The sequence below is a fragment of the Nelumbo nucifera genome, chromosome 1 (assembly GCF_055504915.1).
Source record: "Nelumbo nucifera cultivar China Antique chromosome 1, China Antique-T2T, whole genome shotgun sequence".
NCBI lineage: Eukaryota > Viridiplantae > Streptophyta > Magnoliopsida > Proteales > Nelumbonaceae > Nelumbo > Nelumbo nucifera.
This window is the reverse complement of record NC_142649.1, coordinates 10,796,171-11,084,528: the sequence shown is the minus strand read 5'-3', so window position 1 is coordinate 11,084,528 and position 288,358 is coordinate 10,796,171. Positions and strand designations below refer to the sequence as shown.

The window sequence follows — 288,358 nt, the reverse complement described above, 5'->3', positions numbered from 1 at the left end:
CAACAAAAACGACAACAATTTCATTTTGTAGGCTAAGAGATATTTTGTTGAAGATAGTCAAACCTTCCTAGATATTCATGGGAAATTATCAATATATTCCCAAGATTTTACCATGTTTAGATTGTCTCTGTCTTTCTGTCTTTCTCCCCTCAGGCCTCAACTTGGCTTATGTAGCTTGAACAAGTTTGTGCTACATCAATCCTGTTTTGTCATTCCGTTCTATCAAAGGCCATATCCATTGACCATTATTAAATTGTAAGCCCCAAAATAATTTCTCACCACCTCAACCAATGTCCTTTTATGCCTGATCTTGTCTCATCTTGGTTCAGGCCCCTTGCATCAAATTGCTTCTTATTGGTGCAGCAGGCAGTCTTCTATGTATATATCCAAACCATTTCGGTTTGTTATCCCTTATTTTTTCACCTACTGGACTAGTAATCTCTCTCCTATACTTTCACAAGGTAAAAATCTTACCAATCAAGGAGCAAAAAAAAAACAAAAACTGCTCATAGAATGTATTTCCTTCACTAATTCCCTTATAAAAGTTTCCATTGTATTTATAGACTCATAAAGTAGAAGATGCTAATTATAATAGAATATTGACTTCTAGGTTAAGAAAGAAGGCTTAGATGTGTAAAATTACAAGTCTAACTTGAAAAAAAAAATTTTAGACCCAAGCATAGCATTAGGACTGAAAATGCAAGCCCAACTTGTGTAAAATTACAAATTGAATCTATTCAGGCTTGAGTTGGGCCCATCCATGTTGCAGCCCTAATCATTTTGAATTAGGTATTCAGGCTTAGATGATGCTTGCCGAAATTGGCTCCTGGATGTTCAGTATATGGTTTAGACCACCAAATCAAACCAAAATTGGTGGTCTGAAAGAGATTTTGAGGAATGCATTTTTGGGAATGATGCAAATGATGAGTTCAGATGAAGATGGGAATCACTTACAAGTTTATATGATCTACAGGACAATGAATGGCTTCAAATGCTTTATCAAAATCGCCATAAATGGGTCCAATATATATGAAGGGTAAATATTTTGCAAGCATACTTTTGAGCTGAAGTTCAATTGTAGAAGATGAAATGTAAGAATGACATCGTATTATAGATGTGAGATTTTTGCTTTTAAACATTTATTTTGTGATTTTTGTTTGTTCATGTGTTTTTCTTTTTTTCATATTTTCTCCATATATGCACTTGGTAGCAGGTTGCCAATGTGTGTATATGTTGAAAATATATAATTAGTGGATGTTTTTGAGGTTCTTTTAACAAGGGCAGAATTGAAAACTTTGATTAATTCCAATTCCAGCTTTTAGTTGAACCAAACAACAACAATTAGAATCTGGTTCCGATTCCTGACTAAACCAAACAGATGTCAGGAATGGGTGATTCTGATTCCGATTCTGGTCCTGTCCATGAACCAAATGCACCCCAAGTATTAGAGGTGTTCTCAATACATGACTGAAAGCTCTGTGAGGAGAAAATCTCTGGATTCTTGATTGAGAGGTGTTTCTCTCCTTGAATCTTTGCAATGCATAATTTTTGTATATCACACATATCAATTAATACTTTGAACCTCGGTTTGGATGCTATTAACAAACAATGCTACACTCAGGCCTAGGCCCACGATCACTCCTATACTGGGATTGGAACTTTGGAAGTAACCATTTTATAAGTATTTAGAATTCTCTCTTTCTTTTCTTTTCTTTTTGAGAAATCTCATAAGCTACTTCATTACACATTTACACCAAATCATTCAGGAATACAGGTCTAATAGAACTAGGAATGAGAAACTAAGTAATTGGTCTTTCTAGAAACAGTATAAGCATAGAAAGAAAGTTCCTACAATCAGCAATGCTCAAGATGATGATCCAACATGAGATTGACGATCTTCTGAGTGTCACACCAAGGTCTTGACTCGTGAGCCATCAGTTTGAATGCTTTTGCTTCAATAATTTCCTGGTCTCAGTTTGGAAGATCACAAATACGTAGATTGCAAAATTTTGTATTTTGTATTATTTTGCATGTATTTATACTCTTTTCAAACCAAGCCAATCTGATTTCTTTATACCAAAGTTCAAAATATTCTTTATACCCTTAAGTTTTAGGAAATTAATTTACTTGCATCCGTTAATGGAAAGATGGAAAAGACTATTTTATACATCATTCTTCTTTAAATTTTCAAAATGCAACATTTGAATAAAACCTTTGTGGTTTTATCCTCATGGAAAACTGTCCAACAGATTAGAGATATTCAATGAAACGACTTGTAAACCGAAAACTAGATGGGATCATTTCGTTTCTCCAGTTTAATTCTAAGGATGCCATTTTAACTCTAGCTAGCTTTATGTCCATTTATGTTCTTGACCTTCAACCGAGTAAAAATGAATGTTAAGAGTTTTATTTTGAAAATTTGAAGAATAATGAAAAATAATATTAACCATAAAAGGATAATATTAGATTTTAAAATGTGGTATCACATGTGAATGCAACGTTAATGATTCATGTGGTGTCACAAAGGCCTAACCCACATTCAAATTTTGACAAACCCCTCACCCAAATTGCACCCCTACTGAATAACCTTATTTATAATAGAACCATCTTCTTCTATAATTATGAAATTAACCTTATTTATATGTCTTTAAACTTTTAGGAAGTATAAATAAAAAAGAAAAGAAAACATGATCAGTTAGTTAGATAGATATTTATCAAATTGTGGGCCAGGGCCTTGATGTAAGGTAGCAAGTTATGGAGGCCCATATCCTTCCACAAACCTCACAAATCCATTTAGACCATCCATCTGCAATATTGTATATTAGTTGTTAGGCCCACCTGAAATGGCGGAATGCTGATTAATTGATCTGGTTCAGCCAAGGAAGAAGGGAAGAAATTTCATCCATCTTTCTTTCATTTTCATTTGTTTTCTCCCGACTATTCTAAAACTTAACGTCTGAAAATTTTGGATAACAAAACTCCATGATTGGTCTAGTCGTTTTACTTCCAAGATAAGAAAACGCAAAAAGGGGTTCGCCGGAGCTACGCCGGAGAGGCTGCCTGAGAAAGAGTAGCAGCCGTTGAGTCTCGGCCACCATCATTGGTTTCGTATGTTCAGTCATCAAAGTAGCAAGGAACAGACCGAGTAGGCAAAGCCCGAGAATTCGGTGGGCGTGTGGAGATTGATCCACTTGCCATTACTGTTACCACCATTGGTTGTCGTAGTGCTTTTCTCTAGCTCTAAGATCAACCCACCGTGCCTGTCGCCGGCGCCGTTGCCGCCGTTCAACCCATCAATGCCGGAACCCATCATAAAGATCCGATCTTGGTTTCTTCCTCCACCTCGAAGAGTTACTACGCACGGAGAAGATTTCAAGCCGTTATCGGGAATGGAGGCCACTACCTTCCAACATTTCTCTTTCACGTCATACTCCATGACCCCTCTCTGCTCTCCTCCGTTACCGCCACCCATGAAGCACCACCGTCCACTGGGAGTAGCAGCGATGGCCCTTGGGCTGGCACTGGGAAATGGCCACACTTCCTCTAGCTTGGACCAAGACCCAAGAGCTGGGTCGTAGCACTCGGCGTCCGATTTGAATCGCCCTTGGCTCTCGGTGCCGTACCCGCTGACCACCCAGAACCTGCCGTCGCCGTCGCAGGACAATCCTTGACACTCGTCCCTCTCCTCCGCCATGGGTGGGAGAGCCCGCCACTCGTCCGCATCGGCATCGTACACCTCCGCCGATCGCAGAGCGTTCTTCTGGTTGTCGTGTCCTCCTGCCACGTACACGGACGACGGTCCCACGGCTGCGCAGGCGAAGAAGGACCGCCCCATCGACATGGGAGCAGCGCGGCGCCACCCCCCGCCGCGGACGAAATCACAAACATACACATCAGGAACAGAGTCCAGAGTCTCGGGGTCCCAACCGCCTAGCAAGACCAGCTTTCCCGAGATCGGGAGCGCCACGCAGTGACTAAACATGGGGATTCCACTGCAGTTGCCCCGAGTCGGCATCATCCTACGCCAGGTGTTCCTGCTTAGGTTATACACGCTAAGGCCGTACACGGGTGGGCAATGTCTTCGCCGGAGCCGCCTCTTCTCCTCTTGCTCCTTATTGTTGTCTTCAATCACCGATTCAACTTCTGCCTCGGCGGAGGTAATGGAGGTGAGGGCTTGAACAAGACACACAAGTTGCTCGGCAGTGCCCGTCCTCTGCCTTTCTCTGTAAAAAGAGGGATCATTGGCCAGGTTGCGCCACCTCCGGCAAACCGATTTCATCGCCAAATGGAATTGGTAGGGAACACGAACCAGGCAATCCATTGCTACTTCGTCGGGCAGGCCGGGAATCAAGTATTGCTGTTGCTGCTGCTGCAGCAGCTGAATGTCTTTCCCTGCTCCTCCCATATTCTTTTGTTCTTTCTTAGGGTTCCTCAGATATTTCAGAGAGGGAGAGAGAGAGGCGTATAGAGGCAACAAAGGCGAGTTCTGTTAAAGGGTGTGTTAGGAATGAATTGGAAGAGGAAGGTTAATTGGTTTGGATCTCCATCTAGGAAGGAAGGAGAGAGAGAGAGAGAGAGAGAGAGAGAGAGAGAGAGAGATGGATTGATTGGAATGTGGAGTGAGGGAAGGAGGGAAGGAGGGAGGGATTTAAGTAGGGAATGAAAACTTGGGATGTGGGTTTCACTGGATGACTGAAAGCAACTAAGCAAGGGGAAAGGGTGGCCGCGGCCCGCGGGGTGCCGGGTGGGGTGGGACCGTGGGGGGGCTCACCGGCTCACCGGCTCACCGGCTCACTTGGATGACCACTGACTATTAATTAACCTGTTGGCTAAATAGTGTCTCAGAGCGTAGAAACTTAAAAATCTAAAATGGTGACAAAATAACTAGTCTAAAGCTGACCGGGCCCATGAGATGCGATGTCATGCAACCAACACAGTTTCTCGTATAATAAAATAATAAAAATAATTCACCATATACATGCATGATGCATGTAATGTAAGCCATTGACTCTTTGATGGATCCATCATGCATCCATCAATGGGACAATATTGCTTTTCACCTGGGTTTGGGTCTAGATCCGGGTCCGACTGCGTTAATGTCCAATGACAAACCATCCTAGGCACATGCAACTTAGGTGCCCATTTGTGAGGATTAAAAAGTGAAGTACTGAAGTGGCTTCTGGCTTTTTGAGGTGGGTTTTACATGGACAAGGCAAAATTTTTAACCCTGCTTAGTGAAAATCTTCAGTTCAGCCCTCCTAAATGAACATTATCTCCATTTTCATGGATTCTGTTTAACTTCACATGAAGAGAATACAAACCAGAAAGTTCCTCATCACTCACAGTTGTGGTCTGTTCTTCACACTAACCTCATATGGGAAATATTTTTCATACTTGTATGTTATTATCCATGGAAAATGTTTTTAATATACGGTAAGGTCGGTGTGAGGAGCGCTTTATCTGGGCGCATCCAAGTGAATAGGAAGCCAAATCATGGGTTGCTTTTATTTTTATTTGAGAGTGTGTACTGAAATGGTCAGAGAAATCATGGAAAACAAGATAAACAGGAAAAGTGAAATCAAACTTGGGCAGTTGGGCCAACTCAAAGTTTTTTTTTTTTTTTTTCTATGTTATTTGTAAAAGGGTCATGGTGGATCCCTCCTTGAGTGGAGACAGGGGGCTGTCCTTTATATTCTATTCTTATTATTTTTATTGATAGATCTCCTCTATTCTATTATAACAAGTGGAGCAGCAGCTTTTATAAATTGAAGATTTGTTGGTTCATTTAGATTTACACTCAATGTATAATTAACAGCCTGACTCAACAAATGCACCGATCCAAGGTTCCATTTAGTTTTTTTGGTAGTTAGGTTCAATGTAGTTAATAGTGGAAATGGTGTCAGGCTGCTGAAATTGTCATTGTCACATATAATTAAAAGAACTATAAGCTAAACAAAACCTTCAGCATAGGAGAAAGGAAGGGAGAGCTAATTAGGGCACATCCCAGCTTTTATGGGCACACCCTTTGTAAAAGGACCAAAATTACCATATTAAAAATGCACTGATTTCATATGTAGGGTTTCTTATCTTCAAAATACCGCTTTTATGGGGTTAGGTTGTTCCATTATACTGCCACAGGCGAAATATGAGGATTCTAAATTGGAATTGTTGAGGTTTAGGGTCTCATCCAATAATGAATTCATGCATACAAAGAGATTTGGCAGAGGGTATTGCCCTTATTTGGGAGGATTTTCTAGACCTCAGTATTGTGTTAGAAAAAAGATTCTATCTCCCTTTATTATAGAAAAAGTGTTAGTGGAATCTATGTTTATTCAAAGTTGTATTACTGAACATGATTCTAACATTTGGTAATGTACTTTTATGTATGAAGAACCTAAGAGAAGCAGCCCGAAAGACATGATATTAGAAAGGCTTTGATCAACCAAAACTCTCATAATCTTGATGAAAACCCACCTAATTGGTTATCTCTTTTATGATGCCGGTTGATTGTGTGGTTATAACATTTTCTGGTATCATGCCTTTAGGCATCATAGTTGAACAAAAAATTAATTTCATTAAAAAAATAAATCAAAGGGTCTCTTACTGAGATCATTAAGGGTATGTGGATTTGTAGTGGAGAGTTCAATCTCAATGTTGGCAAAAATGATAAACAAGGGAGTATTAGAGATCAAAAGCTTTTCAAAACATCACTGAGACCATTCAGTAGGGGTCTGTCCTCCTTTATAAAAAATGGGATGTGCTCTAATCACTGCTCAAAGGAAAATTGTAGGGACAAAGCCACGCAGAGATCTAGAAAGTAAATACTTAGAAGCAACAACAACATAATCAATGGTGTGCCAAACAAAAAAAAAAAAATCCATTTAATGAATCACGTTTTTATTGATTATAGATGGAACTTCTCATGGTAGATGGCAGACTTTTTCTGAGTAATATATAATTTATTTTGTTATTTTTAGTTGGGAACTTGGGATCTCTTTTGGATAATTATTATAACCTTCAATTCTATCAAGATAACATTACATGGACTAGATAATATAAAATTACACATTATAGTCTAGTCCCAGTTTACAAATAAATAAATAAATGGTTAAAATATGGAAATGTAGATTGTATCAATGAAATAAGATTTGGAATTTTGGATTCTGGGTCAATCGATGGAGGATAGAGAGATTAAAAAAGATTGCATGGTCTAAAGTCATAATCATTATCAGCATGATCTTCATCATTGTCATCATCATCATCTTCTGATATTTGTTTCTGGTTGGTTAATGAATATCGTTTCGTCATTTCATTTTATTCAATGTTATATCCATCATTAAATTATGGGTGCTTAAATCTTATGAATCAAGATGATAATTTAATATAGGCATCAAAATGTCCATGAGAATTGTCATTATCATCATCTTCTGATATTTGTTTTGGGTTGGTTAATGAACATCGTTTCGCCATTTCATTTTATTCAATGTTATATCCATCATTAAATTATGGGTGCTTAAACCTTATGAATCAAGATGATAATTTAATATAGGCATCAAAATGTCCATGAGAATAAAAACAAGGTTTTTGAAGTCTATTTGTTTGAACCATGGTTTTTAACTGGTCAGGGGTCTAGTTATCGGTTCGAATGATCTGATTGTTCCAACCAAATGCTTGGCCCATTCTGACAAAAAAATATAAAAAATTAAAAAATTTTTAAAAATAAAACATGGTTCGAACGGTTAACCGCCTGGTTCAGCAATTCGTTGACCAAAATCAATGGCTTTGAGAAAAATCCGGTTTTTGGGGAAAACAAAACCAATCACCTGACCGGTTCCCGGTTTTTTCGGTCCAACCGTCTGGTCCAATCCAATTTTGAAAACCATGATTTCAACATAAAAAAGAGAGAAAAATTTTCAGACTGAAATATTTCAATTAAGAGCACATAAAATGAAGGAAAATTAGTTGCATGCAAAATGACTTTGGAGAGTGAAAATTCCAAAAGGTGGGTATTAATTGTTGGAAACTGACTTTTCTTCTAATTTTCTATAAATCATTTTCCAGGGTGGTCCTCTTGAATCCAATCTCGTAATACCCATATATGTCTCAACCATTTAGGTTTATTTCCAAATTAAGCCACACACTATAAAATACGAAATATGATTTATTTTCTTATTGAATACTTTTCGATATTGATTTTCCTTTATTTTAAGTACAACCAAACATAGCCTATGTCTCCATTTCCTTCACTATAATTAAATGGGTGAACATTTTTTAATGTAAACCATTTTTTCTTTTGCTTTAGCATGAAAATTTTGTATTCCAACCCTTTTACAAGAAAACAAATGCTGAAATGCAGCATGCACGTTTCTTTCTTCTCTTAATAGCAAAGGCTTAATTTCCAAATCTTCACTGAATATAAATTAAAGTAGACTGATTTCGGCACATACTATGCTTTTGGAGTCTTGTAAGATCAAGACTGTGTGGTAAGTGGATTTAGCATAGAGATACTTAAAAAACCTAGCTGTACACATAGGAAGATAGAAAATAGAAAAAAAAAAAATCAAAGAGAAAGGAAACCTTTCATTATTGACAAAATTACAGTAGACAATATTCAAAGTGAATGGCGTGAGAAAGTGGCATGGCTGATGATGACATATGGCGAAGGGAGAGAGAGAGAGAGGCAAAGTGCATATGCCCATCATAATCATCATCGTCACCTACGTACATGACCCTCAAATTTATTTAATAGGAATTTGTAACCGAAGCCAGAATTGAAGTCGAGTGGAGTGGAGTGGGGGAGGGGGCGTGGGGACTTTGATGAAGTCTATCAAAGAGGACAAAAGTTATTGAATTCTTGGTCTGAGATATCTCAATAAAGAAATGAAAACAAAGTGTTCTTCTAGAAGCCTTTCAATTCTACAGTGCAGAGGGAGGAAAGGATAAGCTCCTAGAAGCTTCTAGTTCCATTTCTGTCTTTTGAAAGACAGCCACTACTACTAGTCATTTTGGATTTTTGGGTCTCGGGAAAGATGGAATACGGTTTTGGGCTAGGGATGTGGATGGGTTGGGTTAGGGTATTGATTCTTCAACTCAGGTTGAATTTTGGGTTTTGCTGTCCTCACCCACCAGTCAAGATACTTTTATAATTTTGTATGGATTTTATTCTTATAATCTTAAAGTTTAAGGATTTCTTTTCTTATTTATTTTGTTTTGTTTTGGTTTTCTTTCATTATGTAAGAATTAAGAAGTGACACTTTGGGACCCATAAACCAAATCTCAACTTAAAATTAATTGCTCCTAGAGTATTGGGTTTTCAAAATTTATTATAAAAAATATTATAGAAAGATTGGGTTGGGTTAAATCAGTATTTTTTTTTGTTAAAACAATATTGGGTTGAAACCTTATGGGGTCATGTTGGATCAGTCCGGTCCGATTCAACAAAAAAATATTAAGTAACTAGAATTGAATCAAACCCTAATTTTAAACCCAAAACCAAACAAATTATTTCTCAGGACAATCGAGTTTTAAGTCAGTTCAGAACTAGGTAAAACTGGTTCTGAACCAACAATGAATCAGGACAGCAGATCAAGAACTGGAATTGATCCATTAGTATTAGACTTGTTCATGGGTCGAGAAGCCCGTCAGGTTGGGCTTGGATAAGATTTCAGGTCTGTGGGCTTGGGCTCGGGCCTAAAACATCAGGCCCGACATTTTTTCAAACCGGGTTTGAGTTTTTTGAGCCTAACTTGGTAATGTATTATATAATAAAAATATATTTTTATATAATATATTCTTTCTTTATTATTTTTTTCTTTTTTCAAGTAATAGTGAGGTTTTTCATTTTCTTTTTAGGTTTTGAGGTCTTTTAATGTAAATAAAATAATTTTTAATTGAATAAAAAAGAAAAAATATTTTTTTCTAAATTTCTAGATGCACTCATGCTCGAGTTCAGGCCCAAGCTTCAAACTTTATACGAGGGTTGGACTTGGGCTCAAGACTTAAACTCGATAGTTGGGCCGGACTGGAACTCAGGCCTGAATATAGACAAAAACCAACTTGTGAACAGATCTAATCGGTTCAACTGATTCAATCAATTCGGATCCGTCAGTCAGACCTGACCCATTAGAAAAGTCCGTAAATTCGTATGGAACTCAACCTATTGAAATCTCTATTTGAGCCCCCATTACTTGACATGTTATATTGCTAATGAAATGCATCAAAATCCAAAAAGCAGTTGAGATTTTACCCCATCACTTTCATTCGGGGATCTAAAGCTAGGATTGCAAAAGCATATTTTAACTCTAAAACCTCCATCTATTCTGTCAATTATCAATAGGGAAAGAGTCCATATGAATAGTTTTCTTTTCAAGTCTCTTAACTGTGATGTCTAAAACGGTAAAAGGCCCCTTGAATCCATGCATTTCTAAGTGGGTGTCAGGTCATTGATATGGACTATTCAGTCAATCACTTAGTTATCTTTTTGGAAAAGTATGATACAATAGGTCTTAATTGGAGGCAGTCTTGGAATATTACCTTACAATCTTATCTGTCCATTATGGTGTATTGTGTATGTGACCTTTTTTTTTCTTAGGTTAAAATGATACGAAGTTAATTTTAGATCGTTCATTACAAAGGTGATTCTTAATTTAGGCCCTGTTTGGTACGTCTTTTTGTATTGGCTATCGGTTTTTTAAAAGTTTGACAGTGCGTTTTAGTCTTTTCCTGTTTGATTAGGAAAAGATTTAGCTGCTAAAAACTGCAGCTTTGAAAAGATGCAGGAAGTCTATTTCGGGCTATTTTTGAGAAGTTCTATATGAAGTTTTTGTTTTTTTTGTTCAACTCATCTTCATGCAGAAAGATGCATGAACAGACACACCTTAACTAAACGGTTTTCAAGCTGTTAAGATTTTGATACAAAAATTTACATCGTCTTTTGACTGTCAAAGCTTCCAAAAGATCTTTCAAAAAAGACTTACCAAACCACGTATTAGTATTTGAGGTCCAAATCAATTCACCCACATCTAATAATGAGCTCTCATTTAGGTATTTTTTTTTCCATTTAAACTTTGAAAGGGTTATGATTCAAAGAAAGAAACTGATATGTGGCAAGATATGGAGAAGTTTTATATATTTGTGTGTGGGTGGGTGTGGGGGGCTGGGGCTAGTTTATGTAAAAAATTTTTACTGTTAAATGTTGTCAAGATTAAAGCCAAAATGGGGTCCATACCACTCTCTATTTGAAATAAATTTAAGGTAAGGATTTCCCAATTTGACCTCTCAAATTGGGAGAGAACAGAAATTTCTCTGCTGCACTATTGATAAGCTCTTTGGCTAACATCCTTGTCTCTTAACCCAAATACCCTCAGGCTGTGTTTGGATTGGAAGAACCTAAAAGGGAAATACAGAGAAAGTTTTATATGTGCATTTCCTTCCCCATTTTCTGTTTCTCTCTTATTTATTTTCAAACCAAACATAGCCTCAAGGTTTATATGTGCATTTCTCCGAAAGGAAATGCTTAGTGCTTAGAATTACCCTTAACAAATGCCTGTGCATTAGTGCCTAGTAGTGATTTTTCCCTCTCTACTGGTTAGATGTTGGATTGCAACTTGGGTTGGGCCAACCTAAATCCTATTGACCCAACCAGAAAATATAGGATGGGGTTGAGTTGGATTGAGAATTGGGTTAGGGATTAAAAGTTGGAAAAAGCCAACCAAATCTAGATTTGCCACTGTGGTTGTGTAATAAACTTCTTTAAATGATCAAAGTAATAATCTTATATAAGGAAAATTAGTTTCGATCTCATAAATTTAGTTTCCTGATTCCTCTCCTCACCCTTTATTTTTGAATATGAACACAATAGTTCAACTTTTATAGATAAGTTTTATGTAAAAAAATAAAATTGTGCATGATTTTTTAAACCCCAAACTTTACCCTTGGTAGAGGGGCTGACACTATAAATTTTATTAAATTTGTAAAAATCGTAAAAGAGACACAGATACCTTGACCCTCTAGAAAATCCATACAGAAGGAGTTTCCGCTATCGATGCCCGAAGCTTAAACAAAAACCCTGTGACTAATATTAATTAATAATAGCTCTGAAGACCGCAAGGCATAGGACTGATAAATGTGGAAATTGGGATTTAACAAGTGCCCAATCCAGTGGTGTAGAGGAGCTCCCTGCTTGACTCAACTAATAAACCCTATTTCACAAGACACTTCAAGATAATTTAAAAAAAAAAAATTGAAAAAGACCATTGGAGGAAAGAGTATAGACTATGCTACTATTTCACTTTTAGGCTATGTTTGGTTTGAAGGAAAAAGTATGGAAAGGAAGGAAAAGACAGGAAAATCAATTAATGTAAGGGTTGTAAAGGTTTTCCTACCTTTTCTTACATTTTCCTTCAAACCAAACATAATTTTAATTATTTTATTGAAAAAGTGGAATGCTCTGAAAACAGCTTAAACGAAATTAAATCCAGTGAACAGGACAAGAGAAAAAGTCAGTAGTGGAAAAAAAAACCCATGAAGCTTATGTCATAAAATCTTTCATTGTGTCGTTGTTGATCAAGAAAAAGGAAAAAAGTCGGCCTCCGTTTGCCTGTGTTGTATAAATTATCTACAAATGGCCGACCAAGCCATCTAATGCAATTCTAATTAAGCATGATTCCTTATGTCATGTGTAAAAATATTCTGTTTGATATTTTCATCTGTTTGGCTTAGTCATGATGGGACATGGAGCAAAAATGGACTTCACTCTACTTTTGAAATGGATTGAATTTGGATGGATTTCAAAAGCTAGACGTCTGTTTCATTTTTGGATCAAATATGAATTTATTTTATTATAAATTACAGTGTTTTTCTTCTCTTCTCTCTCTGTATATATATACCTTTATCTATATTTTTTAGTTTCTTCTTTATTTTAAAGAGGATCAATTGGACACAAATTATGGAAAATCTGATGGATTTGAAAATTGATCTTGAAACCCCCTAGATTCAATTGTGTTTTGGAATGAATTTAGCTTTGGGTTTCTGATAATTGGATTGAACTTACATGTGGCTGGATTAACCATATCTCCTACATGAATCCTGTTTCACCATTCTGCTCTATTTAATGCCATAATATCCATTGTTAAATTATGAGAACTTTAAAATTTGTCACTACTCAACCCATTGTTAAATAATTTCAGCTCTACTTACATGTCCACTTAAATATTGCTAAATGAAAGAAGGTACCATCATATGCACTTCTCAAGCTTCTAAATTTGGATCTTTCATGTAAAAGTTATTGCCTTTGATGAATGATGATATAAAGTCTTACTATATTTCACAATTCCACAAGGAAAGTGGAAATTTTGTTCACAACCAAAAAACTTTTTCTCCTTTTAAAAAGAAGTAACCCTTTGCACTATGGTGAAAGGGAGGAATACTGCTTTTTGTTGATTCCGAATCAGGTAGGAACATTGGGTGAGCACATTGAGTAAATTTGCTCACACTGGTGATACCGGATTTGGTCAGTGCAAGGCCCGTTTAAACAGCCTTGCATTAGGATTTAGGAATATCTCCTCATGAAATAAAGTACAGAAACATGAAGATGTTCCCAATTCAAGGCTGTAAAGACTGTTTGAACGGGTCTTGCACTGACTGACTGGTCCCATAAATACCTCTAAATTACTCTTGAAATTATGGTTTTCAAAATTGGACCGGACTGGAAAAACCGGAAACTGATCAGGTGATCAGTTCCGTTTTTTCTCAAAATTAGAATTTTGCCAAAAATCGTTGATTTACTCAACAAATTACTAACCCGAGTAATTGAACCATTCAACAGTTTTGAATGTTTTTTATTTTTTTTTGTTAGAACAGATCGTTCGTTTAATTCAAACAGTTAGGCCATTCGATCCAGGAACCAGACCCCTGACTGATTCATTGTCAGGTTTGATTTTAAAAACCTTGTTTAAAATGATTAAAATTAACAAATTTTTAAGACAGCTAGTAGAATATTTATCGAGTGCTTAGTATTCTCACAAGGGTGTGCTTACCACAACTGATCTTGCCGCTGCATGAGATATTGGTGGGTTTACTTAATAGCAAACCTGCATTCACCCGATCCATTGGTGGCCCGCATCAAACCTGACCCATTGGCATATAATAATGTAAAAAATTATTAATATAATAAAATAGCCTTGGATTAAAATAAGACAAGTTGAGTTGGATTCAGTGATTAATTCTATATTCCATTTAGTTGGGGAGGGGTTGGAGTACTTTGAATCAGGGGTTGGAAAATAAAATAAAAAAAAAATTGTATTGAATCTAACTTTATTTTCTATCCCCAAATAGGGTCCTGGGAGGGTTAGGGTGATTTTTTCTTGTTTTGGTTGATCTTGTGTAAATGAGTTGGATGATGGATGAAAAAGAGGGATCCTATGAAAGAGTATAATTCAATACCTATGAGTAATCATACTACTAATAGTTTGCCAACCCATACTTACTTCATGAATTAATTAAATCCACCTAACACCAAGCCCCAAGCTTAAATAAATAAGGCAACAGTTGAGAGCTCAAATGACTTTTGTTAGCAAGAATGCTTTTTAGGTTCAGTTTGGAAGGAGTATAAATGCATATAAAATATAAGGTTTTGCATTCTATACATTTGTGTTTGAAATGGTTATCCCAAATTCAATTTTTTTTATTTTGAAGGAATTTAGCAAAGCCACTCTAAACATTGCTAAACCATGATTCAAAATATCGTAACGTTTTGGCGTATATCATACGATATGTATTGATTTTTAGGGTCATCAATACATTGCTTAATTAAAGTAAAGTTATTTTAATGGATATAAACTATAAAAGAGTTCATATCATAACTAATTAGTGACAAATTGTTAAATAAAGAGTTTTGATCGATTGAAACTCTCAATACACAATTTGTTTACAGTGATATACTTTATGCTAAACCTAGGGATGTCAATGAGTCAGGCACCTGAAGTCCTGAACCCAACCCAGCATGGCAAATGAAATGGAATACCAAAGCTGACCTAGACTCACCCTTCTAGTAGTGTCCCTCAACATGTCAGGTTTGATATGGATAGGATTTGATCCAAATCTGAGTCAGGCTGATCCACCCCTAATCCGATAGGATCTGGTCAAAGCAGATTTATCACTTAACCCGATCCGCTGTCATCCCTAGCCAAATCAATAACCTAGAGTAGCGATTCTTCCCTCTTAGGCATTCAATTGAACATGGACAAAAAATTGGGCATGGGGGAATAAGAATTCAAAGGAAAAAAGAAAATTAAAGGGACCACTACATAATCTCAAAGGAGAGCCAAGGGCTAGAGGGTTCATAAGGTCCACTAACAGGGGGGCAGAAGCTTGTGATGAAGATTCATAAGTAACAACCGAAAGGATATACCTTCTAGAAGCATTTAAATCTCAATTATTTTCCTCCAATTTGGTGGTGAGTGTTCATTCCCATTATTTTCTATTAATTGGCTTCCATGGTTTTGATTCAAAGTAAACAACCAGGAAATTGATAATTGTCCTACATTTTGTCTGTTTTGTGAATGATGGTTGATGGAGAACGAATGCATCTTCTAGTAGGGTTGTCCTTTTCTTATTAATTACGTTTCTGTTTTGGCATGTAAAGAGATGCTCCACATCAACATAAAGACACAAAGATCAATTTGAAAAGTGTATTCTCATGCAACTCCAACTTCTCACTGTGTGGCCAATAAAAACACTCCAATGCTGGATCCTGATGTCATGGAATTTTACAGTCACTAACTCCACCTCTCCTGATCTTATAGTCTTTTATCTACAGATTCAATTTCAGACCCATTTTGTATTGATAAAATTTGTGTTATGTGAATAGTGGAAGTAATTATTTGATGTGATGTAATAAGATAATTTTTTTCAAAATTTTGTATAGATAATTACCAAATGTTTCTAGTAAAAATAGCAACCTAAAATATCTTACTTCTGCAGGGACATTTTTCTCCACAACCTTCTCCTGCTTTCCATTGCCCAAAAATTATATAAAACCCAGTTGATGTTGATTCTGTGATTGAAATTTGCATACATGTAAATTCAAAGCAAAAATCCTTAAACTCTTTGTTTTCCTTTTCCCTAAATACAGTTTTAATGAGCTGGACTTGGACTTAGATCTATAGTGTGAAGATTTAATTTTAAAGATATATAGGGCTGTCAGTGGTGCCTCATTACTTGAGTACTCTGACTTTAAATTGAATTTGGATCTAAAAAATATCAATTCATAATTGGATTAATCTTCTTCTTTGATGGGCACAATCAGATTATTTTGTATCTTAATTGGATCAACTAAGATCTGAGTCCAATAATTTTAGTATGTGCATCATCATCATCTAAGCATTGTTTGAATTATATGAGATGGCTATATGAATCTTGTTTCGTCATTCCATTTTACTCAGTGTCATATTAAATTATGAGCACACCCTTAAATAATTTCTTATTAAGTTGATTTAGTATAATATTTTTTATAGTTAAATATCATATTTTTATTAAAAAAAATCACAAATTCAAGTTTCATGGAAGTTAACTTTTTATTCATCTTTATATTGTTTTATTCTTTTTTAGGAGATATCCTCTACATGACTGCCATCTTTCTATGAGAGTGAGACATTTGGTATTTTAGCTTGACTTTGTCTAAGATGATGACATTTACACTTTTACAGAAAGTGTCCAGAATCGGACAAGAAAATTTCAAACACATTATTTTTACCGTTGGAGCAGCCCTCCGAGCAACGAAAGGTTTTTCTTTTCCTTAGTCAAAATATCTCCCCACCCCACTCCACCCACCTCATTTGCATCGAGCACCCCAAATAGGCACCTATGTACAATGATATTAGTAGGAATTTGTCCTATTTTGCCTTTTTATGGTGTTCATTTTTTTGGTTAGTGGAAGGAGGGGGTGTTAAGTTGGTTAATAGGAAAGTTGATAAATTTTTTCGTATTTTTCGATAATTATTTGTCCCATAATAAGTTGATTTTTTCATAATTATCAGTTACCTCATGGTAAATAACTTTTCCACAATGATGTAAATCAGGTTGGCCTAAGTTAATAGTTTACACTGTTTCGGGTTGGATTCATTGAAATTTTGATAAAATCCCAATCCTAATTCACAAAAGTTTCATCCCTACTTTTCTATATAGAAGAATTATTCTTATCTGAAAAAATTGTTAAGACATTATTGGATAAAATTGCCCCTTCTATTAGTAAAATTTATGAGTAAAAATAGTCAATTATTTAACTTATGTGGATAAAATTTATGATCAGAAGAGCACGGGAAACACTAACCCATGTAAATGGTTTACTGACAAACAAACATGGCCTTATATATGAAAGCTACTGTATTTATAATGCATGTATATACATGGGATTGAGAAGAGATAAATGGTGCTAGTGATGTTGGGATTTGTGGATTGAAGATCGGATTGAATTGAGATAGGGGTATATTTGAATCTGATCTGGAAAAGAATTCAAGAAGATTCAAATTTGATTTGATATGTGATGGAAACTAATATGAATAAAATTAGCATAAAAATACTAAGTATAAAATATATTGTAATTAAATAGAGAAAACTTATATAAACCCCAAATTTCATTTAATTCTAAGAAACTTTCAATTAATATTAAAAAAAAAGATATTTTTAGATGTGTATATAATGGGAAAATCTATGATAAAAGAAAAACATGGTATCGTAAGAGCTTTGACCAATCAAAGCACCCCATGAATTTTGATGAATGCCACATGATTAATCACCCCTTTTATGATATATACCGGTTGATTGGCTGTAAATTTTTCTGATATCATGTATATTTTCGATATCATAGTCGAACCCGCATATATAATTAGATTATATCAGATCCTAATGAACTGAATCAAGCAACGTCCCAATTTGATCCAATTAATAAGTAAAACATATTTTTTAAGTCCAATTATTGTTAAATGAATTTCTGAATCTGACTTAAAACAGATCAGACGATTGATGCCCAAGACTGGTGTCTGAAGTCAATATAATAATGTAATAAAAGCATATTTCTTCGTGAAAGGATGGAGATGTGGTCGCTGTCAATACTAATCTCCATGGCCGACGTCTCCATTCTCCGACCAAGAAACAGATGGCCTTAGCCATCAACTAGCGGCTATGCTGAAAGTCTCTGTTCCATGCTTCTACTTACATGCAAAGAATAGGTCATTGTCTATGATTAAATTTATTCCCCATTAACAAATTTAAATGAGAGAGAGAGTCAGATCAAAACCTTATCCAGAATATATAAGAAATGCCCTTAATAATCTATTGTGTATTTAATTGAACTTGGACACATCGAGAATACACGTAATTCATTTAGAAGAATTCATGCAACACTACTCAATATATAAGTATTTAAGTAAATAATTGATCTGAAATATTATCAAAAGCTAATTATTGGAACTTGTCTGAAGAGTGATTTCTTATTTGTTTATTAGACCTGTTCATGGCCGGGCCAATTTAGACTTTCACTGGTTATCAATGCAATATATTGAGACCTGAATCCGAGCCTAACCCGACCATTGGACTTATATCTTAAGCCCAAGCCTAAAGCCCGACATTGCAGTTGCAGATTTGAGTTCACTATAGGGTTGGTGAACTAGAAAGAGAGAGACCTGATCCCACTGCATTATAGATGTCTTCGACCGGAGTATTTGGAGCAGAGCAGAGCAGAGCTCGAAGAAATGAGGATTGGTTGCTGGCTTGCTGCTACGTGGATGGAGCTTGTAGAGATGTCATCGCCCTTCCGGTCACCGGATCGCTGCTTGAGTGTAGATTGTAGAAGAACTACCATCGTAGGCGCTCGCTGTGAAGGGGATTAGTTCGTTTGAAGTTCAAACAAAATGGAACGAGTTTGAATGAAAATTTGGACTAGGGTTAGAAATATTATATTTTTAATAATATTTTTTATTATAATAAAATATTGTCGGGCTGGGTCAGGCTTTTTTATAAAATTCTGAGCCCAGCTCGAAATCAAATCGGGCTTAGATAATAGGGCCCAAACCCGGGCCCACAGGCCTAATAATATGTCCAAGTCTGACCGTGACCGGGCCGGGCCATTGGGCTACCTGGCCCATGATGGAAACCTCACTCAAGTATCTTCCATCATCTCTAACAACCTTTACAGGTGTCGTTGGAACTGCAATGGTTTTTAAATCAGAGGACAGTCTAACTAAGAATACATAAAGCAAGCTTTCTTTTAAGTTCACCAAATTACCAACCTTTAATCTTTAAGTGCGTATTTGGAAGGGTTTTTATGCAGTGGCTTCTCGCGTTGGAAGGTACTAAAATGAAAAGCCATGAACCTACAAATATGTTTACATGAGCCATAAAATTGACTCTTCTGAAGCGGCTATTTCAATGCAGCTCAATCAACGTTGAAGTCCTTTTTGGTTTTGCATGCATGATAGACCCCATTTGGATAGTATATAAGCAATGTTCGGTGAAAGATCTTACGAGTTCAAATCTGCTGTCCTTTCAGCCGAAAAAAGGGCTTTCCATTAAAGCTTCTTTTAATGGCTTCTCCAAACTAGCTCAACCAAAGCATCAAATCTGCTGTCCTTTCAGCCGAAAAAAGGGCTTTCCATTAAAGCTTCTTTTAATGGCTTCTCCAAACTAGCTCAACCAAAGCATCAACCCTCTCAAATGAGTTATATCTAGGAATTCACAAGAGGAAATTTTCAAATTTTAGCAGGAAATCAATGGGGATATATTAAAAGAGAAATGAGATTTAACTTGGAAGCTGACAGTCGAAAGTGAGAAACAGGATTGCAACTCAGGGACATACTGGGAGGAAAAAACTAAAAAAAGAAAATGGATTTAAAGAATTAAAGATTATTTTAGATCCGAGAACATTGTTTTAGCACACTCATCTCCTATAAATCTAAAGTTGTGAACAGGGTCGGCTTCAAGAACAGCTTGGACGATCTATGAATAAGGGAGACTAAGGTCATGTTTGGTTCAATTCTCATTCTTTCTCGTTTTTACCTAATATGAAATTTTAAAATGGGTAAAAATAGGCAAAATGAGATTTCTATGAATCAAACGTTTTTTTCCTAAAAATTTTTTCTTTTCAAATTGACAATTGCCCCATGTAAAAGTACTTTTTGCAAGTGTTCTCTTGTAAAAGTACTTTTGAAAAAACACTTTCACAAAAATACTTTGATAAAAGTACTTTCATAAAAATGCTTTTGTAAAAGTACTTCAATAAAAATGCTTTCATAAAAGTATTTTTATAAAAGTGTTTTTGTAAAAGTGCTTCATAAAAAAATAATTTTATAAAAATGCTTTTATTAAAGTGCTTTCGTGTAAAAATACTTTTATAAAAGTGCCTTTATTAAAGTGCTTTCTTGTAAAATTACTTTTATAAAAGTGCTTTTGTAAAAGTACTTTCACATAGTCTGCTAGTAAACATCGGTTTTGTAGTTAGAGTTTTCTCAAAGAATGAAAATGAGTAAAATGGGGCATGATGACTATCTCAATTTTTGTACTATAAACTGATTTTTCATTCTAAAATGAATGTGACCCATGACAGGAATTTTGTAACTAAACACTATAATGTTAATTGAACCAAACATGGCCTACAAAGGATTAAATCTGTAAAGAAAAAAACAAACAAATGTTAATATGAAATACCTTACAAGAATAAAGCAAAAGGAATAGTAGATTGTCTCAGGGTTGATGACAGTCTTACCGACATCCGGCATCGACGAGCGGGAGAATAGGTAGGTCGACGGCGGGAAGAAATTTTTACCGATGGTTTCGAACAAGGGAGACTTGTGGGAAGAAGGCGATGGATCTGCAAAAATAAAATAAAATAAAAAATGTCAATACCAGAAGAAAAAGGGAAATAGTAGAGGTTATTAGTTAGCCGATGGCGGGAAGAAATTTCTACCAATGGTTTCGAACAGGGGAGACTTGTGGGAGGAAGGCAATGGATCTAGAAAAAAAAAAATTTAAAATGTCAATACCAGAAGAAAAAAGGGAAATGGTAGAGGTTATTGACTGGCCGATGACAGTCTTATCAGCGTCAAAGGGTAGTTCTCTTTGGACCAGATGGCGATAATTCTCCTCAGACCAAATGACGCCCGATTCCCTTCTTGCGCATTAGGGTAAAAAGGCATACAGTTCACTGAGGGTTTACTGCTCCACGAAGTACCGGATCGAACACCACGCGCTGACACATCAGCATCCATGTAGATGCCACATCGGACATGCGTTTTGTGAAATGCCAGCCTATTAGGGGAAGCATGAATTTGCTGCTCCCCCCAACGGTTCAGTGCACGAAAATCCAGGCATTTACGTTTTTGGCGTTTTTTCAATAAACGGATGAACCAAACAGTGGTTTCATGCTCAATAAACGCCCATGCCTAGCTAGTACAAACGTGGCAGTGTTTTTTCAATAAACTCCCACACTACCAAATACATACAAATTATTGGCATTCCAACTTAACTTTAGGCGATGTTTGGCATCAATGCTGTTTTTTGAGAAAACGGCACCACAGCAGATTAGAGAAAACGGTACTTCAAACAACACCATTTTGTTTGGTACCGTTTTTTCAGAAGAAATGTTGCTCCATACTATACTTTGGAAATCAGGAAAGTGTGGTCTAGAGCAACACCAAATTCAATGTTTTCTGGAAAATGGTGTATTGCTATCAACGATGCAATGACATGGTATCAATGTGGCATCATCTTGGACATTAGATAATATAGATCAATATTGAAAACATTGCTACTAGCACTGGTATCAAACAAAACCAGTACTGTTTTCTCAAAAAACGCCTATATGGCAGCATCGGTTCCAAACGAGAAAATGGTGTTTACAACTCCACATGCCCAGCACCGATGCTAAACAAGCAAACACCTACTTAATGAAACATTTTTTGTTGATCATAAAAACAACACATAAGAATTAAAAGAGCATAAATTTAAAAGCAATTCTAGACTTACAGAATTGTCAAACCTCTTTTTCAATCTGATTCCCATATGTAAAAAACCCAATTTATCATCTCTAGCATTCCTCTAGGCTTGGTTTTGGGAAGAGTATAAATACAAATACGTATAGTGTGAAACCTTGTATTTGATCCCTTCCCAAATTGAGCCCTAGGTGTAGATCGACATTGACCCATACAGTTGATCCATTCAAATAGGGGTGTCAACGGTATTCGAAAATCCGATTTCGAATTCGAGATTCGATATAACCGAATTGAATTTGGATAATTCAAATATCTAATCGGTCGAATTCAGATATGACCTGATTCGATTCGATAAATATCTGAATTCGACCAATTATTTAATTCTTATATATAATATAAAAAAATTTAAATGCTTTATATAATTTATATATGATAATTAAATTATATAAATAGTTTATATATTTATATACTTTATATAAATAAAATATTTATTAATTACCTAAAATAATTAATTAGTCGAATTCAAATCAAATCGAATATTCGAATATTTAATCAAATTTAAATTCAAATATTAATTTTCAATATCCGTCAAATATCGAATCGAATTTTTTAATCAAATTTAAATTCAAATATTGCCTAATCCAATTCAAATTCGATCCATTTACACCCCTACATTTAAACTGGAAAGTCCGTCTAATTCAGGTGGTTGAACTCTTAACTCATCTAATCCGTGGGTTCACCCTAAATAACATGAATATTTAAAATTGAAGTCTAGGTTTTGCTGATCCAAACTAACCCAATTGTTAGGTTTATTAGGCAAAGTGTAGCTTTCATAAGGATAAAAGGGCATGCCCTAATTAAAGCGCATGTCTTAAAAGACAATTCCTCCATAGATATGATGTTAATATCACTATAAACAAAGGTATCATGTTTTGTCTTTCTTACAAGGAATGCCGTTCATACAAAATGAAATGTGCTAAAATCAGCACTCCTCTTATTTAACGTCAGACTCTCTGTATACGATCTATCCTGTCAGCCTCCAAAATAGAAAGATGAAAGATCGAGTTCAATTCAAATGAGTGATTTTGCTCTCAATTCCCTAAAGTTTTATTCCATTTGGTGGTGTCAAGTCATTGATCTGAGTTCAGCTGGAAAGTTGAATCAAGTAGACAGCTATCTTTTAGAACAGAAAATGGGTCTTTTTTCAATTACAGACATCCACCCACTTCTTCTCTCCCCTGCATTTATTTTGTAACGAAGAACCCCCTGAACTATTGGATTTTAACACTATGCCCTTATTTTTAAGTATTAACATTATGTCAGCTAGTTTCATGGAATGTTCTTTTAAACATTCTTATAACTCCAATTTAACTTCATTTTCTGAAACCATTTTGCCATTTTACTTGTTTTTCTTTACATTTTAATTCTCATATTTTTCTCAACTTTCTTTCAACAAAGTTCATCTGGCTGAGAATGCCTTGACAACAATCTGTTCATCAATCTCTTGAGTACTTTATCCTTTCCAATGTTTCTTTTTCATCATTTTGATACTTGTTGTTGTCAGTCCGTAGAATCTAGAATGGGTAATTTAGTAAATTTACTTTAACCATCAACCGTGTTTGCAAGTCAGGGGGCAAAATGCTAGAATCTAGAAGTTCAGGGAGACTTACATGTATATTTGTGTATGTATACGTATCTATGTATATACACTGCTTGAAACACACAATACAATTTTTTTTTTTGTATTATTCATGTTTTTTTTTGGCTGGTGTTCTAAGATCATACCAACTATCAAAAAGCAATCATCATACTGAATATGATTTAACCATGATTTTTAAAACCGGACCGGACTGGACAGTCGGACCGGGAACTGGTCAGATGACTAGTTTCAGTTTTTCTCAAAATTAGAAATTTGCTCAAAACCGTTGATTTTGGTCAACAAATTATTGTTCCGGGTGATTAATCGTTCAAACAATTTTAACTATTTTTTATTTTTTTTATTTTTGTTATCAGAATTATTCGATTCGAATGATCGAACCATTCAACCCGACAACCAAACCCCTGACCGGTTCAGTCTTTGGGTCATTTTTAAAAACCATGGATTTAACAAATGAATAAAATAGGGGTTAGGATATGGAGCAGTTAGATGATTTGTGAGTATGATATTATGTAATATAATGGCATATATTTCTTGTTCTCTGTAGTACTCCTAGGTGAGAGATTCCTCTTTGGACAAAGTAGGGTCACTCTACTACATTCATGAAATTAGATATATGATGATAGATGAATACAGCCTTTCCAATCGGGCTGAGGAAATCTCCTCTATGCCCCCCTATGCTTCCAGAAAGGACCACTGGTATTTTTGACCAGTGTGATTTATGGGTCTAGAAAGTCATCTAGAAGGTTATAAAGACAGGAATGTGCTGCAATATTCTAATAGTGATTCCCTGGAAAAGGGCACCATGATCTGGGAACAATATCAAGAAGCATAGGCTCTTGCTTTTGGTTCAGGTCTTCTTTTTGCTAAAGAAACCCACAAATATGGTTAGATTTTTTATAGATCGATTAATTAATTTATCTTAAATATCCAATCAAAATTTAACCCACTTTTCCTATTTGACTATTTCGTTTTTTTATCCAACTCTAGTCTTAGCTGAACAAAGTATTCATTTTTTTTTTCTCTCTCTCATATGATTCCTCATGACTCATGTCTGCATGTGCTCTGTCTGATATTGGTCCTCTGTGCCCTCCTTATTTTTAAAACATTATTATCATGTCATAGTAGGAGGAAAAGAAAGGGAAAGTATGTGGACTTCAATTTTTATCAAGAAATAGAGGACCCACACCATAAATTGATGTTGGACCTTTCATAACCAGAAGACACCCTCCCTGTACTGTCTTTTTATGGCCAAAGACACTTTTCAGTACTCCACTTGGTAGTTCTTCTAGAAGCTATTGCCAAACAAGTCCTATCCATACTTTCTAGAGAGATAAATAGATGTTTGAACCCTGTTTCTTAACAATCCTAAGGTATGATAATTGAGGTGTTGGTTTAGTATGGGAAAAATTTTCTGTATTCAATCCTCTTCCAATACCCCGAGTTTGTCCAGTAACCTTTTGTCAAATGTCAGAAACAATAGGCTTAACCTTTAAATATATGAAAGCTAAGAAAATAACTTTAATAAAATATTTATGAGTGTTATTCTAGACTCCATTTGAAATATTGCAGAAATATTTTTGCTCCTTTCACTTTAAAATAAAATAAAGCTCTCCTCCTGCATAAAGCAGACATGGTGCTTTATTTGAGATTTTCAATAGCTATACCCAAATTCAAATTGGTTTTGTTTTAGCTCTTCAATCACTTTAAAGCTTGCTGAAGTACATAAATTTGTGTCTATGCAAAATGGGAGAAAAAGTTTGTCTTTACCTGCTGTTGATTTTAATTTTTAATAAAAGATGGGATATAAAGAAATGGGTGTGAGAGTAAGCTCCATCATTTATTAATAATTAAAAATTTAAGATTTAGACTTTCAAGTTAATTGGTGAAGGTTTAAAATATCGATACACCTGATACGTATGAATATGCTCATTAGGTGTTTCGATACTATAAACATTTTTATTTTTACTTTTGGCTTTGCTATTTCATATGAGCGTTGATTTTAAGGATAATTAACACTAAAAAAATTCATTCAGCCACTAATATGATACGATAAATCTGATATAATACGGGATATATCATATGGATACTTTAAACCTAAAAACCAAGCATTCACGATTAAATCTTGTTAGCTCTGAAAAGACAAAATTCTTGCTTTGTGTAAACATTAAGGAACCAAGCTGTGGGTGGAGCAGAGAACATGGCCTACAATAATTCATGGTATCAAGGGACCATTCCACTACCTGATTGGGCCCACTTACGAGGAATGAAGATAAACAAATGGAATCTTTCATGGCTAAGACTTGTTGATAGGCTGGGTAGCCCGACAGTCTGGCCCGGCCTGTTATTTCTTGGGCTTTGACAATATTTCAGGCCCGCAGGTTTGGATTCGGGTTTTAAATATCAGACCTGGTTATTTTTGGGCTAAGTTCGGGCTTTCTTAAATAAGTCCGAACCTGGCCTGATATTATTATATATAATAAAAAACATTTATGTTATATATAATAAAAATATATAAAATATATTTATTTCTTAAATTGTTAATAAATATCAATTTATTATTAGAAAATATAAATTAATTTATTAAATTAATATAATATTAATTTATAAAAATACACTAAAAATAAGATCTTTTGTATACAAGTCGGGCTTTGGGCTTTATATAAGGACTGGGCTCGGATTCAAGATCTAGATCTAATGGTCAGGTTAGACTCGAACTCAAACGTATATATTTTTTATTGATAAAGAGGCAAAGCCCGACCCGACCCGACCCATAAACAAGTCTATTCATGACAACTCAGCAATTTTAAAGAACAGGCCTTCCAGAACCTTCTAAAACCCCTATTATTTATTTTTTACAAAATTGATTTCTATATTCATCCTATCTATCTGCTTTGTGGCCATTGATTTGATTCAACATAAAGTAAGGGGTAGGCTGCCTGTCTATGTTTGGCCGTTTGCAGGTAAAGTATATCAAATGCACCATCTTCCATCTAGAAGGATTCCTTTTTCTTACTCTGTATTTTGACATGGAATTGATGGGCCCGGGTCTAAAGTTGGTCCAGACGACCCGATGTGAAATCCGACCACATCAAGATCTTTATATAATAAAAATAATTTGGTGTACTTAAATCAACGTCTAGAGTAGCGCCTTGTTTACCATTCATGAAATAAAAAGCATATTAAATGCACCATTCTTCATGTACAAGGATTGTCCTTTTTCTTACTCTCTATTTTGGCATGTGATTGATGGGCCAAGGGTACAGTTGGTTCAGATGACCCGATGTGAAATTCCACCTTATCAAGATCTTTATCTAAGAAAATAATTTAGTATACTTAAATATCAACAGTTAGGAGACTGTTGAGCTATGCTATCATTAAAATAAGAGTATATAGGTGGGTTGGATTGCGTTTATGGTCAATCAAGGCTCAATCCTAATTTGTGGATTTAATGGCTTAGTCCACATTGAGTCTTAGGCCAATTCTAAGGGTGGATTCAAGTTGAACTAACCTGAATACTTGATTATTCGAATTTGGCTTGGTTTAAAACTCATAAGTTTGAGTTCGGTTCGGATCGAGTTCGATTGCAAATTAAGTTTTTTCTAAAAATATTTTTTATTTTATATACAAAAAATTAAGAATTATAAAAATTATTTATTATTATACATATAAAAAAAAGATATACATATAAAAATATTTTATTTTATATACAAAAAATAAGAATTATTTATTATATATATTTATATGTATGTATGTATATATATAATAAAAATTATTTATTTATTATACTAGGCTTGCGAGGCTCACGAGCCAAGTTTCATTAGGTTCGAGCTCGGCTCGATTAGCAAGCAAGTCTATATATCAGGCTCGAACTCGGTTCAAAGCTTGGTTTAAACCAAGCTGAGCCAAACTTTTCATGAACCGAGGTCGAATAGCTCGTAAAAAACTTGGCTCGTGGCCACCCCTAGTCAATTCTAATCTTGTCAACTCAAGCCTAACTTGCATTCTAATTTGATGCATTCAGATTGGGTTTAGGCCTGAGTCGGGTTTGGGTTGGTCAATGAATCCACTTTAAATGTGTATTATTAGGCTGTACTCGGGTTGGCCTTGAACCAGATTCGAACTATCCAAGGACTAAGCCTGAACCCAGCCTAAAAAATAAAAATAAAAATAAAAAACCCAAAATTTTAGGCCTGAACCCAATTTGAGGAAAAATCCAGACCCAACCGATATAAAATTTTGGACTGAACTGCTCAAGCTCGAATTGGATCTGTCGAAGTTGCACCCCTAAAAATATGATTATTTAGGGTCTACCCATTGACATTGTATCATTCGTCTTCTACAGTGTGAGTTCCAGGTAGGAAATTAGTTGGTTCAATGGTCAGTGTCTTGGGCTTGGGTTTTAACACAAATGAAGCCAGACATCTAATCAGACTAATCTGTAATGGAACTAGTTCTGAAATGGATGGCTTCATACCCGACCCACCTAATGACAACCGTGTCATCAGCCACAACAAAGCTACAAACTCAAATCAAAGTGAGGCTGTTTTGTCTTAATAAGTTATGAGCTTCTTGATGAATAAGCTGAAGTTTGGATTAATTTTTCTATACCCTTAAATTTTATCAAATAATCATTATCAAAACAAAGAAAGATTAAAATGAATAAGCTGCCTATGCAATTCACACAATTTCAGCATCTCGGCCCAGCCAAAAAAATAAAATAAAATAAACACTACAGTACAATAATTAATCTCTAATATTTTATTATATAATTATTTTATTTATTAATAAATAAACCAATAAGCTATTCAGTTCAGTCATTTCAGTCATTTTCAAACAATCAATAAATACGAGAAAAAAAAATCAAATGAAGAAATACTTAAGTTTGCATGCCCAACACCAACAATTTCTAATATTGTTTAACTCAAAATATTCTATTAAACCCAGCTAATAATTATAATTTTGTGGAGTGTGGGCCCAAATAAGCACCAATTAGGGTTACTTATGTCGAGCAATTTGGCTATATTCAGACATTATTGATCACCTAATACTTGTTCACATCATCATATATTTAAATGGGCAAACCAAAATAATAAAGCTTGGAGGACAATTAACCCTGCATCTATGCAAACCAATATCTGTTTCTTTATTTCATGTTCAGTTGCATATAGGGCAAAGTTAATAGTTGATAATCACTCTCACCCATAAATAAATAGTTCTTAATTTAGATTATTTACCTACTGCCATGGTTTGAATCCAATGATGCAACCATTTTTTTTTCTGGGATTGCTTGGGCTTCTCAATTCTCCAAATTTAGGCCTTGAGTATGAATTGATGATTAATAATGATATAAATATAGAAAGGTTTTCTATGATTAATAGGACATATATATTGTATGATACATATTGGTTTTTGAATTCATCATTAATATTCTAAATATCCAGGGTTTGTTGATTTCAACTATTTTTAAACATTAATAGATGATGTTGACATTTCCACCAACAAATTACCATCCAAAAATAATAGAATTTTGAAGGAATGAAATTCTTGATATATGATTTATATGATCTTTGCGTATCGAGTGTATCAATGTTTTGAACCTTGATAGGACTCTTAACCCATTCCTGATGTATAGGTTTCCATTCTTACACCATTCCTAGTTGTCAACAAAAGATTTAAATAAGGGCGGTTCAGGCTTTGAATAAATGAGTTCATTTCCAATTTACATTGATTGTTAGTTAGAATTAACTGCATTTTATTTTGTGACAATTTATGGCTCCTTTAAGCCAATTTGCTTCGATAAAGCATTCTCTCAACCATATTTGGTTAGTTACATTAATTGTATTAATTGTGTCTGTGTTTTTCTATCCATTCCATAAAAGATTTAAAGAAATAAAAGTGTGCGTTCAGATGTTATAATCTTTTATGCACCAAGATTTGCATCAGCCTGTATCGATATTTCTTTAGGTTTTATTTATTCTTTTTCGAAACCGGTTCAAAAGGGTCGGTTTAAGGCCTGGTTATTTTTTGAGTCAGTGTCTGACCCAATACAATCCTGACACTTGGAGGGACGTATCAGGAAGCCATCAGTACGATATGTATCAATACTTTGAACCTTATTTTGCACTTAAATCTCTTAATTTTAGAATAAAATGAAATATGACTGATTTGATATAAATGTATTGACCATATTCTGCCATAAACCACAAGACAGCTTCAGGATCAAAATAATTGTACTCATAGCCTACAAAGTCATTGCTCTAATATTGACACAAGTCTTGTGAGCTCATATCAAACTACTTAGCAGAATCACTCTTATAACTGTGTCCCACGTGTCCAAATATGGCTGGTCTATATATATATATAATTGGGATAAGGCATAAAGATGATGATGATGAACATGATACAAGGCTAAAATTTGACAATTTACCATTATATGTTTCTCTACCACTATGCCTTGAAGTTTGTTAATGCTAACACAGACGTATCGCTGGTGAAACTCACGCACACCTGCAATGGAAATAAATTCAAAACATCACATTAATCGTTTTTTTTTTTTTTTTTTATTTCCATCACAAGTGTGTACATGTTTATTGGGGGTTGCAAGGAAGTGTTGAAACTTTGGTCACAGCAGATGTGAACTCCTCGGCTACAAATAATATTTAATTGTTCAAATTCGAATTTGAATCAGATCACATTAAAGCATTCCTAATTCCATCCTCTATTCTTAGGATTGAATACGTATTCACCCCAATCCCATTCAATAATATTTAAACATATATGCTTATATAGTTATTATATCTGCATAAGCTAGTATGCTTTATTAGTGAAGTTGGTATTGAATCCAATGGATGAACTTCAAATTAAAATAATCCAATATGAACCAGAGGTACCCAAGATTTTAGCTATTTCTAATCCTTCCAAGGCCATGAGAAAACAAATGGAACTAATTAAACTTCTGCAAAAGAAGACATGGATTTCTCATATCTGCATACAAACACAGCTTGTGGATGAATATAGTTTTGTGGCATTTTCATGACTTCACCACTTCACTTACAATAGAGTGATCCTTGCTAGAAGCCTAGAATTGAATTCGGAATCAGTCTACACAAAATGGTGCTCACATCATTCTCACAACCATTTGCAACCGTGCATTGAAAATGTCTTTATACTTATATATTTTTATTCATGGGAAGATATTTTCATTGCATAACTGAAAGTGGCTATGAATACAGTGAATACCATTTTGTGAGGACTGAATTCCATCTCGCTAGAAAACCTTGCCCCAATTAGATGGGTTAATTGGCTACAAGAATCTTGTTCCTTCTCATTAATTCCACTCTAACCCGTGTCATATCAATTATTAAATTATGGGCTCCCGGGAGCTTAAAGTTTTAGGGGGTAATTTGCCATTGTGAATAGTTTTTTTTTTTTTTTTTTTTTTTTAAAGCAAAAGCAAATGCCGCATCATCAAATTAAAACAAAAACAACTTGCCATGTACGCAAAAAAATAACATTTTTGCTGATATGGCAGTTGTTTTTGGTTTTCAGAAAACAATTAAAATCATTCACACAAGTGGAACACCCCCTTGGTTACTGAAATATGAATGAAATATAGTGACTGATGTTGAGTTCTTGAAATTAAAAAAAAAAAAAGTGGGAAGAACCCAAACGAAAGTAGGCTAGCCCTTTGCCCATGAATCAGAGATGATGATGAGATATGAACTCGCACTAAGCGCCTATATGGAAAGCACCAAATCTTCTAGAAAAGAAGATGCTAATTTGTTCTGTTTGCAAGAAGAAAAGGGAACCATGATAGGAACAAAACTTGAAAAAGGAAATGCAGAAAGCTAAAGGATGATGGGACCTCAAATGTAGTCCAGTGCAGTGTCCATGTGCTTGAGCTTGAGAAATGACCAACCCATTAATTTAGTTGGAAACAAGGCTTAAAAATATCACAATTTCTGAATCAAAACTGCTTTTGTTTAACAGTAGAAGCATCATTAATAAAAAGGGCAATCCAGTGCATGAGGCTCCAAGATTTGAGCCCTAATCACCCATGTACATACGGAGAAATGATAGATGTACGCAACCTTATCCCTGTATATACGGATAACTGTTTCTAAGATTTGAGCCCTAATCACCCATGTTGCGCTAAGAACTATAAATTCATATCACATTAAACAGGCTTTTTTCCAACATTTTCAAACCGCCGTTGATTCGGACGGTCGGACTGTTTGGTCTGAGAATTGTTCATATAACCAGTTTCGTTTTATCCCAAACCTAGAATCTGGTCAAAAACCATTGACCCGGACAGTCGAATTATCGAGTCGTTCAACAGTTTTTTACCATTTTTTTTATTTTGTTGTCAGAACAGACCGTCCATTCGAACCGGACAATCAGACTGTTAACCCAGAAACCGGTGGCCAAAAGGGTTCCACTAAAACATTGCTTTTTTCTTGTCTAATTCATCAATTATCTGCAAAATTAATTTTTCTATTTACTGCACTTACTCCGGGTGGTCCAGATGGTCCAAGAAAAGACTACAACTACAAATTCAAGATAATTTTACAACTTGGCTAGTTAATTGAAACCACACTTGAGCTATTCAAGAGAGAACTGGTCTCTCTCTCTAGGCAAAAGTTAAAAATTAAAACTCTGAATTTTGTCCTTTCCACAAAATTAGTTTTGTTCAAAAATCAAATACACACTGTTTGATTCTTTGATCCTGACTTCATTACAGGGTCATTGGCGAAGTGGAGCAGTCGAGGAAGGAATGAGAAAGCAGACATGGATAAGAAGTTTGCAACACAAAAGACAAGTCAAAATCATCAACAAGGACGTCATCTCTCTCTTATCTTCAAGTTGGGGACAACCCTTCACACAACGAAAGGTAGTCTGGACATTAAAACAATCCGCCCCAAAGTCAATGCATATTTTACTACTCCATAGTTCATACCTAGACTTGTGCACATTTGCATCAATCTCTAGTCTTTGCACACTTCCACAATTACATAGTCTATCACGATGCCGTAGTGCACTGGCTCACTTTTCTACTTATTCTTCATAAAGAGACTCATTCCACTTTCCACACAACAGATGTCAATGCCTACTACTGTTCTCACTCAGTATTTAACTATTTATAATAAACTCAAATGAGCCATTTTTAAACAAAAGATTGGGATAGAACCAAAGGTTTTAAAATTATTGTTGATCTGGATGGTCCGACCGTTTGGCCCGGAAATCAGTCAGGGTATTGGTTCCGTTTTATTTTTTGTAAAAACTATTGAATAGATCACTGACCCACTGACCTGGGCAGTCCAATCTTCAACTTGTTTCATCTAAATAATGGTTTTTGGCCTTTTTTTTTTTAAAAAAAAAACACCATTGACTAATTCGTTCGAACCAATGGGTTTGAACCACTAACCCTGAAATTGGTGGCCATAGCAGTTCCAATTCCAGAACAGTTTTAAAATAGAACAATTCATTGTCTAGTGATTAGATTAAATTTATTATCTCCCTTAATAATTTTACTAAATTTTAAAAAGAGAAGGATGTCAGTTCTTGACCCTAATTAATAAATGCTTTCACCCTCCTCCATTATTTATTAGCTAAATGCGATGCATATATGTATCTATGTATATATAAACTAGTATAATAAGATTTAGGTTTTCCACACGCAAAAGCAATTTGTCTTCATGCTTGCACATAGCGGCTCTCTGAAAGGCTCCGGGTGTTTGGTCTTAATCATGTCATGTTCATGGATGTAACAAGTATGACTTTTTGAGGGAAATTAATCTCTACTCTCTACTAGAGTATTTAAAATTGCTTCTATAAGTATCCATCTTATGCCCCGTTTGCTTTTCGGCAAGTCACTTACCCGGGTGTAAGTGTTTTCCAGGGAAAGACTTATTCGGGTAACTGCATTTATCCATGTTATTTTATTTCCCATATAAATAAGGCAATGACAATAAACTTTCAACGGTCTCCACATAAACCTGAAAATCCCCCCTCTCAAAATCCAGAAAAAGAATGCCCCCATAAGGGTGTAATTTATATTTTGGTATCAGAGTATTTGGATAGATAATATCATCACCTTACATATAAAAAGCAATAGTGAATAAGGTTCAAAATATGGCAATGTATCAATACACATCTTAAGTATGATTTTTAAATCCACCGAGATGTTATTTACATGGATTTCAGGAGTGTTTTTGTGTTCAAATATAAGAACCATTTCCAACATTCTTCACCCTAAAACATCAGCCTGAAATCCCAGTACTTTGAACCATGATAGTGAGAATAGATCCTTAATATGTATTACAATTTGGAGCTTTGGAGGTGAAGGGATGGCCACCTTAAAATTTATTAGAGGTAGAATTGCTCTTACATGATTGGTGGGTGGGGGAAATCCATTTGGCAAACTTAAGCTTGACAAACCTTTCTGTTTGCTCCTTACATGATAAAGGACTCCATTGATGAACATCTAATCGAGTAGAACATCAGCCTGAAAAAAAAAAAAATTGAAGTCTTCATGCTGGTTACAAATAGGGGTGTCAACGGTATTCGAAAATCCGATTCCGAATTCGAGATTTGACATAATCGAATCAAATTTGAATATCTAATCGGTCAAATTCGGATATGACCTGATTCGATTCGATAAATATCCGAGTTCGACCGATTATTTAATTCTTATATATAATATATAAAATTTGTAAATGTTTTATATAATTTATATATATAATAATTAAATTACATAAATAATTTATATATTTACATACTTTATATAAATAAATATTTATTTTATATATTTATTAATTACCTAAAATAATTAATTAGTCGAATTCAAATTCAAATATTAATTTTCGATATCCATTGGATTTCGAATCAAATTCAAATGTCAAATTTTATAATCAGATTTGAATTCAGATATTGCCTGATCCGTATCGAATTCGATCCATTTACACCCCTAGTTACAAGACTATAAGTGGAGTGCTTGGAAGGTTACTTGCGTCTTTCATGGAACGAGTGAAAATAAACTCTAGATGAAAACCCTTTTTTTGCATTTCTGAGGCTAAATTTTGGGTGATGGGTACACATAACTCCCAAAGCTCGTTTATTTATTGTTGCCTATTCCAGTTAGGTGCTATTAAGTGCCACATAAGACATGAAGCTTAAAACGCTCCCTCGGAGCAAGGAACACAAAAAAGACATTTTCACTTGAAGTTACTTTGACCAAAACAGAGAGAAAAGCCGAGACACAGTTTAAAACAATCCAACCAAACAAAAGGTAACATTAGGTAAGGTTGAAATGCCTACATGATACTGATGTTGAATAAAAGTGCAAACGATTCTTGAGAAAACTGTCACGATACCAAACACCACTCTATAGTATTAGATAGATCCAGGGCCTCATAACTTGCCACTTGTCCCATTTTAGCATCAAGATCCACAATCGCATTGGCCCTATCTTCCATATCAGCTTCCTCAAAAATCATGTAAAAAAGGATTATAACCATCTTGCTTTGTTTCATTTTATTGGAAATTAGAGAAAATTAAGTATCAGATTCACAAGTGTGAAAATGGTGGAATTATCAGTTGTGACTTAAGAAAAAAGTAAGAAACCAGAATGAGTTCATTTCTTTTTCAACCTCAACTTCGTGGGAGGGGAGGCGGCCTTAAATATAAAAAACGTTACATTTTGGAGATTTCACGATTCCTAATTTCCACTAAATAACTTTATGCCAAACATCCTGAAATGACCTCATTTCTATCTTATCTAATGGAAATTTCTCTACTTTAAATAGTAAATTTGGGCCTTCTATATTGACCCAAGGCCAGAATGAGATCATTTCATTTAGGCCTTATTCAAAGTGCCTTGGCTGTTTTTTCTATTGTACCTAGTGGATGAGAAATTATTCTACTGTACTGATCAGTATTCAAAGAAACCAAAACCGTCCAAAGGGTCAAACGGAATTTTTCTTATACCCTAATTTTCTCTGTAGATGAAAATGAGTTTTATGGGGTGACAGGTGAAAGATCAATGGCTCCATGGAAACAATAGTGTCTTATTTCACATATTATTAGCATAACCTTCTTTTCCCAAGCAAACTGATTTTCCTCGAGTAAGACGCTTAGAAAAATTTCTTTGGGAAGATGGTGAATGGGTATGCCTTTAAGACAAAAAGCCTAGTGCCCAACTTGGTACAGAAACCAAAGATTTTACACGCACACAAGCTGATAAAAGCAAGATGGGAACAAATATAACATTGAACCATTAAAGGGTAGTAGAAATACTTCACTTATTGGTGAACTAGACTCTTTTCCAAATGTGTGGAGTGTGTTCTTTGCATCTTGAATTCTTGATTATTGTAGTTCATTTTGTAGAGCAATTTTGTATGAAATGGACTGAAGGTTGGTCAAGGATGGACCATTTGATCTAGAATTTGATTGTTCAAACTTCAAACAAAATGGTATACCTTAAAGATTTCCCAAAAGACCCAATCAATCCAGCTAGATGAAATTTTTATCTAATAGTGGGCTGCCAACATTCAAGCTATATATATATTGCATAAATCACCTGACCTTCCATATATGTGGGTATAAATCAATTTCAGTACCTCCAGCTTGTTGAACGGTGTTCAATTCACTAAACACTAAGGGATGTACAGTTTTTAGACATGATTGCCGGGGCATGTCTATCCCTTGTTTTGTACCAGACCATGCTTGTCAACTGGCTATGCTGAATGTTCAGGAGCCTTTACTACCTCGTAAACAGCTGAAAAATCATGGTCCTCAAAGCCCAGGCTTCTAGCCTTCTTGAATGCCTACATGACAGAAGAAAAAGAAAAAAAATCATGTGTCAATCATCAAGTAGTTTCCATATGGAGACCATTTGTGCAAACCCTTTCTCAGAAACCAGTCATGTAACATCATTTGGGGCAATTTTTTTTATCTTTACAAGGCATATCTACTCTTCCACAATGAAGCAAACTGGCCCCAAAACAGCAAACTCATGTGCTTATATGGGCTGACTGCAATTGACATACATCAAAGTTAATAGTGTCAGAAATAAAATTGTTTATAATATTTTTCCATGCCTGCACGTGCTTAGATTGATCATATGTAAATCTTGAATGATCATAAAAGGCAAACCTAAATGGTTTGCAGAAGATAAGCTCAAGAATTTCAGGATTTATTTAGGGACATTACATAAGTACTCATAACTTCAATTTTTTTGCAGCCCAAAACAATGGAACGTAGTGGCACAGGTGTAAAATATCAACGATATTTGGCGGAATCTCCTCATTTCAATAGGAGCAATACAAACCTTTTTTTTTTTGGAAAAAGGTTAAGGTCCCTGGCTGGGCACAAGCAAATAAAATACATCAAGATTACAGCTCCCAAAGACTTCTAAGCCTCAGCAAAGTCACCAGATTATGTTGCTGAAGACCCTTAGCTCCTCCCCAAGACTTCTATCCAGTGGGTACCTGCTCCGTAAGGGCCATTTTTTTTTTTTTTTGAAAAATGAAGTTTGAGGCAGGAATGGGTTTTTAGGTTTTACAACCCATACAGGTACCAGTAGGGTACTACAATATTATGCTAAATCAGACCCTCCCCAACCCATATATTGAATTTACTAAAATACTCCTAGTGCTTATAAGGCATATGAATTCATGTGAATTTAATAATGTTTTGAATCTTAAGTGAAGGATAATTGATAGTTTATTTTTTTTCTACATGTTTCAATCAAATAATTGGAAATTTGATGTTTATTCATGTTACTTTGCTTGTTTATTGCTTATATATTACAGGAAATTAGATGCAAGTTCTGGACCTGACCCACCCACCTTCAAATGCGGGGAGGGTAGAGTTTTGCGTTTTCATGTGTGGGGAGGGTTTGGATTCAGAAAACCAAACCTGCTGTGGACTTTGGGAAGGGTATTGGTTGGAAGGTTTGGGAAGCTAGGGAGGATCTAGAATTTACAAAACCTGCCCATTGCTATCCCTACATATCTCCGATACATTGTCAATATATCGGAAATATTTCAAATTTCATTGATAAATAATAATTCAAGCTTTAAGATTTCAGAATATCATTGAAATTTCCAATATTTCCTTAAAATCATCAAAATTTTTTAAAAATCTTTTCCTAAAAGAACTAATGGTGATCCTATGATGATTAGACAATTGGCTTACTATGAGAGAGAGAGAGAGAGGAGAAACGACTACATATGAGGATTCACAGAAATAGGGGTCTGGAACGGCATTCCCCTATTTGAGGGAATGGTCATTCCCTCCCCCTCCCTTGGGAATGAAATCCCACTCCAGCTGATTCCAACTCCCATTCCGATTCCTGTCTGAACCAAACAGACTATGGAAACAGACCATTCTGATTCTGACTATGAACCAAACGGACCTTTAATTTCTACCTCCCTTTTTGTTCACACTGATTTAAATCAAGCAAATTTTTAAATCCAACAGACGTTCAAGTACCCATTGATCACACTGGAAACATGTACATGCACCAAATTAAATTTCTAGATAAAGATGAATGAATATTTTTTTGATTTCTTTTGAACGGGGGTAGCCCATCCCCCAACCCAGGTGCAGGCAGAATTCAATCCAAGTCTCCGCTACAACCAGCAGGAGACCTTACCAACCAGCTAGCTAGCACCTTGCAAAGATAATTGAATGTTAAAATGAACTAATGAGTTTTTTTTACTCCAAATATATAATTTAGATGAGTATATTCTTATACAATTTACTTTTGAACATATTTTTAATTTTCTACAAACTTAAGGCCCTTTTCGTGTAGTGTCACTTTAATAACTTAAATCTGTTCTTTTTTTTATGTTATTTGGCATGACCTAATTTTTCAAAATGAAGGTGCATAATATTGAAAATAGTATGTTGTCACGTTCTTATCTTATTTATTATTCAAAGATAAAAAAATGAGGTTATTTCAAAGTAACAAGTTTCCAAATAGTTTTTGTGCCCCTACACCCCCAAAATAAATAAATTAAGTATTATACCTCAAAATAGTCCAAGATATAAATTATTAGCTCTCTATGTAGCATTATACTTAATGATATTAGATATCATAAAAATATCTGAAGTTAAGGGCACTCTCTAAGACAAAGCACATAAAGACTTAGGACCTTAGGATATTCCAACAGATATTTGTAAATGTAGGCAACATTAATTTATCATCATTAATTATGACTTTCAAAAGGCTTTAAGGAGGCTGAAAATGCAAGTGGCAATGCACAATCATGGAATTAGAATTATGATGTAGAGAGTGGAAATAAATAAAGTTTCAGAAAATCAATTTGACCCATTTTTAAAGAAACAAACAATGAATCCAGTCTTACTTGGGTCCTTGGGAAAGAACTGACAAAGGAGAAAAGAGAGAACTTGAGTCCCTGATCCATATTGCTTAGATGTCATATGAAGAGATAAGGGCCTCAAAATTTTTATTTTTTTTTGGGTATTATTTAATAAGGCATTTTGACAAAAATGTTTTGAATCTTTTGACACAAGGGCATACCTAAGAGCAGTATTTAAAGTGAGAGGGAACAATCAATGTAGAAACAATGAGTTTTCAGTATGCCAGAGGTCACCCTTGTTTCAATTATGGATACTTCATACATGAAGACGACATCCCTCTATCTAGGTTGTTTGTGGATGGATGATAGTTTTGATTAACTAGTTACAGATGTCAAAAGAGAATTTACAAATGCAAATCTGAATTCAAGAAAGGATTTCAAAAATCTTAATGTTTTAAATAAGCATAAATATAATTTTTTTATCAATAGCTGAAATTCATCAACTTTATAAAAGAATAATTACAGGATTGGGAGAGGTAAACTGTCTTACCTCTCCACAGCAACTATGCAATTACAAATGAGTAAGCATAAATATAATTCTCCTATAAAGAAATAAAAGTAAAGAAAAAGTTATTATTAATGAAAAGGAAAATACCCAAAATCAATTATTTTTCCCATAGAATTAGAGTGGAGTGGAAGAAGGAAATGCCTATATGTAAGTATTGTTTAATCAATGGATACAGATCAAACTAAAAGAAGAAAATTTTATGTGATAGGTATTAGTTTGGTCATGTTTTATGAAACAAAATGTAGGAAATAAAGAACCAAATTTACTTTAAAATGAATGCAACTATGATCTTTCCAAGTTCCAACTAAATTCAGCTACATGAATCCTGTTCCGCCAAATGATTTTACTCCACCTATTGCTGAAAATTTTCCATTTAAAACCTGAAAATTCTTTCCAAAGGCATACCCATCTGACTATATAGCTAATTTGACTGATTGCTGTAGTCATATAGATTCACTAACGACAAACATATTAATGAAATATAAGACGATACATTTCAAAAGAGGCACAAATGTAGAAATTAAAGATGAAATATTTGTACTCAAGCATAGGAATTTTGTATGTCATTAATTTCTCATTTTGGGTGTTGAAGTTGGATTAGAAGGTTCTTTTCTGGGTCTAAAAGCTCTTTCTTTGCATCCTAATACTTTCATACTATTTATGATATCTCCTTTTTCACTTGCTTTATATTATCACTAGGGTGGGTACGTGACTTATGTTTTCACCTTGGCAAAATCTTGAAAGTGCCTGTCTCTGTTCAGAATTCAGATAAAGATATAGTTGAGAGCATACCTCATTAGATGCAGCGGCTACAGGCATTGATACTGCATTTTCATCCCCAAGGGCAAGGGCCAATCTCATATCCTTCTGCTGATGCTTTAGAGGAAAAGCAGGGGGGTAATTGTTCTGTACCATAGCAGGTCCTTTAAGCTTGAACATTGGATTAGCAATGGCACCAAGGTCCTACAACAGAGGGGGAAATTATAGTTGAATTTAACTTCATGACAACTAAAAATAGCATAGTATCTACTTTCTTACCAATACATCAAGAAGGGTTTGCTGGTCCAGTCCACTTCTGTCAGCCAGGACAAGTCCCTCTGAAAATGCATTCATCATACTGTACAAACCCAAGCACTTAAGTTTTAATAAATGAAACTTTACCATCCAAATCTAAGTACATGTTTATGCACTTGAGTTCCCACATCAGATTTCTTCTAGTCAGATATATCTCTATATCTTTGGTATGCAATAAACAGCACAATTGCACACCACATCAAAATTATCTTTCCACTAAGATATATCTCTCCAACTATACCCTGAAGCATAACCTAGAATAGAAAATAGCTTACTGTAGTAGACACTAGATGACAATATGCTGATGGATGTTGAGAGTGCTTAACTGCAGTAGTTCTGTCCTTACTCAGAATAAGAGTGGTGCAAGAGACAAAGAGTCAAAACTGGAAACTTCTGAATTTTAATGTAATTTTTATGATTTTGGACTGTGGGGGTATTTTGGTCAATTTACATGTTGGTGGAGATGGGTATGGCCTAGTAGTTTGATTTGTCTGTCCATAGCTAGTTTTTTTTTTAAGAAAGTAAAGCAAATTTTATTAGAGTTAGAGTTTTCTTATGATAGTGACAATTCTGTAATTCAAGTGTGTAAAGTGTGAAAGCATGGAGACAGATATTGGAATGATTTTTCAGTTTTTTTTCTTTTTTGCATATTGTGCTTGTGGTGAATGAATCCCAATGCCTTGGAAGTGTTTTAAAAGGTGCATCTACACACAAATGAGGCGCATTTTAAGGCATGTACCTTACCTGAATCCAAGCAATGCCCCGTTTGAAAGGGCACATGCCTGGTGTGTCTTGGCCTAACTGTGACCTTTTATAAGTTTTCTTTTGTTACTTTCAGTACATTATTTATGTTTTTTACACTTTAATTGGTCTATTAACTTATAAATTACTTTTATTGGTGCTTGTGCACTAGTAATGGTCTATCAACTTTTAAAAGAAATAAAAAACAAAGACATTTTGAATACCTAAAGCCTAGTTATTACAGATAGGATATCAAACAGCAAAATTTCCACTAAAAAGGCAATAAAGATATAAATAATTTTTTATCCCTAGCCCCAAAATAGAATAAAAATCAATAAGAAATTCAATGGCAAGCTGCAAAATCATCTCTTGGAATGTCAGAGGTCTTTCCTCAGATTGGCCATTGGTTCCTTTCTGCACAAGTGGCAGCCGGGTATTCATCTTCTTAAGAAACAAAGCTGCAGCAGCCTCGGCTTCCTTATGTTGCAGTATTTGGGGTGGCAAAAGCTTTGACTGGTGCTACAAGTCTGCAACAGGTTTGACAGGTGGCCTTAAGATTATTTGGGACAACATAAAAGCTGCAAAATTTTCACATTGGATTGGTGGCTTCTCAGTTACTGTTGAGTTGTGGTATTGTCACTTCTGTCTATGGCCCTAACAAGAATGCTAAAAGATACTGGCTCTGAGCAGAACTTGATAGCATAAAAAACAAAATGGTCTCTTTCCTGGTATATTGGAGGAGACATCAACATTGTCAGATTTACTTTTTGATAAAAAGGGTGGGTCTAGAATCACCTCCAGCATGCAAGGATTTGCATCTTTTATCAACAATCATGAGCTCCTAGATCTCCTCTTGAAGGGTACCAAGTATATACTTGGACCAATAATTAGGAGGACCCTACCCTTGTTCAGCTTGACTGCTTCCTTATCTCTGCAGACTAGGAGGACCACTTCCCTGCCTCTCATCAAGAAGTCCTCCCTGTCAATGAGCCATTCAACCTAAAAGCTTAAGCTGTTAGATGAGGTCCTGAATAGGTTTCATTCTCTAACATGTCCCTTCACGCAAAGGCCCATTGGGCTTGAAGCGTGGACAAGCACAGCGCCACCTACCTTGTGCTGAAATTTAATTAATTATAATGGCGGCAATGAGGATCGAATGCTAGACCACTTGGTCAAACAGGGTCTAATACCATGTCAAAGAACCATTCAACCTAAAATCTTAGGCTGTTAAGTGAGGTCCCGAATAAGTTTTTGTGCTCTAACACTCCCTAAGCCTCTTTCTGATCATTCACCCATCATTCTGATTGAAGGCTCATTCTTAAGAGCTCCTGGCCCATTCCAATTTGAAAAGCATTGGCTGGAAGATGGCTTTAAAGAAAAAATTAAGAATGGTGGAATTCCTATAATGTTCAAGGCAGTAGCTCCCATATCCTAGCTAAGAAGCTGCAGTTCCCCAAAAGGGATATTAAGACATGGAAGAATTCCAATCTGGTCTCCTTATCAAAACAGAAAGAAGATTGTTTAAAAACTATCCAGGAAATTGACAAAAAAGAAGAGATACGGTGTATTTCCCTTAGGAAAAGCAATCAAGAACCAACATAAAGAATCTTTTTGACTCAATTTCCTACAAGGAGGAAACCAAATGAGGACAGCAGGCCCGCACGCATAACATGGCTGAAAGAGGGAGACAACGACACAGCTTTGTTTCACAAATTAGCTAATGCCATAGCAAGAGCAAATCTGATTTCAAGAATCAGCTGCAATGATAGGCTGGTTGAAGACTTGGGTTCTGTAAAGAACACTGGTGAATTTCTACGAAAACCTTTACAAAGAAGAATCGGCAAAGAGGACCACTCTTGATGGTTTGCAGTTCCAAAAAATCTCCACTATTCAGAAGGCAGCTCTTGGGGCTCCATTTGTAGAAAATGAAGTGCTGGAAGCAATCAAAAGCCTTGATGGTGATAAAGCACCCAGGTGTGGCTTCAGCCTCGACTTTTAGAAGAGCTGTTGGGAGACCATCAAAACAGGTTTGATTCAAGCTCTAGCTAATTTTCATAGCAATGACTCGTTTGAAAGATGTCTAAATAACACCGTGGCTTTAGTACCCGAAAAAAGGGACATAGGAAATCAAAGACTATAGGTCTATAAGCCTTCTGTGCAGTACAAGATCCTTGCCAGGGTTCTGGCCACCAAATTCAAACAGGTGTTCCATAGTACCATTTCTTCCCATCAAGGAGCAATTTTCCTTGACTCTCTTAGAGAGAATGAACTTTGGCAGCAAATGGAGAAGATTGATCAAAGTTTGCATTACTACCCCCACCTATGACATCTTGGTTAATGGGGCTCCAAAAGGTCACTTCAATAGCTCCAGCGGACTAACACAGGGAGACCCCCTCTGCCTCCTTCTATTTATTTGTGGCAGAAGCCTTGGCTACACTAACTAAGAAATCTGTGGAGGGAAGACTCATCTCAGGTTATCAAATATGTAGAAATTTCCCAAGTATTTTGTTGGGATCCTATGCAACTCAAGAACCTCTTTGAGAGGGTACTCTCTCCTCACCATTTTTAGAAGAAGGGAATGAAAAAGCATGCAAGACAACTTAAATATTACTAGCTTCTCCTATTTATAGTTGAATTATATCAAGTTTACATTCAGTTTGAAAGTTACAGAGTCTAACGGTCTTGATTCTCAGGTTGTTGAACTGCTATAACCTCCTGCTGATGTGGCATCTGTTTTTTTGTTATTTTATCAGCACCAGGAAAGAATTTTATTAAATTAGAATAAAAAAAAGCAAATACATCTTTTGGGTAGCCTCGGCTACCCCCACTAAAAGAAAATTGGTATTAAGTTTAGGCACATGAAGAATAGATGATAAGGTCAAGGCATGTGATGTCTTGATCTCCCTTTCCTCTGATAGGGGCAAGAGAGTCATCAGTAAGGGATATTTTGTCTCAACCAGAAAGGAGCTAGTAAGAGATGAACAAGTGTGAAACACTAGTCATGTGGTTAAAGGCACCAGAATCAACTACCCAAGGGATTTTATGAGTACCTGAAAATAGAAGCATGATTTGCAGTGGAATGAATACCCAAGTGTGCATATGCAAAGGAAGGAACTATCTCTGATGAAGTAGATGTTGTAGACTCCAAATGACTGATTATTCGGCCATACTTCTCATATTCAGCCCTAGCAACTGCAAGTTGCTCTCCTACTGACTTCTCACCATTCTGCCCCTGTTCACTCATTGAGGAAGTGGCTACATTTGCATTTCCACCTTTTTCATTCTCAATCATTTTCCATTGTTTTCTTTCTTGAGTCTAGTAGGTATAAGCTCTGGGTGCAGCTTCCAATAGGCGTCTTTAGCATGTTTAGGTTTCTTGTAGTACTCAGAGATAACATCATTCTTCCCAGTGTTGACCTTCGGCTTCATCCCGGCATTAGCATAGTGATCAACTTGTAGCTCTATGTTGAAATAATTTAGTTATTTGTGTTAGGGTCTGTTTGGCTAGTTAAAGCATTTTTTATTTCTGTTATGTCTGTTATTGTACTCACTTACAGCAGGGGCGCAAGGGTCTTTTCCCTTCTTATTTCTGCCACCCTATATAATATAATAAAAGCTGGCGCCACCAGCACTGTTCTATTGCCAATCTCTTCTTCTCTTCTCCCTTCTCTCTTCTTCTCTTCTCTTCTCTTTCTCTTATTTCTGGCCAGCCACACTTTCAAGATGGTATCAGAGCGGGAATACTGACTGAGAGAACATATCGAACAAGCTTCCTTCCTTTTCCAACTTGCTGAATCTGGGCGGAACAGAGATCTGAATCTGGGCTAAAGAAAACAGATCTACAACCGGTACAGTCCTTCCTTTTTTCTCTGCCTTACCCTCCTTGGTCATGTACCAAGTGAAAAAACCAAATGAATCTGGGCTGCTGAATGCTGTCAGACCTTTGTGAGGTTTATATCTCTTGTTTTTTGGGATCGTGTGATCCTGTTCCTGTGTTAAGGTGACTGTAGGTCAAGGATGACCTGTTATCTCAATTTTTTGGCTTGATTATAAGTGTTAAGGATCTCTCCTGCTGATTAATGTTCTTAGAAATTTTGGAAGGCTGGTACGTTGGGACTGTTAAACCGTACAAGTCTGAAATCTGCCAAATCTTGCCTCTTTTTGTCCTGAAATTGGTACTGTTTGTGCTCAGACTGTTTTCAAACCCAAGTGTGTGGGTGTGGACGGAGTACGTGTGTGGAGCAATTTGTTTTGGAGTAAGGAGGGATCCTAACTCTGGTGTTTGGGACTGATTGTCTGTTTTGACCATGTCGTCTGAGAATTCTGCTACTTCAGAGATTCCAAGGAGCCACAATGGAGTGAGTGGGGGAATGGATATGAGTTTCCCCATGGCTGTTATTCCCTTTGATGGTCTGAACTACCTTGAGTGGTCTAGGAGAATAAAACTCTACATCACTGCTAGGGGGAAAATAGGATACATCAATGGGAGAGTGAAGGAACCGAAGTACGGAAGTGCTGAATATGATAAGTGGAACCAAGAGAATAGTATGGTGATGTCATGGCTCTTGGTTTCCATGCTGCCACAGGTAAGGAAGACTTTTATGTGGGCTAAAACTGCTTGTGAGATATGGGAACAAGCAAAGTCCACCTATTCAGAGCAGAGGTACTATGCCAAGATATATCAACTGCAAGCTGAATCTTCTACTTGCAAGCAGGGGGAGAGGAGTCTCTCGATGTACTATTCTGATTTGACATCGATATGGAAAGAACTTGATCACTACCAGAATGTGAATTGGAAGTGTGATGAATATGCAAAGGCGTACAAGTCACTTGTATCTCAGCAACGGGTCTTTGCCTTTCTCCTAGGGCTGAATCCTTCATATGAGTCCATCAGGGTGCAGATTTTGGGTAGTAAAGACTTGCCATCAATTCAGGAGGTGTATGCCTTAGTACAGTCAGAAGAGAGTAGAAGAAGTGTGATGAATTGTGTAGAGGGGGAGTCAATTGCCCTAACTGTCCGGTGAAATTCAGATACAAATGTCGGAGGTGTTTTTAAGAAAGGTGACTCTCAGAAAATAACAGATGATAAGAGTAAACTTTGGTGCACTCACTGCTAGAAGACACGACACACGAGAGATACATGTTGGGATTTCCATGGAAAACCTAAATGGGCACAAGATTTGGGTAAGAAGTCAACACCTGATCACGGCAAGAAACCAAGCCAGCAGAATCAGAAAAAGTATAACTCAGCTAATATGGCGTCGACAGAGACTAGTCCATTGGTAACTCAGGAGAGGCATCCCAGTTCTGACCCTAAGGAAGAAATTATCAACTCCTTTCGTGACCATTTGGAATTGTATGGTAGGACTCTCCGCCAGATGGATTCTGGTCCAACTCCCTCTACCTCTTTCGCATCTACATCAGGTAAGGCTGCCACTGCCTTCCATGTGTCATCTCATACCACTGATTCTCCTTGGGTTATTGACTCCGGAGCCTCAAACCACATGACCGGTAAGTCAAATTTATTTCAGACATATAACCTTCTCTCTGGGAGAGATAAGGTGAGACTTGTTGATGGTTCTTTCTCTACCATAGCTGGCCAAGGTACCATACCTCTCCCACTCGGCCTTATCCTTTCTAATGTACTGCATGTTCCGAAATACCTATTAATTTGTTGTCCGTTAGTAGTATAACTCACTCCTTGAACTGTTCAATCACTTTTTTTCCGTCTTCATGTGTGTTTCAAGATTTGGCCTCGGGGAAGACAATTGGTAGAGGAAGCATGGTGGATGGTCTCTACGTGTTGGAGAATAAAGCTGGTTTTGGGGCTACAGAGTCCATGAGTTTGTCAAGTGAGAGTCAAGCCTATTTATGGCATAGTCGTCTAGGTCATCTTTCTTTTGAGTCATTAAAAGTTATGTTCCCAAAGTTGTTTGAGTCCTTGTCAATGAGTCAGTTACAGTGTCAGACATGTCAATTGAGTAAACATTGTAGAAGTTCTTTACCTTTGAGAAATAAAAGATCTGAATTTCCATTTCATATTGTTTATTCTGATGTTTAGGGCCCTGTTACTCTACCCACTGAGGCTGGATATAAGTACTTCATTACCTTGATTGATGATTACTGAGATACACTTGGGTTTACCCTATGCGGTCTCGAGATGAAGTGCCAAAAATTGTGAAAGACTTTCAACACATGGTGTTCACTCAGTTCCAAACTGAAATCCATATCTTCCAGTCGGACAATGCGAAGGAATACTTCCATAGTGATCTCACAGAGTTCTTGGCTTCGAGTGGGTCACTTCAGCGAAGCTCTTGTGCCAGGACACCCCAACAAAATGGTGTTGCTGAACGAAAGAACCGTCACCTTCTCAAAGTAGCTCGTGGCTTATTAATTCATATGAATGTGCCAAAACGTTTTTGGATGGATGCAGTTTTGTGTGCTACATACATCATCAACCGTATGCCATCTCGGTTACCAGAGTATAAGGCCCCACATCAGCTTCTGTTTCCTACAACTCTGTTGTCCACCATTCCAATGCGTGTTTTTGGGTGTCATTGCTTTGTCTATAACCTGTCCCCTACTCGAGGCAAGCTTGATCCTCGGGCTATTCCTTGTGTTTTCCTTGGTTACCCTTTATCTCAAAAGGGGTATCGCTGCTATGATCCTACCTCTCGCAAGTACTATGTCTCCATTGACGTACCCTTCTTTGAGAATCAACCTTTCTTCTCGGTTTCTCCTTAGTGGGAGAGTAGGGTTGAGGAGAAACAGGCGACTCAAACTCAACTACCTCCTTTACCCAATCCTCCTCCATTTCGGGCTTTTCATCGTTGCCATAAAAGCTAGCAGAGTTCAAGAGCTGTGGAACCTAACACTATGCAACCAACATCATCGGATTCACCAGAAGCAGATCCGTCTCATCAGCCAGGTACACTTGCTCCTATTGATATGCATGTTCCTCTAAATGTTGATTCACCTGTCATCAATGATCTTGATATTCTTATTGCTAAGAGAAAGGGTGTTAGATCTTGTACCACTAATCATCCTATCTCTAATTTTGTGTCCTATGATCACGTTTCATCTTCATTCCGTGCATTCCTCTCTTTTGTGGACAGTGTCCCCATTCCTAAGAATGTGGCAGAAGCTTTATCTAAACCTGAATGGACAGATGCAATGCAGGAAGAAATTGATGCGTTACACAAAAATGGCACTTGGGAGTTGGTGGACCTTCCTGAAGGGAAGGAACCAGTGGGTGTTCACAGTGAAACACAAGGCTAATGGAACTGTTGAAAGGTACAAGGCTAGACTGGTAGCAAGAGGTTTTACACAGGTATATGGAGTGGACAATGCAGAGACTTTTGCTCCAATAGCCAAGATGAACTCTATCAGGATCCTTCTTTCATTGGCAGCAAATCTTGACTGGGAACTTCACCAATTGGACATCAAAAATGCCTTCTTGAATGGTGACTTGGAAGAGGAAGTGTACATGACCCAACCTCCAGGTTTCTGTGCCAAAGGTAGTGAACAAAAGGTGTGCAGGTTAAAAAAATCTTTATATGGGTTGAAACAATCACCTCGGGCTTGGTTTAGTAAGTTCCATTTAGTAGTTCAACAGATGGAGTTCAAACAATGCCAGTCAGATCACACTCTATTTGTGAAAAGAGGTGAATAGAGAATTGCAGCTCTTATTGTGTATGTGGATGACATAGTGATCACAAGAGATTGGGAGACTGAAATACGGAGACTAAAAAAATTCTTAGCCACTCAATTTGAGGTGAAAGATCTAGGCCCCTTACGTTATTTCCTTGGAATTGAAGTTGCCCGCTCTCACAAGGGCATATTTATTTCCCAACGGAAATATGTACTAGATCTACTAGAAGATACAGGCAAGTTGGGGGTAAAACCAATTGAATCTAATCATTATCTGGGAGACAGTTAGGGAGAGTTTTTGAAAAATGTGAAGAAGTTCTAGAGACTCGTAGGGAGACTCTTGTATTTGTCTATGACCAGGCCTGATATTGCTTATGCAGTGGGTGTCCTTAGTCAGTTCATGCACAACCCTAGGACAACTCACTTTGAACCTGCAGAGAGGATCCTTAGATACCTCAAGAAGTTTCCTGGAGCTGGTTTGTTGTTCCAGAAACATGGTCACTAAAAGGTGGAAGTATATACTGATGCTGATTGGGCAGGAGCAGTCGATGACCGAAAGTCTACCAGTGGGTATTGTGCCTTCGTAAGAGGAAACCTGGTCACATGGAGAAGTAAAAAACAAAGTGTGGTGGCTAGATGTAGTGCTGAAGCAAAATATAGAGCGATGTCTCATGGGGTTTCTGAAATCATGTGGATAAGAAATCTGTTAGGTGAACTGGGTTTTGCAGTGAGCAATCCTATGTCACTCTACTGTGACAATACAGTTGCCATCAATATTGCTGCTAATCCAGTCCTGCATGATAGGACGAAACACATTGAAGTGGACAAGCACTTTATTAGAGAGAAACTCGTAAATGGAGAAGTGTGTACTCCATATGTCAACTCAGAAAAACAACTTGCAGATATCTTCACCAAAGGTCTTCATCATGTGCGGCATAATGATTTGTGTGACAAATTGGGCATGATTGACATCTATGCTCCAACTTGAGGGGGAGTGTTGAAATAATTTAGTTATTTGTGTTAGGGTCTGTTTGGCTAGTTAAAGCGTTTTTTATTTCTGTTATGTTTGTTATTGTACTCACTTACAGCAGGGGCACAAAGGTCTTTTCCCTTCTTATTTCTGCAGCCCTATATAATATAATAAAAGTTGGCGCCGCCAGCACTGTTCTATTGCAATTCTCTTCTCTTCTCTTCTCTTCTCCCTTCTCTCTTCTTCTTCTCTTCTCTTCTCTTTCTCTTATTTCTGGTCAGCCACACTGTCAAGACTCTACAAACCGAACCTGTCTCTGCTCTCCTCACTACTCACCATAGAATAAGCCTGAGACAAAGTCACCTTATCCTTTGCCAAAACATTCTGCCTCACAATATCATACTCCAGATTGAGTCCAGTGAGGAACTCAGAGACCCGGTTTCTCTCCACCAACTTCCTATGTGTTCCTGCATCCTTTGTACAACCCCAAACAATAGTCTCCATCAAATCAATCTCCTTCCAAAGAGATTTCAGCATGGAGAAGTAGACGGCTAGAAGCTTCTCCCCCTGTCTTAGATTATTCACATCATTCTTCAATTTGTAGGCCCGGGCAACATTCAGCTTTTGGGCATAGGTCTCTATGACATTATCCCACACTTCCTTTGCAGTTTCCATCCACAAGTAGTGCTGACTAATATGTGGCTGGATAGAGTTCACTGACCAACCCACTACTATGTAGTTTTCCTGCATCCACCTTTCATAAGTAGGGTCATCCTCCAATTTCTTCTTGCTCCCGGTAGTGTACCCCCATTTCCCTCTACTATAAACATGTATTTTAATTGATTGAGACCAAACTAAATAATTAGTTCCATCCAACTTCACAGTGGTCACTACCCCTAACAGAGTCTCCACAGGCCCCCCATGTCCAAACCTAGAATCAATTTGATATTTGGATGGGAGAAAGAGAGAAAGTTCAACTGCTCCTACCAGAGGTTTCAAAACTCTATCCAACACAAACTGCCCTTAATAGAAATCAAAGAGCTCCTCTTTGATCCCCAAGCGCCAGCTTCAAAGTGTCTCTAGGACCTATAACAAGATTTCTCTAGTTATCTAGGGTTTTCAGGAAAAAACTCCAAGAACCAACCTTGGGCTTCAACTAAGGATGAAAGTCTCCACAAAACCTCTCGAAAAGCCCTCCTAATTGGGCTACATAAGCTGTTAATTGATCAACTGATCAGTTCTCCATACATACTGTAGTATGGGCTAAAAAAGAAGAAAGATGTTGAAGGTGAGAACCCGCTCTGATACCAAGTTATGAAACACACCTGCAACAACCTAAATAAAGAAAAGAAAAATAGAAGAGAAGAAGAAGATGGGAGAGAGAAAAGTAAAGGAGGAAGGAGATGGAAAAAAGGGAAGAGGAAGAGAGAGAGTTCTAAAACCTCTCTTCAGCCCCTAGTGATCTCTTTTATTCTTTTATTGTAAAAAATAAAGACAATTACATAAATGCCCTTAGTAGGGCATCCATCTCTAAAGACAATAATACAAAACAAAAAAAAAAAACAGGCCCACTACCTACTAACACAAATTATAAACATAACTTAAAGAAAAATAAAGAAACTAAGGCCCATTCCCACTACAGGTAGCAAGTATGGTCTGTCTAGTGGTGGTTGGAACTTGGAAGTTGGAACGCAAGCCAATCCACCCGCACCACCAACATAACTGTTTGGAAGGGCATTCAGAAACTCAAGCTAATTTCCATGAAGGAATTGCAAATAAACTGGGTAGTGGCACCCATTTAAGGTTTTGATTAGATATTTGGTGTGGTAACCGGGCCTCAGAGCCTTAGTTTTGGCATCCCCTTCTTCACATAAAAGGTTATTTGGCCAAGAAAAGTCCCTTCAAAAGTGGCATTTTTGATATGGACAGCAGCCTTGGGTAAATATCTTACCAAAGACAAGCTGATTAGGAGGGGTATTCCTGTCACCTTTCCCAACTGCCCCCTTGTGCAATTCTGATCAGGAAACAGCAAGCCATCTTTTCTTACACTGCTCAGTGAGCAGGCTTATTGGAATCATATGCTGGCCAATCTGCACCTAAACTGGGTATCCCTAGCACCATTCTTGACATCTTAAATGGATAACACATTGATGACCTTTCAATTAATGGTAAAATCATTGGGGGCGTGATCCCTGCTGCTGTGATTTGATCTATTCAGATGGAGAGGAACAGCAGAATTTTTGAAAGAAAATCCTCTCAAATTGATGAAGTCATACACAATGTGTCAGCTAAAATCTTCTATTGGGCAACATGTCATGGAGTGACACAATGGGGTGCTTGGCTAGCCAATGCTGCATGCTTCTGGGGTGTTCTGGAATGTTCTAGGGTGTTCTGGAGTGTTCTCCATGTGTCTAGAAGGGTCTAGATGTTGGTGGAACTCTCTAGAACCTTGTGGAACAATCTAGGTTTGTGTGGAACAACCTAGAGGGGTTGGGAGCAATCTAGACTTCCTCTAGAGTGTTCTTGTATCTTAGGGAGAAGGCATCCCCTAGAAGAATGTAGAAGGTAGAATGTTCTAGAGATACTTCTAGATGATGCTAAGTGTACATAGTTCTAGAAAAATCCTTTAAGGAGGTGGAGGTGCCAATAGAAGGGGGCCCCCTCCCCCATTTGCATCAAATAAGGAAGCAAAGAAGCAAGAAGCAAGCAAGCAATCAAGCATTGTATCCCTCTCTTGAGTAATACAAAGAGTTCTTTGAGTTCTCCATCTCTCTCTTTCCTTGTGTGCTTTGTGCTTTGCTGCCTAAGTGTGTGCCTCAGTGTGAGGGACGAGTTGGTAAGCTACTTGGTCCTAGGAGCCAGGAGAGTGCTCTAAGCAGGGAAGGCTGACTTGTGGAGCGACAGACTGCTGCCCAAGTGCCGCATGAGACGCTAGAAGAGACTAGGTTCGTGACAAGCAGCTTCAAATCATTCAACTGACTCTCTCTTTTTTGTAATTACTTCTTGTTAGAATAAACAAATCAAGGGTATTTTGGTCATTTGGGTTTATCTATTTGAGAGTGAAAGGTCTATTTTGTTTAAGTTTAAGTTATGTGTCCCATCACTTATGAGGGACAATATGGTCTTTCTTGTAACTATATTATTTGAGATAAATACAAGTGGGTCGGCTAGAGGTGGACTGATTTTCTCAGTCTGGCCGAACCCTTCTTCTCCTTCTTCTTCTTCTTCTCTTCTTCTTCTTTCTCTTCTTCTTCTCTACTTTAACCTAGAATCGTATAGGTATTTTACATGGTATCAGAGCCATAAAACCTAGTTCTCTTTTCTTTTTTTTTTTCTTTCCTTACTGTCTGTCTTCTTCCTGGATTCGCCGCCAACCATTTCAGCCTTCTTCGATTTTCTGCTAGCCTAAGTGGAAGCTCGACAAGGGGCCCAAAAGGAGTAGTCGTTTTGTGGTTTTGGAGGTGAGTATGCCTCCAGTTACTGTGGTGGTGGTCGCTGAGGTTGTGTACTAGATGCCCTCTATTCTGTGATACGAAGAGAGCTGTTTATGGACAGGTATGAACAGTTCTGTTTTTTGCCCAAATAGTGGACTGTAAGTGTTGTGTTTTGGTTCAAAATATTTTTTTTTTTTTGTTGAGGTTTGGAGTGACTAGTATGCACATCAGCCTTGTTCTCCTCTGTTTTTACCTCATATGTGTGCTGAAAGTAGGGTGTTTCGACTGCTGAAGTTCACGACAGCAGTGGTGTGGTGGTAGTTGTACTGTGTTGAATGGTGTGTGGATGATTCTGAATAGTTGAAAGTGAACCCTTGTATCTAGTGTGTAAATGGTTCTGCAGTGTGCAGTACAGGTGTTTGATTTAATGACAGAGTGAATTCAGCCCTTGTATTTGGTGTGTGAATGGTTCTGCAGTGTGCAGTACAGGTGTTTGATTTAATGACTAAGTGATTTTAGCTTTTGTATTTGATGTGCAATGTGTATTTGAAGAAGTTGGTGGTGCTGAAAGTGAGATAAGCTTTGTGGAAGTGCGTAAGTTGTGCTGAATATTTGAAGGTGAATTAGTTAAGATGGCATCGTTTGGAGATGGGAATGACAATAAAACAGGCGTCATGATTTCTCCAGATTACCTAAATGTTCAAATGACATCTATTAAGTTGAATGGTGAGAATTATGTGCCATGGGCAAAATCTGTTGAGGTGTTTTTAAAGGCCAAGAAAAAGGTAAAACATGTGAAAGAGGGGAAACCCTCCTCTGATTCTCGGGGGTTTAGTGACTGGCAACAGGAAGATGCACAAATAATGACATGGCTGTGGAATAGCATGGAACCAAAAATTAGTGTGAACTTTATGTTCCTAAATACAGCTAAAGAAATTTGGGATTATGCTAAGAAATTGTACTCCGGACAAGACAATACAACTAGTGGTGTATGTGGATGATATTGCCATAACTGGGAGTGACAGTAACGGGATTGACAGGTTGAAGAAATTCCTACAGGACCACTTCAATACGAAAGATTTGGGTAAGCTGAAGTACTTTCTGGGAATAGAAGTTGCTAGGTCAAGGCATGAAATTAACTTATGTCAAAGAAAATATGTTCTTGATCTACTTGAAGAAACATGACTGTTAGGTGCTAAACCAGCAGAGACTCCTATGGAACTTAATGTCAAGTTGAGTGTTGATGCAGGTGAAGAGTTTGATGATCCTGGAAGATACAGGAGGTTGGTGGGAAAGTTGAATTATCTGACTATTACCCGACTAGATATATCATTTGTTGTGAGTATGGTGAGTCAGTTTATGCAACATCCTCGGATTCCTCATTGGGAAGCAGTTCTAAAGATTGTTAGGTACCTGAAGGGTGCTCCAGGTCGTGGTTTGCTATACCGAAGTGAAGGGACTCTTGAAAGAGCAAGAAACAAACAGTTTAGGTACAATATCCTGTACCGAAGTGGAGGTACAGGATATTGTACCTTCCTTGGTGGCAATCTTGTAACTTGGAAGAGCAAGAAACAAACAGTGGTGGCAAGGAGTAGTGCAGAAGCTGAGTACAGAGCTATGGCTCATACCACATGTGAACTAGTATGGTTGAAGAACTTGCTACAAGAGATGGGGTTCTCGGTTGACAAACCTATGAGACTATACTGTGATAACCAAGTTGCTGTTCACATCTCTTCCAACCCAGTCTTCCATGAGAGAATCAAGCATATTGAGGTCGATAGTCACTTTGTGAGAGAGAAAGTGATAAGTGGAGTGATAACCACATCTCATGTGAGCTCAGGAAATCAGTGGGCAGATCTCTTTACAAAGGGATTGTCTCGAGGCAGAATAGATTATATTTGTGACAAGTTGGGACTATATGACATATACTCTCCAGCTTGAGGGGGAATGTTAGAATACACAAATCAAGGGTATTTTGGTCATTTGGGTTTATCTATTTGAGAGTGAAATGTCTATTTTGTTTAAGTTCAAGTTATGTGTCCCATCACTTATGGTCTTTCTTGTAACTATATTATTTGAGATAAATACAAGTGGGTCGGCTAGAGGTGGACTGATTTTCTCAGTCTGGCCGAACCCTTCTTCTTCTTCTTCTTCTTCTTCTTCTTCTTCTTCTTCTTTTTTAACCTAGAATCGTATAGGTATTTTACACTTCTTATACTGATACTTTGCATGTTCTCTCTTCATGTATACCCAGTCTCTGTAATGGGTTTACCCCTTCAACTTTCTCTATCTTCGTGTTGTTCAATGGTTTCACTCTCCTTTCTAAAAAATCCCCTCTCTCATTCTAATGGTTCCTCTTATAGACCCAGCCACCTGTCCATGTGGCAGTGTTTTAAAACATGAGAAGTTAAAATAACCTCCTCATTTTCTTGTACATGGGACTAGGGGTAGTTATTTGACTTAAACAGCCTCCCAATAGGTGTCCCCACAAGGTATATGACACATAGCAAATGGGGGTTATTTCAAATTTTGAGAAGTTAAGCTTATGGAAATATTTTCAAAAATACATAGATAGAAATCCAAATGAATAGGACACTCTTAAAGGCTGTTAAACAACCATCAACCAATCATGTATCATAATAAATGCTTAAAGCAACTAACATGAATGTACCAAATCAAAGAAAGTTGATTGTTGATACGTGCTTCCTGATTGCCAAGAGAAATTATCTTTAGGGCAGTTTGATGAATTATTTGGGGTTAAATGTTGGGATATTTTTTTGTGAATTTTGGTTTCTGTAGGTTATCAAATTATAGATTTTTTCTGTTCCTTTGGGTTGGTTGGAGTGAGACCCCTTCACCAGTGTATTATGTAACATTTTCTTTTTTTTTAATGAAAATTTCTCATTATTATCAAAATAGCAGCAAGAATTATTCTCATTCTTTGGTTCTTTCTAATATATTGCTCATTCTTTGGTGGACAGCAAGCTATTTATTTGCTTCTCTATCTCTATTCTTCATCATTAATCACCCAAATCACCTTCTCTACCTCACAAAGCCCACCACCAAATCTGAAAGTTGTAGGACCCCCCATCTGTCCTACATCAAGGGGATATTTAGAATCTACTAAGATCTCATGACTTTATTCTCGAGGTCAATTGTACATTGGGATTTCATAAGAGCAGAACTATTGGCATTTCTGCAAGGATTAAGACCAGGGAACTCTATTAACCGTAGGAATGTTGTGGTGGAAAGAGATTCTATAGTAGTGATTAGTTGGTTTAGAGCAACAGTTTAGGACCTTGACAGTATCAAAATTTATTAAAAAGTGAGAAGAAAGGCAGAAATGACAGGGATCAAGTTTACTTGGGTATGAAGATCAGCACAAAGTCTAGCCACCACATTAGCTAGACAAGGAGTGTAAAGAGTCTTTTATACTGCATCCCTCTATAAAAATGTGGAATGTTAAAGAAATAGGGCTAGGTACAAGCTGTCAGCTGTCAGCCTCGGACTTGTTTGGGTGCTTGGAACAGCTCCTACTCTAGTATTCTTGTACACAATTCTTTTCTTAAAATAAATAAATTATGATTGTTGCCAATCAAAAATAAATAAAAAGAAAAGAAAAGCATAGGTGATTCTCTTGTTGTTGCTGCCCATCTTCTTGTGACCTCACAAGAGTTCCTTGGGAAAAACATGGTTCTTTTTTTTTTTTTTTGATAATGGCATGGCACTATATTCACCTTTCAATTAACTGTCCATCTATAGGCTTTTGTTCGTTAAACTAAAATTGTATTTCCATTTCAAAGTTCTATTGTGTGGGGTGAATTCCAGTTTACCTGCCCATTATCATGTTGACAACAAGTTTCATTTTTGCTCCATTTCCAACTTGCCCCAAAAAGAAAGATTTCTTCCCCATGACATTGAAAGCAGGGATTGCTTCATCATACAATTGCTGCATTTGCAAACAGGTCAGAAAAATATGTTAAATAACAGAAAGACGATCAGATGTTCATGTAGCCTATACCATTATTGAAATGACAATGATTAAGATCGAGAAAAAGTGAAGTACCTCAGATTACTGAAACAAAAGTGTAAGAAATGACATTACAGACTGAAAGAAAAAGGTTTAATATAAATCCATCTAGGATTACTTAAACGGATAATAATTAAACAGCCTTAAATTTTAAACTGAGCTTAATAAAAACCAATTACAGAATCTTAAGGAGTTTTATGACAATTCAAGCAAAGCATTGAAATTAATTTTGGATTTTCTAAAATTAGTAAAGCTTTGTATTTTTCAAATGCAGGTTCAGCATATGTGCCCATGTACAATTTAACCCATATACACCTAAGAAAATAGGTCTGGATCCAACATAGTATTCTATTTTACTCCCCACAAATCACCTTTTTCTAGACCCATGTATGAATGGTCTTAGTTGATGACCCAAGTTAGACTCTCAAATATTTATCACCCTTGCATTCCGACAGTCATATTTGAAAATTTTACATGTTATGCTGCATTTGCTGAGTCTAACTTGTTCTACAGAAATCCCTACAAAAAATGAGCATGTTGTTTTATACCAAATGTTAATTTCAATCTGCAAGGCAGCACTAAAAGCTAATAACCCAGAAGTTTCAACCCTGTGCATTTCTCTTTATACAGCTTATGGATCACCATAGCCTATCCTACATCAGATGTTAATTTCAGTCTGCAAGTTAGCATTAAAAGCACACTCTGTGCATTCTGCTTTTTCTTTTTTTTTTCTCTTTTTGATCAGTAACCTTGAAGAGATTTTGTATTAAATGATGACCACCCCTCATACCCTCAAGGAATAGAAGGGAAGACAAACAATCACTCCCATGCTGTCCAAAATAAATATCAAAGAGCCAATTGTGTCTTGGACCTACTTCATTATTCCTTTTGCTTGTTCTTCTCTTCTTGCACTGCTCTTCCTACAAGGTTCATATTTTGAAAACAGTGTAAAACTCTACAGCTTGAAGGAAAATCAGCCAAAAGAAACTTTCCTATGATTTTTTTGGTAAAACCTATGAATCTTCAAAACAATATTTTTTTAATACTTGAACCAAAATACTACAAAACAACATTATTTGAGCCAAAATGCTATTGGCATTTTGGCAAAACAAGGGGCTACAAGGGATAATTTGTTTTGGGGGTTACTAATCTAAAGGAGATTTCTGGCTTTGTAATGTTTGCTGTTTTTTCTATTATGGATAGCCGAGGATATCCACCCTCTGACTTTGACCTACACTTTTGCTTTGCATATTAATAAAAGTCTTCTGTCTGTTGCTGATAAAAAACAATGCTATTGGCATTACTACAAGTACAAGAACTGAGGCTGGAAAGAAGGGGACGGTAATGGTATATAAACCCGAACCTCACTTGTTTTGGTTGCTAAAGAATAACCAATCGAAAGAGCACCTGTGTTGGGCAGATCCCAATAAATTGGTGTCAGAGCAATGTCAATCCAATGCCAAGTACTAAGGTAATGTCGATTGATGAGAGAGTTGATTGGATTGAAGTGGATCTACATAAGGTGAAAGCCATGTAACCTGTTTCACCAGTGTAGACTACCCACTCACAAATCACCACTACGGCACCTCAGTGGTGCCTCACCACCACCGCACCACTCCATAGTGCTGCCTCACCAGTGTAAACTATGTCCACCAATCCAATTTTTATACCTATGGCCCTTACCCATATCATCCAGATCTTGTAGTCTCCTTGATGAGCAAGAGTAGCAGCATGACAGAAAGTAAGAAATGAGAATAAAAGGTTTAATAATTTAACAAAACAAAGTAATAGAAGACCAAATCAAAATGTTTTCAAACAAGTCCAAAGCACTGTGAATTCTAGTTTGAACTTATATTGGTGTTCACCATTACTGACCACCACCGTCCACCTCCTTACTGAGACTCCAGGTCGGGCTCGAACCGAAGTTGTAGGCCCGACGGTCAGGCCAGGCTCGGCCTCGGGCTTGAGCAAATTCTGTTAATGAAGAGTGAAAGTCCAGCCCGAGCCTGACTCGTGAACAGGTTGATGGTGATACAACCCACTTCTTTCAAGGTGCATGTTGAGGATGGAAACCCGCTGGCTTGTGATGTCCTATGTAGGGACGTACAACTCAAGATACAGGGTTATGCCTTCCTAGTGGACCTTTACCCCCCCCCCCCGAGTTCTGTGGGGTCAATGTCGTTTTAGGAGTGCAGTGGTTTGGTTGAAGTTGTTGATGCCGGTGGTGTGCAACTGGAACATAATGACCATGGACTTCACGATGGAAGGGATTTCTTTCCATTTGACTGGCCATGCTCCTACTGAAAGTAGGCCTTCAAGTTTTCACTCTCTTATTAAGTGCTGCCAGCTACCAGACCAGCCCATCTTGATGTGATAGGGCCTGTAAACATCTGAACCACACCTCTCTGTTGATTATGGAATGAAATCTTCTGAGGAAGCCCAGCAAGCACTCCAGCAATTATTGAAGCAATAGGACAAGGTCTTTAAAGAGCCTAGTGGCTTGCCACCAGCCCAATCCCATGACCATCAGATACCAATCATGCCAGGTGTTGAACCAGCCTATGTGAGGCCTTACAAGTATCTACTGTTCAAAAACTTAAAAATTTAAAAAGATAGTGAAGGAGTTATTAGGAAAAGGGTTTATACAACCCAGTTCAAGCCCTTATTCCTCCAGGTTTTCTTAGTAAAAAGGACGAGACTTGGAGATTTTTTGTAGATTATAGGTCATCATCAAACCACATATTGTGAAGGACCGTTTCCGAGTTCCCATCATTAATGAACTCTTGGATGAGTTAAGGGAGGCTACAGTCTTCTCTAAGCTTGACTTGAGGGCGGATCACCATCATATACAGGTCCATCCAAATGATGTCCCAAAGACTGCTTTTCAGACCCATAATGGACAATGAATTCCTTTGTCATGCCATTTGGGCTAACAAATGCCCCATCAACTTTCCAAGCCCTAATTACCTCCAGAAGTTTACACTTGTATTTTTTTATGATATATCAGTCTATAGTAGTTGTTGGACTGACCATTTGCAGCACCTGGCCCTTATGTTGGAGGTTCTACAAAAGTATGAACCGCATGCAAAAGCTTCTTAAGTGTACTTTCAGCAAAGCCCAGGTCCACTACTTGATCCATATAGTCTTTGGGGGACTTGAAGTTACTGCTGTTAGCAGAACTTCTGGGTACAAAAGAAAACAGAAATCAATAGGAAGAAGAAGAGAGAAGAAGAGAAGAGAAAAGGAGGTAATTAAGAGAAAAGAGAATAGAGGAAGAGCAAGAGAGGAATGGGCGAAAATCACTAAATGCTACCTAACATTAGGTGAAAAGGACAAAAATGCCCTGCTACCTATAACAGTACAAGAAAGCAAGCATAAAGACAAAAAAAAGAAATAAAAAGACTGAACTTATGGGACCACACATAAAGAATATCAGGTCTGGTCCACTGTATCACTACAGGGGGAAAGGCCATGGTAGATCTGGACAAGACCTCTTGCGTGCAAGATTGGCCACAACCTCAATCCATGAGAAGTTTGAAGGATTTCTTAGGTTTGACAGGTTACAACAGGAAATTCATAAAGGGGTATAGTGAAATTGCTACTCCATTGACACAAGTCTTGAGAAAAGACTCATTCAAATGGAATGAACAGGCCCAACAGACCTTTGAAAGACTGAAAAGTGGTATCCACTCCTCCAACATTGGCATTATCAGACTTTACCAAGATGTTCATAGTTGAATGTGGTGCTTCAGGCATAGGTATTGGGGATGTGTTAATGCAGGACAGGCAGCCTTTGGCCTATTTTAGCAAGAGCCTCTCAACCCAGGCCCAATCAAAATCGGTGTATAAGAAAGAACTTACGGCAATAGTCCTCGCTGTCCAAAAGTGGAGAGTCAATCACCTAGGTCAGCAATTCATAATAACAACTGACCAACAAAGTTTGAAGCACCTCCTGGAACAAAGAATTCATATACTAGAGCAGCAGCATTGGGTTGCTAAACTACTGGGTTATGATTACATCATAGAATACAACCCTGGCCCAGTAAATATGGTTGTTGATGCATTGTCACACAAGACAAAGTTGGCCCTCTGGGTGATCCTTCAGCCTAGCTATCCCCTACTGGATCAAATTAAGGCCAAAGACCAGGCAGATCCAGATATGCCCCAAATTAGAGCATGTTGGCAGGATGACATTCCTCCACTCCAGGGTATACAGTCCAAGATCGCACCTTATTTCACAATGGATGACTAGTAGTAGCTGCTACTTGTATCCACTTGTTTGACCTACCAACAGAAAAAATATGAGGCCCAAGCCCTGACAGGTCTCCTACAGTCTCTTCCAATACCTAAACAGGTATTGGATGAAGTCGCCATGGACTTCATCACCAGTCTTCCTCCTTCAAATGGTAAATCCATAATGATGGTTGTGGTTGACAGGATAACAAAGTATGGCCATTTCTCACCCTTCCACTTTTTGAAAGGTAACAGAAAAAGATTCATTAAAAATAAAAAGGAGAGTACATAAAAAAGATGATAAGAAATCACCCGAGAGAATAAAGACAACACCTAAACCACTACAACAGAACACAAATACAAAAACTAACCAAAGACAAAAGCCAGACTCATCTTGAGCCAAGACACCACCCCTTAAAACCCCCCAACCTGAAAACAACCACAGACCTCCAACTCCTCTGAACCAAAGAACCAAATTACATCAACCGCCTCTAATCCTACCCCTCAAACACCTCCTCCTGCCCATCATCATCTTCATTCCAGATTTACCCTACTTCCCCCACTACATATTTCCTTCTTACTCCTTTCAAACTCCTCAAATGCTTTTCTAGCAAAATCCTCGCCACCCCAAAAAAACAATCCAAGGCTTTTACCCACCTGAACGTCTCTTTCAACAATTTTCTCAAGGTACATGGCCCCATTCCTTTCCACCTTTTCTAAATTTCTATCAGCAACTCTCAAAGCCAACTCATTCCCATCGACAATTTTATTTTCCTCTTGAGCCAAGCCAACTCTTTTAGTTCCTGACCTGAGTGGTGCTTGATGTTCCTCCCAACCTATGAATTCGACTATTTTTCTTCACTCCTCTTCTCTTGTAAACCTTCTAATATCTTTTTGTAGGACCTGCCCCAACAACCCCAAGTTTCAGTCTCAAAAACACCTTTGTCACATGAACTAAATGTAGCTTACTTGAGCTATGAGGTTTCTTAAGACCCAACTACTCACATGCCACCTCATCTTTTTCTTCAACCTTCCAATATCCCACCTCCACCCAAAGCCTATGTTGAGCAAGAGCAAGAGAAGAGAGGAGAGGAGAAGAGAGAAGAGAGGAGAGTCGAGTGGACTGAAAACCCTCCCTTATACAGGGGGCGAATGTAAGAGTTATTATTTATACTGGCCCAGTCGTAAAATATAAACAAGAGAGAAATTACAACAGTACCCTTGTGGTACTAAACCTGAGTACACAAAACAACTGTCAACACTCCCCCTCAAGTTGGAGCATAGATATCAATCATGCCCAACTTTTCACAAAGATCATGATGTCTAGAAAGGTTTAAACCCTTTGTAAAGATGTCTACAAGCTGATTCTCAGAAGTGACATAGGGAGTACACACTTCGCCAGTGATAACTCTCTCTGATAAAATGCTTGTCAACTTCGATGTGTTTTGTTCTATCATGAAGCACCGGATTGGCAGCAATGCTTATAGCTGCTTTGTTATCACAGAATAGAGTTATAGGTTTGGCCACTGGGAAACCCAACTCACCCAACAAATTCTTTATCCACATGCCTTCAGCAACCTCGTGGGCCATAGCACGATATTCAGCTTCAGCACTGGATCTAGCCACCACATTTTGCTTTTTACTCCTCCATGTAACAAGGTTCCCTCCTATAAAGGTGCAGTAGCCACTGGTAGACTTTCTGTCACTTTGAGATCCAGCCCAATCTGTGTTTGTATAAACTTCAACTTTCAAATGTCTGTGCTTTTGAAATAACAAGCCAGTACCCGGATACTTCTTTAGATATCGAAGGATTCTCTCTGCTGCTTTAAGATGAGAGGAGCTAGGAGCATGCATGAACTGACTGAGGACACCAACAGCATATGCAATGTCTGGGCAAGTCATAGAAAGGTATAACAATCTCCCTACAAGCCTCTGAAACTGTTTCACATCCTTGAGAGGTTCACCACGGCTGTCACCTAATTTATGGTTGGGGTCAATGGGAGAGTCAACTGGCATCACCCCCATCTTCCCAGTGTCCTGAAGTAAATCTAGGACATATTTCCTTTGAGAAATGAAGATACCCTTCTTTGATCGGGCGACTTCAATTCCAAGGAAATACCTAGCAGGTCCTAGATCCTTCACTTCAAACTGAGTGGCAAGAAAAAACTTCAACCTCTGAATTTCATCCTCCCAGTCACCAGTAACAATTATGTCATCCACATATACAATTAGAGCAGCAATTTTACCTTCTCCTCTTTTCACAAACAGTGCGTGATCTGATTGACATTGCCTGTATCCTTTCTGCTGAACTGCCACATGGAATCTACTGAACCAAGCTCTTGGTGATTGTTTCAGCCCGTATAAGGACTTCTTCAACTTGCACACTTTCTGTTCATTGCCTTGAGCCAGAAAACCAGGAGGTTGAATCATGTAAACTTCCTCTTCAAGGTCACCATTCAAGAATGCATTCTTGATGTCAAGCTGGTGTAAATCCCAATCCAGATTAGCCGCAAGAGAGAAAATGACTCTAATGGAGTTCATCTTGGCAACAGGGGCAAAAGTTTCTGCATAATCAACTCCATACACTTGAGTAAATCCCTTTGCCACTAAGCGAGCTTTATACCTTTCCACTGTTCCATCAGCCTTATGCTTGACTGTGAATACCCATTTACATCCAACTAGAACATTTCCCTTAGGAAGATCAACAAGTTCCCATGTGCCATTTTTGTGAAGGGCATTAATTTCTTCCTTCATGGCATTTGTCCATTCAAGAACTGAAAGAGCTTCTGTCACATTCTTAGGGATAGGGACACTGTCAATAGAGGTAAGGAAAGCACGGAATGATGATGAAATGTTCTCATAGGAGACAAAGTTGGAAATGGGATGTTTAGTGGTGCACAATCTAACACCCTTCCTGTGAGCAATAGGACAGTCAAGATGATTAGCAGTAGAGGAATCAATTTCAATAGATTCAAGGACATCATTGGGAGCCAAAATACCTGAGTGAGTATGATCCTCCCCCGAGGAGTCTGGTGGCACTGGAGGTACAACTTCCGGATTCTCCACAGCTCTTGAATTTGGTTGGCCTTTGCGACGACGAGAAAAAACACGAAAAGGCGGAGAGTTAGGGAGAGAGGGAAGCTGAACCAGTTTCTCCTCATGCCTACACTCCCCCTGAGGAGAAATAGGAAAGAAAGGCTCATCTTCAAAGAAAGAAACATCCATGGCGACATAGAATTTCCGAGAAATAGGATCAGAACAATGGTATCCCTTTTGAGTGAAGGAGTAACCAAGAAATATGCAAGAGATAGCATGACAATCCAATTTCCCACGGGTGGGAGACAGATTTTGGACAAAACACCGGCAACCAAAGACACGAGGAGGAATAGAAAGAAGAGGAGCCTTAGGAAAGAGAAGTTAATGTGGGGCTTTGTACTCTAACCGACGAGAAGGCATACGGTTTATAAGGTAAGTGGAACAAAGAACAGCTTCAAGCCAAAAACGTTTGGGAACATTCATATGAAGTAGTAAACCCCGAGCCACTTCAAGGAGATGTCGGTTCTTTCGTTCGACCACACCATTTTGTTGTGGCGTGCGGACACAAGAGCTACGGTGAAGGGAACCACGCGAAGCAAAAAACTCCGTGAGGTCACTGAAAAAATTCTTTTGCATTGTCTGATTGAAAATTTTGAATTTCAGTTTGAAATTGAGTGAAGACCATCCACTAGAAATCTTGAATGATTTTTGGTACTTCTTCCCTGGTTCGCATCGGGTATACCCAAGTATATCTAGAATAATCATCAATGAGGGTAATGAAATACTTGTAGCCACTCTCAGATGGTAAAGTAACAGGGCCCCATACATCAGAATGAACAATGTGAAAAGGAGATTCAGATTTACTATTTCTTTGAAGAAAATGAGTTCTACAATGTTTATTTAACTGACACGTTTGACAAGAAAAATCAAAAACAGACATTGACTTAAACAGTTCTGGGAATACAACTTTCAAAGACTCAAAAGACAAATGACCAAGACGACAATGCCATAAATAGGCTTTCTTCTTACAGGACTGACTCATAGACTTTGTAACATGAAGACCAGCCTTATTCTCCAGCATGTAAAGTCCATCAGCCATACATCCCCTACCAATCGTCCTCCCCAAGGCCAGATCCTGAATCACACAATGAGAAGGGAAAAAAGTCACTGAGCAATTCAAGGAATTAGTAACACTACTAACAGAGAACAAATTAATGGGAAATTTTGGAACGTGAAGGACATCAGAAAGGGTAAGACCAAGAAGAAGAGAGAGAGTTCCTTGACCAGCTATGGAAGTGTATGATCCATCGGCTAGTCTCACCTTGTCTCTTCCAAAAAGAGGGTGATAGGTTTGAAAGTAAGAGGATGTACCAGTCATGTGTTTTGACGCTCCAGAATCAATGATCCATGGAGAGTCAGGGATGTGAGAAGCAACATGGAAAGCAGTGGCAGGGTTACCTGACGTAGATGCAAATGAGGTTGAGGGAGGAGCATCCATCTGACGAGTTGCTCTACCATAAGGCTCTAAATGGTCACGGAAGGAATTCATAATATCCTCCATCGGGTCAGGTCCAGTGAGATGTGTCTGAGTCACAGTAGAAATGGGGGGTTGATTCTCCCGAGTAGCCATGTTGGCCATGTGATGTTTCTTTGTACCTTGATGTCCGGATCTCTTATTCACCTCTGAACCTTGCTTCTTAGTCAGATCTTGAGCCCATTTTGGCTTCCCATGAAGATCCCAACAGGTATCTTTGGTGTGTCGGGATTTCTGGCAATGAGTGCACCACAATTTGTCCTTATCTTCTATTTTTTTTTTGGAGATCTCCTTTCCTGGAAGAAGATCCCACACCAGTAGAAACACCCCCTTTTGCTACCAACACAACAACATCCCCACCAGGGTTGTTCATCAAATTTCTTCTGCTTTCTTCAGATTGTACAAGAGCATAGACTTCCCGAACAGATGGGAGATCCTTAGAGCTGAGAATCTGAACCCTGATAGATTCATACATAGGATTCAGACCATGTAAGAATGCAAACACCCTTTGTTGGGAGACAAGTTGCTTGTACTTTTTGGCATCCTCATCTCACTTCCAATCCACACTCTGGTAATGATCCAACTCCTTCCAGACAGAGGTCAAGTCAGAGTAATAAACTGATAAACACCTCTCCCCCTGTCTACAAGTAGACGATGCTGCCTGCAGTTGATAAATTTTGGCATAGTGTCGCAATTCTGAATATGTAGATTTTGCTTGTTCCCAGATTTCATTTGCTGTTTCAGCCCACATGAAATTCTTCCTTATTTGAGGTTGCCTGGAAACCAAGAGCCAAGACATAACAATATTGTTCTCCTGATTCCATCTATCATATTCAGCACTCCCAGAGGATGGTTCTTTTATCCTCCCATTAATATAGCCTATCTTCCCCCTTGCAGTGATGTATAATTTGATCCCTCTTGACCACTCTAGGTAATTTAAACCATCAAGAGGGACAACAGCCATAGGAAAGGATAGGTCACCCCCACCCATTCCATTCAGCATTGAGGAAACTCCAGATGTGGCTGAATCTTCACTGCCCATGATATCAGAATAAAAACGAAACAGCAACCAAATGAGTATTGTCGTACAAGGCTATTGCAGAAACAGGTCCTTCTGACCTCCGGTTTCACTGGGAGCAAAATCAGAACACTGTTGTTGCAGTACTGGAACAGGTCCTTCTGACCTACAGTTTCACTGAGAACAAAAAACTGAACACTGCTGTTGCAGTACTGAAACAGGTCCTTCTGACCTACGGTTTTACTGAGAACAAAGTCTGAACACTACTGTTGCAGTACAAGAACAGGTTTGTATGACCTACGATTTTGTAGGAATCAAAAAGAAACACTGCAGTTGCAGTACATCACTAGGTCTGAATGACCTAATCAGTAGGCCTGATAGCCAACCAGTCAATGAGATCAACAGGGTAGCCGAACAGTCAATCAATAAGATTAATACAATATCAGCTTCAGGGCATCAACAGTCCATAATACCAAAAGAAAACAGCTGAATACAATTACTTTGTTAAGGAATACAGTCAATCAACAGTCCATCAATCGGCTGAACAGACAATCAGTAGGGCAGTCGAACAGAAGATGACCAGTACCTCTTTTAATTTCAGATGATAGTCTCTCTGTAAACCAGAGCTCCCTCTACGAACCTCAAATGATAGCCTCTCTACAGTCGAGCAGACAAGAGGAACAACTTCTGGGCTGGAAGATGAAAAGACTCTGTAACTTCTGGGTCGAACTGAGTACACTAGATTAGGAGTTCGATGGAGACAGCTCTGGGAGATGAAAGGTCACTATAATTTCTGGGTCGAATTGGATGCAACAGCTTAGCATTTCGAGGGATGCAGCTCTGGGAGATGGAGAGACCATCTGCACGACATTGAACAGCAGGAGGTTTGCTTGACACCACCCTTCAGGCCTGGACGACTTGCTCTGATACCATGTTGAGCAAGAGCAAGAGAAGAGAGGAGAGTCGAGTGGACTGAAAACCCTCCCTTATACAGGGGACGAGTGTAAGAGTTATTATATACTGGCCCAGTCGTACAATATAAACAAGAGAGAAATTACAACAGTACCCTTGTGGTACTAAACCTGAGTACACAAAACAACTGTCAACAGCCTACCAACCACAACTTCCTTAACTGAGAAATTTTCATCAGGAGCAATCACGTCCTGGGGATCACCCTTATCTCCAGCATCATCAACTATCTCCCATTCTACAACCCCTCCAACAACTTCGAAATTCTCACCCTTCTCTTCCACCTTCCCAACTTCCTTCACTCCCCCCCAACCCAAGCTTCATGCCTACTTTCTCCTCTGAATTGGAAAAGACATTTGTGAATGATGTAGGATCACTAACTTTAGTCATCCAAACTTCATCCATCTGAATACCAGGTGACATAGAGTCCTCAGCTTTTTCATCATCAACTCAAGCCTTCTTAAGATCAGAAGACTTCTCCCCATCAAACTGAACAATCTTTTTCCTTCTTGATCTATCACATTTGCAAACCACCCAAACCTAGCCCTCCACCTCTTCTCTTTGCAGCTTAAATGAGCCAGACCTGTTCAACATCCCAATCCTTTTGGCCTTTAGACATTTAAAAGAGGAACCAATCTTCTTGTTTACCTGTAAGCTGTAACTTACCCAGCCACCTTCTCCTAACCTCTGAAGACCTCTTCCTCAAGAAATGGTCCCCACTCAAACCTCCATCAGGCCTTGTGGCCCAACTTAAATTAACCATTTCAATTTTTGAACAAACTTCAACTTCAGATCCAATCCCTCCCTCTTCTATAACCAAGAATCCAGGTGACCCACTGGAACGCACACCACGTCAGCACTTTTAGCAATTAAAGCAAGAGAGCCCACCCTTTCATTTGAATGGGCCCCACTCCCTCCACTAAACTCTGGGACTCTACACTCTTCAATTACTCCTCTCACCATCGAGCGACCCCCACTAAAGTTAAATTCTTTAATTCTAGAACTACCTTTGTCTTCAACCTCCGTTCCTTCATCAAGCTAACCTTTCATCTTCCTGGTCTTCTCCTCAGAAGGATGACACCTCTCAGAGCCCTCCTCCCTCCACAAATCCAAGCTTTCAACACACCTCAGTGGATAAGATCCTTCCACCACAACTCTTAGGTCAGATAGCTCTCCATAAAATGCAGGGACAAGGAAGAAGGAACCAAGTGAATCTCTTTTACTTCCACTAAGATGTGCACAGCAACTAGATTCCACCATGAAACTATCCTTGGATCAATGAATCTGAATTTTACACAAGCATCTCCTACGGCTTCAAATGTTTGAAAATCCCACACATGAAGAGGGATTCCAAAAATGTTAAACCAAACCAGATTTTAAGGTCCTACATCTCTGATTGCACCTACTAAAGGGTTCCATCTCCCAATCCTTAGTTCTCAAACACAAACCTAACTCTGTTCTCGCTTCATCCTTACTACCAAAAGTGAAGAGAAAAAAAGCCAACACTCAGCTTTCTTATCTGAAATGCCAAACTTGGATGCCATTCCACAACTACCCAATCCTTAAACACTCTACATCTGAACCAGAGATAACAAAATGATCCACCAAGCTTCTATCCAACAGCCTGACACAGTCATGAACACAACCTAATGATTTCACGATCACCTCTTTCATGTGCTATACTTTTTGCAGCATAAGTTTAATGGAAGCAACAGTGGCTGAAGTATTAATAAGGGACATTACTAAGCTTCATGGAACTCCTAGGGCCATTGTTTCAAACAGGGGCCCAGCTTTCTTAAGAAATTTTTGGAAGGAATACTTGAAATTACAAGGTATAGGCCTCAAGCATTCAACCATAATCCCCGATTAGATGGGAAAACTGAGGTACTTAATCAATGTCTTGGATACTTATCCGAGGTGCTTCACCAGTGAGAAGCCCCGCCAATGGGTGACGTGGATTCCTTGGTCTGAGTTTTGGAACAACACTTCATACCACTCCACAATTTGAATAATTCCATTCAAGGCCTTGTATGTAGGGCTGCAATCAAACAGAGCTCTAATTGAATAGTACAAGCTCAAGTTGAATTAGGCTCAATTCAAGTTCAATTCTAATCAAGTATGAATCTCAAGGTAAGCTCAGATGCTTGATTTGTTATTCGAACTCGAGCTCAGTCAATAAATAGTTCAGCTCGAAAGCTTGCGAGCCTGGCTCGATTAACATAAGATAATATATATTATGAAATTACATTTTTATATTCTATATACAATATAAGAATATACTATATATTATAAAAAATATATCATATATATATATACATAATACAAAAATATATTCATTTTCAAGCCTTCGAGTTGAACTCAAGCTCATTGAATATTTTATCAAACCAAGCTTGAACCAGGAAATAGAGTTTGAATCAAACTCAAACTCAAGTCTAATAGCATTTTAATCCAACCGAGACAAGACATGTAGAAGTTCGGCTCGGCTCGACAGCACCCCTACTTGTATGGCCAAGAACCTCCTCCTATACTCCCTTATGAAAAAGGTTTAGCAACAATAGCTTCAGTGGAAGAGAACCTCTTAGCCAGGAATGAGATATTACAGTCACTCAAGGCAATTCTACTACAGGCCCAGCAAATAATAAGCCCCAAAGTGACCTACGACACCATTTGGTTGAATACCAGGTGGGAGACAGTCGGGGACTTTGTGCATTTGAAGTTGCAGCTATACTAGCAAGTAATAATGGCATGTAGGGCTTGGCAGAAATTAGCTCCATGATATTACAGCCCATTTGAAATTGTTGAAAGGATTGGCATAGTAGCTTATCATCTGAACCTCCCTAAAGGCTCAAGACGACACTTCATCTTCTACTTTTCTCTCCTCAAGAAGTACCTGGTCCTCTCACTACAACCACCCCCACTGTTCCAAAGTTTTTTTGATGAGGGGAAGTTAGTCACCTAGCCAGCTGAGATACTAGACTACCGTTGGGTCAAACAAGGCAAGAAAATTTGACAAGAAATCTAGTGGCCTGGCCAAGGCTATTTGGATGATACCACCTAAGAAGACTGTTCTAAACTGCAAGGACAGTTCCCACAGTTTGTCCTTGAGGACAAGGACACTCCCAAGAGAGCAGGAGTTGTTAGGACCTGGGCCAATGCTGATACAAGCCAAACTGCAGAGGAAGCTGAAGCCAACAAATTGATGGATTCCAATTCGATTCCTCAAGTTCGACAGCCCAAGTCCCTCATCATAAGCACTTATATGAGGAAGACGAAGTCATGTGACAACTAGTCTTGTCAGATTATGTTACAAAAATCTCTCTAATTCAATTAGTTAAGCTATGCATGATGTAAAGGGTGATGTTATATAAATCCGAGCCTCATTTGTTTTGGTTGTCAAAGAATTATTTCCCTCTTCTATCCATTTTCTCTTCTTCTTCCTCTGTAAGGAGTCTGTGTTCTACTCAAAAAAGCACCTATGTTGGGCAAATCCCAACATTTTACCATTACACCAAGTAATGGCCCCTAATATTTTAGCAAAAATATGTTGATCAAAAAATATATTTTAGCAAAAATATGACCAAATTTCCTTCAAAATTATGTAATTGCAAAAATTCTTTTTGCAGATATTCAGACACTTTTAAATAGGAAATTTGATCAGAAATTGCAAGCCATGTCTCTCTCTAACAGTTTGGTCCAGTTTCCAGAAGAGTTCAATTTTTGTGCAGTTCTTATTTGTTCAAGTAGTAATTGTTGGCCTAGCTAGGACTAGCATCACCATTACAATTCACGGGTCATCAATTTTTAGCAAAGGAAAATTTCTGGGGGGGATGTTAAGCCCTATGAGTCCTAAGGGTGATGCTAGCCCCAACTAGGCCAACAATCTCCCCCCACCCCCAACCGAGACCGGATCTGCTCCTCACACAGGGTGCCTCACACCGACCTCACACGCACATTCTGCCATGCATTGGGAACATCTCCCATACTTACAAGTTATTATTCGCGGGAGATGTTCCCAATGCACAGTGGATGTACCTGTGAGGCGCCCATGTGTGAGGAGCAGATCCCGTTTCCCCCCCCCCCAACCCCCCAATGTTACCCCAGGGGACTCAAACCCACAACCTCACTCTGATACCAGGTTTAGGATCAAAGTGCTAAGAACTACACCAAAAGCTATAGTTGATGGTGAGGGCACAACTATATTTCCTTGTTACGGATGGGAATGTTAAGCCCCACGAGTCATAAGGGTGACGCTGGCCCTAGCTAGGCCAACAGTAATAACATGACAATGATATAAGAAATAAAACCTTGTAAACTTTAGGTTTACATGAACAAATTGATCCATAAAGAGAAGCTTTCACAGTTTACAATGTTTACACAACACAGGAAAAAAGCAGAAGACAAGCCTAAGATGTACATTAAACTAAAGAATAGTAGATTTCCATATGGAATTACCTTCTCCCCAGCAGCAAGAATAATCAGTTGACCATCTTCAGCAGGCTTTTTGCTACCTGACACTGGAGCTTCAAGGAAACATCCACCTTTTTTTGTAATTTCCTGCAGATATTGGAAACATGCAATACTTACTTAGTATTCAGTCTAAAAATGTTAGCTCTCACCTCACTAACTCAGTTATTTAAATTTTGAAACATGTATTTTAGATATAGGAGACTATGAAAATAGAAAGCTGAAAATCTGCTTGTAGAAGAAAAAATTGATGCAATTGAGGAAGGTCCTGAGATGGCAATAGGATCTGCTGACTGCTGCAAACTCTGAGACTGGATTCAATTTCGTTGGTAGTGCAGATTCAGTGGGGAAGTAGAATCTGTAGAGAAGATGGGGGTAGTTATGTAATTTTATCTTTCTTTCTTGTATTTTAGTAGGCATATACATTAGTGTACAGCTTCTTTAATTCTTTTGTAAAGACAAATTTGTTCATTCATATTTCTTTAATATAAATACCCTCTTTTTGGGTTGGTTTGATCAGATTGATCAACCCTAACAGATCTGGACTATTGTTCTTCCTCTTGTCTCTTCACTTTCTCACAAACTAACATGGTATCAGAGCAGGCTGTTCTCTGATCCATTACTTGTTCTTCTAATCTGTTTGAGAGCTATCCTCATCGTTGATTGGTTCTGGACTGTTCTGATCATTCCAGGAACTAGTTCTCTGTATTTTGCGCATCCAGCAAGAGAGATTTCATTGGATCTCTCTCGGAAGACATCCGTTTGCAGTGAAAATTAAAAGGAAGTGTCGCCTAGTCCTCTTCTTCATCCCCTGAAAGTTTCACTGAAATAAAAGAAGTATTGAGAGAGATCTATACATCTCTTCTGGGCGGCAGCAACCAGTTTTTCCTTTTTTGGACTGTGTACTCAGTTTTCAACTATTGCTGTATCTTGGACACTTTCTTTCGACTGTAAGAGATTTCTTCTCTTGGTTTTGACTATCTTGAATTGGTTTTTTGCTTATATTCCTTGCTTCGATTGCTTTTTTGCTTTGTGTTCTTACTCGACATGGGTCTGGAAAAGAATGAGATTATTTCTGTTAAGTTTGATGGAAGCAACTATGCTCTCTAGAAGTTTCACTTTCAGTATTTTGTTGAAGGGAAGGGTATGTGGGGTTATATTGATGGTTCCACATCCATTCCCGATGCCGATGATATCAAAGGGCTGAAACAGTGGAAAACTGAGAATGCACAGGTTGCTTCGTGGATTCTCGGTTCTGTTACTATGGATGTCAGTATTCCAATGAGGGGACTCAAATCTGCCCATGACATGTTCGAATACCTTGAAAAGGTTTATCAGCAATCAAATATGTCTAGGCAATATCAGATTGAAGTTGATATTTTCTCTTATATTCAAGGGAAGAAGCAGATAGGAATACTATGTTTGGTTTGTGAACCTTTGGACTGAATATGAATTGGCTCACTTTGTGGATCTCTCTACTGATTGTTGTGTGAAAACTATGAAGAAACATCTCAGTAAGAGAAAGACTGCATTTTTTGATGCATCTCAGATCTGATTATGAAACCCTATGCTATAGTATACTCAGCAAAGAGTCTGTACCAGATCTTGTTATTATACTTGGTGAGTTATTGAGAGAGGAAACTCGTCTCCTCACTCAGTCTGCACTTGATCAGAAGAAAGAACATGGAATAGATATTGCCTTCTTGGCCACCAAACAGAAGGGGAAGAAGGATTTCTCGAAGATGCAATGTAATGAATGCAAAGAATATGGACACGTAGTATCCCACTGTAAGAAGAAAAATTTTCGCACCTACTGCAAACAGCAGGGCCACATTATTGTGGAATGCCCAATCAGGCCCCCCAAGAAAGGACAACATAAGGCTTATCAAGCCTCGGCTGAACCAACTCCAACTAATACTGCATCATCCTCATCAGCTCACAAACCAGATGCACAGGAAAATTTGACTGAAGATAAGATTCATGAGCTCATGTCCTCGGCTATTTCCTCAGCTTTTTCTGCTATTGAACTGGCTGGTAAGTCTGTTTATTTGTGTTCTCCTTCACGCATGTGAATCATTGACTCCGGGGCCTCAAACCATATGATTAGGGCCTCCTTTGGTCAATCTTCTAAACCTTACACCTTTGTCAACCACATTATTACTGCTAATGGTGATTCTCTTCCTATATGTGGGTGTGATGATTTATTTCTATCCACTTCTAAGCCTACACCCTTACATCTTCCTAAAACCTTTTTTTGTGCCTAAGTTGACTACTAGCCTTATTTCTATTGAACAACTTGTTGATGATGGTAATAATGTTTTGTTTACTCGTGATGGTTGTTTTATCTAGGACTAGTACACTGGGGAACTGAAGGAGAAGGGGCATAGGCTTAGAAGACTGTTTGCTCTGGAATTTGAGAATAAGAAAGCTCCACCAAATTTTTGTTTGCTATCTATTACTTCTAGTTTTTCTCCTACCTCTTGTAATAATGCGTGGCACTTATGGCATAGACGTTTGGGTCACACTCATGCTAAAAACTTGGATTATTTATTTTCTTCTAGTTGTTTGCCTATGGCTGTTACTTCTTTTAAGAATGTTGATAAATCTTATTTAACTTGCTGCTATAGTAAAAGCCATGTTTTGCCTTTTCCATCTTCTATTGAGCATGCTTCTACACCTTTTTACCTTATTCACAGCGACGTGTGGTCGTCTCCGGTTATTTCACGTTTGGGTTATAAATATTTTGTATTGTTTATTGATGATTGTACTCGATATACGTGGGCTTACTTCCTTCAAAAGAAATCAGAGGCCTTTCCCATTTTTAAGAACTTCCATGCTATGACTATGACCTAGTTTAAAAGCACTATAAACATTTTGAGGTCAGATTCAGGGGGAGAGTACTTTGATGGAGAGAACGGTGAGTTTCAAACCTATCTCAAACAACATGGCATTCAGTCACAGAGATCTTGCCCAAGTACACCTCAACAGATTGGGGTATCTGAGAACAAGAATCGTCACATTGCTAGTATGGTGTGATCCTTGTTACAAGACTCCCATGTTCCCATTACCTTCTGGGTGGAGGCGATCCGCACTACTGTTCATCTCATCATTCCTACTGTTATCCTTAAAAATCCTTCCCCCCATCAATCCTTGTTTCATCATCCCCCTAGTCTGTCCATGCTTTGTGTCTTTGGTTGTGTCTGTTTTGTCCATCTTCCTCCTCATGAACGCACTAAGCTAACAGCTCAATCAACTATGTGCGCATTCATGGGATATAGTATGGAACACAAAGGATTTCTCTGTTATGATCCCAAAGTCTGAAGACTGCACATTTCTCATAATGTCATTTTTCTTGAGAACCTTTCATTCGTTGCACATATTAGTAAATTGCCTACACCATCCTTTTCTGTTCTACAACATTTTGGCTCTAAAGGTGATCCTCCTCCCACATCTCTGCCACTTCAAGTTTATTTCAAGAAGCATCCAGCTCGCCCATTGCCTATGCCTCCTCCACCTCCAACACTAGTGACTGGTGATTCCTCTCCACCCATCACTGATGTAAGTTCCTCTTATCAACCTATTGATCTACCTTCATTCGTTCTTTTGCGTCGATCATCTCATGTTTCTCGTCCACCTGACCGCTATGGCTTCTTTTCTAGCCATATCTCATTCTCAGTTGTTCTGTCATCTACAGATATTCCTAAGTCTTACAACCAGGCTGTAGCAGTTAAGCATTAGAAAGATGCTATGGACTCTGAGGTTCAGGCTTTATTGGAGAATGATACCTGGGAGTTGGTCACTCCTCCTCTAGATGCCTCCATCATTGGTAGCCGATGGGTTTACACAGTGAAACTTAAATCAGATGGTACTCTAGACAGATATAAAGCATGGTTGGTTGCTCAAGGCTACAAGCAAAAATATGGAATTGACTATGATGAGACCTTTGCTCTAGTGGCCAAAATGACAACAGTCCATTTACTCTTGGCCATTACTGCTATAGACAATGGACAATTCATCAAATGGATGTCAAGAATGTCTTTCTCCATGGGCATTTACAAGAAACAATTTACATGAAACCACCTCCCAACTACTGCGATGATCCTCATATGGTGTGTAAATTGAAGAAATCTTTATATGGTCTTAAGCAAGCTCCACAAGCTTGGTTTGACCGCTTCCGTACAGTGGTGTTGGAGGCTGGTTTTCAGCAAAGTGCTTTAGATTACTCTTTCTCACTCTCAAGCGAGCACAGGGGTTGACTCTTCTCTTGGTATATGTTGATGATATACTTATCACCGGAGATGATGTGGATGGCATTAACAATTTGAAGATCCTTCTCAGAAACTCCTTCAAAATGAAGGATCTTGGGCCTGTTACCTATTTTCTTGGGCTTGAAATTCAGTGATGTCCTCAAGGTTATTTTGTTAACCAACAGAAATATGCCTCTGATTTGGTGACACTTGCTCGCTCAACTGATTCTAAACAAGTGGATAAACCTCTAGAGCTTAACCGTAAGCTAAGAAAGGATGAGGATGAGCTTCTCCCTGATGCTACTTTATATCGGTAGCTTGTAGGTAGTCTTATCTACCTAACTATGACTAGACCGGACATTTCCTATGCGGTCCAGCTTGTCAATTAGTTTATATCTGCTCCACGTCAACCCCACTTCTTTGTTGTTCTCCGAATCATCTGTTATGTCAAGGGCACCCTATCTCATGGCTTGTTTCTCTCATCTTCATCCTCCACTCAGCTTCAAGCTTATGCAGATGCAAATTGGGTAAGTTGTCCTGACACTCGTCGTTCCATTACTAGTTGGTGTATATTTCTTGGTGACTCTCTGATTTCTTGGAAATGCAAGAAACAACAAACCATTTCCAAGTTATCTATAGAAGCAAAGTAAAGAGCAATGTCCTCAGTATGCAATGAAATAGCTTGGCTCAAAGCTCTACTTCATGACTTGGACATTGATCACTCATCTGTCATCCCCCTGTTTGCTAACAACATGAGTGCGATCAAGATTGCATCCAACCCAGTATTTCATGAGCACACTAAACATATCGAGGTGGATTGCCACTTCATTCGTGATCTTCTCCTTGCTGGTCATATCTCTCTCCCACATGTCTCCTCGGGCTTACAGCTTGCAGACCTCTTCACCAAAGCAATGACCAAAGCCCGACATAATTTTCTTATAGACAAATTGATGCTTATCCCCCAACATTAGTTTGAGGGGGAGTGTAGAGAAGATGGAGGGTAGTTATGTAATTTTATCTTTCTTTCTTGTATTTTAGTAGGAGTGTACATTAGTGTACAGCTTCTTTAATTCTTTTGTAAGGACAAATTTATCCATTCATATTTCTTTAATATAAATACTCTATTTTTGGGTTGGTTCGATCAGATTGATCAACCCTAACAGATCTGGACTATTGTTCTTTCTCTTGTCTCTTCACTTCCTCACAAACTAACAGAATCATGGTTCAAAGTATCGATACACCTCTGTGTATTGGCAGAGGTGTATCGGTACTTTAACTTATGCATCTTTTTTAGTGTTTTTTTCAAATTTCAGTTTTTAGTATAATTTTATATAATTACTTAATAAAAAAAAAAGAGTTCCTGAAAACACCTCTAAACAGGTGTATTGGCACCCAAAGATACGATACAATATGCCTCGTATTGGGCCTATGGGAGAGGTCTTAGAAGTAAAGAAAACAAACAAAGGAGCTTGTGAAGAATCCAAAAGATATGGCAAATGGGAGATTCAAGATGATGAGATTGTTAAAATTAATGGGATAGACATGAAGAAGGTGATCTGTGATCTGTGCCCACGATTGTACAGAATTACTGTTCATAATGTTACTATTGATCAATGTTATGAAATGAGGATCAACTTGTTTGTTGCCCTAAGTTCAGAAGACCTTCAATTGACTGGGAGGTGAAAGAGTGTAATGCACACAAATTGTAGGTGTATGGAATGGAAGACATTCTGTGAAGTCCTTTTATGAAGATTTAACTCAAAATCAACAAGAATCCACACAGATTGTAGGTGTATGGGGAAATCCCAGTCAACTGAGGGTTGAGGCTTTTCACTTTTGCTTGGCTGGTTGCTATGGACTGTGTTTTTAACAGCAGAGCATCCGAAGAGCAGAGGGTTCAGTGTTGTGGATGCTTTTACAGCCGCTAACAGCAGCAGTGATGGACAGCAGCAGTAATGGGCGATTAACTCAGTGTTCCTATCTTATCTTATTCAGTGTTCCTATTTGTTAGCTAGATACAGTGTCCCTATCCTATCCTATCTGTTAGCTAGATACAGTGTCCCTATCCTATCTTATCTGTTAGCTAGATTCAGTGTTCTTATCTTATCTGTTTCTATCTTAGCTAAATTCAGTGTTCCTATTAATTATGCAGTAGTATAGATAAAGGTTATTAGGAAGTCTTCCTAAAAGTATGACTCTTATCTTCTTGTAATCTCCTATTTAAAGGAGCAGATGATATTCAATGAAGGGATCGAAATTTTCAGTCAAAAAAGAGTAGAGGAGAGTTGGTGATCTCTTTAACAAATCACCATTAAGGCGCCAAGATAGGTTCCTCAAGAAAAGGAAGGAACAAGGGAAAACAAGACGTTTTCCCCGTTGACCGACCCGTGACGAGATCCTATTCGCGGGCCCTTAACATTCAGCATGGCCAGTATGTGTTATACGTTTCTTGAGCAAGAGGAGACTGTAGGCCATTTGTTTATTCACTGCAAATCTTCAGATTTTATTTGGAAGTTCTCCTCTCTTTTTTGTGTAAGAGGCTTTCAGCAAGGGTTCCTGTTGAAATCTTTTCATCTTGGCCAAAGTTTAGAGGGAGCAAAAGGGCCAGACTGGCTTAGTGCTGCATTCCATTTGCAGTCTGCTGGGGCATTTGGAAGGAGTGAAATAAAATACTATTTGAAGATAAGGTTGAGGGGATGAGAGATCCATCCCATGGACGCCCAAAGATTGCGGAATAAGGGGCGAATTTCAAAAATTTTTCTCTCCCTTCAACTGGGAATCATATTCCCTATTTAGAAAATCATATTTTCAATGATCATTCTTGAACCTTAAACTGAACCAGATCTGAACCAAAAGGAGTAGGTGAGAATTATACCTGATACAGAGAAGTAGAATCTCCCAACGAAGGTGTTCACGCCCAAGGAAGGATCCAAAGACTGCTCCCACTGAAGATGGCGCAGTGCAGGTGGAGCAGAATCAGCAGTGTTCTTCTCCAAGAACTCTGTCCTTCACAAGAATCAGCAAGATGGTACGTGAGCACAACTTCCTTTCAATCCTTTCTCAAAGAACTGATGTCAAGATCCAATCTTGACTTCTCCCACAACTGGAGATCGAACTGGCAAATAGGGCAGCAAGAACAGGGAGGCGGCAAGAAAGTATTCGCAGGGAGCAGAATTCTCTCTTCTTGATTTCAGCACTAGAGAAAATCTGTTGTGTGTTTTAAAGGCTGCCGCCCCCTTCTTTTATAATCTTAAAGGGATCAGCTCCTAATCAAATTAGGAGTTGCTAATCCAAATCATATTTGGGTTAGAAGTCCCTTTAAGTGATGAGGGATAATCCTTATCTTATCTGCAGATCAGATCAGCCATCTCCTAATCTAATTAGGAGGTTTCCAGATCTAAATCTCATTTAGATCTTGGACTCTCGAAGTGGATAGGGTCTAAGCCCAATCCTATTAGCTAATCCACTTCAGAATTCGCCCCTTTATTAACTAAATAAACAGTCCAGTTCGAAATGGGCTTTAGGCCCATTAAGCTTATGTGCTCACTTAACCTTCCTAACTGCTGCCTAGTTGGGCTTCCTTGTATGGCGTGGGACCCAAGCATTGATCTACACATCAGCCACATGGGTTCGGCCCAGCCTTTATTACAAGGCCTGGCCGAATACACTGTTAAAGACAGTGCACCCCTTGAAATCCATCGAATGGGCTCTATGGGCCCAACACTTACCCTAAGTGGTCCCTGGGTCAAGCCACCTCCTAATCTAATTAGGAGGTTTCCAGATCTAAATCTCATTTAGATCTTGGACTCTCGAAGTGGATAGGGTCTAAGCCCAATCCTATTAGTTGATCCACTTCAGAATTCGCCCCTTTATTAACTAAATAAACAGTCCAGTTCGAAATGGGCTTTAGGCCCATTAAGCTTATGTGCTCACTTAACCTTCCTAACTGCTGCCCAGTTGGACTTCCTTGTATGGCGTGGGACCCAAGCATTGATCTACACATCAGCCACATGGGTTCGGCCCAGCCTTTATTACAAGGCCTGGCCGAATACACTGTTAAAGACAGTGCACCCCCTGAAATCCATCGAATGGGCTCTATGGGCCCAACACTTACCCTAAGTGGTCCCTGGGTCAAGCCACCTTGTAACACCCAGGGACTGTGGGCAGATGCAAGATTAGCCCATCAGGTATTATCCTCAATGGTCTTACACTTAACCTCTCAGCCCATAATGATCATACATTGCCCGACAAGAGAAGACCTCTCCCTCGGCTGCAAGGAACAATGTTGCACTCTCCACTTTTATGGATCCCGGGAATTAAAACCTTTTGCAAACATTTTAGAAACCATAATATATATACTTTTATATCTCATATAAAATATACTTTGCAAAACAAATCTCAACGGTTGAAATCGGCTGCCGGCAGTCTTGGTTTCCATCAGTGAGAGTGCATCCCCGATCATTACCTTTGTCCGACAAAGGGGCTGATCCTTTCACTATGATCACCCACTCAGATGAATTTTCGGATTGTCCCAACATACCCAGGTTTTGACCCTTGCTAAGGATCTCACTAATTGGTATATCAAAGACAGCCCAATCCGACACCTAGTGCAGTATCATAATCGAGTCTAGGGGTCGGGTGTAACTTTCCAGTTTTGCCCATCAATCTCCAAGGTCCAGGGCAATACTGGAAATCTGGTCCAGTTCATAGATTCAATTAATCATACACTGTATGTGCCTAGGGTCTCACCCTGGCAGCTGAGACAGGCCACCCCAACCGACTTGGTGGCACCACAGTGTCAGCCTTGTCAGGATAGGTCTCCCCAGACCGACCCACTGGCTGTGAACATTCTAAACTAACACGAGTCTCATTAAGTGTCCAGTTTAAGGGTATTACACAGAAACACACCAAGGGAACATGAATCAAATATGCACCTTTATTCATTTACAATAATCTCATAAAGTACATCATTCTGATTGAAGCTAAGGGCATACAAAACTGTCTAACAAAGGTTCAGAACTTAGAGAAGGTGGTGGTGGACAACTGGAAATTGGAAAGCTTTGTCAACTGGATGTTGGTCTTACCAGATTTCACTCAAGTTGATGGATCAGAATTTGGGGAGAGATTCTAGGAAATCCTTGAGTTGGAAATTAGCAATTGTGTTAAGTATTTTTCAGTAATTATGGTTTTGTTTGTAGGTGTTGCCTCAACACCTTATTTTTTGGATGTACTCAGACTTCCTTTTATTTTAATGAAATTTCTTTTATTTTACTAACAAGAAAGTAGATATGAAGAAGATTATTAGAAATTAATACTTCTAAGCAAGGCCATGGATTCTTCCTTGGGGACCTATGATACTGAGACACCTATACATGGGTACCAGGGTTTTTATGAAGATAAATAAAGAAGAAATTTCATTAAATAAAGAAAGGTACAGAGAGATAGGTGATAAGGGCATAAGGCATCGCCCGAATTACAAAACAAAGAACAAGTACATGCAAACAGAAGACAGAAACTGAAACCAGCAATTACATATGCTTTTGATCTGATTAAGACAAATCAAAGACGACCAAAAATCAGCTCCAAAATTTTCCTTCTTGAGACCCACAAAATCTGGAAGAATCAACCACCAATCCAGTAATCTCCATCTGATGACAGCACATAATCTTTCCTTGTTCTTCTTGTTCATAAAGATTCTTCTATTTCGTTCTTTTCACACCTCCCGAACAAACCGCAAAAGGAATACAGGTCCACATGATTTTTGCTTTCTTGCTACCATTAACCGCTAGCCACTTCTCAAAAATTTCTTTGGGAAACTGAGGGTTCCATTAGGGGTGGACTCAAGCCGAGCCAAGTTGAATATCTGGATATTCAAGCTCAGCTTGCCAAAAAATTATGAGGCTCAAGCTAGAGACTTGGGCTCAAGTTAGATTCAAATTAAAAGCTCATAAGTTCAAGCTCGGCTCGACTCGAGCTCAACTATGGGCCAAGCTTCCTATAAAAATAAAAAATTATACATATAAATTTTTTTTCCATATAAAAAATTAAGAATTATAAAAACTAGTTGTTATTATACATATAAAAAATAAAAGCTTGATAAGGGTCGCGAGGAGCTGAGCTTTATTGGGCTCAAGCTCAACTCGAAGCTCGGTTTAGACCGAGTCAAATCAAGCTTTTCACAAGCCGAATTCAAATAGCTTGTGAAAGGCTCAATTCGTGTCCACCCCTGGGCCCGTCCCCCCATCTTGAAGAAACGAAGGAAAAAGAACCAAATAAAGTTGTATACATGCATTCAACCATAAAATACATAAAATTCTTAGTTTCTCTTTTGCACAGGACACATCTATTTACCAAGAAAAAGCCTCTTTTCTTGATCTTGAGTAAGAATGCTGTCCATCACCACCAACCAAGCAAAAGCCTCAACTCTAGGAAGAATAGGATTGCCCTATGCTCCTCCCACATGGGTACCATGTTACATTAGATGCTTCAATTTATTGTAAATTCCATGTCCAATGCCTTGTCTTGTCATGTCCTTACCGTATATGGTATCATAGCTTGGGGTTACAATCAAGCACAAACCTTCTTTTGATTATTTTTATTTTTTGATAGGTAACCTTTTGAATATTGAATAGAAGGGCAGACGAAGGCATTTAACCAAAGCAAAGGAAAATGGAATCAAAGGGAAGTCGCTGTTTTAACCCGGGATAAAGGAGGAAAAGGTGTTGAGGCAACACCTACAACCTTTCAATACCAGACGAAAAGGTGTTGTTAGTGATATTGTTAGGACTCTGGTATTAAAAGATTGTTATAGTGGGAACTAAGAGAGACATGGGGAACTGAACCTCTTGCATACATTTTGATATTAATAAATCTTTACTACCAATCAAAAAGAAAAATTGTTTGGCAGATCAGACAACAGGATTGTTCTCCTGAGGAGGCCACTAAGAACAAATGAAGCATTACCAGGAAATAAAAGAATGGAGATTAAGCACCAAAATTACTAATATTTAGAGAAAAGCTATAAGGAAAATTTTAGCTTCATTAGGAGAGCAGGATACAAATAAATCGCAAGTTCTTATGAAACAAGTATGTTGAAAGGAGCTTCAAATTTTTCTCTATTACCTTGGGAATGCAATTATCTGTTTAGATTATTGATAAAAAAAAAATAGCTATAGAGTAAGCTTTAGTGAAGGTATATAGTGTAAAAAGAAAAACTTAGAAGGGAGAGAATATGTTTTTTTTTTTTCTGAAAGGTTTAGAAATTTATTGTTCTTCACAAGTGCATAACTTGTCTATATGTTATCTAGGCTCTAAACAAGGAGAGGGATTATTTGGGATTATGTTAGATTATTGGTCAAATAAGAGAGACTGTGGTGACAAAAATGCTTTTTGTCTACAACTCCACTAGAAGCAGAAGGCATCATAAATTTCATTAACACACATGTCTGCAAATTTCTAGCTTAAAGTGAAAACATGTCAGTGAAGTAGACCCAAAACTCTACTTCTGTAAATTTTAGTTACCATAAAACAAATTCGTCCAGACAAACCCAGAATTCTAGTACAAATTGGAAGGTGACTCACGGGAGGTAATGGAGTGGTTAAAAACTTGAAACATAATAGCATGGGTTCATGGAACTACACAAAAAAATGGCAATAGCCAGGGAATCAAAAACAAACTTTTGCTGGATTAAAAGATCAGCTAATTATTTAGCATTGTGTAAGGTTAAGAATAGTGAAATTAAAAGGGATTAGGGAGCAGGAGCTAGCCCAAATGGAAAGGGTGCATGGCACATATCCAATTTATACTTCATTCTTTTTTTTTTATAATTGAAACATAATTTCAGTAATCAAAGAAGATAAGCTGTTACAAGCATCCTCTCCTAAACATTACAGTAAAACAAGAACAAAAAAAAAGAAAAAAGTTACAAATTTTCCCAAAATAGCTCCTCCCTAGATGCCCCCTGTTTGGCAAGAAAGTCAGTGAAATTCCAGATTCCATGCATGAAGATACATTCATTTATCAAAATACAATTATAAGCAATGACACAGACTGTTTTGAAATGGAATTAATCCATACCTCACTGATCTTTGATGAAGTATCAGCATCAACTGTTGACATATCAATATAACCTTTTCCACTGCAAATTTGCTCAAGAACACCATCCTTATCAAAAGCCACCTGAATTTATAAAAGACAGAATCACAGAATATGGTAGGGATAACCATAGATACTTGATATGAAAATAAAGAAAGAAGGAAAACATCGATTTACTAACTGAAAGAGCAGCAGATGGATCTGACAACATTGCTATGGTGTACTTGCACTTCTTGACTACTTCTGCAGGGGTTTTTCCAATGGAGGCACCGTGTTCTACAAGCTCTTCACACTATGAACATGATTAAAAACATGAAAAGGTGACAAAAGTTAGCCTTGTCCGGTAAGATTTTGAAATGGGGACACGTTTCAGTGCAGTCCCAACAGAATTTTTTGGCATCCAGAATCCTTATTCAAATCTCAAGGATATGCAGAATGAAAGTTATGATGGAAAAGATGTCCTACAAGCTCTTCATACTACCAACATGAATAAGTGCATGAAAATTTGACAAAAATTACTTTTGGCTTGCATTATTTTGAAATAGCCACATTTCATTAGTTTCATTTTAAGTCCCAAAAATTTGGATATTCAAGATTGTAATTTGAATCTTGAGGGTAAGAAGAACGAAATTTACTAGAACAATTTTTACATGTGAAGATCCATTGAAATAGGAAAGAGAAAGGAAATAGGTGGAGGACTTGGACAATGGAAAAGAGAAAGAAAAGTAGATAAGAAGAGTGAAAATAGGGTTGGAGATCCTGAAACTTAAACCCATTCAATCCACTGTTGAAGAATTTGCAGGCATTTACAAACAGAACCAACTGGTAGGTCTATAGAGTTCATCTCATCATTAGATCAATAAACTACTGAACCCTCTGGGGCTAGTTTCATGATTTACCATTTGAAAAATCACTTTGTTCATATGCTATGTGGTAAATTTCTAAAATAAATAAATTCATGAATGTGTAATATCAAGATGATATACAAGTAGTAAGATGATTTAAACAAAGTGTAACAGGTTTGTCTTTTTTGAAACTTGGTACATAACAAATTAACAATATTGAATTGCTTTTTAATCAATAACAGAAAAAACATCCTTTAAAAAATGATAGGCAGAGAAAAAATAGTACAAGATCCATTCCCCTTCCAAAGATGGGATGGAAGTAAACCACAGTCTGTTAAGAAGCCATAACATACAGAATACAAGAAAAGGAAAGAATATTTTTTCCCATTTCCTGTTGTAAGGAAAACTAAATGGAATGGATGAGAAATGACTAGAAGCCAATCTAGAGTATCCCCTATTGGCTGGACAGTGTAGAGTCTGCATCAGCCCTCCACTGTATTGTTGTTAGGTCTAATAGAAAACCTTATTCATATGATAATGAATGTATAAACATGGTATCAAATAAAATAAGTTTTCTTCAAAAAGTAGCTTGCTGTGAACACAACATGGCATATGACGGGAAGGAAAGTAACACATCAAGTAATGATTATTCAAGGAATAACAAGATTATATTGCAGAGAAACATCAACAAAATAACTCAAAAAAGTAAAAGTTTAATAGTTGGGATTGATTTTCACCTTCATTCCACATAACCCATACAAAATATCAAAGGTGCATTTGCCTTCTCAATTTCAATTTACAGAGCCCATGAAGTTGGATTTGCATTTGCCTTCTAACTTTCTTGTTTACAAGATCCTTGAAGTTGGGTTTCTCTTGAGTCTTGGTCACAGTTACATTATTAGAGCCACCTCCATAGAACAGTCAATTGATCTTCCATTCTAAAAGTATAACCGAACGCTCCACAAAATTGCCAATTAATCTTCCACTCTCCTGTAAGCTCCTCTGCTTCCTTTTCACTTTCCCTATATAGTTTCTAAATGAAATTTTAAGGGTGAAGCCACCAACATCTCTATCCCAGGATAGGAATATAAATGTTCACCTGACTACCATTGGAATTGCTCAGAAAACTTATTTTATCTCCTTGATGATTCAGGCTTCAAGTGCATTCCTAACCATTAGTCAGTAGAAAGAGCAGAAAATTGAATGGAGTTTCAGAAGAGAATCCAGAACAAAAAAAGAATAAAAAATGCAGCCTAGCTCTAACCCATTAGAAGACTTTTTTGATTGATCAACCAATGAGAATATGTGCATTCATACTCTCAACTCTCAAGATGCACAACAGGACCTAGTTTTCGATCACTAAGGCGGAACGTAAATGAAGTTTACTAACCCTTTCCAGATTCTGAGCAAAGCTCAACAAGGTAGAAAATGCGACGTCATACCAGTCAACAAAACAAACAGAAATGGAAACAAAGGGTTGGGGATTGGGAAAGGGTGTAAATCGTGGCTAATTTTATACCATTTCAATCCCATTGCCATTTTTTCTGATCTTTCAATAAAGGTCTTCAAAGAGAATGCTTACATTATTTCTATCATCAGCATACTAATCAATAGAGCACAAAATGACTCACAATTATAAGGAAGATAATGGCATGTCAAAAATCTTTGACTCCACCTCATCTTCAGCCTCATATCAGAGCACTGATCTACTTTCTAAAACTCCTTTTAAACTCGACCTGAGAAGTTTACTGGATTCTGGAGGCCTTTCTTAAATCAACAATGTAATGGTACTTAGTTTTCTCTTATCCCCAGCCTACATCACTATCTGCTGTTACAGTTGACCAGCCCAGTGAATGGTTTCTACTAATAATCCTACAGCTCGAAACTACACGACTATCCTACATTTATTATTGCAAAATACCTTATATTTCTCTATCATAGACCACGGAAATCAGCAACTCAGCACTAAATTTTCAATGATTGCTAATGCCAACGAGAACAGTTGAGAACCATTTGAGTCAATATACAGAACATAAGATAGAGAAAACATGAACAGAATCCCTAAGCACCCATCAAAACTGAGAATTCACCAAACCCAGAAAATCAAACATAAACAAGTGAACAATTACATAAAGAAAAGAGCACTCAATGGAAGATGATCAGTACACGGAGCAAATCTAATCAAATGAAGTAGTCTTAAGGTGGACCGGGGTAGTTAGTTGAGAAGAAATGAATATAGGAGAGGAAGTAACCTTAGACAGTGTCCTGTTCCAGACAGTAACCTTGAATCCATGTCGAAGGAGGTTCATGGACATTGCCTTCCCCATGATGCCCAAACCCAAGAACCCAACCTCCATTTTTTCTCCTTCTTGCTTCCTCTCCTCTGCAACTGCAGCTGATTCTCTCTGCTCTTAAAATTTCGGAGCAGTCGATAGTGCTCCTAGTGCTCCTGAGGGATGAACAGGAGAAAATGGCTAAATTATTATTTATTTATACATTAAAGTATTATTAAATTAATAAAGATTTTACGCTTCCGAAGCCATTCATCAGTCTGATCTGGTTGTGGAATCAAACATTCTGACAATATAAGATGAAAGAAGGCAGCCGATCGATGCCTTCCACGTCACCGTTTGTTCTGTTCCACTTCTTTGTTCTTTGTTCATCCAATCCATCTTTATTGGAGAACTTCAGCCAATAGGTGGTTGACACGTTTCTTGGGTGCAAGTCAGGCCGGGTTGAATCAAATTGAGGTCAACCATAGAACCCGTTTCATTCTTTCTTTTGGTTTGAAATAGGGGTGATCATTTCAGCCCGGGCCCAGGTTCACATCAGGCCTGCAAATTTTAGGGTCGGGCTTTGGCTTAATACTTCAAGCTCGGCCCGGGCCTGGCTCAGCCCGCATATATTTAAATTTACACATTTTGTGTATAATATATACACATGTATACATGTTATTTTACATTATATTATATAAATATATATAATTTATATTATAAGTAATATTTTATATTATATAATGTATAAAATAAGTTTATATGCATGTTATGTCATTTAATATATAGATATGTAATGTTTTATATATGAGTAACATTGGCCCGGAATCAGACCTGAGCTAGAGCTTATGTTTTAGGCCCGAGCCTAAGCCTGGCCCGACCCATGATCACCCCTAGTTTGAAAGAAAAGGTAGGGAAACCTATACAAGGTTTGTAAAGGTTTCCCTACCTTTCCCTTCCTTTCCCTACATTTTCCTTCAAACCAAAACTGTGGGTTGGAAGCACAGTTTTATGAGAAAATGGTGTATTTTTTTTTTTTTGGAAACGTTGTTGCTAGGTAAGACGTTTCCTGGAGCAACAACAACACTTTCTATTTGGTACCAGTGCTCTATATATGTTTTCAGCACCGATACCCATTATATGAAGTCCATGTCACTGCCACATCACGTCCTCATTGGCAACAACAAGCTCCAATATGAGAAAATGCCAAATTTGGTGTTGGTACAAACCACACCTCGATTTCCAAGGCGTGGCTTGGAACATCGTTTTTTTATGGAAAAACGGTTCTAAACAAATAGACGTTTCTTGGAGCACTGTTTTTTTCTGACATGGCACTGATGTGTCACCGTTTTCTAGAGCAACGACATCGATGCCAAACAGACACTAAAGCTTTAAACTTGACATATATAGCATCTAGGAGTGCTCATAAAAAACTGAAAAGTCAAATCGAACAGAAAAATGCGTTTAACTAAATCGATCAGTTTGATTCTCAGTTAACTTAAAAAAGGGCAATTAACCAAACTGACTGATATATGTATTTATATGATATATTTTATATATTTATAATATATCTCATATATTATATATTAAAAAATATATACATATATTATATTTATAATTATTTATTTATATTTATCTACTTGAAATATATAATATATTATAAATATTATATATATATATAGCATTTATAATATAATATACATATTTATAATATATTATGCCATATATTATTTATAATATATGTTATAAATATAAAAAACCGAAGAACCAAACTGGTCAAAACTTAAAACCGGTCAACCAGCTAACTAGTAGTGTCGATTTAGTTTTGGTTTGGGGATATGGAAAAACCGGTAGAATCGGTTTAGTTCCAAAAAAACCCTTATGCTTTGATTAACCGAACCATGAGCACCCTTAGTAGCACCAACGGTTATATGTTATAGATGGTTGGCCACATGCAAATTAAGCTAGAATATGGGTTTAAGGGACAAAAAAGATGAAAGTTAAAGAGTTTAATGAATTTTGTGACATGGTTGCAGCCGCTCCATACATTCGATAGGTTGTTTTATATATTTTAATAGATTCACGTCGTTAATATAGTAACCAGTAAGAACCCATGCGATGCATGAGCTTTGTTATAAACAATGTTTTCAATCTGTCGTTGACTTAGCCAATCGAACTATCACCCAGCCAGGAATCCGGGTTCGGTTCAGTTAAGACCTAAACGGTCAAAAACTATTGACTTGGCCAAGAACCATTCAGCCCGATGACCGGGTCACGAGTTGCATACTTAAAGCATACAAACTTTTAGAGGCCATAACTTTGCACTCCGATGTCTGATTGGGGTGACTTTTTTTTTTTTTGGGAAACTTTTCAAGATCTATGCATCACAAGGAGCCTGCTGTAGGCACCTTGCCCCACTATTTTCGCGGAAAAAAAAAACTTTTTGGTTTCAAATTTCAATTTTTAATATTTTTATAAATAAAAAAATAAAATTTGAATTAAAATACATAAATTAAATATAAAATAATACATATAACATATCTAAAACATATTTATACATTATTTATTACTAAAATATATATTTACACACACACACACACATATATATATATATGTATATAAATATAAATATATATACGATGATGTGGCATAGTCTGAACTGTTCGACCCAGTCAGTCAAACTGGTGACCTCAGAGGAAAAAAATAGGCCTTTGGGTCGGTTTTTAAAACATTGATTGTAAGTAATTGAGTTATAAGAAGTCTTATTTCACTAATTAATTGGGTTAAATCAAAGTAAATTCATCGCAAGCATTATTTTTTGTGGTATGTATTGATTGATAAAATTGCATTAACTTTCATTGAAACTTTATTTTTGATAATGTTTATTATGGTTGATTTTACAATATTATATATTGTATAAATTCTATTGTTTTTTTGAAGGTTATAAATTCTATTTTATACAATGCATAATATAAAATATTATATATAATATATAAAACATGATATAAAATAATATATCATACACATTGTTTATTGGGGGGTTTACGATCGGCTCGGAGTAGATTGGACAAATACCACCCTACCTTGTCCCTAGTCAATAAAGTTTGGGTTTTCCTAAAACTTGCCCTGAACCTAATCAAACGGTCAAAAATGCCTTAGTCAAGGAAGGCAAGTCAAAGCCCCAACAAGGGTAAGTTAGATGGCCATCTTTACTTGGATTTTCAAATGCATTATAGAAAAATACAATTGAAAAATAAAAGTCTGGTTGGTATCAAGTCGAACCCCTATAAGTTTGGGTTGAGTTTGGAAACTATATGTCATTGAGTCAAGTTCAAATAGAAGCATTGGAAGGTCGGGTTAGGGTGAAGGGAGATCATATTGAACCTGGCTTGTTGTGTTTATTTTTCGTTATTTTGAAATTGGGTTTTAAATTAATAACTTTTACTTCTATTAAATTTTAATTATTTGGTAAATTGTTATTGATGTGTAGTTTAAGTTATGATATTATGCTAGGTTTATTATTATTTAATTTTTTTAATAATGTTAGAATTTATTATTATAAATTTAGTATAATATTATTTTAATTAATTATAACAATTATTATTGTTAATATTAAAAACAGTAAATTTTTCTATCACATTAATCAATTTTAAATGGAAATTAAATGAATATTACTAACATTAGTTAACTGATTAATTTTGCAAACTATTGTTATTAATCGAGTTTAACATACATTAGTACGGGTAATGTCAACACATGGAACCCATATTGTATATTATACTCGTAAATAGTTCAAGTTGTTTCTCTTTAATTGACTCACTTAAATGAATAGAAAGTAATTAAAAAAATATTTTATGAGAAAAACATGGGTCAATTAGAGAGAGAGAGAGGTTTTATGAAGATTTAGGATAGGCTTTAAAAGATAGAGATATTTTAGGAATATTTTTAAGCAATTGGGAATTGGGGACTAATAGGAGCAAGGGGAGACTTGCTGATGTGGCTTAATGAGAGGACTAGGAAGGGGTAATGGAGAAGGAAGGAAGAGAGCTAAACAGGAAGTAAGAAAGGAGGATGGGCTTTGGAGTCCTGATTATATTATCAGTTGATTGTAGCCATACATGATGATGATTTATTTGATTGTAGTCATATATTTTTCATCTCTTATTTTATAGGATGGATGCATCTGCAAATGTTGTTTGGCATGGATTGTTTTTCTTAGCAGCTCTTTGAATGATTTTCTTTATTCTTTGCCTTTTTAAATTGATATCATTTAAATGCTTTTTATTCATTCATATGTCCCTAAATATTAAGCAATATTGGTGATATTGTTGTAAACATCCATCTAATTTTACTATTTTATAAATAGATTAATGATTTCAAAGTCATTGATACTTTTTTGGGGGTGGGTTGCTCAATAGGACGTTGATTTTTTATTATTAAATAGTAAATTTCAAATTAAATGATTAGTTGCCCCTTACTTAGTATGGGGTCATTGTCTAGATAAAACTTAAATCAAATAAAGAGCATACCCTAAATGGCTATTATAAATAATTAAAAGATGAAATAATTCAAATTAAATCAAATAATTACTTGCTGAAAATAACTGAATTAAGTAAATAATAATAACAATCAATTATTTATAGAAATAATTAGTTATCATTAATGTTTATTCAAAGCATACCCCATAATAATTACCGTATATAGTAATTAAACCTTAAATGAGAATCAATATTTATTATCAGTCATTAAAATTGTTAAGCCGAATCATTAATGTTTATTCTTAAATGCAAAATATGAATTAACAAATCTATTATATAATAATTATACTCACTTGGAAAAAATTATTTTAAGTAAATATTTAAATAATTACAAATTTAATTAATATTATTACTATATAACAAAAAAATTAAATTAAATACTAAAATACATTAATAATAATAATAATAAGAATGACTAAATTAAAGTAATAAACGGTTCGAGTTGAATTTAATGACATATAAGTGTCAATTTATGTGGACCCGTAGACTGTATGAATGTCTTAAAAAATGACAATTTATAAACAGTAATAAAAATCATTAATATTTATTCAATATATATATTATATATAAAATTAACTTCTCCGTACTTATTACGGGGTCATTTACTAGTGTGCAACTAAAGAAGAGGTGGTGTGCAGTTTCAATGGTTTGATTGTACAAGGAACAACATTGGTCGTTAGTATCCATCCAATTAACACACTTGTCTTTGGTGAGAATGCCATCCCATGATAGCTTCCTGAGAAATAGGTGAAAATGAGGAGGTTTTCCGTAGGAGATTCTAGTTGAAGTAGGACAAAGAGGGTGAAGTAGCCCTTAATGTCAAAATGGCTATAAACCGAGGATATTATTAAAATCATGCTTTTCAAAACTGGACCGGAAAACCTAGAAACCGGTTAGGTAATCGGTTCTGTTTCACTTTAAAACTACTTTTTGGCCAAAACCATTGATTTGGTCAGCGATCCACTGACTTGAACAGTCGAACCATCAAACCGGATAACGATTTCTGATTGTTTTTTATTTTTTTGTCAGAACAGGCCGTCTATTCGAACTGGACAGTCAGATCGTTTGACCGAGGATTTGGTCCCCAAAACAGTTCCCTGTCCAGTCCAGTTTTAAAAACCTTGATTGATGTAGAACTGGTGTTTTTAACCCCAACCCTACATTGCACCAGTCCAGTTTTAAAAACCTTGATTGATGTAGAACTGGTGTTTTTAACCCCAACCCTACATTGCATTGGGTTAGACTGCTTTTATTTTTTTTTGTTTTTTGTGAAAAATTAAGGAGGATACATCATTGGGTAATCCTCGATGTAAATAGTAAGAAGCCAGGGAGGAATGTGTAGGGATCTGCAAACAGCACAATGCTCCCAACACTCACCCAACAAACTATTGGAGCCGTATATTAGGAACATATCCTCCCTATATGACAAGGGAGGTGTTCTCAACGTGCAACTGTAATGGCTTGTTGGAATATTATTATGAGCGCTTGTTTGTAGCAAATCTGAATTCGAGAGAAACAGCTCTCCTAGAGACAAAAGGTAAACCAATGTGAAAGGCCCTACTTTCCTAAAACCTTCATTTGAATTGTTTGAGCAAAGGGCACCATTAGGGGAGTAGGTTGCTAATTGTTCATTGTTGATCAAAGTTACAACATTTTGAGCATCAATTATGAGGAAGGGTGGCTTGAGATTGTTCATTGTTGATCAAAGAACAGAGTGCCTTCTCTTCTCTGCAGTTGTTTTTAGTAGAGCTCCTTCATGGGATCTGATAATACATGCAATAGTAGCTTCATAGAGTTGCATTTGATCCAGCCCATTGGAGAAGGAGTGCACAGCTGGTCATAGAGTTGCAGCTGTTGAGGATTGGAGAACGGGGGAAGACAAGTATCCAGCATTGGGGGTGTCAATGGACTGGTTTTAGATAAGATCCTCTTCAAACCAAAATCAATTTGGATGAATTGAACAGACCAACAAGACATATTGAACTGGATCAGTCCAGACTTAATGGTCGAAAGCATTTATTGGATTGGATTGAATCTGGTCCATCCATAATGAGTTTATATTGGATTGGGTTGGATTAATCCAATATTTGGTCCATTGATTGAAAATAAGAATACAGGTGTCCATGGACATGGACCAGGTTTGGGTTAAAATGAATCTAAATTAAAACAGATTAAACGGTTCAAACATTGAATTAGACTGGTTCAAAATGGTCTAAAATATTCATTGGATTGGATTTGACCTAATCCATTTGTAACGGACTCACATAGAACTGGATCGGATTGGACTAAATCCAATCCAATTGACACCCCTAGGCCAGGATTTCTCAGTCTCATAAGAACTTTGAGAGGCTACAGCAACCAGATGCTTGTCCAAGTGCTTAAAGACCCCTCAGACAATTGAGCACTATGTACCACTAATACGAATGTGTTTTGTTTGGGACCCACTATCTAAATAAAAATTTAGGGTTATTTTTTATTTATTTGATTTATAAACTAGCAACCCACTTTGGCTAAAAGAATGTATGACCTCACCAATGTATTGAAAGCTTAGTTTTCATTGGGATTTTTTATTTGAGTTAGAAAATTAGCTATAATTTAGTTAATTATATGAGGTAACTTTTTGATCTGGGCCAAAATTTATTTATCCCATTATGTATATAGGGCTAGTTTGGAATAGAATGCAAAACCTTTTATTTTGTATTATTTAAATTTATATTATACATATTTGTATTTATATCCTTTCCAAACTGAGCCTAACTGTAACTCTGCACTGCTAATGTGTGCAAACTTACATTTTCGGTTTTTCTTGTTTTTAAATACTGAATTCCTCCCTTTCTCTATACCTTTTGGGTTAATAAATATGCCTATAATGTCACTAAAAGACTATGTTTAGTATATAAAATTTTCAACGGTTAAGCCTGTGTTCAGGAGTGCTTTTTTTAATTGCTTATTGAGAAAAAAGTGTTTAAAAGATTTTAAACGCACCCTAAAAAAAAGCTGATTTGGGCATTTGGTAAAAAGAGACCAATAAACGCTTTTTCACCAAAATAAGCCCCATTTTGAAGAAGCAAAAAGCTTGGGCTTTTCTCCCACCCACATTTTCAGTAGTGCTTAATGCATTTCTGACCTGTCTTGGTCCACCACTTAATTATCAAAATGCCTATATTATCCCCCCGCTTGAAAAAATTCTTTTTTCACCAACCATTCTTAAGCTCCTTATTAAACATGGTTTTCAAAACCGGACTGGACCGGACGGTCAGACCAAAAAAACGGGAACCGGTCACCTGATCGGTTCCGTTTTCTCACAAAACTGTTTTTCCCAAAAACCGTTGATTTTGGTCAGCAAACCGCTGGACCGGCCGGTTAATCGTTCCAACGGTTTTGACCGTTTTCCAATTTTTTAAATTTTTTTATTTTTTTTGTCAGAACGGGCTGGCCGTTCGAGTTAAACGGTCAGACCATTCGAACCGGTAACCAGACCCCTGACCGGTTCGGTGACTGGTTCGCTTTTAAAAACCATGTTATTAAAAAAACACTTATTTGAAAACCCCATTTAGAAACTTTGCTTAGAAAGTAAAAAAGCGCTTAACTAGAAAGTAAAAAAGGGGGCTTAATTTTGCTTAGAAAAACATAAGTTTTAAGGGGGTTTGGTCGTTTACTCGTTTAGAGCCTAGATGGGCCCAAGCTTGCAAAAAGGTCTTCTGGGATGGGCGGAGGAGTTTATTTCAAGTTTTGTTAGGTAAATAGACCGATCCCAGGCTAAATGGGTCCATTCTCGGCCTAATTGAACTCCTAAATGTTAAAAATCCCTAGCATCTCTAAATTCTACTGTTATCACTGGTTTGATGCAGGTGGTAGTAGACATAGAAAACATGCAAACATATACCCCTGCATAAACCAAGCTATTTGCACACTAACATCAGGCATTACACCACAATTTACAGGGTTTCAGGACTTATAAAGGATCTTGACCTCCTTATTACAGTGGGTGGGGGTGATTGATCAAAGCTCTTCTAATATCATGTTTTTCTGGTAGCGGGTAACATAGTTTTTTCCTATGACAAATGTGTTGATTTATAGAAAACTATAATGCATTTGGATAAACTTCGGCTTCTCTGCTTTTAAAGCCTAAAAGTAGAAAGCCCAAACCCTAATTTTAGGCTTTCTGCATTAGGGTTTAAGACTGTATTAACTTCAGACTGTTTTCCTTTAAAAACAACTATTACCAAACACTTAAAGACACCTTTTGGCTCATTTTTTGTGATGTTTGGCTCCATGGGTGTTTATTGAAAAAACACCATCACGTCATTGTCACATAGGCATTGGTGTTTATTACATATGAAACCACCGTTTGATTTCACCATTTATCAAATAAACACAAGAAACTGAAGCACTTTAATTTTTGTGCATGGGGCATTTAGGAAAATGTCAATTCTTGTTTCCCACAGCACCCCAACATTTCTTGAAACGAAATGCTTATGTGGCAAACTTTTATGGGGTATTAATCTTAGGTGAAAAGCAAAAAACATTTAAAGCGATGCCCAACCAAACAACAAAAACAATAAATGTTTAAAGTGAAGTTGTACAATTAAACGTTTAAAGCAATAAATGGGCCATTTATAAATGCCCACGGAACCAAATAGATACTTTGAGGGTATTTGGTTCCGTTTAGTTTATTGAGTAGATGTTTTGTACTTGTGTGACTGTAAAACTGGGAAAAGCAATTAACGAGGGCGTTTATGACACATGGGCGCCATTAGGCACCACATCAGCAAAGTGCCACTAAATGCATACCCATTTCAGAAAGCTCCAAAATGAAACTTCTTGAAATGGAAAAAGGCACACAATGTTTGTTTTTGCAAACATTGATACGTACATGTACAATTAATGAGGCCTTTACTAATGGGACGCCTACACCGTTTACTCAATAAACATAAGCGGAACTAAATACATGCTTTGTCTTTCACATCCCAAAGCTTAGGAGCAGAAACTTGTCCAGGAACATCTCCTCATGAACACAACGTACAGCACACAGGGTTATGAGCAGTGTCTTGCGGTCAGCATATCCTGTCTCTAAAACCAGGGTTTTTTTTTGAGAATCATATACCTTCCAAAAAAAATACATTGGGGGAAATTTTGGCTGCCCAGCGTGGGAACATTGAAAGTCATTTTCAGGCTTAGCGAACTCATTGGAAGCAGTTGGGCAGTTGAAAAGTTGAGGATGCTATAATAAGATTTCTTAAATGCAGAGTTGGTGAAGTTGTTTATCTAACCTACCACGATATGATGAGCTGCTCTATGGATTTATGCATTTCCCTCTATCTATTTTATAGATTTTGTAAGATTTTGGTAACCTAATCCTCTGGTTGATTTCCCACTGGTTTCAACTCGCCATTGACCCATACAGAAAGACCTGTGATCCAGTGGTCCAACCATAATCCCGGTTCGAGTTAATCTTTAAAACATCTAGCCCGTTATATTAAAAAAGAGAAAATCTCTGATGCCGGAAAGACATCATACTAAAAAGGCTTTGATCAATTACAACCCCCTGTAAAGTTTAGTGAAAATCTCTGTAAATTTTTCTGATATCATATCTTTCCAGCTATCATAATCGAACCATAAGAAAATGTTGACTCTTCTGACCCATTCAATGGGTCAGCTTTTTTGTATTAATTTATCTTTTTCTTCGTTTTCTATAGTGATGAGATATCTGGTTGATCCATTGAACCAGAGGAAATAGGGTTCGATCTCCAGACCAGATTTTAAAACAGTGATATTTCATGCATAAACTATGAGGAACAGGTTACGTCTATCTATTTCACATGCACCAAACATTGTCTTTGAACCTAAAATGAACCTTGTCATGGAATATATGCATTGTTCATATTTGTCTGATTTAATATCCATTGTAGACCCATCGACCTTCTAATTAAATGAAATGAAAGGGGTTGTACTCGATGAAATATAGAACGGATCAATCCATTGGACCCCACTGTAGAGTTGGGGAATTACACCACATTTTATGAAGATATCCTATACGGTTGTGGATACAGTGTGAATATTATTCTTGTCAAACAAAACTTTCTATAATGTATATTAGTACATTGATAATTTATTGTATGATTTTACATAAATAATTGCATCTACTTATCAGTCTATATTAAAATAATGCTAAAATGGTTAAAAATCATCTAGTATGAAGCTATGCAGATTTATTGTCAAATGATCAGGCTAAAGACCTATTAGTTAAGAGTTCAAATCAGTCTCCACAAGATAATTTCCCATAGCATATCTCTGCCCTGTATTAGAAATATCTCCCGATGATAATATTAGAAATGATGAGGTATCATTAGGAAATGTTTCCAATACACGGCGGAGATGTGCTCTGTAATGTTGTGGGAAACTATCTTGTGGGTGACTGATTTCAACTCATGTATTGAAAATGATAATAATCAAGAATTTTAAAACATGTTTACTTTCAAAATGAGAAACTGGATGCAAACTTTGCATTCAAAATTGGTACATTTAAAAAAGTGGATTCCAGCTTTGGAATTTGTGTTTGTACCTATTATAATTAAAAATAGTTTGGAAAGAATATGAAATTATCATTGTAAAACTAAACCAAGTTTGCATTTTTAGGAACTGGACATATTTATATTTGCACCAAACATTTTTTGCATTTGAATTTTTCGCAACCAGAGCCTTAGGCTGCGCTTGGAAATGATGCAAATAAGTGTGGATGCCGGTCTTTGATTTACATGTTTATGCAACTAGGGGTGTCAATTGGACTGGATTTGGTCCAATCCGATCCAGTCCAATGTGAATCCATTATAAATGGACCCGGTCCAATCCAGTCCAATGATTATTTTGGACCATTTTAGACCGGTCCAATTCAATGTCTAGACCATCCAATCTGTTCAAATTTGTTTTGATTTAGATTGGTTTCAACCCAAACCTGGTCCATTGACACCTATATTCTTATCTTATATCAATGAAGCAGATATTGGCTTAACCCAAACCAATCCAATATAAATTTATTACAGACGGACCAGGTCCAAGCCAATCTAATAAATATTTTGGGCCGAATTGGTCCAATTCAACATGTCTTATTGGTCCGTCCAATCCATTTAAATCCAAAACGGTCCATTGACACCCTTATATGCAACCAGATTGAAAACCTTTCGTTCTTAGTTGTTTAAATAACGTGAAAAGAAAAAAAAAAAGTAGAAATGCAGACAAGAGCATAAATGCATAATACATGCCTTGAAGACTTGAGAGAGCAAGAGGCTTGTGGATTTGGGCCCAAGTCCAACCTGAGGTACTTGTTCAGTTGTTCCTCAACCCAAGTACAACTCCGGTCGAATTAGGTCAGGTGGGCTTATTTGGTTAGGTCAGGTTGTTTCTGGCTATAAGTTTGCTAGGTTAGAGTTGAGATAGGGTGTTTAGGCCTTTGGGATTGACCAAATTAAGCTTGTAAAATGGATTGAACATTGAAGGATAGACTTTTGGGCTCTGTGTGTTGACCCATTAGATGGGCTGAAAGTTCAGCCCATGACCATCAAAGAATTGACATGGGTCAGTCAAAGTCCAGTCCATGACGATTAACAAGCAATAGGGATCCACAGCCACAGGTGCGTGGAGTATAAAACAATGCAAAGAAACCATGGATTTACAAGCAAGGCAGGATTCCAAGAAGCCAGAAATCAAGGGATTTTCTAAAGAGCATATTTAGCCATTAGAGGTCAGAGACTCAGACCCCATTAAAGTACTCGATATTAACTATTTATTAAGTGTTAAATACGGCAGAATCCCAGTATTTATTATTTTGAGCTTGATTTCTACGCTTCTCTTGCTGCCAAAGAAAGTTACAGGCACTCTGATGACTCAGCTCTTCTGTGCAAATGCAAACGACTTACCCCTATTCATTGTAAGTTAATTTGTAACATTACCACACTAGTCTTCTTTAGCGTACTCATGACTCCATGGAGTAACCAAGTTTGCTGGATGTGGGGTCTCTTCTTAATAATTTTGATTTGATGTAGTTGGTTGTTGCCACGGGTGCAAGTTGGGTATGAAAAAGATTAAAATATTTCTACTGCTGCCAAACTTGGAGCTGACGGCATAAAGTAATTTCCAACGTCCGAGGGCTACGGATCCCATCTGCTAAGAGTGAAAAAACGTCCCGTGAGTATTCCTAGGGATGAGGACTCTGACAATTAAGTTAGTCAAGGGCTTAGAATAAGCTAAGGTCAAGTGATGGTTTAAGTATTCGTGTTTTACCTTTAGTTGTAGTGTTCCATTTATAGTCGGAGTTGCCCAAGTGAGCAGTAATGAACGACAAATAACCGTCTTATAGATTGTGGTCACGTAGGGGGATTCGGAGAGGTGCCAGCCGACCATGACCCCTTAATTAGGGATTCTGGAGTAAATACGCCAGGATCATGCGCTTGCAGTAAATGCTTCACAACTGTCAAGAAGGGAAGTTACCCTGTTGCCCTTGAGGGACAATCAATTGGTGGAAGTACCCCTGGCCGATGCCACGTGTTAGGGTCCGGTGAGCCGACCAAATATATCTACATCAATTTCAATATGGGGCATATTGTATTAGTATTGTTTTACCCAAATATGCATGGATATATTGATATATAGACTTTTTGAATCATTTAAAAGGTCTCGGACCTCTTCCCCACTCCCTTGATCATTATAAATAAAAGAAAACTAAAAAAAGAGAAAAAGGATGAATATCAAACATGTCGATATGCATCAATACTTGGATGTCGGGCATATTGATATTTAAATCCTTGGTTGAGTTACTCTAATCTAAACTAAGATTCAACCCAACTTTTTTGGATTTGGCTCGTTTAGGCTGGCCAAGTTTCTTCACTTCACTTTATTAAAAATGTTCTTATTTGTTAGATGAATAAATCTATGATGCTAAGGTATAAAATAAAAAGAGCTTTGACCAATCAAACACCCCCTAGAATTTTGATGAATATCACCTGGCTTCTTACCACAATTATCTTACCACAATTATGATAACAGTTGATTGGTTGTAGGTTTTTCTGGTATCTGCCTTTTTGGTACCATAGCCGAACCCTAGTTAGACTTAAAATTAGGGGAATAGGGGTTTATTGATTTTAGATATTGACAGGTTATGATTTGTATTAAATCTTGGCCATTTGAGATAGGGATGGAAATTTTGCAAGAATTTTTGGGTACTTGATCCATCCCAACCCTAATAGGACCCTTTTATCAAAACCCTATAGGATTGGGATGGGTTTGGGTTTTGACCTTAGGATACCTGGCACCCAAACCCAATTATATTTAATGTGGCAGTTACCCGTTCCCAATACTCAACTACAAACCTGTATATATGTTTATTAAATATGTGTTATATATTTTATAAAAAATGATATACAAAATAAAAAGAATTGAGAGAGGATTCAGATCCTTGCCCTTGCATCCTACTAAAGGCATCTTTAGCAATAGCCTACTACACCATTCCTACTTAAGAGGAGCATCACATTTTACTTAGATGATGAAAAAGTAGGTAAAATTAAGCCTATAAATGACACCCAAAAACTTGTGGCCTGATCCGACTTTCTTGGATTCAGATGATGTGTATATGTATTTGGATCCAATTTGGATTTTGCAATCAGCATCTGATTAATAATCAGATTGGATTTAGATTTGACTTCATCCGATCCAATTAAAATCCAAAAATGATTATATTATAATATTTATTGATTTTGATATATAAATTTATATAATTATAATTAAAATTATAAAAAATATTTTTATATATTATATTATATAAAAATTTGTATATAATAAATCCAGTATGCATTTTTACATTAATTCGTTATTTATAAAAGTTAAAAAGTAATTAGCATTTTAATATTATTTGTATTTTAAAAACTAAACTAGAGTCGGATTAAATCCAAATCCATTAGGATTCAAATCCGAAGTCTTCAAATCTAATCAAATTCTGATGCAAGTTTTCAACAATTAGATCAGATTCGGATTTTTCTAAATCCAACCTAATTACAACCCTAGGTGTAATATTCAAAGTACTAGAAAATGCAAAGAATATTAAGGAAGTAATTTAAAGAAATGTATTTGGATTCTAGATATGCTTTTGATACAAATAGATATAGTAAGAAAATTAAGACACACATGGATATGCCATGAAAATTCAAATATATATTAAAAATATATGAATTATATATATATATATACCTCTAATGACTCTATACATAAGAAACATGTATTTTATTTGTTTGACTATGTGATTTGATCATTTTCATTAATTTAATACTTATAAGTAATGCAAAAGGCAATGTTTATAAAATTTAAATTATAATGATATTTCACAAGTAGACCCTGTAATTGGCCTTGAAACTGCCAAAGTTAGAAACAACCTTGGAATTGATCTTGACAGCCTAGATTCTAGGTTTTGCCTCGAAACCGGACCGAACCAACTCATATTCACTACTAATTCATACTCAATCCTCATTGAACTCCTCAGGCCACCTGAGTTAGTCCACTAGGTCAACCTAGATGGCTAGATCAATTTTTTCTATTATTTTTCTTTTTACTTCCTGCAAGTGCATTTTTGTATAGGGAAGCTAAATACTGCAAGTCTAAAGCCCCATGCTGTTATCAAATTATAAACAAAATGAAAAACCATAGAATAGCCAATTTGGAGTAATGTATTGAAAGATGCCATATGTTTAGCATATAAAACAAAATAAATAAAAGGGGTAAATTAAGTTTATCACCCTCTATTTTTGGGGCAATGACATTTAGGCCCCTGATTTTTCATTTGCAATAAAGGTCCCCTGAACTTATAGATTACAACACTTTGCCCCACCCGTTAACTGAATTGATGAAAATGTCCTTTTGGGATACATATAGAGGAGAGGACAAGATTTTAAAATAACAAAAAAGTGGGTAGGATAAAGCACATTATCTCTTTATTGCACGCTTAAGGTGAGAAATAAGAAAAAACCAAATATAAAGGTTTTGTATATACAAATATATAAGACAAAAGGGCAAAATGGTCCCACAAATTAAGGATAATTTAGAAATTTATAAATTTTTAATAAATATATAACAGTTTTGGAATATGAAAGTGTAAGGGGTCTTTGTCATAAATAAAAGTTTGGGAGGCTAAATATAATGTCACTACCCCAAAGTAGAGGGTGATAATCTATACTTTATCTTAAATAAAATATTCAAATTAGTGATTCCTTTCCCAATAAAAGAAGAGAGAAGAACAAGTCATGCATGCACTAAAAAAAATACTATTATAAAGAAATCATAATGTCAAGAGATTAGCTAACTAGTTGAGGGTGTTTAATTCTATACACTTGTCTCCGATGCAAAACTGGTGGTGGAATTTTCTTTTTCTTTTGTTTTGTTTTTCTTTTTGCACTTTTATTTGAGATTTAGGGTAATTTAATAACACTTTTCAGACGTTATACGCATTTGAATTTGCATCTGAATAGATAATCTGAAACATTTTTTCGTATCTTAAATGGTAAAACCCTGACCCAACACTCAACGCGCTCAAACGCATTTTAGACCTGGCCCAAAGTTAAAAATATCTTCAATTAATTTTAAAAAAATTAATTGTCTCACATTTTAGACTAAAATATTCGCTTTTTCACTTTCAGATTTCATATTTTAGATTTACCAAACATCACCTTAACGAGATTAGCAAAAATCTTCTAAACCTAATATTGTATTCAGTGTATTGCACCAAAATTTTGCCATTTGGCACGTTTTGTCATCAATTTGGCAAAATTTAAATGGATTGGAGACTCAGCCTCTTATTCGGTTTACCTTTTTTGATAAATTAGATTGATATTTTGCGGACTTGTTTCTTGGTAAAATAGATTGATACTTTTTTAATCTGAACGAAATATTAATTTGTATTGATTTAAATGGTAAGGGAAGTAAATATAGCTCAAAATTTGATGTTTCCACCAAGTTTGTCAAACGCCTTTGGATTAAGTTGAACGCTTGGTTTGATATTGATCCATAAAAAAAAAGTTTATGAGCAATAATGTTTTAGAATAGATATGGACCATTGACCAGGTTTTCTTTTTTCTTTTTCAGACAACAAATGTTCACCGGTTAAGTGGTGCAGTTGGACCAACTCAATAGATCATTGCTGTTAGAGTCATTCAATAGGTGTTTGGAATCAATGATGTAGTTTTCTCGAAAAACTGGACTACATCAGCGCTATATCTAAAATCTATTTTTTGAAGAAATGTTCGTTATTTGGTTGGACATTTTTTAGAAAAGAAAATGTTTTTTCAGACCACACCTTAAAAATTGGGAAAGTATGGTCTGTTCTTATTTTTCTACTATTACTAGCAACAGTATGTTACTGTTGATATAGCATTAAAAAATGCTTATGTGACAGCTATAGTCCAAAAAAAATTGTTTTCTGAAAAAATGGCATGCCTATGCGGAGAAACGGCACCAATTCCAAATATTACTTTAAGGCCCCATTCATTTTTTTGGTAAGTTATTAATCCGGGTAAATGCACTTACTCGGGCCGGGTAAGTGCTTTTACCCATGTTCTTTTATTTCTCAGGTAAATAAGGCAATGACCATTTTAGGTGGGAAAGTTATTTACCCACCTAGGAGATGGGTATCACCACATTAATCTGAAAAATGAACATGGTATTATTGGTCAATGGGAACCAAAATCCCATTGACCAATTGTCCCCCCTCTCAAAATCCAAAAAAAGAACGCCCCCTAAGTAGACCTGTTCATGGGCCGGGCCAGGCCGGGCTCGGGCCGAGCTTTTACAGTGTATTAACAAATTTTTTTAAGGCCCGAGCCCGAGCCCAGCCCGACCATCGGGCCTACAACATGGGCCCGAGCCCGGCCCTCATAAAAAGCCCGAAGCCCGAGCCTGGGCCCGAGCCCGAAATTTAGCCTATACTATTATTATTATTAATGTTGAAGCAGCTGAATAGAGAGAGAGATTGAAATTATAAAGAAAAAAAAAATATATATATATATATATATTAAATTATAAATATATATTTTAATAAATATTATATTATTTATATATTTTATATAATATATAATATTGAGTCGGGCCAGGCTTTTTTGACAAATCCCGAGCCTGGCCCGAAACACAGTCGGGCTTACTATGTTAAGCCCGATGTCAGGCCCGCGGGCCTAATTATATGACCAAGCCCGACTGGGGTGCGGGCCAGGCCGTCGGGCTACCCGGCCCATGAACAAGTCTACCCCTAAGTGCCCAATCCCAAACATTTGTTTGATTAAATTGCCCCATATTTGATATCATAGGAAATTGGTTTAAAAGATGAATGTGATTATGATGTAAAAATGAATATTTGTCACATATTAAATCATAATATCAACCAAGGTTTTTAAAATCAAACAGGACAATGAATCAGTTAGGGGTCTGGTTCCAGGGTCGAACGATCCAACCATTTGAACCGAATAGATGGCTCGTTCTAACAAAAATTAAAAAATAAAAAAAAGGCCAAACTATTGAACGATTCGACTGCCCAGGTCAGCAGTTTGCGCATCAAATTGACGATTTTTGGTGAAATAATGGTTATGGGGTAAAACAGAACTAATCACTTGACCTGTTCCCGGTTTTTCCAGTCCAACTGTCCGGTCCGGTCCAATTTTAAAAACCAAAATATCAACTAATCATGTTAAAGACATCACTTCACATATTGTCCATATATTACATTATTTTAATGTCTCCCACCTTTTCATTCCCTTACAATTTTGCTTCACAGGTTTGTACACCTTAGCATTTGGCTACATATATATTGGCCCAAATCATTTAAATATTAATTTGTGGGGTGGGGCTAGAAGAATTAAACATTAATCAAAACTGTAGAACCACATAACAGTTGTTTCGTGTCTAATCAGCTTCGGTTGTTCAAGTGATTACCCAAAACATGAGGTATTTTAATTAGACTTGACTGTTTCATTTCATAGAATTAGAATTATCAAATTCTTCATAACTTAATACCCTAGTTTTTAGTTTCTTTCATGATGCGTAAGAGAACATGACACCCTTCTTGATACAGTCTTATCAGCTTCTTTTGGACAGGTTTCATCTTGCATAAGGAAGTTGGTATAGGAAGAAAATGCAGAAATTGAGCCCACATCTGATCTGCTGTGATCATTTGTCTTACTAATTAATTCTTGTTAGCACCTAATAAAACACAACAGAATCCCCATTTGTATTAAATATAATTCAAAACGTTGGGTGGCAATAATAGTTTAGACCTGGATGAAAAGGATGCCTTTTCAGTGGGTCCAGATCCAATGGGATTGGTTTCAATCAACTGACTATGGTTTTTGAATCAATGTTGATCTGTTCAGTCAGACCATTAGGCCTATATTCAGGCAATCAGTTCTGTTTTACCCTGAACCATTCCTTCACCAGAAACCAGATTTGATCAATGACCAGCTGATTTGGATGGTTGAATTATCGACCTATTTGATCTGGACAACGTTTTATGGTTGTTTTTTATTTTCATTACTTTTTTTAAATTGCAACGGTCATTCATTCAGACTGGACAGTTGAATTGCTGACCCAAAATATGGTGGCCAAAGTGGTTCTGGTTCTGAATCAGTTTTTAAAACACTGCAACCTACCATCCTCGCCCACTCTCACAGATGTGTTTACTGAATAACATAGCATTTATCTCAACTATTTAATGTGGATACTTGCTTTGGTTTCAGTGGTAGATTACAAAGTTAAACGAAAATATCATAATGTTCATTATTTATATCATTATCCTTTTATTTTTGGGTAAAATACAAAAACTTTTGAAGTTTTTGACAATCATAAAAACCTCTCCTATAGTTTCATTTTAACAAATGCCTCTCATGAATTTTTGAAAACTCAACAAAAACCTCCCTTTCGTCATTGTTCCAAACGAAAAACGTTAGATTGATGCACCAGTTTTTTCCAAATACCCATTCTACCATTTTATAAATTATTTTACATACAAAATTACTGAAATAACCCCGTTTTAACTCAAGAAAAATATCTTTTAATGATCATTTCAGTAATTTTACATACAAAATTACTGAAATATGTTTTTTTGTGGAGTTAAATGGGATTATTTCAGTAATTTTGTATGTAAAATAATTTATAAAAGGGTAGAATGGATATTTGGAAAAAACTAGTGCATCAATCTAACATTTTCCATCTTGGACAATAACAAAAGGAAAGTTTTTGTTGAATTTCTTAAAAGTTCAAAGAGATTTTTGTTAAAATGAAACTATAAGGGAAGTTTTTATGATTATCAGAAACTTCAGGGGAGAATTTTGTATTTTACCCTTTATTTTTAGTTACACACGTGCATAGCATATGCCATCGCACATTCACACTATAATCTTGACTAGACCTGTTCATGGGTCGGGTAGCCCGACGGGTCGGCCTAGCCCGGCCCGACCCCTGGATGGGCTTGCACATGAACTTTAGCCTGCGGGCTTGACCTCAGGCCTAAAAGCCCAAGCCCGAGTATTTTACGGGTCGGGCTCGGGATTTGTCACAAAGCCCGGCCCGACCCGACATTTTGTATTTTATTGTAAACCCTAGCCGATTAACCTTTCCTGTTCCCTCTTTTCATCTTTTATCTTTCTCTCCTCATTCTCATTCTCAATAACCGGCATGAATCCAAGCAAGCAGCCACTATTCTCAATCTTAGAGGTGACAGGCAAGCTTAGGCACCAGTCGTCTCTCTCTCTGGCGGTGAGTCTTCTCTCTCTCTCTCTCTATTTCGTCTCTTTCATAGTTCTCACTCGCACACACTTGCATATTCTTAGGATTTAGGAACCGGCGCCAGTCGCACCACTAGTGAACTCAGTCGGCCCTCTCTCTGACGGTGAATCTTCTCTCTCTCCACTATTCCTCTCTCTCGCAGTTCTCATTCTCATGCATTGTTGTATATTCTCAGGAAACAGTGAACTCAAGCATTGGCGTTGGTGAACTCAGGCACCGGCGCCAGTCGCACCACTAGTGAACTCAATCGCCCTGCATTTCAGCCTCTATTAGGTTGGGCTTCGGGCTCGGGCCCAAGCTTCGGGCTTTTTATGAGGGCCGGGCTCGGGCCCGAATTATAGGCCCATTGATCGGGCCGGACTCAGGCTCGGGCCTAAAAAAATCTTGTTAATGTAGAGCAAAAGCCCAGCCCAAGCCTGGCTTGACCTGGCCCATGAACATGTCTAATCTTCATTAAGATGAATTAGTCGGGATTAAAACATTGACCAGTACTTCTATGGGCAGCATATACATCTTATGTGCTGCCAGTATTGTAACTAACTATGACCAGCCAAATTGGTGCCATGCTGATGACCCAGCAGTTTACTTGGTCATTCGTCTTCCCTCCCTAACTCCCTTTGAAGTGCGGGTTCAAACTAAGGAAGTTCAACTCTCCATGTTGAATACCAATGTGTCTTCTTCATATTTAAACCCTAAACCTTAAATTTTAAATCTATACATTATACCCTATCCCTAAATCCTAACGTTTACATGTAAAATCCATTGAATCAGTCTACAAATGGATCAAATCAAATCAATCTAATATTAATGTAAGTCCTAATCCACAGATCTTATAAAGATCAATTTGAATTCAAATTTATTAAGGATTTCAGATATCCGAGTCTAATTCGATTCGATTTAACTACCCATAAGTTAAAAACCAGCAAATTATTAATATAAAAAAGGCAAAACAATCTATGCAAAAAAAAAAAAACACACATACACACGCACACATAGGGATGGCAATTTTCTCCTGAATGGGATGGGGACGGGAAATGCAACCCTCACCCTAACCCGTCCCTGATTAATATATATAATATAGTACTATATATTATATAATATAATTATATATATTATATATTATAATAATTATTATTCGTTTTTTAAAAGATTAAAACTTAAAAAACACTTAAATAGTAAAAGGCTTGCCAGTTTGTCTTCGTCTTCGTCTTCAACAGAACCCTAGGTTTCTCTTCCTTCGTTAGTTTGTCTTCATTGTTGATTCGCCGACCGCTGTCACTGACTATCGCCATTTGTCCGTCACCGTCAGACATCGAACAAAGGACAAAGATACTCGAGTCTCGATAGAGGACAGAGAGGAGATACTCAAAGAAGAGTTTCGGTTCTTTAATCTTCCTTCAACCTTCGTCATTGTCGCCGTTGCCTCACCCTTCAAATTTTCTCTCATCGCCTCTTGCAATGGCCCTCTCTCTCTCTTTCTCTCTTTCTCTCTCTCAAAACTTTCATTCTCAGTCTCTCAGAGACACAAACTCAGTCTCCATTTTGTCAGGGATTCGGGTCTCCGATAGGGAATGATGGAGGGGGGATTCCTTTCCCCGTCGGGGATCGGGGTCGGGGATGGGGAGTGATTTGGGGGTCTTGGTCGGGGATGGGGAATGTAGTCCCCGCCCCGTTCCCATTCCTACTTACACACAAGTATTTTTTTTAACCATTTTTATTATATATTTTAAACAAAATTTGGCATATACAAAAACAACATAATCTATCTTATTTTTTGATTTGGCAAAATAGGATCGGATTCGAAACTGAATCGAATCAAGATCCAATACATTTTCACCCCTATGAACCATAGTGAAGTTCAAGAACAACTACTAACAATGTTAGGACCATTCTCTCTCTCTCTCTCTCTCTCTCTCTCTCTCTCTCTCTTATATGATTGACAATCTTGACCCCAACCCATTTGACCCACCCAATCCACCCACCTTGGAACCCACCCATACCCACCCAATCTATTGGTTGGTCAATATGGATCAAGTAACTCATTAGGATCAGTGGAAAAGGGTTAGAGTGGATTCGCTTGGGTCAAGATAGATTAGATCAAAGTCAATTCTATCTATATTTTGCCAAATCTCAAAAAATAAAAATTATAGTGATTCGAACTCAGACCTCCTAACGTATCCACACCCCATTCGAACTCAGGCCTCCTTTCATGGCACAAAGTATCTTTCTTTCAACACAAGTTAAAACGCCAGCCAAAAGTCTTTTTTTAAAGTGATGCTAAAGTGCAGCATGCTTTCTCTCTCTCATATAAAATAAATAAAGTAGCATTCACGACACAGAGTATCTTTCATTCAACAGACAAGAAGGACTAACTTGTCTGTCTAATTAACATAGTGATAGAGCATATATATTTGACTGTCCTACATACTGAAACATTCGTAGCTTTCTCCTTAATTCATCTAGTTTCTTCTTCTTAGATGCCCTCCAAACAGAAGGCCATAAATATGCTTCACTTCTTTGTTGGGTTATTCTTCTTTTCATTTCTTATTAATAAAAATCAACTGTCTGAAACGTTGGGTTTGGATTTTGGATCTCAGACGCGGTTTCCCTTTATGATGATGAAAGCAAAGGGTTGGTGGTCGGTGGGTAAGCAATTATAAAAAGACCAATCCACATGACTACAATCATATATAAAAGAAACAATACTAAGGGTCCGTTTGGTTTATGGGAACAGGGGTCAAGAATCGGTTCCAATTCCAACTGTTTTCGGTTCCTGGTAGAATGGAATTTCCCCATTTGAGAGAATGGTAATTAATTCCCTCCTCCTCCCTTAGAAATGAAATCTCATTCCAACTTATTCCAATTTCTATTTTAATTCCTGTCTGTACCAAACAAATAATAAGAATAGATCATTCTGATTCTCATTTTGGGAGATTTCAATTCTGATTCCAATTATAAACCAAACGGACCCTAAATTATTAATCCCATCAAATGAAAAAGGCATTACTACGTTGTCTACCAACTCATCTGTTTGCATGGCAAAGAGCTTTTTTTTATCCTATTTTTAAACCAACTACACGTATCAAGTGGGATTATCCAAACTGAGACAAGACCCACCTTGTACAGTGCTAGTGCTAGATTGTTGGCTTCATGGAAGAAACATATAAATTAATAAGGGCCCATTTGGTAAGTTTTTTTGGGAAGATGTTCTGGTAGTTCTGACAGTCAAAAACACATTGAGCTTTAGCATGGAGATCTAAGCAGCCCGAAGTTAGTTTGTCAGATGCATGTCTTTTCATGCATCCGTGTTTTTTCGCACGAGAATAAAACGCGAAATATACAAAAAGCTTTATTTGAAACTTTCCGAAATCAGCTCAAAATGGATTTCTCACATCTTTTCAGCACTTTGACTTTTGACGATTAAATCTTCCACGAACCAAACGAATATAAACTGAAAATAGGTTTATCCAACTTGTAAACAACCAAAAAACCATACAAAAAGACACACCAAACGGACCCTAAATCTTTTGATTGATTTAAGAAACAGATGGAAGGTGCAAACCCTTGGGTTAAGGCCAGGGTTGTTGAGATGTAAACATGCATAATTAGCATTAAAGTGTGTGAGGGAAATAATACAACTTTTTCTTTTGACATGGATCCCATCCTTTGCAGAGATGAAAAGGGGCCGGGTTAGGAATTTCTTGCTGTGGTTATAGCCAATTTTATTTTATTTTATTTTTTTTAAAGCCAAAGCCAATCAATTCTATGATTCCAAAATTTGAGGTGTCAATTTATATATTAGAATCTTTATTTTACAACTAGTAAAGTTGAGTCCATTGAAGAAGGATGAGAGAAAGAGAATAAGACTAATAATTTGGACACGCTAAAATTTATCTCCTGCCCAATGTAATATTATAATATAGCTTTTCATTATTAATTTTATATATGGCATTTGTAGGGTTGTCAAGGGATCGGATCTAGGTAGAATTAGAAGAAGGATGAGGAGAGAGAGAGAGAGAGGATAAAGGTAATAATTTGGACATACTTAGATCGAAGTTATCTCTTGCCCAATGTAAAATTATGGTATAACTTTTCATTATCAATTATTGGTTTTATATATGGCACGTATAAGGCCGTCAACGGATCAGGTTTAGGTATATCAGTCCTGAATTGATTATTAATTGGGATAAAATTATAGTTAATAGTCGGGTTTGGATTCGATTATACTTAAAATTATATTTCTCTATTTAAATAATAACTTAAAGTTTAAATTTTGGTAATATAACTTTAATAAAAATGATAGAAAAATATGAAATTATTTATATGTTAATAAATAAAAAAATTTTAATTAATATCATTTCATTTATTATCTATCAAATTTATAATTTCAAACATTATAAAGACAAAATCATAGAACCAATCTGGGTCTGAATTGTTTGGGACAAAAAACAATCAAAACCAGCCTAATTATTAATCAAGACAAAATCATAGAACTAAAACCATTATAATTGATTCAGTTAGTTCGGGTCCATTGGGTAGACTCGACACTCAACCCATTGACAGCCATATAGGCACTTATATATAATTTAATTTAGAAATAATATTATACTTTGAATGTGGTAGAGGGCTAAACTCTCAATTTTTAAAACATGTAAGGAGTTCAAATAAAGTTTTGGTAATTGTTATTAGCATTTTGAAATTTCTTTGTGCATTAGATTGGCGAGGCTTGTTCTTTATCTATAAAATATTAATTAAAGTCAAAAGACTCAAAACACACACACATTCAAGTATAATATTATTTATTAAATTGGTTCTTTAACCTTTTAAAACCTTAACCGGTTCTTCCATCAAGCTCTATTAAAATAATTCATTTATTAAATTGTACCCGATAAAAGTTCAAAAACATATGATTCATATTAAAATAAATATATACAACCCAACCGTCTCCTTTCTGTCTTTATTCTGTAAGTCTTTTAAAACCTTAATTCATTAATTGATATATTCCCTCATTGTACACTATTAAAATAATTGTACCAGGATGCATACATTGTGTCATTGACTCTAGAACTTACAACGAAAAAAGTATAAACAGACCCATTACAGATTTCTGAATTTCATTGCAGATCTATAAATATTCAAAATGTTAAATACGCCCACTCAATACATCAAAATTTTAACCTTGGGCTGAACCGCCATTATCCCATTATTCTATTCATGGGATCAGCAGTGTAAAATGGGTAAGACAGAGACAGACTACAACAGATGGAAAATGGGTATATAGCTTTATATATTGAATGAGTCTGAAGGAGCACTCTTAAGTCTTAATGACCCAATAAACTATGGTTTGTGGTTGAGATGCCAAAATTCGGGGCTCCACATGTTCCCTTCACAATGTGGTCAACGTAAGTCCCCCTTTTTTCTGGGCTTAAATATGGATAAAGTTGGGAGATTTGATGCCCCGGAAGCTCTTCTGCAAATCACTGTTTATATGACTCAATTATTGTCAGCCATTCCCGGATTGTCTCGTAGTCTTTCTCATCAACATTCAACAAGTTGCATTTATCTTAAAATATAGCCAGATTAAACCCATCTGACCCTTGGTCACTAGGGTGTCAATTGGACTGGATTTGGTCCAATTCGATCCATCCAATGTGAATTCATTATAAATGGACCAGGTGTAATCCATTCCCATGAATATTTTGGACCATTTTGCATCAGTCCAATTTGATGTCTGGACCATCCAATCTATTTAAATTCGTTTTGAATTATATTGGTTTTAATCCAAATCCGGTTCATTGACACCTCTATTCTTATCTTATATTAATAGACCAGATATTGACTTAATTCAATCCAATCCAATATAAATTTATTATGGATGGACCAGATCCAATTCAATCTAATAAATATTTTGGACCGGATTGGATCAAACCGGTCCATTCAGTCACCAAAACTCTGATTTAAAAGTTAAATCCTAATAACATGATGCCATCCGACAAGTGATTTTAGAAATTAAGAACTTTCAACAGTTTAGATGGCCAAAAGATACATTGAGTTTTTGGGTGTTGTCTTTAAACATCAAGACTTTGGTTAGTGATTATCAGCTTATCGGATTTTTAAAAATTCATTTAAAGGCTATTTATCACGTGAAAAGATGCTAAAACTTTATTTAAAGTTTTTAGAAATTTGTTGATTTTGGTATTTTTGAGTCTTTTTTGGATGTGGCTCTTTTGATCTTTCCATATTTCATTCGGTTACCAAACAAAAAAAAAAACAAAAAAAGACCAACTTTTGGTCTTTTGAGCTTGTTGAAACCAGAAGACCACATGGAAAAGCTTGCCAAATGCCGTCATATGGGTGCAGATCCAAGTGAAGTGCATTCATTGATCTCACCAACCAGAACTATTTTTTTTTTTTTCTTTTAACACAATTTACAAAGAACAAGACAGTCCAAAATGTATAAAACCTGACCAGAGTCAAACCGACCATTCTATAGCTAAATTTCCCAGCCCTGTGTGTTGCCTCTTCCATAAATTTAAAAAACAAAATAATTTAGGGGGTATCTGCCAATGTAAATAATTTTGTTTTCTAAAACAAAAACAATTGCAACATCAACAAAAATGTATTATTTTTTCTGACAGGGTAGTTGTTTTTTATTCAGAAAACAAATTCATTTACATTGATAAATACTCCCTTAGGCTGTGTTTGTTAATAAGGACCAGTGTAATTAAACACTCCAGTCCTTATTTATCGGTATTTGGATGGAGTGTAGTTTTACATCAAAATTCGATATAAAACTACACTCAGGATAGAGTTTAACATTGATAATCACACTTTTCACTGTATTTTTACATCAATAAATATTTACATCACATTCAAATGCAGCCTTAATAATTAGAAAAAAAAGGAAAAACAATAAAAAGTTTAAATAAAACATAAGTGAGCATGAGAATCAGTAAGTTAAATGAAGCGTAAGGTGTGTTTGATGATAGCTGAAATGGATAAACTGAATGCCTTATTATTTTGTCTTCAATAATGGATAAAACAATTAAATAACAATATATCCAGGGTACTGTGATCAATCCAAATTCAGCTTCAACCATTAAGAAATTTGCTACAATTACAAACAATTTTTCACTAATTGAAAGACAAAGTAATAAGTAATTCAGTTTAACTATAGCAGGGTCATCATCGCAACAATAGCATCCTTAAAAAAGTTTGCATAACAGTCTAACTTATAATCTCTTATATTGCTTCTTATTGTTCTCCCATCAGACTTTCCATTTCCCTCTCCCCACATCTGTGCTTATTGAAAAAAATTCAGCCCAAAAGGAGTTTGTCACACAGCTCAAAATAAGACCTTTTTCTATATATGGACAAGGTTTATATTGAGCAGATAGTGTTAATTGAGACAACAACGAATACAATATGGCTGACATGGATTAGGATGATTAAATATGTACGAATTGAGAAAGTCCCCTAGCCTACATGGTGGATGGTTTAGATTGGCCAGATCATCCTAAATCCTAACTTGTTCGTTGTTTATCATGTCTATGATACGATACCCACCATATTAGGCATGTTTTGCCAATATTTTAAACCTTGGTTATACTTCTAACCAAAAAGACCATGCACAATAGAAGAAGAAGTGATCTGTTAAGTTAATCAAAAAGGTAAGACAAACTGGGGTAGATTGAAAAGAACTTGGGTGGAAGTAGTAAGAAATGATTTAAGCACTCATAATTTGACGATGTATATGATATGAACAAAATTGAATGCGAGAACAAGATTCATGTCACCAACCCCCTATAGTTGGGATAAGTCTTAGATGATGATGATGATGATAATTATGATTTTGCTTAGCTAGCATTCCTAGGTAGAGATAATGACATTCATATAGAGTTGCTTGATTACCACATACTTTCTTCCATGACTAAAAAAGCAGTTTCCATACCCCATTTGTAATAAGGGGAAAACATGCTATGTTTTGATGGTTTGGTCCTTCTAAATGATCTGGAGGGCCCTGACTCAAGACAATTGCTAAAATGACTTATTCTCAATCTAGCAAAATAGAACATGGTTTTTAAAACCGGACCAAATCGGATGGTCGGATCAGAAAAATCGGGAACCGGTCACCTGATTAGTTCCATTTTTTTCCCAAAATCGTTGATTTTGATTAGCAAACCACTGAACCGACAGGTTAACCGTTCGAACAGTTTTAACCGTTTTTCAAATTTTTTTTATATTTTTATTTTTCTGTCAGAACAAACCAACCATTCGGATCAGCGGTCAGACCGTTTGAACCGGTAACCGGACCCTTGACCGGTTCAGTCACTGGTTTGGTTTTAAAAACCTTGGGATAGAACATGAATACAACTTTCATGAGGATCAAGTGTATTATTTATGAATGAACCACTTAATGCATTACAATTATATATGCCACCCATGTATGGCATGGATTTTGTTGGCTGCCCTTCCATAGGGTGTATGGTGCATTGTTTTGCTTGAAAAGAGTTTTATTGCAACAAAATCATTTGTGCGCGCAAAAAAAAAATAAAGAAAGAAAAAAACTCTTATATAGTGCATAACTTAGTGAAGACATCTTACTCCAATCTAGGCATTTTAGGTATTAATTCCCATTTGTTAGCAGAGCCCATAAGTCTAATACCAGATAATCTACATTCATTTAATTATATATAAAGATCATATATAATCAAATAAGGTTTATAATTAATAAATTTAATGTTATGCATGTATAAGTTAAAAACTAATTAATTTTTAAAAATTTTTAGTTTTCTTTATTTTAAGCATAATCAAACGGATTCATATTAAATCTAAATTCAATCCACGCCCAACATATCAGATTTTTGGAATAGATTTGGATTTGATGTTCCAATAATCGATTTGAATTCAGATTTGATGTTTCAATAATTAGTTTAGATTCGGATGTTTCCAGATCCAATCCAAATCCAACCTGCTTATTATTGCCCTAAAAAACTGCCAATTTTTCTGTATTTTTTTTAATTTTCATGTTTATCTTGTTTGATATTTTTATTATATGTTCTATGATATGATGGACCATGACGGTTAATGTGAACCCAGCCCTTATTTATATGCAATATACACTAAAAAATGTGAATTATTTATAAAAAAATGCTTTTTGGCACCGATTTTCAAGAAAAAACGTTCATGCTTCCAAGACCCATTTTTTATAAAAAAATGCTTCTGCCACGTGGCAGTGAGCAACACTATGCTGTTTGGTAAGGTGATTTTCATCACCATTTTTTACGTATGTGCTGATAGGTAAGCACCACATAGGATACACATCAGTCAATGTTGGGGGAAACGGTTCACCGATGCATGAAACGCCAAATTTTTTAATTTGGGATACACCACATAGGATACACATCAGTTAACGGTGGGGTCCCGATTTTCGAGGCATGCCCAATTTTTTAATAATTGGCTGAACCAAACAATGAGATACATGGACGTTTGTTGAAACACTTATGTGGATCCGACGTGGCACCGTTTTTTGAAAAACAGCCGTGGTTCCAAACATCCCCTTAATTGTTTCAGTGTATGTTACATTATAATCTAAAAAATTAATATGGCCTACTTCAATAGTGTACATTCTCTTATAGGCATATCCCTGAATTCTTATTAATTAAATGAATATAAAACTAAGTTTGGAGAGAAATAATAATAATATAAAATATGTTGGTTAGAAATGAGCCACCAAATTAATTGATTATTTATTTTTATATTGTTAGAAATCTTGCCTTTTGTATTTAAATTCTTTTGATAAATAAAGTTTCTAATGTAATAAATAGAGCACTGAAGTAATACTAAAGTTAAATGAAGAGATAATCAATAGCCATTTAACAACTTAAAGTTGAACTATTGATCTCCGCTAAGCAGGAAAATAATTTCATTTTTGGTTAGTTTTAGATTATGTATTTTATTTTCATCATCAATAAAAATAAGTGTTGTTTATTACATTTATTTTTTTTTAATTTGATTAATAAAAATATCATAAATGTGTCTATTTTTTTATATTTATTTCTATTTAAAAATTTTATTATCTAATTATGACTCCATGGATGGACCAATTTGATTTGGATGGTTGAATTGCTAAATCATCACTTGGGTGAATAATGGTTTTGTTTTTTGAGAAAGTTTTAAAATATATGGATTTATATTATAAAAAGTTTTGGACATAAATCTAATTAATAGTATTTATTAGTGAAAAATAACTTAAATATAAAATTTAATAAGAGAGAATGAAATTAATACCTTAAATATAAGAGTTAATGAGAGGGATTAAATGATATAAAAAACATTAATTGAAATTATTTTTTCAACCATCAAGTGCAACTAATCCAAACTAAGAATGAAGCATCTAGGAGAGGAGAGAGGGGCTGCTGAGATGGACAACTCCATTGATAACCTTTAAAACATCTTTCTTATCTTTTCTTCCATACCATACAAACTCAATAAAAGAAGGCCAGGCATGGATACAAAAAGTGACAAGCCAATTGCTCTTTGATAAGTTATTTAAGAAAAGAAAAATAAAATGGTCCCCCTCACTATAACAAGGCAAAGTTTGTCCATTGTATTGCCCTTATAGGTTGCAGTAATTGACCCGACTCATTAGCCCACCTGTTTTTTATTACAAGAAAATGGCGAATATGCACTTTTCACAACCCGATTACATGATCCGATCTGCCCCCAAAATCTACTTTCCTTTTGAATATTCTTAAAAAGCTTTCTGAGGTTGAACCAATGATTGTGATCATCCCACCCATTCAATGGACCCAAGGATGAGATCCAGTTTCATATACTCACAGGTTTGCATCTCCCATATACAACTAACTAATTTAATTAACAGATGGTAGATTGAAGTGGATAACTTTGGTACGCTCATTGAAATGAATCCCCCATCCATACAAAAGATATTATACTGCAGATAGGGATATCAGTGGAAGTGAAAAGTCCACTGTGACCCGTCTATCGGGTCAGGTTCGGACCAGTCTTTCACTCCCTCTCTTGCATGTCACTATTGGAATTCCGATACTCTCCTCGCAAAGCGCTTCTTAACAAATCTCAGAGCATTTGCAACCGTACATTGAAAACATTGGAATTCCGATATTGTATGTCACTATTGGAATATGCAGATCTGAATTATTCTCTAACAATCGAGAATGGCAATGGAGCGGGTTCGGGGTGGGGACCATAGTTCTTGTTTTTGACTCCGATTATAAAATTAACCCCCATTTCTGTCATTGATCCCTGATAGGGATAAAATTTGTCCTTCATCCCCAATCCCCGACGGGATGGATTCCTTGTGGGGACCCAAATCACTAAATTTTTTAAAAATAAATAAAAAATTAAATTATAAATAATATATATAATCGGGGTCAGGGTGGGGCGAAGACCTCAATCCTCATCCCCGACCCCCACCCAAATCGGGGATTTCTATTAATCCTAGTCCCTGTCTCCGCCCCGCCAAAACAATCTCCATTTCCAACCCCATCATGTCGGGGAAGTCGGATTTCCATCGGGATGGGGAAAATTGTCATCCCTAACTGAGAGGATGGGACCAGCAGTGTAAGACAAGCTATCACATATGGAAGTGGATGCAAATATAGATGGAACAAGTCCAAAGTAGTCCCTTTTTTTGTGAAAAGTCTAAAGGAATCGTGATGACCCGTGAAGGAGCAAGTTATTAAAGGATGGGGACAGAATCGGACGCACCTGAAGGAGCTCTCCTGCAAATAAAAACTCTACATGCATAACATCCGGCCATATATTAGGAATATCTCCTCATACATGTGTGTTAAATTCATGGAAAAACATTCCCAATGTACGTTTGGATTCTCATATTTTCACAGTTTGTAGGGAACTTCTGCTTGCAGAGAATCCTGTCACCTTCTGAAGTGATTGAGAATAATTATAATATAAATAATATATATATATATATATAATCAGGGTCAGTGTGGGGCAGAGACCTCAATCCCCATCCCTGACCCCGACCCCAATCAAGGATTTCTATTAATCTTAGTCTCCGTTCTCACCCCGTCAAAACAATGTTGGGAAAGCCAGATTTCGTCGAGGATGGGAAAAATGCCATCCCTAACCGAGAGGATGGAACCAGCAGTATAAGACAAGCTATCACATATGGAAGTGGATGCAAATATAAATAGAACAAGTCCAAAGTAGTCCCTTTTTTTTGTGAAAAGTCTAAAGAAATCTTAATGACCCGTGAAGGGGCAAGTTATTAAAGGATGGGGACAGAATCAGGCACATCTAAAGGAGCTCTCCTGCAAATAAAAACTCTGCACGCATAACATCCAGCCATATATTAGGAATATCTCATCATACATGTGTGTTAAATTCATGGAAAAATATTCCCAATATATGTTTGGATTTTCATATTTTCACAGTTTGTAGGGAGTTTTTGCTAGAGAATCCTCTCACTACCTGAAGTCTATTGGCCTTGCCCCAGAGAGACTGCAGTTACACGAGTTTCATCCCGTTTCTCGCATATTCGGGGGGATGCCAAGTAACCAACTCAGCTACTGGACCATTGGCAAATTCTATACAAGGATATATATAGTTGTGATGCCCAAAAGGGCTCCACATGTTCCCCTAGCTTCTCTCTATTCTTGGGGCAAGTTTCAAGCCCACTTAACCACTTTTATAAAGCAAGGTCTAATATGGACAAGGTTGGGGATTTGATGGTGGAACCTCTTGTGTAATGACTGTTTGTAAACAGTTTGACATTATTTGAAGCATGTCATTGTTGAGATCAGCTTCCATCAGGGTAAGTTGGTACCCACACGTTTCAACTGCCATTTCCAATCTTGCATTGAAAATATCTTCCTATAAAATAAAGCACATAAATATGGAGGATTGTAAAAACGGCTCTAAGAAACTTTGTCCCAACAAGCTGAACTCGTCATTGTCATTTTCATCAACTTGGTTCATTGCTTTAAAAATATAGTTAGATAAACCCACCTAATCTTTTGGTCATCAAAACTCAGAATAAAAAAATGATTAAGAGTTATCATCTGTTCCTCTTGTTAGTTTCTATAACCTTTGAGCCTTTTCTCTTTATACGGATCTGCACCCAAGTGAGGCGCATTCATTGACCCGACCACCCACAACTTCTTCCCCTTCCTTTCAACATAATTGACAAGGAACAAGACAGTCCAAAACATATGGGACCCGACCCGAATCAATCCTATGGAGTAGGAACCGGTATCCTCTAAACCTAATTCCACAAATATGGACAATAATTGAAAAATCAGGCACAGGGACCGTTTGATAACAGCTGAAATGATGAATTAATGGCTTATTGCTTTGTTTTTGGTGAATAAAATAACATATAATAAAAGGTTGAAGGGTATAGTAATCAATCCAACTTCATCTTCACTTTACAACCTCCTGAAAAACAAAGAAATAAATCATTTAATTCAGCCACTTCAGTTGTTCTTTTGTTGGGACAACAACCAATATACAGTTTGGGGGTACATAGCTGATTTGGATTAGGGGTAGGTTGCATATATAAGTGAGCCTACTGTTTGATCCAATTACTACAATTTGGAGTAAGCATTTGGTTTATTTGGTTAAAAATCGAATTGAATAAATTAAAATCAGCAAAATCAAAGTTTTTGGTTATTTTGATTAAAACTGAATTTTAATAATATATATACTACATTATATATTATAACATATAATATATATAATATTTTATAATATATATATATATATATATCAAATTTCATTATATTATATATTATATATTATATAACAAAGTTTGATTAATTCGATTTATTTAATTAACCATATTTTTAATTCTAAAAATTAAAACCAAAATTTTCAGTTTTAACCGAATAATGTTCACCCTAAGGTAAACAACAATAATTTTCGTAAGCTTCTAACTTTATTAATTTTGGCTATTTAAAAACATTTGAAATAAATCATAAAAAAAAATATGAGTAATATGAATGATAACATGTTACAGACCCATAGTATATGGACTTGCCACGTGTGCATGATCCATGCAACGGTTTACTCATCATCTTACAGATTCCCTATTGAAGTAGGAGAGTGTTTTGAATTGGTCTTATTTACGCAGTGTTTACGTAGGATTTTCATGCTTCATAGTCAGTGCTACTTTTCGATTTGGAAGTTTTATCTTTGTTATTTGTTATATTTTTTCTCTTTTTTAGAGGAACCTTACCGTTGTAATCAACCAACTATAAAAAGGTTGGTCATTATCAGTAATGTATGAAGAGTTTTATCCAGATTAATTATCTTGGAGGGAAAAAGGTTGCCTCATGTCATTTTTTATTTTTTATTTTTTATTTTTTGTTGTTAGAATAGACAGATTATTCGAACCAGACGATTGAATCGTTAACTCGAAAACCGGTAACCAGATGATTCCATTTCGGGATCATTTTTTAAAATTATGGATTGCCTCCAACAAACCCAGGAGTTTACTCTATCTCTTTCTTTCAAAATAGGGAAGAAGAAACTTTCTTTCTCTTCTCCGGCGACCGGATCCGGGCAAGCCCTCCTGATCGGATGTCCTATTACTCGGTCAAATATGATATGCCCTGCAGTTTCCATTCCCTATTATTGTAATAAGAACAAATAAATGAGAAGAAACCCATTTTTGGTTTTGAACCTTTTTAATGATCTAGAGGGCCCTGACTCAAGACGATTGCACTTCAGGAGGACAAAGCATGAATACAGCTTTAGTGAGGATTGAATATTTTTGTGCAAATGACTTTGTTCATGAATCAACCATTTACTGATTGCCCTTCTAAATCAATACAGTGCATTATTTTGTTTGGATAGAGTTTTTATTGCAAAATATATTTACAAAATAAGGGGCCATTTGGCAAACCTTTTGGGAAGATTTTTTGATAGTTTTGACAGTTAAAAGATACATTGAGTTTTTGCATTAAGATCTGAACAGCCTGAAGCTTGTTTGGTTAAGGTGTGTCTTTTTATGCGAAGACGAATAAAAACAGAAAAAAAAATAAAAAACCTCCATTTGGAGATTCCTGAAAATCGCCCATTTTAGGTTTCTCACTTCTTTTCGATGCATCGACTTTTGACGATTAGATCTACCATGAACCAAACGAGAAAAGACCAAATCGCGATCTGCTGGGCTTGTAAATAACTGATAGACCGTACGAAAAAATATGCCAGAGCCTAAATAAATAAATGGATTATGGGTTAAAAAGAGATCTGATATAATGCAATGATGCAGTGTTACTGTATTTAGGTTAAACTGTATGGAAGTGATTATGATTAACCCAGGACCCATGGACCCACTCATGATGATTTTTTAACTGTAGTTACAAACATACCCAATCTTGTTGTTTACTGACAATGAGATCCCTATTACACCCAGCCACAAGCATATAGATTACAATTCAGAGCTCTTGTGGAAAGAGTTCAATTTTACTGTGCTTTTGAAAATGAAAAATCTTAATTTTTCTGTGCTTTTGAAAATTAAATGTGGACCAAATCATCCTACAAAACGAATTGAAAGGATCAAAGGATGATATTGACATCCATTTGCTTAGCAAGGATCAAGTATTTCTTGTAAACATCAATCACCTTTAAATCTTCTTGTTTCTTCACATCATGTAATACAAATTCAATGAAAGACCTGGCCCATTTTTGCAAAAGCTTAGTTTGGAAGGAATACAAAGGCAAATATGTAGAGTGTAAAATCTTATATTTTATATTTATTTATATATAGTCGTACGGTACATATTTGTATTTGTACTCCTTCCAAATTGAACCAAAACAACAATCGAATTATTCTTTATTTGTTATCAAAAAAGATTGAAAAATGAGTTTTTTACGTGAATGACAAGGCCATATCTCCTTGTGTATGTAAAAAAAAAATTGAATGTTGGATGAGATGGCTTTAACATATACCGTGAGAAGTGAAAGTAGCTAAGCCAAACTTACCTTCAAAAGAATGGTCCCTCTCCCTATGATGACAAGGATAAGTTTGTTCCTTGTATTGTCCTTGTAGGTTTTCGATTGTTGACTTGAGCCATTAACCCAATGTTTTTTTCCAAATTATTATAAGGTAAATATGCACTTTTCGCAATCTAATGTTCCCATATTACAAAATTTATTTTCTTTGGCTATCCTTTAGCCTGTGTTTAGTTTGATGGAAAATGAAATTGAAATAGAAAGTTGAGAAATTCCTTAAAGTTTCATTTTAAGGTTGAATTAATAATTATGATCATTCCACCATAGAATTATGAATAATAATTATCATGGTAGAGTTGGTTCGTGAAAATGTATGTATATCCAAAAATATATTTTTTAAGGCTATGTTTGGTTTGAAGGAAAAGATAAGAAAATCTATACAAAGTTTGTAAAGGTTTCTCTACTTTTTCCTTCAAACCAAACATAGACTAAGTAAAATCTGGTCAAGTTTTAATTGTTCAACTCTGCTTTATTAATAAAATTAGTTAAGCCCTATCTTAACCACTCAAAGAGCAAAACTTCATGACCATCACGGGGAGGCCATTGAATGGAACAAGGATGTGACCTGATTTCCCAAAGTAATAAGCTTGTCTCCCCTTCATACAATTAACTAATTTAATTAAAAGATGGTGGATTCACATGAATTACCTTGTTGCACCCATTCAAAGTAGTGAGTCGAGTTAAGTGATACCCAAAGGCCAAAGAGCTTTGACCAATCAAAACTCACCCATGAATTTTGATGAATACCACTTGATTGGTTACTACTTTAGTTATCACTTTTGACAAGGCTTTCCTTTTTTTTTTCTTCCCCAATTCTATGGGACTACACAAAAAGGGTGGCCTAGTCCTGGTGTAGTTGGGATTCAATCCCAAATCTCCATGCAACTAGTAAAAGACCTAACTGAGCCCTAATTGGCCCTTAAAATTAGGAATGGATCCAAAACAAGTTATTGATGAACTATTCGAGTTTAGCTCGCAAAAAGCTCAATTTAGCTTGGTACAATTCGAGCTTTGAACTTAATTTGAATCCAAGTATGAAGCTTGGGTCATGAAATTCACAAACCTATTCTTGAGCTCAATAATAGGCTTCAACAAATATTAACAGGAGTTAATGTCTTAATTATAAGACTTAATAAGAGGGATATGAATGAAGAAAAAAATGATAATTCAAATTATATTTTTGTCATATATATATATATATAAATATATATAATAAGAAATATCATGAATTTGCGTAGACTTGGCTGGTGAAAGTTTTGGTGGTTAGCCAAACTCAGACATATGGATTTTTGAAATGAGCTGAATTTGAATTTAATATTTTTAAATCAGAAACTATGAAGGTTTTGGATAATTTAGCATTAGTTAATTACATCGAGGAAAACAGCACAATCTAGGAAGATGACAGGCGACGAAAGCTCGTGAACTCCAACGCACTCAATCTCTGCTTTCCTTCCTGGCCCGGCCCACCACACCCACTGTCGCCAAAATAAACAACTAACAAACCATGTGAAAATCGATGTTTATTTTGGTTGGATTTAAAGAAATGGATAACAATGAGAGGCAGAGCCCACAGAGGCACAGACTATCCCTTTTAAGGGTGGAGCCCACTGAAGGGTGTTTCTGTCATTAGACATTGCAAACGGTCAAAAGGGATGTTCCATCAAAAGGGCACTTCCCGTTGTTTTTTTTTTTTTTTTTCCGTCTTAGCCTCAAGTGGGGCCCAGGAATTTTGGGTAACTGGGCCGGGAGGGAATATGATGCGCCGTTGATGAGACGGTGACTTCCTTGGTTGTCATGGGTCGTTGGTATTTTAGCTGCTTTATTTAAAAGTTAATGTAGAATTAAATCCCACAATTAATATTTTGGGGAAAAAAGGGTAAGAAAAATTATTAATAGTGTATCGAATATTAAAAAAGGATATGGTGCTCTCTGCACTCAGGAAATCGAGTAGATTCCACGTGCGAGCACCCATTTTCAATAATTAATTATAGTAATTAATTATTAGTTAATTATAAATTAATAATAATTATTATTAATTAATTACTAACTAATAACATTAATTACAGTAATTAATAGTGTAATTATATAATTACTGTAATAATAATTATTGATTATGTTATTAATTAATAGTGTAATTATATTACTAATTAATAACAATAATTACTAATTAATAGCAATAATTACTAGTTAATTACTGTAATTATACTGTAATAATAATTACTGATTATCACAGTAATTTAATAAATATATAATTAGTGATTATAATTAATAATTACTGTTATTATAAATATTGTTAATAACTAGATATTTACTTTAATTTTACTTTTAAAATTACAAATATTGTTACTAAAAAATACTGTTAATAAATTTAGTAACCCAATTTTAATAATTACTGATTATTACAGTAATTTAATAAATATATAATTAGTGATTATAATTAATAATTTCTGTTATTATAAATATTGTTAATAAATAGATATTTACTTAAATTTTACTTTAAATTAAAATTATAAATACTGTTATTAATAAATATAGTAATTATTGTTATATTCAAAATAATTAAAAATGTTATTAAAAGTATTTTTATTGATTATTTAATAAAATATTATAATTACTGACTATTACTAATAAATACTATTAATTTAATTTAATTTTGGTAAATATTAATTTAATGAACATTGTTAATAAATCATATTCATAAATTTAATAATTACTGTTGTATTAAAAATAACTAAATAATATTATTAAAACTATCATTAATGATTATTTAATTAAATAGTATAATTACTTGCTATTATTGACAAATGTTGTTAATAACGTTCTGACAACCGACTCTTCGACCATTTAGTTCGAACGGATGGTCTGTTCTTACAACAAAAATTACAAGCAAAAAATTACGGAACAATTCTGGCCATCAGTTTTTTGGTCGACGGTTCGATCACCCAATTCAAATGGACAGTCCATTATGACAACAAAAATTATAAGCAAAAAATTGAGTTTGTGTGGTCCATTAAGTAGTATCATGCGTGTTATGTCATTTGAGTGTGTGATTCATACGACCCAAAAACATAACTATTTTGACCACCGATTTTTGGATCAACAATTCGGCCATTCAGTTCGAACAGACGGCCCGTTTTGACAACAAAAAACTATAAGCAAAAATTTACGGAACTATTTTGGCCACCGGTTTTCAAGTCAATGGTTCGATCATCCAGTTTGAATGGATAGTTCGTTCTGACAACAAAAATTACAGGCAAAAAATTTAGTGTATAAGGTCCATTGAGTAGTATCATACATGTTATGTCATTCGAGCATGTGACTCATACGACCCAAAAATGGAACTATTTTGGCCACTAGTTTTCAAGTCGATGATTCAACCGTCAGATTCGAACGGACAACCCATTATGACAACAAAAATAAAAAAAAAAAGCAGCCAAAAACCATTGAACGGGTCAATGGGTTGACGGTTCGACCACTCAGGTTAGTGGGTTGTTGACTGATTCAATGGTTTTTGGCTAGGGACTAAGGTTGGGGTAAAACGAAACTGGTTGCTTGGACAGTTTCCAATTAAAAAAATAAAAAAAAGGACGACCCATTCTGACAACAAAAATTACATGCAAAAAATTGAGTGTGTGAGGTCGTGTTATGTCATTCGAGCGTGTGACTTATACAACCTGAAAATGGAATCGTTCTAGCCACCGGTTTTTGGGTCAATAGATTAATTGTTCAATTCGAATGGATGGCTTGTTTTGATAATAAAAATAAAAAAAAAATAAAAAAAAATGACCAAAAACCATTGATGGAACCCATAATACAATACCAACAAGACGATACTCTCCCGATCGACCGAACCGAAGCAAAGAGGCTTGCCCACAGGTCAGCTCGAAATTGCCTCATCCGAGGCCAGCTCTACCGTCAGTCACACACTCTCCCCTACTGATGTGTCTCCCAATAGAGGTCGACTACGTCCTCAAGGTGATACACGAGGGTATCTGTGGAAATCACCCCGACGCTCGTACCCTAGCATACAAAGCACTTCGACAAGGCTACTTCTGTCCCACCATGAAGCGGGGTGGAACTCAACTCATCTAGAAATGTGACCACTGTCATTGGCACTCAAATCTCCATCACTAGACAATGGCTCCTCTTACGCCCATCCTTAGTCCGTGGCCTTTCGCCTAATGAGGGATGGACGTTCTCGGAGCATTCTCCACCGCGGTCAGGCAGAAGAAGTTCCTACTCGTTGTGGTAGATTACTTCATGAAATTGGTAGAAGTCGAGCCCCTAGCATGCATCACTACACAGAACGCCTAAGGGTTCTTATGGAGAAACATCATATGCCGTTTTGGCATCCCTCGGGTTCTCATCACTGACAATGGTTTCCTGTTCATTGATTGGAAATTTGAGGCCTTCTAGGCGGAACTAAAGATTGATCACCAAAATATAGCCATCCACCAACCATAAAGCAATGGATAGACCGAGATGACCAACCACGGCCTAAAGACTAGACTCAATAAAGCAAAGGGCAAGTGCGTTGAAGTTTTGAAGAGCTACCATGCACGACTACTAGAGAAACCCCATTCAACCTAATCTTCGGAGCCGAGGTGATGGGGTCAATGGTTCAATCGCCTGGGTCAATGGGTTGTTGACCGATTCAATGATTTTTGGCTACAGACCGAGATTAGGATAAAACAGAACAGGTTGCCTAGATAGCCGATTAAAAAAATAGCCAAAAACCATTAAACAAGTCAACGGATTAATAATTCGACTGCTTAGATCAATAGGTCTTTGACCGATTCAACAATTTTTTGCCAAAGACCAGGTCAACAGATTCACAGATCGACGGTTCCATTCCAACCCCTGCTTAGGGCCCCTTCGCTAGTCTATTTTTTAGTCCAAAAAATATGCTGTAACTTATTACAGAAATTCTAAATCCACTGCAAAACTATAAAAATTTAAAATGTCAAATACCTCTACCTATACAGTCACGCCCATCCCGGAATTGGCATCAATTGCAAGCTGGCACAAATTCTTTACGTTGGGCTGTTTTTTCTTTTATAAACAATACATCTTTGAAAGACAAAAATGCCCCTGTATATGGAAATATTTTTATCCCTAGAAAGTACAAACAGTGGTTAATGTAGTAATGACCCTACAACAAACAGTGCTTTCTTTTGTTTCTCTCGAATTGTCCTGCGCCGCTAATCCCGGCCTCACAGCTGAGACCTCTCCGGGCCGGTGGCCCACTTTGATGTTCTCTATTGGTGCACATGAACTTTATGCTGGCTGCTGCTGCTACCGTTGTTACGTTTTTTTTTTTAAATACAGCGGATAGAGTTTTTGATGGGTTGGGTTTAACGATAAATCCCACTTGACCCGATCCAATCGGGTCAGGCTTATTCAGGTGTATGGTTGGGATAGGGTTTTGATTTTTTGGCCTGAACTGGGTTTAGGTTTTGACTTACCCACCCCATTGGGTCATGATACATATTTTTTTTAGTTTTCTTCTCTCACTAATGGAGGAGAAAGTAACGCCTTAAAATCTATAAACCAAATTCCAACTTAAGTTAATGGCTTCTAAGTTTACAAAATGTATTGTAAACAATATAATTGAAAGGTTGTAGGCTAGATCAGGTGGATATCGAGTTGAGCCTATAGGGTCATGGTGATTCAGAAAATTACAATTATCCAGTCAAATTGGATCAGGTTCAAGGTGGGGAAATTGGATGATCATAGGGTTGAAGCAAACCTGTGCTAAATCCATGTCATAACATTCTGTCATTTTTTTACATGCACATAAGGGGCCTTTGGTTCATAGGAACAAGGGTTTGGAATCAAAATCGGAATGGTTCATTCCTATTCCAACAGTTTGGTTAGGTGAAATTGGAATCTGATTTCCATTCTTGGTGGAATAACTTTCCCCCATTTTGAGGGAAGGGCCATCCCCCCTCTCTAGCCAAATTGTTTTCATCTCATAATGTTTATACATCATATAATATCTACAATACAAAATTTGTTCTTCTTTTATAAGTTATTATTTTGATGGTTTCAAAAATATGAATTGTTTTTTTAAACAAGATCAACTTGTTTTTTCTCATAATAAAAAAATAATCCATTAATATATTGCAAATTTTATTTTCTTTGGCCCCTTGGTTTGAAACAAATGGGGAAAATCATATTGCAAACACTCTCTTAGGCTCCGTTTGGTTTATGGGATGGGATGAGAAAAAGGGAATATTTCAAAAGTGTTCCCTTTTCTCATATTTGTTTTGAGGGAAAGAGAGGGATGGAATGAGAAAAAGGTGGGATGCCAGATCCCAAAATCGTGGATTTGGGGTCGCACTAAAACAATTCAACTGGAACTTGGTATTCTTCTTCGTCTTCCTCCTCCCTCCCACATGCTTCGTCCATTCGACTGGAACTCGGTATTCTTCTTCGTCTTCCTCCTCCCTCCCGCATGCCTTGTCCTCTATCAACTGGAACTTGGTATTCTTCTTCGTCTTCCTCCTCCCTCTTGCATGCCTCGTCCTCTATTGACATTGGTTTCGCTGATTTCGCAGGCCGTTGCTACTTCGAGCTTCGCTGGTTTCGTAGGCCGCTGCTACTTCGAGCTTTGTTGGTTTCGTAGGGCATTGGTTTCGTTGGTTTCGTAGGCTGCCGCTGCTAAGAGTTGCAGCGGCAGCGATCAGGAAATAAAGAATGTGGCAGCTATGTTGCCCCTGCCAGTAATCGAAGGAATAAGGCTGCCACTGCTAAGAGTTGCAATGACTATGAAAAGGGAGGAAGAAATAGGGACGGTGAATGTGGCAGGAAGTCGGATGAGGAAGGAGAAATAGAAAAGAAAGAATGGAGGGAGAGAGGGAGAGAGAATGAGAGATCGGAGAGGAGAGGAGAGAGATCGCCGCCGCCACTCCTCTAGTTCGAACGACGAGGAGAATGAACAATAGATTGAGCTCCAATACTTCGGTCCTTTGGTCCCTTTTACACTTTCCCATCCCATCCCAATAAAATCAAACAATGTAAAATTAAATTTTTATACTTTCCCATCCCACCCAAATCTTCCCACAAACCAAACGGAGCCTTAGTGTTTGTTTGTCATGAGTCTAGATCTACATAACCTATCAAAATTCAGTACACCAAATTTCCTTTCCTTAACATGTGGGCTCCATGTGTACAAACCACTAGCATGTTCACTCATGACAATGATGCAAGTAGTAAATCCCAAGTGGATTGGCATAGCCTTTGTTTTTTATTTTTGCTACAAAGGTGGGTAAATCCATAACTCCTCAACCCCTAGTGGCAAGAGGATTTGATCCCATGTCTCTATTTCAAAGTCAAAGACTGGTTGTGCCTTTTTCTTAATGAAAAATTATCATAGAGCATGAATTGGGTCGATTCAGTTCTAATGCAGAGCCTGGAGCCTACCTTGAAGGGGTCAATTCCAAGGTTGATTTTAGCTTTGGCAGTCTGTTCTAGGATCTACCCATACAACCTATTCTTTCTTTACCCCAACTTATCATCATAATTTCAATTTTGTAAATATTAACCTTTACATTACTTATTATACAACATTTTAATTATACTAAAGAAAAATGATAAAATCACTTAGTTGACTTAATTAATGGTTAGGTGAGATCACAATCTTTTTGTAACAATAAGTACTTGTATTCACATCTTTACATCCTTAAAGTATTTTAGATTTTTTTTTTCAGGACAAATTCAGTTTCAAGATAAGTTCAACCAAGATTGATTCTTTGGATCGATTTGAATAAGATAAACCTTAAACCCTAAAACCAATTTGAAATCGGTTCCATTCCATTATGGGTAGAACCTACCCCTTTTTGCTCACTCCTATGGTTCAATACATACACAATCTATTTATTGTTTTAAATACATGCATGCCACTGGCGCCAATAAACAATGCATGGGAAATGAAGTGGAAACGCCCCCCCAGCAATTGGGGGAGACAACTTTTTGAAGCTTCCCCAATGCCCTCTATTTCTAATTTTATAGAATTCTTCTATAAATGGTAGTACAAACACTTGTTCTTTAATTTGTCCAGCCAAACAGGACTTGCATGAGCTAAAGCCAAGAAAACGCCTAGCTGGATTTTTTTTTTTACTTATTTCAAGTAAACAAAGAAACACAACGGAGCTATTCCAAACACCACCTCCAATCAAGGCTTAAAATCCTCTTTGACTCCTTCTCTCTCTCTCTCTCTCTCTCCCAGTCTGCGCGTCTGCTCCTTCAGTAGTCCTCCCGTTATATTTATCTACTAATCTCTCAAGTCTCCAAATTCTTCAGTTTCAAACATACCCACCCCAGTAACCAGCACATTTTCCTTCTTTTTTTTTTCTAATATATCAAGTCTCAACCGCTCAAGCAATACTTCTGCCTTCTGCAGAAGCAATTGAATGCCCATTATATATAGTATAATATATTAGATAGATTGGAATAAGAGGGAACAATCTCACAAAGTGAAGGAAAGAGAGAGAGGAAGAAATCATGGCGGGAGGAGGGACGACGTTGGAGTTCACGCCAACGTGGGTTGTCGCTTGTGTTTGTACTATTATCGTCGCCATTTCTCTTGCCGTCGAGCGGATCCTTCACTTCACTGGAAAGGCAAAGCCCCAACAAAGCTCTCGCGCTTCCCTATTTCGATTCTGTCTCAGAGACTCTGGTTTCTGTCCTTTTTAATGTTATTTCTGCTGGGGAAGGGATAATAATGACTTGAAATGCAAACAAACACAACCCCATTTGTGTCAGCTCAGTTTCAAGCCTGAAGCTCATTTGCTCTCCTTTTCCTTTCCTTTTGCAGTACTTGAAGAAGAAGAACCAGAAACCTCTCTTTGAAGCCTTGCAGAAAGTAAAAGAAGGTAATAGCTCTTCGTCTCTCTCTGCAATATAATGATAACTCAGATGTAAAGACTCGAAGCATGGACCACTAAAAAGAACTTGACAAACAAAATACCCATCAGAGGAAAATCTGGAATTTTAGCTTTATCAAATCATGGGTTTGGTGTGGTTGCAGAACTGATGCTTTTGGGGTTCATATCTCTTCTGCTGACGGTTTTTCAAGATAGAATTTCTAAATTCTGCATCTCCGAAAGTTTAGCTCACCATATGCTTCCATGTAAGCTGACGAGTGACAGTAAAACGTCATCCACCGCACATTATCAAAGTTTCTTCCTGCCCTTTGTCTCCGGGACTGGCAGGCGCCTCCTCGCCGAAGGATCCAATTCCGATTACTGCACGAAGAAGGTAAAACAATAACAGATTCTTAATGTCATTCAAGCTCAGTATTCTTGCCTTGAAGCTACTAATGAAATTTGCGAAGAAGAAAAATCTATACTCATGTCAGCCATCACAGTTCCATTCCTATGCATACTTGATTGTAAGACATTCGAGAAGGGTGGGGGCAGAAAGGGGAGAAATGTTTAGAATTCTGTGCCTGTTCTGTTGGAAATTCTCTAAGAGCAGTCAATTAAATTCCCCTTGACCTGTGATTTTAGAAGCCAATATGGTTGAACTGTTAATCTAATTCCACACTTGCAGTCCTCATTGCGAGAATGCCATCCATATTTTTTCCCTATGGTGCCAGTCATGATATGCCTTTTCCCTCCTTAGTGAATACATTTTTTGATGCTTGTCTGGTGTGCATATGTTTTGATTTTCCTTGTCTTTTCCCCAAAAATGTTGTTGAGGCCTTTATGCTTTCTCTTTGTGATTGTTTTTTCACATAGCCACACAGTGTTTTAACAATCATAGCTAACATTCAAATGAAACTTTTCATCAAAACCCCTTATTATGTCAGAACCAAAGGAACGGTTCAACCTTCAACATGTCCAGTCAATCAAGGAAAACTTGAGAATTTGTCTTTGAAAAATTATAGTATGATTCACAAGATGAGCACTGCAAGGCTGCTCAGGTTGCTTTTATATCATGGAGCTAGCAAATCATAAATTTCATATGGAAGATTGAAATGCAGATAGTCAACTAAGAAACTAACACCAAATATCTGCCTTGATATGTGTAAAGAGACAGTTGTTCATTTCCCCTCTTTGTTGTGTACGGTGCAAATGAGGTGTGAGAGTTTATCTTTTCCTTTCTTTCGATGGATAGAACATGTATACATTCTCTTACATGACTTTGCTTTGAATTTTTGATTTCTTGTCTGCTTTTCAAATAGTGTTTCCTATATTATAGGTATATAACTGAAGATTTTGTGTAAAATTGATTTACTTTCAGAACTTGGATGTCTGATTATCTTCTCATTTTCTTTTCAGGGTGAGGTCCCACTTTTATCTATCACTGCATTGCATCATCTTCACATCTTTATCTTTGTATTAGCAATTGTCCACGTGACTTTCTGTGCTCTTACCATTGTTTTTGGAGGAGCAAAGGTAATCAAGTTTAGAGTACTCTGTTTTTCTTTTTTGTTCATGTTCTTCATTGTTGGATATTGATTTCTCATCTGTGGTACAGATACGCCAATGGAAACATTGGGAGGACTCTATTTCAAACGATAAGTCTCATGAAGATGAGGGTAATGCTTAATGGTCAAAACTAGATTTTATCTTATGTTTTCTTTATTCTTTTCCTCCACTTTTCTCCTCCATAGAGCATTTTCAGTTGACACTAACCATTTATCATATACTGCTAAGAATCATGGAAAGAAACACATGGTTTTGCACTCCTCTAATATGAACCAGTACTTAGTGCAGTTGTGAAGTCAAAGGTCACTCATGTCCATGAACACGCGTTCATCAAGGATCATTTTCAGGGTATTGGAAAAGACTCAGCTTTTCTAGGTTGGGTGGTAAGTTACCATGTTATTTATGATAAAAGATGTTGACACATTTTATCAAATTGAAGCTTCAAATGAACCCAAAAGTTAATTCTTATCCTAGAGCTTCCTACTTTCTTATTATACATGAATGTGTACTGATTTGTGCAATTCATTGTAAATATTCATCTAACTGTGTGGTTCCCTGCTAGTGATGGGTGGAAAATATGACCAACTCTTGCTAGTCTAGCCCAACTTTAGGGCTGGGTTCATCTAGCCCTAGTAGCTTAAGAAACTTGATTGGGATGTTCCTCATCATATGGTATGCAGTACAAAAATTTATTTGTTCTATGCACTTTAGATTATCACTGGTAATTTTGTTTTAATCTATAACAAGAGTGCATGTTAGATTATGGTATAACGGAGCAAAATAAAACATGGAAAAGCCAACTTGAACTTCTGGAATCTGGACATGAATATCAATATTTGAATGTTGATAGCTCCAAAGTTGGATTAAAGCATTCTTCACTGTTATATAGGTCATCATGAAAAGAAGCAGATCTAATGATTGTAGATTAGTAGTGCATGTAGTTGCAAGAGCATAAAGAAATTTCATCTAGTCTATCTTCATTTGGAATGTTCAATCCAAAGATGTTTTAGTTCCTTTCTGTTATATGCAATGTAAAACCAAAAAAAAAAAAAGGGAAGTGGGGTTCCAGATTATTTACATCCAAATCCATGGAGTGTTAGAATCCATGGAGTGGCAAGTGTTTTATCCAAGTTTTCTGATACCTATAATTAAGTTATGGGTCACATATCTTGTCATTGATATCATTACATTTGCAGGTTCTTCTTGATCCTACCTTGTGTAATTTCTGAATTTGTCTTGAGAATATGTTATTATGGACTTTACTTATAATATCTATTATATCTAATGGGCAATTAACCATTGTTTGAATGCAATGTTTACTGTGCTTCATTCAGCATTCTTTTTTCAAGCAATTTTATGGATCGGTGACCAAATCAGATTACATCACACTGCGGTTGGGTTTCATTATGGTAGGCTCTAAGTTCCATGTGATGGTTAAATATCAAGATTTTATTTCTTTTTAGAAAAAAAATACTTTTTCATTTCCCCCTTTCTAATTTGAATTATTTCTGTTTCAGACTCATTGCAGGGGGAACCCACGGTTTAATTTTCACAAGTACATGATTCGTGCCCTTGAAGCTGATTTTAAAAGAGTTGTTGGCATAAGGTAACTGATATCTTGGACTGGGATGATTTGCTAAAGGCTGAAATTGCAGTTATAGTTGTATTTGTTAATTTGCATATTAAAATTTTCTTTTAAATCTTTAGGTGAAAGTTCTTCCCTGGCTCAAAACCCCTTCATTTTCTTGTTTGCTTATATAGTTCTAACCATTCTCATTTATTTCACTGCAGTTGGTATCTTTGGTTATTTGTGGTCATTTTTTTATTGCTGAATGTTGATGGTAAGATACACTCTTTAAGTTCGTGATGGCAATTCCAATTTTTCATATGCAGTATACAGTCAATTGTATTTCCCTTTTTATCCTTTTTTTTCATTTAATACCTTTTGAGCTCCTATGACAACTTTCATGGAGATTCTTTGTAGTCCAATGTCTAATACAGTGTTTTAAAAAACAACCCAGGAACAGAACCATTTTTGGCTTTGTGTCAACGGTTCAATAGTCTGGGTCAAATGGGTCAGCCCATAATGCCATAAAGCAGGTAATAGATAAAAATGTATAGAAAAAGAAAATTACAGAAATTCACAAAAAAAAGTTGGGCATATCTCTAATATTATATATTTATCATATAGAACAAAATTAAGTGTGATAAATATTACTATTAGTGATGAAAATGGCTAGAAATACCAAAAAACAGAATAAAAAATTAATGTCTAACTCATGACTTGCTGACTTGGTCAAACGGGTAAGCAATTCAACTGGCCAGGTCACCAAGTCAATGTTTGTTTTTGCCAGAAAATGGTAATAGGGTGAAAGAGACTGGGAAACATGATGTGACCAGGTCATAGGTCAGCCAGTTCAACCATGGATTGAAAAACATTGGTCTAATCTAATAAAATGTGTAGATACTCTTGGATGTGGATTGCAGTTGATTTTGTTTCTCAACTCGAATGGGGGAAGTGGCATAAATTCTACAATTTTATAACTTGAATTTTTTTATAGTAATGAAGATCCATTAAGAGAAAATAAGATATAAAAAGTACATTTAAGGTTGCAAGAGATCACCAAGTTGAAAGAGAGATATAGACAAGAAAAAGCTACCCCACCCATGGTTCAAAGTATTGATACACTTTGATACAGGGGTGTACGAGTGTACCAATACTTTGAACCTTGTGCTTCTTTTTTTTTCAAAATTTCACAGGGGGACATTTTTATGTTATTTACTTATTAAAATAGGCATGCCATTGATCAAAAGATATGATACAATATGCCCGATGCGTGGTGTATCATATCAATACTTTGAACCTTGCCCCTACCAACAAAATGCCCAATACCCACCGAGATAATAGTAAGAAAATAATAGACATCAAATCTCCTCCCCTGATCAACCTCTTAGCTAAACCAAAAAAACTTTGTAACACGACTCTCCAAACCAGACATTGCACACTACTTCAAAAAATTATATTGAACCTGAAAATCTCGCAATATCATATTCCTCTTTCAAGTTTCAAATATCAATTTCGGAAACATCCAAACAAAACAAATCCTCATGAACTCTTACAAACTCCCAACTGCATGCTCTTTCACCCCCCCTTCGAAAACCTCAAACAACCCAGTGAAACTTAATTTTGGGCTACATAAAGGAATTTGTAGGAGCAAATTTAGAACTTTTACTCCTTTTCCTCTCTTCTAATTCCCTAAGCACTTTTTCTATCATGTTCTTCCCCTCCCAAGGAGAACAAACATAATTTTTTGCCTATCTCAACTTCTTTATTTATCACATTATTAAAATCTACCATCTCATTAACCTTGTAAACTTCATCCACTAGGACAACATCTTCTCCTGCCACTTCCTATGCTATTCCCTCTAATTGATTTTCATTTTCATCATCAGAACCTGCCAATGACTCATCCGATTTTCTGCAATTGGCCGTGTTCTATTACTTGGACTTCTGAGAATCCTTTACCAATACTGAGCTCTTGATATTCTCCCTAGAAGGATCTGAAAGACCAGCAGAAGCAGGCATAACCATTTTTTGCCTAATATTAATATCATTCTGTAAAACCATCTCTCTTATTACTCTTCACCAGAATTGATTTGCAACCAGTATTAATATCTAAATTATTATTCTTAGAAGAAATCATCAGCTCTTTAAACATGTTCCCTGAATCTTTTCCAGTGTGATAAATCCTTTCTAGCCTTCCTTTTGTTGACCTCCTAAATTTATTAGGACCAACCCCTAAAATACCACCTTTTAGATGGGAAAAGACTTTTGATATATGAACCAACCTTCAGTTCTGCTGTCTCATGGTTCATCTGAAAGCAGAATTATTCTTACTGGACAATGGAATTATCATCTTGCTAACTTCAGGTTCCAAAAGGAACTCCTTCCCATTGCACCTTCTTCTACCCAAATCGACCCCCAGCATATTCCATCAGAAATTTTACAAAAGCCTCTGGGCTAATATGCACTGTCCCAGGAACTCCCTAAACATCATCTTCCCCTTCTAAACAACTAGTTGAATAATCAAGTAATTAACCTTCTTGGTATTAATGCCGTCTAACTTTGCTGAGTCAGAACCATCCAGAAGGAAAGCATTTTTATTGGAGCAAACTTTGTCATCAACGAGAGCCATATCTCACACCACACCTTTATCTGAGCCAAGTTAGCTCCAGCCACCTCTTTTTGGGTTTCAAACACCCAATAGAATGCTTAATAGACGGTTTTTCTTCTTCCTTGAATATCTTTTAGCCTCTTCTTCCTTGCTGTCATTTTTCTTTGTGGCATCTGTAGATATATTTCGGAAGTTGGATACAGGATCAACACCCTCCTCCTTTTGCCTTTCATATCTAATTTTATTGTCAAGGGAGTATCAGTTACTTCAAATATGCTGTGTTATAATTTCATGAACCTGCTTTTGAACTCATGCTATGAACTGCTGCTTCTGTTCCTGATCACTTGCTGAAGATAATAGCTTCTAAAGGATGCTGTATTCTTATTCACATGTGCAGGTTGGCATACATACTTTTGGATAGCATTCATTCCATTTATTGTAAGTGGACATGGCATAACCCCTTTTTCTAGTTTATCTTATACTTGTAGTACCCCTTTATGCATGCTGATTTTTTTGAGAGAATATAAAGTAATATTTTATATTATCACTATACTGTGAGCTCAAATTACAAGTATATCATATATGCAGCATGTACAACCAGGAACTATAGATCGGATTTCAAGTGAGGCCCCCAAAAATGAGCTTTACCAAACATAAGATGCTAAAAAAAAAGTATAAAAACTGAAAACTTATCTGACTAGCCGAAAAGATTGCTATTGTCAAAAAACTGACAGTAAGGAATTCTTCTGAAGAGACCATGACAGATAACCAGGAGTTAATAGAAGTAAACTTGTTGGACCACCTTGTCCAGACCCCACCTCTTCCCTTCAAAAATTCATCCATTCCTTCCACAACCCCCAACAAATTGCATAGGGAACTGTACTCCACAAAAACCCCTTATGCATGCAAATTAAATTCATATCAGTGCTTAATCTGAAATTCTGCATGAATAACTTTTTTTTTTCTTGACAAAATGATAAGAGATATTATATTAAAAGATGAAAAGCATTCCTCAAAACATAGATGCAACATGCATGTATAACCTCAGAGAACAGCAACAAAGAAAAACCAGCACCTCACTAGAACCTCATTATATCAAAACAGAAAAATTGTCATCCCATGAATAAACTGTTAAGTTACATTTGATTCTGGTAGTCAAAAAATTTTGCATTTTTTCTTGTTATTGTGGCTAGAATCCAATAGGTTTTGTCTGCACGCATGCATGAATTTCATGGCTTTTCCCTTTTAATTTCTAACTGAATTTGAACCTGCACAAACCAAATTATGGACATTTATTAGTCTTATTCATAAGATTCATTTGCACCAATTCTAGCAACTAGTTTCTTGCTTTGCTCTTCCTTGTACACCACACATGCATCTGCCTTTGGTAGCATAGCATTCAAGAACATCATTGGGATCATTAGTTATTTAATTTCCCTTTCCTGTCTGCCTTCCTGCTACTGCCTTAGCCTTTTACCGGGATATTTTTATTATAAGAACACCATTCTCCAAAATCGATAAAAAGAATAAAAACCATTAACCAGATTTAGGAATTTACTGTGTAACTTTACATTTTGGAGGAATGCCCACTTCTGCTTTTCACCTTTAGATATCTAACAGCAGGGTAACCTAATAAAAAAAGCCATTATCTGATGTTGGTCCAGCTATCTGGGGTCTTCTGACTTTGTGGGTGGTGGACTGGGTATGGACCTTTTTTGGTAAAAGGATACAGACCTAAGCTTTGATATTTTTTGTACGAAGTGGCTGCTGCCTAACTCAAGCTCACATTCCAATGGTTGTCAGCCTGAGGTTTTACCATTAGACCAATTAGTGCCCCTAACATTGTGTAACTGGGTTTTGGTCAATTTAGGAAGAGAGGGACAACAGAATATTCCATGATAAAAGGAGAACAAAGAGGTGAGGAAAGAGAAAAAAGAGGAGCAAGAAAGAAGACCAAGGGAGAAGCAGCCCAAATACAGAATCAAAACAAGAAGAATTGAGAGAGAATACAAGAATCAAGGGAAGCTGTAAATCACTACAATTATGTCGGAATTGTGGAGAAAGATTGCACATTCCATTGGCTTCTATGTGGAATGTGACTCCTTTTCTCCTCCAAAAGTTTGGAGTGGACAAAATCCAAGATTTGATCACTATGCGTAGGTTTGCTAGAGAGAAAAGGATAAAGTGATTCTTAATGCCCCCTTTAGCATGCCCCCTTTATTCCATTATTAATGAAATCTGTGGTACCCAGTGATTGAGAGATTTACAAAGAGACTTGCGAATTGGAAGAGAAATTACATTTGTTTGGGAGGTAGGATAACCTTGATAAAGTCGATGTTGGCTAACTTACCAGTGGATTTCCTATCTACCTTTAGGATACCGGTGAAAGTAGCAAACCAGGTAGAGAAGATTATGAGGGACTTCCTTTGGGAATCAGGAGACACCAAAAGAGACCACCTAGTGAAGTGGGAGGTGGTTTTTAGAAGTAGAGATGAAGGGGGACTAGGAACAGGAAATCTTAGGCTAAGAAATACAGCATTATTGGGGAAATGGTTGTGGAGATTGCCTTTGGAACAGGATAGACTTTGGCATAGAGTGATTATTAGCATTCATGGATTGGCAAACAATGGTTGGGATGCAGGAGTTGACCCAAGGTTTTCCCGGTGCTCTCCCTGGAAATCTATTCATGGTATTTTACCTTCATTCCTTCCTTATGTCAAATTTGATGCTTGTGCAGGAAATAAGGTCTTATTTTGGGAAGATGCTTGGGTTGGAGACACTCCCCTTAATGAAAGGTTCCCTTTTATTTATTCACTATCTGAAAATAAAAGAAAAGTGATCTCTTCGGCCTTTACTGATAACTCTTGGGACTTGGGTTTGAGGAGAGGCCTAAGGGAGTCGGAAATGACAATGGTTGATGAATTAATTAAACTTCTAGGGTCAACTTACCTAGATCAATCTTGTGTGGATAGTAGAATTTGGAAACCTTCCCCTTCTGGTGTGTTCACTTGCTCTTCCTTTTTTGATATCCTCATTCAATCACCAAACCCTGTAAGGAGCTTTCCTTCAAAGGAGATTTGGTGTCAGCCTGTACCCCTAAAAGTTCAGGCTTTTTGTTGGGAGGTGGTTATCCAAAAAATCAATACTCTAGATTTGTTGCAAAGAAAAAGGCCAAATGTTTGCCTATCACCCCATGTTTGTAGCCTCTGCTTGGGATCTGGTGAGACGATCACACACCTATTGATTTCTTGTCCATTTGTATGCTTTATTTGGACTTGGTTCTCTTCTATCTTTGGTTGTAGGTGGACACCTCCCCCAGATGTGGCAAGCCTTTTTGACCCAAGCTTTTTCAGGCAACCAAAGAGGCGTGGAAGATTAATGTGGAGAGCCACGAGCAACTATCTTATGGTCAGTTTGGGAAGAAAGGAATAATAGAATCTTTAAAGGCATGGAGAAGTCCAAGGAGGCAATTGTAGAAAGGATAATTATTATGACTATTCATCGGTTGAAAACTTTGGATTTGTTTAAAGACTTCTCAGCTGAAGACATTTACAGGAATTGGGAAGTGGTAGCTTCTACAACTTCCATGAAACCTATTGTGCAAGAATTGTGGTCCCCACCAACACAACAAAGAGAAATTGATTTTTGATGGGAGTTCAAGAGGTAACCCGGGCCCTTCAGGTATAGGAGGAACTTTCAGAGATGAAAATGGCAGAATTGTGGCTTTGTTTTCAGGACCAATAGGAGTGGGGGACTCATTGAGAGCGGAGGTGATGGCCTTGCTTCAAGGTGTAAGATATGCAAAACAGTTGGGGTTACACCAAATTGAGATTGAGGGAGACTCTAAATTGTTGATCGACTGGCTACAATCTGGTAAGTTGGGAGCCTGAATTTATAGACAACCCATAAGGGAAATCCACAATACACAAGGGAGATCGGTGCATGCTTCAAATGGACAAGGAGATCAGCTAATTGTTTAGCTGACACGTTGGCTAAACAAGGGACTGTGAGGGAGAGTATGTTCTGGGCAGTTTTGTAAGAAAGATAAATGGGGCTCAACACCTACTTAGGGGTTGACAGCTGTACTTAAATCTGGAAAGTTATTTAATGATGTTACCGTTTCCAATAAAAAAAAATCTGTGGTTATTGATCAAAAACAAAAAAAAAGCCCCCTTTAGCATGCTCATCTTTAAACCAAATCCCATCTTTGCTGAAGAGTTGAAGATCTCATTCCTTTGTCTCCTCCACAAGATGGATGCAGGGAAGAATTTTGAGTTGCTTTGCTAGAGAGAAAAGGATGTTAAAATGATTCTTAGTGCCTCCTTCAACATCCTCATCTTTAAACCAAGTCCCATCTTTTCCGAAGAGCCTGAAGGTCTCATTCCTTTGTCTCCTCCACAGGATAGATGCAGGGAAGAATTTTGAGTTGCTTTCCCTTCAATGTGGCCATAGAATTCCAGATTTCTATGCCCTATCCCCAATACTTCTCTTTTACTATTTTGTTCTCAATTGATAACTCAACTTAAATGCCCATGATTTGACTTTTAGGTTTTCTGCATTTTTTAAGGTGTTTTATTAAATTATTTTTTTTGAAAGTTAAAAAGAAAATTTTATTAAAAATAAAAGACCAGGTCAAATATAAGCACCTTCTAGGTGTTAAGATAACACCTGTCCAACATACAGCAAAAACAAGATCAAGAGCACAAAAATATGAGGGTACAAAGTGAAGCCCCCGAACACAGCATCTTAACCATCTTCTTCAAACAGATCATCTTGCTCAACTCAATCCTTCTCCCATACCACCGATTTCTCTCCCTTAACCCCCTAACATTCCAACTCATCAGATTCATCCTCATCCCTCCTCTCAACTTGGCTACATTTCGAAACACTGCAATCACCCTTCTGCCTAGACTTGGTCCTCCTTCCCTCTGCCCCCTCTTGACTTGGTTACATTTCAAAACACTATAATCACTCTTCTACTGTGGCTTGGTCCTCCTCCCCCCTCTTGACTTGGCTTCATTTCAAAACGTTGCAATCACTCTTTTGCTTTGACTTGGACCTCCTCCCCCTCCCCCCCAGCTACAATTCAAAACATTGTAAATAGAACTCTTCCACTGTGGCTTGGACCCCCCCTCCCTCTCGACTTGGCTGTGATTAGGGCTGTTCATGGGTCGGGTTGGGTCGGTTTACTAGCGTTTTTCCAACCGACCCGACCTGGTCGGTTTACCTAGAAATGAAACCGAAACCGACCCAGTACTAAGTAAAACCGACCTGGTCGGTTTGAATCGGTTTGGGTCGGTTTTGTGAATGATTCTCTCAGTGTGAACGGTAAAGGATTCAAGTCTAAGAAAGCAAAGGCTGGATGCCTGGAAATTAAAAATGATTTGATGGATTAAAACTGATATTTTATATATAATATGTATATTTCTGAAATAAAGCTGAAATATATATATATATTATATCCACAAATATATATCTGAAATATATATAGTAAAACTGAATATATATATATATATATATCTAAGTCGGTTCGGGTTGGTGATGAAGAAAAACCGGTTTATGTTTTTTTGTAACCCGAAACCGACCAGTGATGAAGAAAAACCGGCCAACTCGGGTTGGATCGGACCGGGTTGATCGGTTTGGGTCTTGTTATGAACAGCCCTAGCTGTGATTCCAAACATTGCAATCACTCTTCTGCTGTGGCTTGGTCCTCCTCCCCCCCTCTTCATTCCAGCTTTTTTCTTTTTTTCTTTCTTCTCATTTTTTGCTTCTCCCTCCTTTTTTATTTTTTTTTGTTCAAATTGTTCAAAAGCAATTCTGGCGAAACGTTCCCCCCCAAGAAAAAGAGCTCTAGAGATTTCCCTACTATAACCTCTCGGTCAACTATCTTACTCAGCTCCAACTTCCTTTTTTCTATTACCTCATCCCTTCCTTTCTCAGGTTCCCCCTCTGCTTCCTTTTCTCCAACCGCCTCTCCTGAACCTACAGTTTCAAACCCTGTCTCTGCTAACAGCTCCTTCTGCCTCACCCGTCTCCTGGCCTAACCCTGAGATCCTCCTATTATAAACCTTATTTTGCAAACTACTGTCCTCTGTTTCCCCCTGCTGCTTCCTCTTCCTCTCACTTGTATTTTATTAAATTATGCTGAAGCTATACAATGGAATCCGTTAACAAATAATATAGGAGACTCTACATTCTAAGAACAACCCTCAAAGCCACAGAAGAAGAGTGATTTGCAATGTTTTGAATTGCAAATAGCCCAAATCACCTCCATGGTAACACCTTCCATCTTTTTTTATTAAATTAGAATGTGTGATAAGTTCCAAAACCTTTCATTTCAAACACATCACATTGGGCCCAGTAGCCTTGAATGCACCACACTTTTTGTGGCCACATTAGCCTAGAACCTACCATTTCAAATAGAATCTATACTCCATGATTTGGTGCCTTCGTTTCATTTGGCCTCCTTGCTTTATTAGTCTAACTGGTGATGGTATTAACCCAGGCTTCTCAAATCATTCCATTTGCATGATCTTTTGTTCTTTTCTCAGTCCCTTTAATGGCCTTTAGGTGAAGGGGACAATTTCCATTATTGATGATTCTAGAACAAAATGAGATAATGCAATATTTCATTTTGTACTCCCATCTGACAGCAATTCCATCTGCCAAGAGTCCTAACTGCAGTAGAGAGTGAGAGTCATTGCATCAGAGCCTAAGATCATTTTTCACATACTAAGTGATTCCCTTGGGTGATTCTATTTTCACGTCAAATTTGTGCTTGGAAAGGAGGCTTTTTGTTCCAGGATTTTGATATCTAACCCATATTTTGCATCTTGTGTATACTGAATGACATCTCTAAACTGCAGATTTAGAAACTTTGTAGGATAGGGAACCTACCAAGGGGACTTCTGTTCTGTTCCGTATACTATCTTTTTTGGTGGGGTTGTTTAACTCTTACATATGCATAATGTTCTTTGACCTGTGGGCAGTGAAAAATTACTGAATAAGTTGGGGTGAGGAGATTGCATTTTCAACCGTTTGGGGAGGGGGTCCAAGGTTTCAAGATCTCAACAAAGGTACTGAAAAATGGATCTAAAGAAGGGGTGAAGGGAGCAAGGATTGAAGAGATCACCAGAAACTATTCTTGGTGGTACGTCAAATGTTTGCAAATGGTAGCAACTTGCAACAATCCTTAGTTTAACTTCTGGGAGCATGTTTGGGTGGGCAGTGAATCACTAAGGACACAATTCCCTTCTCTTTATGTCCTTTCCAACCGTAGGGAGGAACCCTTTTTTGCTTTGACTCCGTCTAATCAAAATGTTGGGTTTAGTTGGGATTTGAGTTTCAGAAGAGGGCTTGATGGCTTTGAAATGAATAATGTCGTTATCTTGCTGCAAAACTTGGAAGGGGTGTGTCTGGAAGTTGGTAAAAGGGATAGGAGAATTTGGACCGCTTCTCTTGTGTCTCTTTTTTCTTAGCCCTTATTCAACTGAGCTAAAGCCAGAGGTCTTCCTTTCCCTCTAGGGAGATTTGGAGTAGTCCTATTCTGTCAAGGGTGGGTGGTCTGTATTGGGAAATGTATTTGGAAAAAAATTAATACTTGTGAGCTACTGCAAAGAAAAAGACCTAGTTGGTGTCTATCCCCACACCAGTGCTCCCTTTGCAAAGCTAATGGTGAGAATTGTTATCACTTATTAAGAATGCTATGGAGAGGGGAAGAATGCTCTAGGGCCTATTTGTTTGGGTGTAGGTGGAATCCTCTACCTAATGTACCAAGCCTATTTGCTTCTACTCTCCTAAGCTGGTCAAAGAAGAGGGGAAGAATGCTATGGAGATGCACCAGGGCAGTGGTGTGTTGGACAATTTGGGAGGAGAGGAACCAAAGAATATTTCTTGAAAAAGAACGAAGCAGATGAGCTACCATCGAAGATATTACCATTAAGATAGTTCACTGGGTTAAGTCACTGAATCTTTTTAAGGATGCTCCCAGCATTGCGGTGATGAGAAAGTGGAAAGAGGTAGCTGATACTGCTCCAGATAAGGAAGTGGTCAGGCCTTTTTGGTCTCCACCCACTAGAGAGGTTTTATTAAGCTCAACTTTGACGGTAGCAGTGAAGGCAATCCAAGTCCATTTGGCATAGGTGGAGTGTTCAGGAATGAGGGCAAAAATATTATTACACTATACTTGGGTCTAATTGGAGTTGTGGACTTGTTAAGGGCTGAATTCATTGCTGTTATGGAAGGGATTCAAAAGGCTAAAGAGCTGAATATCAAAAAGTTGTTAATTGAAGGTGATTTCATGCTTGTAATTAGCTGGCTCCAAAAAGAGGAGGATGGTTGGTGATGTTACATATATGAGAAGAGGAAAGCTGTTAAATTGCTACAAGGGGTAGAGGTGATTTGTAATTGGATCAGAAGAGATGTTAATGCCTTTGCTGATTCGTTTGCTAAACAATGGATGGGAAGGAATAATTTATTTTGGGCTGTGTTGTAAGTTTATTTTCTGTTGGGGAGAGGGCTAGGAGTTTTTATCCCTTCCCTTTCTTTGTACTCAAGTTATTCCTTTCAGGGTAAATTTGCACTCTGGTTCACTTTTGCCTGTGTTTGGCAACATAACATTTATGCATTGACAAATGACAGAAAACACATTTTCCAATGCATATTTACATTGATAATAAGATGTAAAATTACATCAATAAAAAAGAAGTAAATTTGCATACAAGTGGGCTTTTGATAAAAAAGGCATATGCTTTATTGGGATTCATGTTTGCATCCATTACAGCTAAAAGTCTGTTTGGTAAGAAGGTAAATTTGTCAGTGCAAAACTAACCCAACTTTGCAATTTATATGAACCATTTTACACACTACATATTTGCATCCACACTTATTTGCATCGTTTCCAAATGCAACCATAAGGAAATTGATTCTGTTATTGATAAAAAAAGGCAAAGAGACTTGTTTCACTGTCTTCTTTCTTAATTTATTAGGTATTTTGGAGCATGATTTCATACATTATATATATGGTATATCATGCAAAAATGCATCAACCTGTCATTTATGTGATTAGCTGGTAAATTTGCTTAGGCATGCCAAAATATGGGTTAAAAATCTTAGCATTTCTATGATCTGTTTCTGCAGCTTTTACTTGCTGTGGGCACGAAGCTGGAGCATGTGATAGCCCAGTTGGCACATGAGGTTGCTGAGAAACATGTAGCAGTAGAAGGAGAATTGATTGTTCAACCATCAGATGATCACTTCTGGTTCCATCGGCCCCAGATTGTTCTGTTTTTAATTCATATAATTCTCTTCCAGAATGCCTTTGAGATTGCATTTTTCTTCTGGATATGGGTAAGCAATTCTAAGAACTTTCATGGTATCTTTGTTAATTGTGAATTTGAGATGTATAAAAACTAATTCTTCCATCAATTGTAGGTTCAATATGGCTTTGACTCCTGCATCATGGGACAAGTCTGCTACATTATCCCGAGACTGGTTATAGGGTAAAGTTATCTCCTTTGTTCCTTTGCATTTCTAACCCAATCATGTGGGTCTCTATGGTTGAGAATAAATGGCACTGGATCTATATAATTTTTTTAGAAGTGGTTGATTTAGAATACATGGATGCACTGAGTCTAATATATTTGGCTATGATGCCATTTTGCGTTATTTTCTTTAGGGTGTTCATCCAGATATTATGCAGTTACAGCACGCTGCCACTTTATGCCATTGTCACTCAGGTAAGTTGCAGTTGCACTTAAATTCATCTTATTTGACTGAAAGTTCCAGACTAACACCAACTTTTTTCCCCTGAAGATGGGAAGTTCATTTAAAAAGAGTATATTTGATGAGCATGTGCAAGAAGGCCTAGTTGGCTGGGCTCGTAATGCAAAAAAGAAAATGGGTGCAAAAGCAGGTGCTAAAGGCTCTATTGCGGGAATCCAGTTGGGGGAGAAGGTAAGGCAGAGAGAATCTGCAATGGAAGAAGGGAAGGCAGTGATTGAGTCCTCAAGTATCTCAGAGTCAGAAGGGCCCAAATGAAACAGCCCCATCAGCAGCAGACACAGAACATGTCACAAGAGTTGGTTCCCTAATCTCAATCTACTGTAGTTTTTCAGGTCAAATAGAGGGTTCTTTAGTTCAGACAAGCCCCATAGCTTGTAGCTTCTCTCTATATAATATATTTTCTTCCATAAATACAAATGATTTATGTAACATATTTTGAACATCTAAGCTATTGAAAGCAAATATCTGATTGCAGTAGTGTTATCTAGTTCAGATATCGTGATTTAAATAAATTTTCATTATCACGATGCACAATATGCATGCTGGGCCCGACTATGGCATCTGGAAAACGAATCGGGATCTGCTCCTCACACCGACCTCACAGCCACATCCCACTGTGTATTGATAACATCTCATGAAAATAAATATAAGTGGGAGAGATGTTCCCGATGTGGGGCCAGGACAGGCTGTGAGGAGCAGATCCGGATTCCTATAAAACTGATAACTGATAACCAATCAACTGGTTTTCATTCAAATTCATCAGGAAACAGAAAGCATGCAATTTCAAAACCCAATGTTGGTCCTTGCTATATAAGCAAATATGGATTCAATTTTCAAAACCAAAGGAAATGTGTACCCAGGCAGACAATAAAAAATCCACAAATTGAAATATGATATTGATGCTGTCTGTGCTGAGGTAGAAGAGCAGCAGATGAATTTGTATGGACTGAGCTGGGTGCGATTACTTGATAGAAGATCAGAAGCCCTGATGTGGTTCTGACTTCTGAGGAAGAGCACTCCAACAGTCCAGTCAGTAAGCAGATGAGTAACGAGTTGGTCAGCTAAGCCTAACTAATTAAGACGAGCTGGTCCTAGCCGAACAAGTGAGTTTAGAAAACAAGACAGCTAGAATGCTAGAGTGTTGGGGACTATACCTTGGGTGGTGTGCTCTTAAATACTTGTTGGGGAATGTCGTGTGCCTCGTGAGCGCAACAGGTGTTGGCCTTTGAGGCGGCCAATGGTCGAGTTATTAGGGATGTGAGCCAGCAGATGCCATGGGACGAGGAATTCGGGGGGCAGTGTTCATCAACATTAGCCTCTAGGGCCAATGGGAGTGCACCACATCAGCATGGTCTTGCTGGTCCAAATTGGGGACATGTGTCGGCTCTGTGCATTCTTCTCATTGATCCACGTGCCGGGAAACCTGGGCCCGATTTTCACCCTCATCAAGAATGTAGTGAGATGTATATACTATTTTATGAGGGTTTATCCAACTTCAAATTCAATCTGGTTAGATCCAAATTGGGCCCCTTGTAATCAGATCAAAGTATGGACCCACCCTTCTCTCACGTAGATTGCTGGGTCTGGACTCTGGACACCTAAAAAGTATACTCGCGTCTGGTATTCCAAGTATCAAAACCCAACAAATTGAAAAGGCCCCCCAATAAGATAGACATTAGCTTAGATAAATAAGGAGACTAGTCAGATGATTTGTTACCTTCATTACTTATGTGCATTCACTTTGGAATTTATAGTAAAATCTTTTCCACGTCCAGATAATTCCAATAGAATCCCAAGGTTGCAATCATCAGACCACACACGACCTTGGCCCACTTAATTTTCTAGGTGGGACCCGCCCAGTGGCTTGGACATTGGACTTGGCTCCAGACCCAAACCCTTCTGCATGCGCTGTCCCCAAACTCAAAAGTAATGGGAGTTGAGTTTTGATTTTTCACGAGTAGGTGCAAGTGCAGTAAGAACAGCATACAACCAGAAGATTTGTACTCGTTCAAAATTCAAATCCCCTCCTTTAGCTCCTCATATATACATTGCAGATATGCATCCCATACTTTGGGTTCGGGTGTATACTCACTTTAGAGCCTGAGCTTGTCACTTTAGCACCTCATATTCATTTCACTCCAACTCCATTAAACCAACATTATGACAAGGTGTATAATTATTAAAATACCCATGTTCTCTTTTTTTTTTCTCTATTCATCTCCATTGGATGCAAACCAGACCAGTGGTAGCGAAGTGTCCAAAAGTGAAACTACCCCCAATGAATAAACCAGGGTGAACTTTATCACCTGGTTTGCGTCTTAAGTCTAAAGGTAGGAGATGAATAGATAGAAATGAGAATGAGAATCAGAATAGGGACATCTTCATAATTTTACCTCAAGTAGTGTTACTATTATATATATATATATATATAATGAGAATACCTCCAAAGTACGAATTCACATCTACCCCCACAGAAAGCGCCCTAAAAACGTCCCACAGCACATCCTATTGGGAACATCTCCCAATGACAAATACAGGAAATGTTCTCAATGCACGCTGAGATGTGCATGTGGGGCGTTTTTGGGGAGCGTTCTGTGGGGGGCAGATGTCAACTCCCAAAGTACAGGATACCCATCTGCAATTTACCCTAAAAAAAGGAATTTCCTTCGGGACCTTTGCCATTTGGAGAACAACCTTACAAAGGCTGACTATTACTTATACTGGGAGTTCTAAAACAAACTCCTTTACGTTCCATGTTGACAGCCTGAAGTAAAATGAATCTCCCCCATCAATCCATCATTGTCCCCCACTGTACCAGTCTTGGCTTGGGCCATCTTATTCTGCACCGCTGTTTCACCAATGCATCAGGCGAACATGGGCCGAAATTGTAACAAATGCACACCCATATTTCCGCATCAGGACATGCCCAACAAATGCCAGTAATCACAGAAATATACTATGTTATTAAGTTTGACGATGATCTATATTGCAAAGAATAAAATATAACTTAATCGCCATGTCAGTTCTGCACAATCCCCACAAAGACGATCTTTATAATAATCACATTAGAAACATTGCCACTTGAGCCGAAGATTAATATAATTCATCATTCTTCAGCAGCACTGGCAGAACTTAAATCCACACTTAGGTCCAAAACCTGTTTACAAGCAAATCCTGTTAGTTGCATGTACTGAGACAGCGTAAGCTATTTTCAATTAATAAAGCATGAACATAGTTATTCTCACACATACACACACACACAAATAACAATAAAACAAAACAAACAAAACAAGAAACAAGCTCCCTTGTGTAAAATTCCTATCAGTCTATACTCTTTACTTTTGATTTGGGAATGCAGCAGGGTGCTATAAACTCAGCTAGAGGGTTGATAGGGTTAAAACATAGAAGGGTGCATGTAGGGTGTCAATGGACCGGTTTTGGATTGGACCCTCTCCAAATCAAAATCAATTTGGAAGGATTGGACGGACCAATAAGACATTAAATTGGACCAGTCCAGACTCAAATGGTCCAAAGTATTTATCGGAATGGATTGGACCTGATCCATCTATAATGGATTTATATTGGATTGGGTTGGATTGTACCAATATCCGGTCCATTGATAGAAGAATACAGGTGTCAATAGACCATGTTTGGGTTCGAACCAATCTAAATTAAAACCAATTTGAACAGATTGGATGGTCCAGACATTGAATTGGACTGGTCCAAAATTGTCCAGAGTATTCATCAGATTGGATTGGACCTAGTCCATATGTAATGGGCTCATATTAGAGCGGATCTGATTGGACCAAATCCAGTCCAACTGACAGCCTTAGATGCATGCAGGGACCACTGGCATAACACGGAGAGCCTTCCGTTCAGTGGATTTGAACCTGTGCCTCCTCAAAATGATGCCAAGTGACCAACTCAACTATGGGATCTTTATCTTTGACATGGTTCCCATGCTCATAGGTCATCTATTTTTCCTCTTTAAACAACTCAAAGTGGATGGACCAAGGAATATTCAGTGTTTGGTCAACTCAACTAGCTACTACTCTGTTTCAGGTCTTGTACATCAAGTCACTCCAAAAAAACTAGACTACTATGGATGGACCGAGGAGTCATTACTTTAACAGAAACTTGTCATTAAAATTCTTACCTTCCCAGTAATCATGGTATACATGTTGAGTACATCCATGACAGTCGACTCAAAATGTGTTGTTGCATCATAACTCTGTTGGAAGAAAAAAAGCAAAGGGGGTAAAATCAAAGTTCATTGCAAAACACTTTTCTTATAGGTAGACATTGCAAGATACTCACAGTTGATATAAAACAATTGTCCAAAGAAGGTTCATTGACAGGTTCATATCTATCATAAACATCAAAGAAGATCTCATCAATAGGTCCTAGAAGGTCAATTCCTGGCTTTAGTTCAACCTCAGGCTGGTTGGTTTCTGCTTCTGTTGTGACAAATGCAATGAATTTACCCTTTGGAGCGACATTGTGTGCATAAGAAGAACAGAAAAGGTACCTGTTCAACCATAGAGGCATTTAAAATTTTGGAATCACAATGGAAACTGGTATTTCAAGTGCAGAGTGCAACAATCTTGATTTCATAGAAAGGATTATGCAGCTTATTAATTATGATGAGGAAAGCTATTCTCATATTTTTCTGTCCCTATTGTTATACATGGGAAATAAGGGGTTTCATGGTAATAAGCATCTTTAATACACACTATGAACTGATGCCATGGTGCATGATAGCCATAAGATTCCCAAGTGACATGTTTTGCAGGTGCTAGTGGTAGAGTCAAGAGGGCTTGTGGAAGATGAGACTTGTGAAACTAGCATTCCCCAACACGATTTAGTGAGCTGTCCTGCTTCAGAGGCACTTAGGATGTCTCTCCCTCTCTTTTTTTTTTTTTGGTATTGGGAAAAAGTCTCAAGGTATAGCCAATATGCCCCCGAGGCTTGAGCAAAGCATACTTCTGACATGATTGGCATGCTCTTCTCATGCCTGAAGTTGGAGGCCTCTGCTTCATATGGATGGCAATGTAACTTTAAGAAAAGATTTTTAAAACTTTTTTTTGTTAACCTAATCTGAAGGCAAATGGGGCTTACACAAAAATTTCCATGGTTTGTCTAATAAACGATACAAGAATCAATTATTATACAGTATTATTTATTCATTAGGAGCAATTGTCCGATCGAACTTTGGAGTGTTGTGTCGGATACACCTTTGTATCTATTTTACCAGTAGATATGTTAGTATCACAGCTTAAAGATCCACATTGTCAATTACAACACCTAACAGCATAATGTGGCACCAAAAAAAAAAATCAGAACCAATATATGTGGAGTGTAAGTGTAAGTGTGTTACACATAGGGATAAGAAAATGTGATTCAATGTAGGTCATAAATGAGTAGAATGTATATCTACCAAATTTATGGAACTTCGTGACTATCTTTTTAACAAGGGATGCAAACAATTGGAGATGGAGTGACTATGGAGGTTACACCATTCATGCATACAGAATTTAGGAAGTGGTAAAAGGTTAGTCCAAAAGGCATTTTCTATGTAAAGTCATTTCTCCTTGCCCTTAACAGAAGAAGGGGAGAGCTCTTTTACTGCAGAATTCACATAGTTGTTAAGGCATTAAGTCAAAGCTGGGCATCAGTAAAGCCCATTTCCATAATTGGTCTAGCAACTAGGAAAAAAAATTAAAAGAACCAAAGTAAAGGTGTTAGGTAGTGAAATATAGGGGCGATCATGGGCTGGGCCAGGTCAGGTTTAGCACCAATGATAAGGACTTTAGTCACTGTCCAACAGATTGGGCCAGGTTTACAGGCTTTCTGGGCCTAATGACTTTGGGCCCATGACACCTAACAATAAAATTTTAATTTTTTAAATTAAATGTGTAATACATGAAAAAAAAAACATTACACAAGCCCAAACTAGATTGGGCTTGACTAGGATTTGGACCTATGGCACAAAAAAATATGGCATGGGCCTCATTTAATTCTTAGGCTTGGTTTGGCATGGCCTACCTTTCCATTTATAGATGAAGAAGCCTTCATTCCCATCCTTGAGCAATGCGGGACCTGCAACAACACTCAATAGTGAGTGTTCGTTGAGTGTTATCCCAAGTCCCACATTGCTCAGGGAATGGAATGAAGGCCTTGCTGAGGAGGGAAATTGTCATACTTGAGTTGACTCAAGTGTTGGCACATGTTGACTGGTTGATATACATGTCAACTCATGAATATTTATTTATCTGTTAAAACTTAAAAATATATATATTTTATATACAATAATAAAAATTTAATGTAAAACAAAATTATATTTACATTATATTATATTGCAGGCCAAGCCAGGCCAGGGCTGGGCCTCCACACAAAAACTTGGGCCCGGGCCCGGAAATTTATGGGCTGGGCTTTGCCAGTCCAAGAATGATCACCCCTAGTGAAATGCCAGCCTAACAAACATAACTGTTTTACATAACATCCATTGTTTCTTCACAACTAATGAAGATTATAGTTAACAATTTATATAGCAAAAGAAAAACAATCCTTGCAGGTACAGACAAAGTCCTCTAGAGGTTTACAATAGAATCAATGATAATAAGTTATCTATGTAGTTTCATTGTGAAACAAATAAGAATCCCAAGAAAAAAAATCCTTGCAGGTACAGGCAAAGTCCTCTAGAGGTAGTACCTCTATCTTATCCAAATCAGTCAAGTAAATTGGTTGCTAATATCAGTTTAGTCATCTTGGATTGGTTGGTAGTGCACCCAGAGTTCAAAGATGTAAATCAGTCACTATTTGGTTCAGATTTTTGCTCTTTACATGATATTCTTGTAGATGATGTATAAGGTTCCTCTTTTCTGTTCTTTTTGTAGAAATTAATTGTTCACTAGGAACATGGATCCTCAGCACCATTTTGCCATTAATGTTCTTTTTCATTAAAATAAGTTTCTTTCCACTTTACCATCAAGAAAAAAAGCAGTCAAGCACATTTCAGAAGATGGGATGGCTGATTTTCATTAGTGGTACTTCAAAGCAAGACTAGCATGCATATCTGAAACACAAATTACAGGAGAAAAAAGCATATGTATATTCAGTCACTCAAAGGAAGTTCGATTAAGAACTCAACAGTAAGCAAGCATGAGAGAGAGAGAGAGAGAGAGATCACATGTCAGATCTGCGACCCAGTTGCTCCTGTGGCAGGATGACCTGCGCTGAGTGAGAATCACTAGTATTTGGGATGGGATGGCTCATAATACAGATTGCTCTTGCAACCTTCCCAACTTTCCTAACCTGTTTCACCATTCAAATTCTTTGTTTAGCACAGTCTTCACATTTTTCGTTTTTCTTTTTTCAGTGACTATCAATTTATTTTAATTGGAAGCCTTGAGATCCATTTGAATAAGCTGTTCACACTGGAGGACAAGTACAAAGCTTCTATTATGTGATGATGCAAGGACCATGGACCAACAGAACATGTTGGTAAAGTCTTAACCTTATGTTTCTCTCTTTTAAAAATAATTAACAAGTATTGTCCACTACCGGGAGTTTTTTTATTGATAGCAAATTCCATAATTTTATTTTCCTTTTCTAATAGAAACGAAATCAGATAAACACAGGCATATATGTTACTTCTCAATGTTCCAGCCTCGTACAATGTTTCTAGGGAGGTTACAGTGCAAGAATGTCAGGAACTTCTAATTGAGGCTGAAAATAAAGAGGCTGAGCCCTTGCTTTTATTCCTTGAAAATGAAAAAGGAAATACAAAAATAAATAAAAAGAAAATAATAATTTTCTTCAAGGGTTCAACACAGTGTCCACTGAGGTGTGTTTGATTGAATCCCAACAAATAAGAAAATAATAAAAAGAAACTAGTATATGAATTTTGAAAATATTATAAGCCAACAAAATGAATATTTAATGTAATAATCAATATTATTAAAGTCTTATGATTCACGATTTGACTCTTTTGAATCTTATATATGAACCTTCTTTTGAAAAAAATCTTATGATTTTTATTTGAATATTGCGATTTGATTCATGAATCTTACAATTTATACTATTCAAGTAATTCAAATCAATTCAATTAACAATTATTTCTTGACTTTGTCATTTATTTATTTCTACTTAGTTTTGTTAAGGAAGACTTGTTTTGAAGCCTTTACTATTTACTGGAAAGTGATTTATTTATGTTAAGTAAGACATTTTAGAATCAGTATTGAATTTATTTTCCATCATTTGTAGGTTAAATAGCCATTGTATGTGAATTATTTATCCTTCAAGTCAAACTTGATTGTATCATCTTAGGTTTCTAGTGTGCAAGTGAGTTCTATTGCTTTTGTACATATATGGTAGATATGGGCTAAATATAGAGTAAAATCACTTTTCTATATATAATTAGATTTTTAGAATATCTATTTTTAATTTTTTGATAAGTTTGTAAAACATCGAAATAATCTTAGAATTCACGATTCAATTCTATTGAACTTTCTGATTTATGATATGATTATGATTTTCGAAACATTGACAATGTCTATTGTAATATTTAATCTTACAAAATAAAAATTTAACTTTTATATGACACCTTGCCCAAAAATAATTAGGTTCTGTTGTACATTGAAGGGAGTCACCAAAACCGGGGGGTTCGTACACGTATATGCATGTAGGACTTAGCTAAGCTGTTGGGTTATAGGCCATTCTAGTATACAAGTCCCTTGCAGCTCTCATTCCTTTCCAATGTGGGACTCTCTTCATACTCTACTCACATGTGAATCCCAACAGGTGCTTGGATAAGGTGACCTTCCATAAGCATCTTGTCATTTAGGCATCACCTTGAGAACTATACCACAGTTGTATTTTCTTGATGTTGTTCTGTTTTTTTTTATCAGCAGAAAATATATTTCATTTTATTGAATTTAATTAAAAGTGGTCAGTATAACATGACGACAGAAATGTCAAACCTAATTTTAAATCCAAATTACATAGCAACCCAGAATAATTGTTGCCTTAAGACCCCTTGTTTAGCAAGTGAATCAGCTAACCCATTTGCACTCCTTCTAACCCACTTAAATTCAGCCTCTATGTCCTTTGCAATATTTTCCACTTCCCTTATCATCTTTTTAGGAGTCCAAGGAATCCACCTATAACACTTTGCCAATATGACTACTTTTGAATCCCCTTCCACTTCAACAATTCTAAGACCCAGCTGGTTTTGCTAAACGGAGACCTTGCAGGAGAGCCAATACTTCAGCCTTCAAAGAGTTTCCCCAATTGGTCCTGAAAACATAGCCAAGATCCTCCTCTCAGAGTTTCTGATTACTAGGGCTGTTCATGAATTGGGCCAAACCGACCAATCCGACCTAACTCAATCCGAGTTGGTCGGTTTTCTTAAAATTTTGGTCAACTTCGGTTTAAAATGCGGTTTATGAATTTAACCCTCTTCTAAAGCACAAGTTCCAATTTAAACCAATTGGAGGTGTGTTCCCATTCTGGAAACAGTCTCACCCTTAAATAGGGAGATAGCAAAGAGATCAAAAAATTAGTTTTTGAGTGGGGCAACTTTAGCATCCCAGCCACTACCCTTCCATCCCATGAATGCTTACTATTACATTGTGCCACAGCCTTTGATTCTCAAAAGAGAACCTTCCTAACCATTTGCCTAGCAAACCATGTTTCTACAGGCAATGTTTCCTAACCCTAGATCTCCTTTTTTCCTTAGATTTTCTAACCTATTCCCATTTAACCAAGTGATCCTTCTTATCTTCTCCCGGTTCCCAAAGAAAATCCCTCATGGTTCTCTAGTTGTCTTGCTATCCTGCCTGCTATGCAAAAAGTGGAGAGGAAATAAATGGGAAGATTTGCCAGTGTTGCTCTAATCAAAGTAATTCTTCCCCCTAAAAAGATGTAGTTCCATTTCCAAAGGGCTAACTTCCTAGAGAACCTCTCCACTACTGGCTTCCAAAACCCATTGGACCTAAGGTTCCCTCCCAAAGGCAAACCTAAGTATACTACAAGCATAGTTGTCAAGGCAACAAGGCACTCTTGGAGGCTCACCCCACTTGATCACCAAGTAGTTTTGTACATTGTGTTATAAAATACTTTTATATTCTTAATTTTTTGAGATCATAATTATAAAATAGACATTACTAAACTAAAATATTAATTTTGTATGTTTATATACTATTATGTTTATTATTATTTCTTATTTGTTAGGGTTTAATCAACACATATTGCTATATATTGTATTGAACCCTCAAAGACTTCAAAACTTGGACCAATAAGTAAGGAAAAACTTAAAATTTTGTCTAATCAACACAGTTTCTTATAAAAAATAGGGGTTCAGCCCCTATATTTTTTGACTTTTCTTTCTTCTTTTTCTTCTCATGAATATGTTGATTTTCTATACTTTAACATGAACTTTATACTTTTCTATGGATAATAACTAAGGAAATTTGGCTATGGAACCTAGGGAACTACCCCAGAATATATGTTTTTTAAATCCATCGCCTAGGTGACTAGGCGACAAAGTGCCCCCCTGTTGCCTAGCCTCACCTTGGAGCCTCAAAACTATATTATGACTACAGGCCAACTTCTAACCTCACAGCCCAGCAGCACGACAAACCTTAGCAATTCTCCTTCCAAGTTGATCCCTGCAATTCCACTCTTTCTCTAATCAATCATCAATTCAAATTCCTCACCATTTCCACATGAACACCCTCATAGAACAGAATTGTATCATCAGATTTTTGTTTTGAGAAAAAGTTAACTGATTATATTAGAAAAGAAGACAGGTACATGAGGAAACGTACATGCTACAGCTGAACCAACAAGAGGAAATTACAGGGACAGATTTCTTTCACTGTACATGACTTCCCTAAGGGTACCCGATTTAGCTAAACCATCAGCTATAGTATTTAATTCTCTGGGAATCCAGAGTATGTTTACAGTCATGGTGTTCAGAATATCTCTGGCTTCAGCCAAGTAATGATCTAGTCTCCAAGGGCCTCCCTCTTTCTCCTCTAACCATCTTATTGTATTTGTTGAGTCTCCTTTAATGGTTAGAGCAGACCAGCCCTTCTCTTTAGCGATTCAAAGACCTGTGAGTGCAGCCATGATTTCTGCTTTTGAAGACTCAGCCACCCCGATTGGGCCACTATATGCCCACATGATGCTCTCCTCACTCCCTCTAAAAACTCCACCTATTCCAGCAACTCCAGGGTTTCCCGAAGCACTGCCATCAAAGTTTAAAGTTAGCTCTGATAACAGTCTTGCAGGAATAGTGTTTGCCCTGTTAGAATGTCTTAGTGAAGAGAAGAGGATTTCCCCCAGATTTCTTTGTAAATCATTCAGAGATGCCTTTGAATTCTGCTGAAATGGAGACCCAAAGATTGCCCTGAAAAGTAATGTGAGAGAATAAATCTTCAATAGATCTGGTTTTGTTTTCAAAGAGGCGGTTGTTTCTTTCTTCCCAAATGCACCACAACACTGCTTGGGCAATTGTACACCAGTAAATTTTCCCCCTGCTTCCAAGACCACTGCCCCTCCATGGACATAGAAAATCCATTAGGCTTTTAGGAAATACCCAGCTGTAGCCTGTAAGATTAAGAAAATAGAACCATATTTTTCTTGTTTCTGGGCAGTGTAGAAAGAAGTGATCAGTTGACTCGCCTTCTTTCAGACATAAGGGGTAAGCATGGGGGGAGATGAACAATCTTCCTCTGTTCTTCTTTTGAACCAAGTCACAAGTGTTGATTTTGTGAAGACAGGCCTCCCAAACAAAGAAAGATACTCTTGGGAGAATATTGGAGCACCAGACGCTCTTGTGGGGAAAACTAGAAATGGAGGAATCCAAAACCAAGGCTCTAAAAAAGGACTTAGTTGAGAATTTGCCATCAGGTTGAAGTTTCCAAATGCTTTTGTCTGGATTTAGTCGGGAGATGTAGACCTCACTTAGAGAATTAAAAAGGTTTTCTCTCATCAATCTCTGAATTTCTTAAAGATCTTCTGAAGTTTAGGTTCCAATTAAACCCAGAGGGTGAGGGTTGGATACAGGAGTTGACAGTGGTATCTTTGGAAAGATAGGTTGAACAGGCAGGGAAAAGTGTTTGCCAAGGTATCTGCCCCCACCAAAGGTCATTCCAAAATTTGATTTTCAGTCCATTACCCACTTTGTATTTGATGAAAGAAAAGAAAGAGTAGGTTGAAGAGATACCTTTCCAAGGGTTTGAAGCTTTTACCTGGTTCAGTTGCACTTTGCTATCCCAACCATTGGTGTGTCTTCCGTACTTACTGCTGATGATGGAAGTCCACATAGCATCTGTCTCGACTGGGAATCTCTATAATCACTTCCCTAAAAGGGCTTGATTCCTCTCCTTGATGTGTCCAATGCCAAGGCCCCCGGTTTCCTTGAGTTTGCAAACCTGATCCCGACCAACTAGATGATTCTTTTGATCACCACCCCCTTCCCACAAAAAATCACGTTGAAGTTTTTCAATTCTGTTTCTGATTTTTGCTGGGACTAGGAACACTGAAAGATAATAGATGGGCAGACTAGCCAAAGAAGCCTTGATTAATGTCAACCTACCACCCTTTGATAGGTAATTCTTCTTCCATGTGTCCAGCCTTTTTTCACACTTTTCTATCACCGGATCCCAGAAGTTTTCACTTCTAGGGTTCCCACCCAAGGGCATCCCCAAATAGCGAAAGGCCAATTTTCAACTTTGCACCCTAGAGCCTCCTTCAAGTTTTCCAACAGAGACTCACTTATGTTTACTCCCACTAAACTACTTTTTGAGAAATTCACTTTAGTCCTGACACCATTTCAAAGCATGTTAGAATCCGCTTCAGATTTTTTATTGTCTCCAAATCAGCATCCAAAAAAAGGAGAATATCATCAGCAAAGAGTAGATGGGATACCTAAATTGCTTCTCTACCCACTTCAAAGCCTTTCAGCAAATTTAAACTTTTTGCTCTCTCGAAGAAACAACTTAACACATCAACAACTAGGGTAAATAATAAGGGGAGAGTGGACATCCTTGTCTAAGGCCCCGATTAGCCTTAAAGTAGCCTTTAGGCTCTCCGTTCACCAATACTGAAAACCAGGCAGAACAAATACAACCTTTTATCCACCACACCCATCTAGAGCTAAAGCCTTTTAACTGCAGAATCTCTAGGAGGAAATTTCAATTGACTTTGTCGTATGCCTTTTCTAAGTCTTTTTTCTTGTAAACATTCATTGGCCACTAGAGTACTGTCTATTATTTGTCTCCCCTTCACAAATGCAAATTGATTTTTGGAAATTAGATCCCCCAGGACCTCTTTCAACCTATTTTCCAAAACCTTGGCCACAATTTGGTATATGCTTCCAACCAAACTTATGGGATGGAACTCTTTTACTTCCAAGATGCCTTCTTTTCTTGGAATTAAGGCTATAAAAGCTGAGTTGTTTCCCTTGTTTATGATAGCTGAAAATCGTTAAACACCTCCATTAAGTCCAGTTTGATTATGTCCCTGCAAGTTTGCAAGAAAAACATGGGGAAGCCATCTGGCCCAGGAGCATGATCCCCATCCATACCGTCAATAGCCGCCTTTATCTCTTGTTCCTCAAAATTCTTCTCTAACTAGGTTTTCTTCTCCTTCGATAAGGTGTGGCCATCCAAAGAATTCAAGAAGTTTTTTTTTTGATCAATAACAGATTCATTATATTCATTGAAACATCATACTAATTATAGCACGGAAGACAAACACTCTTATCTTCCGAATACAACTTAAACCCTCCAAAGAGGGAAAAGGAAAAAAGAAACAGTTAAGTTACAACTTAGCCCAAAACATTGCTTCCCTTTCTATCCCTTGTTTAGCTAACCCATCAGCTAAAGAATTAGCTGATCTCTTAACCCAACTCATCCTCATTTCCATCCCCCGCACCAGCCACCTGAATTTCCTCTTCTCATTTCTGTAGTTCCATAAGCCACAGTTGTCTTTAATCAGCCACCCTATCACCACCTCCGAGTTCCCTTCAATTAAGAGTCTTCTAACATTCATCTCCTTGGCTTTCTGAACTCCTTCCAAAACTGCCAAGATCTCAACTCTAAGGGAATCCCCCACACCAATTGGGCCTGAGAACAGGGCAGAGATGATCCCGTTCTCATCCCTAAAAACACCTCCAATCCCTGATTGTCCAAGATTCCCCCTACAGCTCCCATCAAAATTTAATTTTAAGAAGCCAGCAGGTGGGGGAATCCAAGACACCCTTATTATTGGTTTGATCTATATGCAATTTGCAATCTCACCCCACTTTCTCAACATGTCTTCCACTGTGTAGTCTGTAAATAGCTCTAGTGATTTCAGCCACTGTACAACCCTTATATGGATCACGGCCATCAATTCTTCAGCCCCTCTCTCCTTTTCTGAGAAGATCCTAGAATTTCTTTCTTCCCATGATGACCAGCATACTGCAGTCCTCAGCCCTCTCCACATAGTCCTTCCCCTTTTCCCGTGCCACCTGAAAAAAGAAGGGGAAAAAAAGGCTATGCAATTTTGATGGAGGGTTCCATCTGCACCCAAAGAGAGAAAAAGCCCACTCTCAAATTGATTTCGCAAATTGGCAAGACACCAGTAAGTGAAAACCAGTTTCCCTATCTGCTTTGCAAAGAACACACCAATGAGGTGACAAGCAAGTATTGTGTCTCTTCTTTTGGAGCAAATCCCCAGTGTTGAATCTTTCCAAATAGACTTCCCAACAAAAACCACCAACCCTAGGAGGAATTGGTCTGCACCAAACCTCATTAACCGAGAAAGGGGAGGTTGCAGGACTGGTGGACTGGCAAAGGACTTTGAAAAAGGAAGCATAGGAAAAAGAGCCCGTGGAGGTAGGGGTCCAAATTCTAGAGTCCACCTTAGAAGGGTCTAAGAACACATTATCAAGAAGTTCAAGGAGGCTCGAAATACTATCAAGGTCTAAATCCCTCACAGCCCTCCTTAGACCCAGGTTCCACCCAAACCCTGAACTAGAAGAGGAACGGGTGATGAAAGAAGAAATTGGCTCATGTTTAAAATCAGAAAGAGCATACAAAGAAGGAAACTAGTCCTTAAGAGGACTGACAAGTTAGATGCACGATCCCTTAAGTGTATCTTCCTTGGCTATTCTCGAACTCAGAAAGGGTACAAGTGTTACCATCCCAGTTCTCGTCGTTTTTTGGTATGTGTTGATGTTACTTTCTTCGAGTCTACTCCGTTCTTCATGGGGTCCGGTGATGGTGCTTCCTCCACATCACCTCCTCTTCCCCTTCCTGTGGCTGATCCTCCTCCTCTGGTTCCAGTCGTGCCTACATCTTTGCCTTCGGTGCCACCGTCCGTTGACCGCCCACCTATCCGTCACGTGTATACACATCGCCCACGTGTACCGGTTGCGCCTCCTCCGGCTTCATCACCGTCGACAGATCCGGCTTCAGATCCGACACCAGCCTCCGACTTTGATCTCCCTATTGCCTTACGGAAAGGTAAACACACCTGCACCCTTCATCCTATTTCCAATTTTGTTTCCCTTACTCACCTCTCCACCTCCCATTGCCAATTCATCTCCTTGTTATCTTCAGTGATTGTTCCTAAGGATGTCCAGGAAGCCCTTACCTCTCTAGAGTTGCCGTGCTATGAAAGAAGAGCTCTCTGCACTCCATCATAATCACACTTGGGACATCATCGCTCTTCCTCCTGGGAAGCAGGCTATCGGTTGTAAGTGGGTGTATACCGTTAAGTACTTGCCAGATGGTCGTGTTGAGCGCCTAAAGGCGCGGCTGGTTGCGAAAGGGTACTCCCAAACCTATGGCATTGACTACACAGAGACATTTTCCCCGATTGCTAAGATAGGGTCAGTTCGTGTTGTCATCTCCCTGACAGCTATGTATGATTGGCCTCTCATCAACTAGATATCAAAAATGCCTTTTTGCATGGTGATTTGCTCGAGTAGGTCTACATGGAGCAACCACCAGGGTTTGTTGCTCAGGGGGAGGATGGTAAGGTATGCAGACTTAAGAAGGCTATATATGGCCTTAAACAATCCCCTCGAGCATGGTTTGGTAGGTTCAGTGAGGTGGTCAAGAAGTTTGGTATGAAACAGTGTCAAGTTGATCATTCTGTCTTCAGTCATGACTCTTCGGCAGGAAAAATACTACTGGTGGTGTATGTAGATGATATCGTTGTGACTGGGAATGATAAAATGGGCATTGACAGATTGAAGGCATTCCTACAGGAACACTTTCAGACAAAGGACCTTGGAAAATTGAAATACTTTTTGGGCATAGGGGTAGCAAGATCTAAGCATGGCATTAATTTGTGTCAGAGGAAATATGTGCTGGATTTACTGGAAGAAACAGGTTTGTTGGGTACTAAACCGACTGAGACACCTATGGAAACCAATACGAGGCTGAGCAGTGATATAGGTGAAGTATTTGAAGACCCTGGCGGATACCGACGTCTTGTAGGCAAACTAAACTACCTAACCATTACTTGGCCAGATATCTCATTTGCGGTTAGTGTGGTGAGTCAGTTCATGCAGAAACCTTTGGTCCCACATTGGAATGCAGTGCTAAGGATTGTGAGGTACTTGAAAGGAGCCCCTGGCCGTGGGTTACTGTACAAAAGTGGTGGAAAGCTGGAAGTAGAAGGTTACACCGATGCTGATTGGGCAGGTTCCATGTCTGATAGACGGTCTACCACAGGCTATTGTACCTTCCTGGGGGGTAACCTAGTAACGTGAAAAAGTAAGAAGCAAACAGTTGTGGCAAGAAGCAGTGCAGAAGCAGAATATAGGGCCATGGCACATACTGCTTGTGAATTAGTGTGGCTAAGGAATCTTCTACAGGAGATAGGATATGACATCAGTGCTCCAATGAAGCTCTATTGTGACAATCAGACAGCGGTTCATATCTCTTCCAATCCAGTGTTTCATGAAAGAACCAAGCACATCGAAGTTGACTGTCATTTTGTGAGAGAGAAGGTGTTGAATGGAGTGATAGAGACTGCATATGTTAATACAGGAAACCAGTGAGCAGACTTGTTTACAAAAGGTTTGAGTCGGGGGAGAGTGGACTACATATGTAACAAGCTGGGACTATATGATATATACTCACCAACTTGAGGGGGAGTGTTAGTGAAGGGGTATTTTAGTCTTTGTACACCTGTTGAGAGTGTTGATGTGTACTATTATGTTAGTTCGAGTGCCTCTTACTTAAATAAGGGCACTCTTGTCTTTTTCAGTCACATTAATAATATAATAACAAGTCTGGCCGAATCTAGGTTGACTTTCCTAAGTTTCGAACTAGACCTTTTCTCTTCTCCTTCCTCTTTCTTCCTTCTTCTTCTTTCTTTTCTTCCTTCTTGTTGTTTACTTTACAACTAACAAACCAAACAGATTTCTAGGGCAGGCTGAACTTTAACAACACCCAAGTACTTCTGTACTCTCCCTAATCTCTCTCTCCTCCAGATTCACACCCACTACACAACTCTTCCCAAAGTTCATCTTCAAATTTGACATTTGCTCAAATAGATGGATCACCAGTTTTAGATTCTTGATGAAGCTCACGTTACCTCCTTCACAAAACAGGATCGTATCATTAGCAAACTGTAAGTGAGTGAGTGGGATGTCCTCCCTTCCAACCCCCCAGCCTCTAATGAGACCCCTAGAGTCTGTTCTGTGGATGAATTTCCCCAGAACATCAGCAACCAATAAGAACAAAAAAGGAGATAAGGGGTCTCCCTGTTTTATACCCCTAGTGGCTGGGAAGAAATCTACCACTGTCCCATTCACTAGCACTGAATAATGACAATTCCGAACACAGCCCATGATTCATTTGCACCATCTAGCCCCGAACCCCATATTGGACATAACTTTCCTTAAGAATTCCCAATCCACCATGTCATAAGCCTTCTCCATATCCAGCTTACAAACCACTCCCTTCTTTTTATCCTTATTAAAACTCTCCACACTCTCATTAGCAATGAGGATTTGATCTGTAATCTATCTTCCACTTACAAAGGCTCCTTGATTGTGTTCAATTATGTCTAGCAGTACCTTCTTCAGCCTCAAAGATATCACCTTTCCTATAATCTTGTACAGGCTATTTACCAGACTGATTGGTCTGAAGTCCCTTGGATGTGAAGCTTCTTTCTTTTTGGGAATCAAAACTATAAAAGTGGAATTCACCCCCGGATTAACAATTCATCTCCTATGAAATTCCTCAAAAACCATCAGAAGGTCCTCTTTCAAAATATCTCAACACTCCTGATAAAAAGCCATTGTGAACCCATCCAGCCCTAGAGATTTTGTTTTGTCCATAGAAAACACAACCTCCTTAATCTCTTCCAAGTCAAAGTTCCTTTCCAAACTCCTCCTATTATCCCCCCTACATCTGGCTAGTCCAAACCTTCTACCCACACCCTTCCATTTACAGGCTTTCTTAGAATGGATTTAAAGTGTTATACACATGCCCCGGCTATCTCCTCTTGTTGAGTTAACTCAGTTCCATCCACAACCAATTTGGAGATGAAATTTCTCCTTCTTCCATCTGCCAAAGAATGAAAGTACCTGGTATGGAGTAACCACATATTTTCAAATCTAAACGGGGCAGGTCCTCCACTCCTTCTCTCTTCCTTGCATAACACTATGGGCCAATGATTTAAGGCCACCCTAGGTAGAGCTCTAGATGTCAAGTTCCCCCAATGTTCTTCCCATTCCACAGAAAACAAGAACCTATCCAACTTAGAGCATATGGGACTAGCTTGGAGATTTGACCAAGTAAATGTCTTCTGGGCCAACAGTATCTCCTTAAGCTCAAAGGCATTCACAAACCTGTTAAACTTCCTCATGCGTGTTGTCACCCTCTGATTGGTCTTATTAGTTTCCTCTGGGTACCTAATCACATTGAAGTCTCCACCCAAACACCAAGGCCCCTCCCACAGTCCTCTTACATCAGCCAATGGCATTCACAAACCTGTTAAACTTCCTCATGCTTGTTGTCACCCTCTGATTGGTCTTATTAGTTTCCTCTGGGTACCTAATCACATTGAAGTCTCCACCCAAACACCAAGGCCCCTCCCACAGTCCTCTTACATCAGCCAATTCCTCCCACAATTCCTTTCTCTCTCTGTAGTCATTTGGTCCATAGACATTTTTAAGCACCCACACATATCCATCCTCCTTCTGTTTGAACTTCATGGAAACTGTGTATCTTCCAATCAGTTCCACCAAGCCTTCAACCACTTCCCTCTTCCACATTGTCACTATCCCCCCTGAAGCACCCCAAGAGGGAGCAACCACCCAACTAATCCCCCTGGCTTTCCATACACTCCTTGCCCACCTGTTATTAAACTCTATTCTCTTTGACTCCTGCAATAGAACAATGTCTGGGTCGAACCTCTTTATTACCTCTTTTATTGCTACTCTTTTCCTCGCACTTCCTATCCCCCTCACATTCCAACTTAGTATCTTCATTCTCACTTCTTTCTTACTTCCCTTCTACCCTTGACCACCACTTTCCCCCTTTCCTTCTCTCTCCTTTTGCCCCGAACTTCAAGTCTACTAATTTGCATCCCAACTTCCCCACAAAATCCACTATCAAATCCTCTTGCTTAGATTCCACCCCCCCCCACCAACTACCCTTCCTACACACTCCCCTTCAACCCAATCCTCCTCTCCTTAGGTCCCTCCCCTCTTCTCTCCTCTCCCCTCTCCCCTCTCCATCCTTCCTCCTTATGATAATACCCCCCACCTCCTTTGTGCACTCCATATTATCTTTTCCACCCCAGCCCTCCTTTCCTTCCCTCCTCTCCCCTGAGCCCTCCCCTCTTCTCTCCTCTCCACCCACTCTCCAATTTATATGTCCTTCCACTTCATTAAATATTCTTTCAATAATCTCCCATACTTTCTCATTTCTATACCTTCCTACCCACACCTCACCACTAACTTCCAATCCCCTTCCCAGAGCCTTAGAGGTCTCACCACCTTGACTAACTACACGTACATGGGCTGCAAGACATGGATCAGGAACAAAATCTGGAACAAAGGACATAGAAGACTCGTTAGTAGCATAAACTAAATTCACTCGGTTACCTGGGTTTGAGAGAGAGGTTGGGATAGGATTGGTCTCGGCCTCCCTTTCTAGTTCTGGAGGTTGATAAAAATTTGTCTCCCTGAGTTGGTTGGGAAGTCCATCTGTCCCTTGGTTAACATCGCGATCGTTCCTCTGTACCCCTAATTCACCCCTAATTGGTGTGTTCCTGCTCTGCTTCAGGTTTTCCTGATTTTCCCTTTCTTTTGTTGCTTGCCCAATCTGGAGTCTTAAGAAGTTATTCCGTTCATTGTCTTCAGCCTCACCTATTTTATGGAATCCCGAGCTTCTTTCTTCCTCTAACTGACCTTCCTGGCCGCCAAATTCATGCCTCCCTTTCTTCTCTAAGTCCCCCTGAAACAGCCTTGCAATGTTCCACTCTTCCATGTCACCTACACTATAGCCGCCTTCATCGTTCACGCTGCCAATACTGGTACCATCATCTGTACCGTCTTCTAAATCTTCTTCATCTACACTACACAGTACCCATCCTTCGTCTTCACTATTACAACGCGGGACCCACTGGAGGTTCCCTTGTTTGGTTGCTTGCCGCTGGTGTAAGCCTTTCTCAACGCCCCTCGCTATTTGGGACAATGATAGACCCAAATTTCTGTCTACCATCCGTCCAAAACTCCTTCCCTTATCCCGACCCACGTGACCCTTTAAGTTGTCACATGGGCCACTTAAAAACATCCCCGGTTTATCCTTCGGCCCGCCCAACCCTCCTATCAACTCGACCGGCTCGAACCGAACCAAATTGCACCCTGGGCCACTCCACTTCTTTGCTACGTCAGCGAAAGGTAAGGAGCCCACCTTAGCTTTAATCCTTTCAAAAACATTTGAATTATTTCCTTTAATTAGATGACTTGTCATTTGGGTTACCCCAGCCACCTCATTAAACCTTTCCTTAAATTCCACCTACACCCCTTTTTGACCGCCTACTCTCTTCCTCCACGTGTCCACCACCCTTCCAGCTCATTGTCTTCAACCTTGGGCCCTCTTCCCCACCACGCATGTTCCATTCTGTAGCTACCCACACCTTATACCAGACTTCATCCGAGCATATCTCGAAGCACCTAGGCATATCTTCGTGCTTAATCCCAAACACATTTACCTCGACGGCGACCAAGCTATGTTTATCAGCTTCCACCAAGACTCCTCCTAAACTCTGTACTATATGTTCAAGAACAGAGTCGCGCCAAAGGTGGAAGGGGAGACCTACAAACTTCAGCTGAACACAACCATCTTGTAGTGCAACTTCATTATAGATGGGATTCCAATTCTGGACCTGTATCAGACCTCCATCCACCTCTATAGCTTTGAAACTTAGTTCCTGGTCGCCAACATCCAGAACGGCTTTCGAGTCTATAAATGGAACCAACAATGCTTCGTTTCCAATTCCAATCTCTCCAGCTACTGCGTTCAACACTTTCTTCCAGTTTGACACTTCTTTGTCAGCCACCAGATGAAAGAATGGTAGGATCCATCTAATGGACGCCAAGAAGGTTGCGGAATGGGTGGGCGAATTTCAAAAATTTTCCTACCTTCTTCCAATTGGGAATCATATTCCCTAAATTTAGAATACAATATTCAAGGATCCTACTTGAACCATAATCGAACCAGATCTGAACCAAAAGGAAAAGGGAGGAATGTACCTGATCCGGAGAAGCAGTATCTCCCAAAGTTGGTGTTCACGCCCAAAGAAGACACCAAGATCCGCTCCTGCTGAAGATGACACAGCTGTGGGTGGAACGGAACTAGCAAAGTGCGTCCTACACACTGGATCCTTCGCAAGAATCCTCTAGAAACTCTGAACACCGAATCTTTTTCAGTCTTTTCTGCAAGACTGATGTCAAGAACTGATTTCTTGACTTCTTTCTTCTTCAAAGATCAAATCTTGTAAGAAGGAATGGTGGCGGCTGGAGGAGAACTCCAAGGACGAAGATGGCTGAATTGCTTCTCTTCTCTCTGGAGTGTGAATGTGATCTAATCTCAATTCGCAGGAAGCTTTGTTGCTTTTTCACAAAAGCCCTATTCGAAATCTGATATGTTTCTCTCTTAGAGTTTTCCTCTTTTCTTCTTGATTAAGAAAACCTCCTAATTAGGAGTTATCCCAATCCAAATCAGTATTTGGATAGGGGATGATCTTAATCCTATCTGCAGATTAAGTTAGCTTACTCCTAATCTTATCAGAAGGTTACCAGATTCAAATCTGATTTGAATTTGGTCTCCCATAGTGGATAAGGTTAAAGGCCCAATCCTTTTGCTAACATTAATCTCAGATCCGCCCCATAGATGGGTGATCATATCAGCCCAGCTCGAAATGGGCTTTTGGCCCATTAAGTGTTCAGTGCTTAACTAGTTTCCAATCTGCTACCCAGTTGGGCTTCTTTGTATGGCGTGGGACCCAAGCATTGATCTACACACCAGCCATATGGGTTCGGCCCAGCCTTTATTACAAGGCCCAGCCGAATTCACTGAAAAGCTCAATAAACCCCTGAGCCCATCACAAGGACCCTATGGGCCCAACACTTACATTAAGTGGTCCCTGGGCCAAGCCATCTTATAAAAACCCAGGGACTGTGGGCAGGTGCAAGATTAGCCCATTAGGTACTATCCTAAATGGTCTTACACTTAACCTCTCAGCCCTTAATGATCAAGCACTGCCTGACAAGAGAGGACCTCTCCCTCGGCTGCAAGGAACAGTGCCGCACTCTCCACTTACATGGATCCCGGGAATTAAAACCATTTGCAAACATTTCGAAACCGTACACATACATATATATATATATACATATTAATTTTGCAAAACAAAATTCCAACGATTGAAATCAATTGCCGGCAGTTTGGTTTCCATCAGAGAGAGTGCATTCCCGATCATTACCTTTGTTCGACAAAGGGGCTGGCTGATCCTGTCACTATGATCACCCACTCAGATGAATTCTCAGACTGTTCCAACATACCCAGGTTTTGATCCTTGCTAAGGATCTCACTGATTGGCATATCAAAGACAACCCAATCCGACACCTAGTGAAGTGTCATAATCGAGTCTAGGGGTTAGGTGTAACTTTCCAGTTTTGCCCATCTGTCTCCAAGGTCCAGGGCAATACTGGAAATCTGGTCCGGTTCAAGGATTCGAGTAATCCCATACTGCATGTGCCTTGGGTCTTACCCTGGTGGCCGAGACAAGCCATCCCAACACTTGGTGGCACACTAGTATTAGCCTTGGCAGGATAGATCTCCCCAGACTTATCCAATGGTTGTGAACATTTAAAACTAACACGAGTCTCTATAAGTGTCCAGTTTTAGGGTCTTACACAGAATTATACCAAACATGAATCAAACATGCACTTTATTTATTTACACTAAATGTCAAAAGTACATCAAATCGGATTGAAGCTAAGGGCATACAAAACTGTCTAACACCAGAACCATTCTTTTCTTCCAAACATCCGTCCCTGCTCCCACCAGAATTCTACGATGCATAGAAGAACTTCCCACCACCACACTAGCGGTCAAGGTATTTTGAGCTTCTGCACTCCGGGTAGTTCCACTCGAAACTGACTCCTCCTGATCCTTCCGACCCTAGTCTTTGGAGTTTTGACCAGTAACCTCCACTCCTTCTATCTTCTTTTTTTCCGATGCTACAAGGAAGGACTGCAACACCTTCACAAAAATCCTCCACCCTTTCTGCATTCTTCCTTCCGGCACACAGCAATTGTTTCCCAGCTCTTCCAGTAGAAGATCAAGACTGTAATCAGTCTTGAATCCTAATAGGTTTTAGGTTTACAAAACAGAAGAAAAGTGAGAGAAAGGTGAGAGAATAGAAGAGAAACAGGAGAACACAAGTGGTTGAAAGGAGGGACAGATTCTAACCAATCTGCCGCCGCCACATTCTTATTATTTATAGGTTATGTTTAGTACATAATGGAAAGGACACATCTGCCCTTAGTACTTACATAATAAATAAAGTAAATAAAAGCTGAAATAAATAACAATTGAATTAACAAACTGACACTACTATAATTGGAACAAATAACTACACATGCTGTCCAACGAACATAGTGGGGACCACTGTAGTGGGGCCCACATCAGTGTTCTCTACACTCCCCCTCAAGTTGGGAGTAGATATCTATCATTCCCAACTTGGATAGGTCTGTCTCTAACTTCTTCCTTGGTACAGCCTTGGTGAGGATATCCGCGAGCTGCATATTAGATGTGATGTACGGAAGACACACTTCTTGTGATGTGACCCTTTCTCGCACAAAATGTCGATCAACTTCGATATGTTTAGCTCTGTCATGCTGCACTGGGTTGTGGGCTATATTAATAGCTGCCTGATTATCACAATACAACATTAAGGGCTTTTCATAGTCAATACCCAACTCTTCAAGTAGTGACCTCAGCCACAAGATTTCAGCCACTCCATTAGCCATTGACCTGTATTCCGCTTCAGCACTGGAGCGGGAAACAACACTCTACTTCTTACTCCTCCAAGAGACAAGGTTACCTCCCACAAGGGCACAATATCTAGAGGTAGACCTTCTGTCATCAACACTCCCAGCCCAATCGGCATCTGTATAGACTTCCACCCTCATGTGATTTTTGTTCTTGAGCAGTATACCCGGGCAGGGCATCTCTTCAAGTATGCTAATATTCTCTCTGCCACAAGAAGATGAGAAGTTCTAGGGAAGTGCATGTACTGGCTAACAACACTAACTGCATAGCTGATATCCGGCCGAATGAGGCAGAGATATAGGAGCTTTCCAACCAACCGTTGGAACATAACTTTGTCTTCAAGAGGCTCCCCGCCCTCTGCACTAATCTTGTGATTTTGTTCGATGGGTGTATCAGCCGGCTTAACACCCAACTTTCCAGTTTCCGCCAACAGATCTAAAACATATTTTCTCTGAGAGATAAAAATCCCCTGCTTGGATCTAACAACCTCAATACCCAAAAAGTACCGTAGTGCACCAAGATCTTTCACCTCAAACTCTTGATGAAGGAGTTGTTTGAGGGACTCAATCTCATGACTGTCATTTCCTGTCACCACAATATCATCAACATATACTGCAAGTAGTGTCAGAGAGGACCCCACCCTCTTGATGAATAGTGTATGATCTGACTGGGCCTGTACATAACCAAATTTCCAAGGGCTAATCTGAACCTATCAAACCAGGCTCTAGGTGACTGTTTCAAACCATACAATGCCTTGTTCAGTCGGCAAACCTTCTTACCTGTCTCTGTATCATAGAATCCAGGAGGCAAATGCATGTAAACCTCTTCCTGTAAGTCTCCATTCAGAAAGGCATTTTTAACATCCATCTGAAACAGGGGCCAAGAATGATTTGCTGCAAGGGATAACATAACTCGGATGGTGGTCATCTTGGCTACTGGGGCAAAGGTCTCCAAGTAGTCTATACCATAAGTCTGAGTGAACCCCTTTGCAACCAGCCGGGCTTTGTACCTTTCAATAGAGCCATTAGCATTATGCTTCACAGTGAACACCCATCTGCATCCCACCGGTTTCTTTCCTTTTGGTGGGTCAACCAGTGCCCAAGTATTATTCTTCAACAGGGCATCCATTTCGACTTGCATTGCATCTTTCCATTATGGAACTGATAAGGCTTCTTGCACTGTTCTTGGAATAGGGACATCGGCAATGGAAGTGAGATAGGACCAGTAAGATGGAGACAAACGATCATAGGATAAGAACTGTGAGATGCTGTGAGCTGTAGAAGTGGTGCAATGTCGTTTCCCTTTGCGAATGGCAATAGAGAGATCAAGGTCATCCACAAGAGGGGAAGTGGCAACAGTGAGAGGTATCTCAGTAGGCTCTGGATCTGGAGTCGCGGAAGGAACTGGAGCTGGCCGGGACTGCCGATGACTAGGATCAACCTGCCTGCATCGCCTGTGATAGACTCTCAACTCCGGCTCCCTTTAACCACCCTCACCACTACAGCCTTCATTATCCAGTGGAATAGGTAAAGGAACAGCCCCACTTCTACCAGCCCCACTTCCACTCTCACTGCTCTCCCCCTGAGGAAAGAAACTCAAAACAGCCCCACTCTCACTGCTCTCCCCCTGAGGAGAAACCCTAGGATAATAGGGTGTCTCCTCAAAGAAGGTGACATCCATGGAGACAAACCGTTTCCCTAAAACCGGATCATAGCAGCAATAACCCTTTTGAGTTTGTGCATAACCAAGGAAAATGCATTTGGAGGCCTTAGGTTCAAACTTGGAATGATGAGGCCTGAGAAGCTGAACGAAACAGGTACAACCAAACGTTTTAAGGGGAACAATGAACAACTCCTCGTCTGGGTATAGAAGGGAAAAGGGGGTTCTCATATCAAGAACCCAGGAAGGAACTCGATTAATGAGATAAACTGCCGTGAGGATAGCATCACCCCAGAAGCGAATAGGTACATTGGAGGTAAACATAATGCTTCTAGCCACCTCCAAGATATGCCTATTCTTCCTTTCGGCAACACCGTTCTACTGTGGTGTATAAGGGCAAGTGCTCTGGTGAATAACTCCATGGCTAAGAAGGTAGGAAGTCAATGGCTGAGCAAAGTATTCCTTTGCATTATCAGATCTAAGGACTTTGATTTTGGTCCCAAACTGAGTGAGAACCATCTGATGGAAGTTTTGGGTCAGAGCAGGAACCTCATCCCGAGAACGCATAAGATAGACCCAAGAAAAACGGGTATGGTCATCAACAAACAATAGAAAATATCTGTACCCACCCATAGAAGAGATATGATATGGCCCCCAAACATCAGTATGCACAATATCAAAAGAGGAATTACTCCTTTTATTACTTAAAGAATAAGAGGTTCTACAATGTTTGGCAAACTCACAACTCTCACACCTCAACTTTGATAACTCAACAGGCTCAAATAAAGCAGGAAACAGACTCTTCAAAGACTTAAAAGACAAATGACCTAATCGGTTATGCCGAAGCATTAACCGAACTCACAGACTGGGAAACAAAAGACTTCTTATCCATTGACTCCTCCCAACGAGAACTCTCTCCAAGCAGATAGATCCCGTTCGTCTCACGGCCAGTCCCAATCACCTTCCTCGTCTCCAAATCCTGAAAAACACATCGGTCAGGGAAAAAGGTTACTGAACAGTTCATGTGTTTGGTAATACTACTAACTGAAAACAGGTTAGTATCAAGCTTAGGAACATGCAAGACAGAAGATAAAGAGATAGTATCCGATAGCTTGATGTCCCCCTTGCCCGAAATGGGAACAAGGGAGCCATCAGCAATGGATACTCTATCTCGGCCAGAGGACAGGTGATAAGAAGTGAACAAAGATGGCAAGCTAGTCATATGGTCAGATGCACCTGAATCTATTACCCAGCAGTGGTCAGTATTACCTGGAGCTGAAGCATGGTAAGCTGAGGCTCGAGTACCTGAATGTGCAAATGCAGATGTGGCAGGAGCTGATGGTGACTGAGATGGCTGAGCTGAACTCCCAACTTCCTATTCCAACTGCATGAGGGCAGCACGAACAGCTAAAGTCTCTACGGATGTGCCTGATGAGGATCCTGAATCAGTGTTCACGGCCACATGAGCATTACCCTTCTTATTTCTTAGTTTTGCTAGGACCAAGTGAGGATGTAACTTCCAACAAGTATCTTTTGTGTGCTTGGGTTTCTTGCAATGTTCACATACCAGATCCCGTTTATCTTGTTAGACAGTTTTGTATGCCCTTAGCTTCAATCAGAATGATGTACTTTATGAGTTTACTGTAAATGAATAAAAGTGCATATTTGATTCATGTTCCCTTGGTATGTTTCTGTGTAATACCCTTAAACTGGACACTTAATGAGACTCGTGTTAGTTTAGAATGTTCACAGCCAGTGGATCGGTCTGGGGAGACCTATCCTGACAAGGTTGACACTGTGGTGCCACCAAGTCGGTTGGAGTGGCCTGTCTCAGCTGCCAGGGTGAAACCCTAGGCACATACAGTGTAGGATTAATTGAATCTTTGAACTGGACCAGATTTCCAGTATTGCCCTAGACCTTGGAGATTGATGGGCAAAACTGGAAAGTTACACCCAACCCCTAGACTCGATTATGATACTGCACTAGGTGTCGGATTGGGCTGTCTTTGATGTACCATTCAGTGAGATCCTTAGTGGGGGTTAAAACCTGGGTATGTTGGGACAGTCTGAGAATTCATCTGCGTGGGTGATCATAGTGACGGGATCAGCCCCTTTGTCGGACAAAGGTAATGATCGGGGATGCACTCTCACTGATGGAAACCAAGACTGCCGGCAGCCGATTTCAACCGTTGAGATTTGTTTTGCAAAGTATATTTTATATGAGATATAAAAGTATATATATATTATGGTTTCTAAAATGTTTGCAAGAAGGTTTTAATTCCCGGGATCCATACAAGTAGAGAGTGCAACACTGTTCCTTGCAGCCGAGGGAGAGGTCCTCTCTTGTCGGGCAGTGTATGATCATTATGGGCTGAGAGGTTAAGTGTAAGACCATTGAGGATAATACCTGATGGGCTAATCTTGCATCTGCCCACAGTTCCTGGGTGTTACAAGGTGGCTTGGCCCAGGGACCACTTAGGATAAGTGTTGGGCCCATAGAGCCCATTTGATGGATTTTCAGGGGGTGCACTGTCCTTAACAGTGTATTCGGCCAGGCCTTGTAATAAAGGCTGGGCCGAACCCATGTGGCTGAGTGTAGATCAATGCTTGGGTCCCACGCCATACAAGGAAGCCCAACTGGGCAGCAGTTAGGAAGGTTAAGTGAGTACATAAGCTTAATGGGCCTAAAGCCCATTTCGAACTGGGCTATTTATTTAGTTAATAATGGGGCGAATTCTGAGATGGATTAGCAGATAGGATAGGGTCTTGACCCTATCCACTCAGAGAGTCCAGATCTGAATGTGATTCAGATTTAGAAACCTCCTAATGAGATTAGGAGAAAGCTAATCTAATCTGCAGATAAGATAAGGGTTTATCCTTATCACCTGAAGAGAAGGCTGATCCAAATATGATTTGGATAAGGAGCTCCTAATGAGATTAGGAGCTGATCTTTTTAGGTTAACAAAAGAAGGAGGGGGCGGCAGCCTTTAGGAGACACAATCAGATTTTCTTCAGTGCTGAAATCACAAGAAGAGAGAATTCTGCATCCTGCGAATTATTTCTTGCCGCCTCCTTGTTCTTGCCGCCCTGTTTTGCCAATTCGATCTCCAGTTGTGGGAGAAGTCAAGATTGGATCTTGACATCAGTTCTTTGAGAAAGGATTGAAAGGAAGCTGTGCTCACGTACCATCCTGCTGATTCTTGCGAAGGACAGAGTTCTTGGAGAAGAACACTGCTGATTCTGCTCCATCTTGCACTGCGCCATCTTCAGTGGGAGCAGTCTTTTGATCCTTCCTTGGGCGTGAACACCTTCGTTGGGAGATACTATTTCTCCGTATCAGGTATAATCCTCTCCTACTCCTTCTGGTTCAGATCTGGTTCTGTTCATGGTTCAAGGATGATCCTTGAAAATATGATTTTCTAAAATAGGGAATGCGATTCCCAGTTGAAGGGAGAGAAAAAATTTTTGAAATTCGCCCGTTATTCCGCAATCTTTGGGCGTCCATAGGATGGATCTCTCATCCCTTCATATCTTCCTTCTTCCGGTCCCTTTCTGAGTCACCCCCTGGCTTAGGTTTAATAGCTGTCAAGGCTGGGAAAGAGGGCTGAGGCTGCATCATGACTTTCCTCCTGGTCTCTTCACTATGCACCAGGGAGTATGCTTGAGAAAGGGTCACACTATCCCTTGTCAATATCTGTTGTCGCACAATGTCATATTCTGAATTCAAACCAGCCAGAAACTCAAATACCCTATTCGTCTCGACTTGCTTTCTGTGAGTCTGTGCATCTTTGGGACTCTCCCACTCAAGGATCTCTAGATGGTCAATCTCATGCCACAAGGATTTCAAGGTAGAGAAGTAGACAGAAACTGGCTTCTCTCCTTGTTTAAGGTTGTTCACCTCACACTTCAGTTCATAGGCTCTGGCAACATTAAGGGGTTGGGAATATGTTTCTTTCACAACATCCCATATCTCTTTGGCTGTCTTTGCCCACAAGTAATTTCGGCTGATATGTGGCTGCATAGAATTACACAGCCACGCCATTACCAAATAGTTCTCTTGAACCCACTTGGTGTATGTTGGGTCCTCCTTGGAAGGTTCTTTCACATCTCCCAAGAGGTAACCCAGTTTTCCCCTTCCTCCAATAGCCATCATGGCTGATTGAGCCCACTCCAAATAATTTGACCCATCAAATCTCATAGTTGTAATCTGAAACCCGGTTTTAGATACACTGCCATAACTGTGGTTTCCAAAACTACTTTCTCCCTGACCCTTAAACTCCATCTTTGATCAAGATTCAGTGGCTACAAACTGTTAGAGTCACTATACCAGAAAACAAAGTCAAGCAAGCAGGTCTGAAAACTGATCCGAAACCAACACAAATCTGATCTGATCTGAAATCTGATCTGATCCGAAATCTGATCTGAAACCAACCCAAATCTGATCTGAAATCAATCGCCTATCACAATATAGGCAAGGAATCAACTCAAATCGGATCTGAAATCAATCGGCATGCACAGTACCAGGCAACCTATCAATCTGAGATGCTATTTTCTGAAATCACTACTGTGGGGCCCACTGCTGCGAGAGCAAAATTAGGGTTTCAGCTGTGGGTCTGAAATAAGTGCTCAGCTGCACTCTCCAAGCAGTCCACACACGTGGGACTTGTCGTAGGGCAATATGAAACCCTAAAACTAATCACCTCTGAGAGGGAAGGGGTTTGGCCCAACAGTCAAACCCTAGAAACAAACTTAAACACAGTTCGGCAAGTCAAACCCTAGAAACAAACTTGAACACAGTTCGGCCCCTACTAGATAGGTCCAACCTATCTCAACTGATTGCAGTCTCTGAAACTCAATAAAAAAAACTTACTTATGTACCTCGGTTTACTATCTTCTAGGGTTACCTGAACCCTAACCTTCGCTGCTTCTTCCTGATTACCAACTCTCTGCAAGCCGCGACAAGTCTTCAACTGCTGCGAACCTCTCCTGGTAATCTCCAAGATTCAGCCACCGAATACTTCTTCAAAGCTTCCAGCCCTAGGTAGTCCTCATGTGGTGGGCTGGACTAGACACACATGAGAAGCCCTAGATAGGCTCTGATACCAAGTAGAAGATCAAGACTGTAATCAGTCTTGAATCCTAATAGGTTTTAGGTTTACAAAACAGAAGAAAAGTGAGAGAAAGGTGAGAGAATAGAAGAGAAACAGGAGAACACAAGTGGTTGAAAGGAGGGACAGATTCTAACCAATCTGCCGCCGCCACTTTCTTATTATTTATAGGTTATGTTTAGTACATAATGAAAAGGACACATCTGCCCTTAGTACTTACATAATAAATAAAGTAAATAAAAGCTGAAATAAATAACAATTGAATTAACAAACTGACTCAAACTGACACTACTATAATTGGAACAAATAACTACACATGCTGTCCTACGAACACAGTGGGGACCACATCAGTGTTCTCTACACTTCCAAAGAACTCCTCAACCATGATGAACCACCCCTTCCAATTTCTTTTCAGTTCAATTACATATTTCTTGCCTGGAACTGACATTGAGTTCTTCCAACCATTCACCTTGCCGGAGTTGATAGCCCCGTCTATAAAGCCTTTCATCCATTCCGTGACCTCCTTTGGTACCAGTATTGTCGCCCTGCGTTCTCTCTAATCTTCAGTGCTTCCTTACCTTTGATCCGTTCCTCTTCAAACTTCAAGGTCTTAGCTTCGATCACCACCTCAGTCCTCCATTTTCCTACGGTTCTGATTCCCCTCTCCCCCTCCATCTTCCTCTGGCCAAGGGGCTTCAGTTCCATGGGCTAGAACAAAATCTCTGTCTTAAGTTTGCCTAACAATTCAAGAAGTGATTTCTTGGAGAAACCTTAGAAAAAACTTCTTCAAAGTGTTTCAAAAAGTTCTTTGCAATCTCCTCTTGATCCTCAACATCTCTCTATCCAACCTTCAATTTGGAAATGTGATTTTTCCTGCATCCCCCTGAGGCATAGCTATGGAAAAATTTTGAGTTGATGTCCCCTTCCTTCAACCATTTAATTCTAGATCTTTGTCTCCAGAAAATTTCTTCTCTCTTGATTATCTTTTCCCAATCAATCTTCAGTGCCTCTCTTCTCCTGAAATCTTCAATGTCAAAGAGTCCCATTCTGCTCCTTTAAGTCTAGATCATTCAAAGCCATAATTAACTTTTTATCATCTGTCCACTTTTTAAATTCCTCTTTTCCCCAAATTTTCAATTTCCTCTTCAGATATTTCAATTTTTGCAAGAAGTGAAATCTAGCCCAACCTTCCACCCTGCATTCCTCCCACCAAGAAGTCACCTTTTGAATAAAGTCCTTGTGATAAATCCACACCTTCTCCATTCTGAAAGGGCTTTTTCCTCTTTTCAAAACCTCATTTTGCAATACGACCGACCAATGGTCTGAAGTGCATCAAGAGCTTATAGCCTGAATTATGTCTGGGAAATGTTCCTCCCATTCATCAGTTATCAGAAATCTGTCTAATCTGCTGCAAATGGCTCTTTCTTGCAAATTAGACCATGTGAATTTCCCGTTTTGGAGAGGAAGATCTCGGAAATTATGCCTAACAATGAACTCTGAAAAATCCTTCATACTTCTAGTCAGCCTTTTGTTGTTAGAGTTCTCCATGCAAAACCTTGTGGTGTTAAAATCTCCCTTGATACACCAAGGAAATTCTTCAAGCTCATGTGTTGATATTCTTTAGATTTTAACAGAAAATAAAAAGGAAGAGAAGAGGAGAAGAGAAGAAGAGAGATAGAGAGGGAGAACTCGTGGAAAGACTTTTGAGAGAAGAGAGTGGTTGGTGTGATAAAACAGCCGCCCCACCCTTTGAATTTATATACATAGTTTCCTAATTGTAAAAGAACTTAATGCTTACATGGCAAGATAAGATAATTAAAAACTAATCCTAGATAAGATAAAATAAGATTAAAACTAATCCTAGTAGGAAAGCTGATCCTAATCAACGACTTAATTAAATCTAAGTGCAACTCAGGCTGTCACACAAGTACACTAATGTAAGGTCCACAGTTTCCTACACTCCCCATCAAGTTGGGAGTAGATGTTTGTCATTCCCAACTTGCATAGGTCTTCTTCTAAGTTCTTTCTTGAAACAGCCTTGGTGAGAAAGTCTGCAAGCTGCATGTCGGAGATGATGTAGGAAAGGCATACTTCTTGAGATGTAACCCTTTCTCTGATAAAATGTCGGTCCACTTCAATATGCTTAGTTCTGTCATTTTGTACTGGATTATGGGCTATATTAATGGCAGCTTGATTATCACAGTACAACATTAGGGGTTTCTTTGATAATCTCAGCCACACCATTTGCCATGGACCTATATTCAGCTTCAGCACTGGAACGAGAGACAACACTTTGTTTCTTACTCTTCCAGGAGACCAGATTACCTCCTACAAAGGCACAATATCCAGAGGTAGATCTTCGATCATCAACACACCCAGCCCAATCAGCATCTGTGTAGGCTTCTTCTATCTTCATGTGGTCATTTTTCTTGAACAAAATGCCTCTACCTAAGGACCTCTTCAAATATGCTAATTGTTAGACAGTTTTGTATGCCCATAGCTTCAATCAAAATGATGTACATTATGAGTATTGTAAATGAATAAAAGTACATATTTGATTCATGTTCGCTTGGTATGTTTCTGTGTAATACCCTTAAACTGGACACTTAATGAGACTCGTGTTAGTTTAGAATGTTCACAGCCAGTGGGTCGGTCTGGGGAGACCTATCTTGATAAGGCTGACACTGTTGTGCCACCAAGTTAGTTGGGGTGGCCTGTCTTAGCTGCCAGGGTGAGAACCTAGGCACATACAGTGTAGGATTAATTGAATCTTTGAATTGGACCAGATTTCCAGCATTGCCCTGGACCGTGGAGATTAATGGGCAAAACTGGAAAGTTACACCCGACCCCTAGACTCGATTATGATACTGCACTAGGTGTCGGATTGGGCTGTCTTTGATGTACCAATCAGTGAGATCCTTAGCAGGGGTCAAAACCTGAGTATGTTGGGACAGTCTGAGAATTCATCTGAGTGGGTGATCATAATGACAGGATCAGCCCCTTTGTCGGACAAAGGTAATGATCGGGGATGCACTCTCACTGATGGAAACCAAGACTGCCGGCAGCCGATTTCAATCATTGAGATTTGTTTTGCAAAATATATTTTATATGAGATATAAAAGTATATATATTATGGTTTCTAAAATGTTTGCAAAAGGTTTTAATTCCCGGGATCCATATAAGTAGAGAGTGCAACACTGTTCCTTGAAGCCGAGGGAGAGGTCCTCTCTTGTCGGGCAGTGTTTGATCATTATGGCTTGGCCCACAGTCCCTGGGTGTTACAAGGTGGTTTGGCCCAGGGACCACTTAGGGTAAGTGTTGGGCCCATAGAGCCCATGTGATGGGTTTCAGGGGGTGCACTGTCCATAGCAGTGTATTCGACCAGGCCTTGTAACAAAGGCTGGGCCGAACCCATGTGGCTGATGTGTAGATCAATGTTTGGGTCCCATGCCATAAAAGGAAGCCCAACTGGGCAGCAGTTAGGAAGGCTAAGTGAGCACATAAGCTTAATGGGCCTAAAGCCCATTTCGAACTGGGCTGATTTGATCAGTTTAAATGAGTTAATTATGGGGCGAATTCTGAGATGGGTTAGCAGATAGGATAGGGTCTTAACCCTATCCACTCAGAGAGTCCAGATCTGAATATGATCCAGATCTAGAAACCTCCTAATGAGATTAGGAGAAGGCTGATCTAATCTGCAGATAAGATAAGGGTTTATCCTTATCACCTAAAGGGATGTCTGATCCAAATATGAGTTGGATTAGCAACTCCTAATTGGATTAGGAGCTGATCCTTTAGGGTTACAAAAGAAGGAGGGGGCGGAAGCCTTTAGAATATACATACTCACATCCTCTTCAGAGCTGAAATCACAGAAGGAAGAATTAAGCAACCCTGCAGAATTCTTTCTTGCCGCCTCCTTCTTGCCGCCTACCTTGTCAGTTTGATCTTCAGTTGTGGGAGAAGTGAAGATTTGATCTTGATATCAGTTCTTTGTGAAAGGACTGATAGGAAGCTGTGCTCACGTGCCATCCTGCTGTTTCTTACGAAGGACAAGGTTCTTGGAGAAGAACACTACTGATTCTGCTCCATCCTACACTGCGCTATCATCAGTGGGAGCAGTCTTTGGATCCTTCTTTGGGTGTGAACACCTCCATTGAGAGATAATATTTCTCTGTATCAGGTATACCTCTCTCCTATTCCTTTTGGTTCAGATTTGGTTCAGTTTATGGTTCAAGATTGATCCTTGAAAATATGATTTTCTAAATAGGAAATGCGATTCCCAGTTGAAGGGAGAGGAAAAATTTTTGAAATTCGCCCCCTTTATTCCGCATAGTGGGGCGTCCATACGATGGATCTCTCATCCTTTCACTAATATCCTTTCAACCACAAGGAGGTGAGTAGTTCTAGGAGAGTGCATATACAAACTTACTACACTGATTGCATAACTGATATCAGGTCATGTGAGGCAAAGATGGAGAAGTTTTCCAACTAACCGTTGGAACATAGCTTTATCTTCAAGAGGCTCTCCACCCTCTGCACTAATCCTGTGGTTCTGTTCAATAGGTGTGTCCGCAGGCTTAACTCCCAACTTTCCTGTTTCTTCTAGCAAATCAAGGACATACTTTCGTTGAGAGACAAAAATCCCATGCTTGAATCTAGCTACCTCAACGCCCAAGAAGTATCGTAGTTCCCCCAGATCCTTCACCTCAAACTCTTGATGAAGAAGTTGCTTAAGAGACTCAATTTCACTAGTATAACTCCTTGTTACTACAATATCGTCCACATACACAGTAAGCAAAGTTACGGAAGAATCCACTCTCTTAATAATCAAGGTGTGGTCTGATTGGGCCTGCACATATCCGAACCTATCAAGGGCTCGTTTGAATCTGTCAAACCAAGCTTTGGGGGACTGTTTTAGTCCATATAAAGCTTTGTTCAATCGGCAAACCTTTTTTCCTATCTCCGTACCATAAAATCCAGGAGGCAACTACATGTAAACTTCTTCTTACAAGTCTCCATTAAGAAAGGTGTTTTTAACATCCATCTGATACAACGGCCAAGAGTAACTAGCTGCAAGAGATAATAGGACTCTGATAGTGGTCATCTTTGCTACTGGTGCAAAAGTTTCTAAGTAGTCAATACCATATGTCTGAGTAAATCATTTTGCAACTAATCAGCCTTATACCTTTCAACAGAACCATCAGCATTATGTTTCACAGGGAATACCCATCTACATCCAACCGGTTTCTTTCCTTTAGGCTGATCAACTATCTCCTAGGTATTGTTTCTGATGAGGGCATCCATTTCTACTTTTATTGCATCTTTCCATTCTAGTACTTCCAATGCTTCCTGTATTGTTCTAGGAATGGGAATATCAGCAATGGATGCGAGAAAAGACTTATAGGAGGGAGACAAATGATCATAGGACAAGAACTGAGAAATGTTGTGAGCCGTGAATGTGGTGCAACGGCACTTGCCCTTACAAACTGCTATGGGAAGGTCAAGATCATCTAATGAAGGTGACGGTTCCATGGTGGGATGTCTCTCATCTGTAGTATCTATGGTACCTAGATCTGGATCTGTAGAAGGAATTGGGGCTACTGTGGTACTGGGATCTAGATCTGTAGAGGGGACTGGGACTGGCCTGCACTGCTGATGTTTGAAATCAACCTATCTCCATCGTTTGTGATAGACTCTCACATCCCTACACCTTTGACAACCTTCCCCATTACACCCTTCTTCACTTAATGGGATTGGTAAAGGAACTTCTGATGAGATGCTCCCAGCCTCACTATTCTCCCCCTGAGGAGAAACCCTTGGATAATAGGGTTTATCCTCAAAGAAGGTGACATCCATTGAGACAGATCTTTTTCCAGAAGTGGGTTCATAACAACAATATCCCTTTTGAGTTTGGGCATAACCAAGGAAAATACATTTGAAGGCCTTAGGATCAAATTTGGAACGATGAGGGCCAAGGATTTGAACGAAGCAAGTGCACCCAAAGGTTCTGAGTGGAATGGTAAACAATTAATTACTAGGGTATAAAAGGGTAAATGAAGGTTTCATGTCAAGAACCCGTGAGGAATCCGATTGATGAGATAAACTGTTGTAAGAACAACATCCCCCAGAAATGTATAGGCACATTTGAGGTAAACATAATGCCTCTGGCTACCTCCAATAAGTGTCTATTCTTTCTCTCAGCAACCCCATTCTGCTGTGATGTATGTGGCCAGGTACTTTGATGGATAATCCCATGATCAAGCATGTAGGAGGTTAATGGGTTTGCAAAATATTCTTTTGCATTATCGGATCTAAAAATTTTAATTTTAACCCCAAATTGGGTTAAAATCATTTGTTGAAAGATCCGGGTTAATGCAGGAACCTCATCTTGAGAATGCATAAGGTAAACCCAAGAAAACCGAGTATAATCATCAACAAATAACAGGAAATATCTGTACCCCCCCCCCTGGCTATGGTATGATAGGGTCCCCAAACATCAGTATGCACACTTTCAAAAAGAATATTGCTTTTGCTATTACTTAATGAACAGGTTGTCCTACAATGTTTTGCAAGCTCACAACTTTCACACTTCAAACTAGACATCTGAACAAATTCAAATAAGCTAGGAAACAAACTCTTCAAAGCCTGAAAGGATAAATGACCCATCCTATTATGCCAAAGCATCACTTGATCAACAAACTGATGAGCACTTCCTTCAAGTAGGTAGATTCCATTTGTCTCACGGCTAGTCCCAACCACCTTCCTTGTCTCCAAATCCTAAAAAACACATTGATCCGGAAAAAAAGTTACCGAACAATTCCGTTTTTTTGTAATGCTACTAACTGAGAGCAAGTTAGTATTAAGCTTAGGAACATGCAGGACGGAGGATAGGGAAATGGCATCAGACAACTTGATGTCTCCTTTGCCAGAAATAGGAACAAGGGATCCATCAGCAATGGACACTTTGTCTTTACCAGAAGACAAATGATAGGTAGAGAAAACTGATGGCAAGCTGGTCATATGGTCAGATGCTCCTAAATCTATTATCCAAGAATGTTTTGTATTACCTGGAGCTGAAGCATGATAAGCTGAGGCCCAATTACCTGATTGAGCAAAGGATGAGGTTGAAGGAGCTGATGGTGGCTGAGGAGATGAGACTGAGTTACTAACTTCACTTTCCAATTGTGTCAGAGTAGCTCAGACAACAACTAGGGTGTCTAAAGGAGTGGTTCTTGAGGCCGTTGGGGCTGCACTATCAGTGTTGACAGCCATATTGGCATTCCCCTTTTTGTTTATGAGTTTTATTGGAACCAGATTTGGATGTAACTTCCAACAAGTGTCTTTAGTGTGTTTAGGTTTCTTGCAATGTTCACACATTAGGTCCTTCTTAGCCTCTTTCTTCATATCCCTTTCATTATCTCCCCCAGACTTGGGTTTAACTGCTGCCAGGGCAGATTAGAAAGGCTGCTGCTGCAACATAACCTTTCTCCTAGTCTCCTCACTGTGCACTAGGGAATAGGCTTTAGACAGAGTCACACCCTCTCTTGTCAACAACTGCTGTCTTATAATATCATACTCAGAATTTAGACCAGCCAAGAACTCAAATACTCTGTTAGTTTCAACTTGTCTTCTGTAAGTCTGTGCATTTCTTTGACTTTCCCATTCTATTGTCTCAAGATGGTCAATTTCATGCCACAGAGATTTTAGGGTTGAAAAATAAACATACTTGTTTCTCTCCTTGTCTGAGATTTTTAACCTCACATTTCAGCTCATAAGCCCTAGCAACATTAAGGGGCTGAGAATAGGTTTCTTTCACAACTTCCCATATTTCTTTAGCTGTTTTTGCCCATAAATAATTTCGGCTAATGTGTGGCTGCATAGAGTTGCACAGCCATGTCATCACCAAATAATTTTCCTGAATCCACTTAGCATAAGTGGGATCCTCCTTGGTTGGTTCCTTCACATCTCCCAACAAATAGTTCAGCTTTCCTCTTCCCCCAATGGCCATCATGGCTGATTGGGCTCACTCTAAATAGTTTGAACCATCAAACTTTACGGTTGTAATCTGGAAGGTGTTTTCAACCATGCTACCTGAACCAACCCCAAAAACACCCTCCCCTTGGCTTTTAAACTCCATTATTAATCAGAATACTTCCTAATTGCTGTACCAATCGGCCTACTGGGTCTGTAACAGGTAATAGTGGGTCTAGATGGAGGGTTCTGATCCAGAAACCCTAGTCGACCTATTGAGACTGATAGCAGTAAACAACTGTAACAGTCCTAGCTCTATTGGATCTTCCAAAGAGCAAAGAAATCGAGGGAGACAAATCTGATTACCTCCCTGAAGCAATACCAGCCCTGAAAGGAATACAAAACGGAGGGATTTTTTCTTAACCGTACCTCTTATATCAAGGTACCCTTGCTGCCGATTTCAAGAAAAGTTTGAAAACTTACCAGAAAACTCTGATCTTGATAATCAATTTCAGTCTTGAAGAGAAAAACTGATCTTGAACCAGAAATCTTCTGAAATTTTGATTGCCGCCTCTTGTCTTGATCAAGGACTGATCTTGATCCTCTAGTTTTGAAAGAAAAAACTGATATTGAACAGAAATGCTCTGAAATTCTGATCGCCACCTCTAGTACTGATCAAGGACTGATCTTGATCCTTTTCTCTTCCTGGTTATCAAAGATTCGGTCCAATCTTTGGACTACTGCTGTAGATAACCTCCAAGAATCAACCGAAGAGAGATTTTTCTCTATTCTTCCAGCCGTAGGCAATTCTCATGTGGTCGGCTGGATCAAACTCACATGAGAAGCCCTAACCTTGGCTCTGATACCAAGTAGTCGTACAAGACTACAGGTATTCTTTAGATTATGAACAGAAAATAAAAGAAAGGAAGAGAAGAGGAGAAGAGAAGAAGAGAGATAGAGAGGGAGATCTCGTGGAAGGACTTTTGAGAGAAGAGAGTGGTTGGTGTGATAAAACAGCTGCCCCACCCTTTGAATTTATACACATAGTTTCCTAATTGTATAAGAACTTAATGCTTACATGGCAAGATAAGATAATTAAAAACTATTCCTAAATAAGATAGAATAAGATTAAAACTAATCCTACTAGGAAAGCTGATCCTAATCAATGACTTAATTAAATCTAAGTACAACTCAGGCTGTCACACCAGTACACTAATGTGGGGTCCACAGTTTCCTACATCATGCATTGAGTCTAGCACTTATTTTAATAATGTTTCTTAATATAAAAAAGAGGTTTATAACTCACATATCTTGTAAGTAGTTAATAGTAAAGAAATTGATATTCTTATCTAGGGGTGGCAAATGGGTGGGTTGGATGAGGGTAGGGGTGGGTTTGAGCCGAGCCAAATATCTAGCTATTCGAGCTCGGCTCGCCAATACACTATAAGGCTCGAGCTCGACTCAAGCAAGAGACTTGAGCTCAAATTCAGCTTGAGCCAAAAGCTCATAGGTTCAAGCTTGACTGTGAGCCAAACATTTTATAAAAATAAAAAGTATACATATAAAAAAATTAAAATTAAAAATATTATATATATAACATTTTTTATATGTAAAATATATATCTATAATATATATAATGTGTGTGTATGTATGCATGTATACATATATAAATATACATGTATATATGTAAAAGCTCGATTAGGCTCGCGAGCCTCACGAACCGAGCTTTATTGGGTTCGAGCTCGACTCGAAGGTCGGTTTAGACCAAGTTGAATCAAGCTTTTCACGAGTTGAGCTCGAATAGCTTGTGAAAAGCTCGGCTCAGGGCCACCCCTAGGTCGCTAGGTGAGGGTTGAGTATCAACCCACCCACGTTGACCCTCTGACCCATTTGCCACCCTATTTATTAGGTCATAGTGGGTCACAACCCACCTTGATCCAAACCCACCCTAACCCACCCATATGACCCACAAATCCAAGGCAAAATATTAAGAAAATTACTAAAAATGCCAATATTAATAAAAACACAAAAACTTGCAAAAAAATAATGAAAAAAACAAAAATTGATATAAATTTGCAGGAAAAAGGAAAATGATAAAATAAAAAAATATAGTTTTAAAAAGTAGAAATTGCATAAAATAACTAAATTGGAAAAATTAAAATAAGTATATTTCATCCCAAAACATGTGGAAAAATAAAAAAAATGATAAAATTCAAAAAATAATTTTCAAATAAGAAAATAAAAATGTATAAAAACATAGAAAAAAATAGAAAACTATACATGAAAATTGCAAAAAACTCAAAAAAAAAAACTAAAAACATACAAGTATAGAAGTTGCAAAAAAATAGACAAAATAAAAAAAATAACATAAATTATAAGAAAATACATAAATTGCAAAAAATGGAAAAATACAAAAAATAATAAAAATTATAAAAACAACAAAAAATATAGAAAAAAAAACAAAAATGGCAAATAAAAATACACAAAATTGTATAAATTGCAAAAAAAATGAAAATGCAAACAATGTTCTGTAATGGTGGGAAGACCCGAGAACTAATCGAGAAATGGTGCCTTGTGAGAAGGTTTGGGAGGACATAATAGATCTAGGTTTGCACCAAACCTTGAACCTCCATCACCGGCTATTGCTACAACTGCAAAAAAAACAAACAAAATATCCTTGATGTTCTATAATGGCGGAAAGACCAAAGAGATGGTGCAAACCCAATATTAGTCATCGGTTGTTGTTGTAGTGGTAAAAAAAATTCTCTAGCATTGTTCTGCAATGGTAGAAAGACAGATCTACTCTATCTTCCATTAGAGATTAAGAAAAAAACAATATTGGAGCTACTTGAACCATTGTTTATCAATCATTGACCACCATTGCATCTCCCTACTCTCTCCTTTTGTCAATGATGAAGAAGAGAAACACAACCCTCATGGAGCTATTCAAAACTCGGTAATCGTTGCTTGTCGCGCACTGCATCTCCCTTCTCACTCATTCTATTAGTGGAAAAGAGGAAAAATTCAACCGTCATGAACCTTAGTTCGCCGCCGGCTGTCGCTGCATCTCCTCTCTGTCCTTCCATCCTTCACACCCAAAACCCTTCCCCCTCTTAATTTGGTCGATCTTTAATGTTAGGGCCCAATGGGTAGCCCTTACCCAACCCCACCTTGACCCTTTTCTCTTGACCTCAATGGGTCACTTGACCCATATTGACCCACATAAGAGATGGGTGGGTTTCAACGTGGGCGGGTTGGGTGGGTCAAAAGGTTAGGGTCAAAATTGCAAGCCCTATTCTTATCTTGGAAGCCCCTTCTACCTAACTCTATTGGTGGCAAGTGATAGAATTCAGGTCTGCCTTAGAGTTCTGCCTGTCTGAGTTCAGTTATGTAGAAGAAGAAAAGGTGAAAGAGAGAGAGAGAGAGAGAGAAAAGAGAGAAGAGAGAATTCTGGTTCGAACTGAAAGAGTCAACATGACTTCTCCCAGTCGGCCAGGAAGTATTTATATTATTATTAAAACATAACTGAAAAGACCTATGTGCCCTTACTCAAGTTAAGAGCACTTGTTCCAACACAACATTACAGATCAGCAACATTAATCTAGGTATAAAGACAGAAATACCCCTACGCTAACACTCCCCCTCAATCAGCAACATATACTCACCAGCTTGTTACATATGTAGTCCACTCTTCCCCGACTCAAGCCTTTTGTAAATAAGTCAGCCCACTGATTTCCTGTATTAACATGTGTAGTGTCTAGCTCTCCATTCAGCACCTTCTCCCTCACAAAGTGACAGTCAACCTCAATGTGCTTGGTTCTTTCATGAAACACTGGATTAGAGGAGATATGAACTACAGCCTGATTATCACAATAGAGCTTCATTGGAGTGTTAATGTTGTACCCTACTTCCTGTAGAAGGTTCCTTAGCCACACTAATTCACAAGCGGTGTGCGCCATAGCCCTATATTCTGCTTCTGCACTGCTTCTTGCCACAACCGTCTGCTTCTTACTTTTCCATGTCACCAGGTTACCTCCCAAAAACATGCAATAGCCTGTAGTAGACCGCCTATCAGACATAGAACCGGCCCAATCAGCATCAAAATACCCTTCTATTTCAAGTTTTCCCCCACTCTTGTATATCAGACCGCGACCCGGAGCCCCTTTTAGATACTTCACAATTCTCAGAACTGCATTCCAATGAGGAATCAGAGGTTTTTGCATGAACTGGCTTACCACACTAACTGCAAATAAGATGTCTGGTCTGGTAATGGTTAGGTAGTTCAGTTTGCCCACAAGTCGTCGGTATCTGCCAGGGTCTTCAAACACTTCACCCATATCACTACTTAGCTTGGTATTTGTGTCCATGGGTGTTTCAGCTGGTTTGGCACCCAACAAGCCTATTTCTTCCAGCAAATCAAGCACATACTTTCTCTGGCACAGGTTAATCCCATACTTGGATCTCGCTACCTCTATCCCCAAGAAGTATTTCAGTTTACCCAGATCCTTTGTCTGAAAGTGATCCTGCAGATAAGTCTTTAGCCTGTCAATACCAATGTTATCATTCCCAGTAATAACAATATCATCTACATACACCACCAACAGTATTTTTCCTCCCGGAGAGTCATGACTAAATACAGAACGGTCAACTTTGCATTGTTTCATACCAAACTTCTTTACTACCTCACTGAACCTACCAAACCATGCACGAGGAGACTGTTTAAGCCCATATATAGCCTTCCTTAGTCTGCACACCTTACCATCCTCCCCCCGAGCAACAAACCCTGGAGGTTGCTCCATGTAGACCTCCTCGATTAAGTCACCATGCAAAAAGGCATTCTTGATATCAAGCTGATATAGTGGCCACTCATACATGGCTGCAAGAGAGATCACAACACGAACTGACCCTATCTTAGCAACCGGTGAGAAGGTCTCTGTGTAGTCAATACCATAAGTTTGGGAGTACCCTTTTGCAACTAATCGCGCTTTCAGGCGTTCAACACTACCATCAGCTTGCTTCCTAGGAGGAAGAGCGGTGAGGTCCCAAGTATGATTATGATGAAGGGCTGAGAGTTCTTCCATGGCACGGCACCACCCTGGAGAGGCAAGGGCTTCCTGGACATCTTTAGGAACAATAACTGATGATAACAAGGTAACAAACTGGCGATGGGAAGCGGAAAGGTGAGTAAGAGAAACATAATTAGAAATGGGACGAAGGGTGCAAGTACGTTTACCTTTCCGCAAAGCAATGGGTAGATCAAGCTCAGATGCTAAGTGGGGGTCTGGTGCCGGATCCGTCGACAAAGATGTAGCCGGAGGAGTAGTAGCTGGTGCGCGTGGGCGATGTGTATACACATGACGGATAGGTGGGCGTTCAACAGGTGGTGGCACCGGAGGCAAGGATTTGGTCACGACTGGAACAAAGGAAGGAGGATCGACAACGGGAAGTGGAAGAGGAGGAGGTGATGAGGAGGCAGAAGCATCATCGGACCCCAAAAAGAACGGAGTAGACTCAAAGAAACTGACATCAACACACACAAAGGACTGTCGAGAACCAGGATGGTAACACCTATACCCTTTCTGGGTCCGAGAATAGCCGAGGAAGATGCACTTGAGAGAACGGGCATCGAACTTGTCATTCCCGGGACCCAGATTGTGGACGAAGCAGACACACCCAAAAACTCTCGGCGTAAGAGGGAATGGAGACAAAGTGAGAAACAAGACCTGAAACGGAGAATGACCATCAAGGATGAACGTGGGCATCCGATTAATCAGAAAGCAAGAGGTAAGCACTGCATCACTCCAAAAAGGTTTGGGAACATGCATGTGATGCATTAGGGATCTTGCTGTTTCAAGGAGATGACGATTCTTTCTCTCAGCCACCCCATTTTGTTGTGGGGTGTAGGTACACGAGGTCTGATGTATAATGCCGTGTTGGTCCAGGTATTCCTGAAATGATGAGGATAAATATTCGTGGCCATTATCAAAACGAAAAACTTTGATGTGGGTACCAAATTGGTTACGAATCTCAGCATAAAATTTTTGAAAAATGGTAAACAATTCACTTCTTTCTTTCATTAAATAGAGCCACGTCATCCTTGAAAAATCATCCACAAAAATGACAAAATATTTGTATCCATTATATGACATCACTTTATAAGGACCCCAAACATCTGAATGAACTAAAGAAAAAGGACTTGACACACGGTTATCAACCCTAGAACTAAAGGGAACACGATGGTGTTTCCCAAACTGACACGACTCACAATCCAAAACAGAAAGCTGACTCAAGGACGGAACCAAGGACTTCAAGACTTTTAGCGACGGATGACCAAATCGGCAGTGCCACTGGAGAGGAGAAAGAGATGATTGGAGAGCTATTGAAGTTTTTCCACCACCGTCAAGGTAATACAGTCCACCAGCTTCATGCCCTCCACCAATCTTCATCCCCGTCTTGAGATCCTAAAAAACACACATAAAAGGATAAAAAGTAATGGAGCAATTAAGTGATTTGGCCAGCTTACTAACAGACACAAGATTAAAAGGCAATTTAGGAACATACAAAACCGAGGATAGGGATACGGGGTCTACGTCAACATTACCAACACCACAAATTGAGGATGTGGAACCATTAGCAAGGGTGACAGATTGTGATGTTGAGCAATGAGATAAGGAGGAAAACACACCTGGAGTTCCAGTCATGTGATCGGAGGCTCCAGAGTCAATGATCCAGGGATTGGGTATAGATGCCAGACAAGCCATACCTGAGTGAGCAAAAGTCACCGTGTTCTGTTGTGATTGGATAAACCTGTCATATTCATCACGGGGAACACTCACCATCTCCTTCATGGGACGATCTGGTCAGATGAATGATTTTCTTGTCTAAAGCTGGAACTTGAGTCACCGGTCGCGGCATGATTGGCCCAGGTTGAGGGAGGACCATGTAGATCATAACAATAGTTGATGGTATGTCCATCCATACCACAATGAGTGCACTTCCTCGGGCCTAAGCTATGTCCTCTACCACGGGCTCCCCCTGAATCTCTACTCCCAGTACGGCCACCACCACGATTATGAGTAGACCCACCATTGCCATTTCGACCATATGCAGAACCACTACCACCACCACGACCAGACTGAGCTCCCCGAGCTCCGCCTCTAACACCACGGCCTCTTGATGCAGCAAAGACAGATCTATCTGAGATAATAGAGTTCTCAGTAGATCCGATAGAAATCCTCCGGAGTCGAGCAAATACCTCTTCTAGGGACGGAAGAGCTGATCCCCCTAATATCTGAGCCCGCACTGGTTCATTTTCAGACTTTAGTGCCACCAAAAATCTAGTCACATCAAGCTGCTCTCTCTGTTGTTGCTGAATCTTGACATCAGAAGTGAGAGGATGATAGACATTCAACTCATTACGTATGTTCCTCATGTTGGCATAGTACTCCTCATGACTCTGATTGCCTTGTTGCAGGTTAAAGTACTCTTGATAAAGCTGATAAACTCTGGTTGTATTGTCCTGACCCGAATACAATTTCTTCGCATGGTCCCACACATTTTTGGCAGTATCAAGAAACATGAAGTTCACACTAATCCTGGGTTCCATACTGTTCCACAACCATGTGATGATCTGAGCATCCTCTTGCTCCCAGTCTTCATACTCGTGAGAGTCAGAGGAGGGTTTCTCCTCTCTGATGTGTTTTACCTTCTTCTTTGCCTTCAAAAAGACTTCAACGGATTTCGCCCAAGGCACATAATTCTCTCCATTTAATTTAATGGAGGTCATCTGAACATTCAGATAGTCTGTAGGCACCATCACACTAGGTTTATAATCATTATTATCTTCCATTATGTTATCACCAATTCTGCACACTTGTTGAATTCTATTATCACTGAGATCTGCACACTACACACCACTAGGTCACACCTGTCACACTGATTGCAACACTTGTTGCTGGAATGTGTGCTCTTTACACCACAAACCCTAGATCACACCTATCACATTGATTTCAGCACTTGTTGTTGCTGAAAAGTGTGCTCACACCACAAACCCTACTCCTACAACTACCTGAAATCTCACCACTATAAGATCATATCTCTTCCTTCAAAAAGCACAAAGAAACCAGCATAAACCCTAGCACATTACTGGCCGAAACCCTAGCATATGGTCTGAAACACACTTCCTATTTAATCCATAACAGATATCATGCACTGAAATCTCTTACCTTATCACTGAAGTAACTCCCATACGAGCAGGAAAGCAGTCCACACACGACAGCCACTGCACACACAGTTCGGCCCTCTATTCTTCCTCTACTAGGAGAGGGCGATCTCAGAAATCACAGCCACCGACCACATACGACCTGACTGGAGGCATAGAAACCTCCAAGGGAAGAGGGCGATCACTCCTTTTCAGCCCTTTCCCTTATCTCCAATCGAACACAGAAAAAAAAGAGGAAAACCCTAGATAGGGTGCGCAGAGAATGGAAACCTAGGCAAGCAGAAATCTAGGCAGATTCAAGAAGCTCTGATACCATGATAGAATTCAGGTCTGCCTTAGAGTTCTGCCCGTCTGAGTTCAGTTATGTAGAAGAAGAAAAGGTGAAAAAGAGAGAGAGAGAGAGAAAAGAGAGAAGAGAGAATTCTGGTTCGAACTGAAAGAGTCAACATGACTTCTCCCAGTCGGCCAGGAAGTATTTATATTATTATTAAAACATAACTAAAAAGACCTATGTGCCCTTACTTAAGTTAAGAGCACTTGTTCCAACACAACATTACAGATCAGCAACATTAATCTACATATAAAGACAGAAATACCCCTACGCTAACAGCAAGGATGTCACCTCTCCTAGATGCTATTTGAGCACCCCATTACTTATTAATCCTTCTTTACATGGGCCACTTGTCTTGATGAACTTACTACTTTTGGCCCATGTTAACCTAAGTGGTAGATACATGGAAACTTACAGGGTCTGCAGTACATCTTATCAATTTTGAGTTCCCTTATAGGGTCTGGCATCATTTTAATGGAAGCTTTGGGTGATAAGAGGTTGTTTCTAAGAACATTTTTTAAAGCTGAAATGTTGCAGTCGAAGAAGTAGAAGAGAGAAGAAGACCAAGAGGTGTTGATAATGTCGAACTGAATAACCCAGTCAACAGTACTATTATTTATATTAGACTATAGTAAAATGTTACAGGAAATGTCTAGAATGCCCCTGATTAGTGATGGGACACCCAGACTACTTAAAACAGCAAATAAACTTAGGCCCATTAACACAGGCCCAGTACATAACAACTTAAACACAAATACAGACTAATAAGAACACTTATCAGCCGAACCATCAATACATAAAACCCCTCAACCTAACACTCCCCCTCAAGCAAAGCATGGATGTCAATCATGTTTAGCTTGCCAAGAAGTACAGCTGTTCACGGGTCGGGTTGGGTCGGTTTACTGAGGTTTTTCCAACCGACCCGACCTGGTTGGGTTACCTGAGATGGAAACCAAAACCGATCCAGTGTTAAGCAAAACCGACCTGGTCGGTTTGAGTCGGGTTGGGTCGGTTTGGATCGGTTTCGGCTCTAAGTTCATCCATGCCCCTCATAGCCACCTAGTTTTATGGAAATATATTTAAAACTGAAATATGTATTTTAGAAATATATATATAAACAAAAATATACATACAAATATATTGGAATATATATTTTCTGAAAATATATATCTGACATATTTTATAATATATATTTTTTAGATATAGATATTGGAATATATATATTTTCAGGTATTTCAGTTTTTAGTTAAGTAGGAACTAAGTCGGTTCGGTTTGGGTTTGGGTTGGTTTCGGTTTTCACACAAGAAAACCGAAACCGACCCGAAACCGACCGGTGTTGATGAAAACCCAGCCGACTCGGGTTGGATCGGTCCGGGTTGGTCGGTTTGGTCGGGTTGGGCCTTCTTATGAACAGCCCTACCAAGAAGGTCCATGAATTTTGCTGCAGCCAACCCTTTAGTCAGTACATCTGCAATTTGCATCTCAGATGGAGTATAAGGAATGCAGAGTTCTCCCGAGACTATTGTCTCTCTAACAAAATGTCGATCAATCTCAATATGTTTTGTCCTGTCATGTTGCACAGGGTTATTTGCAATGTTGAGGGCTGCCTTGTTGTCACAATACAGTCTGAGAGGACCCTCAGCTTTAATGCCAAGCTCATTTAGAAGAGTCCTGAGCCATAAGAGTTCAGCAACCCCGTGAGCCATACTCGATATTCAGCTTCCGCACTTGATCTAGCAACAACATTCTGCTTCTTACTGCGCCATGTAACCAGGTTCCCTCCCACAAATGTACAATAACCTGAAGTTGATTTTCTGTCTCCAACAGAACCGGCCCAATCTGCATCAGTATAAGCTTCAATTTCAATTTTATTGTTTTTTCTGAATAGAATTCCCTTTCTTGGGCAAGTCTTCAAGTACCTGAAAATCCTTTCAACTGCTTTCATATGAGGGATCTTTGGAGAATGCATGAACTGACTGACAACATGCACCGCATAAGCAATATCTGGTCGAGTGAGAGATAAATATATCAGCTTCCCTACCAATTTTTGGTATCTTTCTCTATCATAGTAGTCCTCCCCTACTGATTCCTGTAGGCCATGGTTATGTTCTATTGGAGTATCTGCTGGTCTACACCCTATCATGCCTATCTCCTCTAGGAGGTCAAGAACATACTTCCGCTGACATATGTAGATCCCCTCTCTTGACCTAGCAACTTCAATCCCGAGAAAATATCTCAAATGGCCCAAGTCTTTGATATCAAATTCAGAGGCTAAAAACTCCTTCAGTCTTTTGATCTCTTCCAAGTCATTCCCAGTAATCACCATATCATCCACATAAACAATGAGTGTTGTAAGTTTGCTATCCTGTCTCCTTATGAATAAGGTATGGTCTGCACCACTCTAAGTGTACCCAACTTTCTTCATGGCCCCACAAAGCCTCTCAAACCATGCACGAGGAGACTGCTTTAAACCATATAATGCTTTCCTCAGTTTACACACCTTTCTATCAAAGTCATAGCCTGGTGGAGGTTCCATAAATACCTCTTCATGAAAGTCACCATTTAGGAAGGCATTCTTCACATCCAACTGATGAAGTTTCCATGAAAAATTTGCTGCTAATGACAATAGAACCCGAATTGTGTTGAGCTTTGCTACTGGGGCAAAGGTTTCTTTGTAGTCAATCCCTTCTTTCTGAGTAAACCCCTTTGCCACAAGCCTGGCCTTGTACCTTTCAATGGACCCGTCCTCCCTATGCTTTACAGTAAACACCCACTTGCACCCAACAATGCTCTTCCCCTCTGGCAGATCCACTAATTCCCAAGTTCTTGCTTTCATTAGGGGTTTCATGTCTTCATTCATAGCTTCTTTCCACCTTGGATCAGACACGGCCTCTGAGTACCTAGAAGGAACATGAACAGAGGAAAGAGCAGACACAAAGGAGTGATAGGTTGGAGATAAATGTGAGTAAGAAACAAAATCAGCAATGGGATGCAGAGTGGTACAAGAACAGATAGGCTTATGAAGAGCAATAGGAAGATCCAAATCAGAAGTATGAGTGTTGGAATTACCTTGGATTGCAGAGACAGATTGATCCGAGTCCAACTGGTTGTTGTCATGAGTTTGAGGGCCCTTTTTCCTTTTGTTGTAGGTGATTTGTATCTCTTTCTGTTGCCTACTGGAGCCTTCAGGGACATCTGCAGTATCAGGAGAAGTAACCGGTACAGTGGGAGCCTCACTAGGTTGACCCGGGATGCCACAACTAGGAGTAGAAGAAGAGGATGGAAGGCCCGAGGCAGATAGGGGAACAAAAAAAGAGGGAGAATTGAGAATCCTCTTCTATCCCACTAGTCTCCCCCTGAAGAGGATTTTGAGAAGACTGAAAATAGGGTTGAGACTCAAAAAATACCACATCTCTAGTGACATACTTTCTCTTGGAGACAGGATCATAACACTTGTAACCCTTTTGCGTAGGAGAATACCCCAAAAATATTCCTTTCGTAGCCCGAGGATCCAGCTTAGGACACAGAACAAAGAAAGGGGTTTTCATACCCAACACCTTAGATGGCATCCGATTTATTAGATATGATGCAGTAAGTACAGCTTGATACTAGTATTGCTTGGGAACCTTGTGCTGGAATAGTAAGGCTCGAGCTGTCTCCAATAGATGTCTATTCTTGCGCTCAACAACCCCATTCTGCTGAGGGGTATAAGCACAGGATGATTGATGTAACATGCCAGCATCTTCCATGAATAAATTCAAGGATTTTTCAAAATATTCAGCAGCATTATCTGACCGGAATTGCGTAATCTTCTTATCAAATTGTGTTTCAATCATTTTGCAAAATGCCATAGTTATCTGTGGCACTTCATCTCGTCCTTTTAACAGGTAAATCCATGTGCATCGAGAGTAGTGGTCAATAAAACTGATAAAGTAACGAAAACCATCAATAGAAACAATAGGTGAAGGGCCCCAAACATCAGAATGAACCAAATCACAAGGAGCTCGAATTTCATTACTGGAAATTGGATAAATAGTTCTACATTGTTTTGACATTTGACATACTTCACAAACTAAACTCCGACTTGAAATGCCCTTAAACAATTCGGGAAACAACATTTCTAATGAAGAGAAAGGTAAATGACCTAGCCTAGCATGCCACAGATGCAACCTAGTTATTGACTCCACACTCTCCGGACTACTAGCAGTAAAGGCTTGTAAGGCTGAACGGATGTCTGCATCAAAATAGTAGAGGCCTCCATACTCATGACCACTCCCAATCGTTCTCCTCATCAATCTGTCTTGAAAGACACAATGAGTAGGAAAAAAGATTATACTACAATTCAAATTTTTGGTAAATTTTGAAACAGACAAAAGATTTGAGGTGAGACTGGGAACATGTAGGACTGATTTAAGAGAGAGGTCCTTGCTTAGGTCAACCACCCCTTTTCCAGAGATGGTGGAGAAAGACCCGTCAGCAACTCTCATCTTATCATGACCAGACAACAATTGATATGAAGAGAATAAGGAGGACATATGTGTCATGTGGTCAGTTGCACCGGAATCAATAACCCAAGAAGTAGAGTCAATAGAACTAGTTGCACTAAAGGCAGAGACTATACCTGATCTGGCAAGAGAGGAGGAAGCAAAAGAATTACTCCTTAGACGGGCTAAAGCCCGGCTAAGACCTCTACCTCACTAGCAGTGAAGCCCAAGGCACCAGCTCCAGAGGAATCAGCAACCTGCCCCATGGGAGAAGAAGTCACTGTTGGTATACTCTGTGAGTTGCCACCATTGTTACTAGTGACAAGGTTCCCACTTGCCGCATGACTCTTCTGTTGCTTCTTGTCCTTTCTCAATGCAGCTGGCTTCAGGTGTGGATACAGGACCCAATACATTTCTTTCACACGTCTCTCACCCCCACAATGAGTGCACTTAAGATGCTTCTTTTCTGGATGTCTGTTTCCCTTAGTAGAAATCAGGGCTGAATGGTCTCCAAGTTGTTCAGCTGGTTGAATCTGAGAGTCAACTTGCATCTCCTTTCTCCTCACTTCTTCATTCCTTACCAGATAATAAACATGGTGTAACTCGGGCAGTTCATCTCTTTCTAGAATTTGTGACCTTATGCCCTCATACACTGGGTCCAGGCCAGCCAAAAACTTAAAGGCTCTGCTCTCTTCAACCTACTTATCATGTCTCTCCTTGTCCCTGGCATTTTCCCAGTCCAAAATCAAGTGATGGTCAAGTTCTTCCCAAAGTCCTTCCAGAGTTGCAAAGTATGTTGCAACTGCCATATCCCCTTGCCTTAAGGCAGCAATGTCTTGATTCAATCTGTAGATTCTAGCATTATTTTTCCTCTGTCCATAGGTTTTAGACACTTTTTCCCAAATCTTGGCTGCTATGGGAAAGTGTTGAACAGTCCTGGCAACTCGTGGAGTCATAGAGGCAAGCAGCCAGGACATAACTGTGGCATTCTCCTTGCGCCACACTGCATACTCTGTACTGCCAACTTCAGGTTCCTTCTTATTCCCATCTAAGTAGCCTGTGAGATCACGAGAAGTAATAAAAAGCATTGCACAAACTGACCACTTCCTGAAGTTGTATTCATCCAATAGCACACTTGTAATCTGCAAGCTGTGCAGATTCGGGTTTTCCAGGTTTGAAGACCTCCCACCAGGTCTGTTATCTCTAGAAGAGACCTCTCCTGATACTGAAGACATCTTGGCTGCAGACACTATGTAGACAACACTGTTGAGACTAGCCGAAGTGATAACAGTGCTGAAAAGAGACTAGTTGCGGTATTGAAGAAGGTTCTGATAGCCCACAACACTGTTTCAGACTTGCCGAGACTGACACAGCTCTGAAGTAGTTCAGTAACAGCAGCAAATTGGGTGTACTGTGAGCAGGAAACCGACCTGAAACTGAGAGCTCACACCACTGCACTATGCAGACTTCCCTTTAGCTTCGATTACTGCAACTGTAGAGAGTGTTCCTCCCCCTACGGCCAATACTAGGACTGTAGAAATCAGTCCTCAAACTAGGTCTGTCCTATACAGACCTCTCTTAGCAGCCGAATAGCTACTAACTACTAGAAACAGTCTAGTAGGACATCAACTTCTGGGTCTTCTTCCCTTGCGCCCTACAACCAAAGGAAACCCTAGGTTCGAACCTTGTAGTGTTCTCCTGCAACCCTAGGGTTTCACTGCAGCAATCAAGATAAAACAAAGAAAGAAAGACAGCAAGAAAGAAGAGATGGCATCGGCTGCAACCAGGAAAGTGCTCAATGCTCTGATAGCATGAAAGCTGAAATGTTGCAGTCAAAGAAGTAGAAGAGAGAAGAAGACCAAGAGGTGTTGATAATGTCGAACTGAATAACCCAGTCGACAGTACTATTATTTATATTAGACTATAGTACAATGTTACAGGAAATGTCTGGAATGCCCCTGATTAGTGATGGGACACCCAGACTACTTAAAACAGCAAATAAACTTAAGCCCATTAACACAGGCCCAGTACATAACAAATTAAACACAAATACAGACTAATAAGAACACTTATCAGCCGAACCATCAATACATAAAACCCCTCAACCTAACATTTTTCATCTCTTCTTGATGAATGGCAAGTGAATGGGTTCAGTAAAAAGGATCATATCTTGTAGAACTTGGAATCTTTCGCTAATTTCTGGATTTTAAAGAACTAAAAGAACAAGCATATTTGAAGACAAAAGTGAAGCATTTGGGTTGTTGGTTTGGCTGATTTCAATGAAATGAACTTATATCATCTTTTGTAATTGCTGGAATGGCATTACTTCCCCCTTTGCTGAAAGTGTATAGATGTATATCTTTTACATGAACTATAGTTCTTAAATCCTGTAGCTTTTATATATGTTGTTTTGCTCTTTTTTTGCATAGTAATACAAGTAATGCTTTACGTATTAAAGAAGAAAATTTTACTTTGTTGGGCAAGTAGGAAGGATCACAAACAACTTTCTTGCATCTTGCAGTCTCCCCTTCTGAAGTGACACCATAAACCTTTCCTTCCTCATCAAATTCCACCTGGAATCCCAGCAATAAATGACTGTTTAAGTCAAGATTCCAAACTGAGAAAAACTTTTAAGAAACCTAGTCTACAATCTAAATGAGAATGAAACTGGGAAAAGGTGGTACTGCAAATTCTACCAGAAAAAGGAAAGAAAAATACCTTGCACTCAGGTTTGTTCAACATGTAGGTCCCACCATAAACAGCACTGAGTCGTGCAAATGCCTAAAGAAAGAGTAAACTCCAAGGTAAGTAAATGAAGCTTTAAAATGGTTTGAGGTTCAAAGGGATTTTTTTTGGGGGAGAGAGGGGGGGGAATCAACCTGTGGGAGCTCCCCCAATCCATACAAGGGATATATGTATGGCGATCCTCCTTGAAAGCGTGCAAAGGATTCCGCATAAAGCTACAAAGAAATGAAACATTAAATATTCAAGTAAGGAAAAATGGAGTTTTCATTGTTCAAGAAATAAAAGCTAAAAAGCATACATAAAGTGTGTCTAAGGCTGTGGGCTTCATTTTACCTTCATTCTTTTCACAGTATCTAGTGCAGGTTCATCAAGGTAGCGGTCATCTCTATGAAGTGCCAGTGCATGACCAATAAAGTCCACAGTGTTGCCATCAAGACCATATTTTCTGGAATAAAAAAGAAAAAAAAAATCAAATCATAAGCAGAACAAAATGGTGACCAGTACAAGAGAAGGAAAAAGAGGTAGAAGAAAAATAAGAAAAAAGGCATTCATGATTGCTACACAAAGCAAAAGAGCAAGGTTACCATCATAGTTGCAATATCTGCAAGATTTGGCAAATTTCTCCAAAATCTCCCCATTTTCAAGGGGGTGACACAAAATTATCCAGGAATCTTGTTTTCCCTAATATCTCTAATACATTATTGATATGTTGGCAATATTTCAGATTTCATTGATAGACTATACATTTAAGGCTTAGGATTTTAGAATATAATTAGAAATGTTCCAATGTTTCACTGAAATAATCATAATTCTTTCTTAAATCTTTTCCTAAAAGAACAATTGGGGGTTTAGTAATTGAATGATTGGATTACTATTTTGATATGATTCACTTAGTAAGTATAATTCAAAAGAAAAATAAAGAAGACACACAACTAAAAAAAGGATTCTCAATTTAATCAAAATGTTTAGTAACAAAAAAAGACAAAAGTCAATATGGAAAGTTAATGGCATGGTAATGAAGAGAAAATAAATAAAAGACTAAAGGGGGATATTGAGAAAGTAACCTATTTAAATATCTTAATCTTCTGTATCCGATTTATATGGTTGTTGGCTATGGTTTTTTGAGCCTTAAATATGCAGTTATACTTATTCTAAAAGGTTTGTTAACTTATCCCACGCTTTTAGAAAATTTCCTTAACTTTTTAAATTTTCCAAATATCTTAGCAAAATTAGCAAACTATCCCCAAAATTTCCCCATCTTTACCTAGATAAATGTCCACCAAAATAGAAATTGCAAATCATGGTTACCATAAATACTAGAAAAAAGATGAAATTATCTTTTCTACTTTTCTGAATAACAAAGACATAGGTTGTATAATTGATTCCCCAATGTTTAGGTGTCTAAAAAGTCTTACACAATTCCGCTACAGGGAGCCAGGAAAAAGAAAAAAAAAAATTACAGCCAAATTGCTTACTAGTGGTTCTTTTCATCCTCAAACAATCTAAGATTCCTTTATAATTTCCTCTAGTTTATGATAACCATCATCCAATTTAACATCTATAATGCCTAGTCATTGAAGGAAAAAGTCCCAAAGAGAAGCAAGGGAAAGCACTCTAAGCTTTCTCTGAGACTTTTGTAATTGAATGTAAAGGAAACAGTGGTAAGAGTGGTTCTTCAAATATGTTGTCAGGTTTATAAGTACGAAATAGAGGGTATAGAATAGAATTTTCCATTGCTGTTTTGTTACTGTTCTTCATATAACTGGTGGACAGCGGTATAGTTGTAACTTTCTTTTAGTTGTAATTTTTTGTTATAGTTCAGTAGTTAATATAAAAGGTAGTCGGACTACGCGTGACCTCAATGATTGTTTTAATCACTTCATTCTTTCTATGCTTCAAAGAAGGAGACCTAGTTGGTGTCTCTTTCCTCATGTCTGTATCCTTTGCAAAGCCAATGGTGAGCTTGTTTCCCATTTACTATTCCCCTATTCTTTTGTGAAATGCATTTGGGTATGGTTTTGCTCTCTCTTTGGTTGCAGGCTTGCAGGACGTTCCAAGCCTCTTTAGTCCTGGATTTGTTAGACAGCCTAAAAAAAGAGCTAGAGTTATGTGGAGGGCCAACAGAGCAGCAATTTTGTGGTCTATTTGGGAAGAGAGGAATAACAGAATTTTCAAAGAGACTAGCAGGTCCAAGGAAGCAATCATTGAAAGCATAGTTTTAAAAGTTGTGCACCAAGTAAATACAATGGAGATATTCAAGGATTTTTTGGTGGAGGATTTCAGGAGAGCTTGGGGAGTGATTGCAGCCAACTCCACAGTGATCAGTCAAACTCATGAAGATTGGAAGCCTCCGAGTATTAATAGATTGAAGCTAAACTTTGACAGAAGCTTATAAGGCAATCCAGGCCCTTCTGGAATGGTAAGGGATGAGAATGGACTGAAAGCCATACACAATTTTCTATCAGTTTTCTCCCCTCTGATCAGGTATGAATTAAATTCAGGAAATTTCATAAAGTTTTGGGAACAAATTTGGATAGGGAATACCCCTTTGAAGGACCAATTTCCATCTTTTTATGCCCTCTCTGATTTGAAAAATGAGCCTATCTCTTCTTACCTTGTCCCATCTTCTTCCAACACTGGGTTAGGATGCAATCTGGGGTTAAGAAGGGCTGTTAGAGACACAGGCCTGAACAGCATTTCGACTCTCCTTGGTCTTCTTGAAAATATTTTCTTCAACCCCACAAAGGAGGACACCAGAACCTGGACACCCACCCCCATTGACCCTCCTTTCCCTGTCAAAGAGATCTGGGGTAAGCCAATTCCTCCTAGGGTTGGGAGTTTTTGTTGGGAAACTTTTTTGGAAAGAGTCAACACTACTGATCTGTTCAAAAAGAGAGAAGCAAGACATGCTTATCTCCTCACTGGTGTGTTCTCTGTAGAGCCGATGGAAACTGGTTTTCAAATGTTGGTCTCTTGCCAGTATGCAAGAGTGATTTGGGAATGGGCATTATCCCTTTTTGGATGCAGTTGGTTCCCTCCTATGAGCTTGCAGATATTATTTTCTGTGGAAAAATAAAGAGGAAGAGAAGAAGAAATGAAGAAGGAGAGAAAAGAAATACTTCTGTATTGACAATGTGTTGATAAAACATGTTGAGCATACAACTTAAATAAGAAAAGATAGGAGAGACAAACTCCTAGGATCTCTCTCAATTACTCCTATAATCTCTCTCAATTTATTCAAATCTAATCTTTCCTAAATTTATTCAAATCTGTAATCAATCAAATCAAATCTTTCTAAATTTGCAGCAAATCATATCTTTCTTAATTTTCCGCAAATCATATCTTGTCGACACTCCCCCTCAAGTTGGTGCAAAGATATCTATCATGCCCAACTTGCTAACTTGAAGTTCAAATGGCTGTCTCAACAAGCCCTTAGTCAGAACATCTGCAACTTGCTGAGTGGTTGGTACAAACGGAGTGCAAATTATTCCTTCTTCAAGTTTCTCCTTTATAAAGTGTCTGTCAATCTCAACATGTTTAGTCCTGTCATGTAGAATCGGATTATGAGCAATGCTGATAGATGCCTTGTTATCACAATATAGTTTCATAGGAAAACTCACTGGTCTCTTAAGATCTGCTAGCACCCTCTTTAGCCAAAGAACCTCACACACTCCTTGAGCCATTGATCTGAATTCAGCCTTAGCACTGCTTCTAGCAACTACACTTTGCTTCTTGCTTCTCCAAGTAACTAAATTGCCCCAAAGAAATGTGCAGTACCCCGAAGTTGACCTTCTATCAGTGATTGAGCCTGCCCAATCCGCATTTGTATACACTTCAACCCCTCTCTTCTCATTTTTCTTGAAGAAGAGTCATTTTCCTAATGTGCCTTTTAGATACTTAAGAATTTGATACACAGCTTCAAGATGTTGTTCGTACGGGGAGTGCATAAATTGACTCACCATGCTCACAGCGAAGGCAATGTCAAGACGTGTATGTGACAAGTAAATCAATCTTCCTACCAGCCTTTGGTAATCTACCTGCATCTACTGGAACCCCATCTTTAACTTCTCCGAGTTTAGCCTTAACTTCTATCGGAGTGTCTGAAGGTTTGCATCCACTCATTCCAGTTTCTTTCAAGAGGTCTAGAATATATTTTCATTGCGAAACCACAATGCCCTTCTTTGATCTAGCCACTTCCATTCCAAGAAAGTACCTTAGCTGGCCTAAGTCTTTAATCTCGAATTCCTTGGCTAAGCTCTGCTTTAGTCTGCTCATCTCTTCAATATCATCTCAAGTCAAGATTATGTCATCAACATAGACAATCAGAACCGATACCTTGTCTTCGGTGGATCTTTTTGTGAAAAGAGTATGATCAGATTGTCCTTGACTATATCCTTGACTTTTAATGAACCTAGTGAATCTTTCAAACTAGGCTCTGGGACTCTGTTTAAGTCCATATAGAGACTTTTTTAGCTTGCATACCTTAGTTCCAAACTTCTCAGTGAAACCAGGTGGAGGCTCCATATATACTTCTTCCAAGTCTCCATTCAAAAAGGCATTCTTCACATCCAGCTGATTCAGGGGCCAGTCAAGGTTAGTTGCAACAGATAAGAGTACTCGAACTGTATTTAATTTCGCCACTGGAGAAAAGGTCTCAGAGTAGTCCACTCCATACGTATGAGTAAAGCCTTTAGCTACTAGGCGAGCCTTATATCTCTCCAAGGATCCATCTGAGTTGTACTTCAGAGTAAACACCCATTTACAACAACAACTGTCTTTCCATCTGGCAGATCCACTTTCTCCCAAGTAGCATTCTTTTCCAAAGCTCTCATCTCCTCAAAAACAGCTTCTTTCCACTCAGGAACATTTAGAGCCTCCTGGATACTGTTAGGAATGGAAACACTAGACACTTGTGAAATAAAGGCACAATATGAAGGTGAAATATTTTTGTAAGATACAAAATTTGATAGAGGATGTTTTGTACAAGACCTAACACCTTTCCTAAGAGCAAGGGGAAGATCAAGCTGACTGGAAGAATTAGAATTACCTGGAGGAATATTTTCAGGTATTTTTGGAGAATTATCATGAATTTCATGATCCACCCTCATATCAGATTCTTGTTGATGCTGCGGAATGGTGCCTCTCCTTTTCAATGCTAGATGTTCCCTTGAATATACAAGGCCTTTATACTGTTTCGCACACATCTCTGTTGTTTCAGCTTTATTTTGAGATGGCATCACCGAAGGTTGTTCATTTTCAATATTTAATTCATTTGTTTCCACTAATTTTGTATTTTCTGCCTTACTTTCTTTCGGTGACTGGTTATGAAGAACATCATTATGGACAAATTCAAACATTAAATCAGAACCAACTAAAAGACCATCTTCACTAGTGTTGCTCTCCCCCTGAAAATGGGAGTGTCTGTAGTAGGAGGTTCCTTCAAAGAATGTGACATCCATAGTCACAAACATCCTTTTCAAAACTGGACCAAAGCATTTGTAACCTCTTTGATTAGTGGGATAGCCTACAAAAATACATTTATGTGCTTTTGGATCAAGTTTTGAACGCTTAGGATCATGGTTATGAACAAAGGCCACACCTCCAAAAATTTTTAAGGGAATATTTGTCAATAGCCAAGAGTTTGGAAAACAGTCAGTGAAAACCTGTATGGGTGTTTTAAAATCCAAAATTCGTGTAGACAGTCTGTTAATCAAATAAGTAGTTGTTAAAACGGCTTCTCCCCAAAGATACTTAGGAACCTTAGTTTGAAAACTTAGGGCTCTAGCAACTTCAAGGAGATGTTTGTTTTTCCTTTCAACCACCCCATTTTGTTGAGGTGTATTATTACATGAACTTTGGTGTACAATTCCTTTCTCAGCAAAAAGAATTCCCTAACACATTGTTAAAAAATTCTTTTCCATTATCACTTTGAAAAATTTTAATCTGAGTCTGAAATTGTGTTTGAACCATGTTATAGAAAGTTTTAAACACAGTTTCAGCATTTGATTTCTCTTTTAAAAGGAAAACCCAAGTGACCCTAGTATGATCATCAATAAAAGTAATGAACCAACGCTTTCCAGAAAGAGATGTTACTCTAGAAGGACCCCAAACATCACTGTGAATCATGGTAAATGGTTTTGATTTTTTATATGGTTGGGACGGAAACACAGCACAATGATGTTTTGCTAATTCACAAGATTCACACTTAAAACACGAATGATTTTTATTCATGAATAACTTGGGAAATAGATGCTTAAAATATTGAAAGCTAGGATGTCCTAACCGATAATGCCATAACAAAACTTCACTGTCCTACCTTGTCCCCTTTCCCTATTGGTGAGGTTTGGTGCAGAGCTATACCTCCTAGGGTTGGTAGTTTTTGTTGGGAAGCCTATCTAGAAAGAATCAACACTGGTGATCTACTCCAAAAGAAGAGACCCAATACTTGCTTGTCACCTCAGTGGTGTGTTCTGTGTAAAGCAGATGGGGAGACTGGTTTTCACCTAATGGTGTCTTGCCACTTCGCGAGGTCATTGTGGGATTGGGCTTTCTCCTTATTTGGATGCAGCTAGAATCCCCCATCAGACATGCAGGGCCTTTTCTCCCCTTCCTTTTTCAGGTGGCGGTTAAAAAGGGGAAGGACAATGTGGAGAGGACTAAGGGCTGTAGTATGTTGGACACTGTGGGAAAAAAGAAACTCCAGGATATTCTCAGAAACTCAGAGAGGGCCAGCAGATCTGAGGGCTATCATACACTTTAGGGCGGTACAGTGGCTGAAATCTTTGGAAATATTCACAAATTACACTGTGGATGACATGTTGAGGAAGTGGGGTGAAATTGCAAATTGCACGCAGACCAAGTCAGTAATGAGTGTGGCATGGACCCCCCCCCCACCTAGTGGATTCATGAAATTAAACTTTGATGGATGTAGTAGGGGAAACCCGGGACAATCGGGGATCGGGGGTGTTTTTAGAGATGATAATGGGGTCATCTCTGCTATGTTCTCAGGTCCAATTGGAGTGGGTGACTCCCTTAGAGCTGAGATATGTGCAGTTATGGAAGGAGCCCGGAAAGCTAAGGAATTGAACATCAGGAAATTTATAATTGAAGGGGATTCAGAAGTGGTGATAGGGTGGTTGACTAAAGATCAAAATGATTTATGGAAGTATAATAATGAGAAGAGGAAATTCAAATGGCTGGTGCGGGAGATGGAAGTTAAGACATGTTGGATTAAAAGATCAGCTAATTCCTTAGCTGACGGGTTAGCAAAACAAGGGGCAGAAAGGGATTCTTTGTTTTGGGCTAAGCTATAACGGTAGTGTCTTTGTATCTTTGTATTTTTTCCTTTCTTAAAGTTCTTTGTGACTTTTGGAAGATAAGTGTGTTTGTCTTCCACTTGTAAATTTTCTACTGATGAATTAATGAAAGTGTTATTGATCAAAAAAAAAAAACTTCACTGTCACTAGAAACCGAGACAGAGTTGAAACAAGTCTGTCGGTCTTGCCTTCCAAAGGTTGATCCTTTATTAAAGAGGTAGAGGCCACCATCTAGTTTAGCACCCCCAATCATCTTCCCTGAGGTTAAATCCTGAAATTCACAACAAGAAGACCAAAAATTAACCCGACAATTATGATCAAGGGTTAGTTTGCCGACAGATAAGAGATTGTATGATAGGTTAGGAATATGTAGAACATCTTTAAGATTTAGAGGAGAAATAGACACAGTTCCTTTTCCAGCAATAGTAGCAAAGGAACCATCTGCAATTTTAACCTTTTGATTCCCTGCACAGGGTGTATATGAAGAGAAGAATTGTGAAGTGCCGGTCATATGATCAGTGGCACCTGAATCTAATATCCAGGAGCCATTAGATTTGGTACAAGCAATGGCTGCAGTGAAAAAATTACCTGACTGGGCTAGAGAGCAGGATGGGTTAGAGTTTCTTAATGATTGAGATTCAAACATTTTATATAAGTGCTCTATTTGTTCTTTTGTGAAAGGAAGAGACTTCGAGGGTGATTGCTGCCCTGGATCCGAATTGCTTACTTGAAGTGCGCGGACATCTCCCCCTGACTTGTTGTCAACGTCTGATTTTTTCTTCCAACCTGCTAGTTTCCCGTGCAGCTTTCAGCAGGCTTCCCGAGTATGCCATGGCTTTTTACAATGATCACACCAAGGTCTTTGCTTTCCTCCTTGTTTATCTCCGTCTACGTCTGCACCTCGGGTCACAAGAGCAGACCCTTCATTCTCAGTTTTTGTTTCATTAACATTCTTCAACATCACTTGCCGCCATGCTTCTTCTCTACGCACTTCTGAAAAAACTTCTCTTATAGTAGGCAAGGGCTTTCGCCCTAAGGTACGTCCCCAAACCTCATCTAGTTATTCAAACCAGATAAGAAGACAAAGACCCGGCCTCTTTCTATCTTTTTTTTGTACCGAGCACTGTCACTCAGACTTTCCCATTCTTCTTCTTCAAATAAATCCAGCTCCTGCCAAACAGCCATCATCTCATTATAATAAGCAGTTACGTCACGCTTACCTTGTTGCATCTTCCACATTCGGGTATTCAGTTCGAACAGTTGTGAATGATTGTCCAGATCTGAATAGGTTTCCCTAACAGCTTCCCACACATCACGAGCAGTCGGCAGGAACATGAATGGTTTTCCAACCACAGGATCCATAGAGTTGATCAGCCAGGCGGTAACCATAGAGTTTTCAGAACGCCACTGCTTGTACTTTGGATCATCAGTGGCTGGCGGTTTTACTTCGCCATTCAAATAGCCGAGTTTCCCTTTGTCGTTGATCACCAACCGCACGGACTAAGGCCACTCAAGATAATTCTTTCCATTCAATTTGTGAATGGTAATCTGAAGAGAATTCTCAAAGAGAGAGATGGCCGCTGACTGAATACCTCCCTCCAAAGATGTCACACCACTGGTAGCATCCGAAGAGGCTGAACCAGAGCCAACCATGGCAGCCTTAAAATTCATGATCGGACCCTAAAGCTCTGATACCATGTGGAAAAATAAAGAGGAAGAGAAGAAGAAATGAAGAGGGAGAGAAAAGAAATACTTCTGTATTGATAATGTGTTGATAAAACATGTTGAGCATACAACTTAAATAAGAAAAGATAGGAGAGACAAACTCCTAGGATCTCTCTCAATTACTCCTAGAATCTCTATCAATTTATTCAAATCTAATCTTTCCTAAATTTATTCAAATCTGTAATCAATCAAATCAAATCTTTCTAAATTTGCAGCAAATCATATCTTTCTTAATTTGCCGCAAATCATATATTGTCGACATTTTCTTCTTCATTCTTCAGGTGGCAGCGGAAAAGAGGCAGGACTGTGTGCAGATGCCTAAGGGCTGCAAGATGCTGGTCTTTGTGGAAGGAAAGGAACTCGGATTTTTTCTGAAAAAGAGAGGAGGGTTGAAAACCTGATAGGCTTGATCCATCTAAGGGTAGTACACTGGCTGAGATTGTCCTAGATCCCCCCCCCCCCCCCCCCCTCCTCTGGTTTCATAAAACTGAACTTTGATGGAAGTAGCAGAGGGAACCCAGGGCCTTCGGGTATTGGGGGCATGTTTAGGGATGAGAATGGGACTGCTTTAGCTTTGTTCTCAGGCCCAATAGGGATGGGGGATTCTCTCAGAGCTGAGATCTGTGCAATTGTGGAAGGTGTCCAGAAAGCAAAGGAAATGAACATCACAAGATTTGTAATTGAAGGGGATTTGGAGGTGGAAGTAAGGTGGCTGAAAGAAAATAAGGCCGGCCTATGGGTGAAGAGATCTGCTAACCCATTTTCTGATGAGTTAGCTAAGTTGGGGGTGGGTAGGAAACTTTTATTTTGGGCTTAGTTGTAATTTCAGACTTTTGTCTGGGGTTTTGGCCTCAGTAGGGGGAATTAAGAAATTTTATCTCCCTTTTTGTACCATATTTATGGAATGATTAATGAAATTGTTGTTATTAATCAAAAAAATACTTGGGGATGTTAGGGACAGAAAACTCTCTAAATGCAGAAATCTCAGGTCTTTTATCTGGGATAAGACTTCTGAGCAATTAAATCTCCACTAATAGACAGGCCATGAGGGAGATAGGATGCATTTAGGGAGGTCCATTTGTCCAAGCAAGGGATAACTAGAAATCAAGTGTTTTGGGCTGTAATTGTAATCCCTTTGGGGCGAGATTATGATGGCCTGGGTTGTAATGTTTTTAATGGAATCTAGTGTTATGGATCAAAAAAATTAAAATAGAATAATTGATTATTGTTGCTGATTTACAAGACAAGGCCTTATTGGGGTAGGCAATTCCACTAGGGAGGAGTTATGGACTGTGCTCATGGTCTAAAGTGGGATAAACCTCTCAACTTCAAAAAGGTACTGATAGAAGGAGACTCAAAGGTATAATTTTTGGTTGGATATAATACATTTGTTTTTTTTTTTTTAACAAAACAGGAGCACTATAAGCAGGAATTCAACTAGCTCAATCCAACTTAGTCAATTCCTCCTCACCTTTATCACTTCTTGATATAACTTTTTTTTTTTTTTTTGAAAAAGGATAACAAGATGTTATATTAAAAGTAAAAAGGGGAGTACAAAAGCCCTTTATAGATCAGGGCAGAGAAGTGTTGCTATACAAATGATCTCTCGAAGATCCAGATTTAGCCAAAGAATCAGCAACTGAATTGAGCTCCCTAGGGATCCAAAAGGGGACAGCTGACATAGTAGAAGGCAGGTCTCTAGCTTCGCAAAGGTGGTGGTCCAGCCTCCAAGGACTCCCCTCCCAGGTAGGGCTGTCAATCAACCGGTTTTGGATTGGATCCAATCCAATCCAATCAAATCGAAACCTTATCAAATCGGATTTGGACGGTCCGTTATAATTATTGGATTGGGCCAATCCAAAATAAATTGTTCATATTCTTATTGGTCTGAATTGGACCTAAACCAAATTTCCAATAATCCAATCATGAGGCCAAACCTTTGTCCAATTTGAAAATGATTAGAACCGAAGCTGGCATAAAATCACTTTTAAGAAAGTACTTTTACAAAAATACTTTTACAAATGCACTTTCACACAAGTGCTTTTATGAAAGCACTTTAAAGAAAGTACTTCAATAAAAGCACTTTTACAAAAGTACTTTTATGAAAACACTTCTGTAAAAGTACTTTTACATGAAAGCACCTTTACGAAAGTGCTTTTATGAAAGCAATTTTATGGAAGTACTTTTATAAAAGCACTTTTATGAAAGTACTTTTACAAAAGCACTTTACCAAAGTGCTTTTATGAAAGAACTTTTACGGAAGTACTTTTATAAAAGCATTTCTACAAAAAGTACTTTTACGAAAGCATTTTTACAAAAACACTTTTGTAAAAGCACTTCTATGAAAGTACTTTAAAAGTGCTTCTATGAAAGTACTTTTATAAAAGTGCTTTTACAAAAGTACTTACAAAAGCACTTATATGAAAGTACTTTTTTTATAAATAACTATCATTAAATTTCATTAGAAGCAAAGGATTACATCTATTACAAGCATCCCAGTGTGAGGCACCAGGTGTTAGACAGTTTTATATGCCCTTAGCTTCAATCCGATTTGATGTACTTTTGTTATTTAGTGGAAATAAATAAAGTGCATGTTTGATTCATGTTGTTTGGTTTAATTCTATGCAAAACCCTAAAACTGGACTCTTATAGAGATTCGTGCTAGTTTTAAATGTTCACAGCCGTTGGATAAGTCTGGGGAGATTTATCCTACCAAGGCTGATACTGGTGTGCCACCAAGTGTTGGGATGGCCTATCTTAGCCACCAGGGTAAGACCCGAGGCACATGCAGTATGGGATTACTTGAATCCTTGAACCGGACCAGATTTCCAGTGTTGCCCTGGACCTTGGAGATAGATGGGCAAAACTGGAAAGTTACACCTGACCCCTAGACTCGATTATGACACTTCACTAGGTGTCGGATCAGGCTGTCTTTGATATGCCAATCAGTGAGATCCTTAGATGGGAATCAAAACCTGGGTATGTTGGGGCAGTCTGAGAATTCATCTGAGTGGGTGATCATAGTGACTGAATCAGCCACTTTGTCGGACAAAGGGTAATGATCGGGAAGGCACTCTCTCTGATGGAAACCAAACTGCCGGCAGTTGATTTCAATCGTTGGAATTTTGTTTTGCAAAATTAATATATTTATATATATATATATATATATATATATATATGTACGGTTTCAAAATGTTTGCAAATGGTTTTAATTCCCGGGATCCATATGAGAGGAGAGTGCGGCACTGTTCCTTGCAGCCGAGAGAGAGGTCCTCTCTTGTCGGGCAGTGCTTGATCATTAAGGGCTGAGAGGTTAAGTGTAAGACCATTTAGGATAATACCTAATGGGCTAATCTTGCACCTACCCATAGTCCCTGGGTTTTTATAAGATGGCTTGGCCCAGGGACCACTTAATGTAAGTGTTGGGCCCATAGGGTCCATGTGATGGACTCAAGGGGTTCATTGAGTTTTTCAGTGAATTCGGCTGGGCCTTGTATTAAAGGCTGGGCCGAACCCATGTGGCTGGTGTGTAGATCAATGCTTGGGTCCCACGCCATACAAAGAAGCCCAACTGGGCAGCAGATTGGAAAGTATTTAGACACTGAACACTTAATGGGCCGAAAACCCATTTCGCGGTGGGCTGATATGATCACCCATCCATGGGGCGAATCTGGGATTAATGTTAGTAAAAGGATTGGGCCTTTAGCTTTATCCACTCTTGGAGACCAAATTCAAATTAGATTTGAATCTGGTAACCTCCTGATAAGATCAGGAGTAAGCTAACTTTATCTGCAGATAGGATTAAGATAATCCCCTATCCAAATACTGATTTGGATTAGGATAACTCCTCATTAGGAGGTTTCTTAATCAAGAAGAAAGGAGGAGAAACCCTAAGAGAGAGAAATCATTAGATTTCGAACCACCTTTTGAAGAGATATAGGATATCTCCTGCGATTTGAGATAGGATCTCATTCATACTCCAGAAAAAGAAGAAGAAGCAGTTCAGCCCTTTTTCGCTCTTGGAGTTCTCCTCCTGCCGCCGCCATCTACCCTTCCAAGATTTGATCTTTGCAGAAAAAGAAAGTCAAGAAATCTGTTCTTGACATTAGTCTTGCAACAAAGACTAAAAAGATTCAGTGTTTAGTGTTTCTAGAGGATTCTTGTGAAGGATCCAGTGTGTAGGACGCACCCTGTTGGTTCTGTTCCATCCACAGCTGTGTCATCTTCAGCAAGAACGGTTCTTGGTGCATTCTTTGGGCATGAACACCAACTTTGGAAGATACTGCTTCTCCGGATCAGGTATATTCCTCCCATTTGTCTTTTGGTACAGATCTGGTTTGATTATGGTTCAAGTAGGATCCTTGAATATTGTATTCTAAATTTAGGGAACATGATTCCCAGTTGGGAGAAGGTAGGAAAATTTTTGAAATTCGCCCACCCATTCCGCAACCTTTGTGGCGTCCATTAGATGGATCCTACCATTCTTTCACCAGGTGCAGCCTTACTTTTCAACAAAAATATATAGCAGATTTACAAACGGGCCCAGTACATCTGATCCCTAGTTACCCCTTGCTTAGCTAGAGAATCAGCCAGTTCATTGGCCTCCCTTCTCCACCCACTGTATAATTAAAATCATCTATTGTGTAAGCCATTTGAATTTCTTCATTTCATTTCTGTAAGACCAAATCACTGAATCTGGGTTCTTTAGCCAACCCACCACCACCTTGGAGTCCCCTTCTATCATCAATTTCTCCACTCCTAAATCTTTTGCAATCTGAATGCCTTGTAGGGCTGCATATAGTTCTGCCTTTAAAGAGTCTCTATGTCCCATTGGTCCTGAAAAGATGGCTTTTAAGGTACTTTTATCAAAGCACTTTTATAGAAGTGCTTTTTCAATGCCAAAAGGGTATATTTTTGTAATTTTCAAATTTCTTCATTTTAATATATTTTTGTAATTTTTTATATGTTCTGTTTTTATATAATTTTTGATATTTCATTCGGTTTGGATTGGATCCAATCCAGTCCATTTACATTTTAATGGATTGGATTGGATTCGGTTTGTATTGGATTTGGACTGGATTGGGTCCAGTTCATTTGTAAGTGGACTCACATTGGACTAGATTGGGTTGGACCAAATCCAGTCCAATTGACACCTCTAATCCCAGGAGGACAACCATTTAATTATGAATGCTGAGTTGCCTTCAATGAGAAAATATCTTAAGCCAAGGTCCCTAGCAACTCGTAGCCCGGTAAGGAGGGCCAGAACCTCTGCTTTTGTTGAGTTAGCTGAACCGATTGGCCCACTAAACGCCCAGAAAATGTCACCTGTTAAAGACAAAAGAATACCCCCCACTCCAGCCAGGCCAAGATTGCTAGAGAGCTCCCATCGAATCTTAGGATAACCTGGTGGGTGGTGCTAGTAGGTTATCTGAGAACAACTGAGGGAGGGAAGGTATATGATTGCAGAATGGGAAACAGGTTCCTGCTCAAATCAGTAGCATTGAAGTTCCTGAAAATTTTGCAACTTAAAGCCCATAGATTGAAGAGACCTAAGGTATGGTCCAGAATGTCTGGAAAGGATCTACTCTTGTTGTTAAAGATGCACAAGTTCCTTTCCTCCCAAAGGACCCACATGATGGCCTGAGGAATTAGATTCCAATATAGGTTCCCTCTTTTTCCTAAGGCTTTTCAGTTCCATTGACTAATCAAATCACATACATGTTCTGGAAAGACCCAGGAAATGTTGAAGAGTTCCAAAAAGTGTTGCCAAAGCCGCCTACTTTCACTGCAGTGTACTAGTAAGTGATTTGCAGATTCACCATTTTTCCAACAGAGGCTGCACACATGGGGTGATAAGTAAACTCGGCCCTTCCTTTTCCGTTGAAGGAGGTCGCAAGTATTGATCTTCCCCAAGCATGCCTCCCAGATGAAGAAGCAAATTTTGTGAGGAACAATTGGATTCCATACCTTCCTCGTGGGAAATGTACCTGCTTGCAGCTCCAAGTTAAGAATTCTGCCAAAGGAATTAGTAGAAAAGCAGCCCGAGGAGTGAGCACTCCAGACTTGACGGTCAGGTTTAGATGAGGAGATGTAGACTTTGGAAAGAGAGGAAAGAATGCTGTTAAACTCGAAATTTTCATGATCTCTAAGAGCTTGATGCCAAGTGAAGGTCTGTTAGTGGAAATGTTTTTAGTATAATTTCTCACATAACATTATTCACCCAATTAGACTAATAATTGGGTTTTTTTGTTATTTGGGTAAGCCTCATTCAAGAAATCACGTAGATGTTCCCTTAATTACATCTCTGCTAGGGGCAGAGAAAATCCTTTGATTTTGATTCAGAAGTACAAATGAATAGACTAAACTAAGTAACACATTGAAAATTCTGGAATATATTCCCTCTTTGTTGAGAGAAACACCAACAAATAAATAAACAAACTTTTTATACATAACAAGTAAATAGGTATCATAAATAATCATATTTCATCAATAAGGCTACAAATGGCCTTTAAATTGTGCTTATGTGCATTATTATAGTGTGATGAACCATAATCAACCAAGTTTTATGAACAAGGTTGTATATGGTTTTCCCCCTCACACATAGGTTAATAGATTGTGAGGAACCATAATCAGCCAAGTTTCATGAACAATGTTGTAGATGGTTGTCTTCCTCACATATGATTAAAATGAGACAATGAGAAGGAAAAAAAAAAAAGAAAATAATAACAACAACGAAAGAAAGTGTGAAAGGAGTATAAGGAAAGGCATAAGTCTAATAGAGAAAGTTGTAGGAGAATTATAATAAAAAGGTGGAGGAGGAATACTACAATCCCTACCTTCTTCTTTCTCCTCTTCTCCCTTTTCATCCACACCATTTTTTTAGTAAAGAAAGACAGTTGGATGTCTTTTAATTTGTTGGGCCTTTCTTTTAAGCCCATAAAGACAAGTGTGAAGTATGGGACAACACTTTAAATAATGGTCCATACTTAATTATATAAAAGCTTTTAAGGCCCATTAACATATTACTAAGGTCCATCTACCTTAAAAGCTTGTAGGCCCATTAACACATAACTTGGGCCAACTTTAATTTAAAACATGGGACCACACTTTATGTATGGGCCCGCATTCATAATTTTCTTAATCCCATTTAATTATAAACTCTTTAAGCCTTGTGTAAAAGCTTTTTGGGCCCATTAGATAATGGGCCGCACTTAAGTCATATGGGCCAATAATAATAAAAATAATACAAGAAAGCCTAATGATATATGTGTAGGCCCTTTTCTTTTGCAACTTCTAGCCCATTGAAGGGGCTTTTAGTTTCCACTTTCCTAATTAAGTCTAATTCACAAAAATCTGGCCCAATCAATTAAAAATGGCTTGAGCACTGCAACCTCAAGCTACTTTTGAGCTCACAGTGCTCAAGGGGGCATTGTTAAGTCCTTAAGTTTGATGGACTGGGAGCAAGTTACTAAGATACTCCCAAACACAACTTAAAAAAAATAATAATAATAAAGAAGAGAACAAGGGATTTCCTATAAGCCTAATCAGTCCTATTGGTGGGCTGAAACATTTTAGTAAAGAAAGAGGCTTGTAGTCTAGTTTAGTGAACAACAAGCCCCAAGTTAATTGGGCTTGTTTGTAATGCAATAAGCATTTAATGGGTCTGCAGTAGAGCCCATTTAATGGAAGAATATGCCCTAAAAGAATAAATCTATATTAATTAATTTCTTGTGAGGTGTCCCACTTATTTATAAGGGGATGCCACTCGTCCTATTCTAACAAGGGCTATTTTCCCTCCTTTAACCACTTGAAGTGGGGGGACACATGTCACCCTAGGGGAGAGAATTACTTTCCCTCCTTTAACCTTTTAAAATGGGGGGACACATGCCACCCTAGGAAGAAGGATTTATTTCCCTTCCTTTAACCACTTGAAGTGGAGGGACACATGTCACCCTAGGGGAGAGAGTTATTTTCCCTCCTCTAACCACTTTAAGTGGGGAACATATGTCATCCTAGAGGAGAGAGTTTTCTTCTCCCTCCTTAACCCACTTGAAGTGGGGAGACACATGCCACCCTAAGAAGGATATATTTTCCTTCCTTTAACCACTTGAAGTGGAGGGACACATGTCATCCTAGGGGACAGAGTTATTTTCCATCCTCCAACCACTTTAAGTGGAGGGACACATGTCATTCTAGAGGAGAGAGTTTTCTTCTCCCTCCTTAACCCACTTTAAGTGGAGGGACACTTGTCACCTTAGGAAGGAAAAGTTTTCTTTTCCCTCCTTAACCCATTTTAAGTGAGGTGACACTTGGCACTCTAAGAAGAGAGGAGTGGGGAGTTACTTAACCACCTCCCTCCTCTATATAAACCCTTCTACAAGGAGAAGGGGCTAATGCCATTTTGTTGGCTAATTCTATTCAGTTGATAGAATTTACATTAACAAAGAGACAAACCAAAGGATAAAGAAGAGAAGGTTGTGGTGTCAAAGAAAAGGGAGAATAGGAGAAAGAAGAAGGTAGGGATTGCAGTATTCCTCCTCTTCATTATGATTCTCCTACAACTTCCTCTATTAGACTTATGTCTTTCTTTCCTTATACTCCTTTCACACTTTCTTTCTTTGTTGTTATTATTTTCCTTTTTTTTCTTCTCCTTGTCTCATTTTAATCATATGTGAGGGAGACAACCATCTACAACCTTGTTCATGAAACTTGGCTCATATCGTTCCCCACAACCTATTAACCTATGTGTGAGGGGGAAAACCATCTACAACCTTGTTCATGAAACTTGGTTGATTATGGTTCCTCACACCATGATAATGCACATAACCACAATTTAAAGGCCATTTGTAGCCTTATTGATGAAATAAGACAATTTATGATACCTATTTATTTGTTATGTATAAAAAGTTTGTTTATTTATTTGTTGTTGTTCCTCTCAACAAAGAAGGAATATATACCAGAATTTTCAAAAGGAAAATTCTGTAGAAAAATGCTACTTAGTTTTGTCTATTCATTTGTACTTCTGAATTAGAATCAAAGGGTTTTTTTTGCCCCTAGCAGAGATGTAATTAAGGAAACATCTACGTGATTTCCTGAATGGGGCTTACCCAAATAACAAAAAAACCCAGTTATTAGTTCAATTGGGTGAATTATGTTATGTGAGAAATTACACAAAAAATTTCCACCAACATAATTTTTGGCGCCCACCATGGGGCTCAAACCCACGACCACAAGGTGGAGGAATACTGCAAGCCCATTTTTTTACTGCTTAATGCCAACAAAATGGAATTAGCCCCTTTTCCTTGTAGGGGAGGGGTTTATATAGAGGAGGGAGGTGGTTAAGTAACTCCCCACTCCTCTCTTCTTAGAGTGCCAAGTGTAACCCCACTTAAAATGGGTTAAGGAAGGAAAGAAAACTCTTGCTTCCTAAGGTGACAAGTGTCCCCCCACTTCAAGTGGGTTAAGGAGGGAGAAGAAAATTCTCTCCTCTAGGATGACATGTGTCCCCCCACTTAAAGTGGTTAGATAAGGGAAAATAACTCTTTCCCCTAGGGTGACATGTGTCCCTCCACTTCAAGTGGTTAAAGGAAGGAAAATAAATCCTTCTTCCTAGGGTGACATGTGTCCCCCCACTTAAAGTGGTTAGAGGAGGGAAAGTAACTTTCTCCCCTAGGGTGACATGTGCCCCCCCCCCACTTCAAGTGGTTAAAGGAGGGAAAATAGCCCTTGTTAGAATAGGACAAGTGGCATCCCCTTATAAATAAGTGGGACACCTCTCAAGAAATTAATTAATATAGATTTATTCTTTTAGGGCATGTTCTTTCATTAAATGGACTCTACTACAGGCCCATTAAATGCTTATTGCATTACAAACAAGCCCAATTCACTTGGGGCTTGTTGTTCACTAAACTAGACTGCAAGCCTCTTTCTTTACTAAAATGTTTCGGCCCACCAATAGGACTGACTAGGCTTATAAGAAAGCCCTTTTTCTCTTCTTTATTATTATTATTTTTTTAAGTTGTGTTTGGGAGTATCTTAATAACTTGCTCCCAGTCCATCAAACTTAAGGACTTAACAAGGTCCAACCTACATCCAATGCTAAATATGCATTGATATTGGTGTAAATGATCTTGTGGAGGTACAAAAAAAGATTGAGGAGAAAAAGAGTGGCAGTAAAGCTAGATTTGGAGAAAGCATATGATCTTGTGGATTGAGAGTTTCTACTTGACATTTTGAGGAACTGTGGCTTTGGAGAGTTGTGGTGCATATAGATTAAAGGGTGTCTACAAACTTGCCATTTCTCAGTTGTTAAAGGAGTAGTGAAGGACTTTTTTGGGGCAGTATGGGACCATAGGCAAGGTGATCTGCTATCCCCTTTCTCTTTACTTTGGTTACAGATGCATTGAGTAGACCGATCTCAAGAGCCGATAGATTGCATTTATTTAAGGGATGGACTGTGAGGAGAGATAGGGTTGTGATAACTCATTTACAATTTGCGGATGAAATTTTTTATTTTTTGTGATAGAGAGCATATACAACGGTTTGAGAACTTGAAGTTATGGTGAGATTGTTTGAAAGAAGGTCTAATTTAAAGGTTAAATGGGTGAAGAGTGTGGTAGCATGAATAAATCTAGATCAAGAAGTTTTGAGATTTTTGGCAAAGCCTTCAAGATGTGAGTGTGGGGATGACATTTTGATTTTTTGTGATGGAGAGCATAGACAATGGTTGAGAACTTGAAATTATTAGTGAGATTGTTTGAAAGAATGTCTAATTTAAAGGTTAAATGGGTGAAGAGTGTGGTAGCATAAACAAATCTAGATCAAGAAGTATTGAACTCTTTGGTAGAGCTTTTAGGATGTAAGTGTGGGGATTGGCTTTTAAAGTATCTTGGTTTACCCCTACATGCTAACCCTAAAACTGCTAGCTTTTGAGCTTCGGTGGTAGAAAGAATAGAGAGGTGATTAGCTGTTTGAAAGAGTAACTATATATCTCTTAGGGGTAGGTTAACTTTGATTAAATCCATATTAGCAAATCTTCTAGTGTATTACATGTCGGCATTTAGGATACAATTGTGAGAAGAACTAAGAAACTAATAAGGGATTTTTTGTGGGAACCAGGGGAGGGGAAGAAAGATCATTTAGTGAGATAGTAAAAGACGAGGAGGATAGTTTAGGAATAGGTAATGTGATCAAGAAGAACCTACCTCTTTAGGGTAAGTCACAGTGGAGGTTTCCCTTAGAGAACGAAAAAATTTGCCAAAAGGTTGTAACTAGCATTGTTGAAAGAAGAATTTGGACATATCATAGTTCTATTCTCATGCCTAGTGGGTGAGGGTAACTTAGTCAAGGACTCGAGACTGAAATGCTTGCTGCATTACAAGGAGTGAAGATTGCAAATGATTTGAACTTAGCAAATTTAGAAATTGAAGGGGATCCGAAGCTGGTGGTAGAATGGTTAAAGGAACCGGAATCAATAATGTGTTTTGGGGAGGAGATGAAGAAACTCAAATAGTTTGCCAAAAGTATGAACCTAAGGATAGCTTGGGTGACGAGCATTGTTGAAAGAAGAATTTGGACATATCATAGCTCTATTCTCATGCCTAGTGGGTGAGGGTAACTTAGTCAAGGACTCGAGACTGAAATGCTTGCTGCATTACAAGGAGTGAAGATTGCAAATGATTTGAACTTAGCAAATTTAGAAATTGAAGGGGATCCGAAGCTGGTGGTAGAATGGTTAAAGGAACCGGAATCAATAATGTGTTTTGGGGAGGAGATGAAGAAACTCAAATAGTTTGCCAAAAGTATGAACCTAAGGATAGCTTGGGTGACGAGGTTGACTACTGAAGATGCTTTAGCTAAGCAAGGGATGAACAGAAGTCATTTGTTTTGAGTTCAAATGCACTTTGTTTTTCTTTTGTTATTGGTGGAGGTTACATCTCGTGCCTCCCCTTGGGAAGCTTGTACCGTCTTTTTTAATGATCTAATATAATTCCATTTTACTTTTTTCTTTTTAAAAGAAGGTTGTAACTAGCATTCACGGGCTCTCAGAGAATGGTTAGGATGTTGGTTTGCTGCATTGAGCTACTCTTGTTGGTCCTTGGAAAGTGTGAACAACCCTATTCAGTTCTAGGTTAAAGTAGAGAAGAAGAAGAAGAGGAAGAAGAAGAAGGAGAAGAAAGGTTCGGCCAGTAGAGGAAAAGTTAGCCCTCTCTAGTCGACCCACTTGTATTTATCTCCAATAAACTTGGTTACAAGAAAGACAATATTGTCCCTTATAAGTGATGAGATACACCACTTAAACTTGAATAAAACAAACCTTTCACTCTCAAATAAATAAACCTAAAAGACCAAAATACCCCTATTCTGTGAACTCTAACACTCCCCCTCACGCTGGAGAGTATATGTCATATAGTCCCAGCTTGTCACAAATATAATCTACTCTGCCCCGAGACAATCCCTTTGTAAAGAGATCTGCCCACTGATTTCCCGAACTCACATGAGATGTGGTTATCACTCCACTGATCACTTTCTCTCTTACAAAGTGACAATCAACCTCAATATGCTTTGTTCTCCTCAATATGCTTTGTTCTCTCATGGAAGACTGGATTAGAAGAGATGTGAACAACTGCTTGATTATCACAGTATAGTCTCATGGGTTTGTCAACTGAGAACCCCATCACTTGTAGCAAGTTCTTCAACCATACTAGTTCACACGTGGTATGAGCCATAGCCCTATACTCAGCTTCTACACTACTCCTTGCCACCACTATTTGTTTCTTACTCTTTCAAGTTACAAGATTGCCACCAAGGAAGGTACAATACCCTGTAGTTGATCTCCTGTCTGATACAAAACCAGCCCAATCAGCATCTGTATATCCAACTATCTCAAGAGCCCCTCCACTTTTGTATAGCAAACCACGACCTGGAGCACCCTTCAGGTACCTAACAATCCTTAGAACTGCTTCCCAATGAGGAATCCGAGGATGTTGCATAAACTGACTCACCATACTCACAGCAAATGATATATCTAGCTAGGTAATAGTCAGATAGCTAGGTAATGATATCAACACCTGAACTGAACCAATTTTAGCCGCATGAGAAAACGTCTCCATATAGTCCACACCATACAATTGAGAATAGCCCTTACCACTAACCTGGTACTCAATCGTTCCACACTGCCATCTGGAAGATACTTCACTGTGTAGACCCACTTACACCCAACAACATGCTTACCAGGAGGAAGAATAGTGAGTTCCCACGTGTGGTTGTGTTGTAGAGCAAACAGTTCCTCTTCCATTGCTTGCCACCACCCTAGGGAGGTAAGGGCTTCCTGGACAGTCTTGGGAATGGAAACGGATGATAGCAATGATATAAAGTTGCGATGGAAAGCAGAAAGGTGAGCAGCTGAAACATAATGTGAAAGAGGATGAGAAGTACAAGTACGTTTACCTTTCCACAGGGCAATAGGAAGATCAAGGTCCGAGGGAGAAGATGCAACCACAGGATCTATCGACGAGGGCTGAATTGGAGGAGGGACCAGTGCTCTTCTATGAGTATACACTTGTCTGATTGTTGGCCTCTCAGTAGTAACTGGCATGGGAGGGGAATCCACAACTGGAATAGGAACCATGGGAACGAGATCCTCAACAGGGACAGGAAGTGGGACTACAGGGGAAGGAGAAGGAACCACAGTGTCTGAGAAAAAATGGAACCGATTCAAAGAATGTGACATTGGAACACACAAACGACTTATGGGAGTTAGGGTTATAACACTTATACCCTTTTTGAGTCCTGGAGTATCCAAGGAAGATGCACTTAGCAGCTCGTGCATCTAACTTGTCTAAACCAATCCCCAAATTTTGAACAAAACAAACACACCCAAAGACTCTCGAGGTGAGAGGAAACGGAGACAAAGTGGGAAACAACACTGAGAAGGGGGATTGACTTCAAAGGATGGACATGGGCATCCGATTGATGAGAAAACATGATATGAGGACAGCACCACTCCAAAAACGCTTTGAGACATTCATATTAAGCATCATAGACCAAACAGTTTCAAGGAGATGTCGATTTTTCCATTTAGCTACATTGTTCTGTTGTGGGGTGTAGGAACAAGAAGTTTGATGAATTATCCCATGGTGCTCTAAGTATTGCTGAAATGGTGTTGAGGTGCACTCTTTTACATTATCAGAGCGAAGAATTTTAATTTGAATACCAAATTGGGTACATATTTCAACATAAATTTTTTGAAAAATAGAGAACAATTCATTGCGATCTTTCATAAGATAGATCCATGTCATCCTTGAAAAGTCATCAACAAAAACTACAAAATACTTATAACCATTGTATGAAATTACTTTGATTGGACCCCAAACATCATAATGGACTAAAGAAAAAGGACTCAAGACACGACTATCAACTCTCGGACTAAAAGAAACTCTATGATGTTTCCCAAGCTGACACGACTCATAATCCAAGGATGAAAGATGACTTAAGGAAGGAACCAGCAACTTCAGAGCCTTGAGAGAATGATGACCAAGTCTGCAGTGCCATTGAAGAGGAGTAAAAGACGACTGAAATGTTATTGGAGGGCCACCACTATCAAGATAATACAATCCACCTACCTCATGCCCTCCACCAATCTTCATCCCCGTCTTGAGATCCTGGAACACACAAGAAGAGGGATAAAAGGTTATGGAACAATTAAGTGACTTGGTTAATCTACTAACAAACATAAGGTTAAAAAGGAACTTGGGAATATATAAAACAGATGATAAAGATAAGGAGGAGAGATCAACATCACCAACACCACAAATGGGGGATGTAGAACCATTAGCAAGAGTAATTGTCTGAGATGTGGAGGACCGAGAATGTGAAGAAAATACATTTGGAGTCTCAGACATATGGTCCGAGGCTCCTGAGTCAATGATCCAGTGTGAAGGCTTGGAAGCCAAGCAAGCCATACTTGAATGGGCAAGGGTAGCTTTGTTCTGCTGCGAAGTTGTCTGAAGGAACTGCTCATATACCGCACGTGGTACACTCACCATGTCCTTCCCAAAATCACCAATAGATGTGGAGGGGATCGGGTCAATTTGCTGATTTTCACTAGTTGTACCACTGCCCCTAGTCACAGCATGGTTAGCCCAAGTGTTGGGTGGACCATGTAAATCATAGCAGAAATTAACCGTGTGCCCCTCTAATCCACAATATGTACACTTCCTAGGGGAATTACTTCTTCCTTTACAATGACCTCCCCCTGAGTCCCGACCTCCACTCCGGCCACTAGCATGGTTAAACATGGGACCACCTCGGTTACCTGGAGGTCCACGACCACCGCCTCCACCACCTCTATTTCCATGGCTTCCCCCTATAGTCACCACCAAACCAGATCTGTCTGAGAGAGAAGAATGCTCTGTAGACTCAATAGATGTCCTCCTAAGACAGGAAAACACTTCTTCAAGTGAGGGAAGAGCAGACACCCCAGTGTTTGTGCTCGGACGGGTTCATATTCAGCCTTCAAACCCACCAGAAACCTTGTCACATCAAGTTGCTCTCGTTGTTGTTGCTGAACCTGAACATCCGGTGTCAGAGGATGATATACATTAAGCTCATTTCAGATATTTCTCAGACTTACATAATATTCCTCCAAGCTTTTACTACCTTGCTTCAGATTAAAGTACTCTTGGTACAACTGATACACCCTAGTTGTATTTGTTGAAGATTAATTAGTTTTATGATGTTTTTCTGAGTAGATGTTTTATGTTAGTTGTTAGATAGGAGGTGGGGACCACAGTAGTTATGTGAGTCCAAATTTTATTATGTTGTTTGAGTGTTATATATGCTATTTTATGTTTTGCCGCCCTATAAGGGCATAGTTGTCTTTGTACTATTCTATTATTTTAGTATAAATAATAAGTGAAGGGGGCGGCCAGATTATCGCTCTTTTCTTTCAACTTCTCTTCTTCTCCTTCTCTCTTCAAGAAACTACTTTCTTTCATATTTTTTAATTCAGCAAATTTCTACTTGGTATCAGAGCGAGGTTAGGGTTTCTTGAAGCATTCTTATGCAGCCCTAGATCAGCCGACTGCATTAAGTAGTAAAGGGCTGATCAATCTGCTATAGATTGCCCAGTTCTTGGATTTTTTTGTGGGATCTAGACATCAGGAAGGTGATCTACTGTTCGGCATCAAAATCAAGAAGAACTGGAGTACGGGGAAGAGTCCCAGAAAAGTTGGACTCTTTGTTTTTTATCTGATCTTGGGCGCCCAGGTATTGTTAATTTTCTTTTGATTTTCTGAAGAGGGCGGTTTGGTTTCTGAAATTTTCTAGGCCTCCCGGAGTGATCGATTCACTTTTCTCTCTATTGGGAGGCGTGGGGAGGAGAGAGATTTCCCTCCAGCTAAGGTTTTCTTCTTTCGAAAGGGTTGGTTTCTGTGTGTGGTATTAAATTAATTTTTGAAGGTCTCCAATCTATTTTTTTCTTACTGTTGAACTGTTTGAAGAAAAATGGAGAGTTGGAATACCGAGATGAAATCTACCGGTACTATGGGACTGGGTGTTAGAGGTAGTAGTGATATTTTTGGGTCTGGGATCATTACTACAATAAAACGTAATGGTACAAATTATTTGGAGTGGGCACAATAAGCTAAGATGGCTATTGGTGCCCGTGGAAAATTAGGGTATCTCACTAGGGAGGAGAAGAAACCTGATACAGACTCTTCCCGATGGGTGCAAGAGAATTACATGGTAATGTCTTGGCTGTGTAATTCTATGTTACCTCATATTGCAAAAAAAAACCTATGGGCTAAAACTGCTAAGGAGATTTGGGATGGAGTGACTGAAACCTACTCTCATAAGCAAAATGAAGATAGAGCCTATCAGTTAAGAAATCAGGTGATAAGTATGAAACAGGGAGAAAAACCTATTGTTGTGTATTTCTCGATGCTGAAAACCCTATGGCAGGAAATAGATCACTTAGAACCTGTGGTATGGGAAAGTGTAAATGATGTAGCAACTTATCACAAACTGGTAGAGAGGAATAGGGTTTTTGAGTTCTTGGCAGGGCTAAACCCTGAATTTGACATTGCTAGGTAGCATATTCTTTCTAGGGAGGGTGTGACACTCTCTCAAACCTATGCTTTTGTCTCTGGAGAGGAGAGTAGGAGGAATGTAATGCTGAGACAGCCTAGAATTGACCAATCGGCTATGGTTGGTACAACAAAATCTAAGCCGAATGGAGACAGGGGAGTAGTGAGAATAGAAGGGAAGATAAGAAGGACTTGGTGTGTGATTATTGCAAGAAGCCTAAGCATACCAGGGACACTTTCAAGAAGTTTCATCCAAATCTTATGCCTGCTCGGATAAGAAACAATAAGGGAAATGCAAATGTAGCCACTACAGGAGACTCTTCAGCCCCTCTCTCCCAAACTGATTGGGAATCCATTGTAGTAGCAGCAGTGAGAACAGAATTTGAGAGGTTTGGACAGCTTATGAGTAAGAAAGATTCACCCAGCCCTAGCCTTCCAGATGGACAGCAGAATGTAGGAGCCAACTACACCACTTCCTTTGCACATACAGGTAGTTCATATGCAACTGCGAATCTTGCATCCACTTTAGGTAAGGAGGGACCTCCCTGGATTATAGACTCAAGAGCATCTGAGCATATGACTAATGCCCTTACCATTTTCAGTTCCTATCAGTTGTGCTCCGGTAGAGACAGTCTCTACAGCAGATGGTTCACATATGCCCATTGCTGGGAAGGGAGCAGTTAGAGTGACCGATGATATAACTCTGTCCTCTGTTTTACATGTCCCTAGACTTCATACCAACCTACTGTCTATTAGTTCTTTGACAAAAAATTTGAAATGTTCTGTGACCTTTCTTCCTGGTAATTGTGTTTTGCAGGATCTAGAGTCAAAGAAGATGATTGGGAGTGGTCGTGAGGTGAATGGAGTCTACCTTCTGGATGAGATTCCGAAACATCAGGACCATCATGTTAGTAGCAACAGTAGTAGTGGGCTAGAGTCAGGAAACCAGATTATGCCTTGGTACAATCGCTTGGGGCATCTTTCTTTTAGTTCTTTGAAATGTCTTTTCCCAAAGTTGTTCGAGTCTGTTCAATTATCTACTTTGGAGTGTGAGAGTTGTCAGTTAGGAAAGCATTGTAGACAGTTTTTTAAACGAAGTAATAAAAGAAGTACTTCTTTTAATATTGTTCACACTGATGTATGGGGGCCATATCAAATCCTTTCCATGGGAGGATTTCGTTACTTTCTCTTGTTTGTGGATGATTACACACGATAGTCTTGGATATATTTGATGAGATCACGTGATGAGGCTCCTAACTTAGTACGACAATTCCACCAGATGGTTCTCACACAATTTGGAGCGAGAACTAAGGCTTTTAGATCAGATAATGCCAGAGAGTACTTTGAGAAGGAACTAACCACGTATCTCTTAGAACATGGTGTAGTTCATCAGAGCAGTTGTGCATATACACCGCAACAGAATGGAGTTGCTGAGAGGAAAAACAGACACATTGTGGAGGTGGCAAGGAGTCTTATGGTGTGCTTCAGTTCCTGTGCAGTTCTGGGGAGATGCAGTTCTTACAACCGTACATGTGATTAACCGTGTTCCTTCACAGACTTTGGGGTTTAAGGTGCCATTTAGCCTCATTTTTCCAGATGGAGAGATATTTCATATACCTCTGAGGGTTTTTGGTTGTGTTTCTTTTGTACACATTCTTGGCCCTCATTGCAAGAAATTGGATCCTAAGGCCAAGAAATTTGTTTTTCTTGGGTATGCTCAAAACCAAAAGGGGTATTGTTGTTATGACCCAATGTCGAGGAGCAGATTTGTCACTATAGATGTTACCTTTTTTGAATCCACATTCTTCTTCTCGAGTGGTTCTCCTTAGGGGGAGAGTTTGGGGAGGTGAACTCACAATCTGTTCCTCTTCCTGTTTCTATGGTGCCTCCATCAGTTCAGCTAGCATCTACTTCAGTTCAGCCACCACCTGCACCATCAGTTCAGCCAGCACCTGCACCTCCAGTTTCATTACCTGAGCCACTACGGGTAGCCTCACAGCAATATCAGCGCCGACAGATGATGGTTGACTCCACACATCCTCGACCCACACCTCTCGGTTAGTCCTTCTGAAACTCCAGATTCGGCAGATACAGTTCCAGGTATTCCTCTTGAGCCTGAGCTTGTTATGTTTTCTGATGATAATGTTTCTGTCCCTAACATCATTGTTGCAGCTGATCCCACTGACCTTGATCTTCTCATTGCACTTCGTAAGGGGAAGAGAAAATGTACAGCCAACTACATTTCACACCATCTTTCCTACAGTGCCTTATCACCCTCCTACCGTGCTTTTCTTTCTTCCCTGGATTCTGTGTCTATACCCAGGAATGTTACTGAGGCTCTCCCCAAACCTGAGTGGAAAACAGCCATTGGATGCTTTGGTCAAAAACCAAACTCGGGAAATAGTTGATCTCCCCCCAGACAAGGAGACAGTCGGATGTTGATGGGTATTCACAATGAAGTACAAGGCCGATGGCAAGATAGAAAGGTACAAGGCAAGGTTGGTAGCAAAAAGGTATACTCAGACCTATGGTGTTGATTATCTGGAAACCTTTGCACCAGTAGCTAAGATGAGTTCAGTTCATATCCTTTTATCTCTAGCAGCCACCTATTCATGGCCCTTGTTCCAGCTTGATGTCAAAAATGCTTTCCTCAATGGTGACTTACAGGAGGAGGTATATATGGACATTCCAGCAAGCTTTTATGAAAATGTTGGTAAAGGAAAGGTGTGCAGACTCAGAAAATCTTTGTATGGACTGAAACAGTCACCTAGGGCTTGGTTTGACAGGTTCAGAGGGGCACTCATCCGTTTTGGATACATAGACACAGTCTGATCACACCCTCTTTGTGAAGAGGAGAGATGCTTTGGTGTCAATTTTGATTGTGTATGTGGATGATATAGTGGTGATAGGAAATGATCTGGAGGAGATTGATGATCTCAAAAAATCATTGTAGCAAGAATTTGAGATCAAAGATCTTGGTGAGCTCAAATACTTCTTAGGGATTGAAGTTGCACGATCCAAGCATGGGATCTTCATTTCACAAAGAAAGTATGTACTTGACCTACTGCGAGAGACTGGAAAGCTGGGGACCAAACCAGCAGACACTCCTATTGATCCAAATCACATAATTAATGGTGTGGATGGTGAATTGGTAAAGGATGTGAGGAGATATCAAAAAATGGTGGGCCGACTGTTGTATTTGTGTATGACACAACCAGATATTTCTTATGCTGTCAGTGATGTGAGTCAGTACATGCATGCACCTCGGGTTCAGCACTGAGAAGCTATTGAGAGAATACTTGCATATTTGAAAAAGCACCCTGGCAGAAGCATTCTTTTCTCAAATCATGAGAATCTGAAGCTAGAATCCTATACAGATACAGACTGGGCAAGATGCTTAGATGACAGGAGGTCTACATCAGGAGTGTGTACCTTTGTAGGTGGAAACTTGATCTCCTGGAAGAATAAGAAACAAGTGGTTGTGGCAAGGTCAAATGCAGAGGCTGAGTATAGATCCATGGATCATGGTCTCTCAGAACTTCTTTGGGTTAGATCTCTTTTGAGTGAGATTGGGGTGAAAGCAGAGGAACTTATGATGTTATACTGTGACAATCAGGTTGCAATCAATATTGCCCACAATCCAATTCAGCATGATAGGACAAAACACATTGAAGTTGATAGACACTTTATAAGAGAAAGGGTAACAACCGGAGAAGTTTGTTTGCCTTATGTCTCTTCAGAGTTGCAGCTGGCTGATGTTCTCACTAAAGGGGTGGCAAGGAACAAGCTTGAACATGATCTACGCAAGTTGGGAATGTGTGACATTTACTCCCTACTTGAGGGGGAGTGTTGAAGATTAATTAGTTTTATGATGTTTTTCTGAGTAGATGTTTTATGTTAGTTGTTAGATAGGAGTTGGGGACCACAGTAGTTATGTGAGTCCAAATTTTATTATGTTTTTTGAGTGTTATATATGTTGTTTTATATTTTGCCGCCCTATAAGGGCATAGTTGTCTTTGTACTATTCTATTATTTTATTATAAATAATAAGTGAAGGGGGCGGCCAGATTATCGCTCTCTTTTCTTTCAACTTCTCTTCTTCTCTTCTTCTCCTTCTCTCTTCCTTCTCTCTTCAAGAAACTACTTTCTTTCATATTTTTTAATTCAGCAGATTTCTACTGTATTATCTTGCCTGGAATACAGTTTCTTAGCATGATCCCAAAATTCTTTAGCTGTATCTAGGAACATAAAGTTCACACTGATTTTCGGTTCCATGCTATTCCACAACTAGGTCATAATTTGAGCATCCTCCTACTAGTCACTAAACCCTAGAGAGTCAAAGGAAGGTTTTTCCTCTCCCACATGCTTTACCTTCTTCTTGGCCTTTAAGAACACCTCCACTGACTTGGCCCACGGCACATAATTCTCACCATCCAGCTTAATAGATGTCATTTGAACATTTAGCTAATCTGGGGAGATCATAAACCAATTTTTTTGTCACTACCATCTCCGGCTGACATCGTTTTCAACCAAATCTACTCACTTCACAAAGGAAATATGAACACCACCACAGAAATCAGTGTGAACATCACCACACGACACAAGGTTTTACTTTCAACTAGTCAGAATCAAACCACACTATTCAGCACCTTACAACCACCACCACACCACTGCTGTCGTGAACTTCAGCAACTGAAAACCCTACTTTCAACGCACATACCCAGGTATAAACAGAAGAAAACAAGACTGATATGCATACTAATCACTTCACAACACCATAGAAATATATTCTAGACCAAAACACTCAATTCGCAGTCCACTATTTGGGCGGAAAAAAAAAATAAACTGTTCATACCTATCCACAAACAGCCATCTTCATATCACAGAATAGAGGGCATCTAGTACACCACTTCAACGACCACCACCACAGCAACTGGAAGCATACTTACCTCCAAAACCAGAAAACGACCACTCCTTTTTGGCCTATTGTCAAGCTTCCAATCAGGCTAGGAGAAAAACGATGAAATCTGATATGGCTGGCGGCGAACCCAGGGCGATGAGGAAAGAACAAAAAAGAAAGAAAAGTAAGCTGGGATTTATTGCTCTGATACCATGTGAACAACCCTATTCAGTTCTAGGTTAAAGTAGAGAAGAAGAAGAGGAAGAAGAAGGAGAAGAAGGGTTCAGCCAGTAGAGGAAAAGTTAGCCCTCTCTAGTCGACCCACTTGTATTTATCTCAAATAAACTTGGTTACAAGAAAGACAATATTGTCCCTTATAAATGATGGGACACACAACTTAAACTTGAATAAAACAGACCTTTCACTCTCAAATAGATAAACCTAAAAGACCAAAATACCCTTGTTCTATGAACTCTAACAGAAAGCAATCCATGGTGCCCTTCCTTTTTTTCAAACATATCAAGTATGACTTGTCCTCTAGTAATAAGATTAAATTTTGGGTAGATATTTGGCTTGGGGAATCTCCCTTGAAAGACTTGTTTCCTGCACTGTATATTCTGTCTAACCTCAAAAGGAGATATGTATTTGATTTTATTCACTCTTCTGCCTCATTCTCTGGGCTGACTTGGAACCTTGGTCTAAGGAGAATCTTAGAGATTCTAAAATTCCCCTTATGTCTAACCTTCTGAAACTTTTGGGTAGGGTGGTACTTGATGACTGTTTAGATGGTAATCAAAAGACATGCAAATACAAATCAGATGGGTGTGTAGGTCTGCAAATTGTTTGGCCAATGATTTGGCTAAGCAAGGGGTTAATAGACAGCAAATGTTTTGGGCTCAAATGTAACAAGGGTGATGGGTTGAGATTGTAGTCTCTTTTTTTTTTCGTATCCACAACTTCTTGTTGTATCTCTTAATTTTTAATGAATGAATTTTCTCTTTGCTGCCAATCAAAAAAAAATCACACACAGTATAAAAATCACACACAGTATAAAACTTTGGAAAAACATCAGACTTGGAAACTAATTCATCTGCTAAAAAGGAAATGTGATAGAGTTCCAATGAGTACATTCAAGTATAAATCCGGTGTTTAATGTGTACAAAATGCAATGAATTAATCAAAAGAAATATAAAGTACATGCTCACCATTTCCATTCTGTAAGATCTTTGTCCAAAGAGTATCAAAGCAAGTTACTTTTCTTCTATCTACAGTTTAGTAGCCATTATTAACAATCTAATCAGGTACTTGTTTTGGAAGATGCTCTTTAGATGGCAAATAGTCCACTCCACTGAACTGCTTTTTTTTTTATCAGTGAATTGTCAGATTTATTAAATTAAAGCCAAAGATAGTACAAGTTGGGGAGAGGCACGAGATGCTACCTCCCCTTTAAGGAGGGGAGATGGAAGAATCCATCAACCCTTTAGTTAAAGAACATAACAAAGAATAAAGAAAATTACAGAGAAGCCCAATACAAGGAAACCCGAGTAGCCCCTTGTTTAGCAAGATAATCAGACAAGGCATTAGCCGATCTACCCAAGCACTGAAATCTAACTGTCATGCCCCTCAATAGCCATTTGACCTTTTCTAGAATATCCTTAAAGTTCCAAGTGACAGTACCCGGGTCAGCCAACCATCCTACTACCACCTTGGAGTCTCCTTCAATAATTAAGTTCTGCACTCCAAGTTGATAAGCAATCTGTACCCCCTGTGCAGCAGCTAGGAGTTCAGCCCTCACAAAGTCTCCTATTCCCACCGGTCCCGAAAAAAAGGCAATGATGTTGCTGTTCTCATCTCTCAGTACACCACCAATCCCAGATGGTCCTGGGTTACCTGACTACTTCCGTCAAAGTTCAGCTTAACAAAACCCTCCATCGGTGGAGTCCAAGTTACTTGAACTCTAGGCTTCCTAGAGGAAGTGAGGGCAACTGCAAACCAATTCCTCATTAAGTCCTCAAAGGAATAATCTTCAAAGAGCTTTAAGGATTTCAGCCCCAAAATAGACCTTGTAACAATACACTCTTTGACCCCAAGAATGCTTCTTTCCTTCTCCTGAAAGATTATGGAATTTCTCTATTCCCAAATAGTCCAAAGGAGAGCTGCTCTTATACACTTCGACATGATTCTCCCTCTTCTTGTGGTCCACACAAAGGTAGATGGGGAAAACAGCAAATTTACCTCAGCTGGCAAGTTCCACCTGCACTCAAACAAATCAAATACCCAATTCCAAATGGCTGCAGCAAATTGACAAGAAATCAATAAGTGGTAACAGTCCTCATTCTGCGCTTTGCACAAAATACACCAGTTAGGGGATAAACACAAGAAAGGTCTTTTCTTCTACAGGTTATTCATCGTATTGATTTTACCATAGTAAACTTCCCAACAAAACACAACTATTTTTGGGGGAATAGGCCTAGACCAAACTTCCTTAACTGGGAAAGCCCGAGGAGAGGAACTGGAGCAAACGGAATTAAAGAAAGAAGCACAAGTAAACAACCCTTTTGAATTCAAAGTCCAAATCCTCCTATCAGAATTGAGTGGGTCCAAGCAAACAGAATCAAGTAACGATAAGAGCTCACAAACTGATAAGGATTCCTCATCCCTCAACCCTCTATGGAATCCAATGTCCCAATTTGTCGACAAAGGGGTATACGGGGACAAAAGAAAGGAAGACACGGGTTCTTTTTTATAAAGAGAAATAGAGAAGAGAGAAGGGAACAGACCCTTAAGGGGCAAATTTCCCACCCAAGTGTCTTCCCAGAAAAGAACACGAGTCCCAGAGCAAGCATCATACCTTACAAAACGTAGGAACTGTGGAAGGATGCCACCACTTTATGCCATAACCTCTCCCTCTCTAAAGGCCATCTCCACAACCACTTACCTAGAAGAGCTACATTCTTCAAAGTAATATTCCCTAATCCTAATCGTCCTTCCTCCTTACTTCGACTAACTATCTCCCACTTAATCAAATTATCATTCTTCTCTTGCCCCGGCTCCCACAAGAAGTCCCTCATCATCTTCTCTATCCTCTTAGCTTCCCTAGTAGGAATATTAAAGACAGACAAAAAGTAAACCAGCAAATTAGCAAGTGTGGATTTGATCAAAGTCACTCTACCCCCCCAGAGACATAATTCTTTTTCCAGCTTGCCAACTTCTTTCCAAACTTTTCCACAGGGATCCAAAAGCGGCTTTCCTTTGGGTTAGCTCCTAGAGGAAGACCTAGGTAAGTTAAGGGCCAGGATGAGGTGGAGCACTCTAAGCAACCTGCAATAGCCTCTATTTCTTGAACATCCATATTGACTCCAACCACATAACTTTTTTCAAAGTTGATTTTTAGATTTGAGGCCTTTTCAAAAAAAAAAAATTAAGTTCTTAAGGTTTCCAACCTTCCTCAAATCGCTTCCTTCACAAAAAATTATAGTATCATCTGCAAACTGAAGGTGAGTCACAGGCACACTATTTCTTCCTATTCTCCATCCACTCACTACTTCCTCCCTATCTACTTTTGAAATCAATCTACTTAACACATCAGCAACAAGAGTGAATAAAAAGGGGGAGAGTGGATCACCTTGTCTTAGGCTCCTACATGCTGGGAAGAAGTCCTTAACTACTCCATCCACAAAGATAGAATAATAGCAAGAATTGAGACAACCCTTAATCCACTTGCATCATCTTTCCCCAAACCCACACTTACTTAGCACCTCTAAGAGGAAACTCCAGTCCACCAAATCGTAGGCTTTTTCAAGATCCAATTTGCAGACAAAGCCTTTTTTACTTGATCTCTTCATCTCCTCCACACATTCATTAGCTATCAAAATCTGATCTAATATTTGTCAGCCTTGTACAAAAGCACATTGAGCTTGACTAATTAGAGAGGGAAGTACCACTTTGATCCTCAATGATAAGACCTTCGCCAAAATTTTGTAAACACTAGTCACCAAGCTAATTGGTCTGAAGTCCTTAGGATGCTCAGTGACAGACTTCTTGGGAACAAGAGCTACAAAAGTAGCACTAACTAATGGGCTAACAACATAATTATCCTCAAACTCCCTGAAGACCTCAAATAGATCACTTTTAACTATGTCCCAACAATCTTGATAAAAGGCCATCGTAAATCCATCTGGCCCAAGAGCCTTAGATCTATCCATTAAGAAAACTGCTTGTCTGATCTCTTCCTCCTCAAAGTTTCTTTCCAACCATCTCCTCTCCCTCTCAGAGAGACTTAGCTAGTCTAGACCATCCACTTCCACCCTACAATCAAGAGGTCTTCTCAGAATTGACTTAAAATGATCTACAAAGCATCTGGCTATCTCTTCTTGAGAGGAGATTTCCTCTCCATCAATCTCAACTTGTGCTACAAATTTTTTCCTGCTTCTCCCATTGACCATCGCATGAAAAAATTTTGTGCTCCCATCTCCTTCCTTGATCCATTTGAACCTTGATTTTTGCCTCCATGAAATCTCTTCTCACAACAGGACATCTTCTAATTCCTTCTTTAATCTCCATCTCAACTCTCGTTCCTGTGCATTCATAGTCCATTGGGATTCCTTCTTGCCCAATTCTTCAATCTAAGTCAACAAGGAAGATCTTAAATCCTCTATCCTCCCAAAATGGTCCTTGTTCCAAGCTATCAATTTTGTCCTCAAATTTCTTAGTTTGTTATGAAATCTAACTCCTTTCCACTTCACCCCCCTTAGCTCTTCACTCCACCAACTCTCAATATTTTTTACAAAGTCTGGGTGAGACAACCACATATTCTCAAATCTAAAGGGTCTAGGTCTAGAGTCTAAGGGTTCCTCTCCTAACTGAATAGGGCAGTGATCCAAAGTAACTCTAGGTAACCCTTTAGCCATCAATCCCCTCCATTGATTCTCCCAGGCTTCATTGAACAAGAACCTATCTAACTTCGAACATGTTGGGTTTTCCTGAAAGTTGAACCAGGTAAAATTGGCTTGCAAAAGCAGAATCTCCTTCAGCTCACAAGAGTTGATAAAATCATTGAAATTCCTCATACTAGTCATGATGGATTTTAATGAGGGTTATTTGACTTAGTTGTGAACCAAATTACATTAAAATCTCCACCTAAGCACCAAGGACCTTCCCATAACCCTTGAATGCCATAACTCCTCCCACAATTCATTCCTCTCTCTGTAATTATTGGGCCCATACACATTGGTTAGCAGCTAAGTAAAATCACCCTCCACCATTTTGAATTTCAGGGACACAGAGAAGTTACCTACTAATTCCTCAACTGCTTCTACAACATCTTCTTTCCACAAGGTAACTATACCCCCTGAAGCTCCCCAAGAGGGAGTTGAAACCCAACTAATCCCTCTTGATTTCCACACACTTCTAGCCCATCTTCTGTCCATCCCTTCTAATTTTGTCTCTTGTAGCATAACAATATCAGGCCTTTCCCTTCTAAGCATCTCCTTTATAAATCTTCTCTTCATTGCACTTCCTAAACCCCTCACCTTCCAGCTTATGATTTTCATTAGGAAAGAGTAGAAAAACCCTCCCAAACACCCTACCCACCCTTACTTGAGGCCCTTCCTTCTTTCCCCTCGACCATTGAATTCAATATCACCCTCAATATCTGAGATTAGTCTCTCCACCTCTGATCTTTTCTTTTTTTCCTACTTTTATCTACTCCAACACTTCTCAAGCACTCTCTATTTTCCTTCTTCTGTTCCAATTTTGTAGGGGTAACCTCCATTTGCTCTTCTTTCTCTTTATAATCCTCCAAGAGAGCACAAATCTGCTCCCAAATTCTCTCTAATTCTTCTTCCTGCTTACTTTTCAACAAAAACTCCCCCTCCTCTTCTCCACAACCCTTAACCACAGTCCCACTTACCCCTCCGTTGGCCATTCCTTCTGGTTGAGAAGCCGAAGTACCTGTTTCAGGCATAGGACCCTTGTTAGTACCAGAAAACAAATCCACAGGCATACCTGAATCAAAGGGAACCGGTAGAGTGGGAACAGGAGCAGAAGGTGCTAACGGAGGCATCGAATCTAGGACTAGTCCCCCTGACTGATTGATCTTTGGAAGTTGTCTAGGTTCAATCACATCTGTGTTAACCAATGCAGCCGAAGCTACCATTAAAGGTTGCCCCCTAACCGGTGATTCTACATGGAACGACAGTAATGAGTTCTGATCCTCTAATAGATAACCTGAGCATGTTGCAGTCCAAAGGTGGGTTTGTTTGTTGGAGTAGATGTCCCCTGTGCAACTTCCGTAACAGCTGTTGAACCCATACCGGCCTTATGTGAAGTACGAACTGGGGGGGGGGGGGGGAGCTGCCGCTTGAGATCCTATCAACGGGCCACAGATGTCTTCCTCTAGGAACAGCACTTCAGTGTTTAAACTGTCATCTTCAAAGAGATCCTGTCATCTTCAAAGATGTCTTCCTCTAGGAAAGCATGAAAATGTATATCTAAAGTGTGCTCAACAATTGACATTTGTAAAACAAAGAGCATAAAAGTAATATTTTTCCATAATAATTTTAAAAATGTTAGTTTTATTATTTGTGCATTTTCTATGCTGAAAGAATTAATAATTGAATGGAGGAAAGCCCAAACATAGGTCCAAGAAACCCAAGCCCAAGTTCCATGACCCAAGTATGAGTGCTGATTCGTTTCCCGTTTTACTCTGAACAGGGTCCGGTATTTTAGGCATATCTTTCTCTACAGATGTCAAAATTCGATGATTCTTGAAGATATGGACAGCTAAGAGATAGGGCTACAATTCATCTGTTGATAACTTTTTCTAAATCAATCTCTATCCAGGCGAAAATTGGGGGATAAGACGCGGATCCGGGCTGAGCAGATTGAGGAGCCTAGCAGCACAATAAAAAGGAAAAATCTGACCTAAAAGGGACGACTTCCAGAGGTTATTTTGGCACTATTTTCTCAGTCTTTCACAGAAGAGAAGAGGGGAGAATGACGTCCAAACGCGGCTAAAGCTTCAACAAGGCTAGGGAGGATCTTGATCAATGAGTTTTACTTGTTATTTTACTTTGATTCCTTGAGAGATTTCAATGTTTAATTTTGTTCTTAAGAGACTTCTTTTATTATTTTTTTTATAAACCCAGAAGTTATATTCTTCAATTTCCATATAAGATTAGCCATGCTCTTTTTATGTGCAATCTGTTAGAAAATAATTGATTGGGTAGATTTATTTTATGGGTTGGTCCTTTACTGCAATACTGTCGGTTTGATATATTGTCGTTCTTGGATAGCTTGTAAGAATAGATCATTCTGTTCTTCATTTAAATTAATTTTCTCAGAACAAACACTTCTGTTTTTGTCATTGGTTTTTAAAGTTATATTTTCCAATTGTTTGTTTGGGATGTGAAACTTGCAATCGAGTAATAAATAGGAATCAAAGTCGAGAACAATTGAACAAATCGATCAAGTGAATCTCGAAGCCTCGTTCATCGCAATACTACTTTTCATCCTTTAATCATTGTTACTTTTATTCGAATATTCTTATTCTTATTTTTTCATTTTCTTTTTTAGTTTATTTACTCTTAGCGATAACTCCTCTTGTTGGTTTAATTAACTTCTCTGTGGATTCGACACCTAAAGCTACGCTTCAACGACCGCTTAGCCAAGGGTAATAATTTTGGGCGAGACAGAAGTCGATACTGCCAAGGCTCAAAGTATCCTTAGTTTCAAAATCAGAATCAGAACACTCCTTGATGACAATCAGGAGATGATCGTTGAGATTTTTTCATTGGAAGCCACTGTAGGGAGCCAAACAACTGAGCCAGAATCTTCAAAAACAGCGGCCTAGGAAAGGTTCTTCACAGAGGTCGAAGAACTTGATGAAGACAACAATAGACGAATTCTGTCATCTACCTTAGGTCTATCCCCAGTCACGTGAGTCTTTAAAGGCTCACGTGCCTTTTTAAATGACTAGGTCGGGCCCGCTGACCCGTTTGGGCTTTTATCAACATATAGGTCCCTCAACATGAGCTTTAGCTTATTACTTGGCCCATACTCAAAGATCTGCAGCTTCACATGACTTGTAATAGGGTCACGCACATTCAGCCCAGAGCTCGGTTTGGTTTTATCAAACCTAGGTTCGGTTCTTCCGTGAACCGGCACCTTCTCCTTGTTTGAAAGTGCCATTTTGGCACCAGCTACAACCTGTGCAAAAGTCCAGCCACCCTCCAGACTGTTTTCTTCTTCTGCACGCATAAGACCTTCCCCCTGAATACTACCTTTTTGTTTCTCCAGCATTTATTTTTCCATTTTAGTGAAAGTGCTATTCTTGTTTGAACCATCCAATCCTTTATTGCCACGCAATACTTCTTCTTCAACCTTCTCATCTCCCTCCCTACGAGCCTCTGTCCAAAGCGCAGATTCAATGGATGAAGCTAGCCACATTGAGTAGAATTGTCCTTCAACTCACATCTCTATCTTCCAAGGAATCTCTTCAGGTTTTACTCCATTCAATAAAATGGAAGCTGAAAAGAGGTCACCCCAAAAGACGCCTCCTAGTGATCCTCCACACATCAGAGCAATGGCTTCAGCAGTTTCTTGCTTCCACAAGTGAAAGGGAAGACCTAAGAGATGCACCAGCACTCCATCCTCGACAAAGAAATCTTTGGAGTTTGATCCTGGACACTATCTTGATATTGTGAAATTCCCAGGTTCAGCTTGGATATTTAAAGCCTCAGCTTCTACTCTATTCTCAAGCAAGTCCAGCAGAGCCTTGTCTTTCTCAAAGGGTGTTAATATAAACGTACTCTTCAACTTCAAGCTTGCTGTTAACAAATCTGCAACTTTCCGCCAATCTGGAATCCAAGCTGAAGCTTTAACTATCAGTTTACTTTCCCAATCTCCTCTCTGTAGGTTTACTCCCATTCTGTGTTTACCTGCTCCAGCTGTCACTATAAGAGTCTCTTGCTTATTATTGCTCTCCAGGCTAGTAGAACTGCTCATCTTCCTTTTTTCTGTTACTTCTCTTTTAGCACCCAACCATTGCATCAGTTCACATAATACCCCATGAACTGCCTTCCAGCCCTGACTTTTCCTTCCCTCCAGGAAACAGACCACCTGCTTCCTACCCTTGCCAAAAAATCCTGTCAAAGAAACGAAAAAGCCTTTAGAATTTCTCTTACACTCTACTACAAATCTTCTTCCAGTTTCTGAGAGAAACTCTTTCCAACTATTTTGTTTGCCTTTGTTACTTGCACCTTCCACAAACTCCTTGAACCCTTCAATTACCCCTAAACCTTCTAACAGCACCATCCCTTTCTTTGCTTCCCTGATTTTCAAACTTAGCTGACCTTTTAATCTATGTTCCTCAAATAGGAGCTCCTTAGCTTCAATCTTCAAAGTCTTTTTCCAACGGCCTACCTCTACGAACTCTCCCATTTCTTCCTTAGCCATCGACTTCATGAACTCCACATGGTCTTGGTAGTTTTCATTGTTCATACACAGGGAAAGATATCCATTCAGGATAATTATCACCACAAATTTTCTTCTCCACTCCACTGAACTGTTGTGAGTTCTCCATTACTCACTCCGTTATTGTTTTAGCATTACTCACCACATGGATTATATGATTCCTATTTCATCATTTAACCTTGTTGTCCAGATCTTTGCCTTTTATTGACCAAATATATATCCTCCATAAACAATTCTGGCCCCATCTCATCTTATTACTCATATAGGATTATGAACAAAGCTTTCCTCATGAACCATCTTTTGTTTCATTTTTTCTTTTTGTAATAATTAAATAAAAAAAGTTGTAGAGAATGTATAGAAAAAGTTGCTAGGCCATTCTAACCATTTAGAATGAATTATACACCCGGACCTCTGGTTTTCTATAATTTATGAGTGATGAAGCCTCATGCTAAAGGACAAGCCATCATCCAATGTTGGCCCCATCCAGCGTCTTGGGAGGGGTGAACTGGATATGGACCTAGCCTTTGGAATATTCTGCCTAAAGTGGCAGCTCTCTCAGGATAGAACCATCTTTCTCACACTTGTTGGCACCAAAGTTTTACCAATGCACCAAGCAATGGCCACTTGGTGAAGAAGCGTCATGCTGATATCCAAAAAAAGAGCCTCTGACTTGTTTTTTTTTATTTGACATTTCACTGATTGGAAAGTTTCCACCAACATGCATACAAAAAACCTACCCAATTTAACAGTAATAACTATCACATACTTAAATTTTCCAAGAGATATCAAAACCAGAAAGATATGACATAACTCATGTTTTGGAAACTAGTATCAACTAGGAGAATGAAAAATGCTTCAAAATTGATGAAGGATACATAATGAGTATCAGATAAGGATGACTGAACCTCTCTCAGGTCAGACCCATATGGGATGGTGATTGGTGATCTGACCACCTGGTTTCATCCATGTCCAAAATAAATTTACTCAACTAATAAACTTTTCAGAATTGCTTGAAACACCTAATCCTTCAGTCTTTTCCAGGCCTTCCTTAAGATGCTCAACCTAGTTAATATGTGGGACAGGTTTTCTATTTCAAAAAAAAAAAAAAACCTGGTAGTAACCATCTCAGCAGGAGGAGGAGAAAAGGGAGGAGGGGCAATACATCTAGGGCCACAATCAACAACATCAAGCATCCTTACAGCTTACTACCATTAAAAAATAATAATAATAATAATAACAACAATAACAGTACAAAAAGGCCAGGATAAAGAGCATACGCAATAAGTTCTCTTGTTGTGACTCTTGTAAGGTCCATGCCTTCGTGAGTTTTTGGATCATTTTCATTGTAATCTTGGACATAGAGTAAGAACTTTCGAGCACGTCGTTTTTCAAATATACCCATCAGTGGTGATTTAAGGGCCTCCATATCAGTTGCTGGTACTTTGTGAATCTATTTCAATGATGAGAAGAAACTTGGATCAGAAAAGTTCCATAGCATTCTCAATTATTTCAGTCTTGTTAAAAGGAAACTAGGCAACCTTATGTTCTCTAGAGCTTATTATGTTACATTTTCTTGGTTAAAAGCTAATATAATGCAATGGGGGTAAGACATCAAAGAAAAAGAAGCAGAGATAAGTGAATGTAGATTTGTAATGGAGCTCAATCGAAGTAGGTCTTGAAGTTTCTTTTCACCTCTTATCATATCTCTCTCTCTCTCTCTCTCAGCAATCCAACATCATGTTAATTATCAATTCTTGTACTCTTGTTGCCATTACTTATTAGTGCACTTCAAGTATGAAAGTCAACTAATCAGTCTATCTTGTCATGCCTTCCTGGAGGGTTAGGGGCTGTTTAATAATGGCTGAACTAAATGACTTATTGCTTTGCCTTTTTTATCAATAACAGAATATTGCTTTGCCTTTTAGTGGATAAAAGAGTTATATGATAAAATATTTAGGGGCATAGTAAACTACATAGCATACCTTTCAGCTATTAAGGAGAACTAACAAGTCACAACCTACTTAATGATTTATTTACTAAAAAGGCAAAGCAATAAAATTCAGTTAAGCCACTTTAGCTGTTACCAATGGCCTTTTACATAATTGGCATTTTATTCAAAATTAATAACACTATTTCTTCTCTTGCCACCTGTTCTTGTTGAGGTAGTTACAATTTACAATTCACCAGTATGGAGTTCAGATCCTAAGTTGTCCTCGAGTCTAAACAACTTTTATCATCACATAAAGGTACCAAGTTAAAATTTCCCAGTACGTTGACAATTTACCTCTTACACTACAGGATCAAGTATCAGTGTCTCCCATGGAGACCCAAGTATTTGGTCAAAGCAGAGTTTCCTAAGGGTTTTGGTTTACGAAAAAAGAAGGGCCAAACAAAATGGGGCCTTGGTATCCAAGTTACAGAGCCCCATATCATGCCCCTTTCTCAATTTTAGCCACAATCTAGAGTCAATTGCACAGGTCCAAATCCTACCACCCAATACCAAAGTGGTTACTCAAGAATCTTGACAGTTTAAAACCTGGTTAAAACCAAGGTATCCAGTTAAGTTACATGTTTATAAGGCTTTTTGTTTTTATTTAAGACCAAAATAAGTATCCTAGTCTTCAAAGTTGAAATCAGGAAGTCCAGACTCATTTTCATGGTTAATGGTTTGAAGCGTCTTCCTGTGAGTCCTAAGGCCCAGTTTGTTTGCAATGCAACTTTATTTGCACTGATGCAAAAGTATGGGAGTGCAAATGAGTTGTATGCAATTTATGATTTATTTTTCTTTGATACTTTACTTTGTTTTCTTTGTTTGCAATGTAAAATAAAACTTAAAGCAAAGTAAACCCAAGGCAAAAAGTGAACTAAAACTTACACTCTTCTGGTTTCTATAATTCTATTCCCTGAATTAGTACTACTACAAATGAAACTGCACTGCAGACAAAATAATCCTAAGGAAAAAATGGACTATAGATTTGTTAGTTTTCTCGTTTGGCTTTGCACAAAATAGGAAAAGTATCATTATAATACAATTTGATCAACATTCTGTGTTAACAGAACTTGGAAAACACTTCACCTTTGCATGTTTAAATGCCACATATCTCTCTCGCTCTCTTGTCCCTCTTGCCTTAGACATTTGCTGTTTATTCAATTATTCTTTCCATTTTTGGTAAGATCTCCGCTCCCGTCCATTGACTGATAGAACCATATTTTTTTATTATTGCCATAGGAGGAAATCTTTAGCAGAATGGAGCACATTTCCGTTCTATCTGCACAGCTACAACAATGGGGAGATTTTTCCAGTATTGAAGTTGTAGAGGTCCTCATTGGATGTGAAAGAGCAAGGAAAGGGATGGACCTTCAATTAGCAGAAAGGTAAAACAAGCAACAAGAATGGACACTGAAGGTTTCTCACTGGCTAGGAAGTGGAGGAACATCTTGACGGTTGAAAAAAAAAAAAAAGAGTTGTTGCTGGAAGAGCTTGTTTACCAGAAAGAGTTCACGATTAAGATAAGAGAAGGAAGGAGAGGAACGGTCCTGCTAGTAGGCGAAGCTGTGTCTTGGTTTCAAAGTTTTCTGGATGGAGCAATATATGCAAGTTGGTGTGAAACTTAGAACAGCACATTCAAATATTTAAGGATGGAGTATTTTGCTGAGAAAAGAAGAAATTCCAAAGGTTGGTTTGTAAGTAGCCGTACAAGACTACAGATTTGAACAGAAAATAAAATAAAATTAGAAGAGAAGAGGAGAAGAGGAGAAGAGGAGAAGAGAAGAAGAGAAGAAGAGAGATGGAGAAGAAGGTATCATGGAAGGGTTTTAGGAGAAGAGAGTGGTTGGTTGTCTTAAACAGCCGCCCTACCCTTTGAATTTATATACATGCTTTCATAATTGTAATAGGACTTAATGTTTATATGGCAAGATAAGATAGGATAAGATAAGCCTACTAGGAAAGCTAATCCTAATCAAGACTTAATTAAATCTATGCTGTCCCACGAGTACATTAATGTGGGGCCCACAGTTTCCTACACTCCCCCTCAAGTTGGGAGTAGATGTTTGTCATTCCCAACTTGCATAGATCTTCCTCTAACTTCTTCTTTGAAACAGCCTCGGTGAGAATGTCTGCAAGCTGCATGTCGGAGGTGATGTAGGGAAGGCATACTTCTTGAGATGTAACCCTTTCTCTGATAAAGTGTCGGTCCACTTCAATATGCTTAGTTCTGTCATGCTGTACTAGATTATGAGCTATATTAATGGCAACTTGATTATCACAATACAACATTAGGGGTTTCTCATAAACAATACCCAATTCCTCAAGTAATGATCTTAACCATAGAATCTCAGCCACACCATTTGCCATGGACCTATATTCAGCTTCAGCACTGGAGCAAGAAACAACACTTTGTTTCTTACTCTTCTAGGAGACCAGATTACCTCCTACAAAGGCACAAAATCCAGAGGTAGATCTTCGATCATCAACAGACCCAACCCAATCAGCATCTGTGTAGACTTCTATCTTCATGTGGTCATTATTCTTGAACAAAATGCCTCTGCCTGGGGACCTCTTCAGATATGCTAATATCCTCTCAACTGCAAGGAGATGAGTAGTTCTAGGAGAGTGCATATACTGACTAACTACACTGACTGCATAACTGATGTCGGGTTGTGTGAGGCAAAGGTAGAGATGTTTTTCAACTAACCGTTGGAACATAGCTTTATCTTCAAGAGGCTCACCTTTTGCACTGATCCTGTGGTTCTGTTCAATAGGTGTGTCTGTAGGCTTAACTCCCAACTTTCCTGTTTCTTCTAGCAGATTAAGAACATACTTTCGTTGAGAGACAAAAATCCCATACTTGGATCTAGCTACCTCAATGCCCAAGAAGTATTGTAGTTCCCCTATACCTTTTACCTCAAACTCTTGATGAAGGAGTTGCTTAAGAGACTCAATTTCACTAGCATCACTTCCTGTTACTACAATATCGTCCGCATACACAGCAAGCAAAGTTATGGAAGAAGCCACTCTCTTAATAAACAAGGTGTGGTCTGATTGGGCCTGCACATATCCGAACCTTTCAAGGGCTCATCTGAATCTGTCAAACCAAGCTTTGGGGGACTGTTTTAGTCCATATAAGGCTTTGCTCAATCGACAAACTGTTAGGTCCCAGAAACTTTACACACAATTCTCAAACTCGCAGCAGAATTCACACAACTCAAATATCAGCAAAGAAACTGGTATTCATTCAGAAGAAAGGAAGAACAGTAACAATTGGTCGGTTCTTCGAGAGACCGCCGGCTCTCCCAATCACTCACAGTATTCTTCACTCCACAAAAGCCTGTCACCCCCATCCCCCAAAGCCCCTTCTTATACTCCTCTCACAGCATAACTGACTCCCTTAATAAATGCCCAGCTGGCCAAGTTATAAATGCCCATACTCTTCTTATTCCTAACTGAAAATGCCTCAAGACTCTCCCTATTCCCTCCAACTATAATTGCCCCCATGTTCAATTATTTCCCCCCTTAGCCAAAATCTGACATTTCCCCTTCCTGGCATACGTAAAGTTAATTGGGGGCCCATCACAAACCTTTTTTCCTGTCTCCGTACCATAAAATCCAGGAGGCAACTGCATGTAAACTTCTTCCTGCAAGTCTCCATTGAGGAAGGCATTTTTAACATCCATCTGATACAATGGCCAAGAGTAACTAGCTGCAAGAGATAATAGGACTCTAATAGTGGTCATCTTTGCTACTGGTGCAAAAGTTTCTAAGTAGTCAATACCATATGTCTGAGTAAATCCTTTTGCAACTAATCGGGCCTTATACCTTTTAACAGAACCATCAGCATTATGTTTCACAGTGAATACCCATCTACATCCAACCGGTTTCTTTCCTTTGGGTTGATCAACTATTTCCTAGGTATTGTTTCTAATGAAGGCATCCATTTCTACTTTTATTGCATCTTTCCATTCTGGTACTGTTAATGCTTCCTGTATTGTTCTAGGAATGGGAATATCCGCAATGGATGCAAGAAAAGACTTGTAGAAGGAAGACAAATGATCATAGGACAAGAACTGAGAAATGCAGTGAGCTATGGATGTGGTGCAACAACGCTTGCCCTTACAGACTGCTATGTGGTGCAATAAGAAAAGACTTGTTGGGAGATACTTAAGGAGGATATTCAAAGAGTTTTCTCTGAATTCTTTGATAGAGGGATAATTAATCCAGGTCTGAATTCTACTTTTCTTGCATTAATTCCATAAAAGGAGGGAGCTTCCCACCCAAAAGAGTCCAGACCCATCGGTTTGGTGAATAGCCTCTACGAAATCATCGCCAAGGTCTTATCTCGAAGAATTAGAGAGGTTCTCCCCGCAATCATTTCCGCCAATCAAGGTGCTTTTGTGAAAAATAGACAAATTGTGGATCAAATCTTAATAACAAATGAAAGTGTGGAAGATTTAAAAATAAGCGGAAAGAAAGGGTTGGTGTGTAAATTGGATCTTGAAAAGGCATATGACTTGGTAGATTGGTCTTGTTTATTGGAAGTCCTTGAGTGGTTTGGTTTTGGACAGAGGTAGTGTAATTGGGTGAAAGGGTGTATTAGGACTTGCCGTTACTCCATTATGGTGAATGGTAAGGTGATAGACCACTTTCCAGCTACTAGGGGTATTAGGCAAGGGGACCCCCTTTCCCCCTTCCTATTTACCTTGATTGCTGAAGTCCTAAGAAGACTTATTCAAAGGGCTGATTCTAGGAGTTTGGTGAGAGGTTGGAGAATTGGAAGGGATAGTGTTCCAGTTACGCACTTACAATTTGCAACTAATACAATTCTTTTTTGTGGTGGGGCTGAGATTAGATGGGTTAGTAATCTCAAGCAGGTGATCAAGGTGTTTGAACAAGTGACTAACCTTAAAGTTAATTTTGATAAAAGTTGCATAATTGGTGTCAATATGAGTTTGAGAGAAGTGGAAGAGAAAGGGCTCAAATTTTGGGGTGTGAGATCGCACAATGGCCATTGAAATATTTGGAGCTTCCACTAGAGGATAATCCAACCAAAAAAAACTTTTGGAATCCGGTGGTTGATAGATTTTTTTTTATCAAAAACAATTCCATTAATCACCAAAGAGGTTACATAAAGAACACAAACACACTTATCTTCCAAGTACAATCAAGAAAACAAAAGAATAGGTAGAGACAAAAAATTACAACTTAGCCCAAAACATTGAATCCCTTTCTGCCCCTTGTTTAGCTAAACCATCAGCTAGAGAATTGGCTGATCTTTTGACCCAGTACATTTTAACTTCCATCTCCCGCACCAGCCACTCAAATTTCCTCCTCTGATTATTGTACCTCCATAAACCATTGTTGTCTGCATTCAGCCACCCTATCACCACCTCTGAATCCCCTTCAATTAAGAGTTTTCTGATGTTCATCTCCTTGGCTTTCTGGACTCCTTCCATAACTACAAAGATCTCAGCTCTAAGGGAGTCACCCACTCCAGTTGGGCCTGAGAACAAGGCAAAAATGACCCCATTCTCATCCCTAAAGACACCCCCAATCCCTGATTGTCCAAGGTTCCCCCTACTACTCCCATCAAAATTTAATTTCATGAACCCAGCAGGTGGAGGTGTCCAAGACACACTCATTACTGACTTGGTCTGTGTGCACTTTGCTATTTCACCCCACTTCCTCAACATGTCATCCACTGTGTAACCTGTGAATAGTTCCAAAGATTTAAGCCACTATACAGCCCTAAAATGAATGATAGCCTTTAGTTCTTCCACCCCTCTCTCAGCTGCTGAGAATATCCTGAAGTTTCTTTCTTCCCATATTGTCCAACATACTGCAGCCCTCAAACCTCTCCACATAGTCCTTCCCCTTTTCCTACGCCACCTAAAGAGAGAAGGGGAAAAAAGGCCCTGCAGATATGATGGAGGATTCCATCTACACCCAAAGAGGGAAAAAGCCCATTCCCAAATTGACCTCGCAAAATGGCAAGACACCAGTAAGTGAAAACCAGTCTCCCCATCCGCTTTACATAGAACACACCAATGGGGTGACAAGCAAGTATTGGGTCGCTTCTTTTGGAATAGATCATCAATGTTGAATCTTTCCAGATAGGCTTCCCAACAAAAACTACCAACCCTAGGAGGGATTGCTCTGCACCAAACCTCATCAACAAGGAAAGGGGGGGTTACAGGACTGGTGGACTGGCTTAGGACTTCGAGAAAGGAAGCACAAGAAAAGAAGCCAATGGGGGTAGGGGTCCAAATTCTAGAGTTCGCCCTTGTGGGGTCTAAGACAACATTATCAAGAAGTTCAAGAAGGCTCGAAATATTAGCAAAGTCTGAATCCCTAAAGGCCCTTCTGAGACCCAAATTCCACCGAAGCCCAGAATTGGAAGAGGACCGGTGATTGATAGATTCACAAAAAGGTTAGTTTCTTGGAAGAAAAACTACCTATCTTTGGGTGGTAGGACAACTCTAATTAAGTCCACATTGGCTAATCTCCTAGTTTACTTCCTATTTGTGTTTAAAATTCTTGTGGGAGTGTGCGAATTTTTGGAAAAATTAATGAGGGACTTCCTATGGGAACCAAGGGAGGAAAAAAGGGATCATAGATTTAGGTGGGATATTGTTACCAAAACCAAAAGTGATGGAGGGCTCGGATTGAGTAATTTACAGAAAAAGAATGAAGCTTTACTGGGAAATGGCTATGGAGATTGACAAAGGAAAGAGATAATATATGGGCTCAAGTAATTCTAAGTATCCATGGGCAAGCAGTGGACGGTTGGGATGCGGGAGTCTCATCTAGGGCTACAAGAGCATCCCCTTGGAAATCAATCCATGCTATTTTACCCTCATTCCTTCCACTCATCAGGTATGATGTTTATTCTGATAATTCTGTGAAATTTTGGGAACATACTTGGGTAGGAATCTAAAAGAGAAATTTCTAGCTTTGTTCCCTCTCGAGTTTTAAAAATGAGCCTGTTTCCACCTTTCTATCCCCTACTTTGTCTGCTCCTTATTGGAACCTGGGTTTTAGAAGGGCTCTTAGAGATTCCGAGCCGAGTTGAACACCATTTCTGATTTGCTTAAGATCCTAGATGAAGTGGTTATTGATCCCTCTAGAAGGGATAATAGGATTTGGGTTCCTTCCCCCTCAGGTGTCTTTACTTGCTCTTCCTTTTTCAAAGAGTTAGCCCAGTCCCAACCGGTTTTCGGACACCCTTTCCCGGTCTTGGAAATTTGGGATAGACCAATTCCTCCCAAAGTGGGTGCCTTCTGTTGGGAAGCATTCCTAAGAAAGTTTAACACTTGCAACTTACTTCAAAGGAAAAGGCCAAATTGGTGTTTGTCCCCACACTGGTGCATCCTATGTAAAGAGAATGGTGAGAGATGTTATCACTTAATGGTTTCCTGTCCTTTTGTATCAAAAATCTGGTGCTGGTTTTTTTCTTTCTTTGGTTGCAGGTGGTCCTCTCCTCCAAGTGTGCAGAGCTTGTTTAACATTACGTTAGTGAGAGGGTTAAAAAAGAGAAGTAAATTTCTATGGAGATGTGTAAGAGCAGCATTATGTTGAACAATGTGGGAGGAAAGAAATCAAAGAGTCTTCCTTGAGAAAGAAAGAAATAAGGAAGCTATCATTGAAGTAATTTCTATTAGGGTGGCTCATTGGGTTAAGACCTTGAAGCTTTTAGAAGATTACACAGCAGGAGATATCATTAAGAACTGGAAAGAAGTGGCTTGGTTAGCTCCCTTGAAAACTACCCCTTCTCCAATTTGGGCTCCTCTGAAGGGATGGGATATCCATCTCATGGACGCCCAAATCTTGCGGAATGGATAGGGCGAATTTCAAAAATTTCTCCCATCTTTGCAGGGAATCGAATTCCCTATTTCAGAAAACATATTTTCAATGATCAATCTTGAATCAAGAACTAAATCAGATCTAAACCAAAAGAAGTAGGAGGGAGGATATACCTGATACAGAGAATCAATATCTCCCAATGGAGGTGTTCACGCCCAAGGAAGGATCCAAAATCTGCTCCCACTGAAGATGGCGCAGTGAAGGATGGAGCAGAATCAGCAACATTCTTCCAAAAGAACTTGACCCTTCGCAAGAATCAACTGGATGGCTTGTGGGTACAGCTCCAACCAATCTTTTCCCAAAAGATTGGAATCAAGATCAAATCTTGATTTCTCCCAAGAACTGGAGATCGAACTAAAGGGAATGGCAATGACAGGAAATCTCTCTTTCTGTGATTTCTTTGCTCTGAAGAGAATTGAACCTCAATCACACAAAGAAACTATATTCGCCCATTTCTTCTTTCATAATCTTAAAGGAATCAGCTCCTAATCAGATTAGGAGTTGCTAATCCAAATCATATTTGGGTTAAAAGTCCCTTTAAGTGATAAGGGATAATCCTTATCTTATCTACAGATCAGATCAGCCATCTCCTAATCTAATTAGGAGGTTTCCAGATCTAAATCACATTTAGATCTTGGACTCTCTAAGTGGATAGGGTCTAAGCCCAATCCCATCAGCTGATCCACTTCAGAATTCGCCCCATTTAATTGACTGATCAAATCAGCCCAGTTCGAAATGGGCTTAAGGCCCATTTAAGGTTATGTACTCAATTAGCCTTCCAAACTGCTGCCCAGTTGGGCTTCCTTGTATGGCGTGGGACCCAAACATTGATCTACGCATCAGCCACATGGGTTCAGCCCAGCCTTTGTTACAAGGCCTGGCCGAATACACTGTTATGGACAGTGCACCCCCTGAATCACATCTTATGGGTTCTATGGGCCCAACACTTACCCTAAGTGGTCCCTAGGCCAAGCCACCTTGTAACACCCAGGGACTGTGGGCAGATGCAAGATTAGCCCATCAGGTATTATCCTCAATGATCTTACACTTAACCTCTTAGCCCATAATGATCATACACTACCCGACAAGAGAGGACCTCTCCCTCGGCTGCAAGGAACAGTGTTGCACTCTCTACTTATATGGATCCCAGGAATTAAAACCTTTTGCAAACATTTTAGAAACCATAATATATACTTTTATATCTCATATAAAATATACTTTGCAAAAACAAATCTCAACGGTTGAAATCGGCTGCCGGCAGTCTTGGTTTCCATTAGAAAGAGTGCATCCCCGATCATTACCTTTGTCCGACAAAGGGGCTGATCCTTTCACTATGATCACCCACTCAGATGAATTCTCGGATTGTCCCAACATACCCAGGTTTTGACCCTTACTAAGGATCTCACTGATTGGTACATCAAAGACAGCCCAATCCGACATCTAGTGTAATATCATAATCGAGTCTAGGGGTTAGGTGTAACTTTCCAGTTTTGCCCATCTATCTTCAAGGTCCAAGGCAATACTGGAAATCTGGTCTGGTTCAAAGGTTCTATTAATCCTACACTGTATGTGCCTAGGGTCTCACCCTGGCAGCTGAGACAGGCCACCCCAACCGACTTGGTGGCACTATAGTGTCAGCCTTGTCAGGATAGGTCTCCCCAGACCGATCCACTGGCTGTGAACATTCTAAACTAACACGAGTCTCATTAAGTGTCCAGTTTAAGGGCATTACACAGAAACATACCAAGGAAACATGAATCAAATATATACTTTTATTCATTTACAATAAATTCATAAAGTACATCATTCTTGATTGAAGCTAAGGGCATACAAAACTGTCTAACATCCTCCACCCTTGGGTTACACTAAATTGAACTTTGATGGAAGCAGCGAAGGAAACCCAGGTCCTTCAGGTATAGGTGGAGCTTTCAGGGATGAAGAAGGTCAAATTATTGCCATGTATTCGGGGCCTATTGGATGGGGGGATTCTCTGAGGGCTGAAATACTGGCAGTCTTGGAAGGGAATAAAAGAGCACAGCAGCTGAATATCAGAAAACTAGTGGTGGAAGGTGACTCTAGCCTGGTTATTAGGTGGCTGCAGAAGGAAGAATTCAGTTTGTAGAAATACTTGGATGAAAAAAAGGAAATTAAACATCTGACTCAAAACATGGAAGTTCAGTTTCTGGGCAGCTTTGTAATATGAAGTAAACTTTCAGGGAGGGTTAAGAGATTTTACCCCTCCCTCCTGTTGTATCCTCCTTTTTAATCTCTTTATTAATAAAAGTTTCTGTTATCTATCAAAAACATGTTTAAATGCCACATCAATACTATTCGCCATACACTATCTTTGCTTAGTTCAGGTATAGGAATTATGCAGCATATTCAACATATATCTTGTCCATGCTGACCCACTGCAAAATGGTTCCTATGTACAAGCCATCTTAATCCAACTTCAGCACACTAATTTTATAGGAATATGAATGCGCTTAACCACAAGTTTCCATAGAAAGGTAGTTATACTTTGTATGGATTTTTAACAAATTGAAAACATAGCTGACAGGTGGAAAAAGGACTCACTTTTCCCTTGTTAAAGACATAGCTTCCATCCACAGCCTTAAAGTACAGATATTTTGTAACATCTGTATGAATGAGGACACGCACCAGAGTACCATTTGCCATCATGAACTAGTCAAGCAAACATTATCCAATAAGATATTAGTAAATTGCCGAACCCAATATTCAAATGTAGTTTAAGAAACTGTAACTTAATTAAAGAAGTTCCAGGAATCAGTGGAAACAAAAAGAAAAACCTTTGGAATCATGTCCACATTGTAATCCCTGCTGGAGCCTAAATGTGCTGGAGGCTTATCATTTCCCCTAAACCTTTTCCAGAGCTGAAAAATGATGCTTAAAAAAGTTAATATAAATAGATAGTTTAAAATATTTCCCTGAATCTGGCATTAGGATTTGCATTTGACAGCACAGAGATAAAAACCTGAATGAGATTCAGGGAAGTTGACTCTCCTCCATAATAGTCATTCCTGTCCATATGCAAGACCTGGCTCATAGAATACAGAGAATGAGTTAAACAAGAAAATGCCGATGTATCCACCAAAGGACAAGATAATAAAAACAACAGAAATAATAGCAATAAGACAGATGGCATGGCATGAATGAATGTAATATCATCTCATGTGAAAGAAACCAAGAGGCACAAAATGCTGAATGTTGTAAAAAAGCGGCCATTACCCAATGTTGATCCCATCCATCTGCGATCTTGGGAGGGGTGGACCGGATACGGCCCTAACCTTTGACATTTTTTTGCACAAAGTGGCCGCTCTCATAATCAAGGCCACATTCTCACACTGGATAGCCTGAGATTTTACCATTACACCAAGTAATGGCCCCTCGAATGCTGAATGTTGTACTTATCCAAAATTAAAATAAAAATTAAATGTTGATAGAAAATGCAAGCATGGTTTAATTATCTATCAGAAAAATGAAAATTGAAATGCATACACAACATCAATATCGCAAATATCGCATTATCATATATTCATATAATAAAAAAATGTGCAGTTATTTTAAATTGAAAATATTAAAGATTATAATAGTTGTGTCTCACTCCTGCACTAAATCATGAATAAACCCAACACATTCTCAGGATAAATAAAGCAATCATAAAGTAAAAGTAGACAATTCCAAGCACTTATTGAAGCATGGATAGAGATAACGGATTTTATATATATATATATATATATATATATATTGTTAGACAGTTATGCCCTTAGCTCCAATCAGATTGATGTACCTTTTGACATTTATTGTAAATGAATAAAATACATAATTGATTTATGTCATTGTGGTGTGTTTCTGTGTAATACCCTTAAACTAGACACTCATGAGACTCGTGTTAGTTTTGAATCTTCACAGCCGTTGGATAGGTCTGGGGAGATTTATCCTGCCAAGGCTGACATTGATGTGCCGCCAAGTTGGTTGGGGTGGCTTGTCTCAACTGCTAGGGTGAAACTTGAGGTACATGCAGTGTGGGTTTTTCTTGAAACCCTGAACTGGACCGGAATTCCAGTATTGCCCTGGACCTTAGAGATAGATGGGCAAAACTGGAGTGTTACACCTGACCCCTAGACTCAATTATGGCACTGCATTGGGTGTCGGATTGGGCTGTCTTTGATATGCCAATCAATGAGATCCTTAGAGGGGGTCAAAACCTAGGTATGTTGGGACAGTCCGAGAATTCATCTGAGTGGGTGATCATAGTGACAGGATCAGCCCCTTTGTCAGACAAAGTGAATGATCGGGGATGCACTCTCTCTGATGAAAACCTAAACTGCCGACAGTTGATTTTAACCGTTGAAATTTGTTTTGCAAAATATATTTATATAAAGATATAATATATATATGATTTCAAAATGTTTTCAAAAGGTTTTAATTCCCAGGATCCATGTGAGTAGAGAGTGCAACACTGTTCCTTGTAGCCGAGGGAGAGGTCCTCTCTTGTCGGACAGTGTTTGATCATTATGGGCTGAGAGGTTAAGTGTAAGATCATTGAGGGTAATGCCTAATGGGCTAATCTTGCATCTACCCACAGTCCTTGGGTTTTCATAAAGTGGCTGGACCCAAGGACCATTTGGTGTAAATGTTGGGCCCATTAAGAGTCCATGGTGATGGACTCAGGGGTTCACTGTCTCCTACAGTGAATTCGGCCAGGCCTTGTAACAAAAGTTGGGTTAAACCCATGTGGCTGATGTATAGATCAATGCTTGAATCCCACGCCATACAAAGAGAGTCAACTGGCAGCAGGTAAGGAGGTTAAGTGAGTACATAAACTTAATGGGTTTAAAGCCCAATTCGAACTGGGTTAATTAGATTAATTAAATAGGGGCAAATTTGGGTTTGGATTAGCAGATAAGGATAAGAGGATAAGTCTTATCCACTTAAAGAGTCCAGATCCAAATCCAAATCAGGAGACTCCTAATTTGATTAGGATCAAGCTAATCTTAAACTGCAGATAAGATAAGGGATTATCCTTATCACTTAAAGAGTCCACCAAATAAAGGTTTGGATTAGGAAACTCCTAATTAGATTAGGAGGTTGTCTCTTTAAGGCTATAAATAAGAGAGCAGGGCGGACATGCAAAACACACAAAAGACATTACAGCAGTCTACAGAGTTCTCCCCTATTCTTGCCGCCCCTACCCAGCCCTCTACCCCATTCTTGCTGAAGAATTCGGTTCTTGCTGAAGAGTCGTCCTACTGATTCTGCTTCACCTCTCACTGTGTCATCTTCAGTGGAAGCAGTTTTTGGTTTTCTCCTTGGGCGTGAACACCTTCATTGGGAGTTACTGTTACTCCGTATCAGGTATATCCCTCTCCTCCCTTTTGGTTTCAGATCTGGTCCGGTTTGGTTCAAGATTGATCCTTGAAAATGCAGTTTTCTAAAATAGGGAATGCGATTCCCAGATGGGAGAAAGATAAATTTTTGAAATTTCGCCCAACCTTCCTACAGGGTTCGGTCATCCATACGATGGATCTCTCATCCCTATATATATATAGATAGATAGATAAATATAGATATAGATATAGATATATATCAAATGCATAATCTCAAAGTGTTTCTATTTCTAGCTTTGTATACATAAGAGATTTCTCTATATAGATTTTAGTTCTATTAAGTATTAACTGATATATATATATATAGATATAGAAATAGATATAGATCAAATGCATAATCTCAAAGTGTTTCTATTTCTAGCTTTGTATACATAAGAGATTTCTCTATATAGATTTTAGTTCTATTAAGTATTAACTGATCTTTTAGGAATTTCTTCAGTGTACAGAAGCAAGTTGTCTTGGCTAATTTTTATTGGACAAATATCCGTGTCCAACATCCACATGCCCCACAAGGTAGGTTATACATTCTCTTATTGAAATGTAGATGCCACTTAACATTCGCTTATTACTTTAAGTATTTCCGGAAGAAAAGAAACATTTTTCCATGAAATATTAGATGCAGTGCTACTGTAAACAAAAAATCTAATCAAAATCAAGCCTGTCGTCGAGAAACCCACCAAGACTCCACGCTAAAGAAGTTAACACGAATGGATATTTCACAATATGGAACTCTAACAGATGAAACTAGCGAATTGCACCCGGAACACCCAAAACAACAAAACTAAAAAACAGATTCGATGCAAAATTGCCTAAATTACCACTTAATCTATTGGGAAACGGGAGTTGACTCATTCAAGAAAAATAACTTGACTACAAGATATTCGCACTTGCTTGGAGATCCTTCTCTCAATTGATAAACAAAGCAGTAGATATTACAGAAATACTATCCAGTAATAAATGAAGAAATTTTTTTTACTATGAGACTAGGAAATTGAAATCAGAACCAATCAAGAGCCAAAATATCAGGACACCCACTTTAAAAATGACGAAGAATAGTCAATATTCAGTGCACTAACTCTTGTTTGAAGTTGCTACTAATACACATAACATACTCGAGATGAGCAAAGAAAACAAAAGAGCAAAAGCAAAACCTTGAGGCCGTCAACAGAAAGAAGACCACTGAGGATGCATTCTTTGAGCCCCGTTCCGAGCACTATCACATCGTACTCTTCATCCATGGCGATAGAAACAGATCAATGAACAGAATCGAGATCGAGAGAGGTTGCTGCAAATAAAGAAGAAAATGAGGTGGTTCTGTGACCTGTCAATATATATCAGAGACACCCACACAAGAGAGAGAGAGAGAGAGAGAATTAAAAAAGTGTTAAGACAAAAAATCAGCAAGAGCGAAGATTAAGCAGTAATGGAGTAATGGAGTAGATGTTTACTTGTTTGACGAAGGCAAAGAATCTCATATCTATTTGCCAAAAATACCCCAAGCTTTGTACATTATCCCATAATGGTCCAGAGTAACATTTTTTTATTTTTCTCATCATTTGGATTCCTAACTCCCAAACCGGGGAGTTTTGATCGAATCGAATGAGTGATGATTTGCACCTGTGTTATCGACGGTTCAGATCGGACTTCTTTATGAACGAGTTAATTTGTGGGGTGTTTAGTCTTTCTCTACTTAACTAAATTTGTTGTTCGAAAAAAAAAAAAATTGGGGGTATTTCGTAGTGTGGTCCATGGATTTTGAAATATCATTGATCTGGATGGTCGGATCATTTGACTTGGAAACTGTCCAATCAAATGGTTCTATTTCACCCCTGAACCAGAATCATTTTAAAAAATCTTTGACTTTGTTAATTGTTAGCAATCCGATGATCCGGGGTGGTTGAACTGCAGATGGTACGTTACCCCACTTAATTTTTTATTTGTCCTCTTTATTAATTGCAATTACTCCTTTGCCCCACGCAAATGTTAATGTATCATGATTCATGCATATGGTTACATTTGCAGAAGGGTGATTGCCAAATTTGCACCGGGTTGTCCATGGTTCAGACCGGAATTCTTTATAAATGAGTTAATATGGGAGGTGTTTAGTACTTTGATAGGGTAGGGTCTGAGAAAAGTTTTCTCGGTGCACATGATACATTACCCCACTTAATTCTTTATTTGTCTTTTTTTTTAAATTAAGGCTGTATTTGGTCTGAAGGAAAAGTAGAGAAAGGAGGTTTCCTTCTTCCTTTCCCTACTTTTCCCTTCAAACCAAACATAACCTAAAAGAATATCGATTGCAGTTATTCCTTTTTGCCCCACGCCCATGCTAATGTGTCATGCACAAGGTTAGATTTGCACCTGGGTTTATCAAGGATGTTTTTTTCAAAAAACGGAGCCACATCAATACTACATTTGAAATCCGTTTTTTTAGAAAACACTTTATGTTTGATTAGTTGTTTTCTGAAATACATTTTTTTTCATACCACATCTTGAAAATCAGGAATAGAGATGGAAATTTCACCTATCCCCCGTGGGCCCCCCACCCCCAATCAGGGCAGGTTTTTAAACCACTAATCAGGTTCGGGATGGGTTCGGGGAAACCCCGAAACTCTGGGACCGGAGACGGTATTTGTTCACCCCACCCTGACATCGGGGCAAGTGAGGCAAAGTCAGGGATCCATGTTCCCTGCAAGGATGGGGATGGGGTTAAGATTTTTAGCTCCATTGGGGTTCGAGGTGGGGACAAGGCAAGGAATTTAAATTTGGGGTCCGGTACGGGGCATGCAAAACCCGGCCCCGCCCCACCCAGTTGCAATTTCTATTCGAGAAAGGTGTGATATTAGAAAATGCCCTTTTTAATGTTTTCTTTTTTTTTCTATTGTTGCTAGCAACAATATGCTGACATGGTATTGAAAAATGCCTGTGGCAGTAACAACAATGGTACCAAATAGAAAACTTGGAAAAAAAAAACATTTAATGGGAAAATAGCATACCTATGCAACACCATTTTTCTGAGAAAATGTATCTTAGGAAATGCCATTGTTTTGCCTTATGAACGAGTTAATTTGAGAGGTGTTTAGTAATGTGGCTTGTTAGAAATGCTTGCTAAGCACATGACATATTACCCCACTTAATCCTTTTACCCCACGGCCATGATAAAGTGTCATGTATATGAAACTTCGAAACAACCCAAGTTGTTTTTACCGAATATTCAAGCTTTTTCTGTGACTAGTAAATATGTACAGATAACATTAATAATTTCAATATTCTTATTAGAACCATTTAAAAATGATATGGTGTGCTAGTGGATTTAGATTTGATATCTCATTTTCATTGTTAATAAAAAAATTCTTATTTATCATATTTATTTTTGTTTGATATGATAAATATATAATATTAGAGATGTACACAAATTTTATAGACAATTTTTATGTTTTTTATATTTATATTTTTATATATGTTTTAAGTTTTTATTATATAATTATGGCATCACGTGTTGACCTATTTGACTTAAAAAAAACAATCTCATTTTTGGACAACTTTAATTTTTTATTCCATTTACATAATTAATTCTAAAAATTATTCTTATTTGTCACACGTATTTTTATTTGATATCATAAGTTTATAATGTCCTAGACATGTCAAAATTTTCTACAAAATTTATGTATATATTTAAATTTGTTGTGTTTTTATCCATTTTTTTCATAATAAAAAAGACCTCTTTTGCAACAAAGACCCCTTGAATATATCCGACCAAACCTCCATATGAGAAAAGCAAGAACCATTAGGAACTGGGTTCAGAAACGCACTGAAAATCTAAAGAGATGATAGTGCATCGGATCCAAGAAGTGACTCTGCACTATGCCTTTGACGACAACAAAATAACCAAAAAAAACAGAAGTCAGTATTCCCTACTATTGATGATATCAGATTTCTGAGCTTAAACTTATCATGAATTGATTTCTAGTTATGCTCTTGCCGCCTTCTAGAAAACAGTAATACAAATGACCATAAACCAACCAAAACACATAAGCCACACACATAATTTAAACTAGTAATACAAACATTAAGGTAAATTCCTCATAATTATGCTTAAAAAACACGCATGCACATTAAGTTTATATCTTGGATCAATTTGTCCAAGTTCAAGAAGAGTACAAATTCAAAGAGCATTGTGATCAATGGATTATTATTGATAAATAACCACTTTTACCACATTAATAGAGGTGTAAATTAGGTTGTGCTGCCCATGACTTGGCACGATTTTGAGCTCGACTGGCACGACCGAGCGGGTCATGCTGCCCGTGGCCCACGGTCAACACGACCCAGCACAACCCATATATATTTTTATTAGTATATTTATGTATTATATATATTTATATATAATATTATATAAATTATAATTATATAATAACATATTAATAAAATAAACAATTGTTTTCAATTTAGTATACTATTTTATTTAACTATTGTATATATAAACAATTATATACATCAAAACTCATATAAAATTAAAATTTTAAGACTTTTTTATTTTTTTTAAATAAATAGCTTTGGCCCTATCCACGGCCTGACCTGACCTGAGGCTCGGCCCATGGACCAGCTCAGCCTATGGCACGGCACGGCATAGCATAGGTCCGTGTGGGCTTGGGTCATGGACCGTGCTGGGCTGATCCCCTAAAATACCCTAGGGGATGGAGGCATGGCCTGCAAGCTGGCACGACCCGTTTTACATCTCTAATTATGATAAATGATTGCTAGAATACCAATGTGCAAGGGGTGAAGATTGCAACTTCAGGAAACAGCCCAAACACTGATGGCATTCCTGTAGAATCATTGTCAACTGCCACGATCCTAAGATCTAACATCAAGATCAACCGATAACGCTTTGTCTTGTCGTTTGTGATATGGTCTTAGTTTTTTTGGGGTGGTTGTTTGCAGATCTGGGTTTCTGTTTTATGCTCCTTTTGTTGTGTACCACTTGTACACTTTTAATTCTTTTCTTAACAAAGCTTTACATTACCTCTTTCAAAAAAAAAAAAAAGAGCAGTGCATGCATCAACTGGTTCAAGTCCCGATTCATACTTAGTTGTGGAGAGATCCTAGAAGACTTCAATCTTAGAATTGTCAAATTCCAACATCTAGTTGCCTTTCTTCTTCTTGAATAGCCATGAATTGGTCTTCGAGGGCAGAAGATGGATAGTCGCCGTAGTTGATGATGAGACCTTCCATGAGGTTTTTACACTAGGTAATTGTGATCAAGAGTTGCTTTTGGGTGGAGAGTGAGCTTTTTTATTCTGTAACAACAAGTGATTGAATCTGCAATTTAGATCGAAGGGATTACTGATCGATCGATACTAGAGGACTGCAACCTTGTGTTGAAGTACCTCGGCAAGAAGAGTCATTCACTTTTATGGCGTATTTGCTGAAACAAGAAGTTGTATCTCATTACAAACAAGCACCCAAATGAAGAAAATGAGAATTTGGAGATGGGTTTTTCTGATACAAAAAGAACAATACCAAAAAGAGAGAGATGAAGAGAGGGAATATTGCTTCCTCTGCTAGAGAATACAGAGAGATTGAAGATACATAATGGATTCTCTTTTGTTTTCCTATCAATGGTCTTAAAGTTAGATTTTTTTTCCTTTTCTGTGACGATCAAAGGTGTTTTGGGTAATTAGGTTTTAATTAAAAAGCACAAAAAAGTAGAAAAAGTTTAGTGGGATATTTTGGTAATTTAACGCCTTTCGTCATCTGGCTTGACAGTCAAGGGGGTATTTGTCCACAATGTAAAAGTTTAGGGGGTCTTTGTTGCAAATTAAAGTATAGGGGGTCTTTGTCGCTGACCCCATAGAACAGGGGGTCTTTGTAATTAACCCTTTTTATTATTTAATTATGACATCATTGGTTAAATCCATTTACCTAAATGATTGGATCATTATGTTGCAAGTCAAGTAGGTTGGGTTGAATTTAAGCTTAACTAACATAGATTGTTGAAATATTTACTTGCAACTCAGACAAAAAGGGTGATTTATTTAATTATTTTTCAAGTTGGTTTTGATTTTGAACATAGGTTTTACATTAGTAAAAAGGGAAAATCTATGATGTAGAAAAGATATGGTATGGGGAGATTTTTGACCAATCAAAACCCACCCATGAATTTTGATAAATAACACCTAATTGACCACCACTTTATGATTCCAGTTGACTGATTACAAGTTTTTCATATATCATATCTTTTCCATATCATAGTCAAACCCTATTAAAAAAATTGGATATAAATTTAATTTGTATAATTTATTGATGAGAAATGACAATACTCAAAATAACTTCATGAAGTATGCAAGGAGAGAGAATGAGAGTTAATAACTTAATGAAGGGAATTTAAAGAAATGAAAAATAATAGTACTTTAAATTACATTTTTTGCCCACGCAATTAAAGAGGGATTAAATTCATAAATAGGGTGTTTTAGTCAAGAAAAAGTCCACAAAGCTCATTTATTTAATATGGCTTAAATATAGTATTTAATGAAAGAAAAAAGGGAGTTAATACCTTAAATATAAGACTTAATGATGAGGAATATAATGATTTTAATAAAAGTAGTAGTTCAATTTTTTTTTTCTCTTGTAATACAGGAAGGCCAAGTTCAAAAAATAAGGGTATTTTAGTAAAAATTTGAGAATCTACACCTCATTTATACTTCTAATAGTAGTATAGATATGGTTTGTATGCCAAGTGATCAACAATCAAATTGGTCACCAACTTGCAATGCATCCCTCTCATGGTGGAGGTGTGGAATCAAACTCACATGAGATCAGATTAGCACCCCACAAACACCTCCCACCTATGTGTTGAGAACACCTCCCCATGACAAGTAAGGGAGATGTTCCCAATACACCATGAGATATGCATGTGGGGCGTTTATGGGGCGCCCTCTATGAGGTGCCAATCTGATCTTAGCCCACGCATCTATGAGTTCAGATATACCAATAAAAAAAGAATTTTAAGGTGTTATCATGTATGAGATGTGCATACAAAGATCATGTTTGAACCATGTTAGGAGAGTTTTTTCTTGGGAGGAGATCCCAACTCTATATTGTAGGCACTATAAGGTGGCTAGTGGGCTTCGTGTGCATCTTGCTCTACTTTTCACCTAAGTTCCCACTGGTGTACTATGTGATACCAACAAAAAAAGTTTAATCTATGTAAGGTGTAGTTGTGTCTGGATCTATTGGGCTCCACTCATGTAAGGTGCAATTATTATTTTTGTCAGATGGAGATGCATCCTGGATGGAGGAATGATAAGATGCTAGAGGCGTGCAAGAAGAATGGCATCCATGTCACTGTAAGATTGATCTCTTCTTGAATTGTGGACTGCAGTAGGATGGTTATTAGTTATATAAAACTTAAATGGAATAGTACTGTATGTGCAAGCTTATTCTTCCTTGGGGTCATCTGAAGGGGGGAGAGATCTGATTCACGATCCAATAGTTAATAAAATAGCAAGAAACTGAACAATAGCTCAGGCCAAGTGTTGGTGAAATGGGGGTTGCAGAGAGGAACAAGGTCATCCCCAAATCAAGCAACCCTGATAGGATCAAAGAAAACATACAGGTGTTTGGTTGGGAAATCCCGACGTAGGATTCAAAGTGTTGTCCAACCTTGGTGATCAGGTACATTCATCATCTTCTCTCTTATGTATCACATAGGTCATATATCAATCAATTGTCTTTCCCTCACACAACTCTCCATCCCCCCAATAACTCTCTTTCCCGCATACAACATGCTGATCCAAAAACCTCCTGAAATCTTTGTTTACCTCTCTCAACCCTAAATGGTTATCCACTAAAACCCCAAGCCCTCTACTGCTATAGGTTTTAGAGACTTCCTCTACTCAAAATGGCTGAAACAATAACAGACACTGAAGAGGTCAGTGGCACGACAGGCTTTCTAGGTTTTGCTCAGCAGGTCGAGGAACTGGGTCTAGAGTTTGAAAAGCATGCAACACTGGTCAGTCCCCATCTAGAAATAAATGTGGAGCTAGTGTAGGAAGCTTTTGAAGTAGTAAAGAAGACACTGAGGGGAAGAATCTTCCCACGTATTAAAGTGACTTTGGAGAATATCCATGCATTTATTAAGCATGCACGGAACCCTTCTCGTCATGTTGAAGTTGGTCATGACGATAGTGGCGGATAGGTCTTTATCTTTAAAGAAGAAGATGACATGCAGAAGGTTTTAAATGGTGGTCCCTAGTTCATTAGAGGTAGCTGGATGCTGGTGGCAATTTGGCAAGATGGAACGATGACAGAGAAAATCAAGTTGTGGCATCAAAAGGTCTGGATTCAAATGTTCAATATTCCGAGGCATTACATCTCCAATCAAAAATGTATAGTTTTTGCTTCGGCTACAGGTAGAGTCCTCGAAGACAATACTGAAATTGAGCCAGGGAAGCCAACAAGAGGAAACATGGTAAGATTCCACATATAAGTTGATCTAAGGAAACCATTATCACGAGGTTTCTTTCTGAAAACAACAATAACCCAGTATGGATCAGATTTGCCTATGAAAATCTCACTAAGCTTTATCTCTATTGTGGGCTCGTTGGACATAACTGGAAGAAATGCAAGCTCATTCCCAAAGCTGTCCCACTCAATACAATCTTAGCGGAGCTTGAAGAAAGGAAATTAGATGAGCCAGGAGAGTGGTTGAGAGCGGAGTACAGACCAGGAAAACCGTTCAATTTTCCAACCCAAAAGAAATCCCAAGAAAATGGAGAGGCATGCAAGCAACTCCAAATCTTTAGAGGGGACCAAAGCTCAGAGGAAGACTCCGAAGATGAAATGGGTGAGAAGTGACAATGACAAACGGACTGCTCACAACCACCAACGAGAAGCATTAGCAAGGCGAAAGAGAAAGTTGCAAAGATGAGTCAAGGCAAGTCAAGTGAGTCATCTAAGAGGAAGAGAACCGAGTCGGGCAACACCTCAACTCAGAAGAAACTGAAGTGGAGCCTATTTATCGCAAGCCCAACTCCCAAAGCAGAAGAAAAAATCAAAATGATTAATACGGTCTCGCTTCCCGAGGAAGGCTAGTATCAAATATACTTGACAATGATAGGCGAATATGGCATAATTAATCCTTCAACCGGTTCAATGAGAAGAGGAAGACCGTTTAGACATCAATCTTCACTAAAAGATCACTTGGATTCGCAAGCGATGTCAGACTTATCAGCAAATCTCGACCCCTCTCTCAAAGAACTAATCAGGCGCCAATCAGTGGCCTCTCTAAGAAAGTGGATCCAGGAAATGTGAACCTTGAGCAACCCCCGCACCCAACAATTTGAAGCTAACTCTCTCTCAAGCTCTAGTATCCCATAATCAAAATTTGTATGTTAAAATACATTGATCCAGAAGGATCAAGATCTCGACCTTGTGGATATAAACTTGGAAAGCCTATCGTGCTTGGAAGACTCTTCATGGATAGATGCCTAGGACTGTGTCTGGAAGGAACAACAACAAAGGGCAATATCTTTAACAGCTTTAGTGTTTCAGGTATTCACCCATTTATATTCTCTAGTCTACATTATTCTCATTCAAATAAATGCGTATTTTTCTTATTTGAGTTATATGCTGCTAGTCCATCCTTCGTTTTATTTGCAAAACTATAACTCGAAAATGAAAATTCTTGCTTGGAACATAAGGGGGGGGGGAAGGGTAGAGAAATCCAGAGAACAATAAGAAGATGGTGTAAAACAAAAACTCCAGACATTTTGTTCCTCTCATAAACCAAAATGTCTGAGTCAGAAGCCTCAAATCTTGCAAAGTCCCTTAGCTACTTCAACTCCAAAACTATCAATTCAATAGGAATGAGTGGGGGTCTCCTTTGTGCATGGAAGGATAATTTAAGCATTATAGTCAATGATAGTTCTCAGATGCTCGTAGAGCTATAAGGAAACCTCACAGAGTTCTCAGAACCTTGGAACATTGTTCTTCTTTATGGGAAACCTAGCCGGGGAGATAGAGCTGAATTTTGGCAACACTTTGAAACCACAAAGTCCTATTTGAAAGGAATCCCATGGCTCCTAATGCGAGATCTAAATGATTTAGTGCATTGGGATGATTATGATGGACCTAGTAATAGATCAAGACCCTCTCAGCACCTGCGAAATTTAATTGACATTTACCCTTTCTGACCTTGGCTTCTCTGGTCCTTACTACGCTTGGACAAACAAGCAACAAGGGAAAAATGAGTTAGAGAGACTAGACCGAGTTCTTGCAAGTATGGAATGGCTAACCTATTTCCCTGACACCAAACTTACTACCCTCCCGACAATAAATTCAGACCACTCCCCAATCCTTCTAGATACAAACCCTGACCAATCCAAAGGAAAAAATAGTTCCACTTTCTCCCAATGTGGGTAAATCACAAGGGGTTTGAAAAGTTGGTAAGTAATCATTGAAATAAACAAATCCCTAGGTCCAGAGCCCATTCAATAACAACAAGGCTAAAACTCCTGAAAAACCATCTAAAAACTGGAACAAAAACACTTATGGTGATATCCAAAAAAACCTAACACAACTGGAGCAAGAGATTTTGTTAACTCAGTCAAGCCAAAGAGATAGCAGCAGGCTCAGTGAACTGGAAAGCCAATACAATAAATGGCTTCGAGCTGAGGAACAACTCTGGAGAATGAAGTCTAGAGAATTATGGCTTAAAGAAGGAGACAAAAACACCAAATTCTTTCACTAGAGAGCAAAATTCAGAAGGAGATGGGGAGCAATAGAAAGCCTGAAAGGTAATCAAGACAAATGGGCCTCTAAACCTGAAGTCATTGCAAACTTTTTCAAAACACATTTCCTTCAAACTTCAGGTCAAGAAGAGAACTTCAACCCAAACCTCTTAAACTCACTCCAATTCAATCAAATACCAACAGAGGAAAGCCAAAAGCTTATGTTACCTCCCCTAAAAGAAGAAGTCAAGCTAGCATTGTTTCAAATGAATCCTTATAAAGCCCCTGGGCCTGATAGTTTCACTACCTTTTTCTTCCAACACTTCTGGGAACTAGTGGGTGATGATATTACAAGGATGATACAAAGCTTCTTTCACGCAAAGAGAATTTAAAAAAATAAAAATAAACCATACCAATTTGGTTTTCATACCAAAGAAGAGAGGTGCTGGGAAAGCAGAACATTTCAGACCAATCAGCCTAAGTAATGTCCTATACAAAATCCTAGCCAAGGTCCTAGCCAACAAAATGAAGCCACTTCTCCAAAACCTAATCCAAGAAAACCAGGCTGCCTTCATTCAAGGGAGGAGTATCACAGATAATGTCATCCTAGCCAAGGAAATCACCCACAAACTCAAAACCTAGAAAGGAAAAAGGAAATGGGCAGCCATGAAAATCAACATGGCCAAGATAGAATGCGCTGGAATTTTACAATGGAGTCAATGAAGAAAATGAGTTTTCCACCATATTGGTGTGATCTGATCTGGTAGTGTATATCTATAACATCCTTCTTAGTCAAACTAAATGGGACAGCAATAGGTCTATTTAAAACCAACAGAGGTCTAAGGCAAGAAGATACTCTCTCACCTTACTGTTAGACAGTTGTATGCCCTTAGCTTCAATCAGAATTATGTACATTATGAATTTATTGTAAATGAATAAAGTACACATTTGATTCATGTTCCTGTGGTGTGTTTCTGTGTAATACCCTTAAACTAGACACTTAATGAGACTTGTGTTAGTTATTAATGTTCACAGCCATTGGGTAAGTCTGGGGAGATTTATCCTACCAAGGCTGACACTGATGTGCGGCCAACTGTTGGGGTGGCTTGTCTCAGCTACCAGGGTGAGACCCGAAGCACATGCAGTGTACGATTAATAGAACCTCTGAACCGGACCAGATTTCCAGTATTGCCCTGGACCTTGGAGATAGATGGGCAAAACTAGAAAGTTACACCTGACCCCTAGACTCGATTATGATACTACACTAGGTGTTGGATTGGGTTGTCTTTGATGTACCAATCAGTGAGATCCTTAGCGGGGGTCAAAACCTGGGTATGTTGGGACAGTCCGAGAATTCATCCGAGTGGGTGATCATAGTGACAGGATCAGCCCCTTTGTCGGACAAAGGTAATGATCGGGGATGCACTCTCTCTAATAGAAACCAAGACTGCCGGCAGCCGATTTCAATTGTTGAGATTTTGTTTTGCAAAATATATTTATATATATAAAGATATATATGTTATGGTTTCAAAATGATTTGCAAAAGGTTTTAATTCCCGAGATCCATGTAAGCGGAGAGTGCAACACTGTTCCTTGCAGTTGAGGGAGAGGTCCTCCCTTGTCGGGCAGTGTTTGATCATTATGGGCTGAGAGGTTAAGTGTAAGACCATTGAGGATAATACCTGATGGGCTAATCTTGCATCTGCCCGCAGTCCCTGGGTGTTACAATGTGGCTTGGCCCAGGGACCACTTAGGGTAAGTGTTGGGTCCATAGAGCCCACAAGATGGGTTTCAGGGGGTGCACTGTCCATAACAGTGTATTCGGCCAGGCCTTGTAACAAAGGCTGGGCTGAACCCATGTGGCTGATGTATAGATCAATGTTTGGGTCCCACACCATACAAGGAAGCCGAACTGGGCAGCAATTTGGAAGGCTAAGTGAGTACATAACCTTAAATGGGCCTTAAGCCCATTTCGAACTGGCTGATTTGATCAGTCACTTAAAGGGGCGAATTCTGAGATGGATCAGCTGATAGGATTGGGCCTAGACCCTATCCACTTAGAGAGTCCAAGATCTAAATGAGATTTAGATCTGGAAACATCCTAATTAGATTAGGAGATGGCTGATCTGATTTGCAGATAAGATAAGGGTTATCCCTTATCACTTAAAAGGACTTCTAATCCAAATATGATTTGGATTAGCAACTCCTAATGGGATTAGGAGCTGATCCCTTTAGGATTATGAAAGAAAGAAATGGGCGATACACAGTTAGTGATTGATATTCAATTATTTTCAGAGTTGAAGATCACAAGAAGAGATATTTCTGCACCCTGCGAATTCTCTCTTGCCACCTCCTTCCTGCCGCCGCCATCACGTTCAGTTCGATCTCTAGTTCTTGGGAGAAATCAAGATCTGATCATGATTCCAATCTTTTGGGAAAAGATTGGTTGGAGTTGTACTCACAAGCCGTCCAATTGATTCTTGTGAAGGGTCAAGTTCTTTTGGAAGAACATTGCTGATTCTGCTCCATCTTGCACTACGCCATCTTCAGTGGGAGTAGATTTTGGATCCTTCCTTGGGCGTAAACACCTCTATTGGGAGATATTGCTTCTTTGTATCAAGTACATCCTCCCTCCTACTCCTTTTGGTTCAGATCTGGTTTGGTTCTTGATTCAAAATTGATCCTTGAAAAACATGTTTTCAAATATAGGGAATTCGATTCCCTACAAAGATGTGAGAAATTTTTGAAATTTGCCCTATCCATTCCGCAAGACTTGGGCGTCCATGTGATGGATATCCCATCCCTTCACTTACCTCTTCATCATAGGAATGCAAACTCTTTTAGCCCTCCTTAACAGAGAAGAAAACCTCTCAAAGATCCAAGGTATAAAACTTTCAAGAAATTCACAACCCATCACCCGTCTGTTGTTTGCAGATGACTGTTTCATGTTCTGCAAGGCAGACCCTAAGTCATTCCACCATATAAAATCTATCCTCCATCTCTTTGAACAGATCTCAGGACAACATGTTAATACTGCAAAATCTGGTGTGATGTTTAGCAAAAACATGCATAGAACCCACCAAAAGTTGTTGATCTATATAGTCAAAATGAAAATTATAAATTACAACTCAAAATATCTGGGAACTTGGCTGGCAGATTGAGAAAATGGTGTAAATCACAACAAACATAAGTTGTTAGACAACATCTCCCAAAGGATAGAGCACTGGCAAGCAAAAACCTTGTCGCAAGCAAGTCATACAACTCTAATAAAAGCAATTACCCAGAGTATACTAGTGTACACCATGCAAACAAATCTCCTCTCCTCAGCCTTATGTAGAACCATGGATATAATGCAAAGAAACTTCTGGTGGGCCGACAGTTCTACCACAACAAGAAACTTCAGTTTGAAATGGGCAACAATCTACTCTCCAAAATCCTTGGGAGGTTTGGGAATAAGAAAATTCTCTTTGATGAACAAAGCTCTGATGCTAAAGTCAGTCTGGAGACTCCTAAACTCAAAGAGCAGCTTTTGGTCCCAACAACTAGAAGCAAAATATTTAAAGGGAAAATGTTTCTTCGAGTTAAAGGCAAAAGCCTTAGACTCCCTTTGGTGGAAATGTATTATCAAATTAAAAAATGAACTAAAAAATCACTGTTTTGGAATCTTGGAAATGGCAGATCTATCTCAGCATTTATGGACCCATGGGTGCCTCAACTTGAGAGCAACATCCTGGCCAAAAGAACTGAGAGTTCTGAACTCCTCCACATGAAAGTGTGTGAGCTAATCACGGATCATCGGACTTGGAATGTTAACCTCCTCAATAGCCTGCTTGAAGAAAGAAGTGCCGAAACAATACTAAGTATTCCTTTGATGAACATGCAACAACCCAATAGACTTCTTTGGAAGAATACGAGTAATGGAGAATTCATAGTAAACTCAGCTTATCACTCACTCCTAGAAACTCCACTAAAAACACAAATAAGCCCTCTAAGCTGGCCCAAAATTTGGAAAAGCCCGTGCTCCCACAGATGCCAAATCTTCATGTGGAAGGTTCTCCGTAGAGCTGTTCGAACTAAAACAAAAATATGGAGCTGTAGGAGAAAAGAAGAAACCAGGTGCACTTTCTGTAAAGAATCTCCAGAAACCCAAGAGCACCTTTTCCTGCAGTGCCCTCTCTTTGGGGCAGTCTGGATTCAAGCTCAGGTTGGTTTGGTTCTAGAAATCTTTTTGAATTCTGGCCAAGAGGACCTAATCCAGTGGTCGTGGCACCATAACTCCCATTTGGAAAATAAAGTGATGAAGTATAACTATATTGCAAAGATATGTGCCATTTTCAGAAGCCTATAGGATGCAAGAAATGATCAAATATTTAACAAAGTGAACCCAGACCCTCTTCAAATACTAAGAAAGGCTGAAACCTACTGCAGCTAAAAAGAACCGGGGCATAAACTCCTCAATCCATCAGATCCTCAATCAAAATGGACTTACAACAAGCTTTTTCCTCAGACTTTCCGATCATTCTTGTTGATGGCCCATGGAATCCATTCACACAAACTGCATCTACTGGTATTTACATGTTCACTCACAGGTCTCATCTTATCCTTGTAGAAGGAGAACCATGCTTGGCAAGATCCCCAGCAACAGTTGAGCTCTGGGCAGTGATTAGAGGACTAAGAAAGTTTTTTTGTATGGGTGTAAAGATAGGTTTTTTGTTTTCAGATGCTAAATCAGTGTTAATGAAGTTCAAAGGGACAAATAAGCAGATACTTTGGGACCAACAAGCACTATATGATCATATTTTGGAACTTCTATCTTTTTTTGAAAATATTAAAATCTTGTATGTAAGCAGGGATGTTGTTTTGCCAGCCCATTAACTAGAAAGGAGAGCTTGGCATATGAACTCTTTTGTAAATAGTTATGCCAGCTCGGTAAACTTAACTCATCTTTTTGTGGAACCATGTAAAGGGATCCAATTGTTCCCTTAACTTTCCCTTTAATGAAGTCCAGTTTAATCTTTGTAGAAAAAAAATTGTCTTCCTAGTGTTTGTGAATTTAATTATTATTAAGTTCTGTTAAATTAATGGTTGCAGAGGAGAATATTGGACAGAGAAAATCTGTTTGTGATATGGCCTTAGTTTTTTGTTGGTTTTTTGGGGTGGTTGCTTGCAAATCTGGGTTTATGTTTTATGCTCCCTTTGTTGTGTACCGCTTGTACACTTTTTATTCTTTTCTCAATAAAGCTTTACATTACCTCTTTCAAAAAAAAAAAAAAACACAACAATGCATGCATCAACTGGTTCAGATCCCGATTCATACTTAGTTGTGAAGAAATACTAGAAGACTTCAATCTTAGAATTGTCAAATTCCAACATCTGGTTGCCTTTCTTCTTCTTGAATATACGTGAATTGATGATGAGACCTTGGTCAATGAGATTTTTACACTAGGTAACTGTGATCAGGAGTTGCTTTTGGGTGGAGAGAGAGCTTTGTTCTGTAACAACAAGTGGTTGAATCTGCAATTTGGATCAAAGGGATTAGTGATACTAGAGGACGACAACCTTATGTTGAAGTACCTTTGCAAGAAGAGTCATTCACTTTTATGGCGTATTTGCGGAAACAAGAAGTTGTCTCTCATTACAAACAAGCACCCAAATGAAGAAAATGAGAAATTGGAGATGGGTTCTTCTGATACAAAAAGAAAAATACCACAGAGAGAGAGAGAGAGAGAGAGAGAATATTGCTTCCTCTAATAGAGAATATGGAGAGATTGAAGATACATAATGCATTCTCTTTTGTTTTCCTATCAATGGTCTTAAAGTTAGATTTTTTTCCTTTTCTGGTGATGATCAAAGGTGTTTTGGGAAATTAGGTTTTAATAAAAAAAACACAAAGAAAAATAGAAAAAGTTTAGTGGGGTATTTTGGTAATTTAATGCCCTTCATCATCTGACTTAACAACCAAGGGGGTATTTATCACAATGTAAAAGTTTAGGGGGTCTTTGTTGCAAATTAAAGTATAGGGGGTCTTTGTCACTGACCCCATAGTACAAGGGATCTTTGTAATTTACCCTTTTTATTATTTACTTATGACATCAATGGTTAAACCCATTTACCCAAATGATTGGACCATTATGGTGCAAGTCAAGTAAGTTGAGTTGAATTTAAGCTTAACCGACATAGTTGGCTGAAATGTTTACTTGCAACTTAGACAAAAGGGTGGTTTATTTAATTATTTTTTATGTTGGTTTTGATTTTGAACATAGGTTTTACATTATTAAAAATATTGGATATAGATTTAATTTGCATAATTTATTGGTGAGAAATAACAATACTCAAAATGACTTTATGAAGTATGCAAGGAGAGAGAATGAGAGTTAATAACTTAATGAAGGAAATTTAATGAAATAAAAAATAATAGTACTTTAAATTATATTTTTTCCCACACAATTAAAGAGGGATTAAATTCATAAATAGGGTGTTTTAGTAAAAAAAATCCATAAAGCTCATTTATTTAATATGACTTAAATATATTATTTAATGAATGAAAAATGGAGTTAATACCTTAAATATAAGACTTAATGATGAGGAATATAATGATTTTAATAAAAGTAGTAGTTCAAATTATATTTTTTGCCCTCGTAATAGAAGAAGGCCAAGTTCAAAACATAAGGGTATTTTAATAAAAAATCCAAAATCTACACCTCATTTACACTTCTAATAGTAGTATAGATATGGTTTGTATGCCAAGTGACCCACAATTGAATTGGTGACCAACTCGCAATGCATCCCTCCCACGGTGAAGGTGCGGAATCAAACCCACATTAGATTAGATTAGCACCCCACAACACCTCCCACCTATGTATTGAGAACATCCCCCCATGACAAGTACAGGAGATGTTCCCAATGCACACCGAGATGTGCATGTGGGGCGTTTCTGGGGCGCCCTCTGTGAGGTGCCAATATGATCTCAGCCCACACATCTATGAGTTCAGATATATGAATAAAAAAAAGAATTTTAAGGTGATCATGTATGAGATGTAAAGAGAAAGATCATGTTAAAACCATGTTAGGAGAGTTTTTCTTGGGAGGAGATCCCAACTCTATATTGTAGGCACTCTAAGGTGGCTAATGGACCTCGTGTGCATCTTGCTCTACTTTCACCTAAGTTCCCAGGCGTACTATGTGATACCAATAAAAAATGTTTAATCTATGTAAGGTGTAGTTGTGTGTGGATCTATTGGGCTCCACTCATGGTGTGGTTGAAATGATATGATTTGAACCATCAGCATTATATAAGACCTTAGCAAATTTTTAAATAAAAGTTTTTGGTTATTTATTATATTGCATATGGTAATTCATTCATAGGGATGGCAATTGCCCTCGTAAAAATCAGGGTCCCATCCCACCCCACCTAAATTGGGGCAGGTTTTCCCCAATCTTAAATGGGGATGGGGTGGGGATGGGGAAAATATTTTTTTCTCCAAATTAAGGAGAGGGTTTGCATATAATTCCCTAAACCCACCTCGAACCCAACGATAACTTATTAAAATATTTTTAGGTTTAATATTAATTTTAAAATATCTTTAAATTTCCCTAAATTCCAAAACAACTAGGATCTCATAATTAAGTTTTCTAAAATACCCCTAAATTCCCATTATCCTATTTTTAAAATATCCCTACAATTTGATGTATTTTTAGGTAGTTTTATCAAGGATCGAAAAAATTCAAAAATTCCCTAACCTTGACAAGAGAAGGGTGTCCCACCATTAGGAATGGGGAAGAGACAAGGAGGGGATGACCCACCCCATTGACATTCCTATTCAAGTCATGGTTCAAGGTATTGATACGCCCCTGTGTATCGGTAGGGGGGTATCGATACTAAAAGATACCCACTCAATGGGTGTTTTTTAGTTTTTTTTTTCAAAATTTGATTTTTAAAGATGCTTTTAATGGTTATTTTACTGAAATAAATGAGAGTCCTGAAACACCTGTAAATAGGTGTATCAAGACCAAAAGATACGATACGATGTATCGATACTTTGAACCTTGATTCAAGTATTCATTCAATTTATATTGTGGTGATATGGTTGATGCGCTTAGAAAACACTAGCAAGTGCACTAGCCGATCAACTAATACAATGATGAGTAGAGTATCGTTCCCATGAGGATTGATCCAACAACTACTAGTACTGAATCAACCTTTTGTTATCTGATAAACCAAAATATTAAACAAATAAAAACCCTAAATCCTAATTACCAAACTACCCTAAGCAGTTTCAGTTTAGACCACCCTTAATGATAAGAAGAATTACTGCATGCAAGAAACTAGCAGAACCGGTTCAGCAATTAAACCTTTAAGCAACCCAACCAAAGTGAATTCAATCTTGGGTTGGTGAAACCCTAATTTTATGAGCAGCCTCTCTCGAGCACAACCCACTCTATCTATGAGCAATAATTCCTATATCTCTATCAGAAATTTAATCACCATAGATGCATTAAAAACAAAGAATTCGAAGGTCATCAATCCATGTATGAATAAATGCCAAACGAACCATGCAAATTATCTCTAAGATGCATTCAGTCTGTTTTGTTGATTAGATGATCTGATTACCTAAACTCTTTCTCAAGCAATTCAAGTAAACCAAGAAATAAGAACAATTCGGCCAAGATTATTCTATTAACCAAAAACCCTAATCAAGAATTCCCAAGAATAAATCATAATCAATCGGATCTGCTAAAATATTATTTACATATCAGAATTGAAGTCCATCATGGTTCGCATAAAAGAAAGAAGAAAAGAAATATTCAATAAAGAAACATCAAGAAACCCAAATCGAATCTAAGTTACCAAATTGCAGAATCAAAGAAGAAGATAACCTAAGATTTCTGCATCAATCTTCGATCTCCTCTTCAATTTGCATTCAACAACCTTTTCTCTTCTCTAGCAGTTCTTCTTCTTCTTCTTTTGTTTTGTCTTCAGGGGTCCAAACCCTAATTTCTTCTTTTTCTTTCCTTTTATACTCTTCCTTTCAGCCTCCTCCATTCTTTAAAGTCAACCACCTTTTTGGAACCTCCCTTAGTGTTGCGGTTGGGCTGTAGTTCTTAGTGGGCCAAACTACTGTTGGGCTGTTCTCCTTGATGGGCCGAACTGCTGTTCTCCCATAAGGCTTTAGTTGGGCTGCAGTTGGGCCTCTCTTCTTGGTGGCTTTAGTGCTTCCCATGGGGTTTCGGCTGGGCTTTTCTTCTTGATGAGCCGAAGTATGCTCTCTTCCCCCTAGATTGTCCCAAACTCCTAGTTTCCTGAAATTTTGCTCAAATAGGGTAAGAACAACTGCAAAACATCATTAAAACCATGTATACAACAATAAAATGGATGTGTAGCATGTGTAGCATGTGCACACATCAAACTTCCCCACACTTAAGCTTTTGCTTGTCCTCAAGCAAAGATATTACCCATAAACTAATCATTCCCAAGATTATTACCATCTACCGAATGAATTTTAGGATGATAATACATTAAGTGGTCGGGAAACCTGCATAAACATTCTGATTGATCCCCATGATTGGCCACTCTTACCACATACCTGAGAACAAAGGAAGGGAGAACGTGAGATTCATCATGCTCCAACACTCAATTCCGTTCAATATGTATAGCAGCTCATTGACTGCCATAATTAACCATCATCTTGAGCTTGGTCTCAAATCTGTCAATGCACCTAATTGAATTTCCAACTATATTTTTGTCCCTTTGAACCTCAGTCGTCACCGAATTCTTTTCTTTCTTTTTTTTTTGGTGTGAGTGCATTTTATAATCCATCTCACACGGGTCACAGGCTAGAGGCAGATAACAATACTCATATTCCTAGTTGCTAGTTTTACTATTCAACTTGGAATAGCGGACTTGGAACTGAACTCATATCATGAACCGCTAGTTTTACTATTTAGTTCATGACAGCGGAGTAATTCGGACTTTGTCCCTTTTTTCTTCTCTTTTCTCTTTTTTCTTCTGCAATTGTTGAAATTCATGCATTAACAGTTCAGATGTGCATTAATAGCTCAAATGATCATTAAGATTTCAACCAAGCACACTATACACATGAGTAAAGTTGGTGCTAGTCATGATGAAAGTCCTATTCGATTTCCTCATCCTCATGTATTGTGATAAAATTGGAAAATTCACAGGAACACATTCTAGCACTTACAGTGATTTCCCTCGACTTCATCATATTCCCCCTTGGAATTCACCTTATAAACATCAATAATCTTGAGGGAATTTCCAGTTTATGCAGTTTATCAATGAGTTATGAGATTCTGGTGTGAATAATAAATTGTGATATTTTGTATTTCTATGATCATGATCATGAGTATATGGTTTGAAAACATGCCACACCCATAAATGAATGCTTGATGGGTGTAATGTGTTCCAAAACCAAGTGAGCCATGAAATATCCACACTACTTTACACCCCATTGAGTAAATGTCCATTGATTTAGACTATGTAATACGTGGGTGGACGCGGACCCACCTAAACTCTAAATGAGATCATTCAAATTCATCATGGCCATTGATCTATAGACATGAGAAAATAGAGAATTTGTTTTGGTCTATGTTAACAATTTTCATTTGATGAGATAGCCATTTAACTCAAATGTATTTACTAAGGAGTTGTGGGGTAGGGATTTGCTACTAATAAAATGCTTTCAATACTGTCCCAATAGGCCATTAGAATTACACATTAGGAAGATCTCCCCATGACATTCAGAGTATAGATCTTCCACCAACAAAAATCCTTCAAAACACGTACAAACATGGTCTATCAACTATTTTTACACATCATTTGGTTGGGTCCACCTAGGGGTGGCAACGAGCCGAGTTTTTCATGAGCTACTCGAGCTCGGCTTGGTTTCAACCGAGCTCGAGCCCAATTTACAGGCTCAATTAATAAATGAGCCGAGCTTGAATATATATATATATATATATTTATATATATAATAAAACTATTATAATTCTTATTTTTAAGTATCAAATAAAAATATTTTTTATATATAATTTTTTATTTTTATAAAATATTTTTCCTCAAATCGAGCTTGAGCTAAACCGAGCTTGAGCTTATGAGTTTTTTACTCGAGCTAAGCTCGAGCTCAATATTCTAGCTTGAACCGAGCTCGAGCCTCATATTATTCGGTTCGGCTCAGCTCGAATCCACCCCTAGGTCCACCACAAGACCAGAATCCACTATGCATGTGATGTGTGGATGCCGATCATATTGGAACACGTTGGTCAGGATTTTTGTTGGCAGAAGATCCCAATTCATGATATTCATCAAGAGATGTTCCTAATGTGTGATTGTAATGACTTGTTGGAAGCATTTGTTGGGAGCAGATCTGAATTTGAAGTTGTGGCTAATGGGGTATTGGACAGTCACTAGGCAACTCCACAAATGATAACCAAAATGACATTTTCAATACTAAAACAAAACATTGTTTAAATGGTTGGATCACTATTAACAATTTGGAAATAGGGGTGTAATAGGTGGGTTCAGATTAAAGTATTGTTAAACTTTTGTTGAGCCAAATTCAAGGGCCCGACTCAATTTAGTGCAAAATTTTCATCTCGGATACACAAATTGATAACAAAAATGGTATGAGAAAAAATCTTATTCAATTCATTTTCAAGACTGAAAATTCTGATTGGGGTAAATTCCACACATAGGAAAATCAACAAAATAGTATATATAATGTCTATTATGTCTTAATTTTAGTATTCGTCTTAAATTTTGGCATTTTATTTGTATCTTTTTCTATGACTTGCAAATTTTGTTCATGAATTATTTCTTCCCTAAATAATTGTATTTTTTGCCAAACTTCTAAAAAATGCTTTTTTTTCCCCCAAATTTTCATTACACTTATGAATAATCCGGTGAATTACTCAAAGTGACGGTGACTTCTTTTGATTATCCACACCACATATTCTGCTCAATGTAGATCTTCTTATGTTAAGCCATCTTGTATTGGACACTTAACTATATGAGATCATAATTTTATTCATTCTTTACTATTTTTAACTTCCACCCCACATTCTCCAAAATTAAGTATAAAATGTGCTTTCTTAAGAATTAAAATCTATGGGAATATCCAAAAAGACTCTCATCCATTTTTGAGTAATAGCACAAGCCTTGGCTTGAACAAGAGAGGATAGGAACTTTTGGGATGCTTGAAACACACTCTAAAACCACCACAATCATCAGAGGGAAGGTTGGTTTAAACACTCTAATTTAAGTTCTTTTTTTTTATCTTATCTTCTTTTTCTTCTTCTTTGAAAACCACAAAGATTGACTTCATTCAATAAATCTCAAAATAACAATCATAAAGAAAAGATAAATATATGAGCTATGGGACAAAGGACTAGGTTTTTCTTAGAGCCAAGTAAAAAGGGATTGTTTGGATATAAAATGAGTCACATAATTGCCTAACCTAGGTGCAAATGAAACTATAATTGGAGGATGACAAGAGAGAAGCTGCCTACAATCAATGATAATGGAGCAAATTTTCTATGAAGGATCCAATATCAATGGATGAAATAAGCCTTAAGATTAGCAGAGCATCTCACTTAGTGATGCAAAGGGTGGGGATTTTGATTGATGGCCTAATAACTTTTGCTCCACATTGAGATTTAGATTGATGGCCTAATAACTACTCGAAAATCTATGCAAGCAACATTTGAATTCATCTATACCGAGCCATGTGAAAGAGCAATCTTATTTTTTTTTTGGTTGATAGAGCAATCCAATTTATACACCCAAAATTTTCACTAACAAAAAGAGGAAGTAGACATCAAGGCTATGGTTGGTTTGGAGGAAAAAGTAAGGAAAAGAAGGGAAAGATAGGGAAACCAATACAAGGTTGGTAAAAGTTTCCCTACCTTTCCCTTCCTTTCCTTACATTTTCCTTCAAACCTATCATAATCATTGAAATGGAATCTTTGATGGATAGAGGGTGAGATATTGGAGTTTAAAGTTGAAATATGATCTAAACGAGCTTTTTAGGGTTTCAAATTATGGTTGGATCTGATTTGATGGTCATAATGTTAGTGATGTTCGATTAGGATTATTGGATTGAGATCAGATATGTTCAACAATGGATATAGAGGATTTTAGGGTGGAATTTGGTTCCCTAGGGATTTTAGATGTTTTAGGAAAACGACATGGCTTGATTAGGTGTTTAGAGTGTGTATTAGGGTATTTAAGAAGAGATTGAGCAAAAATCAAGTGTTGAGATCATTATCATATAAAACATATTAAAGTGGGTAGGCATTTCCTCCAAGAGAAAATTGATAGTGAATAAATTTGCCTACCTTTAGTAAGATTTGAGGATCAACTTGCTGACTAGTTTACTAAAGGAGTTCAAAAGTCAAAGTTTGGTAGTAACCTAGGCAAGTTGGGCATGGTTAGACCTATTCATGGGCTGAGTCGGGTTGGGCTTTGCCTCTTTATCAACAGAAAATGTGTAGGCCCGAGCTTGAAGCCCGATCTGTATACAAAATGTCTTATTTCTATTATACTTTTATAAAATAATATTATATTAATTTAGTGATAATTTAATAAATTATTAAACTAACTTGTATTTCCTAATAGTAAATTAATATTTATTAATAATTTAAGAAACAAATATATATATTATATATTTATTACATATAACATAAGTACTTTTTTATTATTTGTAGTAGTATTGGCCTGGGCTAATTTGAGAAAGCTCGAGCCTAGCCTAAAAAATGATCGGGCCTAGTATTTAAAGCCTAGGCCTAAGCCCACGAGCTTGCAATTTTGTCCAAGCTTGAAAAAAAATAGGTTGGGCTGGGTTGGGCCGTCGGGCTACCCGTCCCATGAACAGTTTATGCATGGTAGATATCTATGCTTAGCTTGAAGGAAGTGTTGAAAATATGCAATATGTTGTAAGGGTATTTTAGGTTTTTCCCTTCTTTTGTATTTGGGCATGCTAGTAAGGTCAAACTTGTACTTTTCCTCAAATATAAAAGCAATGTTTCTGGTGTTAATAGTAACAAGACACACCATTCATATCTATTCTCTTCTTCCTCTCCATTATCTTCTTCTAGCTTCACATTCAACAATTGATATTTATCATTAACACATTGCACTTTACATATTTGCTATCTATAGTTTCAGTTCAACATTTAAGTTTTAAAAATGCGTTAGTTTAGGAGAAAATCTTATAGAATCCAATTCACCCCTATCTTGGGTTAGGTTACTTAGGCAACATATTTCTCACCATTAACAAGAATAATAAATAGTGGAGAAGATATACACAATTAAATAATTTGAATCCATCTTTCATGAAAGAAGGGCCATTCTACCCTATTATAAACCATTGAAATGTCCACTCTAAGAGCAAACACTTTTCTTTTCCCCTTTTTCTTCTTAATGCAAATATATCATTTGGTCTTGGATATTTATAAGCCCTCCCTCCCCATATATAGTCTCTATCTCCTTACTTGACATGCCAAAAGAGTAATTTAAAGAAACAATAAGACACAAGGACCAAAATAGCTTAGTGTAATAATCAGAGATAAGGTCTTGATCTCATTACAATCATAGCATTGAGAACCACCGGAATGTCAAAGACCATTGGTAATGCATCTATCTCAATGATGAATTGCAGAAAGATAAAAATACCTCTTATTGTGATCCCCTTCACAAAACTAGGCCTCCCTAGATCGTTGCCTCCAAAATAGTTCTTCTCAAGCTTGGACCTCCTCCAAAGATGTATGCAATTCCTCTAGTCTTTGCGATGTTTTCTCATAGGGAAAGAGTTGCTGAAGAGTATCAATCTCCTTCCAAAAAGCCTTCATCTAGGCAAAATATTGCCAAATATAGTCCTATTCCACCTACTATGAGATCTTACCACCTTAATCCTAGTGACCACATCACTCCGCCCACAAAACACCTTTCTAAGCATTGTTTACCACATCCTTACAAGTTGAATCATGAAGTCATATGGCTCAATTTTGAACATAGACCATATAGGTTGAGAGTCTTCACCAAAATTAAGAAGCGGATAATGGTGTGATTGGATTGTCGGCAAATGAAACACCATAGCCCTTGGAAATAATTTTTGCCATTCCACATTAACCAAAGCTTGATCCAATTGTTCAATTACATTAACTAGCCTTGTACAGTTATTTAACCAAATAACACATCTTCCACTAAAACCATTATTAATCTGATGACATCAATTTTGAGCCTTTGCCAAAGGATATCTGCTACACCCCACTCCTTTTTGACTACCCCTCTTCTCCTCTTCATGTGTAATGGCATTGAAATTGTCAATGCACAACTTGGGACACAAAAAATGCTCTGCAATTCCTTAAGGCTATGCTTGGTTTGAAGGAAAAGGTAGGGAAAGGAAGGGAAATACAGGGAAACCTATACAAGATTTGTAAAGGTTTCCCTTCCTTTTCTTTCCTTTCCCTACTTTTTCCTTCAAGCCAAACATAGCTTAAAGTAATTCCCAATCTCCAATTTAATCACATACCACCTTTCCTCCCTTCACTTGGAAAGATACCAAATCCTTCAAAACCAGCACTTGTTAGAACCATCTCACCCCTTTGCAAAGTAGCCTTAGTCTTGAGACAAAAAGAAACACAATTTTGTATCTTTATAGAGTGCTCTCAACTCTTGAACTACAGGGAGGTGCCTTGAACCTCTATAGTCCGAGCAAGGACCTTCATTGGGCACTCTAGGATTGTTGAGGGATATCTGTCAAAGCTCCATTAGAAGTGACAGTGTCACCATGCAAATCCCCTATAGCATCAATCCTATTAACATTCGCACCATCTAGCTTCCTCCCCAAAACTCCAACCACATCCTCAATCCTTGTTTTGCTATCAGAACACTCCCCCACACATGGAGTCAACTAAACAGTATAAAAGTGTGAATGTTGTGTGAAACTTTTTTTGGACTAAAATTACTCTCTATTTTTATTTGAGAAAGAGTATAAATGTCATTTATTATAGTTTTAATGTCACCTTTAATTGCTACAATAATGGCCATATTTGTGTATTTAATCCATCTCTAAATGTAAGGGTTGAAAATGTAACTTCAATTATTGCTTTCCACCTCATTTAACCCTCTCTCATTAAGTCTTATACTTGAGGTATTAAATCCCATTTTCTCTTATTAAATATTATATTTTCATATTATTCTTCGCTAACAAATGCACTAATTAGATTTATGTCAATACTTTTAACAATATAAACTCATATATTTTAAAATTGACTTGAAAACAAAAATTTTAAAATAGAAATGAATATAGAAATTTACAAAAAATGTAGAAAAAATTAGACATATCTATGATATTTTTATTAATCAAATTAGAAAAATAAGTGTATCTATAAAGTAAATGTGACATATTAGAATTATTTTTACACACAAAAATACTAAAAAAATTGAACACATCTATAATTATATATTTACACTACTATATATTAAAAATATGAATAAGATTGTGGAACTTTCTTTTGATTAAAATCAAGGTTTTAAAAACCAACCCAAAAACGAAACCGATTTGACTTTTGATTTCTAGGTCAGGGGTTCAACCGTCCAACTTGAGTGGGTCAAATCGGTAAGATGTAAAATATAATGTATCTTTTTATTTTGACCATTAAATTAGGATTAGTTAAAGTTTATCGTATATATACATTATTATGAGAGGGGGATGTGAGACTCTGAGAAGAAGAAGAAGAAGAATGAAGCATTGTCGGAGGTGGTTGTCACCATGTTCATTGGTCATTGCATAGCCATTTTACTTTGAGAAGAGGAAGAAGAAGCCGTTGACGACTATCTCCATGTTCATCATCATTGTTGCTACAACACCGTTTGCCCTCTTCTTACATCTCTCTCATCTCTCTAAATCTCTCTCAAATCCCATATCATTTGCATCATTGGTGACTTGGTGTATTTCAAATTTTAATTTAAGATTAGTGTTTAATCTCTCACCTATTGAATTGATTTTTTAATTTATTCATTGGAGTTGCAATTTTTTTTTTTGCTGTTATAGAAATGAGAAAACTAAAAATCCAAATAAAAAAACTAAAAACCCTAACTAATTTTGGCCATCGGGAATAATTGAACAAGATTATGAGATATGAAAGTTTTTTTTTATTTTTTCTATTTTAAAATAAATAAAAAAAATTGAAATTAGTTTAAAAAGAAACATGAGATTCGTTAACTGGGTCGAACATTGTAATGGTTAAACCATATGGGTCAATAATTTTCTAACCATTTCAACAGCTTTTTGTAAAATAGTGGTTCAGGGCCAAAATGGAACCAATAACTTGACCAATTCCTGGGCCAAAATGGTTCGATTGTTCGGTTTGGTCAAGTTTTTAAAGCAGTGACTAAAATACTCATTTTTTTAATTTAGTCTCTATTTAATTGTAAGGTTTAAATTATAAATTGAACTACTACTTTTCGCCTCATTCCCACTATTTAAATCTTACATTTTTTTTGATAAATGAACAAAAGAAAAAAGATACAACAAAAAGATAAAACAGTACAAAAAGAAGAATATAGCCAAGCAGGTAGGCATGCCAATGATACTCGAAACTTCACAATTCGATCTGATTATCACATATTTGGATGAGGTGTTTATGTAATTGGATTTGAATTTTACAATCTGCATATGATTAATAATTAAAAACAAAAAATAAAAATACATAAAGTTTATAGAAAATTTCGGACATATTATTATTATAATTATCATCATCTAGAATCGTCACGTGCAAAGCACATGCACATTTACTAGTTTTTTTCAAAGGGTTGATGTG

General features: G+C 38.3%; 4 protein-coding genes and 1 long non-coding RNA gene across 5 annotated transcripts; 1 reads left to right on the top strand and 4 right to left on the bottom strand.

Annotated features, from left to right (window-relative positions):
* Positions 1-2,888: 2,888 nt before the first annotated feature.
* LOC104612213 (F-box/kelch-repeat protein At2g44130-like) lies at positions 2,889-4,671 on the bottom strand. The gene has a single exon (XM_088894613.1). The coding sequence runs from the start codon at positions 4,403-4,405 to the stop codon at positions 3,122-3,124; it is 1,284 nt and encodes a 427-aa protein (XP_088750739.1). The 5' UTR covers positions 4,406-4,671; the 3' UTR covers positions 2,889-3,121.
* A 13,457-nt stretch (positions 4,672-18,128) lies between these two features.
* On the bottom strand, positions 18,129-21,119 carry LOC104612212 (uncharacterized). Its single transcript, XR_737788.3, has 3 exons — positions 20,960-21,119; positions 20,759-20,863; positions 18,129-20,661 (listed from the first exon to the last, which is right to left on the bottom strand). It is a non-coding gene; the product is annotated as an uncharacterized LOC104612212 (long non-coding RNA).
* A 15,008-nt stretch (positions 21,120-36,127) lies between these two features.
* GLYR1 (glyoxylate reductase 1) lies at positions 36,128-88,439 on the bottom strand. The gene is made up of 8 exons (XM_010279557.3): positions 88,130-88,439; positions 85,214-85,324; positions 85,015-85,116; positions 72,679-72,780; positions 57,240-57,355; positions 40,576-40,654; positions 40,330-40,500; positions 36,128-36,467 (listed from the first exon to the last, which is right to left on the bottom strand). The coding sequence occupies exons 1-8, from the start codon at positions 88,232-88,234 to the stop codon at positions 36,378-36,380; spliced, it is 876 nt and encodes a 291-aa protein (XP_010277859.1). The 5' UTR covers positions 88,235-88,439; the 3' UTR covers positions 36,128-36,377.
* A 44,263-nt stretch (positions 88,440-132,702) lies between these two features.
* Positions 132,703-149,404, top strand: LOC104612209 (MLO-like protein 1). Its single transcript, XM_010279556.3, has 14 exons — positions 132,703-133,140; positions 133,337-133,394; positions 133,550-133,779; positions 134,805-134,921; positions 135,004-135,064; positions 135,243-135,337; positions 136,289-136,363; positions 136,472-136,560; positions 136,746-136,795; positions 139,527-139,567; positions 148,268-148,477; positions 148,562-148,629; positions 148,806-148,866; positions 148,943-149,404. The coding sequence occupies exons 1-14, from the start codon at positions 133,024-133,026 to the stop codon at positions 149,165-149,167; spliced, it is 1,497 nt and encodes a 498-aa protein (XP_010277858.1). The 5' UTR covers positions 132,703-133,023; the 3' UTR covers positions 149,168-149,404.
* Positions 149,405-151,846: 2,442 nt separating this feature from the next.
* Positions 151,847-261,222, bottom strand: LOC104612208 (guanosine nucleotide diphosphate dissociation inhibitor 2). Its single transcript, XM_010279555.3, has 13 exons — positions 260,936-261,222; positions 257,369-257,431; positions 257,184-257,267; positions 256,951-257,058; positions 245,792-245,964; positions 204,346-204,457; positions 204,147-204,227; positions 203,986-204,048; positions 203,739-203,840; positions 156,102-156,226; positions 153,230-153,440; positions 153,069-153,143; positions 151,847-152,069 (listed from the first exon to the last, which is right to left on the bottom strand). Exons 1-13 carry the CDS (start codon positions 261,020-261,022, stop codon positions 152,019-152,021), a joined length of 1,335 nt encoding a protein of 444 aa, XP_010277857.1. The 5' UTR covers positions 261,023-261,222; the 3' UTR covers positions 151,847-152,018.
* Between the last annotated feature and the right edge of the window lie 27,136 nt (positions 261,223-288,358).

What these genes read in the sequence shown, in the direction of transcription:
- LOC104612213 (XM_088894613.1), bottom strand. Translation starts at nt 4,405, where the DNA reads ATGGGAGGAGCAGGGAAAGACATTCAGCTGCTGCAGCAGCAGCAACAG.
- GLYR1 (XM_010279557.3), bottom strand. Translation starts at nt 88,234, where the DNA reads ATGGAGGTTGGGTTCTTGGGTTTGGGCATCATGGGGAAGGCAATGTCC. An exon ending in TTCTTGCTGCTGGGGAGAAG is followed by an intron (nt 57,356 to 72,678) that starts GTAATTCCATAT and finishes TTGCAAATGCAG; the next exon opens with CAATTGTATGATGAAGCAAT. An exon ending in AAACCCTTCTTGATGTATTG is followed by an intron (nt 40,501 to 40,575) that starts GTAAGAAAGTAG and finishes CCTCTGTTGTAG; the next exon opens with GACCTTGGTGCCATTGCTAA.
- LOC104612209 (XM_010279556.3), top strand. Translation starts at nt 133,024, where the DNA reads ATGGCGGGAGGAGGGACGACGTTGGAGTTCACGCCAACGTGGGTTGTC. An exon ending in CTTGCAGAAAGTAAAAGAAG is followed by an intron (nt 133,395 to 133,549) that starts GTAATAGCTCTT and finishes GTGTGGTTGCAG; the next exon opens with AACTGATGCTTTTGGGGTTC. An exon ending in TGCGGTTGGGTTTCATTATG is followed by an intron (nt 136,364 to 136,471) that starts GTAGGCTCTAAG and finishes TTTCTGTTTCAG; the next exon opens with ACTCATTGCAGGGGGAACCC.
- LOC104612208 (XM_010279555.3), bottom strand. Translation starts at nt 261,022, where the DNA reads ATGGATGAAGAGTACGATGTGATAGTGCTCGGAACGGGGCTCAAAGAA. An exon ending in TTTCTGTTGACGGCCTCAAG is followed by an intron (nt 257,432 to 260,935) that starts GTTTTGCTTTTG and finishes TCTATGAGCCAG; the next exon opens with GTCTTGCATATGGACAGGAA. An exon ending in ATGTGGACATGATTCCAAAG is followed by an intron (nt 257,059 to 257,183) that starts GTTTTTCTTTTT and finishes TTGCTTGACTAG; the next exon opens with TTCATGATGGCAAATGGTAC.